Source organism: Oryza brachyantha, chromosome 7, assembly GCF_000231095.2.
Source record: "Oryza brachyantha chromosome 7, ObraRS2, whole genome shotgun sequence".
In the NCBI taxonomy this organism is placed as follows: domain Eukaryota; kingdom Viridiplantae; phylum Streptophyta; class Magnoliopsida; order Poales; family Poaceae; genus Oryza; species Oryza brachyantha.
Window position 1 is genome coordinate 16011712 of NC_023169.2, and position 274099 is coordinate 16285810.

At 41.0% G+C, this 274099-nt stretch overlaps 40 protein-coding genes, 1 long non-coding RNA gene, 6 other non-coding genes and 1 pseudogene across 68 annotated transcripts; 28 read left to right on the plus strand and 20 right to left on the minus strand.

Annotated features, from left to right (window-relative positions):
* The first annotated feature begins 4182 nt into the window (after positions 1–4182).
* Positions 4183–10222, plus strand: LOC102703883 (alpha/beta hydrolase domain-containing protein WAV2). 3 transcript variants are annotated; one of them, XM_040526393.1, is made up of 8 exons: positions 4183–4585; positions 6260–6295; positions 6398–6476; positions 6592–6646; positions 6728–6844; positions 7884–8048; positions 8407–8662; positions 8801–8914. In XM_040526393.1, the coding sequence occupies exons 1-8, from the start codon at positions 4348–4350 to the stop codon at positions 8875–8877; spliced, it is 1023 nt and encodes a 340-aa protein (XP_040382327.1). In that variant the 5' UTR covers positions 4183–4347; the 3' UTR covers positions 8878–8914. The 3 variants fall into 3 exon arrangements, with proteins under 3 accessions (XP_040382327.1, XP_015694812.2, XP_040382329.1); XM_015839326.2 differs by lacking the exon at positions 8801–8914 and adding an exon at positions 9480–10217 and having other exon boundaries at positions 4187–4585; XM_040526395.1 differs by lacking the exon at positions 8801–8914 and adding an exon at positions 9595–10222 and having other exon boundaries at positions 4188–4585.
* Positions 10223–11990: 1768 nt separating this feature from the next.
* Positions 11991–16419, plus strand: LOC102704162 (PHD finger protein ALFIN-LIKE 9). The gene is made up of 5 exons (XM_040525685.1): positions 11991–12213; positions 12361–12393; positions 14263–14491; positions 15353–15479; positions 15714–16419. Exons 1-5 carry the CDS (start codon positions 12117–12119, stop codon positions 16059–16061), a joined length of 834 nt encoding a protein of 277 aa, XP_040381619.1. The 5' UTR covers positions 11991–12116; the 3' UTR covers positions 16062–16419.
* Positions 16420–17360: 941 nt separating this feature from the next.
* Positions 17361–17502, minus strand: LOC121055081. The gene has a single exon (XR_005812299.1). It is a non-coding gene; the product is annotated as a small nucleolar RNA snoR135 (small nucleolar RNA).
* A 155-nt stretch (positions 17503–17657) lies between these two features.
* LOC121055080 lies at positions 17658–17796 on the minus strand. Its single transcript, XR_005812298.1, has one exon. It is a non-coding gene; the product is annotated as a small nucleolar RNA snoR135 (small nucleolar RNA).
* Positions 17797–17859: 63 nt separating this feature from the next.
* Positions 17860–19728, minus strand: LOC102708910 (40S ribosomal protein S3-1-like). Of its 2 annotated transcripts, none has more exons than XM_006657883.3 (6): positions 19622–19728; positions 19395–19542; positions 19136–19307; positions 18566–18620; positions 18344–18475; positions 17860–18238 (listed from the first exon to the last, which is right to left on the minus strand). In XM_006657883.3, exons 1-6 carry the CDS (start codon positions 19655–19657, stop codon positions 18083–18085), a joined length of 699 nt encoding a protein of 232 aa, XP_006657946.1. In that variant the 5' UTR covers positions 19658–19728; the 3' UTR covers positions 17860–18082. The 2 variants fall into 2 exon arrangements, with proteins under 2 accessions (XP_006657946.1, XP_040381620.1); XM_040525686.1 differs by having other exon boundaries at positions 18566–18632.
* A 1611-nt stretch (positions 19729–21339) lies between these two features.
* On the minus strand, positions 21340–23633 carry LOC102709189 (U6 snRNA-associated Sm-like protein LSm7; the record flags this gene model as incomplete). The annotated part of the gene is made up of 5 exons (XM_015839233.1): positions 21340–21578; positions 21705–21821; positions 21960–22035; positions 23309–23331; positions 23439–23633. Coding segments are annotated over 5 exons (474 nt in total), but the record flags the coding sequence as incomplete, so codon positions are not given.
* A 93-nt stretch (positions 23634–23726) lies between these two features.
* On the plus strand, positions 23727–29480 carry LOC102704435 (peroxisome biogenesis factor 10). Its single transcript, XM_006658736.3, has 11 exons — positions 23727–24016; positions 24134–24165; positions 25048–25137; positions 25704–25798; positions 25888–26083; positions 26254–26323; positions 27887–27965; positions 28177–28310; positions 28433–28521; positions 28813–28898; positions 29002–29480. Exons 1-11 carry the CDS (start codon positions 23785–23787, stop codon positions 29102–29104), a joined length of 1206 nt encoding a protein of 401 aa, XP_006658799.2. The 5' UTR covers positions 23727–23784; the 3' UTR covers positions 29105–29480.
* A 318-nt stretch (positions 29481–29798) lies between these two features.
* LOC102709385 (stress-response A/B barrel domain-containing protein UP3-like) lies at positions 29799–30815 on the plus strand. Its single transcript, XM_006657884.3, has one exon. It carries the CDS (start codon positions 29872–29874, stop codon positions 30673–30675), a length of 804 nt encoding a protein of 267 aa, XP_006657947.3. The 5' UTR covers positions 29799–29871; the 3' UTR covers positions 30676–30815.
* A 102-nt stretch (positions 30816–30917) lies between these two features.
* On the plus strand, positions 30918–34090 carry LOC121055007 (diacylglycerol kinase theta-like). Its single transcript, XM_040526332.1, has one exon. It carries the CDS (start codon positions 32970–32972, stop codon positions 33780–33782), a length of 813 nt encoding a protein of 270 aa, XP_040382266.1. The 5' UTR covers positions 30918–32969; the 3' UTR covers positions 33783–34090.
* A 2330-nt stretch (positions 34091–36420) lies between these two features.
* LOC102704995 (ABC transporter F family member 4-like) lies at positions 36421–42530 on the minus strand. 3 transcript variants are annotated; one of them, XM_040526035.1, is made up of 3 exons: positions 42427–42530; positions 37029–39674; positions 36421–36786 (listed from the first exon to the last, which is right to left on the minus strand). In XM_040526035.1, exon 2 carries the CDS (start codon positions 39671–39673, stop codon positions 37031–37033), a length of 2643 nt encoding a protein of 880 aa, XP_040381969.1. In that variant the 5' UTR covers position 39674; positions 42427–42530; the 3' UTR covers positions 36421–36786; positions 37029–37030. The 3 variants fall into 3 exon arrangements, with proteins under 3 accessions (XP_040381969.1, XP_040381967.1, XP_040381968.1); XM_040526033.1 differs by having other exon boundaries at positions 36440–36786; positions 37002–39674; XM_040526034.1 differs by lacking the exon at positions 42427–42530 and having other exon boundaries at positions 36440–36786; positions 37002–39882.
* Positions 42531–50461: 7931 nt separating this feature from the next.
* Positions 50462–54681, plus strand: LOC102705270 (armadillo repeat-containing protein LFR). The gene is made up of 9 exons (XM_040526475.1): positions 50462–50558; positions 50670–50864; positions 51568–51737; positions 52563–52696; positions 52794–53041; positions 53444–53549; positions 53634–53772; positions 53901–54028; positions 54132–54681. The coding sequence occupies exons 2-9, from the start codon at positions 50675–50677 to the stop codon at positions 54391–54393; spliced, it is 1377 nt and encodes a 458-aa protein (XP_040382409.1). The 5' UTR covers positions 50462–50558; positions 50670–50674; the 3' UTR covers positions 54394–54681.
* Positions 54682–55552: 871 nt separating this feature from the next.
* On the plus strand, positions 55553–58182 carry LOC102705549 (glutamic acid-rich protein-like). Its single transcript, XM_015839507.2, has 8 exons — positions 55553–55745; positions 55850–55982; positions 56622–56744; positions 56840–56893; positions 57088–57134; positions 57334–57432; positions 57503–57554; positions 57669–58182. Exons 1-8 carry the CDS (start codon positions 55653–55655, stop codon positions 57686–57688), a joined length of 621 nt encoding a protein of 206 aa, XP_015694993.1. The 5' UTR covers positions 55553–55652; the 3' UTR covers positions 57689–58182.
* Positions 58183–59081: 899 nt separating this feature from the next.
* On the minus strand, positions 59082–61611 carry LOC102705831 (lipase 1-like). The gene is made up of 4 exons (XM_040526264.1): positions 60938–61611; positions 59748–59843; positions 59589–59656; positions 59082–59485 (listed from the first exon to the last, which is right to left on the minus strand). The coding sequence occupies exons 1-4, from the start codon at positions 61577–61579 to the stop codon at positions 59356–59358; spliced, it is 936 nt and encodes a 311-aa protein (XP_040382198.1). The 5' UTR covers positions 61580–61611; the 3' UTR covers positions 59082–59355.
* Positions 61612–62775: 1164 nt separating this feature from the next.
* TRNAS-GCU lies at positions 62776–62857 on the plus strand. The gene has a single exon. It is a non-coding gene; the product is annotated as a tRNA-Ser (tRNA).
* A 1381-nt stretch (positions 62858–64238) lies between these two features.
* TRNAS-GCU lies at positions 64239–64320 on the plus strand. The gene has a single exon. It is a non-coding gene; the product is annotated as a tRNA-Ser (tRNA).
* A 37-nt stretch (positions 64321–64357) lies between these two features.
* On the minus strand, positions 64358–68555 carry LOC102706117 (probable GTP diphosphokinase RSH3, chloroplastic). Its single transcript, XM_006658741.3, has 6 exons — positions 68013–68555; positions 67718–67903; positions 66080–66540; positions 65709–65867; positions 65278–65632; positions 64358–65170 (listed from the first exon to the last, which is right to left on the minus strand). The coding sequence occupies exons 1-6, from the start codon at positions 68364–68366 to the stop codon at positions 64934–64936; spliced, it is 1752 nt and encodes a 583-aa protein (XP_006658804.3). The 5' UTR covers positions 68367–68555; the 3' UTR covers positions 64358–64933.
* A 3546-nt stretch (positions 68556–72101) lies between these two features.
* Positions 72102–72880, minus strand: LOC102709664 (60S ribosomal protein L27a-3-like). The gene has a single exon (XM_006657885.2). The coding sequence runs from the start codon at positions 72775–72777 to the stop codon at positions 72334–72336; it is 444 nt and encodes a 147-aa protein (XP_006657948.1). The 5' UTR covers positions 72778–72880; the 3' UTR covers positions 72102–72333.
* A 1702-nt stretch (positions 72881–74582) lies between these two features.
* Positions 74583–81909, plus strand: LOC102706397 (exportin-T). 2 transcript variants are annotated; one of them, XM_006658742.3, is made up of 15 exons: positions 74583–76415; positions 76501–76596; positions 76714–76803; positions 76890–76994; positions 77128–77187; positions 77295–77357; positions 77443–77538; positions 78007–78171; positions 78568–78741; positions 78850–78915; positions 79017–79115; positions 80160–80303; positions 80732–80886; positions 80994–81043; positions 81360–81743. In XM_006658742.3, exons 1-13 carry the CDS (start codon positions 74721–74723, stop codon positions 80819–80821), a joined length of 2943 nt encoding a protein of 980 aa, XP_006658805.3. In that variant the 5' UTR covers positions 74583–74720; the 3' UTR covers positions 80822–80886; positions 80994–81043; positions 81360–81743. The 2 variants fall into 2 exon arrangements, with proteins under 2 accessions (XP_006658805.3, XP_015695366.2); XM_015839880.2 differs by having other exon boundaries at positions 74593–76415; positions 80732–80876; positions 81360–81909.
* Positions 81910–89527: 7618 nt separating this feature from the next.
* LOC102706673 (serine/threonine-protein kinase RIPK-like) lies at positions 89528–94134 on the plus strand. Its single transcript, XM_040525960.1, has 4 exons — positions 89528–90148; positions 91317–91452; positions 92619–92755; positions 93203–94134. The coding sequence occupies exons 1-4, from the start codon at positions 89693–89695 to the stop codon at positions 93899–93901; spliced, it is 1428 nt and encodes a 475-aa protein (XP_040381894.1). The 5' UTR covers positions 89528–89692; the 3' UTR covers positions 93902–94134.
* Positions 94135–99524: 5390 nt separating this feature from the next.
* On the minus strand, positions 99525–100268 carry LOC121055017. Its single transcript, XM_040526352.1, has one exon. It carries the CDS (start codon positions 100164–100166, stop codon positions 99684–99686), a length of 483 nt encoding a protein of 160 aa, XP_040382286.1. The 5' UTR covers positions 100167–100268; the 3' UTR covers positions 99525–99683.
* Positions 100269–106465: 6197 nt separating this feature from the next.
* On the plus strand, positions 106466–109653 carry LOC102706956 (protein STRICTOSIDINE SYNTHASE-LIKE 4-like). Its single transcript, XM_006658744.3, has 6 exons — positions 106466–106798; positions 106944–107156; positions 107523–107593; positions 108631–108867; positions 108950–109082; positions 109175–109653. The coding sequence occupies exons 1-6, from the start codon at positions 106640–106642 to the stop codon at positions 109475–109477; spliced, it is 1116 nt and encodes a 371-aa protein (XP_006658807.2). The 5' UTR covers positions 106466–106639; the 3' UTR covers positions 109478–109653.
* Positions 109654–110996: 1343 nt separating this feature from the next.
* On the plus strand, positions 110997–113868 carry LOC102707231 (protein STRICTOSIDINE SYNTHASE-LIKE 4-like). 2 transcript variants are annotated; one of them, XM_040526147.1, is made up of 7 exons: positions 110997–111253; positions 111334–111546; positions 111944–111955; positions 112096–112166; positions 112649–112885; positions 112972–113104; positions 113357–113868. In XM_040526147.1, exons 1-7 carry the CDS (start codon positions 111089–111091, stop codon positions 113660–113662), a joined length of 1137 nt encoding a protein of 378 aa, XP_040382081.1. In that variant the 5' UTR covers positions 110997–111088; the 3' UTR covers positions 113663–113868. The 2 variants fall into 2 exon arrangements, with proteins under 2 accessions (XP_040382081.1, XP_040382082.1); XM_040526148.1 differs by lacking the exon at positions 111944–111955.
* Positions 113869–115004: 1136 nt separating this feature from the next.
* Positions 115005–116184, plus strand: LOC102709946 (probable pyridoxal 5'-phosphate synthase subunit PDX1.1). The gene has a single exon (XM_006657886.3). It carries the CDS (start codon positions 115059–115061, stop codon positions 116004–116006), a length of 948 nt encoding a protein of 315 aa, XP_006657949.2. The 5' UTR covers positions 115005–115058; the 3' UTR covers positions 116007–116184.
* A 1675-nt stretch (positions 116185–117859) lies between these two features.
* Positions 117860–118019, plus strand: LOC121055083 (annotated as a pseudogene).
* Positions 118020–119020: 1001 nt separating this feature from the next.
* LOC102707510 (proteasome subunit alpha type-6-like) lies at positions 119021–122773 on the minus strand. Its single transcript, XM_006658746.2, has 9 exons — positions 122590–122773; positions 122378–122469; positions 122195–122276; positions 121209–121305; positions 120766–120824; positions 120543–120628; positions 120226–120321; positions 119521–119580; positions 119021–119396 (listed from the first exon to the last, which is right to left on the minus strand). Exons 1-9 carry the CDS (start codon positions 122723–122725, stop codon positions 119325–119327), a joined length of 780 nt encoding a protein of 259 aa, XP_006658809.1. The 5' UTR covers positions 122726–122773; the 3' UTR covers positions 119021–119324.
* Positions 122774–127026: 4253 nt separating this feature from the next.
* On the plus strand, positions 127027–134671 carry LOC102707791. The gene is made up of 13 exons (XM_040526472.1): positions 127027–127601; positions 128644–128793; positions 128894–129106; positions 129213–129302; positions 129791–129904; positions 130792–131061; positions 131158–131314; positions 131644–131721; positions 132184–132284; positions 132658–132828; positions 133015–133089; positions 133466–133558; positions 133696–134671. Exons 1-13 carry the CDS (start codon positions 127200–127202, stop codon positions 134032–134034), a joined length of 2253 nt encoding a protein of 750 aa, XP_040382406.1. The 5' UTR covers positions 127027–127199; the 3' UTR covers positions 134035–134671.
* A 3806-nt stretch (positions 134672–138477) lies between these two features.
* LOC102708077 (protein NEGATIVE GRAVITROPIC RESPONSE OF ROOTS) lies at positions 138478–139878 on the plus strand. Its single transcript, XM_040526333.1, has 5 exons — positions 138478–138483; positions 138653–138746; positions 138844–139436; positions 139521–139704; positions 139859–139878. The coding sequence occupies exons 1-5, from the start codon at positions 138478–138480 to the stop codon at positions 139876–139878; spliced, it is 897 nt and encodes a 298-aa protein (XP_040382267.1).
* A 2506-nt stretch (positions 139879–142384) lies between these two features.
* LOC102710224 (elongation factor 1-delta 1) lies at positions 142385–145230 on the minus strand. 2 transcript variants are annotated; one of them, XM_015839924.2, is made up of 8 exons: positions 145196–145230; positions 144089–144202; positions 143889–144005; positions 143718–143802; positions 143450–143573; positions 143198–143311; positions 142933–143094; positions 142385–142597 (listed from the first exon to the last, which is right to left on the minus strand). In XM_015839924.2, coding segments are annotated over exons 2-8 (690 nt in total). In that variant the 5' UTR covers positions 144175–144202; positions 145196–145230; the 3' UTR covers positions 142385–142595. The 2 variants fall into 2 exon arrangements, with proteins under 2 accessions (XP_015695410.1, XP_006657950.1); XM_006657887.3 differs by having other exon boundaries at positions 145191–145226.
* Positions 145231–150649: 5419 nt separating this feature from the next.
* On the plus strand, positions 150650–153481 carry LOC102708356 (transmembrane protein 87A). Its single transcript, XM_040526236.1, has 5 exons — positions 150650–150905; positions 150994–151963; positions 152202–152297; positions 152558–152694; positions 152965–153481. The coding sequence occupies exons 1-5, from the start codon at positions 150697–150699 to the stop codon at positions 153167–153169; spliced, it is 1617 nt and encodes a 538-aa protein (XP_040382170.1). The 5' UTR covers positions 150650–150696; the 3' UTR covers positions 153170–153481.
* A 350-nt stretch (positions 153482–153831) lies between these two features.
* On the minus strand, positions 153832–154033 carry LOC121055082. The gene has a single exon (XR_005812300.1). It is a non-coding gene; the product is annotated as a U2 spliceosomal RNA (small nuclear RNA).
* Positions 154034–155081: 1048 nt separating this feature from the next.
* On the minus strand, positions 155082–155278 carry LOC121055056. The gene has a single exon (XR_005812275.1). It is a non-coding gene; the product is annotated as a U2 spliceosomal RNA (small nuclear RNA).
* Positions 155279–157745: 2467 nt separating this feature from the next.
* LOC102708636 (SPX domain-containing protein 6-like) lies at positions 157746–159060 on the minus strand. Its single transcript, XM_040526169.1, has 2 exons — positions 158604–159060; positions 157746–158501 (listed from the first exon to the last, which is right to left on the minus strand). Exons 1-2 carry the CDS (start codon positions 158826–158828, stop codon positions 157968–157970), a joined length of 759 nt encoding a protein of 252 aa, XP_040382103.1. The 5' UTR covers positions 158829–159060; the 3' UTR covers positions 157746–157967.
* A 3814-nt stretch (positions 159061–162874) lies between these two features.
* LOC102710512 (pentatricopeptide repeat-containing protein At1g62720-like) lies at positions 162875–174629 on the plus strand. Of its 7 annotated transcripts, none has more exons than XM_015839897.2 (12): positions 162875–163151; positions 163283–165894; positions 166331–166403; positions 166578–166659; positions 167226–167318; positions 167416–167554; positions 168202–168384; positions 168527–168796; positions 168962–169046; positions 171517–171642; positions 172405–172478; positions 174358–174629. In XM_015839897.2, the coding sequence occupies exon 2, from the start codon at positions 163436–163438 to the stop codon at positions 165614–165616; it is 2181 nt and encodes a 726-aa protein (XP_015695383.1). In that variant the 5' UTR covers positions 162875–163151; positions 163283–163435; the 3' UTR covers positions 165617–165894; positions 166331–166403; positions 166578–166659; positions 167226–167318; positions 167416–167554; positions 168202–168384; positions 168527–168796; positions 168962–169046; positions 171517–171642; positions 172405–172478; positions 174358–174629. The 7 variants fall into 7 exon arrangements, 6 of the variants coding, with proteins under 6 accessions (XP_015695383.1, XP_015695382.1, XP_015695384.1 ...); XM_015839896.2 differs by having other exon boundaries at positions 168530–168796; XM_015839898.2 differs by having other exon boundaries at positions 168530–168796; positions 171517–171587.
* A 2965-nt stretch (positions 174630–177594) lies between these two features.
* Positions 177595–179987, plus strand: LOC102710999 (protein TIFY 10b-like). Its single transcript, XM_006657890.3, has 5 exons — positions 177595–177987; positions 178252–178396; positions 178937–179196; positions 179306–179363; positions 179452–179987. Exons 1-5 carry the CDS (start codon positions 177861–177863, stop codon positions 179576–179578), a joined length of 717 nt encoding a protein of 238 aa, XP_006657953.1. The 5' UTR covers positions 177595–177860; the 3' UTR covers positions 179579–179987.
* Positions 179988–187753: 7766 nt separating this feature from the next.
* LOC102708914 (oligouridylate-binding protein 1-like) lies at positions 187754–193478 on the plus strand. 2 transcript variants are annotated; one of them, XM_040526225.1, is made up of 12 exons: positions 187754–187968; positions 189126–189187; positions 189728–189830; positions 189967–190043; positions 190182–190243; positions 190335–190422; positions 190694–190769; positions 190859–190889; positions 190992–191105; positions 192371–192453; positions 192649–192822; positions 192925–193478. In XM_040526225.1, exons 1-12 carry the CDS (start codon positions 187843–187845, stop codon positions 193210–193212), a joined length of 1284 nt encoding a protein of 427 aa, XP_040382159.1. In that variant the 5' UTR covers positions 187754–187842; the 3' UTR covers positions 193213–193478. The 2 variants fall into 2 exon arrangements, with proteins under 2 accessions (XP_040382159.1, XP_040382158.1); XM_040526224.1 differs by having other exon boundaries at positions 187755–187968; positions 192368–192453.
* A 1348-nt stretch (positions 193479–194826) lies between these two features.
* On the minus strand, positions 194827–198060 carry LOC102709193. The gene is made up of 3 exons (XM_006658751.2): positions 197968–198060; positions 196300–196505; positions 194827–195043 (listed from the first exon to the last, which is right to left on the minus strand). Exons 1-3 carry the CDS (start codon positions 198058–198060, stop codon positions 194827–194829), a joined length of 516 nt encoding a protein of 171 aa, XP_006658814.2.
* Positions 198061–199074: 1014 nt separating this feature from the next.
* On the minus strand, positions 199075–201976 carry LOC102709479 (DNA-directed RNA polymerases II, IV and V subunit 9A-like). Its single transcript, XM_006658752.2, has 4 exons — positions 201948–201976; positions 201741–201816; positions 199978–200136; positions 199075–199595 (listed from the first exon to the last, which is right to left on the minus strand). Exons 1-4 carry the CDS (start codon positions 201974–201976, stop codon positions 199515–199517), a joined length of 345 nt encoding a protein of 114 aa, XP_006658815.2. The 3' UTR covers positions 199075–199514.
* Positions 201977–202217: 241 nt separating this feature from the next.
* LOC102711276 (protein FAR1-RELATED SEQUENCE 5-like) lies at positions 202218–206277 on the plus strand. The gene is made up of 5 exons (XM_006657891.3): positions 202218–202538; positions 202787–202889; positions 203123–204976; positions 205054–205106; positions 205571–206277. Exons 1-4 carry the CDS (start codon positions 202399–202401, stop codon positions 205099–205101), a joined length of 2145 nt encoding a protein of 714 aa, XP_006657954.1. The 5' UTR covers positions 202218–202398; the 3' UTR covers positions 205102–205106; positions 205571–206277.
* Positions 206278–212934: 6657 nt separating this feature from the next.
* On the plus strand, positions 212935–221174 carry LOC102709758. The gene is made up of 10 exons (XM_040525767.1): positions 212935–213443; positions 213532–213711; positions 213815–213917; positions 214017–214047; positions 214505–214532; positions 215414–215566; positions 216155–218237; positions 218478–219795; positions 220471–220554; positions 220684–221174. The coding sequence occupies exons 1-10, from the start codon at positions 213385–213387 to the stop codon at positions 220746–220748; spliced, it is 4104 nt and encodes a 1367-aa protein (XP_040381701.1). The 5' UTR covers positions 212935–213384; the 3' UTR covers positions 220749–221174.
* A 1308-nt stretch (positions 221175–222482) lies between these two features.
* Positions 222483–228270, minus strand: LOC102710040 (3-oxoacyl-[acyl-carrier-protein] synthase II, chloroplastic-like). Its single transcript, XM_040526060.1, has 13 exons — positions 227725–228270; positions 226688–226890; positions 226401–226604; positions 226189–226299; positions 226013–226108; positions 225897–225942; positions 225690–225769; positions 225360–225428; positions 225150–225234; positions 224900–225054; positions 224745–224825; positions 223538–223597; positions 222483–223253 (listed from the first exon to the last, which is right to left on the minus strand). Exons 1-13 carry the CDS (start codon positions 227915–227917, stop codon positions 223137–223139), a joined length of 1500 nt encoding a protein of 499 aa, XP_040381994.1. The 5' UTR covers positions 227918–228270; the 3' UTR covers positions 222483–223136.
* A 7816-nt stretch (positions 228271–236086) lies between these two features.
* On the plus strand, positions 236087–242073 carry LOC102711546 (peroxisomal (S)-2-hydroxy-acid oxidase GLO4). 5 transcript variants are annotated; one of them, XM_040525981.1, is made up of 12 exons: positions 236090–236194; positions 236588–236687; positions 237680–237827; positions 237953–238077; positions 238180–238226; positions 238333–238410; positions 238490–238614; positions 238861–238921; positions 239106–239168; positions 240467–240536; positions 240828–241033; positions 241736–242073. In XM_040525981.1, the coding sequence occupies exons 3-12, from the start codon at positions 237682–237684 to the stop codon at positions 241913–241915; spliced, it is 1101 nt and encodes a 366-aa protein (XP_040381915.1). In that variant the 5' UTR covers positions 236090–236194; positions 236588–236687; positions 237680–237681; the 3' UTR covers positions 241916–242073. The 5 variants fall into 5 exon arrangements, with proteins under 5 accessions (XP_040381913.1, XP_040381915.1, XP_040381916.1 ...); XM_040525982.1 differs by having other exon boundaries at positions 236632–236687; XM_040525979.1 differs by lacking the exon at positions 236588–236687 and having other exon boundaries at positions 236087–236194.
* A 1358-nt stretch (positions 242074–243431) lies between these two features.
* On the minus strand, positions 243432–245890 carry LOC102711817 (40S ribosomal protein Sa-2-like). The gene is made up of 5 exons (XM_040525833.1): positions 245648–245890; positions 244671–244933; positions 244386–244583; positions 244068–244275; positions 243432–243874 (listed from the first exon to the last, which is right to left on the minus strand). Exons 1-5 carry the CDS (start codon positions 245793–245795, stop codon positions 243762–243764), a joined length of 930 nt encoding a protein of 309 aa, XP_040381767.1. The 5' UTR covers positions 245796–245890; the 3' UTR covers positions 243432–243761.
* A 2175-nt stretch (positions 245891–248065) lies between these two features.
* LOC102712373 lies at positions 248066–255324 on the minus strand. The gene is made up of 3 exons (XR_423674.3): positions 255130–255324; positions 249208–249254; positions 248066–248480 (listed from the first exon to the last, which is right to left on the minus strand). It is a non-coding gene; the product is annotated as an uncharacterized LOC102712373 (long non-coding RNA).
* LOC102712095 (sucrose synthase 3) lies at positions 249415–254913 on the plus strand. The gene is made up of 16 exons (XM_006657894.3): positions 249415–249473; positions 250430–250566; positions 251061–251190; positions 251284–251435; positions 251520–251712; positions 251881–251999; positions 252090–252306; positions 252411–252506; positions 252591–252764; positions 252844–252960; positions 253050–253216; positions 253300–253524; positions 253612–253930; positions 254013–254257; positions 254345–254483; positions 254576–254913. Exons 2-16 carry the CDS (start codon positions 250457–250459, stop codon positions 254621–254623), a joined length of 2451 nt encoding a protein of 816 aa, XP_006657957.1. The 5' UTR covers positions 249415–249473; positions 250430–250456; the 3' UTR covers positions 254624–254913.
* A 240-nt stretch (positions 255325–255564) lies between the features above and the next one.
* Positions 255565–259103, plus strand: LOC102712552. Its single transcript, XM_040525810.1, has 5 exons — positions 255565–255682; positions 256276–257128; positions 257219–257419; positions 258028–258223; positions 258904–259103. Exons 2-5 carry the CDS (start codon positions 256322–256324, stop codon positions 259086–259088), a joined length of 1389 nt encoding a protein of 462 aa, XP_040381744.1. The 5' UTR covers positions 255565–255682; positions 256276–256321; the 3' UTR covers positions 259089–259103.
* Positions 259104–261396: 2293 nt separating this feature from the next.
* Positions 261397–264853, minus strand: LOC102712829 (ethylene-responsive transcription factor ERF073-like). Of its 3 annotated transcripts, XM_040526486.1 has the most exons (4): positions 264691–264853; positions 264463–264602; positions 262765–263411; positions 261397–262547 (listed from the first exon to the last, which is right to left on the minus strand). In XM_040526486.1, exons 3-4 carry the CDS (start codon positions 262997–262999, stop codon positions 261832–261834), a joined length of 951 nt encoding a protein of 316 aa, XP_040382420.1. In that variant the 5' UTR covers positions 263000–263411; positions 264463–264602; positions 264691–264853; the 3' UTR covers positions 261397–261831. The 3 variants fall into 3 exon arrangements, with proteins under 3 accessions (XP_040382420.1, XP_006657959.1, XP_040382419.1); XM_006657896.3 differs by lacking the exons at positions 264463–264602; positions 264691–264853 and having other exon boundaries at positions 262765–263184; positions 263266–263574; XM_040526485.1 differs by lacking the exons at positions 264463–264602; positions 264691–264853 and having other exon boundaries at positions 262765–263574.
* Positions 264854–266683: 1830 nt separating this feature from the next.
* On the plus strand, positions 266684–267274 carry LOC102710320 (dirigent protein 1-like). Its single transcript, XM_006658755.1, has one exon. It carries the CDS (start codon positions 266684–266686, stop codon positions 267272–267274), a length of 591 nt encoding a protein of 196 aa, XP_006658818.1.
* A 2789-nt stretch (positions 267275–270063) lies between these two features.
* On the plus strand, positions 270064–270716 carry LOC102710608 (dirigent protein 1-like). Its single transcript, XM_006658756.2, has one exon. The coding sequence runs from the start codon at positions 270064–270066 to the stop codon at positions 270589–270591; it is 528 nt and encodes a 175-aa protein (XP_006658819.1). The 3' UTR covers positions 270592–270716.
* Positions 270717–274099: the final 3383 nt, after the last annotated feature.

The window sequence follows — 274099 nt, forward strand, 5'->3', positions numbered from 1 at the left end:
GATATGTTCGTAAACGAAAAATAATTTAGGAATAAAATTTATATATGTGTATTTTTAGCGATCTAGTAGTCAAGATTGAAAAATAAACTCCGGTGAAAAACTCAACTTTAAATTTAAGATTGAAAATTTAAATTTTCGCTTATAAGCATAAGCAAAAAGATGAGGGTGATAATTTTGCAGCTTGCACATTACTTCAAAAATTCAGAATATAAATATAGCTTGCACATTGGTATTTTGCAGCCGTAATTGCTAAGAAATTTAGACTTCAAAAATTCAGAATATAAATATAGAGGGTGTTTAGTTGAGGAAATAAAAATTTTGGGTGTCACATCAAACGTTGAATTTCATGGCTCACCTAGAAACCGCGAGACGAATCTTTTGTGCTTAAATCCTAATTAAGCCATCATTAGCGTATGTGTGTTATTTAATGTTCTATTTAGGTATCCAAAATTCCATAGATGTTTTTTTTGAAAATTGTTTGGCATGCGCGTGATATGGGGGTCGAACCAGTGAACCTCGGCCAGGTAGGCACACATAACCAGGCCAGCTAACCTGCTCAGCTACGTATCCCTCTATTTTAGATTTTTATAAATCTTCAATAGATTCATACGCGTGATATATATAAAAAAATATATATTGATATACGGATAAATTTAGATAAAAACAGATAATATCGAAAGGGATTTTCGGACATAAATAACCTAGCCGACATTAGCGCGTATATGTGTTGCTGTAGTACTTATGGCTAATTAGGCTCAAAAGACTCATTGATATACGGATAAAGCCGACATTAGCGCGTATGTGTGTTGCTGTAGTACTTATGGCTAATTAGACTCAAAAGACTGATATAACTATGTAATTAATTTTTTATTTCACCTATATTTAATGTTTTATTTAGGTGTCTAAAGATTCATAGATGTTTTTTTTGAAAATTGTGCGGCATGCGCGTGATACGGGGGTCGAACCAGTGACCTCGGCCAGGTAGGCACACACAACCAGGCAGCTAACCTGCTCAGCTACGTATCCCTCTATTTTAGATTTTTTTTAATCTTCAATAGATTCATACGCGTGATATATATATAAATATATATATTGATATACGGATAAATTTAGATAAAAATAGATAATCTTATAATATGAAGATAAAAACAGATAATCTTATAATATGGAACCTGCTTATGTTAGTTATAATGTAATAACAGAGTACACTAATTATATTTATAACCGGAGTGGCTATATATAACTTAAGTGATTTTTTTCGTAAAACATATGAATGTAACACATAACTCTAGTATAATTATAGTGTAACTACAATTTAACTAGTATATAGTTACAAATATAACTAGTATATACATACACTATAAATAACACATAGTTTAATGATAGTTATATTACAATTGTATGCTAGTTACATTATAGTTACATAATACTTTCTCTATTTTATATTATAAAAATTATTAGCTATACCTATAATTTTTTATTAATCAATGTATAATATTGATATATATGTCTAAATTTATTAGCATACATATAAATCTAAACAATGATAGAAATTCTAGCGTTATAAAATGGATATAAAACTATAGGGCCTATTGCATAACTGACCCTACTTTGAAAGCTAACTACACATTTGATCTTATTTTTTTTACTTTGCAGATTTGACTCCGGTTTTCAAAATTGAAGCGATCAGCTGACCCTAGTCTTTAAGTGAGGATAACGGTGTTAAATAAGACATAAATGGACGTTTCTACCCTTACATATTTGACCATATTTTATAAATGTTTATTGTATATTTGGCCAAATTTTATACACCCTTGTAAGAAATAATTTAATTGTAACTAGTTATATATATCTGTGTTTTAAAAAAAACTATATTTGACAAGGAAATTTCATTATAAGTATATCTAAGCTTTATAAATAATATGTACAACATGAAACAAAAATTAATAACTTATAAAATATTTCACATGCACCCATACTGTGTGTGGGCGTGCGTGATTTTTTCTTTTCTTTTTTTCCCTCTAAAGCAGCTTTAAATGATCACAGTGGAAAAATTCTCTCAAATGATCATATATACTACAGCAAACAAATCAAAGCTCCCTTACAAAATGAAGATTAAAATCTATATACAAGCATTGCAAACTGCTATCCAAGAACAGTTGAGAACCACATCAAGAATGCTCAGTAGAAAAAACGAACACCTTCCTCTCGCCAACTCAGAGGGCGATGATGCTTCATCGGGAGCATGTAGGAGCCCCCCATAGCCGATGCAAGGACGAGGGAGACGAGCAAGCTGAGGACCACGAGGGAGAGCGCAACGACGAGATAGGTGGTGATCGGAGGACGACGAGCATGGAGACCGGCAGTAGACGACACGGAGGAAGACCGCACCCGCGCGCCACTGCCTCCCCGACGCGTGCCGCAGCCCGTGGCCGTCGCCGCCTGCAGCCGCCACCGTGCGCCGCCGCCTCCCCGACGCGCGCCGCCACCCGAGGCCGTCGCCGCCTGCAGCCGCAGCCGTGCGCCGCCGCCGCCTCCTCCCCGCTGTGCCCCGCCGCCCGCGGCCGCCGCTGCCTTCCTGACGCGTGCCGCCACCTGCAGCCGCCGCCGCCTCCCTGACGCGCGCCGCCGCCTGCAGTGGCAGCTGCAGCCGTGCGCAGCCGCCTCCCCGCTGTGCGCCGCCGCCCGCGGCCACCGCCGCGTTCCTGACGCGCGCCGCCACCTGTGGCCGCCGCCGCCTGTAGCCGTAGCCGTGCGCCGCCGCTGAGAGCTCCCTCCTCTCTGTGCTGTGTGCTGTGTACAGGGAGAGATAGGGTTTGATGAGGGTACTTTTGTCTTTTCACGTGTATTTTTCTTTTTTTACCTTAGTACTCATGGAACACTAACGGGTCAGACGCTTCGAATTTAAAAACTGGGGTCAAATTCGTAAAGTAAAGTGAAAAAATAAAGTTAAATTTATAGTTAGCTTTTAAAATAATATCAATTATGCAATAGCCCCAACATTATATTATAATTCCACTTTTACCGGTGACCTAGCCTGGATTTTATGTAATAAGAATTTCAAACATCGCAGATCTCACATATATATATATATATATATATATATATATATATATATATATATATATATATATGACTATACAATCATACAAAACTAAGCAACAATAGAATACTAGCATCAATAATCGACTGATTTAGCTCCTAAATTTAAAGTGTGCTTATGAAACCAAACTATCATATATAGGCCGCGTTCGTGGCAGGAGACGTGGGTGAGTTATCCGACACGGAAAACATAGTAATAGATTAGGATATGATTAATTAATTATTAATTATTAAAAAATATAAATATATTAATATGATTATTCAAAACAAATTTTCTATAGAAAATTTGTAAAAAAACACCATTTAACCGTTTGAAAAGCATGCGTGCGAAAAAAAGAGGGGGTTTAGATATCTTGTTGGGGTGCCGAACACGACCATATTTATGGCCAGGAAATTGATAAGCGGATTTGAAAAATAAACTACATTCTTTTTCTTTACTTTAGTTTTATGGTTTCATAAGAGTGATGCAATATCCTCACTCTTCTTCATAATTAACTCAATCCCAATTTAAGATAGCTGTGATGTATTCACTTTCAATCATTTATAGTCAATTTATCACACTTTTTCCACCAACCACCGCAACAATTCACAAACCACGAGTTGGCTGAATTGACCGATAGGGACCAGGGGTGTATGACCACATGAGCACGACGTCGCTTTAGGCAACGAGCGTAGTGTTAGGGTATCGGCGTGACGAAGCCGACAGGGACCAGCGCAAGCGCTTGACGTCGTTGCAAGGATGAGAACGAGCACAAAGAGGTGAGAGCAAAGAGAAGAAACGTGTTGCCTCATGCGTGCGGCCGTGTCGAGCACCCAGCTAACCCTAACTTTTGCCCTCCTGCTCTCTCGTCGTTAGCCTTCCTCACAAAGTCGTTGGGATAAGCCAACGCCAGGAATCCTAATAGATCAATTTTGAGGTAGTTATTGGTCTACCTAGACTATCTCTACGTGCGTCACCAATAATTATATTATAATTATGTTGCATTTATGTTTGCGTGATTTTAAGGATAAAACACTCGGGGATGATTTATAGCAAACCCTTCGCCAAACTATACACAAAGCGGACCACACGGACGCGAACTCTAGTTCGAACCCGACCCGGTACATCTGGACCCGACGACACGACGAGCCGGAACTCGGAGCAGCAGCATCAAGCATCTCTCGCCGCCGCCGCGCCCACCACCTGCCCGACGGAATCGCATCCCACCGGCCGGCGAGCGAGCGTGCGGCACTGCGGCGGCGGGGATGGTGGGGCTGCTGAAGGTGCTGTGCTACGGCGCGGGGGGCATCGCGGTGGTGGGCCTCGCGGCGCTCGTGGCGCTGCAGGAGCGGCTCGTCTACGTGCCCGTGCTACCGGGGGTCGCGCGGGCGTACCCCATCACCCCCGACCGCCTCCGCCTCCTCTACGAGAACGTCTGGCTCCGCGCCGCCGACGGCGTGCGCCTCCACTCCTGGTTCATCCGCCACTCGCCCACCTGCCGAGGCAAGCCCGTGCCCCTCTCCCTGTTCTCGGATGCTTACCCTCTCCTCCTCTGCCTCGTTGGCTTCCTTTCCTCCCCATGTACAGTGCTATCCCTCGGTTGGTGGATCTCTGTGAGAGCTTGGTTGGAAGGCCTCGTTTTGATCCGATTTGCGTGGCTAGAGCCTAGATGTAGCAGTGCCGCATCATCTCTTAGCTTCTCGACGGAGAATTGGATTGGTGGATCTCGGTATAATTGAGGAGTCGGGGTCTCACTAGAAGAAACCGCTTAATGGTGATGGATTTAGTAGCAAGATGGTTTAGTTACTTCCCATCCCGTAAAGTTTTCTGTAGTCAATTTCTAGGGTTTATTCGTTTGCATAAAGTTTTCTTTAGTCAATTGGTAGGGCCTTTTCGTTTGGTTACATGGTTCTCTCTTGTCCTGTTTATGAGCTTGTTCCTTTGTATAAACTGATTGACTGAATTTGTCCTGCTTATGAGCTTGTTCCTTTGTATGAACTGATTGACTGAAATTATATTATGGATGACTGGGAATTAACTGTGTATGAACTGATTAACTGAAATTATAACGTGACAGTGGAAATTGAGTTAACAGGTTCCAGTTTTATGGGGATTTTGTAGTTGATGCTCTTTGTTTATGTGATGCCATGCGTTGGTGCTTAGTAGTTAGTATTAGGATTTCTCTATTGTTCTATCAGGTTTCATGCCTTAGTGGGCAAGCCCCACAAATGTTCAATATACGACATGTTTAAACTTTCATATTCTGAAGAGTTAATGCTTTAGAATTGGTAGTGCTTTGTTGTTTCCTTGTCGTAGCCAATCCATTGCACCATAAGGTTTAGTTTATGAACTTAATTTCTGGAAGACATGTAGTTTAGAAAACATGCTCATTAAGCCATTATAAACTTTCGAATGATAGATAACGGCATGCATGGCTACCAAAACTGTTCATGTGAGCTGAGTTGATTGAAGAAGACTGAGGTGGGACAATATATTGGTGGTATTTTGTGGATGAGAACAATATGGAAAATGCTACATGTACATCCAAAATACACATCATCACCCTTGGCTCTTGGTGCCACGCCACGCTACTGAACTATCTTCTCCTGATCAGCTGACCTCAGTTGTTGACTCCTTAGGCCCACACCCACAGCCAAAATAGCTAGCTTTAAATTAATGTTTGCACATGCTTGTTATAAATATTCAAGCTCTCAATTCTACCTATCTAGAGGCATGACTGTCATCTAACTAGTGTTATCTAGTAGATTATACTGTTACATGCTCACCATGAACCAGCTAATACTGTATGCCCATCAAATGAGTCATGCAGTTCATGTTCTTCTATTTTGTTAGTTCACCGCATCATGTCCTGGTGTTTTAAGTTTTTATGTTAGGTTAGAAGAGAATTGATTATGCTCTTTGTTTCTAATTAAATTTCGTGATGCTTAATTATACAAGGTTGAAAGAATTTCAACCTTTATGAGAGCATTTGCATAATTTGTTTTGTCTACCCTGTGCAACCGTCCTCCCCAATATACAGTATTACTACGATAACATGAACTGAACCTGATGCTTTGTATAACTTCCATGTGCTTACCCACTATTCTGCTCATTCTTCAGTACTACACAAGTTCCACATCATTTTATTCATTTCTTATGTGTTGTGTTCTGATGCAGGTCCAACTATTCTGTTCTTCCAAGAAAATGCTGGCAGTATCCTGAAGTTTTTCTACATCGACATTGAAAATTATACCTTGTTTTTTACAGGCTTATATACAATGGATATACTCTTTTGAATACCTTTACTCCAAATAGATATTGCACATCGTTTGGACTTTGTTCGACTGATGATGCAACGGCTACAGTGCAATGTGTTTATGCTTTCTTACAGAGGGTATGTTTCTCAACAGCATTAACTATTTCTGTTGTCTCTCTCCATATGTTGAGTCGAAACATGGTTCTTCCATTTATTAATGCATCTGAATCTTGAATTGTATTACTATTTGTAGGTATGGTGAGAGTGATGGTTCTCCTTCTCAGAAGGGCATCACAGATGATGCACAGGTTTGCTGATTCCGTCAATTGGTTTTATGCTTACTTTTCTGGTTTTGTCTATTTTCTTACTCGCTGCTCTTTTTTTAATAGGCTGCACTTGATCATCTCCTTCAAAGGAAGGACATTGACACAACCAGAATAGTTGTTTTTGGGAGATCGTTAGGAGGTGCTGTTGGAGCAGTGCTTGCAAAAAACAATCCTGGCAAGGTACAAATAATAGGAAAACTTGTTTACTCATGTTTGTGCATAAAAGTTAGAGATGTTCCTCTATTCTCTTTGCTGTTGGATGGATAGCACTAGTTTACTTTTAATATGGTATGGTGATTTATGCAGCCAGAACAGACTTAAATGGAATGATAGCCTGCTATGCCACATTATATGAGTAGTTATGAGGATTTAATTAAGGCATCTGTAACTTGTCTCGATAATCCATCGAACTCGACATCAGGCATGGGTGTTAAGTATCGGGCTTAGTATTGCAAAAAATGGAAAACATGAAATGACATTTAACCATGGTCATTACTCTACCAGCAAACTTTGAATTTGATGGATTATTCCCATATATTGAAATACCTATTCCCTGTAGAAATTTGAAGAACTTATTTTTCTTTGGAAGGGTGAAGTTCAGGATACCTTCTCCAAACATAGTTTCACAAAAGAAAACCAAAATTTTATGTGCAATCTGCTATGTTTTAAGTTAAAATCACAATTTTTTTGATGTGAATATTAAGGACCGAAGGGAAAAAAGGCGAACTGATCTATGTGATGAAGAATAACATGCTTTGACCACAAGATAGAGATATTATAGTTCTCATTAGTACTGGGAAGTTCCCACTGGCAATGAACTGTTTTCTACTTGATACAATCTTTTCCAGCTGTTCTAAAAATGGCCTTCTTTTCAAGTGCTAGCAGCCAGCTCTAGTGTCCGACAGCAATGCACAGTCTTGACTAAAATTCTGTACATCATATGATGGCATGCATGTTTAACAATGTTAAGCAGAATGTGTTGTAAGACAGCCTGGGATAGAACCTCACATCATGGAAAAGTATCTCCTAGATCCATCCGCCGCTAAAACTTAGACTGGGTACAACTTGGTAACTAGGATACGTCAAAACAATTCCTAATTCTATTTCAGTGGTTGGATGAGAGACCTTCTTGAATTAAATCTGAACATCTTGAAAGTGCATTAAAATTTGACTTTTGAAATCGAGTAAAAGTCATTATATGTGTTGCCATATGTTGCAGGTGTCTGCTCTAATACTGGAAAACACATTTACATCCATATTGGATATGGCTGGTATCATGCTACCCTTCTTACGATGGTTCATAGGTGGCAGTTCTTCAAAAGGTCCAAAACTTCTGAACTGTGTTGTCCGGTCCCCATGGAGTACACTTGATATCATTGCAGAGGTGAGCTATGAGTGGTTATATCAACATCCAGATCTATTGTTTTCATATTTTGGTTACCACTATCTCTTTCTTCTTTTTTACTTTAGAGAATCAGATTGTAGGTTCCAAATCTTGAGAGTATGATGTATATCAATTTCTTATGTGATCTAAATATTCTAACCTCCTGTCTATATTACTTGGCTACAGTATTTCAGCTACTCTATATATATTTCGATAAGAGTTAGAATCATTATATCTATATGGCCTCAGATCTTTGTAAACTTTGCTTCCACTTTTTGATTATTTTACTGAGACCTGATGCTGTGTGTTATCAGTTTATGTGTGCCTTTCTCATGCTTGCTTGACCTTTTCTTCGTAGGTTAAACAACCCATTCTTTTCCTCTCTGGATTGCAAGATGAATTAGTTCCCCCTTCACACATGAGGTTGCTATATGATAAAGCTTCTGAGCATAACAGGAATTGTAGATTTGTTGATTTTCTCAGTGGCATGCATATGGATACCTGGGTTTCTGGAGGAGACCGTTACTGGAGGACAATCCAATTGTTTCTGGACCAATATGCTCCAGAAGTACAGAGTTGTGATGCTAGCTGCAAAAGTGAAATTGCTGATAATGGTAATCTCCTATCTTGTTTATTCTGTTATCATGTTATCCTATTGCTTTTTAGACAGGGATCAGTTTATTCTGAAGTTCCCTATTGTGTTTACTGCATTAGACTTTTCAGATGCTGACAGATGTCCCTTTTCTACTTAGGCTGCGTTCGGCTGGAGAGGGGGAGTGGGTTAGTTACCCGGCGCGGAAAACGTAGTAATAAATTAGTACATAATTAACTAATTATTAAATATTAAATATTAAAAAAATATAAAATAGGTTAATATGATTTTTAAAAACAATTTTACTATAGAAAATTTTTGCAAAAAATATACCGTTTAGCAGTTCGGGAAGTGTGCGTACGGAAAACAAGGGGGTTAAGATAACTTCTCTGGGCTGCCGAACGTGGCCTAAATCGAATGCACTTCTTTTGGATGCTAACCACCTATAGTTTATTTTATGTTGTCTGCTTTTTATTTCCCCTGCTTTATGCCTTGCACTTCAAATTCGGCTGTTCAAGCCCTGTTCATTGGATAGGCAATTCTCTGTGCCCATCTGAAGGGGTTTAGTATTTGTTTGCTTGAATGGATCTTTATGTGATGATCAGGTTAATAGCTTATTTCTATGCATGTAGGGATCTGTTTTGTTGTCATAGTTTGTGCTCATGTTTTGTCTATCTGCACACACTGTTCAGTTTTACCAGTGTTAATGTTTGACTAGAACACTAGCAAATATGTTACCCATAACCCATTTCCTTCAAATCTTGGGATCACGTGTTTTTATGCTGCTGGCTGTGGATGTTCTTAGTTTGTGTTGATGAATTTAATCTTTCTGGATGAAGCTGAGGAATGACCATTACATCTGGAGCGGCCTTCTTTTTTCCGAAGCTCCAGTTTTCTGATGTGATGCAGTTTAAATCCTGATGAACTGAAGTTCACTGCAAACAATGAATTCAGGCAATTATTCTCCTCCATTCGACCTGAAGAAGACGAAGTTGTGAATAACTTGAGGTTGCTCACCAATTCACCATCCTACCTTTGCTTCTACAGCGCTACATTTGTCTCTGGAGCTATATATACATTTCTGAGAATATCTGGCCTTGAACTGATGATTGTTTTCCTTGATTCAATGTGCGATGTGGCTTTATTCATCTTCCTTAGAAATGTACCGTAGCTGGCATTACCATATGTCAGAAACTGGCCTTGGTGTATAACAATGTAATAGGTTTAAGCTCCGGTTCAACCATTTGATTTTGTGTTTTTGATTATTTTTTAATATGTGATTTTGAGTATCGGTGTTATAGATGTAGGTTTATTGCTTCTTTAGCCTGTTAAATGACGCAATATCAACAAAAAAATATGGTTTTCCTTGTAATATGCAAAGCGAGCTCTTAGGAAATGGGGGTTATTGTTTAGGTTATTTAGAAAAAAATAAATAACATATTTGTAAATGAAAAATAATTTGTGAATAAAAATGTTAAAATATTAATTTATCGTTTTATGCGGTAACTGTGGTTATCGTGCTACAGTTAGGGCAACATCGGTACCTCAACCAAGACAAGAAATAAGAAATAAGAAAAATGTAGTAAATGAAACAAAGGGGTGGATCAATTTTTCCTAAGTCAAATCTACGTTAAAGGGAATTTTTCTTTGGTTTTCCATGCTATCGATGGTCATAAAACCGGAAGATGCTACGGTCACCTATTCCTAATTTGTAAATGCTATAATGCGAAAGGGCCGTAGCCTAGTGGTTACATAAGGCCTTAGTATCACTTGACGTCATGGGTTCGACTCCTCTTGCTTTGTGTTTTCAGTGAGAGACGACGTACTGGGGGTTGTGGAACAATTTGAACCTTTTCTTTAAAAAAAAGAGAGACAAAATCCTGACAAAATAGTAATCTTACGAGACATAAAATTCGAAAACTGGGAAAAAAAAGAAAGAAAATGTTAACCAGAAAAGAAGCCTTTCTCAAAAAAATCAAATAAATATAGTTTTCTGGTATGTAATATTAGGCATGAAACTAATCGCATCCTAAAGGTATGTTCAAAGGTAGAGTATATTATGGATTCTTGTCCAATCCATGTCAGCAACAAGACATTATTTTATAATGATATGTACAATGATAAAGTTAGGTATAGTTTCTTTATTAATACAACAAAATTATTTTTATTACACTACTTTTCTTTTTATCCACACATACAACAAAATTTTCTTTAATAAATGCTAGCAGTCGACTCTAAGCCGTTAGGGATGGTAATTCAGGTACGAGTATCCGACCCGAAGGGGATGGGTACGGGTACGATTTTTTACCCGTGGATGGTACCCGTACCCGACCCGAATCGACACGGTACGGGTATGGGTATTTTTCCCACCCGTGGGTAACCCGTCGGGTACCCGAAATTAGCATACATATTAAATTTTGGCTAAAAACTTATTATGTTATTCATGTAATAATATTTGTGATGTATTATCTTTTAGCTAAAAACTTTGATGTGACATATGTTTTGAAGTTTCCACGTGTGATGCAATATTGAATGGTTAAATCTGAACGTCAGATAATGTGCTATGTTTGTTATTATTGCTATAATTAATTTGTTGTGTTTGTTAGAATATTTTATTATGAACAATATGTTGTACTTGTTGAACTTTTCTTGTGTGATGTAATATTATATTATGAATAGTATATTTAGTTTGTTATATATGTTGAAATGATTATTTTGATGTGCTTTTGACATGTGAAATGGTGTAACAGACGAGTACCCAATATCCACCCGGCACTTGATGGGTACGGGCACGAGTATTAGATTTTACCCGTGGGCATGGATAGAAAATTCTACCCCCAACCTTTGAGTTGGTGGGCGGGTAATTTGCTCTACCCACATTAAACCCGTTGTCATCCTATAAACCATTTTCATGCATAACAGCGACTTTTTCTCTTTTATTTTCTCTCTTTTCTCTATATCATCAAATTTATTTACGTGACGATTAACGGGATCAGCTAGTTAATAAATAAATAGCTTTGCACATGCCCTAATCACTCGTCTCATTCGGAGGCGAGCGCAGCCAATCCTCGTTTCAGCTCCACTTCGTTTCACCACGACTCCACGTCGGGCTAACAAACGGGCCCCACGGCCCAGAAAAAAAAGCTCCGGCAAAGAGGAAGGAAAAAAGAAGAGAAAAAAATGCGGCTAGGTGGGCGAGGAAGGAAGAAAATTTCTTCGCCGTCGCCATGGGCCGGGGCCCACCAAGTTGGCCGCGGCGCGGACACGCTGCCCCGCCTCTCCAATCCAACCACTTAACTCGCCTTCACTCCCCCTCGCGTCCGCTCCCCTCTCCTCTTTTAAACCCCTCCCCTTCCAAAAAGACACTACTACCTCCCACGAAAAAAAAAAATTAATAATGTCGCAATAAAACGCGGCGCACACAACCCACCCATCCCCTCCCTCCCCTCCGACGACGACGGCGGCGGCGGCGAAGAATGGACGGCGGCGCGCAGTACAACCCGCGCACGGTGGAGGAGGTCTTCCGCGACTTCAAGGGCCGCCGCGCCGGCCTCGTCCGCGCGCTCACCACAGGTACGTTGGAGTTTTTTTTTTTTCTCTTCTTCCTCTAGATGCGGGCTGTTCCCGATTTTTTTTTTCTTCTTCGCGCTGCCATTTATGCTCGTGTGGTTCGCTCTCGCGTGGTTTGATGATTGGTTTGGTGTGGTTTCCTCGCTGCAGATGTGGAGGATTTCTTCCGGCAATGCGACCCGGGTGAGTGGAATTTTCCCGCTTCTAACCTTTTTTTTTGAGATGCACGTCGAAATTTCTGTAGGAAATAAATTGTTTGCTTCCACCAATCCAATCCTCTTAGCCAGCTGCTGATTTGTGCACCGTAGTAGAATTCTGCTGCAAATCTCGGTTTACTTATTTAATTTGAATCCGACGATTTGAATGTCACGAGCGCCACCCGTCTGCGAGTGGTCCGGTAATTATTCGAGATACGCGTCGTACGTGAAGCTCACAAGTCAGAATTCGAAGCACATGCCCTAATCCTAATCCTTGGGTTTAGTGAGTAATGGACGGCTCAGATTGACCTAACCAGCTAGCGAGTAGCGAGATCACCGCTCCACTTCACTTCACACTCATGGAAGCTAGCAGCAGGTAGCAGTAGAGCAGTAGACTAGTACAAGCTTCTAGAGTGGCAGTGGAGGAGAGGGGAAGGGGAGGAGTGGGCATTGTAGCAGCACTGGCCTGGAAGGCGCCACATCCGTGGGGGCTGCTACTACATTTTGAGTTTGGGTTGTTGGGTTTCAGCACAGCAGCATTGGGGGGTCCCGTTTGGTAGGCGGGGTTTGATTCTTGTGGGGGCAAATAATTGGGGTGATGCGGTTTTCTGGCTTCTTGGGAGCACATGTCACAGGCTAGGGGGAGGTCAACCTTGCTGCGATGCAGTGCTGCTTGGTGTGTTGTAGTACAGCAGCAAGGCGGTGACAGTTGTGTTGTGACCAGCGGGCTGTGATCCCAATGGTTCTTGGATAAACATGGGTACCAGCTTACACTGTTGCGTACAGCAAAGAGCGGTGCTGGGGGCTGTGGGGAACCACTGGATGGTGGTGTGATTGATTTTGATCCTAGATAATGACCCAACATTTGATCCTATAACCAGCAGCATCACCCTCCAATCCTCAATTTAGCCTCTGTTGAAATATTATGTTTCTGACAACATGGACCCTCGTGTCAGTCTCCTTTTTTTTTTCCTTCTTTCTTCCATCAGACCATCACACAACTCTCTGCACACTGTCCTGTACTGCTTGCTCCATTGAAGCCTGTAAGACTCATCAATGCTCTGAACACCTCACTGTGGAACGTGAAGGAGGCCAGGGGAGGGCATTGTGCAGTGAAGATCCTCAGTCGTTCCCAAATAATGAAAGTTGTCCTCGTGGATTGGCAATGAATTTGTTTGGTGAATGACATCAAACAACAACTTGCTCCTTTAATGGCCAATGTCCATGAACCGGCTAGTGGAAACACTGCATGGAGATTTTGGTTAGGCTTTAGGATCTTATATTGAAGAGTCCATTATCCTAATGAATATGGTGTGCGAAATGATAGTTTATGAAGGTTCAATGCATATTTTGAGTTCATATATATATATATATATGCCTTGAAGGGATGGAAGAAGAATTCATTGGCAAGGGCTCCACTTTTTTTTATGAATGTGCTACACTTTTCTACCTTAGCTAGCACTTGTACCAGCTTGGTCTTACGTGTTTTCTTTTCCCATAGTAAGTTGTAGCAAATACCTTAACCTTGATACTCTTCTCATATATTTTGGCTTGCTAGCAAAGGGTGCCTTGGCTAAATTATTATTTTACAAGCCCATCCCTTTCTCCTATGTTGCATCCGTTGTTAGGATGAACACATTGACTCTAAGGTTTATTTGATTATACTTTGAGGGCAACATGTAGAGTTGACCTTATTCTAACAAGATGAGATGCATATTTCCAGTCACACTCAAATTCTGACTAGTGACCATCCATTTTCTCGAGTTACACGTTTGCTGAACAGATGTTTGAGCACTCATAAGCTTAACCATGCATTTGTCCAGCCAGACATGACCAAGTGTTTACCTTTCTGCAGAAAAGGAAAACTTGTGCCTTTATGGGTTTCCCAATGAGCATTGGGAAGTAAATTTGCCTGCAGAAGAGGTGCCACCCGAGCTTCCAGAGCCAGCATTGGGCATTAACTTTGCACGGGATGGAATGCAGGAAAAAGATTGGTTGTCCATGGTTGCAGTGCACAGTGACGCATGGTTACTTTCTGTTGCATTTTACTTCGGTGCTCGGTTTGGATTTGATAAAAACGACAGGTTTACTTCCTATTCCATCCTTCTGGGATCTATACTTCTGTTGTTACCTAGTTATGGCGCTTCATTTGCTTTTGATTTGTTTAGATCCTACTCTGCATATTGCTTTTACAACACATGCAGTATTTAAGCCAGAACAGATTGACTCAGCTTTAGGATCATAGCATTAGAGCAATTTCAATAGTACAGCTAACTACTCTCCAATTCATCTGTAGTCAATCTAATAGTCAATTCATACAATAAGTATCCACAAAACATATACTGTCATGCCCCACCTGTCATACACACCCTGTAGAGTCCGTGCTATAAATTAAAGCTCACTACTCTTCTCTCTCCAATCTTATCTCATCTTATCTCCTTTAAATATGTTTATAGCTGGCTTATAATTTGCTATTGTACCTGCTCTTAAGGGAGGAAAGTGAATATTCTTGTAGTAGGTGGTGCTTAAATAAAATCCAAAATGGATAGGTGTCCATTTTCTGCGAATCATTTGGCTCATAAAAAGAGTGGGTCGGCATAAGTTTAGAGTAAAAAAGTTATATATTACAGACAGAGGAATCTTACTAACATTTTAACATGCTACAGTGGTACTTGCGAAAGTATGGAACTATGGATTGCTTAATTCCAATTCTTTAACTTGGTTGTGTTTCACAAGATCTAGGGTTAACTGTAAGAGCTAGCTGTTCTGCTTGGTCCGTATCCACGTTAAAGTTCAATAAACGTTTCTAGTATGTAATCTTCAGATTTGGAACTGTGCACATGATTAAGTGGTTTATGTTTATCGCTTGCGTTCATGACATAATGAGAAATAATGTTCTTGAATATTTTCTGCTTTTGACCTGCTTGTTTCTGACACTCTCGCAGGAAGCGCCTGTTTAGTATGATTAATGATCTTCCCACCATTTTTGACGTTGTTAGTGGGAAGAGTAAATCCAAGCCACCAGGTGCTAATAACCACAGCAATAGTAAATCCAAATCCAACAATAAAACGGTATGGCTAATTCTCCTTAAGACATCATCTCTTAGCTTAGCTTGTATAAACAATCTCCCACAGTACACACTTTTTTCATAAAGCTCAGCAGTTTGTCATTTCCTTCAGTCCCAATCGTTCGTTGTTTTTCCCTAACCAAATCGATCCTTCTCACATATGTTTAATCTTGTTTTAACCTGCATAAACTGCACTGCATTTTCGCTTAACCCCTTGTGCCATTCGTTCTGGAAGCAGAAGTCATCTGAGGCTCGGGCGAAGCAGCCAAAGCCCCCGCCTCAGGCGAAGAACGAAGACCTCCGCGACGAGGACGGCGGTCCGGACGACGAAGAAGGCGCCGGCGGCGGCGGCGGCAGGGAGGAAGAGCACGGCGAGACGCTGTGCGGCGCGTGCGGGGAGAGCTACGGCGCCGACGAGTTCTGGATCTGCTGCGACATCTGCGAGAAGTGGTTCCACGGCAAGTGCGTCAAGATCACCCCGGCCAAGGCGGAGCACATCAAGCAGTACAAGTGCCCCTCCTGCAGCGGCAGCAACGGCGGCGCCGGCGCCGGCAGCGGCAACGGCAAGCGCGCGCGCCCGTCCTAAGGCCGCGTGGTTGGTTGGTGTAGGGCAGCGGCTATTCTTATTTGCAGTGGATGTTACTGCTACTTAAATGAGGATTGTTTTAACTTTTGTAATCGCCTGTGGGTGCTGTTGTTAAGGGCGTTTTTAACTTGTTAGGCATGCAGTTTTGCTGCCCTTAGCGGGGGGCTAGTCTGCTTATCTGGTGTACTTCTAACTCGATTAATGTTGTTGTTTAAGTAGTAGATGCTTGTATTTAGCTGGGCAACCGGAAAGAGATATCTGGACAATTTGGCCTTCGTAGTATTTATCGCTCATTGCGTCCCGGGAGTACGCTCTGTTCATTTTAAGGGCTACAGCGAAATGCATTTTGTTAGAGAACAAAGAATGAACGATCTGACGTTTTCACATTTTTTGGAAGTTGTATCACTAAGAATTTTCCAATAATGTTACCATAAATAACATTTGTTTAGATCACTTAACTTCCTGTTATCATTCTCTTAACTTCCATATTATAATTACCACAAAAAAGGCGGCCAACGTCTGCAAATAGTTACAAATTGGTAATCATTATTGTCACAAGGATGATGAGCAGAGACGGGATACTATAACAGCAGAAAAAACCTCCTTACAAATTTCAGTCATCTTTATATTCGTTATTCAAAATGAAATAAGATACTCCGTGTCAATCTCTCATCTGTTATTCATTGGAAATGAGCAAGAATCATTAAGCCTCCGACGAAAACATAAACGATGGCTACATAACTCAAAAACTTTGGAACACGAAAGTTCAAAGCGGTGGAAACAGAACAAAACAGAAATACGAGTACAGCTAGGGCGGAAGGCAAACAGGACTTGGAACAGTCGGATAGCTTACAGTCCAGGTTCAAAATTTTTAGGTTATATACGGAGGATGAATTTTGCATACCACGGTAAACGTTGAGAGCAATAGAATTTCCATCCACCGTGATAATTTTAGCAGGACCGCTCGGTAGCAAAGCACATATCGAAGCAAGCTGCCGATACAAAAATCCTGCTGTTTAGAAGAAATAAAAAGGAGACGCAACAAGGGAGCAAAAACGCAACAATGTTGACAACATGTGGGAAAAATGATTGAGGAAACCATGTATAAATTGGCCGAACTCAACTGCCCATTTTTCAGTAAACTGTTTTAGCAGGCAAGTGTAGGCAGCATGTACAATGAAATTGCAAATGCAGCTCCATTTACACTACCTGCGTACAACATGAGTCCTTGGCAACCAAAGTTTATAAAACAATCATGGTAAGTGCGCATAAAAACTATGATGAAAACTATTTCGTATTCAATGGCAGGAAAATGATTGTTGGAGAAAACATGAATATGATTAACCCAACTGCCCACTTTCCTCTGATCGATATAGCAGGAAACACTTTCGGCAGAAATGCACAGAGTAATGCATTAGGCCGATACACACTATCCTGCAGGGTATCTAGACAAAAGAGAAACATGATTTGTGTAATGCTATCTATAAACTATCACTGCATAAAAGCTACAGAAACAAAATGATGAATAAATAAGAATGAAATTTTAAGACCATGATAATAGACATAATGGCATGATATGAAAACATGTAAAAGGATAAATGGGAGGAAAATGATTGTTGAAGAAAGCACAAAAGCTTAACCCAACTGCCCACTTTCCCCAGATCAGTATAGCAGGAAACACTTTCGGCACAAGACGCACAAAAAAGCGTTAAGCCGATACACACTATCCTGCATGTCAAAGAATACATACTAGCTACCATGATAACTATACTGATCATACACCAAAAAAAGTAAGAAATATATCAAGCATACTTTGGTTTCAATCAGGAAGAGGACAGTGAAACATGCACCATAGATGTCACTTACACCACAAAGAACATAATAAAGATGAAGCTTGTATTAGTTGCTGATGTTTGCAACTTAAAATCTAGAACTCTTTACCAAGATTGTTAATAACGAACATTACATAACGGCAAAAAAAACATGAAGCACATGCATCAGATCACCTAAACTTGTTCTCATTAAGCAACTGGGATCTCAGCTGGAAGTGGCTTCGAATACTCATCCTCATCCTTAGGGGCATGGATGGTAACAAGATCAGGTAGAGGTGTAGTTGGTCCTTGCTTGCCCTTTGGATCCCAGTCAAGCATAATCTTGACCTTAATACCCAGCACACCCTGAAAACAACAAGCAGAACGTCAGAACAGAAAACGACAAGCTAATCACAAGGAGACAGCACCATTTATCTAAGTAAATGGATTACATGTGATGTAAGGACAAACCTGTCTTAGAAGAACATGCCTAACAGCTGAGTCAATATACAAGTTAACAGGATGACCAGAAGAAATCATGTATCCATCCTTGAACTTCATGGATTTGGCACGCTGGGCTCTAAGCTTCCCACTCACAATAACCTGCAAAATAAAGTGTAGTTTATCAATATCTAAAAAGAATTAGAATCAAACCAAACATATCATGCCTTTTTAGTTCACAGGAGATAGTACCTCACAGCCTTTAGCACCACTCTCCATAACAAACCTGAGCACACCATAGCATGCCCTGGCAAAAGTACTGAATCAGATAACAGTCAAAATATATAAACCTGGAGAGAAAATAGTATGCAGCACTAACTAATTCACATTTGAAGAAAAGGAGGCTAAAACTAAACAAATGTGGCCAACAGGATCATGCATTAGAAGCCAATTTAGCAACGCTTCGCAGCAGAGACAACCCTAGTTGGCTCAAGTAATCTAGTCATCTTCCGACACAAAGTTGGTACATAGTGACCTATTTGCTTTATAGATGACATAGAACAGATGCAAACACAATATTTACTAATAGAGAAACGCATCCATAATAAATGATACAGTATTATTATCCATCTAAAGCATTGAGCTGTGGAAGAGAAGCAAACTCAACCACAAACTATGAAATGCAATAGAGAGTTGTATTTCATCTCAGTCATCATCGAACACAGGCCTGGCACGAGAAGGCAGACGAGCCTGCTGTGAGAGATGACATGATGGTGATATCCAAGGAATGCTAGATTCGGTTTATGTAGGATGGAGAACAACCTTCTAACGGCGAGGCCACCGAGGAGCTTGTAGCGGAGCGACTCGGCCTGGGCGATGGCGCAGAGGCCGCGGTTGTTCACCTTCTCGGCGTAGAGCTCCACGCCGTTCTCCGGGAAGCTGAAGCGCTTCTGCACCACGGACGTCAGCTCGCGGATCCTCCTCCCCTTCTCGCCTGAAACGCGACAAGCGCAACCAGACTCAGATCGGGAATCTCAGGAACAGCCGGGAGGGAGCACACGGGAAACGCACGCGCACGTACCGAGGACGTTCTGGGTGCGGGTGGCGCGGATGATGATCTCGGTGCGCATGGGGGTGACGCGGACCTCGACGCCGGAGTAGCCGTCCTCCGCGAGCTCCCGGGTCAGCATCTCGTTCAGCTCCGCGAAGAACACCCCATCCGCCACGAACTGCGAGCAAACGGCATGTCAAATCAGCAGGTTACGCGATCCAGAGTGTTCATAGGTTCCGAGCCGAGGCGAGACTTACCTTGCGCTTCTTACTGATCTGCGCGTGAGTCGCCATTGGAGAGGAGGGTGGTGGCGGCGGCGGCGGCGGATTGAAACCCTAGATTTGACTCGCGCTGTAGGGCGGGGAGCGAGTGGGAATATATAGATGAGCGCCGGATCGGACGGCAAGGGTTCGTCGAAAGTTTTTCATCTCGGTCCCTGGTTTCTTCTCATTTTGTCGATAAATGGACTTGAGGTTACAACAAGGTACCAAGTATCAACACCCTATTCTTTTCTCACCGGATTTTCCATTTTTTTACTATATTGTAGTATCTAACTTTACAATAATTATTTAAGGTATATAAACGACTAGATTAACTATTATAGAGATAAAACTTTAATATAGAAATATGAGATGCAGAACGTTCATATTTTTTTTGCACATAATGCGAGCTTGCAGAAATCCAATTATAGAGCTAGGGCTGTGTTTTTTTATTGGTTTATTTCTAGATTATTTCTTGATTCTTGAGCACATACTTACCAAACCGAAAAACGATTTGTTTTTGCAAAATGTTTATGAACCTTATATTAATTAATTCTATCATTTATACCATTAAATAACTATTAAAATTTAGATAACCTCTCCACTCATCTAAACAATAAACCAACTTATGTGTTAGAAAAAGCTTAATCATGGTCAGGATTTGCAAAGTCGATGGAAATTGCTTGGTTTTGTGAATACCGGAGGTTCCAATCTGGCTTGAGACCAGAGGTCGCTCGGTAAATTGGTAAGTTAGAAAAACTTACTACCTCCGTTACAAACCTCGTCTAAATTTATTTATTGACGAACGTATATAATTTATATATGTATCTAGATTCATTAACATTTAACATCCTAAAAAGTCTTATATTACGAAACGAAGGGAGTATTTGTTTACAACCTTTGACCAATCTTTACAAGCAGTCAATGGTTGTCAAGCGTTTTTGCAAAAACCTAAAGATGTGTTTGGTTCTAGGGATACGATGGGTAGGATAAAGCCAACCCATCTCTAGCCCTGTTTGGTCTCTGGCCCTGTTTACTTGGTAGATGGGTGGGATGGATTGGACCAAAAAAAAATATTTCTCTCAGATCCCCAGGATGACCACGATGCACAGAGGAATGTCCATTTTATTTATTAAATTTATTTGAAATATATTACTTGTATAGATACACATCTAACTACTCTATATTATTCATACATTAATCCTATATTAATATTTAATATTTTATTTTAGATATGAGAAGTAACTTCTATCCTATCCTCTCCTTTCAACCAAACAAAAAACAGGTCCAACCCATTCCATCCCATCTCATCCCTTAAAAAACAGGATCCAACATATTAATCCAATCAAATAGAAAATAGAACCAACCCATGATGAACCAAACGCATCTCACTAGTTTGATTATTTGTGCACACTGATGCTCGTGTATAGGGCGCAACACACTTAAAAATGTGTCATCTTTCTAAATTATTTATAAATATATTTTCTAACAAAGCGAGTAGTCAAAGTTTAAACCATTAGTATGAAGTGACGAGAAGGGTTCCTGTGTTAACCGTGAAAAACTTGTAACTACATACTAGTGGAAATCGAAGGCTAAAGACTTATCAGACTTACAAATTACAACCAACCCGTTGTTTGCTCATTAGGTACTTTCATGGAAGAACCATACGAAAAGTACTAAAATTCACAAACCACGAACTCAAAACGTCCAAGCCATGGAACCACAGCGACATAACAGTGTATAAAGCAGACTCTGTACAAAGGTGCACAAGCTCGCTTATAAACCAGGTCAGGATACAAAATGCCGGCTGACATAAACATCTGGAATAACAACTAGGTTTGACATGGCACTACCAGATCAAGCACTGAAGCAAACTAGGTAAGCTGAAAGTTTACTGAGGCTTGGCAACAGGTTCAAGGGCTTCAATCATCACAACACTGTTTCCCCTAATAACCTGTAGAAGTTATTGCATTATATCATATACTTGAGTATATACTCGTATGCGATATCTTATAGACGGAATATGAACTCCAGTAAACAGTAATGCGAAGAAAGCTTTCGTTCCAAATATTTTACTTACCACCATCCCTATGTCATTCTTCTCGTTCCCATTAACCTCCACCGTGTTGTCCACGACCAAATTCATGAACTGATCAAATCCTCGAAGAGTGCCAATGACAACACGGTTTGCATTCAGCTTGACCGGCAGAATTGAGTGAATGGACCATTAAAGATGAGCAAGAAACATGGATTAAAACCATACTCAACACCATTCATGAGCATTATTTGCAAGTCAACAATCAAGCAGTAACTAGACAAAATTTGATGGAATTACAATATTTTTTTCATGTTTGGTACTTCTAAGCTCTAAACAATCAAAAAGTCCATGGCTCCACGCAGACCAAATTTGCCTGTCATTAACAAAATTAGCTTAGGCTAAATGACATATACATAGCCACAACTCAAATAACTATATTAGGTATTGGTACCGATAGCAACATGGTTCCACAATAAATCAATATTTAGATCAAAGAGATAAACACGTAGCAACTGAAACTTTGAGGATCTGATTTGGTTTTTGGTGGGATGGGAGGTAGAGTTGTTTTCCTCCCTGAAAGAGTTAAAGAGTTAAAAGCAACTATTACACAATCAAGGCAGACTATCAGTGTAATTATGACACAATGCTTCACTTGGAAAAGAATCCATAGCTTTTCAAATAATGTCGTCATTTAGGGCAGATTAGCAATGTTGATTAATGAGAACCATGAAAGCCATGTAAAAAAAACATATTCTACTCAACAGGACAAGAATAACACTTGAAATTATATATAATTTTAAAGAAGAATAGAAAGTATGGAAGAAAAAAATTATAAGTTCAAATTAGTACAAAAGACCAGGAAATGGTACAATGTGCACAAGTATCTGAACATGCCACTTGATAAAACTTAAAAACTATATGTAGGAAATGAACAGAATAATAAATGCCCTATCAGAGTAACTACGACAGAAGCTTCATTTGGACAATAAATCCATAGCTTTGCTAAGATATCATCATCTAGGGCATTCAAAAATCACAATCACCAAAGCAAAATACTGCAAAGCTATTGCAGAACATGTCATCTGCAAACTACTAGATGACTGAACCAGGTGCATTTGTATATCAGAGATGGTTCAAACAAACTTTCAATTTTATAACCAGCTTACAAAATCACAACAAACAACCAGAGATGAATTCTTCAGCCGAAACAATTTTGAGAGAGCTACTAACATTGTTACAGCTACCAGCACTACCACATCACAAATAAACATGAAAAACATTACAGATCAATTCAGGCAGCATAAACAAAAATTCAATATATCTAGATGACGATACCAAATCATGTACCAGGTATTAACTACTACTCGTATTCTTCTTAACATCCAATTACCCATATCCCATTCACCAGGTATTAACCAGTATTAATATTAACTATAATAATTGTCTTCACCTTCGTAATATCCCCTATCTCTGCAAGTTGCAACCTAGAACTCTTCCAACTTGGACCACAAATCTCAGCTAACGTCGACTATCAATAACACGACGGAGCGATTATTAGGTGATAACCGCGCATCCATATTCACCGAGAACTACAAACAAACGGCATAGAATTAACAAGGCAGCTCGGGTCGAGTAAGTGCGCTTACTTTGGAGCTTCTTGTCCATGTACCTGCAAACCATCAGAACAAAAAGCCAAATCAAAATCAAAACCATGTAAAAAAAACAACCTGGCAAATATGTCGAACGCAAACGAAAGAAAAAGCGCTGAGAAATTACTTCTTCAGATCCGGAGGCTGCCCCGATCGGCTCATGGCGACTGCCCGAAGAGAAATCCGGAGCTTCTCCGCTCAACCGAAGCCAAATCTTCGGAATAGGCGAGAGAGATGGCCGCCGCCGCCGAGGAGAACCCTGAACCCTAAATAAGCCCGAGACGGGTTCGCTCGCCTCGGCCTCAGGATAATTAGTCAGTAGCTGACATGTGGGCCCGCATACGGAGAGGAGACAATATAGAATTAGTAGTAATTGCAGGGGTGTATCTGCAAAGCTACCCGCCGAGCACAACGGAGCGCGGAGGAGAAGACACCTCCTCGGAGTTCGACGGGACGACGACTCGACGAGGGAGATGCGAACCAGCGCTGCGGCTGCTGCTGCTGCGGCGGCGGCGGCCGGGGCATCCGCCGCCGGAGATGCGGGGCCAAGCTCCAGGGGCGGAGGTTCTGGAGGTGGGGCCCCCGCGCGCCCGCGGCGGTTCCCGGGGGCGGCGCAGCCGGAGGTCATGCGGGCGGCGGAGAAGGACGACGGCTACGCCGCCCACGTCACCGAGGCCTGCCGCGACGCCTTCCGCCACCTCTTCGGTCGGTCCGCGTATCTTCCCTCTCCCTTCGCCCTCCTCCCTATCTCGTAGTGAGATTTGACTTCGTGTTCCGTGAATTGATGGTTGATGGTTGGTTTGGGTTTTTGTGATGATGCAGGTACCAGGGTCGCCGTTGCTTATCAGAACGAGGTGAGATCTAAATTGGCTGTGTCGGCGTGTGGCTTTACTTGGTTTGTGTGATACTTGTTGGATTCTGCCTGAATTTTTAACTTATCTGCGTATACGAATGACTCAATTGTACTATCTACGTACGACTGAAATACTTTGACCATTGATTAGGCAAAGGGGTTCAAGTGAGTGACACTGCAGCCGTTAATTAATTCGGTCGTACCTAAGTCGGATGATTGAGTCGTACGTATAGCAATTTCCTTATGTTATACATTGTCTGCTACATAGACTGATGATATGGGGGTGAATACTTGAAATCATATTAATTGTATCAATGTTTGGGTACCTGTAGTTCAAATTGTTGGCGATGAGATTTTAATGTATCAACGTTTCACAACTTCAAATTTGGTTGCCCACCTAGCAAGATGCATGCTTTCATGGCTTACAATTTAGGTAGCTATTACTGTACTTGGTACTAAACTCCAAATATCAAAGGGAGTTTTAGGGCCTTTTTATTTCTTCAGTGTTCTAACTGATATAGCTACTTTGCATTTAAATTCAAATAGCTAAGTTGTTCATGGCAATTTGAACTGACAGATTATGTAGTTATGTACTATACCTGATTTCCGCGCTTGATGGTGAAATTAGTGTATTTGCCAAGTAAGTTTCCATGCTTGAAATTGGGTTGCATTGTATTGCATCTCAGTTCTCAGATTCTCAATATTGTAGAATGTGTTGTGCTTTGTCAGTAGAAGCACGACCTTCTATGTTTAAATGAACTTCAGTAAATTGTTCTGTGGACCTGCAACATAGAGAAGTAATAAATTTTTGTTCTCTGCATTTGATTCGGTGCTAATATTCTTATTCATTGTCAGGAATTACATTTATTTTGAACATTTGCAGATAAAATTGCTTGGTCAATCCCTTTATTATCTGCTAACAACTGGATCAGGCCAGCAAACACTTGGAGAAGAATATTGTGATATATCTCAGGTCATAATGCCTTTTTTTCTTCAGTGCGCATTTTCTGTTTGATCTGGTACTTGGTAGTATATTGTTAGCTTGTTGATCATATGTTACCTTATACTTTTGAGCCCTTGTATGCGTTGCAAATCTGTCTCTGCAACTGTAGGTTTGTGGTATATACTCTTTGGATATGTGCTGTTATTTCAGTTTTACGTAAGGAACACAATAAATCTTTTATGGAGTAAGCGTGATGTTTTTGTTTAATCAAGGGATTACTTTGCATCTGAAGTGAAACACGTACCTGTTTGTTTTCCTTGAACATGCCAATCAATATGAGCCAAATAACTGGTAGATCCTATTAAAGAAGTCAAGGAAACACAAAACGTGTTGGTTAGTGAGATGATCAAATTTCTTACTGTAGACGACAAGGCACAGAAAATAGTTATTAGCAGAAAGAAGAGTCTCCAATGAATCATATTAATCTCTAAGGTGCTGCTAAATTGTAGGCTTGAAGCTGCCATTCAAAGAAAAAATTGGAACCAAAATTCACTCTATTATGCTTATGCTGCCTATATTGTAATTGAACTGAACAGGTTGCAACTTCGCACGGACTTCCACCGACACCTGCTAGACGGATCCTTTTCATTTTGTACCAAACTACTGTTCCCTACCTTGCTGAACGTATCAGGTTTGAGAGTAATAGTTTTGGTCATTCATTCCTGTTGACCTTGGTTCTCTTGCTGAATGAAACTGATTGCATGATTGTGATTTCAACAGCTCTAGAATGGTTGCACGTGGTATTGCCCTCACTGACTCTCAGCTTGATGACCATCCTGAAAGTGATAGTTCTAGTAGAGGCACTTCAGCACAATCATCAATTAATCCTTCAAGAAGCTTGAGTTTTTCTTATTTATCAAGGTTGAGAGGCAGAGTCCATACCATGTGGCAATGGGTTCTTCTGAAATGGCCTTCGGTATGAAACCATTCTAATTCGTGTGTGCCATCCTTTTTTTAGTGGAAAGCATCTCTTGATTTAGTCGTAGAGAAATGTTTTTGAAGTCTTAAGGTTGTATTGACATTATGAAAATGCATTTCTTTCCTAACACCTATATATGTTGTTGCCTGTCCATGATATGTATGCAGATGCTGCCATTTGCTCAAGATTTTATACAGTTATCTATCCGGGCAAATCTGATGCTCTTCTATTTTGAAGGTATCTTATGTTTGACACAGCATGTCAAATCCTTCTCTCTCTCTCTCTCTCTTCATTTTGAAATGAGTTTGAGGACAAATAACTTGAGAAAATTGCACTGTTACCAATAAAATTTGGCTGGTACCAAGTAATACCACCAAATTTTCATCTCCACTCCATACCTTAGGATTAGCACTTAGCACAAAGCTTTCAAAAAAAAAAAAACACTTCTGTTGCCATCTGTTACCTTTCCTGTTTGGACTCCCTTTGTGACCACGGAAAAGAAATACATAGGTCACTCCCTTCTTGCATCTCCCAGTCTTCTTCTTCCTTTGCTCTTCTTCTTCATTGGCTCAATGGCACCCATGGAGGAACCACATCCACCTCCTCACCTTCACTGCTCCGCATCTAAAGATTCTTCGCTAGGAAGTAGATGACACCCTTCCCACCACCTTCCAGGTGCACCAATTGCCAAAGTCACATGCATAATCAGTTAATCACAAAGTTCCTGGGTTGATGGGGTTGAGGAGCATGGTACACTACTTGTGAGAGGTTTTCACAAGGTGGGGACGAAAAATGTCCCTGCATTTTTGGACAGTGACGACTTTCCGGGTCAAGGAATGCTGCCTTCGACCCTGTTTCCTGTGAGGCCATGGTGAGAGCACCTGTGAACTCCTCCCCCAACAGCCACCTCATTGCCTTTGACCTTCTCCCCCAGCGGGGGTGGGGATGGGGTCCTCCTTCCTCCGAACTTGTCCCCTATCTCCTGGGGTTCACTGCCATCTCTCGCCGTCCCAAAGTTCACTGCTATCTTTCGCCAAGCTGAGGATGCTGGAGGAAGCCTCCTCTTCAATGGCAGCCAATGCCATGGCTCCGCATAGGCACCACAGAAAATGTTGCTGCAACCACGGAGATGTGCTTCTGTGCTTAGAGTTGCATTGCAGTCCTTAGCCAAAGAGGATAGTGTACCAAGCTCTGGCAGATGACAGCATTGGTACTGTGCTAAGCAGGAAGGCAAAATCATCATGTTTTGATGACATTAGTCTGCTGCTGACGAAAGTGGTATAGCTGGAAATCAGAAGTTTTTGGTGGTGTTTGGTACCACCAATTTTGGTTGTACGAATGCAGTTTTCGCAATGAATTTTGATAGATAGAATGACAAGTAACAAATGAAGAGTTTACTTTTCTTTGTACTAAGTCCTTGCCTAATCATGGAACCTGAACTTAATATGAGGCAATTAAGAGAATGAAATTACCTGCGATGCAACTTATTGGTAAATGCAACTCATCCAGTTTGTCATAAGAATCTAACTGAACATCTCTAATGAACTGTGCAATTCAGTTCTGATGCACATGAGAACACTATCATACTCTGTGTCCCCGGACACCGTTCCATGCATTTCAATCATTTAGTTTATTTATGTTAGGATGCAACAACATGGTAATAGTGTACTATCAAGCCTAAATTGATGGATTAGCACTGGCTCTGTAAGAATTGGTCTTATATTCTTTTTTATCACCTCAATTGGATCTGGAGTAACTATATGATATTGACTAAACTTGTATGTTTCCAATATGCTGTAGGATTGTATTATCATTTACCGAAGCGAGCAGCTGGCATTCGTTATGTATTCATTGGGAAACCAATGAATCAGAGGCCCAGGTATTCTCTTTTCTTTTCTCAGCTACTTTCTGTACTATGCGAATAAATCTTAAGAGACATTGGGTTGTGAAACACCTGCAATAAATGATTTTGAGAATGCAGATGCTAAGACTTTTCATGGTCTAGTTTTTTGGACTATCTTATCATGGGCATTTCCTTTGAGAGTTTAAAATTCTCCATCAGGTCAAATTTGACTCACCATATTTTGCAGGTACCAAATCTTGGGTATTTTTCTGTTAATTCAGTTATGTATTCTTGGTGCTGAAAGACTTCGAAGAAGTAACTTATCAACAATAGCTAGTTCGATTAACCAAATCTCATCTGGAAGCTATCCTTCATTCACAGGTGCACTACTGCACTCTCTTTTGCTAAGTTTATCAAAGCAATTTTGATTTTGTCAAAGCTTGTGTTTACTTGTTACATGGATATAAAATGTGCTAATATTATCTTCGTGAACGTGAAAACAGGTCGAGGTGTCCCTGTTCTAAATGAAGATGGAAACATCATCAGTGACACCCGCCATGGTAAAACTGCAGATTTGGCTTCTGGTTCAGAGGTAGTTGTTTTCTCTAGACAAATTCATTGAGATGAGTACTTTTTGTGTCGCAAGAACCGTTAGAAAACCAGCTTATCGTTGAATAAAATGTTTAGCTTTGTGTTGGATGCCAAGAGCTTTTAAATTATGGAATTCCGAGCTGTTCTTCATGCCAACACATTTTCTTTTTCAGACTATGGATGAATTGAAAATGCTTTTTACCACTATTCTTATATTATCTGTATGCCATGTGGTGTATCCTGTGCATGAATCTGATGCTTACACCTGTCATGTTGTATGTCTATTGTTCAGGCATCCAGTAGCAAGAGCAAATGCACCCTTTGTCTCAGTACCCGCCAGAATCCCACTGCCACAACCTGTGGTCATGTCTTCTGCTGGTAAGACTTGTTTTTCAATTATTATGTCTTCACGGATGCAGCCTGATATTTGTCTCTCCTGCGCTTGCTTTAACGGTATAGTAATTCATCACACAACATGCAGGGGTTGCATTATGGAGTGGTGCAATGAGAAGCCTGAATGCCCCCTATGCAGAACTCCGATTACTCATTCGAGTTTGATTTGTATATATCATTCAGATTTCTAGCAAATCATTGCCCGGAGTCTCAGATTCCAAGTAGCAAGTCATCATATCGTTCTCCAGTGGATTCATCAATATGATACACTGAATCCAACAAATTTTTGTGAGAACTCTGCATTCTGAAGTGTTTTAGTGTACCAAGAGAGCAAGGAGATTATAAAGACCGATGCTGTCACTCAACTGTGTTGTAGAGAGCTCAAATAGCACAACCACCAAAACGGAAACCAGATGTTCCTTTCTAGCGTAAACGGATACCCATGTATATGTACATCTTGGATACAACCTGGCACTTTATAGGGTAGAACAGTGTCATCTTCCTTCTAAAAGCCAGTGTCTGACTGGAATCATAGAGCAAAATTCATCAACATGAAATTCTGAAATATACACCTGCATCACGTTCTTTGATTTCCGTTCCGTGAATGCCATACAGAGCTTTGCCCGTACGCAGCCTGCGCATTTCTTCTTCCCTCTGCATGACTGCATCTGTGTAGAGTTTTGTCGCAAGTGCCACCAACCTTACTCTAATCCGGCGGCTAGAGGAGAGATCCACCATGGTTTCACCCACTTTTTACATGCAACCCACTTTTCACAAATCTCTCTTCCGTAACGCAATCCATGACGACGGCACAGCGGCATGCTGCAGCTCGTGCACACTGCACAGACCAGCACACCACCCGCTACAAAATCCACCTCGGTTCGCCTCCACAACGTCGCTGTCTCCGCCGAATATCATTTCCATTTTTAATTATCTTCCCCCCTCCTCGCTGAGCACCATGATTTGCCTCAGAGCCGCACTCCCCTTCGCCTGCTCCCCTCTCCGCCTCAACTACCCCGCCTCGTCCCGCGCCGCCGCCGCCTTCCGCGTCGCCGCCATGTCCTCGTCCTACTCCCCCGCTGTGGCTACGCCGATCGAGCACATCGTGCTCATCAAGGTCCGCCCCGAGGCCGCGGCGTCGGGCGCCGCGGCGGCGATGGTCTCCTCGCTGCAGGCGCTGTCCACGGCAGTCCCCGGCCTGTCGTACATCCACGTCGGCCCCGTGCTCCGCCTCCGGTCACCGGCCGCGGAGGCGCTGGGGCCGACCCACATCCTCCACTCCCGCTATGCCACCAAGCCCGACCTGGCCGCCTACGCGGTCCACCCGGCGCACGTCGCCGCCGTGCAGGGGCACGTGCTCCCCAACGCACTCGACACCACCGCCATCGACTGGGTCAACGCCGCGCGCGCGCCGTCCCCCGTCTCCCCCGGCTCCGCGGTGCGGCTCACCCTGGCGAAGGTCAAGGAAGGCGTCGAGGTGCCCCAGCTCGTGGAGAAGGTGGCCGCGGCGACGGCGGCGGCCGGGGAGGCGAAGGGCGCCAAGGTGAGCTTCGGGGAGAACTTCTCCCCCGCGCGGGCCAAGGGTTTCCAGTTCGGGATGGTGGCGGTGTTCGACAGCCTGGAGGAGCTGGACGCGGTGGAGGGGGACAGGAAGGTGGAGGAAGCCAAGGCGGCGATCAGGCCGCTGCTCGACGAGGTGCTGGTGCTGGACTTCGTCGTCGGGCCTGCTTCCGCGGAGGCTCCGGCGCCGGCCAACCTCTGAGAGGTTTGCCTTTGTTGAATACTCTAGTTGTTGCCTTGTTCGACCGATTGAGAATAATGCAATCCCTGTGATTGGGTGTGCTGTGGTCTGTGATTAGCAATGGCAATTGATTTTGGCATGAATAAGAGTTGTACCTTACTGGAGTACTACCTGACTACCTGAACTAGAATCAAGAAATTAGGGTGGTGGCTCTTGCTTGGACGTTTACCAAACATATCAGATATGCTTGATATTGCCAGATAGTCTAAAACTTGCAACTTGGTGCTATGCCTTGTATTGCCTCTGTTTCGCATTATAAGATGTTCTAGTTCTTCGCTGATTCATATGCATGCTAATGAGTCTATATACATATATAAAACATATTCATTGATCCATGGATGAATCTAGGTAGGGTCAAAACATCTTATAAATATGGAATAGACGAAGTATCAGATATGAAAGAACCACTTACATGCCATTGGATAATCTTTTAGTTGGGATTTGATATTCATTTGAATGAGTATAATCTGGCATGCACTAGTAAAGTACAAGTATTTTAGTCTTTCTCCAATTCCAGCTTGTGAAATGAAATCCTCAAAGGCGTAATTTAAAAGATGTCATTTGGTGATTGTGAAGTATGATATGTTGCAGTTTTTGGATGTTTGGGTTATCACATTTTGAGCAGTTTTGATGACTTTGGCCATGTTAAAGTTGTGGGGTCACTCCATGTAATAGTGGCCTGGACCTATTTTTAGCAGCCATAGTGGTCTGGACTTGGAAATGGCCCGGTATTCATACATGAACTTTGGTCCATACTTTCGTAGAAGTTAAAATACATGTGCCTGGCATATTGGACACTGATTCAGTTCTTAGGGCAATGTTGGCTTGATTACCTGCAAACCTCGAGCCCTTTCAGAAGAGGTATCTATGGTTTTATGGCAACCATCCACCCCACTGGCCTACTGGATGTTGGTCTCTTTGACAATGTTGAATGGAACAGAACAGACGTACCTTTCACAAAACAAGAGATACTGCCCATTTTGAAAGAGCCAAAGGCACACCAAGCTCCATAGGTTTGATAGCCTCAAAGTTCAAACTTCAGTTTGGTCTTCATTCTGTTGCCCATCAGCCAATAGCTCTACAGCTAACTTTAACACAGACCTTTTTTTTTCTTCCTTTATAATTTCCTGGGAATTCGCTGTAGAGTTTTTTTTGACAATAAACTTGTAGCATACAAACACTATTCTAACAAAGTCACACCAAGTATTGTCTGATAGCTGATAGAGCTGATGAAGTTCAGAAACCAGGCCTAATATTTGATTCAGAGTGAAGTTATATATGACATTTTTGCTCATTAAGAAACTTAGCTTATAACAAAAGACCAGTCACATCCTTTTAAGAGTTCATGACAGCCTTCGTAAACATAGAGAGTGAGGTGATGGTGTGCGGGACTATGAGGAATGTACCACATCCCCTAGGTTGAATGATGAATTTTATTTGCTGTCAAAATTATTTCCCTGATACTTCCTTTTTAACTTTTAAGTGTGCACAATATTCTGCTACCTTTGCAACTAATACTCTGACAAAGGGAAGACCTTGACGTCTATATTCAAACACCGTAAACAAAGAGAAACAGTTTTTTTTTACAATTGTGTTTGTCTTTTTCTTATACATGATTATATTTTGTCACATTGTATTTTGCAACTGAAAGACAGTATTAATTGATAAACTGGGATTAACTAATGTTTAGGAAGGTATACAGTTTAGGATAAATGGCTCTCCACAAAGGGAAGGGATGATTTGATTGCCTATGACACAATTTTTTGAATTTCTCAACAACCAAATCCTACATTATATGAATTTCTAAGCAGGCATAATAGCTAAGATGTTTGCATCCAAGCAAAACAGTGTTATAGTTTCGAGGAGTGGAACATACTCAAAGCAAGACACTAACTGAATCTGCAATATGCTTAGTTCCTTGAGAAGTGGTCACAACTTACAGGAGCCTTATAAATAAAATCATGTAGACATTTATTTTGATGACGCCATCATACATTCCAACACTGAGATGCATAAAACCGTTTACTCACTAACAATGAGTCTACTCCGCGTGCATCTATTTTTATGCAGGAAAAAACCATTTGACTAACTAGGCGGATCAAACCATCAAATCACATCCTAGATTACCATGTTATACCATTTCTTGCAGCAATATTTTGGCACTTACATCCACATCCATCTAATGCAAATGCTAACCAAGTCTACCGAGCATCTGTGGTTGCACATATTAAGGCCTCCCTCGTGGAGAAGCTGGCATGAGATTTCTGAGGCAAAGACACTGTCACAGAAGCAAGTCCAGGATGTACTACAATTACCGGACTCACTGCTCCCACCCGCAGCACGTCCTCGTGCGGTGCCAGTACAGCAGCAGCTCCGGCCATGTCTGCAACCTCTGCGGCGCCGGCTTCCGCGGCCTCGTCGGCCTCCGCTGCAGGGTCTGCGACTTCGACATCCACGAGCCCTGCGCCGACTACTTCCAGCCGGCGATCTCCCACGCCGCGCACCCGGCGCACGGCCTCGCCCTGGGCCGCGTCGCCACGGGCGACCGCGCCTGCGACGTGTGCGGCGAGGCGTGCCCCCGGGGGCGCCTCGCCTACCGCTGCGTGCCGTGCGGCCTCGACGTGCACCCGCTGTGCACCATGCTCCCCGCGGCGGCGCGGAGCCCGCTGCACCCCGACCACGAGCTCGCCATGGTGCCGGCCGCGCCGGCGCCGCCGGAGCCGGGGCGGCGCTGCCTCTGCTCCGGCTGCGGCGAGGTTTGCGGCGGATGGTTCTACCGGTGCGGCGCCTGCGGGGTGGGCCTCCACGCCGAGTGTCTCAACGGCGCCCGCATTATGAAACCAATACCCGGCAGCGGAGGCCAGAGCACCGGCGGTAGCGACGGCGGCAGCCATAGCACTGGTGCCCTGAAGCCGAGCCGGAGTTCCCGTGTCGGCGAGTTCATTCTCGAGGCTGCGGGCAGAGTCGCCTTCGACGCGGCGACGGACCGCCTAGCATCGGCGGTGCTGGACCTGCTGGCGCTCGACAGTGCCGGCGGCATCGACAGCGCGTCTTCCTTGGAAGGCTAAAGTAGTTCTATCTCCCTCGTTCACCACTTCCGTCCTATGATCCTATGCATCGATTTAAGCCCAGTAGAAACCACACGATGTATGATGAGTACAAAGCTATCTCCTCGTTTTCCCATCAAAATCCATTGTTACTACACATGGTGATGGTGACGGTGCGCTCGAATTCTTCTTCTCCAAGTCTAAATTTCAGATTACATTGAATATGTTCTACCATTACATTGTAAAACTAAGCCAATCAAGCAACAGCACCTTTCCTATTTTACGGTGGTTTTGGTTGTAATATTTGCTATGTTTATGGCTGTGTTATGTTGTTAGATGAAGATGGAATATTAAAGATTATCTTATTTTTTAATAGCTATTTTATGCTATAAACAATAAAATTAACTACTGGAAAGTTGAAAATCCACTTTAAAAATATAAAGTGATCAACTTCTATATATAAACTTTTTGCAAAACACCGTTTAACGATTCGAGAAGCATGCGTGAAAAAATAAAGAAAAATCTGTTTAAAAAGAACACAACACATAAACTTTACATATTTTCTTGACATCGATATGTGAGTTTGCAGTTACATGAATATGTGATGTCATTCTAGTTTTAGAATTTAAGGTGAAAATCAAGTAGTTTTAGTTTACGTTATATATATAGACGACACTCTGTACCTCTCAAAACATGCCAAAGTCAACTAATATGATGTTTTATGCAACATTATATAGAAACTAGTGATTCCATATACAAAGCTTGATTATAAAATATGTCTTGTATAAATAGCTCAACATGATTTGTGTCCAATTGAAAAAAAAGGCGATGTAATGTGCAATTTACTATTTCCCTATATGCGACATGTATAATTATGGGCATTGCACCATAGTATACTAGATTATCCATGAAGAATCTTGTTATCAATGTTGCCCTTTCATACATCGGTAGATTAAGAACGCCGTTCTAACATTTTGAATCCCTTTCGGTGAGATATGTGCAATCTAATAGTAAATTAGCTAAATTTTACATATAATCGTGCAATATATACCATAGTTTTCTACAAGTGAATTTCAGTTATGCAACTCTGCAATTGTTTTTTGCAATGTCAAAAATGGACAACATTTTAGAATCTTGCTTACCAATTACAATAACACTTGTGAGTTACACCATGAGCAATACATAAATGCATAGTCATTTCATGATTAGATTGTATTTCTAGGGAGAAATCCATTACATATTCAGAAAATAAACTGAACGGCCCTACAAAACCAATCAAAATCCGTAACACTATATAACGGATACAACCAAGCTTCCATCCAAAAGATTCTACCTGTCAAATATTCACACTGCACATATAGAAAAAGTATGTTAAGCTTAGCAAAAACTAGTATAACTCAGATCAGGTGTATAAAAAAACTACAAGAAACTTATGGAATTATCATTATTTACTAGTATTTTCTTTCTTGAGATAACATAGGGAAATCATTTTGCACAAAATATGCATATGGATATGGTATACTCACTCATTTATAACACTGTTCCATTCTTCTTCGTTTTTGTCTCCCTCGTAATCCTCATCGTCTATCTCTAGTTGTTCATTGTCTTCGCCCTCCTACACCTGCTCTCTTTTCTTTTCCACACCCTCCACATTCCCACCTTCAAAGCCATCTTCTACATCTAATATTTGACCTTCATCATCTTCATCATCCCTTCCATCATAAATATTTCCTTCTCAAGGCTATGACCCAAGTTATTCTCGAGGCTGCGGCGGTGGCTAGAGCATTGGTGCCTTGAAGCCAAGCGGTAGTTCCCATGTTGGTAAGTTCATTCTCAAGGCTACGGGCAGAGTCATCGTTGATGTAGTGACGAATGGGCTGATATGGATGGTGGTCGATAGTGTTAGCAACACTGACGATACATCTTCTTTGAAACAATACCAAATAACCGATGGCTTTACATGATGCATGAGTAGATATCTCCCTTATTTTCTATCGAATTTGATATTAGCATTCTTTGTGTAGTAAACTTTTGCCCTCAAATTCTTAATCAACATCAAGTTTTTGGACTAAAATTTAAAACTTGTTGTTTTTCACCTTGAAAAACCCAATATCCTATTTCGCGGTGACCTTCGTTTATATTGTGCTGTTTTTTCTCTTAAATACCCCCTTATTATGCTTGTTTCATTACTAGCAAACACATGTTTTTTAAAAGTTTATGATGAAAATAAACTCTACATTTATCAATACTCCTATTCAGTTTGTATGTATCTCTTATTGAACATATCAAAATAAGATGGTGTTTGGTATAATCACGTAGGGACTAGTGATTCTTCTTGCAAAGATTGTTTATGAAACATGTCTTATGCAACTCGGGTAAAAAAATAGAAATGGTTTTCTGCAATACATCAAAAAATATGAATGAGTTCCTTCGTAGTATTGCTCACTGACATGTATGTCCCATGTGCTATTGGGCCCACATTTTAGTGAGTAGTACCGTAGAAACAATACTGCAAAGGACATCAATCCCAGAAAATAAATAGAATATGCACATGTTTCTATATATGTGTACACATTATAATGGGTATTGCGCCATGTTAGATTAAATTGTATGAAACATTTTTTCCTAATGTTTCCTATTATGTAGGCCACTACATTAAAAAAAGGTCAGTTTACATGTTACATGTGTAAAAATTACAGAGTTAGAAAATACATCATATGTACCATTGCTACCAGGGCCACATGCATTTTTAAGAAATTCTTACGTTTATACAATCACACTTGTGAATTACACGTCATAAGAAATTTAGAAATCCATTACATAACTTGAAAATAAAGTAAATGGCATTAAGATTCTACCAAAAATCCATAGCACTACATGATGCATGATGGATTGAAGTACACTTAGTCATAACTAGAAATTAAAGAAACCAATACAACCAAACTTATCCATAAGTAAACACAAAGTTGACAATTATTATCTCCTGCTAACTTCACAACGCGTCTTGAAAACGTAGAGCATCACACTGCAGAAATAGAAGATAGGAAATCAATTATGTTTTGTAATAATTTTCGCAAAAAATAGTAGTATAGTGTAAATTGGATTCATTTGAAAAAAAATTAAAAAAAATCCTTTTATGATTCAGTTAAGACTATTTTACAAAACTAATTAGTAGTATATAATATTGTTTTTACTTCTAATAAAGGGCTATTTTCTTCAACAAATGAAATTTTCACTTACACAATTTAGTATGAGTATAGTACGCACACTCATTCGTAAACCTCATTTTTGTTTTTCTTCTTCGTATTATTCTCTTCCTCCACTTCTTCATCTCCGTTTTCCCTCTCTTCCTCACCATCCTCCTCCATCTCTTCTTCTTTGTCTTCAACCTCATGTTCTTGTTCTTCCTCCTCCTCATCCTCATCTTTGGTCTCGTTTAATTGCTCACCTTCATCTTCCTCCAATTTATCCTCCTCTTCACCATCTATTAACCCATCCCCTTGTTCTTCTTCATCTTCGTTACCGTCATCCTCATCCACTACCTCAACCCCCTCCTCCCGCTCTTCTTCGTCTTCATCTTCCTCACTACCATCCTCATCCATTCCCTCCTCCTCCTCCTCCTCCTCCTCTTCCTCCTCCTCCTCCTCGACCTTCACATTAAGATATTCTTCTTCGTTATCTTCTTCCTCATCATCATCTTCGGCCTCCTTCAACTGCTCATCTTCATCTTCCTCAAAATTATCCTCTTCTTCATCCTCTTCGACCGTCTCCCCCTGCTCTTCTTCTTCTTCATATTCCTCATTATCATCATCATCCACTCCATCCTCCTCCTCAACCCCCACTTCGAGAACTTGTTCATTGTCTTCCTTATTATCATACTCCTCCATCTCTTCTTCTTCTTCTTCTTCTTCTTCTTCTTCTTCTTCTTCTTCTTCTTCTTCTTCTTCTTCTTCTTCTTCTTCTTCTTCTTCTTCTTCTTCTACCACGTCCTCCTCCTCCTCCCCATCTTCTTCATATTTAGCCCTTCGGTTCTGCTTAGCTTCATCTTCCTCCTCATCCTCAATCATGTCCTCCTCCCCATCTTCTCCTTCATATTTAACTTCTTGGTTCTGCTCGTCTTCATCTTCCTCATCATCGACCACGTACTCCTTCCCATCTTCATATTTAACCCTTGGGTTCTTCTTGGCTTCATCTTTCTCACCGTCCCCTACAAACTCCTCCTCTTCAACCCCCTCTTGCTCTTCTTCAACTTCGCACTTCTTATCTTCTTCCAATCCAACTTTGGTTTCATTCTTTTCATTCATATTCATTGCCACTTGGCTTATAATTGCTCCACCACCCAACATTCCTGCACCAAGCATCGCTGCACCTACCAATCCTGTCTTTTTAGTTGGCACTAGCCCTTGCCAAGAATCACTCCTAGTCCCAACATCCATTTTACCTTGTGCTTCAGCTTCTTTGGGTTGCATAAGAACTTTTGCCCCAATATTTTTTACTGTTGATTCTTTAATTTGTGTGTCTTCAGTCATCCCAATATTTGTTGTTGCTAATCCTTCAGTTTGTGAACCCCCAGGCACCTTGATATTCGCCGGCACACTCTGTGAGCCTTTATTCATCCTAACATTTGTTGCTGTTGATTTTGTACTCTTTAAACCACTAGTATTCCTAACATTTGGTGTTGTTGGGTCTTTAACATGTGAGCCTCTGGTTATCCCAATATTTTTTATTTTTGATTCTTTATCCTCTACGTCTTCTTTTGTAAGATCGGTAGAATCTTCTATCCTTTTCCTTGCAGAACGAGAAACCTCCTTTTTCTGAGGGGGGTTTGAAATTCCCAATTTTTTCTTTGAGGGGATTGTAACATTTGTTGTTGTTGATCCTTTAATATGTGAGTCTTCTTTTATCTCAACATTTGCTAATGATAATCCTTTAATATGTGAGCTATCCTTTGTTTGGTCATTAAGTACTTCCCTTTTATGTGTTGGAGCACATGAAGCTTCCATTTTACTTTTTGGTGGATCTACACAACTCCCACCTTTTTTTTGGAGCGGACTTGTAACTCCCACTTTTTCTTTCAAGGGGCATGAAACATTTGTTTCTTTTGATCCTTTATTTTGTGAGTCTCCAGCCATAACAACATTCGCTCTTTTTTTATGTGAGTCTTTAGTCATTCCAATATTTGGTAGTGTTGAACCTTTAATATGTGAGTCTCCTTTTGTCAGGACATTAGAAGCACCTATTTTTTCCTTTGGGGCACATGAAACCTCCACCTTTATTTTCGAGGAAACTCCTGCCTTTTTTTTCACATGGCCTTGAACTCTCAACTTTTTCTTTGGAATATCTATAGCATGTGCTACTTCTAATCCTTTAATACATAAGTCTTCAGTCTTTTTGGCATTTGCTAATGTTGTTTGTTTAATTTCTAAGTCTTTGGTTGTCCTAGCATTTGTTATAGAAAATGCTTTAATTTGTGAGCTTCCTTTTGGCAAGTCAATAGGATCTGCTTTCTTTTTTCTTGGAGGACACAAAGCCGCGACTCTTTTTTCCGAGGAACCTATAACTCTTGCTTTTTGGAGGGATGGATTGGGAGCCCCAACCTTTTTTTTCCGAGGGGCTACCTTTTCTTTCGGTGGTCCTTGAACTCCCACGTCCTTACTCATTTTGCTCTCCTTTCCAAGCTCTCTTGGTCGTCCACATTTAGGCATCTCTACAGGTGGCCCATCTTGTAAATTTGGATCCCCTTCTACTGATGCTTGTGCACAATTCACATGGATGCTGAAATCACACGACTTACAACGATAACAAGTGATTGTACCAGACTGGGTGCATATATTGCAAGTAAATGGACGTTTGAGCTTGGTCTTTCTTAATTGGTGACCTGGATGTGAGGAGTGCATAATGACACTCGCCATCCTAGCATGGAGAGGCAAAAGATATTAAAGACCTAAGTATACTTGTTATTACCTCAATGTAATACAACAAAAACCAGTACTTTCTCTTTGAGATTAAAAGTTATTCAATTTTTTTCAAGCACGTGGATGTCTTAATTGCCACCACCCACCGCCATGGCGCACCATGCTAAACCGTGTTCCCTTAGTATGTGTGGCAAATAATTTTGGATTTTGTCATGTTAATTTTTTGACCATTTTTGTCATTTTAATTGGAGAAAATATATACATTTTTAATTATGTGTTCGTTTAAATTATAATGGTGTACATTAAAACAAAATAGGCAATTTATAAACTAGTTCAAATAAAATACTATAAATGTTCATGTAAAAAATAGTATATGAATGAGAGGAATAAGAATAAAAATCAAATAAATAGTTTGGTTTCAAAGTAATTATAGTTTGAGTATAAATATAGTCTACTACTTTCCCGTCCAAAAATATAACAAATTATAGGTTTTGAATTATGCCCCCCAAAATAGCAAATTATAGCTTAAAAAGTGAAATACCAAAAGCACCACTACATGCATGACCTATGCCTCATTTTGTGTAAGATCAACAAATGAAGTTCAAGACATATTAATGGAGCTGTAGTCTCTTTAGAATTGCTTGTGTCCAACTCTAAAAGTTTGGTATTATTTTAAATTTTGTTAAAACAATGCCTCTAGATTTAATCTCAAGGACCTTGCTAGAATAACCACATTAATGGGAGGGGCATGGAAATAATAACGTACTAAAAAATCACGTTAATCAAAGAAAAAAATAAAATAGACAACTGTTGTGTGATGTATATTGTGTAGATTAAACAAGCAATCTTGGTCAAAAGGCGACTTAGAAAAATTAATCTGCTTCGGATGGATATTATTAATGATTAAATAAAAGGGTCATGTCTATACAGTTCTAGAATGAATACGAACTAAGTCAAATACTAGATATCAAACAAGTTTATTTTCTCCACTTTGCTGCGGAGTATAATGAAGAATTTTGAATTTAAAAGTTTAATTTTTAGGTATAACTTTAGGCTGTTTTTTACTTGTCTTCTTAATAATCATGAAAAGAAAATTAGGCATGCCTGAAATTAATTTATAAAATTTATAATCAGCTCGTTCAATACAAAGATTTTCTAGGCATGTATGTGATTGTTTCTTTTTTTCCTACAGGGGCAAAATGAACATGGTCGCTTTATACAAGGCAAAAATAAAAAAAAAATGTTGACTACTAAGGTTGAGTTTGGAGGTACTCCCTCCGTTTCGTAATGTAGGTCTTTCTAGCATTGCCTAGATTCATATAGATGCTAATGAATCTAGACACATATAAATTATATACATTCATCAATAAATAAATTTAGACAAGGTTAAAAAGACTTATAATATGAAACATAGTAGCTAGGTAAAGAAGAAAGACGGTGATAATGCAAAACATGGTATCTCAATAATTACAATAAATTAAGTATAGATATTGCAAACCTAAAAATAGATTAACATAATTTTAGAGTAGTTTTTAGAGATAAAATACTTGCAAAAAATCATTATTTAGCAGTTGAGCAGTTCGGAAAGTGTGTTCATAAGGAACAAAGGGGTTTTCAGCATATCTTCCAAACGAATGCAGCCTAAAAACTCATGAATTAATTCTACTAGCATGAAATCAACATATTTGTTTTTGCTTTCAAGTGAAGCAGGGTCATATTACCCCGTTAAAAAATAATATATGCACCTGACTTATCTACCGTAAAGTTAAAAAGTTATGGTTGAAATAGAGAACACTTTTATAGAAATGTTAAGAATCCATTTTTACAAGAGTATAGTTTTAGCTAGTTAAACTGTTAAAGACAAATTAACTAACGACTTGTAGTGTGCCCTTTATTAATGCGTAGAGAAAACGAGGAGGAAATGTTATTGGTTCGATGGATAAACCAAGAGTGAAAATACAGGTAATGTTAAAAATGTCCATATGGTTTAGAAGTGATGGTGTAGTGGTGGTTTAGTATTACTTAGAGATTTTAGGTGAGCGATGGTACGCTAATAAGCTTTGGTGCTACATGATATTCCCAAATTAACTCTTTATCCAAGGTGGAAACAAAAGTGAATGACACTAGTAGGAAAACTAACTCCGTTGGATTCTAAAGATAAATCTAGACAAAAACTATCATGTCTCACTTAGCCAAGTAGTAGCAGTAGGTTACAGCACCTGGTTTTCTGTAGCCATCGTTCAACAAGGAGACATTGATTTTAGATCGCTATTTTAGCAAATAAAAATCACGAGTTATTTCTTTAAAAAAACTCACTCCATATATCAATAGACGACGTCTTGACTTTCTCTCATATTTGACTATTCATCTTATTCAAAACATTTATATAAAAATTTAAAATTTAAGTTATAGTTAAAATAATCACAATAAAATAAATCATAATTGCATGAGTTTTTTTAAATAAAATGAATGGTTAAACATGTACCAAAAATTTAACGATGTTATCTGTCAAAATACAGAGACACGGCAGTATGTTATATGTAAGATGGTAAAAACGCTATGCTTATTCGAATCCTACGGATACCATATGCTCATACAGTCGTACTTCACGTGAAAAATCACATGACCTGTGTACAAATGTATTTCCAGTATGTAACTATAGCTGAAAAATCCTGCGTGCTTCGAATTGAACATTAATTACCAAACAAAGCTATTCACATATATGCAAACGCTGGAAATTAAATATTTACCTAGTTGCCCAAGACGAAGCCGACGAAGAGCTGGCTCGATCTTAATTATATTATGAGCGTGTATATATCCCCAAGGTTAATTTAGCCGTGGAACTGGAGTAATAACACACGATGTCTATGATGCTAGATCCAAAACGATGGGCAATTTATAGATGTTTACTGTTGAACAAGTCATGCAACCTTGGCATCAAGTAGGCTATATGTAATTAGAAGAAAATGGGTGATTTATATGCATCGTGTTAATTAATAATTTATGGATGACGAAGAAACCATAACACGGACACATGCAATATATTAATCTGCAATTGGTTCGAAGACCATGTCTTTTTATCGATCTACAAGATCGACGGCTATAACGACGGGAAAGATATTCCAGGTTTTACATGCAGATTTCAGTTCAGTTCAGCGTAATGATATGGCATGATTAACCAAATGTCAAAATTATGTAGGGTAATATGGTGGCGGACACAACATTAAAATTAAGTGGGGGCAAAGATATTCGATGGATACAACTAAACACGACACATACCATATTATATTTATATTCCAAAAGTAAATCTCATTCCAAAAGTAATCAATAATCTTTTCATCATATATAATTCATCACATATCAAATGATAATGGCAAACTTGTCAATTTTTAAAAAAGTTAATTTATGAAACATGAGTAGTTAGCATATGGGAAGACATACCACTAATAAATCACTAATTAAGCATGTATTTATCTTTTAGGAGAAGCAGGTCTAGGTCCTTAGAACTTAGAAGGCTTGGGCAAACCTATCCTTTGACCACCCCTAGCTTGAAACCTCCTCTCTTAACTTTATCAAAAATCAATTGATCTTAAACAAATTTTTATGGATTCCAATCGGCCGTCTTAATTATGGATTCCAATCGGCCGTACTCTCTAGTCTCTAGTACTCTTGTACCTAGCTTAGACATGGATAGAGTATAGGATATTGAAGTACCGGACTGAGTCCTAATTATAGATTCCAATCTCAATTTGATTCATGATGTTTAATTTGCAAATGGTAACGATCAGCTAGCCCTATTTAAAAAAAGGATAATAACGTACTTGTTGACAAAGTTCAGTTCAAGCCGATGTAGGATAGAGCCTTTTTTAATTACCACGAGCCTAGCTTGAGAAAGGTGAAGGGTTTTCCTCAATTTTTGACTTATCATGATGCCCTTTCATAACCGTATCTCCCTTTGTAAAGATGCAGGAACATGTAATCAAATGGTAAGAGAACATGATGTCCATTTAAACACATAATTTTAAAAAAATTAGTTGACGCACAGAAAAAACACATGAATTTCAAGTTATGAGAGAAAAAACATATGCATAGAACCTCATGCTTATTTTCCTCTCAAATATCTATACATTTATCCATGCCATAGAAATTTGAAATGGAAAAATATGATTCAATATTTTCACCCCCCCCACCTTTAAGCTTATGAACCAAAATTTTTATTTTATATTTTTTCAATTTTTAAAATTTTTAATCTTAAATTTCGAGTTGATTTTTTCACCGCAGTTTATTTTCTAGCATTGGCATTTAGCTCGCTAAAAACACATATATAATTTTTTATTCATAAATTATTTTTATTCATACCTTAAATATATCATTTGGCCTTTTCCCTGAAAAAGTCAAACGATCACCTTTTTCAAAGGCATTCTTAGAAAATTTTCTTATAGAATTGCAATCCTTCAAATTTCATGTATTGTACCTTCAAATCATATGGAGCGTAACTATTCCAACAACAACAACCGGTCACATCTTGAAGCCACTAACTACGGATGTTATCGTTATTCTAAGAAACACCTAGCTAGTGACATCGGCGACACTAGGAATTAAGTTTGCCGACCGAGCTACTACTACCTGCCTTCACATGAGCCGTGCTATCTGAATTTTTACGTTTGTCCAAGTTACCTCTGAACTTTAATATTGACTATTTCACAGAGCTTTTTAAACCGAACAAACGCATAACTTAATTTTGAGCTAAATCGGACTTTACCCATTCCTAAAGCTAAGGCCAATATATTCATGAAATAGGCTAAGCTAGTTGCTTGAGTTTAGCACTAATTAATTCTACACTATATCACTATCGCAACTCTAATTCGAATCGAAAGTTCTGCGGACATATATTATATATGCTTAATTTTTTAGGGTACGCCAAGTTATTATATATGAACCATACATTGAATCTTCGTCCAATGGCCACTAGCGCTGCTCTTACCTCATAGGCGGTTTGCAATATTTATTGTTATTTAAATTCTATTAAAGGTAATTATTGGAGTATAATATGGAATACCCCAATGTTTACTTATTTTGATATTAAATTCATGAAAGCATATAATAAAAAAAATCATGTTACGTATTGAATTGAATTTCAGTATCCAAATTATAATTTGTAAACTGGTTGATTTATAAAAGGTTTAACTAGAAACATTTATTATATGATTTAGGAATAATATGCTTGTTTTTTCCATATTAGGATGACTAAAGAAAGATAATTTTAAACCTTCACAATCAAATGCATCTAAATCTTGATCGAGAATTTTAAAAGTTAGTTTCAAATCCGTACCGTTTGAGTATTAATATATAGTAATTAATGTTCATATCATATTCACTTAAGTTCTTATGGATAATTCAAATATTTGAAAATTGAATTTTTTTTAAATTTATTTCTCACATCTGAAATCTATAACTTTATTTTGCTTTCTAAAGTATAATTCACTGGCACCTACCATGCATGTGTGGTTGGAATTTGTAAGGAGTAATTATGATCTTCAATGATCCTTTCCTTATTGTTATTTATTCATTACGAAGTGAAAATAAATAAAATAATTCAACAATTCAATGGTTCAGATTGATCAGTAGCTCTTACCTCTCCTCTCCAGATGTAATATGGAGAACCCTAAAAGAGCTCATGCTTGACATATATTCTCACTCAACATCTACGCACAATATTGTGCTGTGTGTTATGCAAAAACACACGACGAGGTAGGTATAGCTAGCTCATCATTACGTCAAGACGGATGAACAATTTACCTATGGAGTGAACTCTTGAACAAGTCGATCATCCATACTCACGAGTGGGCCAAGTTGAAACTTTTGTCAAGCTGAAAACTAATGAGCACAAGTCGTCGTCCTTTCGCTGCCAATTACATAGGAAACGACATGATGGCTCACCCGTCATCTTTGATTTCTTTCTGCCGCCCAGGCCAATCAGTCGCTGGAAATCGTGGATAATGACATCTTAGTTTATGTTTGTTTATGTCATCTTACACCTCCGTGATTGCTTATGTTTATACGCCAAAATTTAAACTTTTAACTTTAAATTTGGGGTTAATTTTAAGAATTTTTCATTATAGTTTATTTTCTACCTTTGACTTTTAGATAGCTACAAACATATATATATAAGTTTTATTCGTAAATTATTTTTTATTTATAAATATGTTGGTTTATTTTTTCTTTTAAAAACCCAAAAAAGGATCCTGTTAATTAATGCTACTCATGAACTTCGAACTAAGATGAGATAAGCATGCACGCTTCATTGACCTTTTTTTTCGCTGTGGTAAACTTGTACTCACTCATTAGTCACCTATGAAGCTGAGTTTGAGTTATATCTTCCATTATTTTGTAAAGGGACTTCTACTGTATTATAAATTTCTTTGGATGGTTGGTTTGGCTTGTATCTAACGATTGATATATGTAAAACCCTATTAGAGATAAGGCTTCATTATAAGAAAATAAACAATATATTTGCATACCATTAAAACAATATTTTGAATTTGCATGGTAACATGACATATACTATGTTTTATAAAATTTAAAATTTGACATGCAGAAAACAAATTTATGCAAACAAATACTTATACACAATTTTGTGGATAAAATTTCAAATTTCACATCTAAAGACAAATTCCCAAAATCTAAAACCAATGCTTTCTAATTTAAAAGCTACAGTAGAGTGTTGAAGAACTCATATATTTAGATCATATCTATTTGAATCCTACATGTTACAAGTTTGATAATTCAAATTAACATGCAAAACAATTAATGATAGGCTAGATATGACTAAACTGATTTCTCTTAATTTTAGCCAAAAGTGATTATGCTTGGAAATGGCATTCCGTGTATGTTGGTATTTCCTATTTTTTAAATTGAGGTATATATATATATATATATATATATAACAAAAAATATTACTAATAACCAATGGTTCAGATTTTTAAACCTCTTACCTCCACTCCTACCCATCGAGGTAAGATAGAACACACAATAAAGGATCTCTTTTCTAAAATAAATTTAGGCCCTGTTTCTTTCAGCTTGATTATTATAATCTAGATTATTGAGTCAGATTACTATAAGCTAGATTGTTATAATCTATAGTAGAATAAGCTATGAGTTGTTTCTTTTCTAGATTATTAGAGTCTGGATTATTGGGTTGCAAGTCTAAAGAGGGAGTCGAATGGCATGGTGAATAATTTTTCACCCAATAATCTAGAAAAAGCTCACCTAAATGAGCTTATCAGATTATAATAAGCTGGGCTCTAAATTATAATAAGCTACTTCAATAAGTTGCATGTTTCTTTTAGCTTACTCCCAATAATCTGGATTATAATAATTCCAAGCTGAAAGAAATAGGGACTTATATGTACTATGGGTTCACTTTCGTTTGGAATTATGGCATATATCTTGATGATCCATTTGGGTGCATAATCATATAATCCTACTATAGATATTAACCTAAAATAATGTCAAAAAAATATGAGAACCGAGCATGGTTGATTTCCAACATGGTGCATACATTTCTGGTTAATTATTATTTTAGGCCACATTGTTCCTTCAGGTTTTCTCAGTTTTTTCATCGGTATTTCCCGAACTACTAAATATTGTGTTTAAAAAGTCTATATAGAAGTTCATCATCTTACCTTTATAAAGTAGATTTCTAATTTTGAAGTAGTTAATTCCATCATTTATACCATTAAATAGTTATCACAAAAATGAGAAAACGTCTTTCTTCCGTCTTCCATCTATCTCAAATACAACCTTAGTCTTCTAACTGTCTCAATACAACCTTAGTGAAAGCATATGTGGTGAGTTTGTCAATTTTAAATGATAGTGCCAGTCCAGTTTATTGTAAGTGCTCATAGTGGTAAAAAAATAAATAACATCAGATAGAAACTAAATTTGTATATACAGTATAGTTTAAACCAAAATCTAAACATGCATCGAATCACAACATCCTTAAAATCTTGACTGTTGGATCATTCTTAAAATGCATTGATAGATCAAAATTTTTGTTGGGTAATTTAAGTTGAGTTCATTTATATGGGAAAGGGTGAAAAATCTCTTATCATGAGCATGCTTTCTAAACCGGTAAATTATGTTTTTTTAAAAAACTATCTAAATTTTTAAACAAATCATAGTCATCCATTTTTCATATTTGCAATATGTAGTACTTAATTTATCATTTACTAATGAGATATTTTGTTTCGCGAAACCATATTATCCTTCTTCATCCACCTTGAACTATGCCTTGTGAGGGACTACTATTAGTTTCCTGTGTAACTTAAGAATTTGAAGTCATTTGATTTTTTCTGTTTGTGGCCTTAATTCATTAGCTTCTCAACATCTACATGACTCATCGTCAACATATTTTGTTCCATCCATCCGTTTTTTTCCTTAATTAAAACTGACCAACCATAAGTAATTCACATTCAGCATAGTGATTTGATTTATTTAGTGTGCACCTGCTCTGCTGCTCATGTGAGCTCCAGACGTGTCGAAAGAAAGCATTTTAATACTAAATAAGTAAACATCTATTTTTCCGTTCATTATTTTTTTAGCGTATACATCTTTTCAAAGTCGTTAATGTATAAACAGCCATCCGGTAGCAACACGTAGCTTAAAATTCTCATTAATTGTTATAAGTAACCCAATATCAGTATCACATCTACTATTATTGAAGAGTATGAACAAGAATCTATACCAACTGATGCATCTGTAGCTTTATTCACACCAACAACATCAACATGCATATATACATCTAGACTCGCAATTGGACAGTTAATCTGCATATGATCCAATGCATGCATCTTGATCGATCTCTTTGTGGGACCTTATAATTAAGATCAAGTTTATCATTTTGAGAAGATAACATGAGGTACTATCATTTTATATGTAAAATTTGATACCTCTTGATATCTTAGATACTAAATGGTACTAAATTTTAAATAGAAAATAGTGGTAGCTCATAATACCTCCTCAAAGATAGGAAAAAAACTCTATAATTAATTAAGCCTTTGATCATGAATGGATCAAGATACTGATCACCGTACAACTTGGCCTATGGTAAGTACGACAGCTAGGGCGGCGTTTATTTAAGAGCGACTTGTCAAGGATATATGCATATGTCATTCACCGGAGGAGCAGCTCGTCAACGAGAAACTGTATACGTCTATCCACCGTAGAAAAGAGCGAGACAAATAAGACTAAACACAGGGGTGATTGTTTGGCATTTTTAGAAAGAAAAAAGACATGGTATATTTGTAAACATAAAATAATTTATAAATATAAATTTTGTATATGTGTTCTTAACGATCTAAAGAACCGATATCAGAAAATATAAACTATGATGAAAAGCTCAAAAAGCAACTACAAATTTAAGATTTTTTTAAAAAAATCAAGTTTTGACTTATAAATACGAAAAAAAACAAATCATAGCTCAGGAAACAAGATAGACGACAAAATCCAAGTTAGAGAGATAAGCTCACTGCTGTCGAGGCTGACCTGTCCATGCCTCAATAGTTGACGTCTGTCTCTGGTAATTTTCTATTAGCACCCCTACTAATAGTATTATCATATGCTCCAGAAAATAGTACAAGTATTTCTGCAAATACCCCTGGACTAGCACTCACTTTTTTTTTATCAGGGACTTACAGCGTCCAAATTCAAATTCAAACTAAGATTCGTGGCTTAACGAACCATTAGTGAACATATAGGCAGTACTCTCACACAATTTTTGTTGGAGGAGTTCAGTTCAACAAGAAGTTCACTGCCACCGGTGAACTTCTCCATCCATGTTCATACCATATGTTTGCTACTAGAGGGTGGATAGAAATGGCTAGAAAAAAGTGTTGATTAGAAAGATATTGTAAAAATGAAAAAGATATCTTATCCAAAGTGCAAAAAATGGTTATGATGGCTCAAAGTGGAACTTTAATAGTAAAAAGTTGGCATAAGCAAAATTCTTAGTACTGGTTATTCATCGGTATTATATAATATAAAACTAAAAACTCACCGAATTATCTAAATAATAAACACATGCTATAGAAAAGGAGAGAGCTTCGTTTAGGGACAGAGCTAGACCGTGCCACTCCGAAGACATGTCGTCGACCGCCGCCGGCTTTGCGTCCCGTCGTCGTCACCGCCGACTCTGGGTGCCACCTCCTCGCGCTGCGTCGGCGCTGTGCTGCCACCCCGTGCCGCTCTGGGCATCGCGCCGCTTCGGCCGCCTCCCCGTCGTCATCGACTCCGTGTTGGCTCTGGGCGTCGGTGCCACGCTGCTGGACTGTCACCTGCCTCTTTGCCTCATGCTCTTCTGAGAATGAGAAAGAGAAAAAGAAAGAGAAAGAGGGAGGGGGAGAGACTAATACGTGGAACTCCGATGTCAGAGACTCGGAATAGAGATGATGAAATGGGAAGATTATTAGAGTAAAAAAAACAAATTTGATTTGCCAAATAAAATAGAGAGTGGCCAAATAGACATTTAGAGAGTGAAATTTGATCATGTTGCTAGGTATGCTCTTAAGGGATGCAAATCGATTTACCCACTCCCACTAGTCAATGAGTAAAAAATGACCTTTTTTTTCCGAAAATAAAAATGGTTTCTGTCTTTCAGCTAGGCCTTTAGAAAGAAAAAAGCCCATTTAGCCGACGGCCCACCTTAATTGGCGTCTTGTGTCCCTCTGGCTCGTCGCTCCCCTCGGCCTCCTCGACTTCCCCCGTCTCCTCCACGCGAGCTCGCCCGCCGCTCGGATCCCCACCACCCCACGAGCTGCGCCGCCGGCGTCCTCCTCCTCCTCCTCCTGCTGCTCTCGCGGCATCTGCGCTCCTGTGAGAGCCCGTAAGCGCACCTCAGCTTCTCTTATAGATCTGGAAGCTTTTCTCCTTTCCTTAACCTTAGTGCTGATTGCTAAGCTGATTTTCTTTTGTGATGAATTTGGTGGGGGCTCAGCTACCATGTCGCACGTCAGGTCCACCCCTACGGGGAAGTCCGGCGGGAGCGGCGGCTCCACGCCGGCGAAGCGCGGTCGGCCCTTCGGGAGCACCACCGGCAGCGGAGCAGCTGCCGCGGCGGCTGCGGTCGGCGACGCAGCGGCGCCGGCCGCCCTGGTTGGGCCATCCCTCCAAGTGCTTACAGCACTCTCCGGTGAGTGAGCCTCTTTTTTTCGCCTGCAACGCACTCGCGAGGGTTTCTAGGGCACAGTATTGGACTAGTTCTGCGTGTTGGGCAGTTCGATTGGTCCTTGGAGACGACTTGTTGTGGGATGGGGATTAGGGTTTTTGGACTGTAGCATGTGATGTAGTGTGTATTTTAGCTTAGGCTGCAATGATCTGCTAATTATGTGCCTGTTGTTGAAATGAAATTGGGACTGAATTTTGCATCGAGGATTTACTTATTGGACTGAAGGCATAACAGATTAACAGAGATATAGAGGAACAATGTTATTAGATTTGAATCTTAGTATTCTTTGATTTTGTCTTATGGGGAGCTAGATGGGATTGGTCGTCAAAATTTCCATCAGGAACTGTGTGATGTCTTGGGTAATACACTAGTAATCCAATGACGAAGATTGGAACAGAATGAAGAGTGAAGACAAACAATCATGGTGTAATTGTTTTGATCGTTTCAGATGCTATAAACAATAGCCTGTATAGTCTCTTTACCAAAGTCTTTGCCCTGTCCATGTTGGCCCATTTGATAGATATGGTACCCCACATATGTGTCATGAGGTTGAAATGCATGTGCACTTCTTCTTCTTCTTTTTTCTTTTTTTTGGGGCACATGTAGCAGTTACTACCAGCATGGCTATTCAGGTGGAGAGTTCATGTCTTCTTTGTGGACTTTTCAGATCAGAACAATAAAAGAATTGTCCTTGCATTGCAAAGTGGGTTGAAGAGTGAGATACTATGGGCATTGAATGCCCTTACAGTACTCTCATTCAAGGAGAAGGATGATCTCCGACGGGATACAACACCTCTTGCTAAAGTTCCTGGGCTCTTGGATGCTCTTCTTCAAGTTGTAGGTTCTTAATGTTATCCTTTCCCCCTTCCAATTTGATATGTCTGTATGGAATGATGCATTTCTTATTTTCTTCTGAAGCTATAAATCATGTTTCCCAATTCATTTGACATGTATTTATTGATCATTTTGAATCAGAATTCGTTTTAGAAAATGATTAATCAAGCAATCACCACCCTATTAATTTGTTGTGATCGAACTCCAGTACTGTTGATACCATCAGTGGCTGCAGCCGCATGTTCCAAACTTGGAGGGTCAGGAAATGAATTGGGAGACAGGTTCATCTTAACTTTTTGTTAGCTAATATCGTTTCGTTTAATTAGTGTAAGTTGTAAGGCAACACTCCTACTTAAGGATGGGATTATTGTTAAAGGCAAACTAAAGTAGTCACCTTACCCCCTCTGCTTCTCTGCATGCTTATGTGTGCCTCCCGTCTTCCTCCTGCGCAATGGTGCCCAAGCACCATGTCCTGGCCTCCCGACTCTCACTCCTATTCCCTTTGACACCAGAACCTTCCCTACGACATTCACAGACAGTGATGAAGATGTGATGATTTCATGCAAGATCCAGGACTGGCATTGTTGTCCACTGTAGCCATAGACACGTACGAAAGGTTTTGTTATTCGCACTTACAGTTAATTGATTGGTTGCCAAAGCATTGCTTTATGTAATTAGACTATTGTGATATTTTTGATAGGACTAAATTTGCTAAATAATGCATTGGCTAGTCTTCATCCAGAAAAGAATTATATGTTGATCGCCTGCAGATATGATTATTAAGACTTTTTGTTTGCATTCTGTTTGATGCATTTCCATTTTGTACAGATAGATGATTGGCGGGATATTGCAATGCCTAAGGATCATACAAAACCGCCAAGAGTGAGAACTTTGGGTGTCAATACAACACTGTCTGGCTTTGGTCATGAGAATGTTGAAAAAGTCTACTCAGACACCACCATGTATGCTGTTATTAGTCTCATCAACATCCTTATTATGTACCTCATTTTAATTACTTGTGTTGCAATTCTTATATTAATCTGAAATACGGTATCTCAGTCCTCCAGATGACCAAACGAAGACAGATGACTCCACTGTCACAAAGAAGCGGTCTGCAGGATTTTGGTTTGATGAAGAGGGCCTGTTTAATGTTGATGATGAAGGACGGACAGAAAAGCAGCAGTGTGCTGTTGCAGCCTCCAATATAATTCGAAATTTCTCTTTCATGCCAGAAAACGAGACTGTCATGGTTCAACATAGACATTGCTTGGAGACTGTATTTCAGTGCTTGGAAGACCAAAACACAGGTAAAGTTTCAAATTCAATTATCTTCTGTTTTTAAAATAAACATAGATTATTATGGAAATGACTGAATACTTCTTTTGGCTGTTGTGCCAAAACTTTTGCTTTTGACAGAAAATTTTAGGGGATAATCCAACCAGAATATATTAAAATAAGTAAAAAGAAATTTTACATAGATCTAAAGTATATGGTCTGAAAATTCAAACCATGGGCTATATAAAAATACCAATAAAGGTAAACTTTATAAATAGCAAGTGTGTATTGCAAATTATTCTATCCGATTGTCCAGGGAAATATTATTTCAAGTGTCATGTAATTTATGTGCTAAATCAAACTAATTATTTATTCTGGGACCAGGTTTTGATAACATGAAAGCTAACCTTTTGTGCATTTTTATCATGTAACAGAAGACGATGAGCTCATAACAAACATGCTCGAGACCCTTGTCAATCTAGCACCTGTCCTGGACCTGAGAATCTTCAGCTCATCAAAGCCATCATTTATTAAAATAACGTAAGATGGAACTTTATCGCAAGTCGTTTTCATTTCCTTGTATTTGATGCTTAATACTTTATTCTGTTTTGACTGATAATACAGTGAGAAACGTGCAGTTCAAGCCATAATGGGCATGCTTGCATCTTCAATCAGGGTATGGCATTGTGCTGCTGCTGAATTAATTGGGCGGTTGATAATCAATCCAGACAATGAACCATTTCTTCTTCCAGTCATTCCACAGGTAAATGATTGTTAACTTTTAGCATATTGTTTCTATTTTATTGTTACGCTATGCTGATGGATTTAATAAAGCTATTCGGTTGTGAATGATAGAATTGTGTGCTTTTACATTGCTGAACTTTAATACAGATATACAAGAGACTAGTTGACCTATTGAGTGTACCGGCGTTCGATGCACAAGGAGCTGCTATTAGTGCGCTCTACAATGTAGCAGAAGTGAATATGGACTGCAGGCTTAAGCTTGCCAGCGAACGCTGGTAATATCCCCTTCATTCTATTATATGTATAATAACACACTGACGACCACAGGAGCTAGCATTAAGAATCTTACATTTGTTTCTTTAATGTCATTTGAACCAGGGCTGTTGATAGACTCCTAAAGGTCGTGAAGGCACCGCATCCTGTGCCTGAAGTTTGTAGGAAAGCGTCAATGATAGTGGAGAGCCTAGTTTCAGAGCCTCAAAATAGGATGCATCTCCTCGTCCACGAGAATACTTTTGCTGAGATACTCACGTCGGAAGGGAAATATTCTGACACATTTGCAAGGATTCTATACGAACTGACTGCAAGGCCGAGTAACAAAGTGATGGCAGGGCAAGCTATCTGGGGAAACATAAACTGATGCATGGCTGATCTCCCTTGTGTTGTTAAAATCTAGCCAAGATGTAATGTAGGTACTCGTTGAAAATGCCTGGAGTTTCTTCTGATTGTAGTATGTAACAAGATTTTAGCTGTATCTAGACGCGGCCTCGCAGGCTTTTAGCTGGACTTCCAAATTTGTTCCCACTTTTATCAAATTTTAATGCATTTCTTTTCTACTTTCGCAAACTCTAAGCCATGTACTTTATATAAACTCCCGAGACATTAAAGTTTTGTTTTGTACAAATGAAGAGGGCAAAAGATGACCTATTTGTAGGATGAAGGTAGTAGAAACGAGCTCACCTTGCCATGCTATTAACAAGTATATCTACAGAAGGAGCTTACGGCCAATTACAAGAAGCCTCATCTTTCTCGACGCTCTCAACTTTTTTTTTTCTCGCTTCTGCTTAGGCTTATATAAGCTACCAGCCTCATCTTTTGGGTTGGGGTTATAACCCAAAATTTAAATTTTTAACCTTAAACTTGAAGCTGATTTTGAGGTTTTTCATTAAAGTTTATTTTTTACTTTAACTTTTAGATTGGTACGAACACGTATATAAAAGTTTTATTCGTAAATTATTTTCTGTTTGTAAATATGTTGTTTAACTTTTTCTTCTAGTATGCTAAAAGATGACCAACTAAAATTTGGATCTTTTCAACCTTAAATTTGAAGTTGATTTTAAAATATTCTCATCGTAGTTTATTTTTCACTTCAGCCATTGCTTTTGGATCATTAAGAACATCTATATAAAAGTTTTATTTATAATTCTTTTTGTTGGCAAACATATCATCTCACTTTTTTTTTCTGAAAAGCAAAAAAGATGACCTCATCTATTTCTGTCTGCTCTTACGTAAGAGTGGTGTTTTGACGAATCCCATGTAAAGGGATATTATAGCAAAACCACATTTTTTTCTGATGTTATAATAGCAAGTGAAAATACCGCAGTCCCAGACCGTTCTTGTGTATTCCCAATGTTTTCTGTCCTCTAGGACAAACCTGTAGATGACCGCCCGGGCGGCCCGCCGTAGCCCATAAGAGCCCAATAATATAGCCCATTAGAGCCCAATAATATACCCTTCGTTTGGCCCGGAAAGGCCCAACCTCCTCGTACCCTAGACACACCGAGGGACCCACCAGTCCACCGCGACGCCACGCCCACGCGCCGCGCCGGCGCCGCTCTTCCCTTCCCTCCGGCTGCGCCCCTTCCGCCTCCGTCGGCCCCTCTCGGAGAGGTTCTCCGGATGGCGTCCCGAGGCCGAGGGAGAGGCCGAGGGAGGCGGGGAGGGTCCGGCTACGACCACGCCGCCAAGCACACCCCCCACGAGGATTTCCCGGTGAGCCTCCGGCCTCCGCTCCGCCATCCCCGTACCCTTTAGGTTTGTTGTTGTCGCTGTTGCTGAGTACGACTCTCCATGCTGGGTTTTGGCGCTGCGTGCAGGACATCGCTCTGCCGGAGATGACGTGCACCAGGGCGACCACGGAGGAGAAGGCTCTGATACAGTCCACCTTGAAGCTTGAGGAGTTCTGGAGGACGTCTTGCTACTACCTAGAGGAGGATGTCCCCAAGAAAAGTACTGACTCTCAACCTATTGTGGCAATGATTAATTCCTCTTGCTGCCCATTATGATATCTTGATGTTTGATAATCAGCACATATTGGTAGGAGTAGTTACAAGAAGTAAATCATGTTTCTTTTGAGTAATTGGGTCAAGAAGAGTTTGGTACAGAAACAACTGCATGTTTTACTGAATGGTATGGTATATGTTATAGTTTCCTATGTATTGTTAAACTTTGATTGGCTACACAAATCTATGTTCTTGGCAAGTACTTCAATGGTAGTAACTAGTAAAGTAAATCTCAATAGGAAAAATGAATCCATAAACCATGAATTTGACATGCATGGATTCAGCTTGGCGTTGGTATGAGGCCTAGAATCCACAAATCGTAATATTGGTTGTAAGATTTAGATTCCCTGCGAGCTCATTTTGGCCATAAATTCATCAGTATTTCTTATTGCGATCTTCTGTTGTATTGGTTGTACCTATATCCCCATTGAAACAATTTTGCAAAGGAAGTACTAAGTACCATCTCAGCATTTTTTTTCCCTTGTGAGCATTCTCTGGTTTGCTTATTTCCTTGCATTTGTAGAGATATGTGCTTGGCTTGTTAACTTATTTCTGATTATTTATTTGTGCTTTGATATCTCATCAGAGAATGAAGATAAAGAGATTGAAAGATACTCTGATAGGAAACACAAGACACAATCCAAACGTGAAGCTCTCATATCATATCTTAAATTGACTCCTTCAAATTTCCCTGCAGAATTAGTGCAAGGTAATCTTGCATATTCCGTATTTCTGTACGTATAAAACTGATTATCTGCTATATGGTTGCAGCAGAATACTCTCTTGACATTATGTTCCTTTCAGGTTCTAGGCGAGCACAACCAAGCAACAAGAAGCTTCGTTGGGATAGAGGCTCAGGTTTGCTGAATAAAGAATGATTTCCCTTTTGCTTCTTCTATCAAGAACTTTACCGAACTGCACTGCTTGTGGTGTTACATAATTATTACGTTGTCATATGCAGCAATGAAATCTGAATTATCACTTCCTACTGCTACATTTTATTCATCCATACATACATTGATCCCTTGCATGGATCTGGCCTTTTTTTACAGATGAGCAGGCATTTGAAGTTTTTGAGAAGCTTGAAGAGAATCACAAGGCAAGAGCATCGACTTTATCTCTCTTTCTTTTTTCAATCTAAATTCAATATTAGAAATAATCTCTGCATCAGTCTGAGGCTGTGTTTCACGTTGTGATACTAATTAGGCTCCACTAAGCGCCATTATTTTGTTGTGACCATATAGTTATGTTTTTTTTTATTTTCTTTACCATGTTAATAGGGTTTGTTGTACTCGTAGGATGGAGACAAGAAAACAGAAAAGGATGGGGATGATGAGGATGAACAGGAAGAGGAAGAAGTAGAAGAGGACGAGAATTCAGATGATGATTATAATCAGGTGGGTACATTGGAGAGTTACACCTTGACGTTTGTGGGAAAGTAGCACTCTAATACTTGACTTCCTGTAGAATATTGAGTTTGATGACGATGATGATGACTGGAACCAAGAGGACGAAGCACGTAAGTCTCCATTTGAACTCCAATTCATAAGAGAGAACCTTTTTCTTCTCCTGAACTGATGACAACTGGTTTTTTGTTAGAATTACTAATGAAAACATTCTCCTTTTCTGGCAGATGAAGATTACTACGATTAGCGGACATCATCCACTAAAAAAGTTGACCAATATCAAGTTTTGTTTGTATTCTTTGTTGTCTGCAGCTTATGAACAGTTTATAGTGTTCCCTCCGTTCGAAAATGTAATCTAGTATTTGAATCTTGTACCAAAATATAAGCATTTCTAGGCATTATTCGTAGTGCTAATTCCCATAAAAAATTCTTCTCGTATTACCCCCACCTATCCTCCTGCCCCATCCATTCCTCATTTATTAATTGGTATTATAATCTTTTCTTCTCAGTGTTAATATCTACTAAACAACTTAGAAATGCTTATATTTTGGAATGAATGTTGTACTACTTAGGTGATTAGAGATAAATTGTTTTCCTGTCAATATGCTGTATGCTCATGCTTCATCAGAAACCTGCGTCTATCTGAATCCTGAAATAGACTGGTGTTACTGTTTCTTTCACGCTGATATCTGAACCAGTGGTTTATGTGCTGGAGTGTGCTTCGTTTATCATAATTTTGTTGCCCCCATTTTGATTCACTTGTCACTTTTCATATTTACTGTCGGAGAATGAATTTATATGAATTCATGTTTAACGTCATTTTTGTATTCCTCAAGAGGAGACGATACGCTGGCTCCACGGTCAACGGATTTGAGTGACACTTTCGGAACCTTCGTGTTCTACGACGAGGAGAACCCCTCATCACTGGGTAATCGTTCCGACAACAGGTGGAAGCCCATATTGGAGGTGAAATCGAGGCGTCGGAGGAGTAGGTGACTGCCAAGTACTGTTCATTAATATATGGGTTCTATAGTACACGAGGCATATATGTTAGCGAGCAGCAGAAGTATGGTAGAGGACTTGGACTTGTCACCGATCACATGGCAAATGGAATCCTTAGTATTGTTTATTGACGTATGGGTCCAATAGCACACGAGGCCTGCATGTTAATAAGCAGAAGCAATACCGTAGAGGATCTAGACTTGTCAGGCAGAGTACATGGTCTGACTCATCCATCATAGGACATTAACCAATCGTTCAAAAGACTATTTAACGTTTAACCCAACTATCGATATACTACTGTATAGTATCTAGCACCTATCTGCTACCTATTATAACTAATATATATTGATTAATAAATAAATCTAGTCATAGCTAAAAAATCACAATATAAAACAGAGGGACTATAAGCGGTTTATAATATATAACACACCAGATGCTATACATAACTGAAATATGGCAATTGCCAAGTCTGTCACTCTCGTCTGTTTACTATTTTTATACTTATAAGCTAAAATTTAAATTTACAATCTTAAATTTATAGTTGATTTTAGTTTTTTTATTATAGTTTATTTTCTGGTCTTTACTTTTAGATTGCTAAGAACACATGTATAAAAAAATTATTTATAAATAATGTTTGCTTGTAAATATGACGTTTAGCTTTTCACTTAAAAAAGTCAAACAACGACCCCTTGTATAACCTTAGTGGTTAGTACTTAGTACTTAGCACATGGAACAGTTCATCAGTTCAGAATATCACTACAAGAAACAGTGCATATACTACATATTATCTTCTCCGTTTTTATCTCGAAGGTACAATTTTTACCAACCGCCAGAAGACAATGTACAGCTTAAGCTATATCAAGTGTTTTTCGCAGATAGACGCTCAAGAAACTGGGCACTGATATCCCATTATCACAGAGACGAATTTGGAGCTGGTAGAAGGAAGTTCAGGAGGGCCTCATTGAACTTTTTCGAGTCCTCCTCCTGTGGCATATGGCCAGTGTTCTTCAGGATTTCCAACCTAGCATTTGCACCAAGTTTCCTGCATTTGGATTCAACTTGTGTAAGTGTAAAGTGCCATTACAAGGTGCAACCTCAACAGGTGATTCTCTACTGTAATTGGATTAGAAAGAACATGTACTAACCTTGCTACTTTGAATGCCTTCTCTATGGGAAAAATCTGATCATGCTCTCCCCACAACACAAGAACTTCCTGAAAGATGAGAATGAGATTTGGTTACTGTAAACTTGACAAGATAATGAACTCCTGATCTTCTTAATCTGCTGCTCTGCATTCTGCATACCTGGGGAAGTGGAGTGAGCTGGAATTTGTCTATATCTCCAAGGGTTATCCCCTTGATGAGCTCTTTCTTCTCTTCTATTCTGTCGGTGTAGAGATACTGCAACACAGTGTTACTTGTTACTGTTACAAACATTCTTTTAGAGAACAAGTTACTGATACTAAAATCAAGAGGTTGTTAGCGACTCTCAAGAACAACTAATGCAGTGGATTACTGGATTTTAACAATCGCTGCCAGAAGATTTTAATGTGATGTCTAAATAATATCCAAAAGGGCTAAATTACTCGTTGACGTTTCTAGTTTTCTTTCCCCTGAAATATTCTACAATGAGTATAAAAAAGGAATCAGCAGATAATACCATGAACTTCCTTTTGTCAAGGAAAGAAATATAACCATGCTTTGTTGGGAGTATGTAATCCAATTTCTTCAGAGAAGTAACCATGTTATAGATGAACATAATGAGAATGATCTTGTTCTTTAACTTTTATGAATGCCTAAAGAGGCACGGCCTGGTCATAGAAACATTCTTGTTTCCATTATAAAAAATTATATATAATCTATCAAGCAAACAAAACCTCAATGGAACGAACAAGGACGCTGAGTTAATTTGAGACACCTGCTCAGGTAGGTTGGGGAAGGTGACAGGTAGGTTGAAATTCAGTCAGGCAAAAGGAAGAGGAAGAGTCCATGTATGCATAGTACTCTTTCAGTCCTTTCACCTCGATCTCGATTGGAAGATGTGAAAACCTGAGAGACGACTACACAAAACAGGAGGATGTCTGGAACTGGAAAAGCTGGGCTGGAATGGCCGGTCTGAATTGATTGGGAGAACGGTGAAACGGTTGGGAAATTGAGAGGAGCCATCTCTGTCCGGGGTCAGATTGGTTGGTGACAGGTGATTGGTAGAGTTGCTAGGCAGGCAGTTGGTTGCGACGATTCTGAATCTTGCGAGCGTAAGCTGATCAGTCAGTTACCTCCGATGGATGGATACATGCAGAGTTCATTGGTGATCATGACAGAATACACAAGTATGACCCAGATTGTCTAAGAGATCGACGGCAAGCAAATTTAAGAACATGCAGTAGATTGATTTTGATCGTGGTTGTGTTTGATTGCATCTATGAGGATTCAGGAAACGAGTGCAAATGCAGGCACGCATGGTGAATTGGTAAGAAGGGCGGGATTTTTGTTACCTGGGCGAGGTCGCGGAGAACGAAGGACGGGGTGAAGCTGAAGCGGCGGGGGCGGTGGTAGGCGAGGTCGAGCAGCCGGCGCATCCGCTCCGGGGAGCTGGGGAGCATCACGTCCTCGACGCGCGCGGCGCCGCCGCGGAGGAGCAGGGCGCGGTCGTCGGCGTCGGCCTTGAGCAGGTCGGAGCTCGCGATCACCACCCGCGCCACGGCGGCAGGGCCAAGCAGCCTCGCTACGTGGTAGGCCACGAAGCCGCCGTAGCTGGTGCCGGCGACCGACACGCGGGTCCCGGGCTGGACGACCGCGGCGACGAGCCCCGCCACGGCCTCGGCCTGGTGCGACTCCGAGCGCGCGCCCGCGGCCGCGGTGCCGGAGCCGCCGAAGAAGAGGAGGTCCGGCACGACGAGGCGGAACAGGCGGGAGAGCGGGCCCACCTGCCGCCGCCACTGCCACGTCGCCAGCGGGCCGAAGCCGTGGAGGAGGACGAGCACGGGCAGCTCCTCGCTCGCCCCCGGCGGGAACCGCCAGCCTTGCACCGTCGTGGCGCCGCCGTCCAGCGGGACGGACTCCTGGACGAGGCCCGCCGCGGCGAAGCGTCGCCGGAAGTACCCGTCGAGCAGCGACGCGATTCCAAGCGACGGCATGGCGGCGGCGGCGAGAGGGTGGTGCAGTGGCAGGGCGCGGCGGCTCGTGGTTGTCACGTCGTCTTAAGGAGGGGGGCTTTGGTACGTAGCTGACGTGTCTTACGCGCGCACGAGTCGTTTTCTTGAGAATGATCATGTTGGAGCGAATTAATGAGACTGTTTGGGCAGTTTATTAGCTTTTTCTAAAAGATGCATCAATCAGAAGCTGTCTTAAATGAATTTAAAAGCTGAAGAAGTTAGGTTTATAAGCATTTCCAGATAGAATCCGTAGCTAATTTTGACATCGGCACCGCACCTCCACATTGCTCCATCTCCGCTTCTATGCTACTTCGCGTGGCACCGAAGGCTTTCTCCGTGGTGCTCCGCATTCACACTACTTCGCCACCAACGCTCTCGCACTGCTTCCCTCCGTCGGCTTTGCGTTCTAAAATATCCCTCCCAGCACTATGACGCCCTCCGCGCTGCCTCGCCGTGCCCATCAATGATACCAGGTAGTAATGATACCAGTCGATATCATCTAGAACTATATGATACTAATTAGTATTATTTACTTCGTAACTTATCATATCCAGTCGATATCATTTGAAACTATATGATACTAATTAGTATTATTTACTTCGTAACTTATCATATCCAGATGAAATCTCGTCCTCTAGTTGGCCTACAGTAGAAATAGTGATTTTAATAGCTACGGTGATTCACATTATACTCAGTGTAGTTCTGTGGATTACCCCTCACCGTGCTCCTATATCATTGTTGAGAAATGTTAGAGAGAGGGAATCTATCAGGATGGCAACGGGACGTCATGGGCCTTTAGCGGAGGATTGTTTGGCTTTTTTATAAAAAAAATATAAATGGTATATTAGTAAATAAAACAATGTTTATAAATAGAATGTTTATATACATACTTTTATTGATGTAAAGCCTAGGTTAAAAAATAAACTTCGAGAGGACAACCCAAAATTAACTTCAAATTTAAGATTAAAATATAATCTGATCTATAAGCATAAACAGAAGAATGGGTGTATTTGTTTAACTGCTTAATCCCTCTTGTTCACCTCGGCAAAAAAAAAGGAAAAAAGAAACGAGGTGGCATTATCCAACAGCCCATTTTACATGAAGGCTGATCAGGGTGCAGCGTCTCTTAGCGGGAGAGGTAAGATAAAAAGCACTTAGAACCATTTTGCGTCACCAACGACGCTTTGGCCGAGTGGTTAAGGCGTGTGCCTGCTAAGTACATGGGGTTTCCCCGCGAGAGTTCGAATCTCTCAGGCGTCGTCTTTTTTTTTTCTGTTTTTATTTTCCCCTCTTCTATTATTTTTGTGGCAGCTTGTGAAATTTCAGGGGTTAATGTTCGTCTGTATATATGCTTTGTACTGCCTTCTGACAGTCATAGGCTCATAGCAGACATCCCACAAAGATTAACAGATGATCACAAGTTACAGCCACTCAGTTTTGGTTACCTAGTATAGACTGTCGCATCATTCGTTTTTATACACCTGACTCAACTAATAGGTGGTGATCCAGACATTGTACTTTCAAACGAAAAAAAAATTATGAATAAAACTTTTTATATACATATTTTTAGTAATTTAAAAGTTAATACTGGAAAATAAATTACGATGAATAAATCTTAAAATCAATTATAAATTTAAGTTTTTGGTTTGTAAGAACAAGCAAAGGCAAAAATATAAGAATGATAATATGTTAGAAGAACAATATTGACTTGTTTGGTCGCTTGCTTTTCTTAGCCAGGTTGTTGAGGGAAGTTGTTTGGTTTCATACATGTATACGAGTAATAAAATGCCTAAACACGGCTTTGTAGCCAGTCTACGTGACTGGCTTGCCGCTCTTGTTAGCCAGGCCAGTATCTCTTTTTTGCATGAACACTAACTAGCTCGGCTAAGCATGCAGGAAACCAAACGCTGCATTCTTGCGATTTTTTTTATTTTTTAAACATTTTTAATAAATAATTTTATTACTAAACCTCTGGAGAAAATATTTTCACCATATAAACCTTTTGACCACACTACCAACGTTGACGTGACGAAATGGCTTATCACATCATTGTCGGTGGCGTAGCAGCATTGTCTTGCCACGCCACTGACATTGATACGTCACCAACAATAATGTGGCCAAAAGGTTTTGGAAAAAATTTGCTCATGGTTTAATGATAAAATTACTTGCTAAAAAGATTTACTTAATAAAAAATTTCTACTCTTGCATAGGGTGAGCCAGGCTCCGATCCAATACAGGAAACCAAACACCCCACGAGCTGAAGACAGTTGAATCTGTCAGGGCTCCCGACCCCAATGAATTACACATTGGTTACGGGCTTACGGCTGCTTAAGGACTTGCGCAGTTTCTGTTTATTTATTTTGGAAAGAGGACTTGCCCAATAAGAAATGTCCAATATGAAATGTGCCGTTCATTAACTACTCAAGTTGTTTGTAACCTCTGGATCGCAGAAAGAACAAACCACTGAAGCATGTTCTGAGATATCAAGGTCACCTTTCCTCGGAGAAATGGCTTGAGAATCTGCTAACGAATTGCGAAACAAACAACCAGAATTCACCACCTGCTACGTTCTTGCTGTGCCAGAACCCTGTTGCGATAAAAATGGTACAAAATAGTATACTGTGCAAAAAAGTGCATACCCGACGCTTTGGCCGAGTGGTTAAGGCGTGTGCCTGCTAAGTACATGGGGTTTCCCCGCGAGAGTTCGAATCTCTCAGGCGTCGTCATTTTTTTTCGTCCTTCCTTATAATTTATTCTCCTCTCGGTTGCTTTTTCTTATTTCTCTCCGGGTTATTTATTCTCATTTCATTGTTTTTCCCCTGTAAATAGCCAGTCAAGTTTATTTTCATCATTATTATCTATACCCTTTTCATGCTTTTTTTTGTCCCTGTGAATAGCCACTCAAGTTTTAACCTGGTTCATGTGCTTATCAGTCAGACCAGGCTGGAAAACAGATACTTGTCATATACTGGAGAAGTAAATACTTTCATCAACAAACGTCACCACAGTTCATAGCCATAGGACTATAGCAGCGTACATGAAAGCATTACAATAACACACTATCTCAAACAGGGACCATTTTCTGGTCTAAAACTCCAGAAATGTTCCACGTATTAACTTTCTACCCCGTCTTTAGTTAGTAAACACATCAACAAATACAGTTGTACAAGATACGTCACAAATTTGGCACAGGGAAACGATTCCTTGACCTCCTTCAGATGATTCCCAACTGGTGCTTCTATTTTGTCAGTAAAGGGAAACCTAAATTTCCGACGATATCGATGAGCTGTCATGTATATATATGTACATGGTTTGGTACCCTAGAGTTGTCACTTATCAGGACTGCGACACTGTGAGACGGTGGTCATACATTCGGTGGAACTCCCTCGCATAACCTCCAGGTTTGCAAGGAGTTGAAGGGATCAGTTCGACTACGTCACCCATTTTCAGCTCCTGGTTCAAGTTGTGCACGACATGGCAGTTCAGTCTTAGTCTGAACTGCCTATCATAGCTAGAAGTCCTCTTCAGTAGGTCCAGTATTGTTGAATTCTGAGGGAATTCTTGCACTGACATCTGAAAACACCATTCAGAAAATTAGTTCCATTTCTCAATAGCCATATCAGGTAGGCAACAGATCAAAGAAACAAATTGGAACATAAAAGTATTAAAAAGCTCTCAACCTTTTCATTCTCTAGTAGTATTACTAGGATTGGTCCGCTGTGGTCACATCGTTTTGAATAGGCAAAAGGACAGTCATCAGAGTGGGAAGGGAAACTGCATATCGCCCTTGGTGGAGCTCCATCTGCAAGAGATGAAGGGTGATCTGTGTGCAGAGTTTCACACTGCCATGTAACAACCCATCTAACCCATTCCACCATTTCAGGAACAGGTGAACAACAATTTCGAACACCTTCCTTGTATCTCCAATGTGCAGCAATTCCATATTCTGCCTGCAAATGCATGTCCCTAGTACGAATTTGGATCTCTAATGGCAGTGTTTCTTCACTGAGAACAACCGTGTGCAGGGATTGATACCTACAAGTTAGCAAGCATACAGTTACCATGGTGACTTTTATTTTTTGCATAAAAATATAGTTTTGCAGAGTCTTACCCATTGGGTTTGGGGCTGTTGATGTAATCTTTGAATTTGCCAGGAATTCTAGGCCACAAGTGATGGACAATCTCTAATGTGGTGAAACAATCAGCTTTGTTATCGAGTATAACACGCACCCCATGTATATCATAGATTTCATCCATGGCCAGTTTCTTCCTATAATAGAGGAAATGACATCAGCATATCTGTCGACACATGTACATTTCAGGCTAGCAAGATGTATTCAAGGTGTTCTGTTGAATTTCGTGCTTGAATTGGTCGAAATGGAGGCTAGTTTTTCTAACATCATGAATAATGAAACTAAAATAAGTGCAATCATTTGATTCATTCTAGTCATGTCTATAGAAGGAGCATATGCAAGAGATTACCTTGCCATCTTGCTGTAGATACTGTACATACTCTTGTTCCTGCCTGATATGGTATGATAGCATAGTCCCCTCACTTGAAGGGCTTGTTCCAGTCGCCTTATTGCAGCTGCAATCATATCTTGGTTGTAGAACTCAAGAAGGTTGGATGACAGTTCCTCATATAGCTCAGGGTAAAGATATTTGAAGCACAGATTTTCAAGCTGTTCCTTCCAATTCAAGATCCCCAGTTGATTTGCCAAGGGAGCAAATATCTCCAGTGTTTCCTTTGCAAAGCATTGCTGTTTGACCTTAGGCAAAGAATCCAACGTCCTCATGTTGTGCAGTCTGTCAGCAAGTTTGATGAGAACCGCTCTCGCATCTTCCATTGCAAGGAAAACCGTGCGCAATTTGTTAGCTTCATCAACTCTGCTGGCTGTATCATTTCTACGAGCCAGTTTGCTCAAATGACTTAGATTTGAAACCTAGAGAAAAGGCAGTCAAACTTAAATGCAGTCGATTCACAATGTCCTCAAGCAATAGCAAGCCTTACTAAACATATTACAACAAAATAGTACAACATCATAAATTTAACATCCCATTCACAAATAGAAAAAAAAAGAATGGAAAGAGCAGGCAACAAAAATCACGAAACTGTACCATGAGAATCGGATCTGATAACCAACCAGGAACAGGTTAAGATTCTACAATACTGAAGCGTAAGTCAATACGAGCAGATTCCCTCTGCACAGTACAGTATTATATAAAGATGACGGAAACTAGGTGGCTGTGGCTGTTTGGATCCAATGACTTTTTTTAGTCCCTTGTCACATCGGATGTTTGAACGTTAATTAGAAGTATTAAATATAAACTGATAACAAAATTAATCGCATAAATAAAGGCTATTTTATTAGACAATTTTTTAAGCCTAATTAATCCACGATTAGCAAATGTTTACTATAGCATCACATTCGCTAATCATGGACTAATTAGTCTCAATAGATTCGCCTCGTAAAATAGTCCAGAGTATGGGATGGGTTTTATTAATAGACTATATTTAATACTTTTAATTAGTGTTCAAACATTCGATGTGACAGGGACTTAAAAAAAAAAGTCCCTGGGGATCCAAACACCCCCTAGGTACCGACTTCCAAAGGGCATAAAAATATATATTCTAGAAGCCGTATGAAAAAAGTAACAATCAGAAAGTTCTATCGGTCACAATCGATGATCTAGCAGCGGCCATTTCCCAGTCAGGAAAATGACATGTCCAATAAATATCAAAATAGGAGAAGGGCCCATATAAAGACTTATCATAGAAGTACATCAGTTTGTTACTTTGTTATCCAATCTTGCACTTCAGCTCAGATTATACTGTGCTCACATGTAGCGAATTTTATCCATACTACGATGATTCGAAACAAAACAACGAAAATAATCGAGCAAGTCAAAATCTGGCATGCTAATTACCATGTTCTTCATATGCTGGAATCAAGGTGCAGAAAGAATGGCGCCTCACTTTGGTAAATTCTCAAAAATGTTTACATTCAGCAAGTATTTCTAGACAAAATAGCTAAACAATAAAGAATTTTGAGTAAGCGTGCTCATGCTCATCTCATCATAATAACAATTACTAGTAGTCAATGAGATCGAAATAATTACCCCCTTCACAAGGTCGGCGACACCAGCACCAAATTGGACAGAGAGGGAGCCGTAGCCCATGCCCGCGTCGTCGACGGTGTCGTGCAGCAACCCTGCGGCGACAACAGCCGGGCCGGCGCCGAGCTCCGCGAGCAGCGCCGCCGTCTCCACGCAGTGCTGCAGGTAGGGGTCACCACTCGCGCGCATCTGGAGGAACCAAAATCCCACCACAAACAAAACAAGCATCTCCGTCACAAGCTACAGCATGAGCAAAACGGGGAGGGTGCGAGAGAGGGAGGGGACTACGGTCGAACACCTGGCCGCGGTGCGCCACCTCCGCGGCGCAGAAGGCCCTCCTCACGAGCTCGTCCCGGAATATCGCGTGCCGCGACTGCGCCCCGGAGAGAAGCGCGGCCGCGGCCGCACCGTCCTCCCTCGCCACGGCGGCGGCGCGGGCTCGCCTCGCGGACGGGGAAAGGGCCCGGGCCTCCGCCGGCTCCGCGGCGGCCCGGGCGAGGGACAGCGACGGCGGGCTTCGGCACCTCGCCCGCGCCTCCCCGCGGGCGGCGAGCAGGAGCTCGAGCGCATGCTGCTGCCCCGGCGGGGAGACGCGGGGGTGGTGGTGGCGGGGCCCGCCGCATTTGACCGCGCAGGGTATCGCCGGCGCCATGGCGCTCCCCGCGCGGAGGTGGTGGAATGGGATCAGGGGGGAGCTGGCCCCGGCGAGATGGCGAGGGGGGAGGAGGGGAAGAGGGGAGAGGTGGAGGAGGAGGCGGCATGGGAAAGAGAGAGAAGGAAGAAGAAATAGTCGGGGTTGGTTTGGTTCGGTTTCGCGCGTGGTGGTGCGGTTATGAATAGTAGCCTAGCCTAGCTGCTGGTGCTGTTTTGAGTGGCCATTTGCGTTTTACACCTCGTACTGTTTAAGTTTTTAAGTTTGGATATTTTTTTACTAGTTCTATATTTACAATGGTTTTGTATGAAATGCATATGCCCTCCACTGTTCATGTTAATCATTAAAATGGTTCTAAGGGACAATAAAATATGATCGTAATCATATGATTTTTTTTTTATAAAAGGCTATGAAACCCCAGCTTTTATAAAGCAAACGACAGGAACAGGGAAACCGGTTTTAAAAAAGAGTCAAAACAGGATGGCCAGTTCCAGCTAAAAGGCTAAAAACCCTAGCAAAAACAGCCAAAGACACCCTCACTGATCAACATCCAGAAACTAGCTGACTACAATGAAAGCTAGAAGCTAGGAAAAAGGAAACGAACTCCGAGAGACAGGTAGAAAACTAGATTAACGAGACAAAAACACCCAGACAACATCATCCTATGCCACTTCTCAATCTCTGTATCCTTCTGGCAGTTGATTGAAATTTAGCAATCCATTCTTCCATCAACACGAGTTCAACATCTTTCAGCAACACCTTCCACCGCATAAGAGAGCAAATGATTCAAAAAAGCAATATGTAAAGGAGATTGTAAAAGGATATCTCTGAAAATGTAATCATATGATGTTATCCCTTTGATAACGTATCTAGAGCTATGATTTTGTTTTGAATACTCTAATTTATTCAAAGTAATGATAGTGTAAACATAACTCGACCAGTTAACGCTGGTAGGTAGGTTGAGTTTGAATGGATTGATATTTCCCTTTCCAAAATAAATTATATATTTAAAGTTGAAAGTTTTAACTTATAAGTATAAACAGGAGCAAAATGATGAGTCTGAAAAAGTTTCCAAGGCATTAAAAGAATCTTGCATGGAGTAATACGGTAATCTTGGCTGCAAGCTCTCGAGTCGGATTTAGTATTTCCATTATCAAAAATCAACAATACAACCTTCTATAATTAACATTAAGATGAGGGTGTCTTGAGCATAAACACGGTATGAGGTGGTGGCGAGCAAGCACTAGGAGAAATAAAGGATTGGAACGACCATGAATCAACGCAACGGAACCTCGTCCACCCAGCGGAGCGCGTGCTGCCGTCCTCTCACTGCCACGCGGGCCCCGCGCGTCACAGACCGAGAGGAGGAGGCAGGCAGGCAGGCAGGCGGGCCGTTTCGCCGTGGGAAGCGGAAGCGGATGGGGATTGGGGCAGCGCGGGACGGCGCCTCCTCCTCTCTCTCCCCGGTTGCTTGTGCGTGCGGACGAGGGGTTGCTTGCCGGGTCGGCAAAAGCAGAGGAAGCAGACGACGCTGTAATAAAAAGCAAAAAAAACTACCAGCGCTAAAACGAGAGGAAATGGACGGCTATTTGCCTATTTTCCTCCCCTTTTTTGCTACCGTTTTGTTTACCGATCCGTTCAGGGTCAGGGTCAGATCGTTGCGCCATGTTTCTTCCATGACGGCTCGAGAAAACGACCCGTTGTACGTAACTGGTGCTTTGCCTGAGGGCATCCACACTGTACATATAAAGTGGGTGGTAAGAAATAAAATACTACTACTATCAGTTTGAATACATTATAGAATTATTAAGTAGCTGATATCAGGTAATATGCTTACTACCTAGTCTATCTATTTTTGTTCTTTTATTATTGTGGCTACAGCAAGAACTAATACCCATTAACGCAGGATCCACCCTTATTCACAAAGTAGGTAGTAAAGATTAGTGATACTCTGAGGGGATGAGATACACTAACATGTTTTTCTTTTTTTTTTCTTCTATCTATAGCGAGGAAGTGAGATGGACGAGTACATGTGAATCGCGTGAGACGGATCCAGTATATGTCAGCCTCCTCCTGCTCTATCGGCCAACCGTGCGTGCACTAATGGCAGCATATAATTGTGGGATTGAGTGGTGATGATCCAGTGTCGGCGGTGGTGGTTCAAAACGGTCGGCCGCCCCGCCGACGAAGGCTGCCGGCGCTCGTGGTGTGGCGGCCGGGCCGGAGGTCAGCGATCCGGCGGTTCCGGGGCGCGCGACCGGGAATACGGGCACCCATGGCCATGCGGCCTGTGCCGCGGGCCAGAAACAACCGCCTCTCCATTTTCTCCCTCTCCAACGCCTTGCCTTGGAACCAAAGTGCTGCAGGCGCACCCAAAAGTTCCTAACCAATGGTTCCGATAAAAACCAAATGATATATTTATAAGCAAAAAATAGTTTATGAATAAAAGTTACATATACGTTATTAATGGTCTATAATAAAAAAACTAGAAAATAAACTCGAAATTTAAGGTTAAAATTTCAAATATCAGTTTATAAGTATAAGTTGAGAGAAAAGGACAATGGTACATGTGTTTTTCGCATTATGCAATGAAACGGGGCACGATGACAACGGACCAATTGGTCTGCGCTTACTCATATTTAGCCATTTTATTTTATTAAAAATATTATTTATATAAATATTTATATAATATTTGGTCTTTTTATAAAAAAAATCAAACGATATATTTGTAAACGAAAAATAATTTATGAATAAAACTTTTATATACATATCCCTATTGATCTGAAAACAAAGTCTGAAAAATAAACTTCAGGAAAAAAATACCATAATCAACTCTAAATTTAAGGGTTGGAAATTCAAATTTTAGCTTATAAGTATAAGCAGAAGCAAAAAGATGAGATGCTGATTTCAGTTCGCTACCCAATATTTCTATATTTAGTAAACCAAAGTTACTAACTAATTTCAGTCCTGCTACACCGTATTTCTGTATTTACTTGAACCTCACCGCAAAGCAAAGCTACTGCCTACTAAAGCACGGTTAAAGAGTCAGCAACATTACCATCCACAATTACCCATTCACAATGGGCAGAACTAATATATATCACGTCAAAAACCCACACTACTTACAAAAACATCAAGTTGCCTTAAATCACACCAAGTCACCAACAACTCATACTACTTACAAAAATGTTGCAACTATGTGCTTCACCCGCAAAATTGAATTACAACCAAGTTTGTTGCATTTGACTCAGCCTTGGATGAACCCATTAGACAACAGAAGACCAACATGATCATATCATACCACCCCTAGACCCCTAGAACAAATCCACAACATAGCACACAGCAGACATTGTTCATGAGTACAATGAATTATCATTCATCGAACAAAACAGATTCATACACAACTTCGTGAGTGAAGCAAATTACCGGTCCTTAACAGACATAATGCTACATGAACCAATCATTTACATAGAACACAATTAGAGATTTCATTCTATCCTAAATACTGAGAATTGTTCCTGTGGCAACCGAACCCAAAGTATTCAACATGCTTGCTACAGTTTTAGTGTTTTACTGATAGGATTTATGACAAACAGGTCATCCAGAACAACACACATTTGACAACATATTTCAGAGAACTAGAATCTGCAGGCACGATCAATGTTATCCACAACCACACACAGCACAATACGCAAAATAATGGCAGACAAATACATACAACGAGACTACACAATCTAGCATAACGCTGGTCAATCATACAGATTGAACGAATTATAATTCACAGTACGAAATAGAATTAATGCATTCGATATGAACTAGCTTCACTTAGTGCAAAAATTCTCATAAGACACTGTCTTAACATGCAGGAAGTACGGTAGAAAAGCAGGTTTTCTTTTAACACGAATAGATCGAGCCAAGAAACGGCTACTACTTCAGATTTAGATCTCAAAAAGGAAGGACCAAACCCCTAGGCGGTGAGCACGACGGCGCCGCCGGCGGCCTTGATCTTCTTCTCGGCCACCTTGGAGATGAGCTTGGCCTTGACGACGATGGGCTTCTCCGGCAGCATCCCCTTCCCGAGCACCTTGAAGTAGCCGAACTGCGACACGTCCAGCATGGGGGCCTTGCCGGCCCCGGCGCCGGCCTCCGCCGCCTGCTCGGCGGGCACCATCGACCAGAGCCGCTCCACGTTCACCGCCGGGCAGTAGAACTTGTTGCGGAGCTTGTGGAAGTAGCGCATGCCGACCTTGCCGAAGTAGCCCGGGTGGTACTTGTCGAAGAGGATGCGGTGGTGGTGCATGCCTCCGGCGTTGCCGCGGCCTCCCGGGTGCTTCCGGTGCTTGCCGATGCGGCCGTGCCCGGCGGACACGTGGCCGCGCTTCTTGCGGTTCTTCTTCAGGCGCGTCGTCATCGCCGCCGCCGCCGCCGACGACTTACCTTGGGAGCGGTTCGGGAATGGGTGGGGTGGAGAGGAGGAAACGCTAGCGGCGAGGAGATGGAGAGGCGGGGTGGGATTGGCGCCGTTGGATATGGGTTGCTAGGGTTTTGCTTCTGCGCGAGAGAGCTTGATGGGTTATTGGGCTGGGCCTTAATTTTTTTAGGCTCGTTGCTCCTTTCGTTGGGCTTTTTTGTTATATTGGACTTTGGTTTGGGGTTTCACCTGCATTTTGGCCCAAGAAGAAAAGATATTTTGTCTATTGATATCATTTTGTCCTAGTGTTTTTGTTGTGGAATCTCCACGTAGATGAAGATTTTTTCAAAAAAAAACATTTAAATGGAAAATCAGAAATAAGTGTTATACATCAAAAATTGCAAAAATAAGGCCATATCAATGGAGAACTTGTCTACACAGCCTAGTCCGACATGAGGCTCTCAAGGTGATAAAATATTTTAAATACACTGATTGAACTATTGTCGTTCGATAGGGCTAACGGAGGAAGCCTGTTGAACTGGTGGAGTTCGAACACACCTAGCGTAGCCTACACTATGATGGACCCTATCGAACTTCCCAGTTTAATAGACTTTGTTGTTCTTCCATTGTTCGATAGAAGCCCTGTCAATCACGCAAAGTTCAACACGGACTTGTTTTTATAAATTTCTCACCTAATATATATTTGTATTTAAATACTATTGTTTTGTAAAAGATATTAATAGATAAACTATACCTATGCATAGGAGTGTCGCTTCACACTAGATTAAAGTTGCAGCATTGGAGAGACAATAAGGAAAATGAAAGAGAATGTGGTTGTCTTTCAAAACATCCTTGCCCATCAATGAGATATGGATTGATGAGCGAGTTGGTCATCGACCAATTGATTATAAATGGTTTGTTTGAGGAATATAATTGATTTGCCAACCATCGTTTCATATGTCCAAGGTATAGACTTAGTGAGTGATGAGAAATGTAGCCATCCTGCTAAATTTAAGAAAAGACTGCATGATGGATTATTCTATCCTAAATGATTTAATTCCTCCATCTAGAAAAAACCCATCAAACTGCTCTGTCACACATAACAAAAGGTTGATGGAGTGACAATAATAAAATAAAAACAAGAAGATGAGGGGGCATTGTTTAAACGGTCACTAGAAATGGGACACATTGTCCACTAGACATGGTTTTTTCACTCATCCATTGATATAGGACGAGAGCAACATGATGATATGATAATATTACTGCTTATAATTAAGGAGGTATCATTTTACACATTGATAGCTATATGTACACTCATGTACAAATAAGAAATCTTCTGTTGATACAAAACATGGGTTAACAACCACCCGAATAAAATATATGGAAAAATTTGAAGTTTAAATAGAAGCAATACGTATGGTAAGTTGTAATTAAGGAGATCATGTAGCTTATACGTGCAAGCAATAATTATTCCATGCAAAAAACGTCTTATCAAATTAAACAACCGAAACCCTAAAGTTACCGTCTAACTTACACAATAGCCTCAAATTAAAGAATCATGTGAACAATATACTTAAAAATAGTTAAGAAAAACCACAACTATCGATATTAATATATTAATAGACGACATTATATTTAGATATTGTACTAATCTTTTTATTTATAAAATCGTACATCATAAATCAGATCTAAAGATGATGAGAAAGCCTTTTATCTCCTGAGTCCTAAACCCAAACCTAAAACCGTCCATAAACCCATCAAAACCGGCGAAAACCGAAAAGATTAGACGGTAACAACGAAGGAAGGGAGAAAAACCACCCATTGGAGCGGAGGAGGAGCAAACCCTCTCCTGCTGTATATTAACCCTCCGCCTCCCTTCTTCCCCTTCCTTTCCCCCCTCCGCCCCACCCCTCCGCTCCGCCCTCAGATTCCTCCGCACCGCCATGGACGACCTCGAGCAGGCCATCCTGCTCGCGTCGGACTCCCCCGCCGCGGCCGCCGCGTCCCCGGCTGTGCGCGCGGAGGCGCTGGCCTACTGCGCCCGCGCCCGCGACGAGACCCCGCCGTCGTCGCTCCTCCACCTCTGCCTCTACGGGCTCTCCGCCTCGCCGCACGCGCACGTCCACTTCTGGTGCCTGCAGACGATCCACGACGCGCTGCTGCTGCGCCGCCGCCTCGTCCTCCCCGACGACCTCGCGCTGCTCCGCTCCTCGCTGCTCTCCCTCGCCCTCTCCTCCAACGCCGCCTCGCCGCCCTTCCTGCGGAACAAGCTCGCGCAGCTCATCGCCCTCCTCGTGCGCCTCGAGTACCCCCACGTGTACCCTTCCTACTTCCTCGATCTCGTCCCGCCCTCGCCGCCGCAGCCGGGCCCTACGGACATGTTCGCGCGGGTCCTCGTCTCCCTCGACGACGACCTGCTCTCCCAGGAGTACCCCCGCAACGCCGAGGAGGCCTCCGACGCCGGGAGGGTCAAGGACGCTATGCGCGCGCAGTGCGTCCCCCAGATCGCACGCCACTGGCACGAAGCCGCGGTGTCCCTCCGCTCAGCCGACCCCGCGGTTGCAGCCGTAGCCCTTGATGCGGCGCGAAGGTGCATCTCCTGGATCGATGTTTCCCTGGTGGCGAATGACGTTTTTGTTCCTCTGCTCTTTGACATTGCGCTCTCCCCTGGGAGTGTGGCCCCGCTCGCTGCTGCGGCAGTAGGGTGTCTTTCTGCTGTGGCAGCAAAGAGGATGGACGCGAGGGCAAAGGTGGCATTGCTGAGGTCGCTCCTGGCTGCCCAGAAGGGGTTTGGTAGCCCTGACAGTGGGTTGAAAATGGCACATTTGGTGACAGCATATGCTTTCGAGGCTCTTGAGTGTTACCGCAAGCTTGGCTCTAGTGATGCTGATGGAACTGCGGCATTGGAAATGCTGGAAGAGGTGCTGCCAGCTGTATTTGCGGCCGCAGAGAGCTGTGATGATGATGAGGTTGATTCAGGCTCCGTGCTCGATTTTTTATCTGGGTATGTGAGTACAATGAAGGCACCGTCAGAGAAGCAACTTGCACACTTGGGACGGATATTGGAGGTGGTGCGGATGCAGATGTCATATGATCCAGTTTACAGGGGGCATCTTGATGTGCTTGACAAGATAGGGAAGGAGGAGGAGGACCTGATGGCAGAGCAGCGGAAGGATTTAGTTGTATTGTTTCGGAGCATTTGTCGTGTGGCACCAGGTGCCACTCAGCTATTCATAAGAGGGTTGCTTGTGACGGCACTCTCATCTGCAGAAGTTAGTGTTGAAGATGTTGAGGTCACTCTTACTCTGTTCTATCGGCTTGGGGAAATAGTGGGTGAGGAAGAGATCCGGAATGGAACCGGGTTACTCAGGGAGCTTGTGTCGATGCTCCTTTCAGCAAAATTCTCATGCCACACACACCGTCTAGTTGGGTTGGTGTACCTAGACACAATTAACCGCTATATCAAGTTCATGCAGGAGAATGACCAATATGTGCCACATCTGCTTACTGTTTTCTTGGATGAGCGTGGCATACACCATCAGAATGCCCACGTGAGCTGCCATGCAGGATACTTACTCATGAGAGCTGTCAGATTGTTGAAGGCTAAGCTAGTGCCGTACTTGGATACCATATTGCAGGTCTTTCCTTTATCTATTGTGATTCATTAATCCAGACTAGTTTTCTATTATAAATCTGAGTTTACTCATCTCTATGAGTTAACAGAACCTGCAAGATGCCCTAGGGAAATTCACTGCTACAGACTGGGCAAACAAAGATATTAAGTTCTCCAGCTCAGAGGATGGCAGCCAAATTTTTGAGGTAAAATGTTCTCACCTTGTACATTGCTGTTGTTTTACATTGAGAATATTAATCTTGAATTGGTCTTGTGTGTTGAGAATATTAATCTTGGATTGGTCTTGTGTGTTATGATTTTAGGCTGTGGGACTGTTGATCGGCATTGAAGAGGTGTCACCAGATAAGCAGGTTCAATGCTTGACGGCTTTACTTAATCCTCTCTGTCAACAGGTGATCATCGATTTCTACCTCCCCTATGTTGGTCTTAGGTCATACGGGGTTAAGAATCTTACATTTGTCGGTGAAAATCAATCCAGATTGAGTCACTTGTTATGGATGCCAAAGCTCAAGGACTTGAAGAGTCATCTCCAAGAGCTATCGGCCTTCAGCAGATTATTGTTGCATTGACTATGACCAGCAAGGTATGATTTTCATCCTCACACATTATGAGTGTAGTATTTTGTTTCTAATAATGTCAATTTTGGTTCTGTGCATGGCAAGTGCCTCAAGTATTAATGCTTCATCTTACCATGTCTGGATGCTGCCCTTTTTTAGGGCTTTAATGAACGCCTTGTTATGGGAAGCAGGCCAACACTTGGGGTTATGTTCAAGAAGGTATATTCTGTCATCTTCCATGCTGCCTGCCTTTTTTTCAGTCATGTATATGTATTCTTTTTAATTATCATATATGTGCTAATCATTTCTTTTCATCTTGTTCTCAGACCCTTGATGTTGTTTTGCAAGTCCTCATCTCATTTCCTAATGTGAAGCCCCTGCGATCTAAGGTAAGTAATTGTAATCAACATCTTCCGTATTTTACTGCTTGGATGATTAATTAACCAATCTAACTTATGCAATGCTGAAATACAGATCATGTCTTTTCTGCACCGTATGGTTGAGATATTAGGCATTTCGGTGCTTCCATGTATTCCAATTGCACTGCAGCAGTTGCTCGTTGACAATGAGGTACCTCATTTTCTCGCCTAGCAAATTCTGTTTTCCTGGTTATTGTCTTTGCTGGCTATTGTGATTTCTAATAGTACCTGTTGCACTTATGTTTGCTGTTTTGATAACTGTTCTGTCCTTAGCTGTATTTATCTTAGGAATAATAATGGCTGGACTTAGGAGAGGTTACTACTTTATACATTTTTAAAATAGCAATATACTCATATAAAGGAAAGGATTGTGTAATCTGTCAATCCAAACTGGGAAGTGATGAATATGATTGTCTGCATACATCCATTAAATATTTGTCTGTGCAATTGCGTTAATTTCTTGTGTCTGAGCAGCCTGAATATATATTTTTAGTACCTGTTGGACTGTGTATTGCTAATTTAATACGACATCACATTAATAGTTTTCTCTTTCTCTAAAAACAATATCATCCTACATACAAGTCTATTTTGCGGCCTTTGCTCACATCAATTTTTACAGGCAAAAGATATGGTGGAATTTCTCTACTTAATAAACCAAATAATATGCAAGTTTAATTCTTCAGCAAATGCCTTACTGGAGGATGTGTTTCCTGCCATCGCAAGTCATTTATCTGTGATGCTGTCTCAAGATGTCTTTTCAAATGGGCCTGCAAGCAATACTGAGGTAAATTGCATTGGTAAATTATACCTATCGCATCACTGCATTAATTTGTGTTATTGGTAGAGTGCTTATGGTCCAAACATTTAAGTTCATAGCCCAACTCCCCACCCCCCATTGGGGCAGGCGGCATGGGCGAACCACTAACCATTTTGATTTGTTGTTACTTATTAGATATAAGGCAAGCATATTGATATGACAAGTTTCTGGCTTATTGCATAGTCACGTTCTATCGTTTTTAGCTGGTTTGGTTTTTCATCAGCTAATAGCTCCCATCTGAATTATTACCTTGTTGCCTAATTTGTTCACGCCAATTTGGCTAATCTGCGTGGCCAGTTTTTTGCAGTTATTTCATGGATTGCATAGTTCCTTGTATACTGTATTCATGCCTTACCATTGCAGGAAATGCGTGAACTGCAAGAGCTGGAAAAGACATTTTACAGTTTCTTGCTTGCTATAGCAACACATGATCTGTCTACAGTTCTCCTCAATCCTAGTTATAGGAATTATTTGGAGAACATAATGCAGTTCCTTTTGATTACTTCATGCAGCCATAAAGAAATACCACATCGGAAGGTGAGATTTAATTGATCTTGAATTTGTTATTTCCACTTCAGTTGAGTTGCGTTCTCCATCTTCGCTTCAATAGAATTGTTTATTTGAAACTTGGTTATTGTTTTGTAGACATGCATACAGATTTTTGTCAACCTTATCAAAGACTGGTGTAGTAGCTCTGAAGTTGAAGATAAGGTATTGTTGTGTTTAGTTCTTCTTGTATCATGTTTGAAGTGTCTATCTAGTACTTGGACAGTTGCATAATCATAATGTGATATGTTTCTTATTTTCCTCAGCTTCCTGGCTTCCGAGTATTTATGATTGAGAAGTTCGCTGCTGGTTGCTGTTTGCACAGTGTCCTTGACAAGTCATTTAACTTCCGTGATGGAAATTCGGTAGGACCTGTCAATCATACAATTTCTGCTCTACATTTTGCAGTATCTGTTTTACTATGTTAAAAGTATACCGTCACATAGCTAGTATGCTCTTAGTCTGTCACTTCGTTCAATTCTCAGTAATTTTAGTAATGGCCATGCTGGTGGGGTTTATGGGCATTTGATTATGACTTCTGGCTGCATTACTCATAATGTCGTATGTTAAACTAAAACAAAAGTTTGTAGTTTTATGTGATATGTCTGATTCCTTCCTAAATATCAGGTTTAGGATCAAATGGCAATCTAAAGCTTAACTTGTATAAAGTCTTCAGGTGATCGAGGAATATACATTTCTTAAAAATCCTGGAATATTTAATTTGAGAGATAAAATTGTTTGTGCTTTGACAATCTATATGCTTTCTCTAACAAACCTTCCTATTTTATTCTCATGATGTTTAAAGTGCCACTAGTTTGCATTTGAGATTCTCAATTTTCTAACTAAAATTATGCTTAGAGGTCACTTTCTTTTTCATGAGGGATGAAGTAATAGAGGTGTGGAAGAATTAACCGCCAGTGAGAGTGATAAGTTGCAGACAAGCTAAGGGGATATACCTTGTGATGTACTAATTCAATTCATTTAAAACTCAATGCGCACAGTCACACATTGTTTCATGTTAGTCCATACCAGAAGCAAGAGTTCATTGTACTTTTAGTCTATATGCCCCGCAACTATGTAAGGGAGTGTCAAACTATTCTGTTTCCTTTGCTGATAAAATGTTAATATGACAACTGCAAATTCAGTTGGCCAATGGGATGCTGTGAACTGTGACTTCTTCAAGAGGGCATTGATGATTAGAGGCTAGGTTCTTATTTATCATTAGTTAATTTACTAATCTAGAAGCAAATAGAACATCAGTTATGTTCTTCCTTTAAATGATTGTTGTTTCATAACTTATTGTCTTGTCATTTTACTACATTACTATAGTGAAATTTACATGGCCTTTTCATGGTGATGGATGTTTTTCTTTATACTTAAGATTGGAGTCTAATCTGTTTCTTTCTTAGACTGCTCTGTTTGGTGAAATTGTGACCGCTCAAAAGGTTATGTATGAAAGATTTGGCGAGAACTTCATTGTTACTTTTGTAGCAAAACTTCGAGAAGCGCACTGTCCACCAGACCTGACTGAACAGTACTACCAAAAGTTACAGGTATGCTAGTTCTCTTGATTTTGTTGTATCTGAGGTTGCTAACTGCTTAAAAGCTAGAACATACTTATCCCGTGCAAATTCAATAACTTGAATGATTTCGTTAATTTACTGAACTTAGATGTGAGTAGATTGTGTTGTTGTCTCGTTGATAACTGATTGACTTGCTATCAAAATGCCATTGCGGTTTTGGAAGTTGTTAGTACCATGATATAGCTCTACTCTATTTGTTGCCCTATATTGACAGAACATAATTTAATAATTAGCATTTACCTTCAAACTTGAGTAATGAGATAGTCAATGGGTAGTCATCTTCTGTTTCTCGTATTACTAAATTTGTTACAAACGGTAGTGACAAGATGCTGATAATCTAATCTCTTATCTGCTGTATTGAATTTAAAATTTCTGCATTTACTTTTCTCCATCTACAGGGAAATGATATCAAAGCATTCAAGTCATTTTATCAAACACTTATTGAGAAAATAAGACAACAGCAGAATGGCAGTCTTGTCTTCAGATAGCGCCATCAATTATTTCAAATCTGTTTGCCAGTGGAAGATTCCTCAGTTGTGGAATGTGAGTATAGGTAGTTATTCCATTCTTTTCCTGCCTTATCAACAAAATGCTTATCCCTGCATGGCTTGCTTGTATTATTTCCTTCATATCTTTGCTTTAACTTACTATAATTTGCAGGGTAGTTGTATCATCTATGTATATAAAGCTACCATTTCTGAGATCAGAAGGTGAGCCTTGATTTTGATCCATTGATATTTTCTTGCCTCTTTTATCCTTCTGTTACTAAAATATAGTTTAGCATGGAGAGTTATGTTTCTGTATACAATGTGTGCTCTTTGTTGGGCACTTTTCCTGTTGCCCTGAACACCATTAATGATGCTTTAGATTATAAGGATTCTGTAATGATGGAATGCCCCAGGCTCCATTTATACACCTTTCAATTTCAGTGAACGCATCATTGTGCAATTTGACCTCAATGCATGTTCCAACGTAGTTTATGCCAGTGACAAATAAGTTATTAAAATCACCATTTTATGCTTGCAGATGTATACTGCGGGAATATTTTTACCAAGCCTGGCTACCATGGCAAAGTTTCTTCATCAAGGCATGTTAGGGAGATCTGAGATGCAGGGGATACATCCCAGGAGTTTCTGCTGAGAATCTAAAGGGTTTCATTATGTTCATTTTGACATTTCTCCGGAAGTGTTCGTTGTTCTGCTCTGAGCTTGAAATTTTTTCTAAGGCATTTCGGGTGAAGCTAAACAGATGGGATAGGGAAAAGAGTGATGTGTGGGCTGTGATTTTCCTGACAGAAACTGTCACACCGCCTGTTGTCGTGTTACCAAATTTTGCCAGTGGTTTTCACCCCATTGTTACCTGGGGTGCTGTACAGATTCTTTAATATAGTTGCGTCGTTCGCATTAATAAGGTTCTGTGGTCACCTTTTCGTTACCTGAAGATCCAGTGACAGCAGAAGCATTGTATGCTGATGCTATGTAAGAGTTCAACTTTGATCTCTTCTCCGTTCAAGGTAGTGGAGAATTCCTCTTATCCATGCTGCTAGCATGTTCGAACAGTCGAAAACCTTCGTTCTTGCCCATTCAGTTCGACCCCCCCCCCCTCCCTCGCTGTCTGGCCTCCTTCATGGTTTGGATAAATTTGCACTGAATTACCCAGTCAAGTCACTGTTAATTGTTAGGCATGATGGATATGGCTTTGCAGGCCAGGCCAAACAAAGTTGGGTATGAATGTATGATATCTTTTGTTCTTCCTCGTTCTTGTGATCCAACTATCCAAGGACTTGACAGGAACAACACATCTTCGTAGTGGAGACGGCAGATGTCTATTGCTTTATATGACCATGATTTCCCTGAAAATATGCCAGTAAGTTCGGATCTCACCAATAAGATTAGGGAGTCTGAATACTTTAGATAGAGTTTTAGCCCTTCTTTCTATTAATTTCTGCCATAAAATTTTAAGGGGGTCTTCGTAAGACTCTAATGACTTTAACGGGGTAGTGGGAGCTCGAGCTCCCACCACCCCGTGTTGGATCCGCCCCGCCCCTGAGTAAGTTATTGGTGGTGCATATTCTAATTGTCATGTTTGTTATCGAATTTTTTCACACGTCACCGGTTTCATCTGCGAGATGTTGCCTGGAAAACGTCCAAATGTTACTCTCCCAACAAATGGTGTCAGGCACATCGATATCGAGTCATTTTTTATCAGCTTCTGAAAGTCAATGCTAATCCAATCATGCACATCCTGCAGACCGCACGAGGAAATATGGTTTGCTCCCTGACATTAAGATGTATCTACATGCTTCTGACATAGTACAAAAGTTCCAAAATAAACTTGTAAAATTTTGGAGTGCAGCAAAGAGCATGTAAAGTGATTTTCTTACAATTTGTTGATAACTTCTGAAGCTTCTACACATTGGTAGTGCAAGGGAGGGAAGCACTAGAGAGCACAGTGCACAACTAGAAAGGGATCCCTGACAAAGGAAAATGCCAAACAAAGAGAATGGGACAGTTGCAAAGTCCAACGGAGAATGTAGCAAAACAAGGCACACCGATACCAAAAGAGTTGAAAAAAAAAGGGAGAATGCATCATACAAATCACACAAGAGACAAAAGCAGCACTAACCAAGAACTACTAGCCATGCTCATCAACTTTTTCATACCACTTTAGCTGTTTTTTTCTTGGAGGGGGCACTTGGGAGCTAGTGCTCTCACCCAAGAGTAGTATAATATGGCCAGCTAATCAGTGTTGAGTAGACTGGAGTTCTGGGGACAGATAACTTTTCTTGTCTAATTGGACAGTAGGTTTTGTCTGAATCTTGAACCCTGTAGCACGCCTACCATGGGAGTTTGTTGATCTGATCAGCAATACCGTGTGGCCAACATATGCTGCTGATCTAATGCCCATTGAAAATTGTGTAAAGAGAAATCACTTATACATAGAGTTAATAATGCCAGTTAAAATAATGGTATACATCCATATACTGATTAGTGTTGCTATTGGAGCAAGGTTGATTAAAATTCCAATATTATAATAAAGGTTATCTGCTTTTGACAAAGGGAATCAATTTGATTGCATCCTCAAGTATAAAATAGTTAGAGTGAAGTGCACCTGTGGTCCCTAAACTTGTGTGCATGTGTCATCTAGATCCCTGAACTCTCAAAATGCATTTTTGAGTCCCCAAACTTGTCCGAGGGTGTCATATAGTTCCAAACGGGCTTCGACCCGCTCCATCCGTTAACGTGGCATGCCATGGTGGCGCCTACATGTTGGCGGGGCTATGTGGGTCCCACATGTCAGTATCTCTCTGCTCCGTATTCTTTTCTCTCCTTTCTTGTAGACGCCACTGTGGCATACCACGTCAGCGGATGGAGCGGGTCAGAGCTCATTTGGACCTATATGACACCCCCGGACAAGTTCAGGAACCCAAAATGCATTTTGAGAGTTCAGGGACCTAGATGACACATACACATAAGTTTAGGGACCGCTGGTGCACTTCACTCAAATAGTTATTTATGACTAGCCTGGTGAATTAGTTTTCTGTAGAGGCGTAGACATGTTTTTTTTTTCAGTCCAAATGTCAGGTAATGTGTCCATTGAGGAAGGCAGCATTCCTTATTCAAAAGGCGTGGTTAGTATTCAGTTCAGTGTATAGAACAGGTTGACTAAATCAAGCTGAAGATATCCTCTAATTAAAAAGTAATCAAGCTAGATGGTCTCTAATTAAAAAAAATGATCAAGCTAGCTATTGCAGAACACTGGTAGCTTGTAGCCGACAAATTGAGATTAATTAGCTGAATCCTGCACCAATCAACAGGCGTCTGCAGAATGCATTACTCCAACTAAGATTGATGTGCACACCAACAGCCCTGCAAATCCATATGGACGCTGCAGAAACATCAGCAAAACATTATTCTAGCCTCACTATTAATCTTAAAGAATTATGACTGAGAATATGTGCTCACGTAGGGGAGCAAGAATGAACAAAACCAGCAGCTACTGCCATTTTGAACCAAATCAAGAACCCACGACGCTGAATTTTGTTCCCTCTTTCTTAATATCTCTGATCAAACCAAGAAACTATGCAGGCATGTATCTAGAGCATTACCTTTGTTTAGTAGATGATAATGATAGATGCTTTAAGAGTCAAAATCATATCTTAAGGCTGCGGTTGTACCTGCCGAAGTGTTTATCTTCAGATACAGAGAAAAACTGGTAACAATCAGCAGGCAAGAAGTGCACACGCTGCACAGGAAAGTTCAGAGAGATGCATATGACGTAGAGGTCGATGCTTAGCAGTTGGTGAAGAGTCTCGTGACATTTGATCTCTTCATGGATAGAGATGGCAAACCTACCCCGTATCTCACGAAGTTAACCTGCCCTTCACAACTCACAAGTGTTTCTAGAACGTGTCAATTCATCGAGTTGATTAATTTCAGGCTTATTATCATTTTGGGAGAAGACTAATTCTTCTTAATTCTACTCAACAACACGTACGGACTGATCATGTTTTCTCCCCAAGGAAACAAACTTACTGATCCATTGCAAGCTGTAACTAACGTGGATTCTTGTTTTAATCTAACACTCCATAATTCAAATATAAAAAAAATGTATTCAGCGTATGATTAAAATTTTAATATTTATAACATCAATAATCATAATAATTCGTGTCAGTAGCAGTCAAAGTGTCTCAATTAATTGATCACGTATTCACGAGGTAGATAGCCTGGTTATTTTTTGATTATCTTAGCTGACAGAGATCAACATCCCCTGCAAAAGTCAAGTGAATGGAAGGGTTGTATTGCCTCTCTGAACACGCATTTCAAGCATTTGAAGCATGAATGAAACAGGTTGACTGTCACTTCCTGCTAGCTACTGGCTTCACCGGCTACCGGAGAAAAACAAGAAAGTAACACTTACAGATTCATAGAAAAAAAATTGGCTTTTTAATCGTATGGTTAATCACTTTGATCATGTCGTGTACCTGTGTACAAGAGCCTCCATTAATGAGACGTCAAAACAAAGTATTTTTCTTCCAAGATCCAACACGAGGTTTCAGAAGGTCGTCACTGCAGAGTTGGTGCAGATGATTGACTTCAGAAACAATATACATATCCTGCTTCGAATCTCTGCAGTTCTTTCTATTTTTTTGTTCTTCCTGGCAAAGCACGGAGGCACTTGGTTTGATGGTTTCCATGAGATGTTTCTTGGAAGCAATTGAGTAGCCATTGGCAAAATAATCTGTTATTATCATCGCTGCAGATTAATTACAGGATTGCCCCTAACCTAACCCCAAGTTCTGACTTAATCAGTTCCTACCCCTAGCGTTTGACAACCCACTGCAGCGAAGATGATACTAATTAACATCTGATCCTCGTCTGAATCAGCAACTCGCACTAATTAAACATTTGATCCTTGCCTGAATTCATGCAGCATGCTTAGATTATATTGCTAGCTAGCTGCCTAGCTTGCACGGTCGTCTCCTCATCATCTCATACTAATTAACATCCATCCACCTGTGCATTTAGCTAAACCCAAGTAGCAGTAATCAATCTCATGATCAGTTCTTGATTGGGCACCAAGAATTAGCTAACCTAGAACCATGAAAAACAATACGAAATTCTTTCTCTCACAGGATCGATGCACACGATCGACGACATGGGTAGAGTGTCTCTGTCTTTCCATGGCCATTATTATTCACAATGGCAACTCGTGATCGATGCATGCATGTTCTGATTGGCAATTCATTCCTGCACCACATGATGATGAGTGTAGTAAATCATACCGACATGGATGCATACAAGAGAAGCTTCTTTCTCTGTCACTTGGGCACACGTACTTTACAATACTTTCCCCTCTAGAAGGAAAACGAAGGAGCTGAAAATGAAGTGAGGTTGGCTATGTGTTCTCACTTGTTTTTTTTTCTTCCTTTCTGCTAGAGTATATTTGGGCACACACGGACTCCCTCTGTCGCATAAAAACTAATTTTTTGGTTTCTGTGTCCAGAGTTTGACCATCCGTTTTATTTAAAAAAATTTAAGAAATTATAAAAAAAATTAGTCACACGTAGAGTATTATTCACGATTTATCATCTAATAAAAATAAAAATATTAATCGTAAGTTTTTTCAAATAAGACGAAGAGTAAAACATTATAGGTAAAAGATGAAAGATTGATTTATTTTGAGACGGATTGAGTATTTAGCAACAAGCTACAGGGTCAACAGGGCACGAGCTAGGCTCACCTATGGTTTGAAAATTTCTCAATGTTTTTTACTGTATCTTCCGTAAAATTCTAAAAAAAATAGTACTTACAATATAAACAGCCGGTACTTTATGGACGCATGGAGAACACACACATGTATGTATTTGCTCCTAAAATTTATGTGTTCAGAATAATCTGCCCCTCGTATTTTCGCTTCTTTTTATGCTTATAAGCTAAATTTTGAGTTGATTTTGTGGTTTTCAATTGTAGTTTATTTTTCAACATTTGGTTTTGGATTTGTTAAGAACATCTATATAAAACTTTTATTCATAAATAATTATTTCATTACAAATATATCGTTTGACTTTTATTTTCATGAAAAAAAAATGAACAATGACCCTCGGTGTTTCAAGCATCGTATTCTACAAGATTCCTCCGTTTTAATTATAATCCTATGTTTTCCATGTTCAATTTTATTATATGCCTATGCTTAACTTATGTTTCTTTAATTTTTTTAAAAGAAAACCTGAATGTACTATATTTTCATTATAAATTTTTGGTACCAAAATTTTATACAAGAGAATGTGATATCTCTTTTTGCAAACCTGCCTTTCATATGAGCCTCTAAACTATGCATTTGAAAAACGTCACAGCCAATGTCGTCTCAGATTCCAGCTCGGTGTTCTCATCTGGATGATGCTTTGCGTCAGATTTACGTTTTCGGTCAAAACCACTAAACTTTACATTTGAAATAGTAAATTTCAAGAAAATTTAACTGAAATTAGGCGAAAGCGATCATACCTCTGGAGGTCAGAATCTAGCGCTCAATCGAAATCTGAACCCTGGTGTGCATGCAGTAGCAGCTGGATGCCCGAACCCCGGCAAGTGGCAGTGGCAGCGACGAATCGACAACGATCTGTACACACACAAAACGTCGTCTTGGCTGCGACTGCCACCACTACTCTCTTTTTTTTTTGGCCAAGCCACCACTACTCTTCACTCACCGATTCTGGACAGCAGCTTGCACGCACTGACATTATTTTCATCACCAAAATATTCAGTCAGAGTAGGAGGAGGAAGCCTCCAAACCGACGAGAATATTGGCATCACTTGTCGATCAATCGATCGGCTCACTTCGGGGCATTGTTTCGCTTTTTTAGCGAAAAATACAAACAACATATTTACAAATAACAAATAATTAGTTAATAGAATTTTTATATATGTTCTCAGTGATCTAATAGCATAATTAACTACGAAAAATCCCTTTAAAATTTACTCTAAATTTAGAGTTAAAATCTAAAAAAATTTTAGTCTATAATTATAAGCACAAACGAAAAGACGGAGATGAGATGTTCTTCTCGGTTCATTCGAGTCAAAACGCGTCCAGTGGTTTGGAAATCAAGCGGCCTCCTTTACGGCGCAGCGCTGAAAGCCCTCGAATTCTCTCTGCCTGATCTCTGCGTTGCTTGCATTGCAACAGAAGGCGGTGCTTTCTTTTGGGGGCAGTTTAAGTTGGTGATCACTGGATTTATTTTCCTTTCTGATTTGGTCTTTGCCTGCACTGCATGCACGCATGCTGGTTGGTATATATATTCGATATATGCGTTTCTTCGGCTCGCGTTGGCCGTCGCGTACACACGTACTGAACTACTGATGGCTGAACTAGAGAGTGAAAAAATATTATATTTACGTGGATGCTAATAAATATAAACATTAAAACATGTACGTATAAATCTAGGTAGAACCAAAATATCTTACAATATAAAATAGGACGAGTAAATGGTAGGAAGCGATTTTCTTATTAAAGACAACTATATTTCTCACACACACATATATATATATATATATATATAAAACCATGTTTTTACAAATTCACGTGATTTACGTAGCAAAAAACTATAGATATAATCAGAAACGGTCATAGGGAATAGGGGAGGGGGGGGGGTTGAGAGGGCAGAGAAGACCAGAGGAAGAAAAAGGTAATCGGCTCTTCATTCATTGGTTTTTGGATCCACCACTGGATTATGATAGTAACAGAGTTTTATAAAATTATACTTTTAACCAATTATTTTTAATCCACCGTAATTACAATTTATACCTTCTGTGTAAAATCAGGTTTGATTTAAGTTCTTAGATGTATCATGTATAAGTTTTAGTCCATATGATTAAGCAATTTATTTCGCTGTAGTAGCAAGTTAGAATTGTTAATGGCATGGTTTTGTGAAACTCGTGGATCATAACACTTAAGATTATGTGCCACGTGCCAAAAATCGTTTTGTGTTATCCGGACCATATATTACCTCCATCTTTATTTATATGACGTTGGTTAGTGTAAACATAAAAGAATGGAGGGAGTAAAAATATACATTTGTGTGAAATTTACTTTGAAAATAACGTTTTGTTGGTTGTCAGTTTGTCACGGTGTCACCGCGTGATATTTACTCCAGAATCCAGACATGAAAATGTTGTTTTGATCGAATATCATCTTTATTAAAAAAAAACAAAAACACATTTGGTTGTACTTGTACATATGACCTTGCTTCCTTCCTTCCTATCCATCCCCACAATACAAAAAATGAGCTTAAAAAAAAGCGTACACAATAAAATCAACACCAAGTCTTTGCTTACATGTCGCAATACAAAGTAGGTAAAGGCGGGGAGGAGCACATTGCACCATCACCACATATAAAAATCATCCCATCAACGTCTCCAAAATTTGCATCATCACAAAAACAAATCCTCCATAATAATCATAATAATAACAATTAAAAATCTAAAAATCGAAACCAAAATCCCTCCTTGGTCAACACAAATGACACAAAATATCAAAAAGGCCACTCCATCCCATCCTGACACGTGGGCCCCACCTGCATGCCTTGCCTCTCTCTGTGCACATGTCCTGACGCGTGGGCCCCACCTGCAGGCTCACACTCTATCTCTCTCTCCTCTGGCCTTCGCCTATATATCCACTCGTGGAGGCAGCCCCTCGCTTTGCCACGCAGACGACGACATCGCCGGGGAGGGCAAAGCCGCGAAAACCGCCACTCGCCGGCGTTGTCGAGGGGCTTCTCCGATCAAGCTAGCTCGGTCGACGGTCTGGTCGCTCGCCGCGACGGGACGGCGCATGATAGTAGCTACTACGGTCGGGCGGTGGCGATGAGGTCCTCCAGCGACTGTAAGGTTGTGGCGGCGGCGGCGAGGAAGAAGGAGAAGGAGGCGGCGGCGTGGCCGTGGTCGCTGTGGGGGTTTCTCCTGGTGGGCTGCTTCGGCGGGAAGGGGAAGAAGAAGAGCGGGGGGAAGAAGGTGCGGCCGCGCGGCGGGGGCGGCGGAGGGGGCGGCCCGCTCCGGCGGCTGTCGTTCACGGACCTGTCCGGCGCGGCGGACCAGGACCTGTCGGTGTCGCTGGTGGGGTCCAACCTGCACGTCTTCACCGTCGCCGAGCTCCGCGAAGCCACCCGCGGGTTCGTCTCCGGCAACTTCCTCGGCGAGGGCGGGTTCGGCCCCGTCTACAAGGGCCTCGTCGGCGACGGCGTCAAGCCGGGGCTCAAGGCGCAGGCCATCGCCGTCAAGCTCTGGGACCCCGAGGGAGCCCAGGGCCACAAGGAATGGCTGGTACCTCACCCCTCCACGTGTCCTTTTTTCTTAATCAACTTTACTAATTAATCTATTTCATTTTTTTAATCAACTATCCCTGCACGCCTTAATTACTTTACTTAATAACCAGATTAATCAATACCTAAAAAACCAGATTATTCAATTATATATGTAATAATTAAATCCGAGACAGTGTAGTGCCAGCTTCCTTTGAAGAATCCCTAAATCTAATGCTTGGGGAAACAACATTTCTCACTTGGTTTCTTATAGTAAAAGAGTGGCCTTGTGGCCAACGAAGCTACTAGCTAGCTTAATTGGTAGTAGTTGCCTTACAAGGATCACTCAGTTTCCAGTTTATCCTAGGGCATTGAGTAATCCTCTAGATAACTGAATTTTTTGAGTGATGAATAGTAGCTGCTTTTTTAGTTGAGAGTGATATTTATCACCGATTTTGTTTATAGCTTAATGCTTTTTGGGGGGGAAAGTGTCCATTTCCAATTTATTATTGCACGGAAGAAAAGTTATGTCATTTCTCCTGTAGCAATAGGCAATTTGGCTGGGTCGGCTGAATTGCAATAGGCAATTTCAGCCAAATTACCAATCTTTTTCTTTCCTAATGCTACTCAGTTTCCCATCAAACATAGACAGATCACCAGTAGCTAGTTGGTTATCGATCTGAAGCTAGTGGCCGAATACAGGTTACCACCTAAAAGAAAATATAATTTATGTTTTATATTTGAAAGTCTGAACTCTTACAAATTATGACTAGTTAACTACTTTTTTTTTTCTGAAAACTTTTATATCTGGTAAAAATCAGTTACTGCTATGGCCCGCAACTTCGGAAAAAAATGGTTCCCGAAACGCTTGGCATGAACAATTACAGATTGTTTATTAATTTCAGATCAACTAATAGTACTTACAAGATCATCTAGAACCTAATCAAAGAGGCTTAAAAATATCTTAGGCAGCGCGATTAGGACACGCGAGGCAAAGAACAAGGGAGGGTAGTTGGGGGATGTGACGGTCCCGGCGGCGGTCGGATAAGTTTCCAGTGATCTAATCATGTTGCCGAACGCAGCAGTGCCCCCTGAATTGGATGTGATGCTGATTAATTACTGATGCTAGCTATGAAGTTTTTTAATCTAAACCTGATTCTGATGACTCTGTCATGGCTGAATATATGCAGGCAGAGGTGATCTTCCTCGGCCAGCTCCGGCATCCCAACCTGGTGAAGCTGGTCGGCTACTGCTGCGAGGACGAGAACCGCCTCCTCGTCTACGAGTACATGGAGCACGGCAGCCTCGAGAACCACCTGTTCAAACGTAAGCACGCCCCTTAACTAATTATTTTCAGCTTAACTAGCTAGCTAGTACTGCTCGGTTATATATCATTGTATATTGTATTGTTTACTGTTCCATCGATCTAGCACTAGTTGCCAACTTTCCACCGTGTTCATGTTAATCATGTGACTGACGAGATGTCTCTCTACTGAAGTTTTAGTTCAAGTAGGACTACCTAATTAACTGAAGGTTAATGAGTGGTTTGGTACGGTCATGATATGGTGAGATTAGAAAAGAAGTTGGCTTGACCAGTCTCACACGAACACATTGACCTGGCGTGGCATGGTTTGATGGTCATTGGGAAAATTAGGTTATTTTACAACCTAACAATAGAGATCACTAAATGAGAGAGAAGGCCTTATTCAGCGGTCTATTTCAAATGGGTAACTTGCTATTCAATATTTTTGTTGCGTCCTTGAGGCTTTCAGCTTTAATGGTGGATAATTTTTCCTTTTAATTTGGCTAGCCACCCTCCTAGCTTATTAGAGTTCAGAGTTCTGACCAAACTGAATTTGACTGAAACTTCTCTCCTCATAAATCAGCATGCAGAACCCATGGAAAATATTGCATTAGGTAAAGGTCAATTAAGCATTCACTCACCCTTGCGAAACAAGCTAGAAATATGGTACTAGATGTTTTCTAATGCTAGATTACAGACGTCAGATGAAAGTGAGGTCACCTGTAGTTGTTGGATCAATGTCAGTTTGACATAGTGTATTGCCAGTAGTAATCTAGTGTGCTGCTTGCATCTTCCCAGCAGCCCCAGCGGCTCAACTGATTGATTTGTTCTTGGTCATGACGAAATCTCCTAACTCGTTGACTGCATCGATCCCTCCAAAACACAATAAAACATTTCTTGAAAGTTGAAAACAAAAATTTCAGAAGACGCAGAGAGAACAAGAAACCAAAATTCCCACAAAGGCGATAACACGCATGGTCGGCTAGACAGTACTGTTCATCATCAATTTTCTTTTTCCCCTACGAAACCCTGCTGCAACAATACGCATAAACTGCTTTTTTCAGTTTTCCTGTTCGATTGATGTGTACATAACCTGGCTGCTATCGATCAATTAATACAAAATTATGCAGCTTTAGCTGACGTTGATCCTGCTGAGATTTCTGAAGATTTTCATTGTTTTGTTTTGCAGAGATTCCTGCCGTGCTGCCGTGGTCGACCCGATTAAACATCGCGGTTGGCGCCGCGAAGGGGTTGGCGTTCCTCCACGACGCAGAGAAGCCGGTCATCTACCGTGACTTCAAGGCCTCCAACATCCTGCTCGATTCGGTCAGTGGACTGCCCCTTTTCACTTAGTCTGGCCATATGCGTTGCGTTTAACTCTCTTTTCCTTCTAATATATTGACGTGTAATTCCTTTACACATTCGAGAAAAAATATCATACTGTACTTGTGCATCACATCTAACAAATTCTCCTACTGACATTTTCACATCTGAAATATTCTCACTAGTGAAAAAAAAAAGACAGAGTAACTAGTAGAAAACTGAGCTTGGTACAGTTGGATTTTGAAGCATTTTGTGACATACTTATGTCCAAAAAAAAAACTTAATATCATACTGTTGTTAGTGCTGTGAGCTAACATATATTGGGCCACTAGTGAATTACTACCCCAAATGGGCCAAGATTGAGCCCAATTTGAATTTCTCCGGTGAAAGGCCCATTTTAAGAGTAAGCCCAATGGCTGATTGATGGGTTGGGCTGTGGATTTTGTGCAGGATTACAAGGCGAAGCTGTCGGACTTCGGGCTGGCGAAGGATGGGCCGGAGGGGGACGACACCCACGTGTCCACCCGCGTGATGGGCACCCATGGCTACGCCGCGCCGGAGTACATCATGACCGGCCACCTGACGGCGAAGAGCGACGTGTACAGCTTCGGGGTGGTGCTGCTCGAGATCATGACGGGGCGGCGCGCCGTCGACAAGACGCGGCCGAACAGGGAGCAGAGCCTCGTGGAGTACGCGCGGCCGTGCCTGCGCGACCCGCTCCGGCTGGCCCGCATCATGGACCCGGCGCTGGAGGGGCGGTACTCGCCGGCGGCGGCGCGGGAGGCCGCCGCGGTGGCGTACCGCTGCCTCAGCGGCAGCCCCAAGAACCGGCCCGACATGTCCGCCGTCGTGGACGCGCTCGAGCCGCTGCTCGCCGCCACCGACGACGTGCCCGTCGGCCCCGTGGTGCTCTTCGTCGCGCCGGAGGCCGAGGACGACGGCGGCGAGAAGGCTCAGCAGCAGCGGCGGGCGCGGAAGGACGAGCAGCATCAGCATCATCACCACCACCACCACCACCACCACCACCGCCGCCGCAGCCGCCTCCGGACGTCGCCGAAGGGCAGCCCGAGGAAGCCCGCCGCCGCCGCCGTCGCTTGCCGGAACGAGGAGTTCTGGGTGTGGCACCTCCCCGCCGACCACAAGGCGTGACTGACACGTGCGCATGCCACGTCACCGGCGCTTGCTTTGCCTTTGCTCCACGTGTGCGTGCAGTGTGATGAGGTGGTGAGATGCCATTGGTTTTTAGGATTTGCAAAGCATCCCTGTACTCTGTTTGTTTCAGCGAGATGCAGAGTGTGTGACCAACCAGCAGCAGCAGCAGAGAGCAATTAAATTTCACAGCACAACAAAAATCATATCATATCAGGTCTCGTCTTCTATAATCCCATCATTGTTTGATCCCTTCAAAAAGGCCAATTTGCCTTCGACAATGGCAGATACAGATGAACAGATCGATCTTGATGATCGCATCAAATTTGCTGGCCGTTGAGGCGTTGACAAGGCATGGTTGCTTTTGTTTTAAACTTATAAGCAAAATTTTTAATTTTTAATTTAAAATTAATCTTGATGTTTATTCATCATGGTTTATTTTAAGTCTTTATTTAGTTTTTCGTTTGCAAAAGATTGGTCTCATGGTATCTGACGAGGTCTCGCAGCGTAGTTTACAAATTTGCTGTCGCTGTCACTGAGGACAGCACGTCCCTCTCGTGCCATCGCATGCAGCGTGCGCAGCCGCGCGACGACCCGGCACGGCGGCGCCGACGTCCGGACGCCGCTGGTCAGACACGCTATAGGTGTTGGACCGGCTCCGGCGACCGCCGTATAAAGAAATTAAGCCGGACGCTTTGGCTCGTAGCTGATAAAGCACGGCGTTTTGGGTGTGTGGTGGTGTCGCTCGGTGATCGACCAGCTTGCTAGATCATATCGTCGTCGTCTACCTCGTCTTCTTGTGGGCAGAGGAGAGATGGAGGTCCCGCTGCGGTGCTTCCATGGCGCTAAGGTGGCGGCGGGTGACGGCGAAGGCGGCCGTGCTGCCGTTCCGGTTCCGGCGGGGAAGAAGGGCGGCGCCGGCGTGGCGCGTGGGGTGAAGGTGGTGGTGAGGGGGCTCGTCGGCATGGCCGGCAAGGCGTTCGGTCAGTCGATTCCGGCGGCCAGGTTCGGCCACCTCGCCTACATAAGGTGAAGCTTGACTAGTGTTCTTGGTGCTCCGGTGGCTGTCACTAGATCTGTTCAATTCGACCTGTAAATAGTTGAACTTTGCTAGGCAGAAGGTACTGTACTGTGCATGTTACACTGTTCTTCAGTTCTTGTATTTGATGACCAGATAAGATAGGTTGTGCATGTAATAACATCGATCTTGATACCTTGGAACACCTTTTCGAAAATGTTGTTAGATCTACACCTCCTTTTTCTTTCATGGGACAATTTTGTACTGGTAATCTGATGATAAAGATGAGCAGAAACTGACGGCGCCCTTTGCCAACTTGTTCTGAACTTTCTGATGCTCCTTCAGACCAGCAGCCTGATTGGATGCATAGTTGCTAAGTTTCTACAATCTTCAATACTATACTAAGTACTGCATCATATCTCCTCTTTAAAAAAAGAAGCAGATTAGAATGTTCGATACAGTTATGTATCATTGCATTGCTTCTGCATTCATGCACGCAGCTATACAGCTCAACTATTATTTGATTTCTCTAATACGAGTACTTTGTATCTGGGTTTCCTATAGTAGTAGACCTCAATTTGTGTCAGAAATACTTGTTCTATTCTACTGCGTTTGTTGACCAACACTGGTTGGTTGTTTGCTGCTGTTTCCATCTTCTGAAAACAACGTGGGATATATACTCGGTCTGAAATACTTAACTCCTTGCATTAGTGCATAACATCGAGTTCATTTCTTTGGTGTTCCAAACACTTGTATGAAACTATTGAACTGTACGTTTTCTCGTAGTAGAAAATGGGGATAAAACCCCGTTCCATTGAAAAACAGTGAGGCAAGAACATGCTTGTTGTATCTGAAATTCTGAATCATACATCACCAGAGGTTATATAAGGATTTGGGACGGTGGCAGTATTGTAGTCGCATGCTCGCAGCATAAGGGTCCCTTTGATTTGTAGGAAAAAACATAGAAATTATAGGATTTGGATTATATAGAAAAAATTCCTATTTGGTCATTTGAAAGAAATGATTGGGATTTAAAAGATCCTACAAAATTTATGTGGAATGGCTCAACGGGAGGAGATTTTGGAGGGAAGTCAATATGAGGATTAACATTTTGGAAATTTTCCTTTGAGTTTTTGAGCTATTATATCATTACTATTTGTTATGAGAAAATCTAACAAATATCATTGACAAATACTTAATTATATGAAATTCCATCGATGAGTACAAGTTTTATAAAATACAATCGTACAAAAGAATTTGTCTAAGAAGTGATATCGTCATTAGGGCTTCGTCAGCATTTCTCTGTTAAGTGCTATAATATGAACAATGTATTTAACAACAAAGGTGGACGAAACACTAATAACGATGATATTTTTTAGACAAAGTTATTTGTACGATGATATTTTGTATAACATATACTTATCAATCGTATTTTTTTATACTTAGACGTTTGTCAATGACATTTCTTAGATTTTCTTATTTTTATTTGTTTTATAATTTTCTGTTTTAGCCTTGTACTCTTATCTAAATCCTCGGACGCAGCAAAGGGGACACCAAGATCAAGATGTCCTTAGAGGAAGGTATCATCTGATTTGGCTCTTGAGGACAGAGAAAATTAATTGAATATTACCTATAAATATTCTTCTTATTCAAATTGGACTATCATGAGCTATGTTAATAACAAGTTCTTGAAGATTTGTTTTTGAATAGTTTTTCCTGTTCAGTTGTTTGGTTTGATGCAATAGTTTACCTACCGAGAGAAAAAAAAACTGAGAATAATCTACGAAAAGAACGCAACTAGTCAGGTGCATAACAAAAATCTTTTTATTTATAGTAGATATAATAAAAACATACCGCTAGGACTAGTCAGGTGCATAACAAAAATCTTTTTATTTATAGTAGATATAATAAAGACATACCGCTAGGACTAGTGTATAACGGTGTATCAGTTGATTCATTTCTGCTGTAACTTCACATCCTGGAGAGATTGAGAGATGACTGATGATCATCACCCACAGTCCACATAGTAGAGTACATCCTGACACCTAACTATTGCTCTACTACACATCACTTGATCATCCTTAGCGGAGCTTTAGCCTCACACGTGTGCTCTCGTCTTGTTCTTTTGTCCCTCTTTTGCCATGCATTCAGCCGGTGCTTTTCAAGTTTTTTTTCCCCATGCACCATCCAGTCAAAGCAATACGTATAGCATGATAGGAATAAGTGCCTCCTTTTGTTCTTTTGCTTGATTGTTCTGTTTTACTACCTCCGCAAAATAAGATCATCTTTTTATCATCGTTGTGTCGTAAAATATAATTATTTTGAGCTATGATTAATACATATATTGAGGATTTGGATTCGTTGATATTGTCCCATGACATTTTCGGTAACATTGAGTCACTGACGTGTAGCACACACGTGGATCCAGACACATGTGGGTTCCACACGTCAGTAACTTAATGTCACCGAGAATTTTATAGGAAAATGTCATCGAATCCGTGTCCATATATTTAGATTTAATAACATAAAAAATGTTATAGCTTTTTTATTTTTTATTGATATGCGCGATAATGACGAATAATAAAGTTATTTTCAAGTAAGGGACGGAGTAGCAAGAGAAAGAGAGCAGCCATTCACAAACTCTGGTCATTGACTGCGATGGCCATTGGCCTTGTCTTGCACAAACCAAAAGGCTCCGATTCCCTCGCCTCGGGAGAGTGCACAAGATTGGGACAGATCCAAATGGCCTCCTCCAATTATTGGTCACTCACACCACACAGAGTGAGAGATACTGCAACTGGTCGTCTCATCACTCTCCAGGTCTTGTTTGGCCCATGCACACGAAGGCCAACAGAGAATTGACAGGTTTTTGTCTCTGTCTTTCTAGTAGAGATCAGGAGTGTACTCCTGTTTGCCGTATCTGAACCAACCCTGCCAATCTGATTGGCTGTTTCAGAAGTTCAGAGCTGTAATTTTTTTTCTGGGGGAGGAACTTCAGAGTGATATTCATGTGGCTGAAATCCCTGCAACAGCTATCTCACTGATGAGAACTGGATGGCTGTTTTGGTCCATGGACAAGTCTAGAAGAGGCCCCTCCAATAATTGGTCTGGCTCACAGGTGAGTGAATGAATGGAAGCTGGTTCAGGTGATCAGATCAGCACAGGACTACATTTATGCTATGCTTACTGCAAGATAACAGTGCTCATCTCAGTGTCTAACTGAAGCCACATGCGCCTTTCGAACTGTCAGTGCCACCAAAACCAGCGACCGAAAACCACCAGAAAGGGACAAAAAATGGTTGCCCATTTTCCTCGACATGTTCATGCATCCATGCTCGGATGCTCTTCTGTCACACATCAGTAGAACATCATGCTCCGTATCATCTAAAAAGAAGAAGAAAAAAAATCTCCCCTAAAGAACATCATATGTCGACTATCGTGTAAAAATGTTCACCATAAACTCCAAAGAAGAACACACCCATGACTCATTTGAGTTAAAAACTAACTGGAGTACATAAATAGTACATATTTCATGTTAGAGACGAGTGAATTAAAATTATTTATATAAATAGTACACATTTTACAATTAGAGATGAGTAGACGGACATATGGTTAGAACTAGCTTAGTCACTGTTGACACGGCGTTCTGCCGTGCGTGTTTATGTTTATCTTCAGAGAGTACTTAACTCATTTCTTTGACACGTCTCAATGGCTCAACCTGCAACCTGACTGGCTCCAACATGAGAGTTGGAGCCTGTAAATTAACCTAGCTAGCTGGGCTCTGACGTCTGCGTGTTAATTATGTAATATGTTGACCGATTAATCAGCAGCCAAAAAGATTAGAGATGTTCATCAATGTGAAATGAAAAAAGGATGGAGATGGCACTGATAGGATAGATAAGTACGCAGCGATTGCGAGGTTGAAGACTTCCTTAAGACAGGTTTATACAGTGCAAGGCCAGCGATTGGCAGAGAATGAGAGAGTGATCAGCATCAAAAACGTGTGCCACGCGTTTGCAGAAATCGAGTAATTAATTGATCTGCCAACCCAAAACCAGGTTCATGGCATGGGCTAGAAATGTAGTACTAGAAATGATTAAAAAGAGATCCATGTTTGTATCTTTGCCCTGGTGTTGAGCTGAATTGAACCAGTGTTGCTTGCCCCCTACAGCCTTGGAAATATAATCTCAGGATGCAAATATAAAGAAAGATGAACATTCATTTCGATTTACAGACTCTGTGCTAATCAAATGATAGGGTTTATCTGTTGTCTCCAAGTTTTTAGTGAGGCCAGAGGCATATGGGGAATAATTTTTTCTAGTGAAATCGTCATGTGTGCAACAACAAAAGAAGTTGATAATCAGCTTGAATTCTTTGATAGAAAGATACAATGTCACTAAAGAACGCATAAAACATTAGAAAAAAAATTTAAGCATCGATTGATTGTAATTTATCATACACATTGCAGGAATAGAGAGAACTTTGATACTGATACAAAATGATCACTTATTTATGCACAAAACCATATCTCAAAGAAACAATAAATAAATTTATGCACAAACACAAAGAAAACCACACAAGAGACAAAAAAAGAAATAAATGGAATCACTTCCATTACTTCGCGCTGATATGTACACATTTTATTATTGCTCTTAAATTCTCGCTAGCAAAATCAATGAAACGAAAAAAAGTAGAAGCAAATATTTATTTACAGTACAAAAGCTAAAGTTTTCAGGCTAGAAATCTACCATTTTTTTGTGGTTTTTACTCGACGAGCGCGGCGAAGCAGCTCTCCGTCCGCGCGAGCGAGCCACCCGCGCCGCCGCCTCCGCCTCCGGCGACTACGGTCTCGACGGAGACGATGCCGGCGGCTGCGGTCGGCACGTCGCGCCTCGGGCTGCTGGGCGTGGAGCGAACCTTCCTCGGCGGCGTGGGCGGCGGGGAGCCCAGCCTGCGGCGGAGGAGGAGGCGCACCGCGGCGATGAGCCCGTCCGCGCTCTCTGCGGGGGACGGCGGCGCGGTGGAGCGGCGGCCGGAGCCGCAGACGAAGGCGTGGCGGTCGAGCGCCTCGGCCGGCGAGATGGGCGGCGAGGCCCGGCCCATCTCCTCCCCGACGGCGTCCCCGCACAGGCCGCAGATCCAGCGGCCCCCGTACCGCGCCCGCACCCCGGCGATGTACGGCGCCGTGCACTCCTCCGTGAACCCGCAGCAATCGCACGCAACCTCCGTCTCCTCCGCAGCCTCCATAGCTAGCTTCAACCCTCACACAGCTATCTCCACCTCCTCCTACTCGTTGCCCGGCGGCGGCCGCTTCTGCTACTCCGGCGACGGCGACGGTGAGCTCCTCTCTCTCTCTCTCTCTCTCCTCTTCGTGCGCGCGTGATCGTTGGGAATGCTTCAGCTTATATCGGAGGGAGGTGGGGCCCACGCGCGAGGGAATCATGGATGCTGGGTGGGGACGCCACGTCGGACGGGTCCCTGCCAGCTGTCGCGTCAGGCCGGTTCCTTGCTGTTGCTAACTTGCTTCGGTTGTTTGGTATTGTACTCGTATTTCTGTTTGCTTTTGATTGAGAAAATAAAACGGTATTTATTTTTTTTGTTTATCGTGTTGATTAAGTTGTGTACTAGTAGTCACGTAGTGCCTGTTCAAAGAACAGCAGTGGCGTGATATTTTAGGAGAACTAAGGAGAGTCCCCTAAATAATGACAATATAATTGTATATAATTATAGACGCGGTATATGATCATTGATATTGTTGTTTATTTACATAACAACATATGCCCCAGATAATCAATTTGACTTGACTAATGGTGAAGCCCTTCCTTGGCGTTTACGCCTAGGTGCGTGCGTCATCAACTGATCGCCTGATCGGCTGTGCTTTCAACCGTATATTTATTTGTTTACGTTATGTTTACGAGCAAAAATGTTGTGATTTTATTTGTTATAGTTTATTTTCTTAGTCTGATTTATTCAATTGCTAATAACGTATATATAAAAGTATGAGTGAAGTGCACCGGCGGTCTCTAAACTTGTATGCATGTGTCATCTCAGTCTCTGGACTCTCAACATACTTTTTTGGGTCTCCGAACTTGTCAAGGGTGTCATATAGGTCCAAACGAGCTCTAACCCACTCTATCCGCTGACGTGTCATGCCACGGTGGCGTCTACGTGTTGGTGGTGCCATATGGGTCTCATATGTCAGTTTCTCTCTCCTCCTTATTCTTTTCTCTCCCTTCTCGTAGGCGCCACCGTGGCATGCTATGTCAGCGGATGGAGCGGATCGGAGCTCGTTTGAAGCTATATGACACCTTCGGACATGTTCGAGGATCTAAAATACATTTTGAGAGTTCAGAGACCTAGATGACATATACATACAAGTTAGAGACCGCTTATGCACTTCATTCTTTCTTTGTTAATAAATATGTCATTCAGATTATCCCTTTGGACGCATTCATGGACGGAGATGTGAAGGAATTTTGCGGTGCAAAAAAAGGAGATGGGTTTCTTCAAGGAAGAAACTTGATGAAACGAATTAGTACAAGGCAGGCACGGAGTAGTGATGAAGAGAGCAGTCTCCAGTTCCTATCTAATCTAAATCTAACCCACCGTTACGCTGCTTCCAACCGCCGCCGCCAGCACGACGGATCGACGGAAGCACGCCAGCTAGCGCGAGGCGAGGCGAGGCGTTTACTTGCAAGGAACGAAGCGAGGGAGGGAGGCGCAGCTCCGGCCGTCGCCGTCGTTCACATCCGCACGCACCGCATTGACTTCCGCCGGGGCACGCGGCGCGCACCTGGTTTTCACGTAGCGCGCACGAGCAACCCGCAAGGCAAAACTGCGCAAAAGGATATCGCTCTCACGCGCGCACGCGCAGGCGTCGGGGCCGTGGAGAGAGAGAGAGAGAGAGAGAGGGCGCGCCGGCCGATGGAGGAAGACGCGGCCGTGGGTTGTGCCTGCGAGTGGGTCGGCGTGGGGAGGCACCGCCAACGGAAAATGCAATTTCCTTATTCCCTGCAGTCTATTTAGACTCGTATAAGGGTGAACAAATATTTGATAGCCCAGAAATTAATAATTTACTCTAATTTACATATAGCGTTAAAAGTGAAGTACATGTTCGGTCCTTAAACTTATAGCACAGTACCATTTAAGTCCATAAACTTAGAAAATACACGTTTAGATCTCGTTTTAATGTAACACCCTGGTCCAATTCACGCTTAAACACGTCTGACCGCCAGCGTGGCATGCCATATAGACAGTGCATTTGCATCTGCCCCCTCCATAAAAGGTAGTAGCCGTTGTGTCTTATTGTAGCATATTAGAACCCCAAAATCCCAAATTTGGCTATGATTTAGACGGTATGCGGCGGCGAGATTGCGGAGGGACGTCTAGTGCGGCATCAAGGGTGCGGCTAGAGGTGGCGAGGTCGCGGAGGGAGGCGGCCAAGTGTAGGGCATGCTCCCCATGGCTTCTAGCTCAGCCTCCTCTTGCAGTCAACGGAAGAAGTACCAGTGACGTTAATCCTCTACCCATTATGTAAAGATAAAATCATCTTTGAGCGTATATCGAAGACCATTGCTAACCTGGACCGTATTTTCTACACTTTCCCTGATCACGAGGTGAGTCCGTCATTCGCAAAATTATTTTTTAACATACGTAGAAATTAATCTTTATATAAGGGGTGGATTTAAAGGGACTAGCGGAGCTCTAGACCTCCCCTACGCGCTGGACAAATAGAGGAGAGGGGAAGAAGAGGGAGGAAGAAGAAGAGGCATGCTGAAGGTGGAAGAAGGTAATCAGCCTCTCTAACCTTCGGATCGTAGATCCGCCACTGTTTATATATATATATATATATATATATATATATATATATATATATATATATATATATATATAATACAAATTAAACATAAAAATATTATGTATATAAACTTTCTAGTTATACATAAGCATTCACATGGATTAACGGATACACAACGGTTCGTTCATTGTACTGTACTAACCTGTCGCCGTTACTCCGGCGGACGAAGCGCGAGCACGGCAGCTAGCTAGCGTGCATGTGGCGTTTACTTTCAAGGAAGCATGAAGGAGAAGGGAGCCGCCGAGCACAGCTCCGGCCGAGCGGCCGTAAGGATGACGTGGGTCAACCCATTAATATTTTAGAAACAATTCTAGTTTAACTAAATAAACTAAATTTTGTTTTGGACGTAGACCGTAGGGATGCCCGTCGTTAAGCGGCCGGCTGGTCGCCTTCCGTCACACGAACGCAGACATGCATGCATCACATCGCAAGATCGAGGAGGGGAGCAACGCGCGGTACGTTTGAAACTTTGGATGCAGTCCTCAGCCTTGGGCCTTACGCATCGAACGAGCCCACGTAGTTTTTCTTGGGCCGTCAACCACCGGCCCAACCGGATTCGAACACAAGCCCGTTGCGATTTTGGTTAGAGAAAATGTCATTTCGTTTTCCTAAAGCTAGTTCGATTTTCATCCGTCAACCGTACAAGACATCCATATTATTCTCTTAAAACTGTGCAAATGAAGTACCAAGGTAGCATTGGGTCTGTTTGTTTACGACGTGACACTATCGTGACTAGTTTGACTCGGTCATAGTTCGATGTGGCGCTGATGTGACATTAGAAAACAAAATTAAAACATTAAAAATAAAATATGCGACCATCAATTTGTCTAAGATCACCCTATTGATAAATTTTTTTATCGTTTAGGATAAGATTTAATCAAACCTTTAAAGTTCCGACCATCATTTGTTTCTTAAATAATTAGTTTATATATAAAGCAAATAATATACATAGACTTTTCTCTAAATGTACTATCATAAACTTATTTGATTTTAGAAATTTATTTAAAAAATTGGTTATCAAAATTTTAGAAGTTTGCCTAGATCTTATTTAAAAACAAATATTGTTTAAGTAGAGAGAGTATCTACTTTTATCAGTTTAATATCTAACATGCAAGGTATAACCTTGTGGATACTAGGTTAATATTTTGCGGGGAGGATCTACCATAATGCCATGTCGTTAAGATCCACATTTGTCGCCCTAGCAGTACTGGCGCCGACACGGTTCCTCTGCCCAAATTGGATAATTTCCATCTTCCAATGCTTTTAATTAAAAAAATTGGGCCTCCAATAGTTGGGTGGGTTTTAGGCTGCGTTCGAAGCTGCGTATTGCAAAAGCTCATTACCCATACGAAAAACGATAAATATAACTAGTATATAGTTAATTAAGTATTACTTATTGAAAATTTTAAAAATAAATTTATTTGATCTTTTAAAATAATTTCTATATAGAAAGTTTTTGCAAAAATTCACCAATTTGAAAAATGTGCTAACGGAAAGTGAGGATTAGTTTAGCCGGATAGGCGGGTTCGAACGCAGCCTTAAAATAAACCGAGGATTCATTACCGATTGTTAGGACTTCTTCAGTTTGCAATTTTTTTTTTTTGCAAAAAATCACATCGGATATATGGACACACATTTAAAGTATTAAACGTAGTCTAATTATAAAATAAATTACGGATTTCACCAAAAAACTGCGAGACGAGTCTTTTGAGTCTAATTAATCTGTCACTAGTACATATAGACTATTATAGCACTTATGGCTAATCACGTACTAATTAGGTTCAAAAGATTCGTCTCACGGTTTTTCCCATAACTGTGTAATTAATTTTAATGTTCATATATATTTAGTGCTCTATTTAAATATCCAAAAATTCGATATGATGTTTTTGAGAACCACTTAGCCTTAGTGGCAGCACATATGAACCTGACACTGAGGCACGCTTTTAGCTGGGGCGTCAGCTTGACCAAAAATCTTGAGACCATGTCGATATCCACGTGTTTTTGTGCTGCTGTAATGCAATCTGCTCAATTTGTAATAGTAGTACAATACAGTACATCACGGCCTAGTCATAATTATCAATGGGTCACCAATATTATATGTGATTTTGACTTTCTGTTTATAATGTTTGACCACTCGTCTTATTTAAATTTTAAAAAATATTTGTTTATTATTTTATTTATTATTAAAAATAGTTTCAGTATTACTTATAAATTTTTATATTTGCACTAAATTTTTGAATAAGCCAAATGGTTAAAAATTACAAATAAATAGTTATAATCTTATATAATCCGAGAGAAGGAGTAGTAGTATAGTACAGTACATCACGGCATAGTCTTAATTATCAAAGGGTCACCAATGTATGGTACTACTAGGATAGATCGAAAGCCACGCAGCAGAGTGGACATGCAGTGAAAATTCTGCCGAATACCACCGTGCCTTATCGGCTTAGGGGTTGTTTAGTTTTCAAAAATTTTCACCCAAAAACATCATATTGAATTTTTGAACACCTAAATAGAGTATTAAACATAGACAAAACGAAAAACTAATTACACAGTTATGTGAGAAATCGTGAGACGAATCTTTTGAGCCTAATTAGTACGTGATTAGCCATAAGTATTACAGTAACCAACATACGCTAATTACGGATTAATTAGGCTCAAAAGATTCGTCTCGCGGTTTTCAGGCGGAATCTGAAATTTGTTTTATAATTAGACTATGTTTAGTACTTTAAATGTGTGTTTAAAATTTTGACGTGATGTTTTTGCAAAATCTTTTTGCAATCTAAACAAGGCCTTAGATTATTCGTATGCTTTTCAGCTATTGTTTAGATTATTCAATTGTTTGCCTGTACTATATCTGTGTATAGTTATGGATCCATACGTCTATAAATAGATTTTACAGAATGATACGACTAGTGACCGCAGAGGCAACGAGAGTGTTATGGGCTGCACGGGCCCACATAACTAGGGGCGGATTTACGAAATCATATGAATTGAGAGCGAAATTGAGCATAAATGCATAAAGCAGAGGATCCAATAATCTTTTTTGTTTGTATATAGATTGGTGTTGTGACCTTGGATCACAAATAAGAAAGTAAATAGGTCATAGAAGGCAACTTCCACCATCTATTCAGGATATGAATTCGAGCGTGAAATGTTCAAATACCACAAGATATATATGTTATGTAATATCTCCTTAAACTATATGAGTGTCGGGCTATTATAGCTTGAGAAATACATGGTAAAGCTACACATATAATTACCTCTATAAGTAGTAGGGCGTGTGGATATGAATGGTATCTTGAAACCACATCATGAGCTAGCAACGATAATTGAAAACGGTCCCCAGACAATTGGGATTGCGCTTCGTATGATGCTAGAGGAACAATCTAAAATTCTTACTTATTTTTAAAGTATTATCTCCATTTCACATTACGAGATAGTATATCATTCCTAGTTTCAAACATATGCTAATAATTCTAACAACATATGTAAAATATATTCACTGAAAGATAGATAAATCTAGATATAGTGGCAAAACATACCAATGGTGTAATAATTAATAGAGATAAAGAGACGAAGTGAACTGTTGTTAATATGGCCAAACAAAACGTGGGGCTGAACTGAAGTGTGCCGGTCGTCGCATATATGCCACGCCCACAGCTTATCTCTACAGCGGAGCCAGCCACATCCACCGCACGCCGCACCGGTGCAGCTCCGTTTTGGCGCCATCTCCGGCGTGGTGCTAACCTAGGCTACTATAGGACAGGAGCACTCGACCCGCCATTAATTATTCTCGCGTTCTTCCACGCCAGAAGAGAGTAGTGATAGGCCGGATCGATCGATCGTTGTCGTCGTCGGTATGGCGAAGGGCTTCCTCGGCGCCGCGGGCACGGCGGCGCTGGCCGTCGCCGCGTGGCTCGCGGCGCACGTCGCGATCCACTGCCCCATCCAGCCGGAAGGCCCGTGGCCGCCGCGTCCCAGCGCCGTCGACCGCTTCCCTCCCAACAACCTCCTCCAGGTACGTACGTGCACGACCGAGCAGGCAGGCTAGCTAGTCGTCGTCTCTGATGGATTCTTAGCTCGCCGCCGGCCGGCCGCGCCATGCCGCGCGCGCATGGGATTGATTGATCGATCGATGAGGTTTTCCGATCCCCATGTGGCAGAATCTGGAGAAGCTGGGGGAAGGGCGGCTGAGCGGGCCGGAGGACGTGTACGTGGACGCCGCCGGCGAGGTCTACACGGCGACGAGGGACGGCTGGGTGCAGAGGATGCGCGCCAACGGGTCGTGGGAGCGGTGGGGGTTCGTCGGCGGCCCGAGGCTGCTCGGCATCGCGCCGTCTGCCGACGGCGCCATGCTCGTCTGTGATACAGACAAGGTAGTCCATTCCTTTTTTTTTTCAAATTCAATACCATTGACTTTTTATCTTTCGACTTTTGATCATTCGTCCTATTTAAACATGCAAATTATAAATCACTTTTGATCATTCATCCTATTTAAACATGCAAATTATAAATCACGCTTAAAGTATTTTGGTAATAAATTAAATTATACGTAACAAAATAATTAATAATTATAAAAATTTTAAATACGATGAATGCTCAAACGTAGACTCAAAAGTTAAAGACATCGAATAAAAAAAAACATGAAAAGAGTACTTGCGTACACAGCTTCAAATATCCCATGAGTATATCATAAGTTCGCATATGTGTAGTCTACGTTTTTACTATCGTAAAATCTTTAGGGATTGTTGAAATTAGAGGAGAATGGACGTGTGACGCTTCTTGCCTCAGTTGTCGAAGACTCCACAATCAGGTTGGGAATTTTATTTATCTTTTGAACAATTTTATTTTTAAATTTTATAACTAAAAGTTACTAGAATTTATTTCTAAAACTAAATCTTCTTCTACCATCATGCCAATCTGTCTAACGTGACCAAATAACACTGCATCTTATAAGGAGTTCACTAAGAGGAGGGTCGTTCTAGTTTAACAACGTTGTCTACTGACAAAAATGTTCAAAAATATGATAAATTTTATTTTAGATTAAAAATGGAAAGGTTTTAAAAATTTATAAAAAAACTCACATTGCCTTCAGTCAAATTACAAACACATGCACAATATTTTATATCCTATAATTATTGAAATCACAAGAGTCCCGTTACTCCCCGCATGGATGACATAGGAGATGTGGATGACGAGTGAAGGTGACAAGGTTGATGAGGTCCAAGTATGAATCTAGTCCAGTGATTCACTTGGACGAAAGTGGCGACGCCTATAGGAACCCCGTAACTCCCATGGGGGCATTATTAGCGAGAATCTCTCGGTGAAAACTATATCCAGTCATCTAGAGAGGATGCATGGCATACTTGGCATCACTATCTCTGTGGAGGTGTCGTTTTGGAGACTTTGTTGTGTGGTGCAGTTGTAGGCCTAGCGGCGATCGGTCACGAATAGCGTCGGATAGTTTGGTGCTAGGCTTTTCACTTGGGGGTATGTGTTTATGTGCTTGTCGAGTGGTTCCTGGATGTGTGTTTTAGTGCAAGACCGAGCTTGACAGCCTTATTTCATCGTATTTATCATGTATTCCATCCGTTCTATATTGTAAGATTTTCTGACATTATCTAGATCCATATGTATGCCAATGAATCTAGACATATATACAAAACATATATATTGTTATATAAATGAATCTAGATAAATTCAGAAAGTCTTATAATATAGAACGGATGGAACAATTATTTCCCCTAAATTTTAATGCCATTTGGATAACCCTTCTTACACCATCTCTACAAAAACACACACACTTGCACAGATGCAAATATGACGAGTCATCTGTGTGTTAATGGTTAGATTGGCGAACACCGCGATCGAGGCCTCTGACGGCACGGTCTACTTCAGTGATGTCAGCACCAGGTTTAGCTTCGACAACTGGTTCCTCGACTTCCTCGAGCATCGCTTCACCGGCCGCCTCCTCAAGTACGACCCGCGCGCCGGCAAGGCGTCCGTCGTGCTCAACGGACTCGGCTTCGCCAATGGCGTCGCCCTGTCGCCCGACGAGGCCTTCGTCGTCGTCTGCGAGACGATGCGGTAGCACCTCTAAATTCTCTTCTGCCAGCCTTCCTCCCTTCCTGCTGCAGAATGACGACCATGACGTTTTGTCAAAGTGCAGGTTCAGATGCTCGAAAGTGTGTCTGAAAGGGGACAATGCTGGGCAGGCAGAGATCTTCGTGGACAACCTGCCGGGCAATCCAGACAACATTCGGCTCGGATCAGACGGCCACTTCTGGATTGCCCTTCTCCAGGTTCATTAATCTCACCCTTTCTTGCCATCATCTTTCATGAAAAAAGGAAACAAAAAAGAATCACCTTAAGATTTTCAGTGCTCAAACTGCAGCTGAGGTTTTCTCCATGGTTGGACCTTGTCGCCCACTGGAGCTTGACCAGGAGGGTTATCGCTTCGTTCCCTGCGCTCACGGAGAGGGCCAAGGCGATGGTGAAGGGAGCAATGGTGGCTCAGGTGTCGGTGAACGGCGAGATCATGAGGGTGCTTGGTGACTCTGACGGGAAGGTGAGCAGCCTGGTCACTTCGGTGACAGAGTTCAACGGAGATCTCTTCCTCGGCAGCCTCACGGCCAACTTCATAGGAAAATTATCTTTGGATAAGGTTCCACAACAGCAGGGGGATGCAATTCCTTAGTAAACATTGACCAAGTGTCAACGTGTCGCTCGTTTATAATATATGCAGGTTTAGTTTATTTCATAAATAGAACAATATACTCCTTCTGTCCTTCATTTGATGTTATGATATGTTTTGTTTTTCTATAGATTCATGTGCGAACAAATATATATATAAGAGATTTGCTCCGGTCCAATAAAAAGTATCTCGAGGTACCAAATCGTTTTCCACCATTTGATCTAGCCGAGTAGGATGTGCACTGTTAGATCCAACGATCAGATACGATTTGGTACCGCGAGGTACCGGTATCTCGAGGTACTTTTTATTACTTTTTGTTAGACTAAAACAAACATCTATATATAAATGTTTTATATTATGTTCAGATTTATTAGTATCTATAGGAATTTAGAAAAATCTAATAACCTAAAATGGAGGTAATAGAATAAAAGAAAAGCAATTTTACAGTCCAATAAAAGAGTTTTACTTTAATATTTTCTTCTTATGTATCTTGAGGTATTGGTATTTCACGGTACTAAATTGAAATGATCTCTAGCTATATTTATGGGTGTCATACCGACAATGAGTGGCAGCACGTATGAACCTGACAATGAGACACGATAGTTAGCTGGGGCGTCAGCATGACACCCACAAATCTAGCTAGAGACCATTTCGATGTCCACGTGTCTTCGTGTTGATGCAATGCAATCTGCTCGATTTGTAATATATAGTACTGTGCATCACGGTCCAGTCGTAACTAAATTAATAGTGGTCACCATCGTAATTAACAGAGGGTCACTGATATACGGTACTGCTATGACAGGTCGAAAGGAACGCAGCGGCGTGGACAGGCAGTGAAAATTCTACCGAATACCACCGTGCCCCATTGGCTTAGATCATTCATGTGCTTTTCAGCTATTTTTTAGCTTTCTTAATGTTATAATTCAAGACAATTATATTTATAACTCATAAGAGCCCTAACTTTAGTCCAACTGGATTTTCGCTCATTAGAAAGAGTGACGTATGGCTTTAAAAAGTTTGCTGCAGTGGAAACTGGTTAATTGTTTGTATGTACTTAAAATTGTGTTACGTAGGAATAAATATATTTTATATACCGATAGATGAATTTTACGAAAACCGACGAAACTAGGGATGCGTGGAGAGTGAAATTGAGCTAGCATCAGATCTACTCCCTCCGTTCCATACTAATATGATATTTTAGATTTGACTAGATTCATCTATGTATTAATTAATATATATACTTTTTTATATGTGTCTAGATTTATTAGCACATATATGAATTTAGAAAAAATTAGAAAGTTTTATAATGTGTAGCAGAGGGAGTAATAATTAATTTTCAGTTTGTCTTTTACCTAGGTTGTAACTGCTTCTGCTTCGCATGATGCCTACGGCTTATCTGCAGGGGAGACAGCCACGTACGTACATCGCACGCCGCGCCGTGCAGCTTCAGGCTCCGTTTGTTTTGGCGCCATCTCCGGCCGCGCGTCTCCGGCGTGGTGCACGCGACGCGACGCGACCCACCGTTGTTCTCGCGTTCTTCGACGGCCAGAAGAGTAGTGGTCGATCGACCGATCGGGAGCGAGCGAGCGAGCTCGTCGATCGTCGTCGGTATATATGGCGCCGGCGGCGAAGGGCTTCCTCGACGCCGCGGGCACCGCCGCGCTGGCCGTCGCCGTGTCGCTCGCGGTGCACGTCGCGATCCACTGCCCCATCCATCCGGAGGGCCCGCCGCCGCCGCGTCCCGGCGCCGCTCGCTTCCCTCCCAACAACCTCCTCCAGGTTAGCTCGCTCGCCGGCGCCGCACGTCGTCGTTGGCTTGCATGGGATTGATGAGGCTTCCCCGCATGTGGATGTGGCAGAATCTGGAGAAGCTGGGGGAAGGGCGGCTGAGCGCGCCGGAGGACGTGTACGTCGACGCCGCCGGCGAGGTGTTCACGGCGACGAGGGACGGCTGGGTGCAGAGGATGCGCGCCAACGGGTCGTGGGAGCAGTGGGGGCTCGTCGGCGGCACGGGGCTGCTCGGCATCGCGCCGTCCGCCGACGGCGCCGTGCTCGTCTGCGACGCCGACAAGGTATACCTGCGTACTTAGACCGCATTCGTTTGGTCCCCATACACTGTAAACCAACTATAAGTATATTTTAAAGAGATAAGAGAGGAGAGAGAAGAGAGCTACCAGCTGTACACGGCTTCAAGACACAGTTGTGCATATGTTTTATAGGTAACTATTTTATAAATTGGCTATTAGATTGACTATAGATGAATTGGAGCTAGTAGTTGGCTATACTATTGAACTTGCTCTAAGTTAACTTATCCCCTCGTTTTTCATGCACACGCTTTCCGAACTGCTAAATGGTGTATTTTTTATAAAAATTTCTTATAGAAAAGTTGTTTTAAAAATCATATTAATCTATTTTATTTTTTTTTAATAATTAATACTTAATTAATTATTTAATAATCTATTATTACAGTTTTCGTGTCAGGTACTTACATTCCTTCGTTCGAACGCGGCCGAAGAGAGAAAAACAATAAAGCATGGGTCTGATAAGCTTCACAGCTTCAGATATCCTATATATGTTTCAGAAATTCAGATGTGTATTTTTTACTATTGTAAAATCTTCAGGGATTGTTGAAATTAGAGGAGAATGGACGTGTGACGCTTCTTGCCTCGGCTGTTGAAGACTCCACGATCAGGTTGGGATATTTTAAAAATATTTTGAACCTTTTTCATTCTTTTATTTTAAAATTAAACTTCATGAGAATTTGTATCTAAATGTAAAACTTAAGGCTATGCACTCCGTCGAACATGACCAAATAACATTACCTTCATCACGAGAAGTTGTCATGAATAATTGCCGACAGAGGCGTTCATATTTCTAAGCTGAACTAGCCCATGTTAACTGCTATATAGCTCAATTATCAAGCTACCAATATATAGAGGGCCCTTGATAATTTTTTGTTCAGGTTCGTCACTCATTGCCAGTTTAATAATGTTGTTTTATTACATCAATTGGCAAAAAAGTTTAGATTTGCTGATAAATTCTGATAAAGTTCAGTTAAAAATTTGAAAGATAAAAATGTTCATATGTATGTGTGTGTGTGTATATATATATATAAAAATCAGAAATTAACACTTGTAAGGTCATATTTGAGGAATTGTGTGTGTTCATGGTCAGGTTTGCGGACGCCGCGATCGAGGCCTCCGACGGCACGGTCTACTTCAGCGACGCCAGCACCAGGTTCAACTTCGACAACTGGTTCCTCGACTTCCTCGAGTATCGCTTCACCGGCCGCCTCCTCAAGTACGACCCTTGCACCGGCAAGGCGTCCGTCGTGCTCGACAGCCTCGGCTTCGCCAACGGCGTCGCCCTGTCGCCCGACGAGGCCTTCGTCGTCGTCTGCGAGACGATGCGGTAGCGCCTTGAATTCTGCTCTCTACCAGCCGTCCTCCCTTGCTGCTGCTGCAGAATGGCCATGAAGCTAGCTTTGTCAATTGCAGGTTCAGATGCTTGAGAGTGTGGCTGAAAGGGGACAATGCTGGACAGGCAGAGATCTTCGTGGACAACCTGCCGGGCAATCCGGACAACGTTCGGCTCGGATCAGACGGCCACTTCTGGATTGCCCTTCTCCCGGTTCATTAATCTCACCCTTTCTCGCTAGAGTTTTACCCCATCTTTTTTTTACCTTAATGTACCAAATCGTTTATCACCATTGGATCTAACTAAGTAGAATGTGCATGGTTAGATCCAATTATCAGAAATAATTTAGTATCGAGGTACAAAAGAAAGGATGAAAGTAAATCCTCTCGCCATCACCTTTCATGAAAAAGGAAACAGAAAAGAATCAATCTCCTTACAGATTTCAGTGCTCAAACAAAACTGTAGGTGAGGTTTTCTCCATGGCTGGACCTCATCGCCCGCTGGAGCTTGACTAGGAGGGTTATCGCTTCGTTCCCGACGCTCTTGCGGAGGACCAAGGCGATGATGAAGGGAGCAACGGTGGCTCAGGTGTCGGTGGACGGCGAGATCATGAGGGTGCTTGGTGACTCTGAAGGGAAGGTGATTAACCTAGTCACTTCGGCGACAGAGTTCAATGGAGATCTCTTTCTTGGGAGCCTGGCAACCAACTTCATAGGAAAATTGTCTCTGGAGAATGTTCTACAAGAGCATAGGGATGCAGCTCCTTCGTAAACATTTACCGAGTGACCCATTGATGATATATGCAGGTTTAGTTTATTTCATAAATAGAATATAACAATATACTCCCATGTTTTGGTTATAATAATATGTTAAAACCTAAAACAGAGATAATAGAATAAAAGAAGGGATAATCCCTCGCATGTATCTCAAATTTTGGCTAATCTCTCCTATGCCCCCGAATTTTGCTTGCTTACTTGTATACCCCAAAATTTGGTTTTGATCCCTTCCATACACCTTCCATTAGTTAACCGTCTAATTTCAACAAAATTGATAACTTTACCCTAAACATATAAATGTATGAATTACATTATTAAAAAAAAGTAAAAGTTTATCTCATGGGACTATTAGTAGTTATGAATTTGCTATGCAATACATTATTTATGGGAAAAATATTTATAGATAATAAAATAAAAAATATGTATTTATTTTGTTTTTAAAAATTTAAAAAAATAAGGAGTGTTCATATAAAGATAGGACTACCAATGTTTACGATATTTTTTAAGAGTGTTTCCGATAAAAAATATATTGTCCTATTAAATTTCAAATAAAAATTAATTTATTATATTGTTTTATTTAAAAAGTTATGTAAATTTTTTTACACTAATTATGTTTGTCTCATGAGTTACGTAAATTGCACAAACTATACGCTCAAATAAAAATTCAATCGTTTTTCAGGCTTATATATATTCAACCTAGCTCGTTGCATGGGTGGAACTAATTAAGAAAGCTGTCACTGTCCTCTTTGCTGTCACTGCAATGACCTTGGCGTTGGATGGTTTGTGTAGCGCCACGTCGGACGAAACCATCCTCAAAAGTTGAGAATCACCACTGTACGCGAGGGGAAAGAAAAATAAATAGTTAGAAGGAGGTGTTGAGGAAAGATATTTGGAGGAGGCAATATAAACATTAATTCTTCTGTCTATATACTAAGAAAATTGGTGTTGCTGTGACGCCCTGGATATGGTGGCGTGGATGCAGTGAGCATTGGTGGAGGCGGCTGGGCCAAGCGGAGCCCATCCACTCCTACGGATGCGCGGAAAGCTACCAACGTAACCTTTGTCCTAGTCGGATATTTCACAATATAAGTCTTTTTTCTAGTGTTGTTTATGTAAATAGATGCTGACGAATTTAGACACATATATAAATTATATATATTCATCCATAAATAAATTTAGACAATCTAAAAAGACTTACAACATAAAACGGAGGCAGTATTTACGTAAGTTGGAAGATCGTTTTGCTTCGCCTCGTCTTTGTCTGGCCCTGCTTTTTTTCTTCTCCTCTACTCTTGTCCATCGATCGATCGATATAAGTAGTGTAAGGATATGACGAAGAGTCGTCCATAGCCAAGCATCGGATACCCCATCCACCACCGTAATTGTTTATCATGGCCTCCGACGTTGTCGCGCTCTACGGCGCCACCAACGGCGACGGCGCCGCCGCCGCGCTCCAGAAGCACAAGTCCGCCACCTTCTCTGTCAAGGTCGGCCTCGCCCAGATGCTACGCGGCGGCGTCATCATGGACGTCGTCACCCCCGAACAGGCGCGCGTTGCCGAGGAGGCCGGCGCTTGCGCTGTCATGGCGCTCGAGCGCGTCCCCGCAGACATCCGCGCCCAGGGCGGCGTCGCTCGTATGTCCGACCCGGGCCTCATCCGCGATATCAAGCGCGCCGTCACCATCCCCGTCATGGCCAAGGCGCGCATCGGCCACTTCGTCGAAGCCCAGATCCTGGAGGCCATCGGCGTCGACTACGTGGACGAGAGCGAGGTGCTCACCCTCGCTGACGACGCCCACCACATCAACAAGAACAACTTCCGCGTCCCCTTTGTCTGTGGCTGCCGCGACCTCGCCGAGGCACTCCGCCGCATCCGCGAGGGCGCCGCCATGATCCGCACCAAGGGCGAGGCCGGCACCGGCAACGTCGTCGAGGCCGTCCGGCACGTGCGGTCCGTCATGGGCGACCTCCGGGCGCTCCGCAACATGGACGACGACGAGGTCTTCTCCTACGCCAAGCGCATCGCCGCGCCCTACGACCTCGTCATGCAAACCAAGCAGCTAGGCCGGCTCCCCGTCGTGCAGTTCGCGGCAGGCGGGGTGGCCACCCCGGCCGATGCGGCCCTCATGATGCAGCTCGGATGCGACAGCGTGTTTGTCGGCTCCGGCGTCTTCAAGAGCGGTGACCCCGCGAGGCGCGCTCGCGCCATCGTGCAGGCCGTCACCCACTACAACGACCCCAAGATACTGGCGGAGGTCAGCAGCGGGCTCGGCGAGGCCATGGTTGGCATCAACCTCTCCGACCCCAAGGTGGAGCGCTTCGCCGCCCGCTCCGACTAGTAGCCCGCCCAAGAATTCTTCATTACATTACATATATATTATATAATATAGCATTAAACGTACGTGGGGAAATTATTTTAAGCACACCGACGGACATCCACTCGTGTGCTTGCATGTCATCTAAATAGTTGTAAGAAAATATAAAAATAATTCACAAGATAGATTAATATGAGTTATATCACCCCACAAGCATGTAAGTTTAAATTCAATTTTTACGAGTTAGAAAAAAAACAAAAATAAATACACACCTTCATAATTATTTTTGTTATTTTTGTTACCACATGTAGAAGTCAAATTTAAACTTGTATGTTTATATAGTGATATAACTCATATTAATATATCTTATCAATTTTTTCGTATTTTTATAACTACATAGATGATATGCAAATAACGAGTGGACATCCACTCATGTGCTTAAAAAAAACTGCATTCAACGTATGTGGTATACATCAACAGCATGCAACATCCGCTAGCTAGCTATGCGGCAGTCTGCTGTTCTCTAACCACTGGCTACTTATCTCTCTACATTGTATTTCTTGCTACTTGTTTTGCTGATGGGAACCATCTCATACCCGTAAAACCTAGACACTTATGATCACACGATGCATAAATACATGGAAAGTATGAAATATAATTTAAGTGTACCGTAGATTCTATTCTAGTACGTTAATAACATATTAGTATTGAAAAGACCATGTTACATGACTCGTCATACGCAATGTCGATGGAACGCATGACAGTTGACCAACAGACCGGGAAGGCACGCCGTGAGGTTGTGGTACTGGTACATAAACACCATGGTATCTTGAGTTATCCTCTTAAATGTCTATAAAATTGCTCATAGTACCAAGTAAAACGGTGTACATGTGTTCTCTATTTCTCTCACATATAGTGTCGAACCTAGATCAGAAATTTTATACTTATACACTAATTAATATGATATAATTTACTAAGAATTAAATAATTTACCCAGGATCCGAGAACCCCGGAAGGCTTCACTTGGGTTCCCCACTGTCACATACACGTTAACAAGTAGCTGGAAGACTAAAAGAGTTTCTCCTTTAAAAAATTAAAATGTGATTTTGTTATACACTCACTCCGGTTTTTAATAAAATAGCTTTGACACGTGTTTAACCATTCGTTGTATTTAAAAAATTTACATATTTATTATTTTATACTTTATTTTTTCAATAAAAGCACTTTCAACATAACTTGTATTTTTTTCATAAATTTGTTGAATAAGATAAATTGTCAGACTTAAATAAAAAGTCAACGTTATTATTTATTAAAAATCAAACGAAGTATCACTCAATTTTGCACTCTTTTGAGCTTTCGAAATATTCCCCCATACCGTGAATTATTTCGTTTCATGCCACTGTCGCCTTTTCTGTCTCGATTTCTCAAATTTGCACTCAGCCATCTGTCTAAATTACTGTCTCTTATAGTGTTATACATGGAACAAAGCCACAGATTCTGTTGGGCCTGCTAAATCCAAACAGAAACATTTGCTGTGATTTTTTTTTGTTAATCCCACCTTGTGCTGGCCAAATTGGAGGAGGGTATTTCGCTAGACTCAGCGATATTCCCTTCATCCCCCAAAAAAAAAGATCATTTTAGTTAGAAAATGTATCTTAAAATAAATGATCACTTAGGAGCTCAGAAGGAGAGAAATAGGATTAAATTGAAACATGCATAATTATTAAACATACTTCCTTCATTAAAAAATAAACAGATAAGATCATGAAGGTCATTTTACGTGTGTACTAATTCATCTCAAATTAATTAAATCAGTCATTTATTTTATTTTGGGACGGACGAAGTAATGAAGACGACCCATTGCTACGTCCAAAAGCATATCTTTCTTGGCCTCTTGGCTAAGATCAAGTATAGTATTTGTTCCTTATCAGTTTAACATATACATGTGGTGATGTACAACATTGCAGATATTGAATTATTTTTTTAAATTGCTAAAAAATGTCGCAAGTTTAAGTCTTTTGGGCCCAAAAAACATTTAGATATAACAATAGTATGATTGTAGTGTAACAATATCACAACAATACTGTATGTTTTTGGATTATAAAAAAAATCTTTCAAATAGTATTAGCGTATTGCCCGTGTGTTACGACGGAATTTTAATTAAGGAACATCAGTATTAACACACTAACATGTCCGTCTCTAGTGCCACTATACCTTATCCTATTGAAACAACACAGACACCGTAATCTTTTTGTTTTTATTATATTTATAACCCAAAAGTTTAATTTTTAATTTTTAATTTAGAGTTGATTTTGAGGTTTTTTCCATCAAATTTCATTTGTAGTCTTTACTTTTTTATCGCTAAGAACACATATATAATTTTTTTTCTCTTTTTTTTCTCAGAATTGAACGAAGAAATTGGGATGAAACATCCTCCTCATATCAGTTATCATGAAATTGAGGCCATGGAGAAAGAGCGAGATCATTCTTTTTATTTATCATAGGCGTTTCCTATAACACTAGGATAGTCCTTGTATGTTACTTATGGATAGACAAGAGAACTAGTTTATAAATGGATGAGATCTTCATCTCAACAAAAACATTTTACGATCATACGTACACATTTGATATCCACATATTATTTTTGTGTTGCTGGCTTGCTGCAATTCACAATCTGCCTAACTAATCCTGAAGTGTCAACATTAATTGTGTCCTCTCCATTGAGTACATGTAAGTAACCTATGTACGGTGGTACTAATTAAGGACGGATAAAAAATGACTCATGCGTACATACGCATATAATACATCTGTTCCGAAAAACTTTATTTATTGGTTTCTACGTCTATCGTCTGACCATCCGTTTTATTTAAAAAAATTATTAAAAAAACTTAAAAAATTAGTCACGCGTAAAATACTATTCATGTTTTATAATCTAATGAAAATAAAAATATTAATTCCAAAAAAATTTAAATAAGACAAAGAATCAACATTGTATCTAAAAACTAAAAATAAACATATTTTGATATTTTAGAACAGGGAAAGTATACTTACGGTGTAAATTCTGCCAAACATATTGCCGTGCCTTATCTCTGGCTAAGGTTACACAAGAGCAGGAGGATGCAGTATCTTCGTAGACAGTTACAGTATCATCAGTTGGTATCGCAAATCCGTACTATAAACAAATGGGGTCAACTCATAGCTGACGGCTTCAGCCTTCAGCATTCTCATACATAACTATGCTGTACAGTAATTAGTTATGATTTTCAGAACTTCCTGGCTGTAGAAGATCCGAAAGAGCGGTGATAAATCCAGACGTAAGGAGGAATTTGTTTTTCTCATCTTTCAGCTCTGCCCGCGTACGAATTTCTCTGAGAACAGACGTACAGTTGGATCCTCTTTGCTGATAACTCCAATCTGGCAATATAGTTTAAATTGCATCTTCAGCGTAAAGTGAGTGAAATATTTTTGAACGTTTTTTTAAAAGTAGTGAGTGCAAATATAACAGTGTATCAACAGTAGGGGTAAAAATGAGCACTACCTCATATTCTTGGGTATAGAAATCCCCCCACAGGACATGTTCCAACGCACATTTTACTAACTGGAAACAAGATCAGTAAAACTAATCACAAAGGGTTCAGAATATGGGATCACTATATCGGATAGAGCTTGAAACAATGGAAGTGTCAATGTACAAATAAATATGCAGCAGCATGATAAAAAAGCTGGCAGACAGAGATTAGTAACAGTAGTGCATCGAAGATGCTGCACAAATAGATATCCCAAAAGGCATTCTGTTGTTAAACAGAAAGTTAAAACTTCATGTGATGCCCTTGATAATGATGTTCTCAAGTTCAGCTTCAGAGGACAATGTTGCAGACTTACACATACTGTGATTTTCAGAATCATGTCTATCTATAAGTAACTGGCAACTGATGTGCTTATGAAACACAAGCAAGAACCTTGAAATACTTACACTTTCCTGTGGGACTCCCTAATCCCTAGTAGCAAGAAATTCTTTCGTTGAATAATATGAGATTTGCATATTGGCACTGTCTCCATCACAAGGCTTTGACCATCAAATTTTATGAACGTGTACTGTAACTGAAAATGGTGGATGATTTTTTTTTCATTTACAAAATCAATGCTACCTAATTTGCACACCAACCTGAATGGTATCTAGTATATCTCAAGTCAATGTTGGACAGGTTTAATTTCATGTTTTGCTAAGAATAGTAACCCTCACCTCAAATGTTGACTCAGATGATAGAGAAGGATTGCTCTTCATTCTTTCCTCAAGGAAGTTTATAACTTCCTTCTCTTTCAGACCAGCACCTGTAGCCTGTGATGCAGAAAAATGCTTGTAGCTTATAAGTAGTTTCTCCGTCTAGATTGTTCAATAGCTCTGTACATCCAATCAGTTTATAGTTGCATGTGCCGGTTTGAAAAAAATTATAGTATGTTATTTGTATGTGTTGTAGTCATTCACAAAAGTGTGACTAACTTGCATTTTACTTATAATTAAAGGAACTATTTAATGAACAGCAAAAAATCATAGAATACCTTGTGGCCAAAGAATTGTCCAGCTGGATCACATGTGAAGAGCTGGGGGGTTCCTTCCTCTTCGTCAATTCCAAAGATCATAGAAACTGCAGAGAAAAATGTGTAGGATCAAAGTAATCATTATGATCTTTTGATAGAAGACTACGATGGCAGATTTTTTACCACTCACAAAAATAGAAAGGCCTTAAGACTATGATAGAAGACTACGATGGAAAGCACTAACCAACTCCATAAGGTCTTATCTTAGCGTGCTGGGTGTGGATCTGTGCTCTGTCTGCAATCCTACAAACAAGAAATGATACACCACTAGTAAAATGCAGAACATTTCAGTGAAATTAGTAAAAATGCTAGGTTATTGAACAGAGTAATATATGCACGTAGCTTAACAAAATAAGGGCAGGTTTGTACTAAAGCACGAGCATGCTTCATCAGAATTCAGAAAAGTTCCCAGCCTATTGAGTTCATAAGAGTTCTCAATGTGAGTGGGCGAAATTGATCCTTTGGCATTCTAAGGAGTGGCAACTGATCAAATCACAATCAGTAAGATCAGCCTAGAGAGAATTATATAAAATAACGTGATGATAAAAGTATTTTAAATGTTTGTAAGAAGATGTAGGTATCGTACACTATTGATGTGCCATCTACTTCATCCAAACCAAAACTTACCATTGTGCTAACATACGAGGAGGCATTTCATATCCCCACTGGAAGCGAAACTCTGCAGCTGCGTTCCTTGCCTCGTGAGCTAATGCCCTTCCATCAGCTGGAAAGAAGATATAGCTTGTCAAAAGTTCAGAACAAGAACAAATAAAATGGTATTACCATGGTATGCCCTGCCCTTAGCCTCTGCAGTGTTTCATAAGATGGTGTGAGCCATTATAGCTGTTACATAAAGTCCTAAATACTATGTTCAAGATCATCGTAGAGCTCAATGTCAATGACAAATATTGACAAATCACATACTGTGGAAATGAGAAGACCCTCTACACTCAGAAATTGTCCAACACAGTGATGTACTACCTCCGTTTCATATTGTAGGACTTTCTAGATTTGTCTAAATTCATTTATTGATGAATGTATATAATTTATATATGTGTCTAGATTCATTTGCATCCATATAAATCTAGGCAATGCTAAAAAGTCTTACATTGCGAAACGAAGGGAGTAAAAGGTATCAGGCATTAGTGAGAAAACAAGACACAAGTGCATTAGCAAATGTAGTCAAATAGAAGAACTGATTACTTACCAAACAGAAGTCCGCAAGTTACAGTACTGGATCAGATAGGTTAAATCAAACATGACAAATTGACAATAGCATTTCTTTTGATTAAGAAATTGATCGTTTACAACATATTAGAGAATGTAGTTAAGGAGTAAGGACCAACTGCGAAATTACTCGGTATAGTGTACATCTAAGGCCAGTCCCAGGTTATATGATAATCCTAGTACACAATTACGACACTATGGTTCATTGAATATTTCATTTAATAAGCAAATAAGGATTAGAGCAATGCAGGGAATTCCAGCATCGAGTTGAACATCGCAATACTGTGATAAGCGGCAACAGTTGCAGAGACTAATTACCAGTAGAATCGAAACGTGCGCACCGCATGATCCACGCGGCAGTAGAACGGTTGCGACTTGCGACTCACCTGGCATCCCGGTGGCGAGCAGCCCCATCCGCTCGGTGATCGCGAACAGGTGCGAGATGGCCGTCTTGTCCTGCAATTTGTCCTAGGGGGGAACGAAGCAAATTAAACGGCCGCAGAATTCACCACCGGTTAGAACTGAGGATACAAGGGATTCCGCCCGCGCTCCGACGGACGGCTACTCACCTCCTTCCGATGGGTGACGACGTACACGCAGTCGGCGCCGCGCACGCCGACGGAGGTGGTCCCCGCCAGCTTCACGGCGTTGCACGCGTAGTCTGCAACCACACGGGGGGGAGGCGAAGGAAGGAGGAGGGAAGAAGATAGTCAGGAAGGCGTAGGCACGCAACCCCCCGCAGAGAATTTGGTAGGGATCGCGCCCGGCCGGCCGCGCTCACCGAGTTGGCGGATGCGGCCCTCGGGGGAGAAGAGGGTGACGATGCGCTCGTACTTGGCGGGGGCGGCGCTGCTACGGCCGCTACAGCTGCCGCCTCCTCCGGAGACACCCACGGCCACGGCGCCGCCGTCCGCCATCTCACTCCCGGAGTGGCTGGCTCTCCGGCCGGCTGGGAGGGAGGGAGGAGGAGGAGATGGCCGCGGCGGCTACTTCCTCTGCAAGGGAAAGGCGAGGCCTCTCGCTTGAGGCCCATTTAGTATTAGCCCAATAGAGGCCCAAATGGTGGTCTTTCGGGCTGGGTCTGCGGATGGCCCGTGAGGCCAAAATTGCAGCGAGAATCCGGCCCGAAATCTACTATTCCTCTGTCTCATAATGTAAGATGTTTGACTTTTTTCATGTAATGTTTGATCATTTGTCTTATTCAAAAAATTATAGAAATATTATTTATTTTGCTTGTAACTTACTTTATTATCAAAAGAACTTAAAGCACGACTTGTCATTTTTTATATTTACATTAAATTTTTAAATAAGACGAATGATCAAATGTTGCAATAAAAAAGTCAAACATCTTACCTTATGAAACAGAGTTAGTACCACTCCATCGTGGCATTATGCTTTATTTTTATATTTTTTATTAAAATTTTATAAACTTATTTTCTATCAGGAATGTAAATAAAAAATATGTGTGAAAGGATGGTTGGAGGGCCTAGCTATTTCAAACCCGAGCATAACTTGCAAATTCACCCAAGAGACATAAAAATGTTATTCGAGTGTTCGTCCTCAAAACAGCCATAATTTTTATACGGATTTGAAATCGGACAAAATTTTTATCCATATGCATTTGTTAGATTTGTCCAAATGAGAATAACGAAATTTCACTTGCATGATGTAATTTTTAGGTGAGAAGTTTCGAAAACCCGTTGGATAAAACTTTGGAAAATTCTACATGTCACATAGTTTATCCATTTGAGCTTAGATTTTCTATGGTTGATTCTTATGTGCTTGTAGGTGAATAGAAAATATCAAGAACATAATAAAAAAAAAGTACACGCCATCTCCTCTCCACTAGAGAGGAAGTCATCAAACTTTGTCTTGCCTCCCTGTTGTTTCTGTGTAACCCCTTCTCAGCCTTGCAACGTTGAGCAACTTCAACTATCGGTTGGCAATGAGGTCGTCTGCAAAATGATCAGCCCCTCCACCGGTCTTTGCAATTTTGCATCCGGCTCTCTGTTAGAGGATAAAACACCGAGCTATTGAATGACCAATTCACACCATATATCCAATGGTCGTTCCCTTCTCTCCTCTTGCCGTTAGCTTACCGTGGTAACAGGCATTATATATTTCATGCCGAGGCTGAATTTGCTATTTTCGAAAAAAAATCTATTCTTAAAAAAATTAATAAAAAAATAAAAATGCAAAAATGTCAGCATCATGCATCATCCGTGGTTGAGACGGGGAGTCACTTTCCGGCCCATGATCCGCACCGTCGAGAACGACCTGATTAGTATGAGTACTATAAACAACCACGTGGAGCAGCTAGTTGACCGGTGGAAGTTTATAGCTTACCTTATGCTAAGCTATTCGCAAAACACCATTAGTGTACATCTACTATCTACTTATAAGTAAGTACCTCTCGATTCCAAATATAAATATTTTTAAATTATTTAAAAAATATTAACGGCGTATTAAAAAGTATCCCTTAAATAAATGATTATTTTTTAGATTCTGAATAGCTAGTAAATCACGTCTACAGTAAGACTCATAACAATTGGTGTAAAAATATTTATATTATTACACAAATTGAGAATCTAAAAATACTTATTGTTATAATCGCTGTCGAGTTTTTCGTGGATGCAGTGTGTACAGGTGAGCCTTCCCTGGCTGGGTAAACCCTTCGCTATTGGAGACGTGGCAACGAAAACAACTGTTTGTCTTGTCGATTTGTCATGCGTCCTTGCCAAATGAAACAATTATTGCGAGATATTTTCCTTGGAGGAAAAACTGGACCAATTAATCCCAGCAAAAATCACTAACAAATGGTTAATTGCACATTGACTTTAAAATAATTAATACGCGAGTAAATAAATTCGGTTCATCTTTATACTAATGGCATTCTCGATGCAAGCTTTATAAATGTTTCAAGATCATCAAACATACAATTCATGATAAGAGAGAGCACTTGTGGTTTATAAGAATGAAACCTAATATCTAAATATCTATAGTTATTTAGATTATGAAACTAAATTAAAAACTCTACTTAGAGCAATGTTTCATCTCAACAGTTCAAGTAACCTATAATGACTATTTGGGATGTAATATTTAAGTCATATGCTGCCAGGCTGTGGAGTTAAATTTTATATTGAAAAACTTGTTTTATTTGTCTATTTAAATAGAATATATTTTGATGATAAGACGCTATTAAAAAAATCACAAAATCTTATAAACCGAGAATGTGTTAAGCCGCATCTACGGGTGATAATGAGTCTAAACTTTTCATCTATAAAATTTAAAATTTAAGGGTTAAGTTTAAAATAAATTAAAAAATAAAATTATATAGAGTTTTAAACTAAATTATTTTAAAAATAGGATCGTGAAAAAGAAAACCCAAGATAGCATGGCGCGTCGAAACGGTTCGTACACAGAGGAAACGATGCCCAGCTGGCGCCGGCCGGTGTGTGTGTGGCACTGCGGCGTGCACAGCTGACGGTTCACACGAAACGGTCTCCAAAGAAAACGACAGAAAACTAGCCGTTGCAGCCGGCCGAGCCGCGTGCCGACGGGCGGCGGTATCCGGACCGTCGATCCCGAAACAAACCGTCACGATTGGATCTCCGCGCGGTCCCCCGTCGATGCATCGTTCCGTGGGAGAGGCCACGTGGCGCGCGTGCCGGGTGAGCTACGCGGCCGGCGCGTGGGGGCGAGGGGCCCACTGGGCCCGGTCCCCCTTTTCAGCTGTGGGTTTTGACCGCGTACGAGAGTACTCGTGCTTCCTTGGCCAGTCTGATTTAGCACTGAAATGGACGTGGCTAATTCTATTATTTATATTTTTAAATAGTTATTATAAAAATTAAATAATCTGTGAGGGTCTATATTTTTTTAGTAAAATGGAGAAATTGAATTTTTGTTGAATAATTTATATGAGTGTTGTTCGGTTGTAGTACTGAAGTCGAGAAAAATGAAGGAAATTTTTCTTCTTACTCGTTGTATAAAGAAAATTTTATATCTATTTTGACCTCTCGACTAAATTTATATCGATTAATACGTGCATGTATTTTTTATTTCTATAAATCAACACTCCAACAGAACCAAACGAGCCGTCGGTCATAAAATCTCAGCTATTTTCTTCGGAAGCGCCGCGACGTCGACGGAGAGTCCGGTCACCGCCCTCGGAGGATTCTGAAAACGGCCGGCGTGACGGCGTCTCCACACACGTCGGCGAATATTTTTGCGGCCGGCTGCTGTGATTAAGCCACGTCTAAACTCCAAAGTTTCCAAAATGGATGAAAGCAAAATATACTATTAGTATTTCTTTAACAAGTTGGTGTTAAAGTAAAGCTGATGGTTAGGCTGACGCCAAGCCGGTGCTAAAGCAGGTTCCACTACTCGGGTCTGGAATGTCTTCGAAGGTAAATACATGTAACTAGATTTGCTTAGGGTTTTTTTTAACATACAGTTGTTTTCCGTTATTAGTGTAGCAGTGACAGTCAGTTTATTAAAAAAAACACCCTTTATATTATATTTGTGGTAGAGTGGTTAAAACATGACCTGCTATTAAAATTATCTTTTAGCAAAAGTTGAATATATTATTTTATTGGTTATGTACTTCATTTCATCTTTCTTTTAATTATGAGACAACCCACGCCCTTTTATGAAATATTATATTATTCATTTTTCTCACAACCAAACCCTCCAATGCTCTATTTTCTTATCCAAAGTGGCTATTGTCTCCACCAAATATGGGATTATGTTTGTTGTTGGTGAAAAAGTCAAATGACATATTCTATAAACAGAATAATTTATAAATAAAATATTTATATATGTGTTCACAGTGATCGAAATCTAAACCTAAAAAAATAAATTATGTTCATAGTAAACGAACAAAGCGGCAGGCGCATGTGCTGTCCTGCAGGCTGACATGTGGGACCCACAGCCATAGGGCCCACGTGTCAGCCTGCAGTAAGGATTCTGACCCAGGAAATACCGTGAGGCCAGACCGAAGATACCAAGCCAACGCAACACCACCAAACCCAAAATCCTCCGTGTCACACCCAGAACAAAACATTTCAAACGCAAAAAAGAAAAAAAACAAATCTTCCGTGACAACGCTCCAACGAATCAAGCCACCCAGTTATTCTCCCCGCCCCAACGCACCCCCTCCCCATCATTTCCGCCTCCGCTCACCTCCCCCCCCCCCCCCCCCCCCCCCCCAAAACCAAAAACCAAAAGCTCGCCTCGCCTCGCCACCGATCGCCTCCTCCAATCTCCTCGCCTTCTCCTCCTCCTTCTCCCTCGTCGCGCCGCCATCTCGCGGGGTTAGGGTTCCCGGTCTCTCGGTGTTCGCGAGACGGAGCCTCGGCGGGGGGACCTGTGACTGCGAGGGCAGGCTGTGACATGGAGATGGAGGGGTTCGCGAGGGCGGTGGAGGACGGGCTGAAGCTGTCGAAGAGGCTGGTGCTCCCGGGGGGTCTGCCGCCGCCGAGGCCGCCGGTGGGGATGGAGCGCGGGGGCGTGGGCGGGGAGGCGGCGGCGCTGCTGCCGTCGGCGCCGATGGCGTACGCGGTGGTGTCCGACCCGGGGGCGGTCGACACCCCCGACGTGCCCAGCTACCAGCCCTACGTGTACGGCCGCCTCGACCCGCCGGCGCTGATCCCGCTGCAGATGAAGGAGGTCGACCTCGCCGTCGACTGCGCGCTCGACGAGGCCGCCGTCACCGTCCGCGCGCGGTGGTGGCTGCACTGCATCACCCGCAGCCGCGAGTGCGATGTCCGCATCGTCGTGCCCATGGGCGAACGGGTAAAGCCGATCGGATCCTGCCGTTGTATTCCTGCCTCGTAGTCGTAGATTCGGTTCTGTAAAGTTCACATGATTGCTATTTCGCTATAATTCCAGCTGTTTGGCTAGTGTTATTCGATATTCTGGAACCATGAATTTGTTTTGGCTGCATTTATATGTGCCTCTCGATTTGCAGTTTTGATTCTCGATTGAGCCGTTAGTTCTACTTCTATTTTCACATGGCTGCTCTGTTGTTTTTGTACTTTTTGCTGAGTGTGATGTTGGAATGGTTGGTGGCAACATTATTCAGGTGAAGGCATAACCCAGTGTTTGTGCAAGTGGAGTATGATTTTTTTTTTTGGGGTATATAGTTTCATTGGTTTGAGTTGTCTTGAGGTGGTTGACCGCAAATCATGGCGTGCTCTGCACTAAACTCCTCTACGACTTGGTTTATGAATTCCAGCTGAGTAAATGGATGGCTTCGGCTACAGTACAACAGTAACTTCCCGTATGGTTGCATAAGAAAGTGGGAGTAATTCCTTGCTTTGTCCAATGGAAATCAATCATGACAAGGAATGTGCTGGTTTAGCAGAGTGGTAACCTGACCTGTGTATCAAAAGTGGGGCAGCTACGAAGAAGACATGTTGGAGTGCACAGATATCTGTTGCTTCGTGTCATTTGGAAACATATTGTATAGCTTGTTCTTTACTTCAGCATCTAGAAGTACACAGGATGCCCATTATTCCTTTTATGTCCAGTAGAATGCATTGGCTTGCAGAATGGAGTTTAGTTTGGTGAAGTTATTTGTCTTGGATGGCTGTAGCATATTATTAATTGTAGTTGGGTGTTTGTTATCTTGCCTAGCAAAGTTGGTTAACAACAACTTGGGAATTCGATATTTCTGACATATTCCATTTTATTTTCCATCCATAGCAAATATCATAAGGAAATGAATATTAGGTATTTAGTATATTATGGTAAATTAATTTTTAATTATGATATATGAGTTGCATTAATTTTCATGTTTGTCTTGGTCTCAACCTATGAACGGTTTGGCTAATAGGGTTCAATTCTAGGAGCCGAGGTTACTGCTGGTAGAAGATCATATAATACTCAAGTAATTGAAGTAGAAGATCATGCTTCAGAGAATGCTGCAAAAGCTGAGAATGGGGGACTCTTGAAACCCCAACTGTTTTTCTTGACAATATCACAGGTACATGCTAAATCCAGAACCAGCTGTGTTTTGTTCTCTCTTTTTTTGAACTTTTGGAAGTGGTGTCTTACTTTGGGGATTCCTTGTCTTGCCAATAAAGATTGAGGGTGGAGCGGATATTTCTGCCACAATCAGATGGTCTCAGAAGTTGCATTACGACAGTGGACGATTCTCGGTTGACATACCATTCCGTTTTCCATATTATGTTAACCCCTTGCCAAAAGTATTCATGAAAAGGGAGAAAATTCAGTTGACTGTCAATAGTGGTTTCAGTAAAGAGGTTTTACTGCAGGGAACAAGCCATCCGTTGAAGGTAATCTCTTCTCTTTTTTTTTTCTCTTTTGGTTTATACTGTTTTTATCTGCATTTCTGGGCAATTGGCATCAATTTAATCTTTAAGAAATTCCTTACTATTTTAGGAAAAAGGTAGGCAGGGTGAGAAGTTGTCTTTCCGGCATGAAGCAACTGTTGAGAACTGGTCAAGCAAAGATTTCACTTTTTCATACAGTGTGAGTTTCCCTTTTATGATCTTCTTTATTTACTATAATCAATAGTCACTCCTTTAAATAGTTCTGAGCTCATTAGTTCCTGTGAGAATATGACTTTCCAAGACATGCAGAAAAAAAAAAAATCTTGCCAGTCTCTGTTAGGCCATGTTCTTTAGTAGGGTTAGTAACCGACGTGGGAAACTTAGCAACAGATTAGCACTTCATTAATTAATTTTTAACTATAGAAAACTTGAAAATTATATTGATAAGAATTTTTAAAACAACTTTCTTATAGGAATTTTTCACAAAAAATACGCAGTTTGGGAAGTGTGCACATGAAAAACGAGAGAATCTGGGTTAGTAACGGGATGAAAAGAATGTGGCCTTAGTAGAGAAGCAAATCAAAGATGTAACTGAAATCTGGCGCATGACACCGTTTACAATTCCAAATCTGCAGTATAGCTAAATATTTGTTAAGATTTGCCTGATTTATATGTTCATTCCTGTAGGTTTATTCTGGTGACTTGTCTGGTGGTGTGCTTGTGCAACCATCGACATTGCGTGATTACGATGATAGAGATAGGTTCTGCATTTTTCTTTTACCTGGAAGTGGCAACAAAAAGGTAAGTTGCTCTTACTTGGGGTGTCATCCCATAGTTTATTTTATTTTTTTTAAGTAAGCATATCTTCCTTGAGTGATTGATCTGCAGTTGAAAACACTTTTATATTAAGATGGGGACATCTAGTAGAAACCTTCCTGATGAAGCTAATGCAGAACTATTTTTTCATGGAACCATTCTAAACCACCGTTCAGTTATCTTCTTCTAGTTAAATCCCACTAACCATGTGCAAACTACTATCTGGATATGTTGCCTTTGTATTCCATTGAAGTTATACTCCCTTCGTTTTTTAATAGATGATGCATTTGATTTTTAACACTTGTTTGACAATTCGTCTTATTTAAACAATTTATGCAAATATGCAAAAATAAAGTTACAATTAAAATATACCTAGGCCGCGTGTAGGGGTAAGTTAACTTACCCCGGCACAGAAAACGTACTAATAGATTATTACATGATTAATTAATTGTTAATTATTAAAAAAATATAAAATAAATTAATGTGATTTTTTTAAACAACTTTCCTATAAATTTTTTTTTGCAAAAATACATCGTTTAGCAATTCGGAAAGCGTGCGCGCGGAAAACGAGGGAGATAAGTTATCTTACGGGGATAGACGAACGCCGCCCTAGTGATAAATTCAATCACAACAAAATAAATGATAATTACGTAATTTTTTTTAATAAGACGAATGGTCAAATGCGTGCCAGAAAGTCGAACGCCATCATGTATTCAAATACAGAGGGAGCAGTAAATTAGGATGTTTCAGTAATAAGCCTTTTTCTTAGCACTTTTGGTTTATTGACTCACAAGAAGTGCATCCTTTTTGCCATCTTCTTTGTTTCACAAAATATCTCTTAGTTCCTATATCTCACCTGAGCTATTCAATAGGTCTTCAGAAAAGCAGTTGTGTTTGTCATTGATACAAGTGGAAGCATGCAAGGGAATCCACTTGAGAATGTGAAGAATGCGATGTCTACTGCTCTTTCAGAACTCAAAGAAGGAGATTGCTTCAACATCATAACATTTAATGATGAGCTTCACTCGTTCTCATCATGTTTGGAGCAAGTAAACGAGAAATCAATCGCAAGTGCACTTGACTGGATGAACATAAACTTTGTTGCTGGGGGTGGTACAGATATTATGCATCCTTTGAATGAGGTATTATTAAATTCTTTATGTCAATTTGGAACATGCATATGTACTATTCTTGTTCTATTCTTTTGTTGATAATACTCTCCTTTTGTTTTGTGAAAGGCAATGGCATTGTTGTCAAGTGCTCATGATTTGCTTCCACAAATCTTTCTTATGACTGATGGATCAGTTGATGATGAACATAATATATGCCAAACTGTGAAAGCTGAGCTCATCAACAGAGGATCTAGATCTCCTCGGATTTCAACTTTTGGACTAGGTAATGTTAAAGGGAACTTCAAATATAAAGTTATTTTAGTATTCAAATCTCTACCAGTCTCCTGGATCATGTGAAAATTCTCCTGTTTACCTGCCAACCCACCTACACATGTATCTTTGTATCTGCAAATATTCATTCTTGTGTAAGATAAATGCTTAAACCACAAGTCATATGGACTAGACCAGTTAATGCAGTGATTTATAATTGCCAATTTGTGATGAGGTGAACCATATTTTAATTACTTCGTCCTTATTATTTTGTCCTTCATTACCGATTGCTTAGTTGATTTTTTCTTTTTTTTTCTTTTTTTTTTCACTGTTGAATAACAGGTTTGTATTGCAACCACTATTTCTTGCGCATGCTGGCATCAATTGGCAAGGGGCATTATGATGCTTCACTGGAGACCGGTACCAAGCCCCTACCCCTTTTCTTCTCATCATAGCAAATAGTACACTGTCTGTATAGTCTTTCCCCATGGATTCCGAATTCTTACCTTTTCTTGAGGCAACCATGATATGTATATTTCAAAAAATATAATGATAGAAAAAACAAATTGTTATGAGGTGACAAGTAATGTTTTCTATGAAGGGATCCTCTTGCTCTGCAATTTAAGAGCTACTAATTCGTACTCTTGGTCTAATTTTTTTCCACATTACATTGTTTTTTTATGATCCCTGCATGCTGTTTAAGTTTAACAGTTCATCTTATAACCCTTGCTCAATCTTCATGGGCACTCTAACAATACATTATTGTTATTGATCTGAATTCATGTATGAAGTTCTGTATATGCCTTAATTGGACAAGCATATTTTTTATGGAAGTCTATTTTAACATCTTCATAAATATTTTTTTTGAATTTTTTATTCCAGGATTAATTGAGAGTCAAATACTAAGGTGGTTCAGGAAAGCATCGAGTACAATAGTGGCTAACATCTCCATTGATGCTAGGGCACATCTTGATGAATTTGAAGTGAGTTAATGCATGGCTAATTACTTAATGTTGAAAATTTGGTTATGTAGAGATGGATATGTAAAACAAGTAATGCCGTCAAGGTTATTCAGGGCTTCAGGCTGCCATCACGGTGATGTTTGATATGAACGGGTTGTTCGTATTTGATTTGAGATTTCCCGGCTCATTTTCTCCAGCAGTGCTTTAATGTGGGCTGTGTGCATATGCTGTCATAACATCTTACACTGCTCTTTTTAGCAACGATCCTGTTCTGTAGAAATTTTTAGTTGCTGTATTGTACGGATGGTGTGTGGGTATGTCTTTGTAGGTGTAACATGTACCTGAAAAGTTATTAGTTTTATTGTCTTCTGACTGTTCCTTTCCTCTAATTCAGATCGATTCTGAATATATTCCAGACATTTCAGCAAAATGTCCTTTATGTATATCTGGGAAATACCAAGGCAAGTTCCCTGAGATGGTTACAGCTAAAGGGTACCTAGCTGACATGAGAGAAATCTCTATTGAACTGAAGGTGCAGCATATAAAGGACATACCCCTTGACAAAGTAAGATGCTCATTATTATGTACGTTTGGTTTCTCTTCCTTCAATTGATGAAGGTCAAGTTTAATTCCAAACCTTGGGCTAACTATTACCTTAAGTTAGATACCTGGGACTATCGATTTCCCTGGTATACTGACAATATATTATGCATTGATCTAATTAACCCTTTCTTTTATGTATGATTTCTAGGTTTTGGCAGCACAGCAGATTGGCCTTCTCACGGCAAAGGCATGGCTTTCTTCTGACAAACATCTTGAGAGAGAGGTAACTTTCAAGTTTCAGGCTTTTGACCAATGGTTGCATTACATGTTCTTTGTTTTATAATTTATACCCTCCGTCGAATTCCGTGGTCACGAAATATAGTGAAGAGATACTGGATAGTGTTTGAACTCTAGTTAGAGTTCTCATAATGTGATTCTGAAGTGTTGAATCAACACTGCCATGAAAAGCACTTGGTATGGTGGTTGATGCTGAGTGTTATTTCGGTGTCCGTTTTCTATTTTTTATGTATGCCTTGGAGTAGGTTCTAAATTTTCTTTATACGGCACATTCTCATGAAAATGTTGAAATAGGTTACTTCAATAGTTTGAATTCCATTCAGTTAGTAGGATGTGGGTCAAAGTAATTCTGTTTCTTGCAGGTGGTGAAACTAAGCATTCAAAATAGCATTCCTTCAGAGTACACGAGCATGGTCCTACTTCAAACATTGGAGAAGGTAGATGCAGCACAAAAGGTAGGTCCCACAGTTGTTATTCTCTCAGGCCGTTATTAGTTAATCTTGGACAAATACGAATGTGCCAACACAAATCTAGTTTCGATGACAAACATGCTAGCTCAGTACCTCCTGCTAAAAACAGTGTACTTGAACAGGTCAAGCAGAAACTAAAAGGTCACAAAGGAGCCGACGAACCACAGCGGATCCCCCTTCACGGCCTAAAACTCGGATTCGGCAACAAAGCCGCCACCAGGGATAACCTCATCACGGCATTCGACGACGTGAAACCGCCGGAGACGTTCGAGATACTCAACAAGGCGGCCGGCTGCTGCAGCCGGCTCGCCGACTGCCTCTGCTGCATGTGCTGCATCAAGGCGTGCAACAAGATGAACGACCAGTGCGCCATCGTGATGGCGCAGATCTGCGCCGCGCTCGCCTGCCTCGGCTGCTACGAGTGCTGCTCCGAGGTTTGCTGCGGAGGGTCCGATTCATAGTGGCCAGTCACCCCCTCGCAGCAAACCGGGGCCCTTGTTTCGTGTTTGTGATGTGGGGAGTGAGTGTTCGAGTGTACATAATAGAGTTTGTGATGAGAAGGAAGAAAAAAAAGCCCGTGCGTCTCCATACTGTACAGCTTGATCAAGGATGGTCAGGTTACTTAGGTCGGTTGTTGGTTGCACAATTTGCCCATGATAGAGCCATCAGATTTGGACCTCTCTTAAGTCCGAACCTTCTGGTGCCGTTTTACTATGCAAGGTAGTAACCCAAAAGTTAGATTCTTGGATAAGACTTCCAACTTTTTTATTGGTTGTTTGGTTTGAGAAATCAAACCGTCTAGGATGGTTGAATCTATTAGGGGATCATTGCATGATTTTGGTATTTGGACTGAGACTACGATGATGGGGCAAATAGATCAACTTGTGCTGTTTCTTAGATCAAACAAATTGATAGGATCGAGTGGTCAATTGACTTCCAAGTTTGTCATTTGTCAATGAGCTCCGGTGGATGGTATTTAGTCCTGGACAGCTAGTTTGAAAGGTGCATTATTGTGTGTAGTGTCGTCCATTAATAAGGAGTTTCGGACGTACAAAAACATAAAAAAAAATTGAGAACTACTCGGCAATTCCGCCAGTACGGACGATCGGAGTACACCCAAATGGGCCAACATGTGCATAAATATGTATTAGCTCTATTTTAAAATATGATCATTTTTAGTTTACATAGTAAAGACTAAATTGAGGTCAAAAGGATCTACATTAGCCACTCCAATGTTTATTTTTAAATTTTAAATTAATTAAGGTTTCTTTTAAGCATCCTATTGCCTCTCGAATCATTAGAATGATTGGAATTAAAGAAATCAGGGCACAATCGTTTGTATTGTGGTAAAAAAAATAGAATCCTACAGATGCTTATACTTTAGAATGAGTGGAATATGTATTTTTCTTGTGTCAATCTTTTATGAGATGAACAGTTTATATCAATTTATGACATACTAACAGAAAAATTGCAATTCCTTGTGTTCAAAATGTGTAATAAACACTTCATGTTTAGGGGGGTTAATGGGTTATAGCCAATGAAGGCAATAAATTTGTCTAAGTAGTGGCACCATAGCCATTCTCCTCACTACTAATTTGTCTAAGAATTGATAGAGACGAAGTTTTTATCAGACGAAAAGAGTATTATTTACACACCCAACTAAATAACTGGTTGTATCCTATTACCTCCGTTTCATATTGTAAGTCTTTCTAGTCTTGCTTAAGTTCATTCACTGATGAATGTATATAATTTATATATGTGTCTAGATTCATTAGCATCTCTATAAATCTAGATAATACTAGAAAGACTTACATTACGAAACGGATTATAGATAATACTAGAAAGACTTACATTACGAAACGGAGAGAATTACGAAACGGAGAGAGTAAGATGCATGCATGTGGATATTGGATGAGGCTCCTCTAACATGCTACTATGTGATGTGGATCACTGACATATACATATATAGATATATTTGCTGTGTGATTTACATGCTAACCATTTAAAATCAGAGCATGATAAATTAAATACTCCGGCTGCCTAAAAAATATGAAGTTCTAGGTTTGTAATTAGACATAGTGTATGTCGAAATTAAAAAAAATGGTTATGACGTTAAGAGTAAATTATTGCGGATATTATGGTACACGTACTACAAGTGTGTCCTTATTAAAATTCCCATCATCCACGAACCGATAAGAAATCCATATAACATTAAAAATTAGTGACCACTACTATTGCTATTGCGGCTCACCTTACTAGCATGGTGTCATGCATGACCCAAGCTAGAGCTACAGAACCTCAAGACGTAAAAACAAAAACTAAAGGGTCATCTTTTCGTTTTCTAATAGAGACCAAATAATATATTTAGAAATAAAAAATAATTTATAAATAAAAAATTTATATATGTATTTTATCGATATAAAAGCAAAGGCTGAAAATAAATTATAATTAAAAAACCATTTAAGTGACACTTTAATTTAAAAAATAATTTATAAATTATTATACGTATTTCGAAATTTAAGTTTGAAAATTTAAATTTTAACTCGTAAAAATAAGTAAAAGCAAAACGACGTGGGTGCAGGATGATAAAGCCTGACACATTTCCGCACAAGGGAAATAATCAGCTTAATGCAACCAATGAGAGTGAGTCCATCCATCCATATGGGCCATATGGGCCAACATGGATCCCGGGGAGGACAAGTGTCACGACCAGACTCCTCCGTGTCGGGCTGACACCACTTTGTTAATGACCACTCCCTTAATTACTTCACTACTCGGGTTAGCTCCATCGTTTAATTTAATTACGCTCCACGAGGCCTCGTTAATCCCCCTTCCTCCCCGCCTAATTATGGGAGAGATCGTTCCAGGGGGTGCTTTAGTGGCGATTAATTAAGCGACTAATTAATTAATTAGTTAGGCCCGCGGCCCAAGGGCCTAAACTAAACCTGGGCACGGGTGATGGGTGGGTGCGTGAGAGCCCACGTCTGCGTGCGCGCGCGGATGGATCCGGTTGGGTAGACAGATCCGGCGCCGTTGGATCGGCCCGAGGCGGTGGCTGGGGATGCGCCACGTGGCCCCGCTTCGGTCCAGGGCGCTTTGGGGGGTTTGGCTATTGGCTGCTGCACCGGATACCTGGTTGCCTGGTACGGATGGGGTGAAGATACTGTAACCGCTAGCTATAAACATATTTTGAGAAGATAAGAGAAGAGAGATAAGAGTAGTGAATTATAGATTTATAACCAACTGTAGCATGAACTGCAAGACACAATATGCATCCGACACGTGAGACAAGGTAGTACATGTTTTGTAGGTAGATATTGTATAAATTGGTTATTAGATTGACTATAGATGAATTAAAGCTAGTAGTTGGCTATACTATTTGCTCCTGGGTTGATCCATCTAGCATTGACCTCTTTCTCAATGGTGTTTGAGATAGCTCAAACTCAAAGGAGTAAAGTATTGCGTAATTTTTTATAACTATTTAATGATATAAACAATTGATTAACTATTATATAATAAATTTTGATTTTATTATTGTCAGGTGATAAACTTTTATGGAGAAATTCTTGTATACAACATATTATTTAGAAGTTTGGAACCATAATCCAAAATCCCTCATTCTATATGAACTTGAACACAGCCTAAGACGCAGTGTAGCCCATCTCTCCTCTACTCTTGTGCTCTACTTTTTATATTCCAAAATAATAATAAAGTTTACCATAAATCTAACCGTAGTATAACTAGGAATTTTATTTTACGAATGGTGTAGTTTCTAGGATCCTTTCGACTGGAAGTTGCATTAGCTTACGAAATTCTATGGAAATTCAAGATGTAGGTTAGATGATTTAACATGCATGTGAGATTTCATGATCAAACTTGGTTATCTCAAAAGATTTGTGGTGGTGACAAACGAAAAGAATAGGCTACTTACTACTGATGTTCGAATGGAACTACACTATTAATCCAGAGAGAAAAAAAAAGAGTAAATGGCACTTTGGGGTTATTTTGATGTCCAAAACGGCAAGTTCAAAGAGTTCCATTTCAACCTATGAGACTATTTGGGAAATTTTAAGATTCTAACCGTGAAAAGTCATCTTTTCATATTTTAGAAAAGCTGGTTTCTAGCTTATGGTTTCTAATTTATTTTTTCGATTCGAAAACTGCAAATTATCAGAAACTTAGTGTTATCTTTTTTTTTTTTGAAACTTTTCCAGGATGACATGTGCTATATTAAGAAGGAGAAAGAGAGTGATTACAAGTTGGGCCGCAAACCCAGATTAACTTAATGTTATCTAGGATATCTTCTAACTTCTGAAGATTCTGTAAAACAAATGTAGCCGTCAGAAGCTCTCCAAACAGGCAAGATACATTTCCGATCTCTCATCGGAACGAAGAATACCACTAAAGCATGTATAGACTAGAGCTAGTTACACATCAAAACCCAGTGGCTGAGTTATAAACGGATGCATCAAGTACGCAATTTGGCCACTAAACTCCATCGATCGATCGAGATTAGCCCATGGGTCGCTGACTTAACCTCTGTAGCACTCACTTGTAACCTCCTATTAAATTCCATGGAGGGTAGTAGGGGACCCAGAACCTGAAGGCCACTTCCCATTTATTTTACTCTCCCCCCAATCTCTCCTCTCCCTCTCAACCTCTGAACTCTAATTAAGCAGCAGCAGCAGCATCCAAGCCCAATCAACAGGTGCCCTGAAGACTGAAGCTGGCCAATCAGAGTGCTCCTGCAAATTAAGCCCTAGCTGAAACTGATATTGTTATCATCATCAGCTACGTACATTCTGTCGCCTCCCTGTCCCTGCTGCAACTCTCCGACGTACGTGGGCGTCGTCGTTTCGCCGCCGCTGTCGCATTGCTTGAATCGTCACAGGTTCTAGCTAGCTATGGGGGTAATAAGCTCAAAGCTAGGTTTTTTATCCATTCTAGATACATATATATATATATATATAGCTGGCTGCCGTGACAGTTTCAGTGATGTATATGTGTTCAGCTTGCTGTGATCGATATGTATGTTGATTATGTGTTGTTGTTTTGGTTGGTTGTTTGGTTGCTTTGCAGATCATTAACTGGGTGCAGAATCGACTCAATGCTAAACAAGACAGGAGACGAAATGAGGCTGCTGCTGCTGCTGCAGTGAGTTCATCAGCTCGCAGTAAGTTGATCTCGCAGGAGTACGTGAGTGGAAGTAGAATATGAGTCGTACGTTGCATGCGTTTTGATGTTGTTGTCTACGTGGATTGATGCTACAGGCCGAGGAGAGAGTTGCCGCCAAGAAGCTCGCGATCAGGAGAAGATCGCCGGCGATTGCTGGCCGGTGGGGGGAGCCCATGGACTGCTCTCCATCGGGACGCTCGGGAACGAGTCGCCGCCGCCGGCGGCGGAGGAGGCGGCGTCGGCGGCGCAGGACGTGGCGGACTTCACCATCGAGGAGGTGAAGAAGCTGCAGGAGGCGCTGAACAAGCTGCTCCGGCGAGCCAAGTCCAAGTCCAGCAGCCGCGGCTCGACGGCGGACCACGACGACGACCAGCTGCGCGCCGGCGGCGCCGCCAGCCTGCTGCCGCTCGACAGGTTCCTCAACTGCCCCTCCAGCCTCGAGGTCGACCGGAGGATCTCCCTCCGGCACGCGGCGGCCGACGGCGGCCAGAACGGCGAGTTCTCGCCGGACACGCAGATCATACTGAGCAAGGCGCGCGACCTCCTCGTCAACACCAACGCCACCACCACCATCAAGCAGAAGTCCTTCAAGTTCCTCCTCAAGAAGATGTTCGTCTGCCGCGGCGGCTTCTCCTCGCCGTCGCCGGCGCCCAGCTTGAAGGATCCAGTGGAATCAAGAATCGAAAAGGTCTCAAATTAAACACAACAAACTCTACATGATATGATTAGTGATGAAGCCATCAAAATTAATGTGGTGTTCATATGTGAACAGTTGTTCAGGACGATGCTTCACAAGAGGATGAACGCTCGTCCGAGCAATGCGGCGGCGGCATCGTCGAGGAAGTACTATCTGGAGGACAAGCCGAGGAGGAAGATGCAAAGCGAGCATCTCCATGACGATGAAGACGATGATAGTGGAGAAGATATCTTTAAGTGGGACAAAACAGATTCAGATTGTAAGTACTAGCTACTAGTTTTTTTCTTAATTTGGCTGCATTTGGTTGCACTCATGCATGAAGAATAATTCAGACACACATGCGTGGAAATTAAGGTTATCTAGATATGTGATTAATCTTGGACTGATGACTTCGATCTTGCTGTTTTTTGCAGTCATTGTTCTAGAGATGTAAAACGAAATGCAATGAGATCATTATTGCTTGCACAATGGTAAGTGTGAACTCACTTTTGGGTTAAGCTTCTCTGTGAAAACAATTCTACATGTCGATTAAGCACTGAATTTCGGGTGGCATTTTTTTTTTCAGATTACATGATGGTGGCCCTGGTGTCCTGATTGATGCGAAGGAAAATTCCCATTATTTTGATGCCATAATAATCCCCGTATATATGTTGAAGTTCAATTGAACGGGCGATTCGATCAAACATAGAACACTGACGCACAGCGGTGAAATTCTGAAACGAAAGATCAAACATCGACGGAATACCTAGTTCGATCAAGAATTGGATTTTGAGCTGAAAATTTAACAAGCGAAACTGTCATTAATTCTTCAGCTTATGTTTCACTACTTTCATTTCCTTTTTCACATGTCAGATACAATTGGTGTACGTTTCACCATATAGTACGATCCCCCCATGTATACATATCATTTTTCACTGAATTTTTGTGGGGTACAACAACAAGTTTCATCAGCTAGTGAACCCCTCAATCCCTCATGCTCTTATTCTACTTTCTCTGTGATCATCTCAAGAACATGGTGGCATGATAAATATATACCCGGGTGTACCGAAACAGCAGTGCAACTAGGGTTCTTGGGACACGCCCATGGCCGAAATCGGTAAGCCAGCCTGGAGCAGAGGGTACAAAATTCCCAAATCTCCATTGGCATTCTGAATTTTTTTTGTGTTTCTGATCAGGGGCAGCCCCCCGGCACATTTGTGTATGTGTGTGCCCAACTCTGGGAAAAAAAGGTACAAAAGAGTGGCTACCAAGCAACATTCTACACCTTTGGCAAATGCCGATGTGTGCCATTGAATATTTCTCTAGTGTTTGTATTTATGTATGTATGAACATACATACTCAAGAGTTAATGGTGTGATGATATACTTACTCTACATTGGTACTTGATTTGGATGATTAATTGTTGAAGAGCTCCTTGTATCTCATGAGACATTTGGTCTTTGATAGTTAAGGAAGGGTCCTAGGGATCCACAAAGAGTAGAGAAAGTAGTAGAGATAAACTAAAATAGGAGCAATGCATGGGTAGAGCTTGTTATTATCCCAGAGGTATATAAACATGGGTTACAGATACAGATTGGCAGATTGCTTAGACAGATTTTTTGTTGTTATTCTGATCGCTGGCTCTGCAAGAATGTCTGGACAGAGACGAGACACACCCATCACTCACCGTTGGATCGATGAACAAATACTAGTTATATGTGTGTCTAGAAAGAAGGAAAGGAAGGAAGGCTAGAGAATAAGCGAGAAGCTGCTGCGATGTGGTTCTGAATCCCATGTCGCTTTTCGCCATCATCGTCCAGAAAAGAATGCATCTCAACATGCGGTTTCTGAATCTACACCGAGCAGGATATCGCATTGTGTGTGTAAAATATCTAGTGATCCAGTAGAGTAAGTTTACTGATGGGTCAACTCTGATATGTGCCATATCTGCAGGTGAATCACTCGGATATTGGAGTTCTTATCGTATCGCTCTGGGAACTAGCAGTTGACTGAGGAGACACTAGTTTAGTTGATGATTTTCAGGTCTTTGGCAGGCAAATGCTGTGAAATGTGCAGGCAGTAATCGAGGTGAGACATACGGGGTGATCGTTTGGTTTTTTAAAGTAAAACACTAAACGATATATTTACAAATAAGAAATAATTTATGAGTAAAAGTTTTTTTTTATGTTTTTGTGTTCTAAAAACTAAGGTTAACTAATAATCTGCGATAAAAAATCTCAGTAGGTTGTATTTACTGTAGAAAATCTCAGTAGGTAGACTTGAGTGGATTATGGTTTGATGAGGAGTTACAAACTTTGTATTCCACATGAAAGCATGCCTCGATGAGACAACTCACTTCTCAGTATTCCCTCCGTCCTAAAATAATCAATTTAAATAAACCTGAACAGAATTTAGATAGTAATCTTTTCAGATTCATACTACTAATTACTAAAGCATGTCACCTATCGTTAGGTTTATTTATTTTTATTTTGGGATAGTTAGGTCTGTTTATTATTATTTTGAGAGATGGCGTAAGCTAGTCTGCTACTGCTATGATGGCGAAATTAGCCCGTGTTGGGTTGTAATTGCTGTAGACTTGAAGCAGCATCATGGCAGGATTTATGGCTTGCAGTTGCAGAGCTGCAAACTTGCATTACACACGGAAGCTTGCCTGTTACACACTAGTGGGCCTGGGCAGAGCAACAGCAAGCCAAGCCCAGCGCGAGGGTTCACAAAATAGCATGTCTGAGTATTTCTGTCAATTTTCATGAAAATTGTTCAACAATTTAAAAAAAATTATTGGATTTGAAAGCAAGCTCGAAACTTAAAAAAAATTCTGAAAAACCAGGCAGTTTTATTTGTTTTGTGAAAACAGCTCAGCGTGCAGATACCAACACACCACCCCGCATGCACACCAATGGAGAGAAGATAAAGCACGTCAAAACTGAAGAGAGCAGCAATGAAGCAATGGTGACGGAAAAATAAACACAAACTGATTTGGTCTTTTAAAAACATTTAATAAAAGTGTAAACGATCTCAGCGGTAGAGTGTTACACTTTCAACTAAGGTTCAAAACTGCTCAAGCACCAGTTGACGACATAGCAATGGTAATTCAAACTCCTGGGTTTGTTCTGTGCACCGACCCGTCATCATTCACCTGAGGAAGATCATCTCTGCGATATAAATCAAAACGTTAGTTCAGAACAGGGATGGCTCAATGGCTCAATAGCTCAAGGCAGGTGAAATTTCAGTCACCGAATCAAATCAAACTGAGGTGCAGCAAATGAGGTATCAAGACTAGATATGAATCTCCTAAACATTCCTGCATATATAGAGTAATGTACGATAGCTTATTTAACTGTTAACAGTCATGCACCATCATACAGAGAATAATATAGGATATATGCATTGAAAGCAGGCAGCTAGTCATGCGACAGTGCTTCAGTATAAGAACCAGAACAGCGCTAGCAAGTAAATGATAGGCTCTCAAACTTCTGGAATAACTTACAGATCTTGTTGAATGCAACAATGTCGCAGCTCTGGATGTACTCATTCGCTGGTTCAGTGTAGAAGTAGTCCTCAATGAGACTGTCAACCGAGACAAGGTCATCAACAATTGTCATCATGATTTGCAATTTCTTGATACCGTAACCAACCGGGACAAGTTTGGCTGCAAGCGGTATTCATGTTACAGATATAACCAAACCAGCATAGCAAGACAACATGTGCAAAACTAAACTTCACAGGTAGGAAAAGCTTAGGCAGTAACATACATGCACCCCAAAGGAGGCCTTCCATCTTCACATTCCTTACAGCTTCTTCCAACTTGGTCATGTCAGTCTCATCGTCCCATGGTTTGACATCAAGCAGCACCGAGGACTTCCCAGCTGGAAAAAATAGGTTATTGACAACTTAGCAGTAGCACTTTGTATTGAAGGAATAGGGACTGTTTAGTCTTAATTGGTAGCTACAGAATACAGATGAGAATTGTATTCAATAAATGAAAATAATATAATGTAACATACATTCCTTCTTCTTGGAAGAAGCCTTGACAGCGGCAGCACGCTCTTCCGCTGCCTTCTTCTCCTCTTCAGTCTCCTCACCAAAAAGGTCAACATCATCATCATCGTCATCATCAGCTGCAGGAGCCTGGAATTGAAGATATGATTGTTTCAAATAGTAACAGGCATTATTAAATGCAAAAAAGTAATGTGCGGCCAGCACCAAATCTCAAATATATAGATCACATCATAGATTTCAGCCAAACAAGGTGCAAGTCTAGGGCTCTGTGACCTTTGCATCAACAACATCAGGAGTTGCAGCTTCAGGAACAGCTGATGACTCAACCTTTACGCCTTGACCAACAGCAGTAACTCCACTGAACATGGATACAACATTCAGTGAATTCAGAACGCTGCACATGAGATGTGAAAAAAAGGAAAAAGAAAAGGTTAAAATGCATACCTCAGTCGTAGGAGTGCATCAATGTGAGTGTACCACCTTGCAACATTGGTATAGCTCGAAGAGGGTGCAGTTGAGAATGCAGAGTACACAGCCAGGTCATCCTTGGAAGCTTGATAGCTGGAAGCCAATAATCGCAGGATTTAAAATCAGTGAACATAAATGGGCACATTCAGCAAATACAGTTGGCCCTGATCAAATACCCAGTGATGTAGCTGCGACTTAGAAGGTAATCATCAAGCTTTTTGAGGCCTGCCTCAGAGCTCACATTGGAGAAAGAAACCGCCATCTCCCCTCGAGAAAAAGTCACCAGTGATCTGTTGGCCAGTTTACAATAACCAATGCATGATACAATTAAAAAAACCAAATATGTTACTGAAGCTGTCGATCAGGGTAAATATAAAGGAACACTACCCCTCAGTACTGAACATAAACCTTTTCTTTGTTCCTAAAGTTTCATAGCTTGATCAAACGATGAAACATAGCAACTTTAGCACATTGGACTACAGAACCAACTAAACACATTAAAAAATAACAGTATTTTTACCGGTATTGGGCTACAGATTCAACTACACAATTGAATAACAAATTTAAATGCTACGGAAAAGCACCAGTTGATCCAAAATAACAATGTTATATCCACTACGGCTATGCCACTCTTCACTAGTAGTCCCTCCCTCCATTTTTTTATTTGACACCGTTGACTTTTAGTTATACGTTTGACCATTCACCTTATTCAAAAATTTTATATAAATATTAATTATTTTGTTATGAAGTGTTCCATTACAATAGGAATTTTAAGCACAACTTATAATTCTGCATATTTGGATAAAATATTTGAATACGACGAACGGTCAAACCTTAGATCCAAAAATCAACGGTGTGAAATAAAAAAAACAGAGAGAGTAGTATACAAACCTAAGCACAGGACCTCCAAGTACTGCACGGGTTTACTCAAACCGCGCGTGAGGTTCGGAATGACCACCAGCATGTATGAACTAAGGACAAGCAGCTTCCTCCTCATACTACTCTAGACCCAAATAGGAAAAAAAAAACATCGCTAATGCTACTCCAGATAAAAGAGAAACCTAAGAAACCGCAGAGACGGCCCACCCACAAGGGAACCTGGCCCTCCAAACCCAACCGCCGGTGACGCCGTAGCCGTACAATTCGACCAGGAAACCGCGCAAATCCGGCGAGCTGAACGGATCGGCGGCCAACGGCAACACCACCAGCACCAAAACCTTCCCGAACTAGCGAGGCGGGGAGAGGGAGACGGAACGGAACGGAGGTTGCGAGCCTTGCCTTACCGGATCGGCGGAGGAGGGGAAGGTGATGCTGCTGTCGGCGGCGGCGGAGGAGGGGCGGGGCGAGGGGGAATGGCGGCTATTTATAGCAGGGTTTCTGTGGCTGGTCCCGGCCGTCGGATCCGATCCAACGGCGAGGGAGTCCATGGATCCAACGGCGAGGGAATCCATCCATCGAGGAATATGCTTCGGATTCTGACGCGATGGGCCGTGGGAGTTGTATTCGGGCTACTGGCCCGTGGAGTCCTTCTCGCTGGATTTTGCAGGTGGGTTATTTCAAATTAGGCCCAAATCAAGGCGAAACTACTCCCGGTGGCCGCGTTCGTGTGAGTGAGGGTAAGTTAACACTTACCATGTCATGAAAAATATAATAATAGATTAATACATAATTAATTAATTATTAAAAAATATATAATAAATTAATATGATTTTTTAAAACCACTTTTTTATAGAATTTTTTTGCAAAAGATACATTATTTAGCAGTTCGGTAAGCGTGCACATGGAAAACGAAGATGATAAGTTAACTTAGAGGGGGTGAAGAACGTGGCCTTTGTCTCATGATACAATGGATTAGGGTTATTTTGGCAAAAAGTTATACAAGTAGAAAAGTCCGAGTCATATCATAGAATGCGGTGGTTAAAGGAATAAAACAATGCAAAAGTTAGTGAGGAAGGATTAAATTAGTACAAGAGTTTCTAGGGGTAAAATAAAGTAGTACAGAAGTTGATACATGGAAAATAAAGTATTTCATCGGGATCATAAAATTCCATATAAGAGATGAAAGTTTCCCCCAACGTGCCTGGGGATCCATTAGGGACGGACCAAAAAAATTACCGTGGGCCCCGAAATGCAATATATGGGCAAATTTGCCCCAATAGACACAATAATTTACACCATATATAAACCCTAACCTTATTTTCTCCCTCTTTCTCTCATCTCTATTATCTCCACACCCAGCCTTCGCTGCCCTCTCTCCATCTTCTCCTCCACGGCTCTTTGTCGGCGCATGCCCGCTTCTCCTGTTCATCGTCATCGCTCGCGTCGCTTGAGCTTTGTGTTTGCCGCCGCGCCCCTAACTTCTCTCATCCCCTGCCACCGCGTACCATCTCCTCTCTACCACCCTCGTCGCCCGCCAACACTGTCACCTGGTCGGCTGCCCTGCGTTGTTGCCCACGACCATTGCCCTGCCCGCACGCCCGCCGAGAACCTTGTTGTCATCATCGAGTCGCCTTCCCCCACGGGGCCCCCGGTCAGGCCCGGGGATCCGCGGGTCGGGAGCATTATGGCCTAACCCGGCCATGATCCACCCCATTGCCAACCCTAATTCCATACACCTTTTGTCCTAGACATAAGCATTTATGACATTTTAATCTTATATCAAAATATAATTATTTCTAGCTCTATTTGCAATAGTATATGTTTCACCAATCATTTATAATTCAATAGTCTTCTCATTTTACCCCACTTAATCTTCCACACCTATCTATTCATCATCTATTAAGGGACACCATATCAGGGGCGGAGCTAGAAAATTAGTTCATCGGGATCACCGGGGTCACAATACACTAATATTACTTAATTTCTAGTATCATCTTAGCTATCTTAACAATATAGCAATAGATTTCGTCGAAAGTCATCGAGGTCGGCTGACCCCAACGAATGTACCGTAGCTCTGCACCATGTTCTTTTCTTCTCAACCTTAACCTTGCTAAATAATCTATAAATATTTATATTTTGGAATAGAGAGTATATTTTGGGTAAAATTTAAGGACCCAAACCCTTATATTATGGAATGAAGAGAGTATGATATTGTTCCGCACATATATGTTGGTTGAATATAATTGAAATAGAGTTAGATTTGATATAGGACTTTTGAAATTCAAATATAGATCTAGTATAGTTTTATTTTCTATAGAAGCGTGTTTGGATTTCGTATATAACTCTTAGGTGTTATTTCTATATATTTAGAGTTTATATATAATTTAAATTCTATTTCTACGGATGTACTTATATTTTCTTTTCTTTTTTGAAAGAAATCAGCATGAGAGGGTGCTTTTTCATTAAAAGGAGAGAGGAGAGTACAGACCCCTAGAAAATATATTCAATAGCAGAGGTATAATAATAGACGGTTAGTTACATTGACTGATTTTGCGTCAAGCAGCTCAACGCCGGCGAGAGCTCCGTCTAAACTAAAACGGGGGCGAAACGAGACGGTTCGTCGTCGCAGACATTTGACATCACGATCGGATATATTAAGGTGGTAATTAAGAAGATAGATAATACAGCCTGTAATCTCTCGTTCGTCGCTTCGCTCGATCGGTCACGTAAAGGTCCATGAAACTTAGACGAGACGATCGCTTGGTTCTGAAACCAAAAGCAATGTAATGTAATTAAATTAAGCGCGTGTGCTGGTGATTAGGTCGTGAACCAAACGAGCACAAGCCGCATATCAGTAGCTAGCAGTCGTGTGGTTTCCTGCCCAACTGATGGCAGTGGTGGTGTTGTGATTTTCTGCCTTGCTGCGACTTCGTTCCAGCTTGCAAGTACTCTTTTGACCTTTTCTTGTTTTGGACTTTTTTTAGGTTCATTACGATTAGGATTAGGATTGGGATGCCGATGATTTTGGTGTGCAGATATTTGTTAGTGGAGCTGTGCATGTCACATACATGCAAGAACAACTGAACAAGGTGTGTGTCTGATCATTCTTCACTCAATGATCACCTCTTCACTATTCCTCTTTTTTTTTGATGATTTTCCAGTAAAAAATTGCAATATTTTTGGGTGCTTGTTTGGTTTATTGTGAAAAAAGACAAATGACATATTTAAAAAAAATAATAAATTATGAATAAACTTTTTATATGTATATTCTTACTGATCTAAAAATTAAGACTGAAAAATAAACTTAGTGAAAAACTAAAAAATTTAAATTTTAGTTTAAAAGTACAAATATAAGCAAAAGATACATGTGCCTGAAACTGTGTTTCGAAGGAGGCCAAAACAATCGTACCTCATTCTACAGCCAAAACAACGCATCGCAGTGATACCGGTAACAATTTAACAACACAGCAGTAGTTACCAAAACAGTTAAGCTTAGGAGGCAACGAGTACCGCGGTAATTAAATCGCCGTTGACTTGACTGGGACCAAGAACGGTGTGGCTCAAACTGACGACACACACGTGGCTTTCAAACCCCAGTCGCACGTCAGCACGTCACCAACAAAACCCTCAACTTTTCACTGTCAGTCTGGCATTCTACGCTCACGGTTCACCCAGACCACAATTAAGGTCTTGTTTAGGTGGTGTTTAGATTGATAAAATTTTTATGAGAAGTGTCACGTTAAATGTTTGATTGGATATTGAAAGGGGTTTTCAGACACGAATGAAAAAACAAATTTCACGACTAGCTAGAAACCACGAGACGAATCTTTTGAGCCTAATTAATCCGTCATTAGCACATATTGGTTACCGTAGCACTTATGGCTAATCATGGACTAATTAGGTTCAAAAGATTCGTCTCAAGATTTATTCCGTAACTGTGCAATTAGTTTTTTGGTTAATGTATGTTTAATGCTTTATTTAGACGTCCAAAGATTTTGATATGATGTTTTTGGAAAAAAAAATTTGGGAACTAAACGAGGCCTTAGTTTGCAAAATCTTTTTAAAAAACATCACATCAAACTTTTAGATATATATTTAAAGTATTAAACGTATTCTAATTATAAAACAAATTTCAGATTCCGACTGAAAACCGTGAGACAAATCTTTTAAGTCTAATTAATCTATCATTAGCACGTGTTGGTTACTATAGCACTTATGGCTAATCACGTTCTAATTAGGCTCAAAAGATTCATCTCGTAATTTCCTTCGTAACTGCGTAATTAGTTTTAATATTTATGTATATTTAATGCTTTATTTATGTGTAAAAATTCGGGGCCTTAAAAAACGCCACTAATAAACAAATTAAGCAGGAGGAATTAAGGAAACTTGTCACAATATCACTGCTCTTCCCAAACCCCTAGGTCGTCTTCTCCACCCAAGAGCTACCCATGTTTGCCTGCTCAAGGTACCAAAACTTTTGCCCACATGAGCTCATAACCATAGCAATCTTGAGCTATGGTGATCTGATTATAGGGAGATATAAGAACCGTTTTAGAGGGTGATTGTACGACATATTCACAAACAAAAAATATTTTATGAATAAAAATTTATATATGTTCTTAACGATCTAAAATTTAATTTTGAAAACTAAAATATAATTAAAAAAACTCTAAAATCAACTTCATAATATTGAAAATTTTGACTTAAAAGCATAAGCAAAACAAAAAATCAAGCTGCCAGTTTATCATGAGTTTTTTTAGATTATTTGGTTCAGTGATAACTACTCGATGTATAAACAACTAACTATTACAAAGTTTAAATTTTGGCTTGTATAGAAAACTTTTGTATAAGATACATTAGTTAGGAGCTTACGAAACACATATGTCATAATCCATGATTGTTAATGACAAAAAACATGTCCCAGGTGCTTTTTTATCACCATAATCCACCGGATCCATAGTTAATGCAAAGATATGGAAGTTTTTGCTCAAGTATGGGTATTACCATATTACCACCTCCGTTTCATAAAGTAAGTTTTTTAATATTATTTATATAAATATAGATGCTAATAAATATAGACGTATATACAAATAATATATGTTAATTAATAGATTAATGAAGTCAATGCCAAAAAGACAAAGGGTCCGCTTAGTGATCAAATGTTTGAAAATTTTAATTTCATCAATCAAATCCGATTATTGATGTTGGATGATAATTTGAAGTCATACCCGCAAGTCAAAAATTCTATACACGTCCTCTTCCTCTAGCTCTCCATATATTGCCCGCGTGTTTGACAGAAAAATAAAAAATCAAACGTTTGATCAATAGCAAAAGTGAAAGACTAACTATATACGTAACAGAGCGAACACTAATTAAGAAACAAATATTAATAAATTTGAACATATATATAATATATATATATAGTGACTTTATATATATATATATGTATTGACTAATGTATTAATATAAAATTGAGCGAGAGATATTACTATATGTTAAATCAAAGCATTACATAAAAACACATGATTTGACGTACCGCATGTCACTTCCATGTATCATAGTGTTCAACGAAATGGAGCCAATCATGCAGCAAAGATAATCTCAATGACAAATCTTCCTCATCTTCGGTTCCCTCTCAAATTGTCATCTTTTGTCATGCATGTCTGCCTAATTCCATCTCTCACTTTTGTCACATTTCAATGGATTTATCTCGTTTTTCTCTGCAGGGGGTGTGGACCTAACAATTCATGGCGTCCCCACGTCAAAGTCGTCTCTTCCGTTCTCCCTCCACTTCTTGGGATCCCTCCGCCTCTCGTATTTCTACGCGACGCGACGCCGTCGTGGTGGCGGTAGTCACTGCTGTACTCAGACGAGCTCAGCTCGGTGAAGCCTCCCGTCTCCGGCGATGTCAATGACGCCTTCCATGGGACGACGACGACTCCTCCACGTCGCGGCGGCGGTGGCCGTGGTAGTCGTATCTTGCGCCGTCCTGTGTGCTGAGGCATCGGTGCATGAGTACTCCGGCGAGAGGTTCGCCAGCGTTGGCAATGGCTTCGTGCTACACGGCGGCAGCGAGGGAGTCTACGCGTCGCCGTCGGCGGAGTCGTTCGTCCGGTACGTGCTTGAGCTCGGACCGGCGGTGGCCGGAGTTTTGGTTGTGGGTTTCATTGCTTCGTCGTTTGAATTGGTTTCTTGGAAGTAGCTTCGAGAAGGTCGCGTTCAGGAGGACGCCGGAGGCCGCGTCCGTGGCGGAGGAGGACGGCAACCGGACGGTGACGGTCACCGCGGTCATCTTCGAGGCCGGCGACCGTGACGCCGTCGGCGGGTCGGACGTCGGTGGTGAGCGCGCGCTCTGCTGCACGCCGGCCATGGCGAGGCAAGGCGGGTGCACCGAGGGGGCGGTCGTGTACCGCGCCGCGTCGTCGAGCACCAGCACCGCCGCGCCGCCGGCAGGCTCCGGCTGGCCCAAGGTGCTCGCCGCGTCGTTCCCCCCGGGCATCCTCACGGCGGCGTTCCCCGACGAGACGGTCGCCGTGACGCGCACCGGGATGTACAGCCTCCACTTCGTCCACTGCGACCCCTCGCTCGCCGCCGGGCAGGTGGCCGCCGAGGGGAAGACCATCTGGAAGAACAGCCACGGCTACCTCCCGGGGCGGATGGCGCCGCTCAAGCCGTTCTACGGCGGCATGTCGCTGGCGTTCGCCGCGCTCGCCGCGTCCTGGTTCGCCCGGTACGCGAGGTTCTGGAGGGAGGTGTCGCCGCTGCAGAACTTCGCGACGGCGGCCATCGCGCTGGGCATGGTGGAGGTGACCACGTGGTACTTCGACCTCGCCGAGTTCGACGAGTCGGGCGTCCGGCCGGCGGGGACGACGTTCTGGGCGGCGACGTCGGGCGCCGTGCGCGGCGCGGCGGGGCGCGTGCTGGTGCTGCTCGTGGCCATGGGGTACGGCGTGACGAGGCCGGCGCTGGGCTGCACCAGCGCCAGGGTGGCCGGCCTCGGCGCCGCGTACCTCGCCGCGGCGGAGGTGCTCGAGGTCGGCGAGAACGTCGGCATCGTCAGCGACCACTCGCCGGCGAGGAGGCTCTTCTTCATACTCCCCGTCGCCGTCCTCAACACGGTCTTCATCTACTGGATCTTCAGCTCGCTGTCAAGAACTCTTACTAAGCTCAAGGTGCGCGCGTAATTCACCATCATTTCATCTTCTCGCTCGCGAAATATCGGCTTATAAACTTAAGTAGAAGTGAAAACGCGAGGATTTTCATCTTTGAACTCACAAAATTCTCTCAAATATTCATCGATTACAAAGAAAACACACACGAACAGTATCATCGCGCACACGCAACTATAAAATTCTGTCAGTTCTTCAAGAATCACCGATGAATTCTGTAACATTGATATGGTTGCTACAGGCAAGGCGGATGACGGCGAAGCTGGAAATGTACCGGAAATTCACCAACTCGCTCATCATCACCGTGGCTCTGTCTCTCGGCTGGATCACATTTGAGGTACACACAACAGCCCTAGCTGTTTTCTGATGGCTCAGCATATGCAGAATTGAGAATTTCAGTATTTGTTTTTACTCTCATAAATGACAATTTCTTGGGTGTTCTTTTGTCCACATTACTGGTGACTTTTATGATCACAGATGCTTGATTACTCGTATGGTACATTAGTACAAGCTCATATTAATTAATTGATTAATTAATTAACACTAGAAAGAGTTTTAGTACTTTTAAATGATACTTGTTCCAAAATTCAAACGAAGGTGCACTTCAAGTCGACCGACGAGCACAGCGAGCGGTGGCGCGTAGCGTGGGTGATCCCGGCGGTGTGGCAGCTCATCTCCTTCGCACTCCTCTGCGCCATATGCCTCCTATGGGCGCCATCTCAAAATTCAATGAGGTACGCACTACCCATCCCATGCCATTCTCCAGGCCCATCATAACGTTTATTTTTTTGATATATACCATTTTTTTGAAAAACAGTATATATAAATTTATCATCTTAGCTTTCTAAAATAGATTTTTTAAAACCAATTTGACAGTTTAAACCATTAGATAGCTATAAAAAACTAGATAATATTTTATTTTTCATCGTTAATCTCCAAAATAACACAGCTATGAGCGAAAGATTTACGCATTTGTGGGTGTGCGCGTGTATCCGCCCGAGCAGGTTCGCCTATTCAGGGGAGGAGAGCGAGGAGGACGCGGACCACCACGACGACGATGACGTGGAGGACACGCGGCCGCTGATTAGGCCCGGGCCACTGTCCTACGTGGACAACTGGGCGTGCTACGTCACGCAGGACGCCAAGATCATCCTGAGGACGGACTCCGGCGTGTACGCCAAGGCCGGCGAGGAGCTCAAACGGGTGTGACGAGCACCGACTCGGCAGCAAGAAGAGCTTACTGCTACACTGCTGCTACTGGTAGCAGGATGGGACACAAAAATGTGCAACGGATTAAGGAAGTGGTTGATTAGTTTAAACACGATAGGTATACTGTTAACCGGTTCGAAATCCGAGCTAGGTGGGTAGCTTAATTAGGGGAATGTTGTTGCAAAAATGTTTGATTTGGGGGCAAGAGATGCAGATGTGGAGCGTCACTGAGCCGGCCCTACCTGTGTTGTATAGATCGTTGAACTATAATCACCGTCATAAATCTAGTTATTTAATTCATAAATCTTTTTAGAATGGGCCATCTTCTCATATCTTTTACCTGTTAGGGCATGTACAAATATGCTTATTAACTGACTCCCTCGTTCGCCACATAAACAAATTGTCATGTATAGCAACGGTTTAAAGTCAACTCTTAACATTTATTAAAGAAAACTTTATTGTATAAAGGTGCCCACCGTGGGCTTTAGTATTAACATGCCCTTATATTATCATCACTTCCGTTTTAAAATAAGTGCGCCCTTCTATTTATAATATGTACTCATTGAACGCCCACGGAAAAAAACAACTAAAGCTTTGCCTGAATACATTCTCATGGAAATGATTTGCCAAGTACCTAGGCTTGCTAGGAATTTGAAATTGTGCAAAGTGAAACTGGGCTAAGGCTGTACTGCAACGCCAAAGCAACGCTCGAGAACTCGAACTCTAGTGGCAAGCCACGGTGGTGAGTTCTTCCCCACAAAAAATAAATTAATATCAAAGTGGACACATGGTCCATATATCAGATATTAAACTAATAAAAACAGATACTACGCTTGATGTTAGCCAAAAGGCAGAGAAAGGTATGAGTTGCTATTAGATTCTAACCATGGTTTTATAGCCTTTGCTGCTGCTAATCCCTCTCATAATTGACGATGTGGTACTAAACAAAAATCCCGGGCCTAACAGCGCGTATATGCGCCAATGTTTATGCTCTTCCTGGCCCAAACCACGTGAAGGCCCAGATAAGCTTTCCATGGGCCTGAATATAGTGTAAGGTTGTGCTTGGCTCAGCCTGTTTTCTTAAGCCGGATTAATTTTGAAGTTTGAAGTTTATCTATTTTTCCTATACCCATTAACTATAAAGCTCAACATACACATATCTCATATCATCACCCATTAGCAATTGTTATATTTTAAACTCATGCAAATATGCTACATAAGCTCCACATGCAAACCTGACATGTCATATTTCATTAGTAACTATTATATTTAATTTAAAGTTATATAATCATGCTACATCATATATAGTGTATTAGATTTTAAATATTATTATGCAATAATATCAAATCATCGTCCCCTTTACTATTTTCATAATAAATTCTTATAATATTTCAACGTACATTTATCCATTATTTTAACTTATTTAACCTGCATTCGTTTATGTATCCTGAATATTCATTTATGTATCCTGAATTAAGTATATTTATGTATTATTTTAACATATTTAATATACATTCATCCATACATCTCGTGGCAAAACGCGAGATATCATCTAGTTTCCCAAGAGGATTGTTCACGTAACCTTTTAGCAATCATGAAAACGAACGTTGTTCAACGGAAAACGAGAAATACCCTAAAATTAGTACCACACATGAAATTCTAAAAAAAAAATCAAAATCGGTTGTAACTGTCCCTGCCTAATTCATTCACCTTTCGGTTCTAAAAATAGGTTCTAGAATTTCTGATTATGACAAACTTTAGAAGTAAGATGAGTAGTACTAGATGATGCCTAATAATGCAATAGTAGGCTATTTTATAATTCTGATTATGTGTAACTTACTTTAGGCTTGGTAAGAATTTAAATTTTGCAAAAGAAAAACTAAAATAGCCCAAACTTCGAATTGAGATTTGGTTGGGGTGCGCCAGGCTAAGGCTGTAGTGCAACGCCAAAGCGACGCTCGAGAGCTCTAGTGGCAAGCCACGATGGTGAGCCCTCCCCCACAAAAAATAAATTTAATATCAAAGTGGACACATGGTCCACGTATCAGATATTAAACTGATAAGAACAGATACTACACTTGATCTTAGCCAAAAGGCCGAGAAAGGTATGAGTTGCTACGTGATACCAACTATGATTTTATAGCTTTCATGCCGCTGATCCCTCTCATAATCGACGATATGGTACTAAACAAAGATCCCCGGGCCTAAACAACACTTGAGGAGGCCAATGTATATGCTCTTCCTGGCCCAAACCACGTGAAGGCCCAGATAAGCTCTCTATGGGCCTCAACGTAGTAAGGCTGTGCTTGACTCAAAGTATTTTCTTAAGGCAAATCAATTTTGAAGTTTGAAGTTTATTTCTTAAGAAGATTGTTTACGTATCCATTTAGCAATCATGAAAACAAACATTGTTTAACGGAAGACGAGAAAGACCCTAAAATTAGTACCACAAATCAAATTATGAAAATTCAAAATCGGTTGTAACTGTCCCTACCTAATTCACACACCTTTCGGTTCTAGAATACCTGTGTTTTGAACAAAAATGAGGTTATTGTTGCACAATGTTGTGCTTATCAATAATCTGGTTTTGCTAGAAAGCCTTTCTGTAAAACTGGTTAACAGTACGTTCTGCACTGGTCATGCTCATGTACCTTTATCTCCTAATTAAATATAAAATGCATGAATTGTTTCAAACTATGGCTCAGTCTATAGTAAACTATCCCAGTTTTGTACCTAGATTTTTCTTGTTTTTTACGTACATGTTTCTGTACTACTAAACATGTTGTTTATAAAAATTTTATATTTCAAAATTAATTTAAAAAATCATATCAATTCACTTTCTAAGTTCCTACTTTCAATAATTAATTAATTATATATTTATTTATTACTATGTTTACCGTGTTAGTTACTTGCCCATAAAATAAGAGGGCCATAATCAGTTGCTGCCTAGTTGCTCGCCTCCATGAAGCGAGGAGATATTTCAGTTTGCTGGGAACGAGACGCCGGCGACGCAGCCAAACTCACAGGCAAATTCTATATTTCTTCTCTTACACAAAAAGGAAAGGAAAAAAAAAAGAACATCTCTTTCAGAGTGTGTGTGGCCTTGCAGAAGCAACTTGGCATCAAAGGATCAACCAATTTCCGGAGAGACTGGCATTTCTTGAGGAATATCCCATGCTAATTCTTCGATAAACACGTCGGCTTTTCGTTGGAGTTATCTGTGCAATGCCTAACGTCTCAACTCTGCCAAGAATTGTTACCAAAAAAAAAAAAAACTCTGCCAAGAATATTCCTGTCATCTTCCGGCAATCCTGAGAAGTGTGGAGACTTCTTTTTTAAAAAAATATCAATATGGTGTTCGGAGTCTGTTTTGAATAACTCATACATGTACATATAAAGGGGTTGCAAAAAAATAATTTATAAATTAAAAATGTATATACATATTCTTAACGATTTTAAAGTCAATGCTGAAAAATAAACTTAGATAAAAAACCTTAAAATTAACTCTAAGTTTAAAGTTAAAATTTTTAATTTTAGATATAAGCATAAATATAAGTAGTAATAGGGGGTAACAATTTAGGGCATTTTAGATCATCATCCACCGGACATCCGCCTGTTCCTGTGATTGTAAACATGGTTTTTTTTCACTCTAAATATAATGTGTTTTTTTAAAAAGAGTCGTTAAATACATTCCTCACAACAAAACATCAAGAGTCTAGTAGTGCCACTGGGTGTTTTCAAATTGTTTTGAGTTGTAATGCGAGACCCAATACAGTAATGACCTTTTTGGGTGAAATATCACGATATTTTCACAAAGTTGATCGAATTTCCTCCAAATTCGACACAAAGCATGCGAATTGGGAAGCACCAAAATTTGGGAGTGTACATGTCTATTGACTTCATTCTTGGTGATCATCGGTTAGATTTTAGGGGAAAATAAAATGACGTATTTATAAATAAACATAATTTATAATTAAATTTTTATATACATGTTTTTAGCGACATGAATAAAAACTAAAAAATAAATTACGCTATTTTTATCCTAGAATCAACTCTAGAATTAACGTGAAAATTAGAAGTTTAGTTTATAAACATAAATAATAAATATAAGCAAAAATATAAACATAAAATAATTCGCTGAAAACTGTTGCCATCTTTCGATGTCATCTCTGCACCCACTTCGCAGCTACTACATCTAGGTATATTGCCACAACCCCAAAAGAATCATCCTGAATATATTTGACAACTGAATTGAATTGCCTTTGCATGTGTATTATTGAAACCCTTTTTTGACCTGAAGAATTCTACGCTGGACTGTGGGTTTGACTCGTGGATCGGACGATCTGAAGATTCTGAAATATCACGGCCAAATGATTATCACATTCACATCGCCAGATGATTTCGTTCAACGCTTCGCCGTCGCAGCTGCCTTGTCCATGTGATTTTATTTATTTTTTTGGCCTTCTTTTAACGATCTCATTTTGACGCATGACTCTGACAGTAACACAAGATCAACAAAATTCGAAAAGAAGTGGAAGAAACGAATTCGTAATATTTTTGAATATTTTGAAGCCAAACACGTATGAATTTGTTCGTATGTTGTTAATAACTAACCCGTATCTTACATTATTTAGCCGCTTTTGATTAGTATAAGCGGCATAAAAAACTGAAAGAAAAGGGAGAAAATAAATCAAGAACAGCAACTAAAAAAAGGAGATAATTGAGCAATTTTACATGGTAGAGCATCGCAGCATTTCCCGGCAAAAATCAAAGCCGACGACGAGGAGGTCGCCGGTGGTCATTGGATGGGGATGGGGGACGGCGGCTGGAAGGAGCGGAGCCAGTCGGAGTCCGGCAGGGTGAGCGGCGGCAGCGAGTGGCGGCCGTGGGTGGAGCTCCCGCTGCGGACGTCCTGCATGGTGAGCAGCGCCGCCACGGTGTTGCGGAAGATGCCCTGCTCGGCGGCGGCGAGCGCCTCGAGGTCCCGGCGCGCGGCCGCCTGCCCCTCGGCCTCCGCCGCCGACGACGACGACGGGAACAGCGCCGCCCCGACCGCCGCCTCGCACTCCCGCACCATCCGCGACACCGTCTCCGTCTTGTTGAAGAAGTGCCGCCGCTCCCGCACCGCCTTCGTCACCGCCGGCGCCAGCCCGCCGCCCGTGCGCTTGTCGTGCTTCTTCACGATCTTGGCCACCCCGATGTAGTTGATGCTGCTGTAGTTGAGCAGCAGCACCATCTCCCCGTGGAAGTCCACGATCTCCCGCCGGATCCCGGCCACCTCCGCCGCCGCCGCGTTCCTCTCCGCCGCCGCCTTGATCGCCTCCTGCAACTCCTGCAGCCACCCCCCCCCCCCCCCACCACCACCAGTTCGTCACAACCGCAGTCGAATTAGCGATTGCTGCGTACAGAGGAAGGAGACGGCGACATATAATACCCTGTGGCGGATGACGAACTCCTCCTCCTGCTCGAGGAAGAAGGAGTCGATCTTGTCGATGTCGGCGTCGAGGGCGGCGACGAACATGGCCTCCTCCGCCGGCGACGGCGGGCAGCCGGAGATGGAGCTGACGATGCGCTTCAGCTCCTTGTAGCTCACGAACTTGTCCCTCCACTCCGGGAGGCTCTGCTCGATCTGCCGCTTGAGCAGCTTGCCAAACTTCATTTCTGCAACCGATCAATCAAACCAACCAGCTACTACAAATCACTCCAATCTTTGAGCTGCTAGCTGCTAACTAATCTCGTCGCCTCGATCAATCGCACGCAGCAAGAACAGCATTAGGTAGCTAATAATATTTTGTGTATTTTTGGTGGATTTTGGGTGTGATGAGTGCTCGCAATATAAGAGCAGAGTGTTCGTGGAATATTTAGCGGCATATGCTTAGGCGTGCTGACAAAGGGTGCGGTGGTGGTGCCGAGAACGCGCTATGGACACCCCGTGGGTTTTATTTGGACGTCGGATGTTCACGTTCTACGCCAGGTTTTATACCTCATGGGTTTTATTTGGACGTCGGGTGTTCCCATGGTTTCTATCCTACATGATTCGTAGTCTGCGTTTAAGGTATAATATAAATTTTGGAGTGATGTTTATAAAATTTGTGAAAGTTATTTGTGTTCACTGTAAATTTGTTAAATTTGTAGTTTCAAAAAAGAATATAGTTTTTTTATGAAATCTGCTTTAAATAATATTTTATATGATATTTCTAACGACTTCTTATATTCTCGGTAAAAACACATATACGATAATAACAAGACCATAATGGTATTCCTCTTAAAAATAAATAAAAAAAAGGTTCTGTAGTCTCTTGTGTTTAACCCAAATTTGTTGTTTGAGTTTGACATTTTCTTGAAGTCTACAATGAATTTAGTAATATTAGTTACCGATCATCAAGTTTCGGCATATGATTTTGTTGCTGTGTATCGACTTAAGTGACAACTCCGTATTAGAGCAAGGATGATTGTAGTTTCTAACACCATATGAAGCACAACGCAGTTAGAGCGACAACCATGACTAAAAAACATTGATTTATAGCGAAAAACATATTTATGATGTTTCCTGTCGACGTTGTCCGTATGTACTTATAAAATCATATTTATAATTTTGAACTTATGGAACGACGTAGAAATATATATATATATATATATATATATATATATATATATATATATATATATATATACATATTAGGAGGGACATATGGCTAGTGGATTTAGTGATTTTGGTAAAATGTGCGACATATGTTCTTGGAGTAGGGATCGAGAAAGAGTGGTGACTAATAAAATTCTAATCACACACCAGCATATTCCAGGCTTGGAGGTATATTAACCAAAACCATGGGTTGCTAGTGGCTTTTGCTCCCTAGCAAGACAATCTGCTACTAGGCTTTGGAAGCACAGGAGATGAAAGGGATATGATTCCACGGTATCTTCTTGAAGTTACACCGCTAGGAAGCTTTTCTAAGTTCAGCATGTTTGGAGGAACAGCAACCACTTAGATTTGGATTCTCTGTGATACTTTTCCTGTATTAGTAGTTATTAATAGATATGTACAATCCATATGTTGTCAATTACTATCAAACAGTACGATATAAAATCCTCACCGCCACCCTGCATACCATATAAAATTTTTTACATGTATAATTTATGGTTTGTAATATCGTGATACAGGCATCATTTTAGATTTATAGCCGGTCAAAACAGCAAACAACCTCACCTCTTTGCTTACGTTTATGTTTATAACCTAAAATTTAAAATCTAAAACAAAAATTTATAGTTGATTTAGAGGTATTTATTGTAGTTTGATTTTAATTTTTACTTTTAGATTGTAGACACGCACATAAACGTTTTATCCATAAATTATTTTTAATCGTTAATAAGCCTAAGCGAAATAATGGGACTGAAAGTATACTCAAAGCACAAATCGAAGGAATATATATATTCTAGGTTTCTGTCATTTTCAAGAATTACAATGAACAGTGTACAATATAAACGTGGACGGTTACAAATCATATGTGACAGCAGCGGAAGGTTGTTCCATGAAAAAGAAACAAGCATAGGATTTTTCGTGGGAATTATGCTTTAGTAGAAGTAACTTAAATATGATGGTCATGAATTAGCATATTCGGAATGTCTCTGTCTCTTAAATATGATGGTCATGAATTAACAGTTGTCTTTTTTTTAGAAAAAACTTTTTCTCGGAAAGAGAAACAGTGCTGCTTTCTTGGATATGACCTCTCGGAAGAAGAGGTACATAATTGCACAATTATATCATGGAATCATGCATCATCAAATCCTCTCAAAAAGAACAGGCAGACAGATATGAAGGACCATTCTTTTGACATCAACATTTTCTTTTGCTATATACTTCCCCGTATAAAGGATGGCTGTTAGCCTGTTAGGAGCGTAGGGGCTAGGGCTAAGAACATTCCAGCTCATCTATTCTATCCTTTGTGCTGAAAATAGAGAATAGAGATTACAAATTAAGCTCTAACAGAACGGTCATCCCATCATCTATTTTTAGATGTCATTCATATTAGGAGAGAACCTTCAAATTTTAGATGATCTCTCTCCATCCTTCGAAGAGACATAGAGGATGCCATATATAAATGATCTAGTAGAGCACAAAGAGAGATATAAAGAATGAAATTAATTTAGATGATCATCCAAATAAAGATATGTATGATCAAATTTAGATGAAGTTGTTGGAGATGCTCTAATGAGTTCTCAGACAGTTCATGGTTTATTCACAGCATATTATCCACAGAACCCTTGCTTTTAGCGTATAGTGATGTTCTCCTGTTTGCCCTTTTTTTTAATGCCATTTGCTTTTTTAAGGTGAGCTGCAGGGATAAGTTCACAGTCAGTTAAATCAAGTACAGGATGCTTCTACCCGAATTTAGGATCATTTTTTTTTGGAAAAAAAATGTTAGCCATCCATAAGACTTATAGGAAAAGGAGAAGATGATAAGACCAGAAGAAGTTTTATGATAATAGCTGTAAACATTTGAGGTGCAACTTGTAAATAACAAAATATTGTGCATCTTATAATAATTGTTTTTAAAGACTCCTAACCTTTAATATTGGACTTGTGGCTAGGCTTATGTACTCCTTGATTGATACTATCCCTTTTAACCTAAGAAATATATATTTTTAAAAATGGTTCAAAAAATGTTTGAGATTCAAGGCTTCCACTTTTTGCTTATCGAAAGAATAAACCATGAATAAGCCGTATCAAAATACAATTTATGAATAAAAATATTATATTCCTTTCCATAATGATTTAAAAGCAAATACTATAAAATAAATCACAAAGAAGAAAACCATTAAATCAACTTTTAAAATCCAAATATTTGATTATAATAATAAATAAACATAATCATCAGAAGACAAACGATGAGAGCCTGTCGATCTCAATGTTACATGGGCCTCAACACGGGCCTCACGGCGAGATGGGCCGGAAGTTTCTCAAAATTGAAGCCCAGAACCTTGAGGCCCTTGGGCTACGGCCCAACCGCTTCACTAAACCCCAGCAGCCTGGACCCAACCTCACTCGTCCCGGGCAGGTCTAATGAGCGATTGGTCGACCCAGCGATCGGATCGTATATATACTTTATACGTGTAAATTTTATACACATAAACTTTGTACATCCAAACTTTATATATATATATATATAAACTTTATACATGTAAACTTTATATATGCAAACTTTATTTATATATATATACACACACATATACTTTATACATGTAAACTTTATACGCATAAACTTTATACACGTAAACTTTATACACATAAACTTTATACATGCAAACTTTATATATACATACATACATTCATAAAAAATAACATATACACAAAAAATTATAGATATAAACTTAATATAGAAAAATCTTTATACATATAAATTTATACATGTAAACTTTAAAAAAAACTTTACACATATAAAATTAAAAGAAAACGTTGTTTGAGGTGATTGGGCCGACTTGGTGGGCCTGTAATTGGGCCGGCCAAGGGCAGAACGAGGAGAGGAGGAGGAGTGTTTGCGCGGCCTGCTCGCACGCGCGCGGTCGCGCATTAGCCTTTTCGCACTCATCCCTGCCTCTCCGCCGCCGCCTCCTGAACCCTCCGCCGGCGAGCCCTCCCGCACCGCCTCACGCGTGGAAGCCGCCCTCGGCCTCGCCCTACCTCTGCTTCGTTGGGACGCACTGCGGCCCAGCCACTTCCCTCGGCGGGTCCCTCCACCTCAGTGCTGCTGCTCTGCTCGGTAAGCTTCCTGGCCTCGCCGCCGCGCCCCACCTCCGGCCGCTACGTTCCCATCCCCTTGCCGCCGCCGTCTAATAGGAAGGAGCGAGAAGGAGGAAGCCGGGGGCGCCCAAGGAGCGAGCAGGAGGAGCGGCTCCCTCCTCTCTCGCGCCAGGCGCCGGCTCCGGCGAGCCCCTGCATCGAGTCACCGGTGGACAGCTGCCAACCCGCCGTTGAAAACCCAAGGTGCAGCATACTGTTTTTCACTCCTTCACTTGTAGAGTTGATGATTTTGGAAATTTACGTATCGCCGTATCTGTGCTGCGTATCTGTGCATTATAGGAGATGTGATAATGTATTCCTTGTTCTCTTTGCAGGAGATTTGATGTAGATTTGGGAGCCTGAGCGTGCTTCTCGATCCTGTCCATTCTAATCAAGGAGGCCTGGTTCATGAAGTGTGATTTCTGTGTAGGTTCTTCTTGCTTCTGCTGGTCATGTCAATGTAAGGTGGGGATTGGCATCCCTAGTCTATGCACAGGGCAGTGCCAGGGTTCCTGCGTCGAGCCCTTGCAACCAGAAACCGCACGCATGTGCTGCGCTTTACTTCTCTGGCTTGTTGCTTGAACACCCTGGATCATCAAGAGCCTACTCATAGCACCATTTCCAGTGATTATAGAAGTCAGTGCCTTCTGCCCTTGATCACGCTAGTAGTGCGGACTTCAAACTGGGAAATTGCCAGAAACATAAGCTTCAGGGAGTGTGAGAGGTTATATGGGCTTCCCCAGTCAATTGGGTTGTTTGCTCTGCTTATACAGTCATTCTTGCCGCGTAGGATAATAGAGGTTCGGAGCTTGATTCAGAGCATCGTTGATTACTGTGGAAACGCTGGTCCAGAGTTGTTTGAGTTGGCACCTATGTTGGTGAACAATTTGGGTGGATCAATAACATTGCTTCAAGTTTATGCTGCATTCATGCGGGTTTTTATAGAGTTGTCAATGTTTGAGGATGCTCTTGTCACCTACATTGAGGCCAAGAAGATTGGAGTTGAGCTGCAGCTTTGCAACTTCTTGTTGAAGTCCTTAGTCAAGGGGAATCAGGTCATGTATGCGAGGAGTTTGTTTGATGATATGAAGAGCACAGGTCCCTCACCAAATGTCTACTCTTATTCAATTTTGATGAGTATGTATACACATGGTGATAAACTATGCTTGGAGGAAGCTTTTGATCTTCTTTGTGAAATGAAAATCATAGGTATGGAGCCAACTGTGGCAACCTATGGAACCTACCTGTATGGACTTTGCCGTGCCAGACAGGTCAAATCTGCATGGGATTTTCTTCAAGTGCTTAGACAGAGAGGCTACCCTTGCAACAGCTATTGTTTTAATGCAGTGATTCATGGTTTCTGTAACAAGAATCAGGTTCACGAAGCCATGAAGGTATTTGATGAGATGAAGAAATGTGGGTTTGTCCCAGATGTCCATAGCTACAGCATATTAGTTGATGGGTTATGCAAACAAGGTGATCTAATGTCAGGCTGTGTATTGCTTGCTGAAATGGCAAGAACTGGAGTCAGTCCTACTCCGACTTGTTACAGTTCACTTTTGCATGGTTTTTGCAAAGCTGGAAAGGTTGAGGAGGCCCTTGAGCTTTTTGAATGTCTCAAAAGTCAAGGTTTCAAGCATGACCAAATTAATTACAGCATTGTTCTTCATGGTTGTTGCCGAAATTTGGATCTAATGGTTGCCTACGGTATTTGGATTGACATGGTTAATCATAATTTTGTTCCAGATGTTTACAATTACACTAGTCTTATATATGCATTTTGTAGACATAGATACCTTACAGAGGCATTGGAGTTGTTTGAACTCATGCTTGACAACAGGATAAATCCTAACATTGTTACATGCACTATTCTAGTTGACAGCTTCATGAAAGAAGGGCTGATTAGTGAAGCCTTTCTGTTCCTAGATGAAGTACGCCGGTTTGACATTGTACCCAACCTTTACACATACAAAGTTATCATCAATGGCCTCTTCAAGGGTAACGAATCTGATGATGTGTGGGGATTCTTTGGGAACATGATAAAAAGGGGATATATTCCTGACGTTGTCCTTTACAGTATTATTATTGATGGCTTTGTGAAAGCTTTGAATTTGCAGGAGGCTTTCAGGTTGTATCATAAAATGTTGGACGAGGGGACAATGCCAAATATCTTCACATATACTAGCCTCATAAATGGGCTGTGCCATGATGATAGACTCCCTGAAATGATACCACTGTTGAAGAATATGGTTTTGGAGGGGCTGACACCTGACAGAATTTTGTATACATCTCTCATTGCATGCTATTGTAAGTGTTCAAACATGAAGAAAGCTATGGAAATTTTCAGAGATATGGAAAATGGGGGTATATTACCAGATTCTTTTGTTTATACATGTTTAATTGGTGGCTACACTAAAGTTCGTGCTATGGATGTTGCCGGCTTGTTGATGAGAGAAATGGAAACTAAAGGACTTGCACCTACCATAGTAACTTATACAAATCTCATAATTGGGTACTTAAAAATAGAAGATGAGAAAAGCGCTTACAGGACATATCACAATATGATTCAGAAAGGTATTACACCAGATGCCAAGCTGAGCTGCATATTGGGCCTTGACAATGATGTAGATGATTCTGTTAAATTTCAAAAAGAGAAGGATGTACCATAGCTTTTACATGGAGCCCTACAAATTGTTCAAGGGAATGCGTCTTTTAAATGTGTTAACCCACATACTGTGGCACTGAGTAGTAGGTCTATTTATTTCCATACTATGGACAGTGGAGATAAGAAATGGGCAAGGCATGACAGTTTTATCCATGAACAACACCTGGGGAGCTCAGTTGAGCTCATTCAGAGATCTCAGGCAGATTTGGTCTGGCTGCCCAGTACTCTCCATCTCTGGCACCTGCAGTTTCATATTCTCTACAGTTGCTGCTGGGTGACCAGGTGGGTGGCTCTATAAGAAAATTTCTTTGGATGCCTAAAGTTGTAAAATCCTAGAACATGGACGCAGTTACATTTTTTTCTGTAGATTCATCTGACTCTATGTGATGATACTTCAATAGGGAAATTTTAGCTTCCAACTCCTTCTGTTGGTTTCCATTTCGCCCATCATGTTTTGATATAAGGCTTCTCAAATTCATTGTGAATTGATTGGTATCCATGCAAATTACGACAAGATAGGTTGCTGTCGTCGGTGTAAAAGGTGTATATAAGGACTGTTTGTTTTTATTGCAGCTGACAAATTAGTGACAACATATTGACAATTAGTAACTTACGTTATTTGTTGATTCCTATTTTGCGCTGCATTTGATGTTTTCACTGTCTAGGTTATATTTGCATGCATTACATTCAGACATTTGTGTTTTTGATTTCTTTGTAGGTGGAATGACGGTACCTTTTGATTTACTTCTTCAGGAGTTAAGATTGCAGGATTTAGATTGAATTCTACTTAGGTTTGATGCTTCTATTGTTAATGCTGTTCGGCAAATGACCATTTTCTCATAGTTTACACATTAATTAAAAGTTGGTGCTACTGTGTAGTTTTGCTCAATGCTTCCATCCTATCTAATGCAAGTGGTATATGCTTACCATAAACGTCTTTGCTCCTTTTTTTTTTCTTTTTGCAGGTGGACCGACGATCCATGAAGAGGAAGATGATTTGGATTAGACAAAAGAATTAAGCAAATGGGTGTGACTTCAAGCAAAAAGGTACTCGGCCACATTTACCGGTTTTGTATTGTGCCAATTCTTGTTTGCCTTGATTTAGTCAGGCAATATTGGGACTTGGGATATGTCAGATTTATTCTGATTTTAGCGTTTTAGCCCCTGCATGACATAGCAAGACTGTAGTTCTCATGCAGGTGATACATATCTTTCATTCCCTTGGCATGGTAGATTGACAATATTGGGCTCTTAATTAGTTGTGGTCAACTTACATAGCAATACTGTAGTTCTTGTGCGGATGATACATATCTTCTCCAACTATTTGATTGACTGGAACAATGTTCCTGCGGAATTGTTTAGCTGCCTTATTTTCTCATGTACTTGGCATATATCTGTTTCAACTTACAACTGAATGCTGTCTGGCGCTTATCTCAATGTCAACGAGTTGAATCCTGGAAAGCATTAGAAGGAAAATTTTAGTCTCAGTTCAGAAGTTGCCATGGAATCAATCTAATGAAGTGGACCTTAACCTCTAATCTTAGTCTGACTCATTTAAGTAAATCCCATTATGTTTACTGGTAAACCTCACCCTTTTTTAATTGTAAATCCAGTGTTCTTTTTTCATTGACGACAATTTCCCAATCAATATGATTGGACCAGCTGGTAAAGAGAAGGTGCTGGGCAATCTCTACAATGCCACAACAGTATGAATGGCTTCATATTGCAGTCTCCATTTTTGTTCAATCTATCTGCTTGATGTGCAAGGAAAACTAATCAGTTTTCTTTTGTTTTGTTATGCAGGTGATGATCTCGACTACTCTATTGCTATTCTTCGACCTACCCATCCAATTAGACGTTCATAGATCATAGCCAACTGAGATTATAAGTTTGCATCGTGAACACTTGTTCCAAACCCGCCAGATATGCTAGAAGCCTGGAAGTAATTTCCCATCCCTATCTTATCGCTTTTTCTTATGTTTATAATCTAAAATTTGAGTTTTTGACCTTAAATTTAGAGTTGATCTTGAGTTTTTTCACCGAATTTTATTTTTTAGCTTTGACTTTTAGATCGCTAAGAACACGTATATAAAAATTTTATTCACAAATTAATTTACAAATATATTGTTTGACTTTTTTCCATTAAAAAGCCAAACAATCACCCTTCTCTCTCTCTTTTTGTGTGTGTGTGTTAGGGGGAGGTGGGGCGCAAAAATACGGTCATGTTTCATCTACATGTACTGCAGTATTCCTGCTACTGCTAGTGTTTTGTGTGTTTTTGTGTGGATCTGCCCCCGGGTCGCAGAGGCGGCTCGGCCAACCTTGAGGCTCATGAAGCTGGATATCACTGTCAAAATGTGTTAGGCACAGTCAAAATTTGAATTTTTGATCTTAAATTTGGAGTTGGTTTTGGAGTCTTTTCATCGAAGTTTATTTTTCAGCTTTAGCTTTGTGATCGCTAAGAATATGCATATAAATTTTTATTTATAAATTTTTTGTTTGCAAATATGTTGTTTGACTTTTTTTTATAAAAAAACAAATAATAACCTGTTGCAGCCTTCCTGAGCTATATTGACCACTACTTTGCAGGCTGCACCGATGAGAGCCATCGGCAACGTCAAGGCTTTGACAGGATTGCCGAGGCCGCAATGCGACGCGGTGCTCCGGCGAACAGTTGTGTGCAGCAGCGGTAGCAGTGAAGCAGCATTGCCATTGCAAAAGGCAAGACAGGATTCAACAATGTGTAGCAGTACTAATACGCGAAACATCCATGTTAGTTGTTACTGCATTTTTATCAAACAAAAAAAAATATAGCAAAGTTGCTTGAAATTACCAAATTAATCCATTAAATTCATAATAGCTAATACTCAATTAATCATGCGCTAATAATTTTCCTCATTTTGCGTGTGTGAAGTAGTCAAACAGCAATGGCTGTTGCAAACGCCCCCGATGCTCTTTTGAGAAAGCAAGTGCAAGCTCTTGGAATAGCATCACCCAGTGTTGCAATCTTGAAGACATGTTGTATGGTAAAATCACTTGCAAAGATCAGTCAAGTTGCTGAAGCCTGAACAATTTACCCTGAACCTGAGCCAGTTTAAGGATCGCTATCAGCGCCAAAATCGTAAAAACTTTTCTGTAATCGGGCAGGCCTAGTAACATTGAAGGCCTGAAAAAGGCCTGAAAAGTTAGGTGTCTCTCACTTCCAGCCCAATTCAACATGGTGCAGTGTTCATCTCGTGCACAGACAGATCTTTCTGATGGCACGTACGAGATGATATGCACCTGATAGAATTCGAATCATGGCAGTTGTTATATGTTCTTCTCATTTCGATTTTTTTTTATTCTACAGCAGAGCGGCAGAAGGCTGAATACTCTCTCAAAAATCATGCAGCAACCCAACAACTTCATCTCAGAGATTTTTCATCATGATAAGAGTAAGGCTTCTTCCTTCCTCTTTCTTGCCGTGGCAACATGCAAAATCAATCATGCAATCTATCTGCAACAGTGTGCACACAAACCATGTTGTTACTTCCAAGTTCCAAATCACCAAGTTACTAGTAGTGTAGGTGTAGAAGAAATGGAGGGAAAATAACTCTTCCTGATGGAGACTGCAGTGCAGAGCACGAAGTAGCACTTGGGTCTTGCGTTTAAATTTCTATAGGGGTATGAATTTCAGATTGGGTATTTAAGGGGCTAAGTTTCTTACTTGGTTTGAGGGGCTGAGTTCCCAAATTAAAAAAAATGATTGTATATATCTGGTTGGATATAGAGGCCGGAGAAAAATATATCCTTCACTAAAAAAATTAAAAATAATTAAAAAAGAGCACAAAGTTCAGAGTTCATACACATTTCATTTATCTTTTTGTTTTTGCTTATACTTATATACTAAAATTTAAATTTTTAACCTTAAATTTGAAGTTAATTTTAGGGTTCTACCGAAGTTCACTTTCCAACATTGACTTTTAGATCGGTAAGAATACGTATATAAAAAATTATTCATAAATTATTTTTCGTGTCCAAATATACCGTTTGGTTTTTTTTTTTTGAAAAACCTAAACAATCACCCCCGTTCCCTGAAAGTTCTATGCCTCCCTTGCGGCAACTAAACTCTGAAAAGTCCAGTCAGCTGTGGCGTGCAGCTGAGTGGAGTATATAGCACAAGAACTTCCTTATCATAGCCCTCTCTGACAACGACCTGGAGTTCACTATCACTTCCTTATCATAGCTGAGTGAATAGCATGACATCCATTTCCACCTTAGCCAATATGTGACCATGTTCACTACAAAATGGTGTTTGCACTCTTCAGAATCTTCAGCAAATCGACGTTGCTCTCCTCCAATATCTGTAAAAGTTACTCCAAGCTATAAATCAAACACCATCGAACTATCAAAGTGAATACAAGTAGTTAACACATACAAAGCTCACTTAATACAGTATAAGAAACATCATCAGAATGGCACCTGCAGCGAAGCTAACACATCATCATCTCCACCAGTGCGATCTTTCTCAAATGAACCACTTGCACTTGCCCAAACTCGTCCCCTCGCAGCCACTCCAGATCCCTGCTCTGCTCATTTGAATAAATTAATCATGAGAACCACTTAGATTGTGCTATCTTTTGAGCCTCAAAACTCAAATCTTTTAACCAAAGCAGTAAGCGTTTTTATGCAAAGACAGGGCACTGAATTTATAAAAGAACAAAAATAATCCAAACGTTTAGTTCCACCAGCGAATCGAATCAGATGAGCAAGTGTTTCTTAAGGCTAAACACCCCCAAACCTCCACGCTCGCTATGAGAGACAGAGGCCACCCGACAGCCGACGACCCCGGCGGAGGAGGCGACCGCGGAGGAGGATCTGGGCGGAGGACGAGGACGGCGACCACGAGCTCGGCTGAGGACGACAGGGGCGGAGGACGGCGGAGGAGGAGGATGGCGACCACCGGACCGGCGACCAAAACTGGGTGGAGAACAAGCGCGGGGGGAGGACGGCGACCGTTGCGGGCATCGGCGGCGGAATGGCGTCGGACCGGCGGTGAATGGACTCCCCAAACCCTAGTTCTTGGCTGTAGGGAGGAAAATGAGAGGGGTGGAGGAGACGTCACCGAGTCCTGCACGCGCAGGTGCGCGCCTGCACAGGTGGGTGCAGCCCGCATGCTTGCCTTCGGCCAGGCCAAGCAGATACGCTCGATTCCACCGTTTCTGGAGAGCCTGGCCATGTGACCTCTTTTGCATCTGTTGAGCCTGGCTCTCATTTCCATCTGGTCTATCAAACATGCGTCTCCCTGCATGACAGATGCGAGCTAAGCCTGATACAGGCAACCAAACAGCCCCTATGCCTCACGATTAACAAGCTGGCAATACGGTCCATAGGAGCAGATCCACATCAAACCCAAGAAATCAGCACCCATTTCAACGAGTTCACTTCACTGAATGATTGTACTAATGCTTCACAAAACTTACCCCTGTGCATGTTCCCTTGTACTATATATCTTCAGTAAGCTCCTCTTTCTGAACATTCATTTTGTCACCAGAAGTTTCAGCTTTTGCTGGGATGTTCTAAGTTGTAACCACCAAATGCCAGTAAACATTACTTTGCAGTACAATTTAGGTGCAACTCAAGTATCAGATTAGCTCTTTTGTGATTCTTCAGAGGTGTGTTGATCTGCTGGTTTGGATCACCTGTGTTTCTGGTTCACGTTCTGTCACTGCCACGATAATAGGCCAGCCGGACCAATCATTCAATATACCTGCATCTTCCATACGACAACCAGCTAAGCTAAGCTAATCGATTGGGTTTTGGATAACCAGGTTTAACACGTGGTTTGGCTAGCTACAAGGTGTACTACTTATCATTGGTAGTGCCATTCATTTTTCAAGATAACATCAATTGCGATCTGTGCAGCTGCTTTCGGAAGCTCTCAGGCTGTTTTCCTGCAGTACTTGGCCAGTGGAAGAAATTCCCTTGTTCATCAAGTAGGTACCTGATCGCACCATTGCACACTTGAGCATCATTGCACCAATATCCATTGTAAGTATAAAGTATATATACTCTACTTTGCAAACATAAACCCCCAAGTGACATTGCACAGCTATCATATGAGGGTTTTTTTTTACCATCTTTGAAAAATACCTTTAGGTACCAAAAATTTTATCGTAAAAATCAGGTACCTTAAGGTACATTTGTACCTATAGTCACTTAACTTTTACACTAAAAAATATGATACATCGAGATATTTTTCAAAAATAGTAAAAAAACTCATCTTAGAAACTTGTTAGAATTTCCCAAGTGGAAATTATACTAGTAATTTTTCATCGCTTCCATCTCACACTTGCAATCTCAAGAAGATTGTATATCACAAGATCCGAGTTTAGAAAAAATAATTATGCTCTAAGTAAAAATTGCACAAACATAATAGTACATCAACCGACAACCACACATGCACTAATTCACATATCCGAGTAATGCAATGTTTTAGTAATAAAAAAAAACAATAGACACATGTCTGAAAAATCCATCTGGATAAGATCTAGATTGAGGACGCATAGAGCACACCAACACGAATATAAGTATATCAATTTGTTCATATTCTTTTGTATTTGTTATCATACAACAGATTATTACGTTAAAATGGAGCTGTCGAAAATTCTGTGTTAGTTCGATCCAAAACATCATCTACTCTGAAATTATAAACTTAGTACTAGTAGAATTTTTTTCTCTAACTTTTTTCCGAGATGGTAATTATAAGCTAATGGTGCCATGCCGCCCTCGTGCCCGAGAAACATTTGCTAGTGGGAGGCAAGGAAGGCGATGGCCGATGTACGAGCACTCACTGTGTCATTGTTTCTGTCACGGCCAATGGCACTGTAAGTCATCCAACTTGTTGCAGTCTACTTCCTATCTCCGTGACTATTTAACTTCAACATGCCGCCTACTAATTAAGGGTTCATCTGGGGAGTTTAAGATTCCAAGAAATAACTGGTGAGAAGCCAATTTCTTAAAATCTAGAAAAGCTAGGTTTCTTGGCTTTTGACTTCTAGTTCATTTGCTCGATTCTATAACTTCAGATTCTTCGAAATTGGATAATGTTTGGAAGAGTTTCTTACTTCTAAAGATTCTATGAGAGGCTGCAGTTGCCAGAAACTTCCCAAACAGACCCTAAGAACATGTTGACCTCTCTAAATCAAACTGGATGGTGTAACTACTGACCTGGTCCAACCAACCTCACGTAGCCACAGTTGAAATTTGATTAGGTTCAGGACACGTGTGGATTTCTTTCAGTCAATTATTTGGTGGGGCAGGGAAGAATCAAACGTGGGGAAAAAAAGAACAGTAGCAGTCTTAGTCAAGATGGATTCCTATCAATTCTAAAAAGGAAAAAGAACAAGTCAACTAAGCAAGCACAGGAGTAGTCGAGAGGAGAGATTAATATTGATTAATTTTGCACCACCAGTATTTGAGTTCATCTACGTGGTATCTACTGTGGAGTCTAGACTAGTCCAGGAATGCAACCATAGGTCAATGTCGTTGTAAATTATCAGACACTTTTTTTTCCTCTTGGTGTGATTCTTTTCATGCCTTTCTTTTCGTGACTGTGATTAAATTATAATACCAATAATATTAGATGTAGTAGAAATTTAAAGGAGTAATATCATCATTTTTAGTATGATCTTTATTGCCAAAAAATAAAATTACAAAATACTACTACTCAATCAATTAATTAACAAAGTATATTCTTTTTAATCAATGGCTGAGATTGATTCTACTGGTAGTACTACTGTTAGTTGAATGCACCAGAAAGAGACCCTTTATTTTATATGAAAGCACCTTGCATGTGCTTTGGGGTTGAATACCGATTAGTCGAGCACCCACTTCGAAAGAAGCTACTCTCCAACTTCCATACAACAAATGGCATGACATTAGAAGATTTCATGAGAGAATTGTCAAAATAAAGTACATGGTCCTTAGACACTAATATAGTGATATGTACATTCATAATTTCTTTGCTTTTGTAGATAGATAGAATTCTCTGTTCACCCAAATGTTTTTACCAACTGTGTTGACGACTAGGCTCAGCTGACATTATTTAAAATGGTTGTATGTGAACAAGACATCCATCCTTAAAGGGTTTAGGTGAGTGTGAAGAACACTGATCACTCCAACTAATTGCCAGTTGGAATTCCCAGTAAACTACCAAGACCAAGGTTAATGGTCATTTTCTTAACCTCAACTTGTGCATGACTAATGGCAAAAGGTGGAGATAAAATAAAAATTAGTGGGAATAATTGCTCTGCTCGGTGCACGTACTGTTCGAGATAAAGAAGACGATTTGGTCCAACAAATCCATCTGTTAATTTACTCCTTTTGAGAAAGCTAGTGTCCTCTCCCTTTGCTTCATGATATAATTAATAGTATCAATGATACCAAGATACTGCAATTTGTCAGATATAATTGTTCTTGCATTTGGTTTTTCACCTCACTCAGTCGTATCACCACAAGACAAGTGGCTCCATTTTTTTTAAACTCGTCACACGAGAAACAATGCCATTGCAAAGTTTTATAAAGACTATGCAACTTGGAAAATAAAAAATACAAGTGATTAGAATTTTTCTCCTGCTGGCTTGACTGAACTAGTGTTCGTGCAACACGAGTTCTACTCTCTCTCTTGTCAGAGAACAACAAACGGTGATTAATTTTCTATTAATTCTAGAACTGCTAATTCAATCAGTTGTATGTTCTATGCAGCTGCGTTGCTACGACGGCGTTGGAGATCTTGAAGCCAGAAGTAATAAAATAGTTTCCAGGGAGAAGATGGAAATGGCGTCGACTGTTCATCAATGAGTTGCCACTGATTGGCCAGTCGTCGTCAGGGCTTCAATTATCATTTTATAAGCCGAAACTGCATGCCAGCAATACTACGTTTATCCATGATAATCATGGTAATTGCGAAAAAACTGCACGGAGTTAAATTCTTTTTTTTAAATAAAATTGTTGTAGTTTTGGGGGTCAAACCGTGCAGGAGGTATCAATTATTGCCATGATTTTGGTGAAAACGATAATCATGACAGTTTTCGTGATATTGGTAATTGTGTTTTGTGTGAAAACTGCATGACATGTGCGATTATCATGATATATCACCATGATTTTTTTTGAATTTTTCTTCCAAAATTTTCAAAAAAAAAAATCTCACGATATCTATCGAACCAAACCACGGTTTATCGTTATCATGCTCTGGCGATATGGCCAATTGATTATTATTATTATTATTATTATTATTATTATTATTATTATTATTATTATTATTATTATTATTATTATTATTATTATTATTATTCCAAACCTTGACCATCATCTCATGGAGCACTGGTGCCCACGAATGATTTCCCTCGCTCTGCACTCGTCAACACTCAACGCATTGCTAGATGAGACCCGTGATGAAATGTAAAATACTGAAATTTAATATTTCTTCGTACACGACTTCCCCCTACATCTCATATTGTTTATGAAGATTTTTTTTTTCAACCAATACAACTCAAGTCTGTTTTTCATGGATTTTTCAACAATTGGCTATTCACTTGATGTGTGCAGTTTCAAACAAACTTTGAGTTGAATGCAATCACATTCAGGGAGGCAGATTCAAAGAGATGTCATCCTACTACTTCTCAGATGCCATATAAACAGTTACCAATTTTTTTAGGAAAAAAATGACATTGTTTATACAAAACGTATCTAGAAATTCCAACTCTAAATTTTACTATTCTCAATAACCTATATACCTTAGCACGAGTTAGACCTGTAAATTTATCAATTATGAGTCAAGCGCTATAACATATAAATTGGTCTCCTTTTTTTATCGAGTGAATAGAGTCTCTATTTGTTACACAAAAAATGAAAGATCTGATCGATCTACACCGACAGATTAATTGGTCCCATTAGCCATGTGTAACCATTTCCTTTGAAAAATACACATGTAAAGGACTTGAACTAGGCTGGGGAAAGCAGGATACATCCGACAATGATAGCCCATGAGAGTGATGCTAATTGTAAATTTTTTCCATGAGGTAGGATAGGAAGAGAGCTGGAAGTTTCAGCTTTGAAAGGCACCTCCACCACCCCCTACATCCTTCCAAAAGGTGGCTTAATTTAGGCCTCAATCACCTTCCTCTGCTCTTTCATTAGGTTAATTATGTACTTAAGGACACAACTTAGCTTTGACTAATCAACTCTTTGTATATGTATTCATGCTTATGATGCTTTGGTGTTCGTTTCCTAGAAAGTACAATGGGATGGACACAGTACACTCCTACCGCATAAAATTGGTGAACGTACGAGTATATAATTTGAATCCTCACGGACACAGCTACTGGCAGTGTCTATGGCTGGGATATTTTCCTATATGAATATAGGAGATAAAATATTATTTGATTCTTTGTTAGTTTTTAATGTTATATACGTTATAATTAATTTTTATAAAGTTAAAAAATCTATGTTGAAAATACAAGAGACAACTTGTAAAAAAAATACACTGTTTAGCCATTTATTAAGCGTGTGTGTAAAAACCAAGAAAAAATATGTGCAATAAGAACACAACCTAGTATATCCTTCCACCTTGAAACTAGTACTATAGAACACAACTTACCACACAAAAACTACTAATTCAATATGTTAATTTACAGCACCTCTCTTTTACCCCGTCTTAACGTTGTATACAAACTCTTAATAAACATGTACCACGTTAACTCTTTTTACTTATGTGCCAGCATGGGTGTATTTAGGATGACACACTACTGTCACAAGACACCATAGGCATGTTTAGATTTTTCTACGACTAATTACTATTCTATACTATTTATGTGTGATAAGGACACATAGTATAATAGGGGCCATCGATTATTTTCTACTCTAGATTTGGATTTGAATAACAGTGTAATTAATTCCATCGGTACTAGAAGTGCCCTAAGTATCTCGGTATTCAGTTTCGTGCTATCAACCGTTTTGGTATGGATCACATATTTAAATAATTACATGTGTAACAAGAAGGTTTGGTTCTATTTTTAATGGGTTTATATGCTCTAGATCGAAGAATAGACACACCAAGATTACTTCGTTCTCACCTAGGTTCACGGACGGTCAACATGAATCCAAAAATTTGGTAGAAAGCAAGTGACAACATTTTGATATATAATTTTCTCCACACTTTTGCAAAGTACAAGAACAAATTAGTTCCATCGTACTTAACCTTTTAACCTTTTCTCCTGTAGTACTCTACAAGTACTCGTATCAAAGTAAACCCACCCTACTTAAAAACCAATCCAACTCTTACATTTGTTGGCAGTAAAGCATCCCAAAACCTAAAACCACATGAGATAGGGGCTACAGCCAATGGATTCTCTCGTGGAGTGACTGTTCAGGTCTTACATGAAAAAACCAAACAACTATATTTACAAACAGAAAATATTTTATAAATAAAAATTTATACACATATTTTTAGTGAACTGACAGTAAATTCTGAAAATAAAATTTAATAAAAAATTCGAAAATTAACTCTAAATTTAAAGATAAACATTTAAATTTTGGTTTATAGTATAAACATAAATAAAATCCTGGTCAGCCAAACCCAGCCAGTGGAAACCGGGTCCGGTCAAACCCTAAAACCCGACCCGGACCCGACACGCGCTCGCATCACCGCCTCGTGTACCGACCGATCGGGCGCACATGGGCGCGTGGGCCCCACACCCCCGGGGGTCCAAGACGCAACGCCCCAATTAAGGAAAAGAGAAAAAAAAAGTTATAAATAAATCCGGAGAATACTAAAAGAGGAGAGAGAGGGGGTAGTGGGGCCCACCCGGTGGCCCCACCCCTCTTCACGCGCACACGAACCACGTGCGGAATCCGCGCATTCATTAGCGCCCGCGAAATTAAACAATAATAATACAAATATAATAATAATAATAATAAAGAAATGGGAAAGAAATCCGCGAGGTTAAACCGCGAATTGAACGGTGAGGAGGAGGAAGGAGGAAGAAACCCGCAGCGGCGGAGGCGTCTGTCTCATCTCCTCCGCTTATAAACGCACGCGCGCGGCGAGGCCGCCGGTCTCCCGCGCTCCAACCACTAGCGGTAGACAGTAGCAGCAGCAGGAGGAGGTAGCGAGGTGTGCGACGACGAGGGGGTGCAAGAACGGCGCGGGGAGATTGGATCGACGTGGGCTAGAAGAGAGGAGATTCCGGGGGCCGTAGGGAAGGACCATGGCGGCTTCCGCGAGGCCCGGCGGCGGGGAGAGGGCGACGAGCTTCGCCATGGCGTGCAGCCTCCTCAGCCGCTACGTGCGCCAGAACGGCGCCGCCGCCGCCGAGCTCGGCCTCGGCATCAGAGGTGAGCCTTCTTCGTCTTGTTGTTTTGTGGCGGTTTGGATTGGGTGGGTTCCGGGCTTGGATCCCTGCGAGAAAAAAAAAAGCTCCGGCTTTGTGGCGGTTCCGCGTGAGATCTGTGGCGGGGGGGGGGGGGGGGGGGGAGGGGGGGTTTGGATTTTCGGTGTGGGGGAAAGATCCAGCCTTGCGTGCGAGGACATCGGTTTGGTCTGGAATTCCAGAGCTAGCTAGTTCGCTGATCCGGGTTTGGTGTTTGGTTCGGGTCCAGGTGAGGCCGAGCCGCAGAGGGCGCCGGCGACGATGAGCTTGCTGCCCGGAGCGGAGGCCGACGAGGTGGCGGAGAAGAAGAAGGAGACCATGGAGCTGTTCCCGCAGAGCACCGGCTTCGGCCAGCAGGACGCCGCCGCCGCTAGGTATGGGTTCGTGCCACTTGGTGCTCTGCTGCTGCTTCATTTTACCCTACCCTTGTGTAGTTAAGCGCCTCCTAGTCTTGGAATCACACAGAGAAATGGCAATTTTTTAGTATAGAAACCTTATCTATAACTTAAGGCATAGTTTATTCTGAATCAGGGATTGATTTTATTGGAGCCACTGTTTTGGTCGGAAATCTGGTTGAGGGAGAGGGCCAAAAACTGAACCTTTGGAGTAGTTTTTTTTGTTTGTGTTCAGAATTTCAGATACTGATTGAAATAAAGCAGTCAGTCATGCTAGGAGTTCAGACTTCGGAGTTTCCAATGGATCTTAGAAACTGCAGTAGTGCAGTTTATCTTTGTCTGATAGGAAAGGTTTATCTGAGCTTGAGTTGTTTCATCTGAGCACAGAATACGTAGCTCTTTCAGAAACAACCTTTCTTTGCTTGCCGGTGAAAATAGATTTATCAGATTGCAGAATCAGAGTGGTGGTATGCTTGGTATGCAAGTGTTCATAGGGTTTTCTTTGCAAATGAATTTCAGGGAGCAAGAGCAAGAGCCAGAGCAAGAGAAGCGTCAGCTGACCATCTTCTATGGTGGGAAGGTGCTCGTGTTCAACGACTTCCCGGCCGACAAGGCCAAGGGCTTGATGCAGCTGGCTAGCAAGGGCAGCCCGGTGGCTCAGAACGTCACTGCACCTGCACCCACCACTGTTACAGACAACACCAAGGTCCATGCCCCATTGAGCAGCTTGCCTGCTGCTCAGGTGGAAGCTCAGAAGCCTGCTCGTGCGAATGCCTCTGGTAATTGCTCCACCCTTTCTTGATGTTCATATCCGTCGGGGTGTTGAACGCTCTACTGGCTGGATTTTGTCGAACCAATTATCCACTGACCTTATATTTTTCTGTGTAGATCTGCCTATTGCTAGGAAGGCGTCGCTTCACCGGTTCCTTGAGAAGAGAAAGGATCGGTAAGTTGTTTTCGCTGCGATGATTTGCATGACGGTGTCAAGTATTTTGAATCACTGCAATCTAACATGCTGTCTTTGGTTGTCACAGTCTTAACGCAAAGACGCCATACCAGGCTTCTCCTTCAGATGCTACCCCAGTCAAGAAGGAGCCTGAGAGCCAGCCATGGCTCGGACTAGGGCCGAACGCCGCGAAGGCCATAGAACGCAGCCAATGAGGTTGAATGGGATCTTCACCGAAACTTTTCAAATATATCTGAATTGTGCTTGCCGTTAGAGTACCAACCAAATCATATATGTTCTCTCATACCATGTTTTTGTGTTCTTTTCTCTTAGTTCGTGGGTTCTATGTTGTTCACTTGTTACATAGTTCTGGATGATGTAAAGAAAAAAGAGGTAGCATTGACGACCAGTGCCGAGAGCCTGAGAGAAGTTTTGGCATGTTAACACATGGTGACTCTGAAATGGCCATGTTAAGGAAAAGTTATTGCAAAGAAACATGTGTGTAAAATCTTCTGAAATTCTCATCATTTGGCTTTGTCCTTGGCTCTAGCCTTGCTGTATGCAAAGCAAAGTGGTTGTAATGGATTCAGAATATATTCATATTCCTATCGTTGATTTCTGTTACATGGCCTGGTCCTCCTCCAGAGTTGTCCGCATTCTATGGTCCGCAATTATACTCCGTATGTGCTTGCAAAGTCAAATTGATGTCTGAGTTTTTTTTCCCTTACTTTTGACGCGTTTTCAATTTTTTAGTCCAAATTTTATTATATTCAAAGATAACAACTACTAGTACATCCAAAAGTTACAAGCTACTGGTATACTATCTCATGCTTCACAAACACAATTATTATTGATCCATTTGATTATGTGTGAAGCCTTTCTTCTGTTCTGTAGCTACATTATCATCATGGAGGGATACACGGCAGGCCGTGGTAGGTTGGATGGCACTGTCTGGATGAAGATAGGGTTTTGGGAAGGAAGGTGCACAAGGCAAGACTAGTCACCCCATGCACAATTCTTTAATGAGAAAAGATCTGAGCACATGTGAAAAATCAGGAGCTGATAGGATTCTTGTTTGACAGCTAAAGCAAAGAAAAGATGCAGAGCAAAACAGCAGGAAGTTGTTTGGAAATTGCAAGGGGAGCAACCACAGGTATTACTCCCATAGTGCCAATGACGTGGGCCCACATGTCAGTGACAGCTGCAACAGGGAAAGTATTATAGAGAATCATCTGTTAATGCATGCCCAAGACAAGAGATGTTTGTTGGAGGCATGGGAGCCCACAGTGAGCCAAGTTGCCTGCCTTTTTTCTCCTTTCCCAACTTGTTTGTATTGTACTCCTAACCTTGATAACTAGTGCTCACATTCCTGCAACTTGTTGTGCATCATTGTCAAATCTTTTGATTAGTTTTTTTTTTGTTAAGAGAAGATTTGCCCTTGCTGATACAAATTTCTTTTGTACCATAATTTTGTCAAAAGGCTTGTGTAGCTAGCTGCCTTTCCAAGCTCTCACCCTCACTGAATCATCTTCAAAATTCTGGAATCCATCCAATCTGACCAGATTACTTCTGGTACATAAGAATACAAGTATACTACACATTTTGCAGGCCTGTGCCTTGTAGGTTACTCATTAATTCGGCCGGTTGATGCATGCATGGATTTGTACTACCTATCGTCCTTGTGTGAGAGTGTGAGGAATGATCAAAGAGAAAGATAACAAAAAGGCACACCCATGTGCTTAAGCTGTTCATAGTCACAACTAACAAAATCCGTGTGCCGTCCTTCTGGTCCAGGGAGACATGCTGCCCTTGTTTTTAGGATGCAATTTGTTTGTTTAATCCACGGACTAATGAGGGTTCTTGGGTCCAGTAATCAGGTCAAAATTCAGAGCTTCAGGCCACACGCACGAGCACATGGGGGGCAAGCAGGCGCTTTGAAGTGGACTGCAAAAATGGCATGGACCATTTCATTTTTTGAGCTTAGGGAGTGTTTTGGTGCAGGGTATTAAACTTAGTCGCCTGTCCCATCGAATATTTAGATACTTATTATAAATAATAAAATTCATTCATAATCTTAACTAATTCGTGAGACGAATCTATTGAGCCTAATTAATTCATGATTAGCTTTTGTGATACTACAGTAAACATGCGCTAATTATTAATTAATTAGGCTTAAAAATTTATCACATGAATTAGCTCTTATTTCTATAATTAATTTTATAATTAGTCTACATTTAATATTTATAATAAATGTACAAACATTCGTTCTGACATGAAAAACACCCCCTTAGCTGTAGATGAACTATCGATCGATCAGCTGATGGTCCCGGTGCATGTGTGTGATCGATGGATGGATGGACGAACCAACCTACTGATGATTCAGTAGCTAGCTAAGCTGCTACTGGACTACCAAACTGTGGCCCGTGGGAGAAAAACGGATTCGTTTTCGTTGTGTGCGTGCCTTGCAACAGAAAGAATCCTTGCAAGAAAGAGACTGTCTCGCCGTGCCACTGGATTTCTGGTTGTGTTCTTTGGTTTCTTTCTCACGCAATGACATGTTGTGATGATAAATATCCATGCTTTGGAATTAGGGCATTTCATCCACAAGGAATAGGATATAATTAGCTTTAATAGTTTCCGGTTTTGTTTGCTCCTCTTCTCCTCTGTTGCAGCACCTCAGCAGCAGCTGACCCTTTTTTTGTATACTTGTAAATCCCTAGCTTAATAAAAATTGAGGACCTAATTGGTTCTTACCCAGCCAAAAAAAAATGAATTAGGGCATTTCGGTAACTGTAGCAATGGATACAGACCATGGTTTGTAACATCCCACAGTGACCTCTCAGTTACTACGGTAGTAACCTGTGGGTATCTACGGAACCACGCGGTTATCGTGGTAACCGTGATTCTGCCTAACAGAGATACTACGTATCTTATTTTTATACGATAAGGAAAACCCTGGTTCAGAACTAGCACGCTGGATTAAAAAGAAGAAAAAAAACAGGTGCAATCTTGAACCATTATGTGTGGAATTGGTTTTGGGGGAAACTTGGAAAGACCTGAAAGAGATTGATTCACTCTGAAGCCATATTCAGTCTGAAAAACAGGAGGGAGCAGGGCAGCTATCCGGAGGCAGGGGAAGGGAGGAATCTGTCCATTACTTGGTGCCCCCCTTTTTTCAGTAACTTTGGGGCAGGTCCATTTCATCACATGTTGATTCTTTAAAGCTTTAGGAATATAATATGTGTACATGATATGTGTATGCCGACTCTCCTGGTTGTGTCTGCAACCCTGCATGCAACGCCTCTGTAGACTGGACTGAACTCTGGTTGTATATGTATCAGCAGTGGCTGTACAGTCTCTCTGAATGACTGGATCATCATCTCAATCACGTACCGCTACTGCTCGTCCACATGCTTGAGGGGCTGTTTAGCTCCTAAAAATTTTCGTCCAGAAACATTATATCGAATCTTTGATATTTAAATAGAGCATTAAACATAGACAAAACGAAAAACTAATTGTATAGTTATGTGAGAAATCGTAAGACAAATCTTTTTGGCCTAATTAGTACGTAATTAGTCATAAGTGCTACAGTAACCAACATGCGCTAATGATGGATTAATTAGTCTCAAAAGATTCGTCTCGCGGTTTACAGGCCAGCCGTGAAATTCGTTTTTTCATTTGTATCCGAAAGCCCCTTTTGACATCGGGTCAAATGTCTAATGTGACATGTAAAAATTTTCATTTCACCAACTAAACACCCCTGAGTAGCTTGCCGGACCCAACCGAAATTTAAATCTTTAGGCTTCATTCTATGTTTGATTTTAGGGATTTGTTATCGTAGTGTTTTTTTTCATTGGTTTTAATCCACCATGACACAAATATGTAAGTTTTATCAATAAATTATTCTTTTTGATTCATCTGGTTTTATACAGTTTATCGATCATAGCTCAATCAACTAAAATCCAAAAAAAGAAAATCATTTTTTCTTATTGAGAGGTACTCTCTCCATTCCATAACATAAGACAGTTCATCCTTAGCAATTTATATGGGTGCTAGTTTATCTATATACACATATATAATATATATTTTTTAATCAAAGGATTTTAATCAATGGATGAATATGAACAGAACTAATAATTCTTACACTATGAAATGCATGAAGTATGTGGTACTAAATATATTTTACCTTTGAGCCCTCTACATTTACCGTCAAAATGTTAGTATCTCATCGTATGCATGCTGGCTAATCATCAAATTTTGAATTGGTTTCTCTGTCGCAGTCCGATATAAATATTTTTAGGTTATGTAGTATGAATTAAGGTTAACAGTCCGATATAAATATTTTTAGGTTATTTAGTATGAATTAAGGTTAAGAAGAAATATCATATTCCCTGTCAATAAATGAGGGTGAGTGAGAGTAGGAGGTTAGGTTGAGATAAAATAGGATCGATTTTAAATAAGAAGTGGCTGATGCGACAAATAAGGTTATGAATAGTAATAGAAAATGTTTATATTTTATTGTAAGATTTATATCCTATAAATAAATACATTTTGAACGAAGGGATTACTTTTTTTTAGCATTGACCTTAATCCTCTTACACAGACATAAAAATTTAGTCGTAAATTATTTGTTTTGTTGCTTCATTCGATTTTTCACTATTATCAGCCACATCTCAAACCATCAGAACCTTAGTTGTTATTGCAGCCTCTTTTTACTGCCGCAAGGAGAGGAGCCACCTGACTTCGCCGACTCCCTCGTTACAAATACACAAGAAATTTTAAGATTTCATCTTATCTTTAAAGTTAAGGTATTCTCTATTACTGGTGGTCACATTTATCACTTCTCTCTAATCTCTATCAAACGTCCTTTATTTTTATTTAATATCGTTGACTTTTAGATCTAGTTTGATAATTCTTTTTATTCAAAAAATTATATAATTATTAATTATTTTGTTATAATTTAAATTATTGCTATAGAAACTTTAAGCATGATTTATAATTTTTATATTTAGATAAAAATTGAATAAGATGAACGACGTTAAAAAAGTGAGGGAGTGTCTCTCAGCTTTCCTCTTATTTATTTATATCCTTAATCTTTCAAAAAAAATAAAAGAAATATATATTTGGACAGTGAGGGTAATAATAAGAAATAGGGAAATCTGAACCCCAAGAGACACGCAGATCGAGCAGCCGGCGACTGTGGCCTGTGGGCTGAGGCCCATCGCGGCGTCATCGGCTACTTCTGTGGGCCTCCATTGGGTAGGGTGGTGAAGGTGAGGCAGGTGTGGGCCTTGAGCCCAACATGCTCGTGATTCGTGAAGCCCATGTACACTACGCCGTGCTGAATTTGTTTACATGTTTTGTCAGCTTGATTTTTTTTCCAAAGTATTGGTGGTTGTTGTACTCCCTTCATTTTAAAACATTAGAAAAATTGACACAAAATTGATATTATTATTTATGTTCGAAAGCATTTTCTTATGATTATTTTTTTTCACGCAAATAGTGTATCATTAATGTACTTTAGATTTTTATACTAACAAAATAATATACGCCGCATATTTTGAAACGACCGAGGAAGCAGTTATCCATAACGCGATCCGCTTTGGTCTAACCACCGTGACCTCAAAAGCGAATAGTGAGTTGGGACTTAGGAGTACTATACAGTAGATTAAAAACGGATCAGAATTTTTCTGGAATCCAGACCTATTTTCGGAAATGGAATTTTTTTCTAAAACCGGTAACGGATATGATAGAAGTAATATCCGCCGGAATACGGAATCGATCGGAATTTCTTTCCGGCAACATCCTCATATCAATTCGGCCCATTAGCCCAATCGGCCCATTAGCCCAATCGGCCCAAGTCCCTCCAGCAGTCCAGCTAACTAGCAGTCTCTAGAAGGAACAACACGTATCAGTGGCTCGTGACTCAGGCCGGACGTCAGGCCGGACTGGAGCTGCAGGCGGCTGCCGCCCCGTGCGTGCGCCGCCGTCCAGACCGCTCGCGCGGTGTCACCGCCTGCTTCCAGCTCCGCCGCCCCGTCTCATCCCCGCCTCCCCCTACCAGCCCCAACGCCGGCAGATCCCGTACCTCCCCTACGCGCTGGCCCCCGACGCCGACAACCCTGGTGCCGCCGCCAGCTCCTTCTAGTCGCTGACCATGGCGCTGCCTCGACGTCGCCGGCCCTCGACACTGCCTCCAGCTTCCGGCCCCAGACGCCGCCTCCCTACCTCGCCGGCTCGCCGCCCACCGTGCATCGCCGCCCCTAGGCCGGTCCTGCCTTGCTGCCAGTGCCCACGACGCCGGCCGTGCTTCGCCATTGCATGAATGTTTATTCCTGTGACGCGTGGAATTTTAGAATGTAAGATGGAGGTGTTCTATTGGATATTTTGAGAATTTGATATCTTGATTTAGAGAAGATCTACGTACTCATTTTGAGGAATTTTTATATTCCGATAAATTTTTGATACCGTATTCGATTTTTGATATTGTTTGATTCCGTTTTCAAATCCGGGATTTCTAGTTTCGGTTAAAAGAAAATGGAAACGAAAAAGATAGAGATAGTTTGTATCATTTTCGAACCGTTTTTATCCCTACTGTGTACACAGTGCATTGTAGCTCGCCCAACCACGGAAAACACGGGCTTAAGCCAAACGGCCTATGCTAAATTCTAAAGGAAAGTAGAAGTTCTGGGCCTAATTAATTTAAATTATCTCTTCCATTCCATGGTCCCGAGAATGCCTATATTAGTACAAAACGAATGAAAATGTAACTCGGTATTCAAACAATTATTTAGAGGGTTTCTATACGATCGAAAAATAATTTATGAATAACATGCATTCTCATCGATAAGATATTATAAAATCAACTCTAAATTTAAAATTTAAAATTTAAATTTTAGCTTATAAATATAAATAAGCAGAAATAAAAATATCACAGCGTTGATTTGCTGTTTACTTTAGAATCGAGGACAAAATGAATGAAAAATAGAAGCAAGAACCGAGGCAGACGAGTCCGGCCACACACGCGATTTGAGTCTTGCCCAACTAATTAGGTCTCAACTTAATTAGGCTCCTTTTGGCCGTTGTAATTACGAATAGTTTTTTTCAGTGGTAGATAACACGTCCGTCGATATTAAAATGTGTCAGTTTAGGAGTTGTAATATTAAGGTAAGTCACTCTAGGCTTACAGGGGTAAGTTATGTATGCATGTGTCCATGGTAGTTGGTGTGTATGGTCGTACATAAACGTATGAAATTTGTACCGTCTTTTGTATCTTTTGTAGAAAAAGAAAACCAACGACACCCCCTAAAAAAATAAATATAAATTAAAGAGATAATAGCTTCGTTTAAATATATATCCTCTAGAAATACCGTAAGATGTTTTGGTTATGTCTAGATTCACCTACACCAATATATCAATGTGTTTTGTTTATATATACGTCTAGATTTATTAATATTTATATAAATATAAGAAATACTAAAAGTCTTACGTTTAAAAAAGATGTTATAGCATGGTAGACTTTTAAATACTATATTCGTCCAAAAATATAATTACTTATGATATTTGAAATTTTAATCAAAATATAAGCATTTCTAACACTATTTTCGGTACCACTTATCCCATCAAACACATCTCATCTAAAATTATTCTCATTTTGCATCCACCTATCATTCCACCTTCACCATTCCTCATTTATTAAGGGCACCATAATCTTTTTTGTCAACTCTAGTCCCTAATAAACAACCTAGAAATGCCTAAATTCTCGGAGGACAGATTAGTATAACATTGTGCAATTCATCTTATATATTTTTAAAAAATAATTATTATTTAATTATATTTTATCACTAAAGTTAATTTAACATCACTAAGATTTTTGTGCATCTACACCTTAAATAAAACAAATGGTTAAAAGGTTAATCTTATACTCCCACCGTTTCGCAACGTAAGACTTTTTAGCGCTTCTTAGAATTATATGTATGATAATGAATTTAGACATATATAAATTATATGCACTCATAGATGAATGAATTTAGGCAAGACTATAAAATCTTATGATATGAAATGGAGGTAGTAATATTTAATTTTATCCTTTTTCTTTTTATAAGAACAAGCAAAATAACTTATTCAAAACATTAAAAATAGTTTATGGTTAAAATTTTTTACAAGCATAATTTAAAACTACTTTATAATAAAAACTTTTATACACTCAACAATCTTAAATAAAAATAGAACAATAATCTATGATAAAAACACGTCTAAAAATCAACTTTTAATTTTAACTCGTTTCAACGCATCTCTCACTGGCCCGCTAGGCCGCTACGCAACAAATTCCTCTCTCACCAACTTTACTTTGCCTCTTCTTCTTCTTCAGTGAGTCCACTCCTCCTCCCTCATCAGTCTCCCAGAACCTTCTCGACCCTTCTCCCCCTCCCCCTCCCGCGCCTCCGCCGCTCGGGTGCGCGCGGGGGCCCGCGCCGCGATGCTGCCGCAGCAGAAGCAGGCCGCGGCGCTGATGCAGCAGCAGGCGGCCGCGCTGCAGTCGTCCATGTACGGGATGCCTCCGCCGCCGCTCCACCCGCTCCTCGCCGCCCCGCCGCCCCAGCAGGTACATGCGCGCCGCCCCCCACCCCCCCTAACAACAGCGCCAATCTCGCGCGCCGCCGCCGCTGCCTCCCGTGGAAGCCTGCGGGTTTCCCGGAATTTGGCCTGGTAAGGAAAGGGCAGCGAGTCTAGCTCGCTCGGTGATCGTCGAAGGAGGGGTTCGGTTCGGGGATCCTTGGTTTGGATCGCGTCGCTTCGTTCGTCCTTGCGACGTTTACCTGTACAATGGTTTGGAACTGTGCATGGCTTTGGATCACTTGCGGTTTTAGTGTGAACGCATTGGTCGGATTATCTGACTCTGAGTGATTCGTGGTTGCTTGCTACCTACGTTGTGGAAAATGACGGTATTTTGATGTGTATAATTCAGGATTAGGTTCTAGGGACGCATTTTTGTGTTTTCATTTTTTGGTGTACAATTCTGAGACTTTTGAGTGGATGCCAAAGTGCTTAGGATTCAAATTTGTTGTGGAAAATTAGTGCTACATGCAGAGTTTTGATACTTGCTTTGGTGCTAGAACGGTCTTAAGGCGATTTGGAGGTTCTGTGGTGCTGATGGTAGCAGGCGTAGAAAAATTTTAGGGACATAGGCAATTTTGTATTTTCTTTATTTGGTTTTGCAAAGATGGAATCTTCGGGATTTTGGGTGATTTAGGTCTGTTTGGTTTGAATCCTTGAGGGGGGTGGGGGTTGCTTTAGGCTTAGGTGCCCACTTTTTGGTTCTTGTTGTTGACCGTTGTCTTTGTGAGGAGTATTTTGATTCCTTTTGGTTGGTTAAGTTAGTTCAACCTTGTCTAGTTGGGAATCACATTACTCTTGTTGCTGTTTTGCATGGCTCACATCATTGCGTTCTACTGATGCCTAGGTGAAACATGCATCATTGATGAGGTCTGAGTGCCTTTTATTTAGGTTATGTTTTTTAGGGCTTGGATTGTAGCTCTCATTTGTAAGGTGCCTATTTTATTACTAGCTAACATTTTGATTGATTAGGAGTTCCGTTTTTCTCCCTTTTTCCGTTATGTGTATCTCATTGGAACTTTGCTGCAGTATCTGCAGGATGCCTTGTGTAGTTTGTATATACCGGCCTTCTTTTCGCTAAGGCTTTTCTATATTTGTAGATTTTTATTTCTTCTTTCCTTGTTTTTTACATTTTTATTTTTGCAGATAGAGCCAATCCTTACTGGAAACCTGCCTCCTGGCTTTGATACGAGTACATGCCGCAGTGTGTGAGTCCCATTAGGGATTCCTTTTATTTTTTTATTTTCTTTTCATTTGCATGCTTGAAAATGTACAAGTTCATTCGTCGGACTCTAGGGCCTCTTTTCCTGTATGCATTTAATGTTATGACATATCCAGCAAGAATCTTCCATCAGCTTTGTACATAATCACATATGCTTTGTTGGTGAATTTTTTACGAGTCTGTCTGGTAGCCACTGTTTTCTTAAATACATGCTAGCCATGTGCCGTATATTAAATCCCTGACACAATGATATTTATTACATGAGATTTTACATATTACATGTCCTTCACTGATGAATGTATGATGAAAAAGGTATTTTGAATATGTTTACAATATTTATACCTGAATATGGTTGCAAGATTTATATCCATTGATCCTTACAGAAAATTGAGGCATATCTGATGTTTTTTGTTCACAAAATAATAAGATAAGTTCTATAGTCTCTACATCTGTTATCTAAGAGCACATTTTGCATTGCATGCATGGCCCAATGTGTTTTAATGTTTTCTATTTTCATAAATTATAGATATGTTGGCAATGTTCATGTTCAAGTCACGGAGGCACTTCTCCGAGAGGTTTTTCAGAGTACCGGTTTAGTTGAAGGATGCAAGCTTATAAGAAAAGAGAAGGTTTGTTTTGATTATCTGAATTTTCTGTTCAGTGCAGTTATGTTTCTGAAAGCGTATCCCATTGGATGTGATTCAATTTGACACATTTATCGTCATGAGGGTCACATGATTTACTTTTGAACATATGTTTCTGCAGTCATCTTATGGCTTTGTTGACTACTATGACCGCAGATCAGCTGCCTTAGCAATTTTGACACTTAATGGAAGGCAAATGTAAGAGAAAACACTATCAGATCTTCTAGTTTATTGAAGTTAAATTATGTTTGCCCCCCACACCCCCCCCCCCCCCCCGCCCACCCACCCACACACGCAAAAAAAAAAAAAAACTCTAACTGCAGTGAAATGTTACAGCTTTGGACAACTTATCAGAGTTAATTGGGCATATGCTAGTGGGCAGAGGGAGGACACAACAGGTTTGATGCTACGTCTAATTTTATACCAGTATTCTCAAATCTTGTGATATATCTTTTGGCAAAGACATAGTAAATCTTATTTGTTTTGCAGATCATTTCAGTATTTTTGTTGGTGATCTTAGCCCAGAGGTTACGGATTCCGCATTATTTTCATTCTTCTCAGGATATTCCAGTTGTTCGTAAGTATTCCTTGCCTTTATCCACCAGTACTTTTGCCATTGGCCTGATTTGGCTCTTCATACCCACCAACTGTATAGTGTTTTGTGCGATGTCAAATGTGCCCTTTTAACTATACTGCTGTCACAGTTGCATAATAAACATCAGTTGTCAGTACTGCCTTTGCTGCCACTGGGCTATTTTTATAATTTACTTTTCTTTTCATTTATTTTATCTTAACAACTAAATTAAGGTCTATGTGGATCTTAAGTTGCACCCCTTCCTGGTTTTTAGAGATGCACGAGTTATGTGGGATCAAAAAACTGGAAGATCAAGAGGCTATGGCTTTGTGTCATTCAGAAATCAACAGGTATGCTACCTCTAAAAGCATGGCATTTGTATTAGGTATTTTTTTTACCCCTGCCATTTACTCAAAGTTGTGCTTATTTGAGCTTGCAGGATGCACAAAGTGCCATAAATGACTTAAATGGTATGCCATGCACAAAGTCCAGATATTCCTCATTTGGGACTGTAATGTTTCTTTTGGTATTTGGTTGGCCTGGTACCTTAATCATTTGACCTTATTTTATAGGCCAATGGCTTGGAAGTCGGCAGATACGCTGCAACTGGGCAACAAAGGGTGCTAGCAGTGGCGAGCAAACTTCAGATTCAAAAAATGTAGCTGATCTAACTAACAACTTGACAGGTAATCTTTATGAATATGTGACATATTTTTATCATTGAGATTTTAATATTTTTTTAATTCCTTCAGTTTGCTAGGATGTAGTTTCAGATGACAGAATAAATAAAAACACAAAATCTTAGCTGTGCACTGTTATCCTTCTCAAGTGGTCTTCTATTGTTTAATAAAGAGTACATTGTACTTATGGTACAAGAACTTGTTGGGTGGGTGCATTTTAGTGCAAGAACTTGAAAATTGAGTATATCGGTGTATCAACTAGGCTATACAGGGCAGTTTTTGTCAAAGTGGATGCGACATGGGATTTTTGGCTATATCAACAGATACATCATTCCTGTTATTATTTTCACAAAACCCACATCCTTTTTTCTATTTGATTCCACCATGTTTTTGCTCCTTCGAAGGGCAGACTGAAAGGTCATCTCAACAGATACATTGGCTCAATAGTTAACAAGATTATCACACCAGGGGTTCTAGATTTAGTGCTAGCGGAAGGCATTGGTATCTCTTGATTGATGCGTGTATGAGCTCAATACTTATCATTAATTGAACGACAAAGTCAGCCGATGGCCTGTACTCAAATTATTTGCGCTAAACAAGAAAGCAACGTGACCCCATGACGGCTAATGCTAGCTTTGTAAAGATCATCATCACAGCTGTCCTGCCATAACGGTTCCATGGTTGATGCAATCTGTGACAATGTGCCTCTGATGTGGCAAAAAATCCTAGTTACCATTTAATTTGACCAAAGCACATCATATTCCCAAGTTAATGCACTGATATGCACAATTTCAAGTTATTGCACTAGAGTGCACCCACCTAACAAGTTCTTGTACTGTGAAATTATTTATATAGAACCCTATACCCAAGTTATTGCACACCATATACCCCAAGTTACTCTTTAATAAAATTATTTATATGGAACTTTCAAACTTGTTGCTTCCTGCAAATGTTGAGGTTTGGTAATAAAAAAACACATCCTCTTTGAGTTCTTCTAACAAAAAACTCGGGCAGTAGCATTACGAAACATTGCCTGGTTTGATGGTTTACCCAGAACATTTTATGTTATAACGGATGATGGCATGGTTCTATTCTATTTTCAGCATGATTTTGCTGCGTGCATGCTTTTGTTGTTGTGCTATGCACTTGCATGATGCTCTTAGCCCTTGGCTGTTAGAACGAAGTATTGGAGTTCATTGTTCATACTTAATACTAAGTGGTTTCAATATGATGAGTTGCACTATTTATTTATTTTTTATCTTGTTCAGAAGATGGGAAGGAGAAAGCAAATGAAGATGCTCCAGAGAACAATCCACAATACCGAACTGTTTATGTTGGAAACCTTGCTCACGAGGTAATTATGTTTCAGCATGCTCCTGTCTTCAAATTCAGGGCTTAGCGATACTACACTATGAAGTTCATTTCTATGCATGAGCATGACATATTGAATCAGTCGAACTTTAAATATTGTGAATGTCACTAGGCTTTATGAATCAGATCGTGGATGTCCCAGTTGTCTTACTGATAAATGGACATATTTAAATTTCAGGTTACTCAAGATGTGCTGCATCGTCTTTTCCACGCACTTGGAGCTGGGGTTATCGAGGAGGTACGAATCCAGCTTGGCAAAGGATTTGGTTTTGTAAGATACAGCGATCACGCAGAAGCTGCTCTTGCAATCCAGATGGGCAACGGCCGTATTCTGGGCGGTAAACCGATCAAGGTGAGCACCTTTCCTGCTCACCATTTTCACGCATTTCTGGTTCTTTCAGCTCCATGAAACCCTCTGTCTACATTTACATCATCTGGTTGCTGACTTTTCCAGTGTTCCTGGGGCAACAAGCCGACTCCCCCCGGCACCACATCTGCACCCCTGCCCCCTCCCGCCGCTCCTAGCCTCACCGCCGCCGACATCCTCGAGTACCAACGCACGCTCGCCTTGAGCAAGATGGCCTCAACCCAGGCTCTGATGCAGGCTCAGGCGCAGCAGCAGCATCTGAAGCCAGCGATGGGGATGGGTCCAGGCGCGAGCCAGGCGATGTATGATGGCAGCTTCCCCGGCGTTGGCATTGGCGCTTCGCAGCAGCATCAGCAGCAGCTCATGTACTACTAAATAAATCCCAGCGACCTATCGTCGTCGTGACTCGTGATGAGTCGTTACCATTCGTCCTCTTTTTTTACGGTATGTTTTAGCCAACGTTCCTTTGGTCTCTATATATGTATGTATATTATTTACTGGGACCATTGTTGGAGGTAATTTAGTAGTTTCGTACATGGATGGAGAATATATATGTTGTAGTATATGTGTGTGAGAAGGATGTAAGCTGGACGGAGTATATTTAGTCTAATGTTATTCTTGCCATCGGTGGTTTATTTTGTTTTGCTTTTGTATTAGAACTTTGGTGAAAGATGAGCTTCTTGGCAAGAGTGTGATCTGGTGACCTGTGCAAGTATTCGCGGGATTGATTGAGGCGAACGTGCGGTGCGGCCCATTATTGTAATTGGGCCGGAGGGATCCCGGCAAACGTGAGGCCCATTATTGTAATTGGAGAGGGCATGAATACCTTGGATGATTGGCCGTTGTGAGTGAAGAACCGAAGTTCTCTCGGATTTTTCCTTAGTTTTTCGCGAACGTTTTTCAAACCGTTAGTTTCTTCGTGCATGTTTTTCGGCTGCGTTTGAAGTAGGATGTTGCAAAAGCTGATTAGCAGCACAGGAAACAATAAACGTAATTAGCATATGATTAATTATGCATTACGTATTAAAAATTTGATAAATGGAGTTATTTGATCTTTTAGAACAATTTCTATATAGAAAACTTTTGTACGAAATACATCATTTAGTAGGTTGAAAAGCGTGCTAACGAAAAATGAGGTATAGTTTATCTCAACACGCCCATTCGAACGCAGCCTTCAAACTATTTAACGGTGTATTTTTTTTAAAAAAATCTATATAAAAGTTCATATATATTCGCTCCGTTTTAAATTATAGTTCGTTTGACTTTTTTTACTCTAAGCTTGGCCACTCGTCTTATTCCAACATTTGTGCAAAATATCGTGTTTTTTGTGACTTGCTTTACTAATAAAATTTCTTTAAGAATGATTTAAATTTAATTATATTTACACGATTTTTTTGAATGAGACCAGTGGTCAAACTTGAGGTAAAAAAAGTCAGACGAACGGAGGGAGCAGTAGATTAATATTGGGCCTGTTTGAGGGAGCTTTAGATTCTGAGAAGCAGCTGTTTGGTAGCCAACTTCTAAGAATTTGAAAAATCTCCTAAACCCAGCTTCTCTAGATTCTGGATTCTTAGTTCATTTCTAGAATCTGTAACTACAGATTCTCAGAAACTGTAATTACAGATTCTCAGAAACTGTGAACCGTTTAGGGCAGCTTCTGGGAAAAGCTACAGCTGGAAAAAGCTCTCCAAACAGACCCATTGTCCCTGGCTAGCGTCATGCAGTATGATGTAGCTCTACAAACAGTCAGATAGGCGCACACACTGATCGATGCAGTAATGGAACACACAGCTAAAAAAGCTCGAGCAAACAGCACTGAGATCGATCGATCCATGGTGGCCTAGATCGATTCCTTTTATTCATTAATCACTCTCACAAACTGGTAACTCAGTATATGATTACTATTATGCACGGATGGTAGCTGCTACCCCCATGCATGCGTGCATGTCTGCATGTAGATATATATGCGGCTGTATGCGTTTGTGATGGCTACAGGGGGTCCAGGGGGCAGATGAAGAAGATGCTCCCCTCCTTGCACTCCTCTCCGGCCTTGGTCGCCGCCGCCGCCGCCGCCGCCGTCGTCTTCTTCAGCTCCGGCGACGGCGAGATCGAGGAGGCGTGGCGGCGCTTCTCCTCCCTTGCCCTGCGCAGCTCCGCCTCCAGGTACCTCGACCTGCACTCCGCCTTGCAGAACGCCTTCTCACCACTGCAAAATACAAATACGTCAAATTAATTAACTTCATATGCCATGTATGCTTAGGGCCCATTTGGTAGGGCCCGTTAACTAGCTCCAAACTCCAACTCCAGTGTGAGCTGCTCTTGGAGGAGCCGGAGAGCGGATTAAAACTGTTTGGCTAGTTTGGTCTATTCCAGAACTCCTAAAAGAGAATACGAAGTAGATTGACAATAATAGCCTTGCGGACCATGTGCAGTCATAATTAAACCATAATTTAATTATGTTTCTTTTTTATGTAATTAAATATTGATTATTTTTTTTTAAACTTCAACAACCTGACTATATGATTATAAAATACTATATGATAGTTAACACACAATATAAATATTTACTAATAATATATAGTAGCATGAGTGACAGATCTAAGTAATTACGATAAAATAATAAAGGGTAGTGGGTTTTTTTGGCGTGGAGTGGAGCTGTGGAGCAACAAAAACCTAGCTCCATCATGTAGTTCATTTTTTAGGAGTACTCCGCCAACTTCACTCCAAAAAATTAGAATCTGTACCGTTTGACACAACTCTGGCTCCAATTAAGTTAGAGTTGGGAACTAGAGATATGCCAAACGGGCCTTTAATTAGCTAGCTTGCATGTACTCTACTCTCTTTCAACTTTCACAGAACTACGGATAATGGGACTAAATTATCAAAAAAAACTATATAGTTAATTAAGGTGGTGTATTATACTATGGATTAATGTCAACTTGATCGGAAGAGGATCTCCGATGTAAAGTTAGAGAGACGGTATCACTGATACGTGTCTCACCGTCCATGGACCCTCACGTAAGTTCATTGAGTTCTTCTAGCTTTACATCAGAGTATCTCGTTCCCAACTGAATCATACGGATTTAAGACGAAGACCCACATAACCGCCATTTAAAAAATAATCTATCACAAAAACTATAAATTTTAAATCTTAACCACTGTCGATTTTATTTAGTTAGACTTTACAGTTTTGTGATTGTATTACACTAAATATGCAGTTTAATTCGGCTATAAAATATATAATTTTGCGATATTTCTCCTTGAATATATACTTTTATGATATATTGTTAAGCCTTTAGTTTTTTCTTTCGGGGAAAGCCATTAGTTTCTGATACAAGATCCTTCTGTAGCTTCCTGATAATTTAGTCAAATTATACGTAGTTTTGTAAAATTCACTCATTTTTATTTCTGCCAACTTTTTTTTAACCTTTTGCACACGGCACACCGTGTCTTTTCTCTTACTTATAGATGAAGGCGGGGCGGCCGGCGAGCGGGGCGCCGCAGAGGTTGCAGGAGAGCAAGAACTCGGCAATGCCGTGCGGGTTGCCGGCGCAGCCGCCGCACCACGGCACGGTGCAGTAGCTGCCCGAGCTCTGCCTGTGCGTCCCCTCCATGATGGACCGGGCGCTAGGGCGCGCAGGCCGCGCGACGCGGCGGGCGGCGCCGCCCTTTGCTGCCGCCGGAGCAGCTGGGTCGTCGTCGTCGTCGAGGACCGCCGAGTGGACGCCGACGGCGCCGTGCTTCGGGACGAAGAAGTAGCGGCTCGCGGGCGGCGGCGGCCTGGCTACGACGGCGGCGGCTCCGAGGAGAGCTGCGGGGAGGAGGCAGGGCGATGGTGCTCTGGCCATGGGACACGTTGGTGCACTTCCACAAGTGTGTGTGTGTGACTGCTTGGAAGTGAGTAGATTTGTGTGCGTGTGTGGAGCTGTGAGGGATGAGTAATATAGCTGGAGGGAAGGGTTGCTTGATCAAGAATGCAAAAGCTTTTATTTGTCACCTCTTTTTGTTTGGTACCTTGATGCAGCTAGAGCAACACTGGGAGTGTACACAAGTTATTATGTTGTTTTGGGGTTCAGTCGATTTTTTTGGCTATGATTTATGACTGACATTTTATAACATGATATTTAATATGAATCTCTCTGAAAAGCGGCTATGTAGCATTATTATTTTAGATAAGAGCATGTATTTGAAATATTTTTTTATTTAGTATGAAACAAAAATTGAAATAAAACCCACCACTATTCGTCTTAATTATAGTTAGATCATAGTTCTAACCTCCTATTACTTTTATAATTTTCGCAATTGCTAAAGCTATAGCAAAAACCCTCAAACTTATGCGATCAAGGAGAAATTAATAGTGACAGAAATTTACTTAATTCAATAATGTAATTTAGTTGATCTTTTTTAATCACTTGGGAGGGACCTATACCCTTGTTCACTTTGTTCCTCATCCCCTACCATCCTTAGTCATTGAAATTAACATGGCAACCTATACCCACCCCATATCTCTCTCCTTAAGTAAACCAGTGAAAAAAAGATTTTGGCACATCTCTTCTTTGCGATAAAAGGAAACATCGATATTTGCCAATAAAATTCCTTCATTTTTCTCATGTAATTTGCATTTGTGTGAATTGGAACCTTTAACTGATTCATGCTTCCTGGAGTCAAGATAGAGAGAGAAACATTTTCCTTTAAGAACTAAACACTGATAAAAAAAATCCCAATAAGGTAACAAAGTTGCAAAGATAGATAGATGATGACCTTTTACGGCAAACAATCTAAACCTAAACAATCTAGAAAAATCGTACCTTTGAGTTTCCGATCTTGGGTCCATCGTCCACCCCTCTTTCTCTTGGATCAAAATCAACCTCTGCTCTCCCCCTGACGATATACGAAATTACCCGATAGCTAAAAGAATTCTATCAATATGCACACTCGCTTCAAAGGTACAGTCCCTATGCTTTTATAAGTAGGTCATCGCGTTACTTTTACGCGGTCTTAATATCGATCCAAGCCCCTCAATTGATTCCAATTTACATCTGAGAGAAAAAAAACCATTTACACGTGCTGACCACGCCACGCGTGTAGAGCCGGGTAAAAACGTGGGGTACCCAACCCGGGTGCACATACCACCTTAGGTGGCCCAAAGGCACTGCCACGTCGGCCTAGCTCCAGGCCGAACAGTGGAGCCAGAGCGTGACGTGGACGATAGAGCGCGCCCATCGTGCTGCCGCGTCGCGCCGCCGTCGCGCGCACGCGCGCCCGCAACCAAACCAAACCTCGTATCTCCCGGGACACCTGTCGCCGTCGCGGGCGCCGCCGCCGCCGCGGCGCGCGCGCACGCGATGCGCGAAGCAACTCAGCCCGCCCGACCGCGGCACGGTGCTCGCCGTGCACGGCACCGCGCGCGGCCGCGTTCCGTCGCGTTGTGGGCGCGGCGTGGCGTGGCTTGGGGGTGCGGGTGCCTTTCCGTTGGCGCGCGCACGCCCGGCCGCGCCTAGCTAGCTTTGTGCCATGGCTGGCTTAGCTGTGGCCATCGATCGTGCGTCGTCGTCTAGCTTAATTAGCTTTTGCTTTGAACCTGATGAGCAAATTAACAAGATAAGTTCGTCTTTAATTTGTTCAGGAGTTTGTGTGGCAAGCGACAAATGCTGCTGAAAAGCGAATCGGAATTAAGCAGCTTGCAGTCACACGTCCGGCAATGTGTTTTCACTGCTCTGAAACTTTCGATTTTGTCCTCTGCATTGCTGGAGCATGCAATGCATGGAGGGTACTATCATGTGGCATGGACAGTGTTAATTTGAGTCCTGAATCCAAACATGTGCTACTCAACATATTTTATATCGTAAAACATTTTAGCTATGTGTAGATTTACCTATTTATCAATATATGTCGTTTATATATGTGTTTAAATTTATTAGTACATATATGAACATAGACAATGCTAGAAAGTTACCTTACCTAGTATTGGTGACAAGAGCTGAATTTGCAGGAATACAGACAGCTAAGGTTTTGGTTAATTACCTTTTGAGTTCGTATTTTGGAGCTATTTCATGTAAAGCCACAAAATTCCAAGGAGTTAGCTCAAGCATACGACGCCGATGATCTGTCAGTGACCCAAGTGTGTAGCTATCTGATTAGCACAGCGCAAAAAGCTAATACTGCATTAAGCACACGGCAGATCGTCATGCCTGCTTGGATTTATAACAGTTTCTGTTTTGTGTGCCTGCTTCCTTGTCGAGGTGTGTGAGTTCGATTAACAGATATATTTCATACGAGAGTATCACATATATATATTCGCATACAATCAAAAGATATACAGCCACTGAATCATACTAGTATCAGATACGGAGTATAAGCATAGAGAAACCCATGTAGGTGTAATACATGGGCTTTCATAGGCTAGGCCCAATAATTTGGGCTTAAAAGCCCATGGATATAGTGGGCCCGATCAGCATCAGTTTAGCTTCAAATTCACAACGAATCCTGGAAAACGCGGAGAACAGCCCCGGACACATTCAGGTGACTCCACAGACCACAGCAGTTAAGTGACTTCGAAGCTACTTCAGTCACAGTTCACAAACCACTACATTACTAGCTTTAAGTTCCAGATAGCACTGGGTATGAGCAAGAACAACGCTACAACGGCCAAAGATTAAGTGCCGTGAACGATGCCGTCAATCCCTCCACCTGTGACCACAGCTCGGGTTGCAGCAGATGAAGTAAAGCGTCAGGCCTCGCTCTCCCTTGGTTGGAGCCTGCAAATTTAAGGGGGGAAAAGAGCGACATCAGTTGATTGCATCAACAACTTGTGGACGGTAGTAGGAATGTAGGATTCTGAACATGAACATTGCCGTAATATAACAGCAATCACCATCACTATTAGTAAAGCCAACTATATCATCGCAAAACAAAGCCAACTATATAATGAGGTAAGTAAACCATGGGCATGAAGCACTACATGATATACCAGACTTCAATAGGCTGACAGAAATGTATAGTTGTATGTTTATAGTTTCACATTGCTATTCTATTTTTGCATATGTATTACTGTAACTGTAGAGAACTATAGATGATACTAGTCATATATAGCAAAAAGCTGCATAGTGAACAATAAGTAAACAACACATATACACGGACCTGGAAAAAAGCAGCCTCTGGATGGCCGCAGTTGTAACATCTAATACTTCTGGTGCGAGGCAGAGTGGGATCACTTGCTGCATCTTTTAATATATCTTTAGGTACCCCAGCAGATTTACGGATAACCCTTTTGTACACACACGTGTCAGTGGCAAGCTCCTGCTTAAATCAACAATTCATACAAATGGAAATAATTAGTCAACCTACAAGAAACTTACACACAAATTGAAAAAAAAAGGAAATGCACAAAACCATAAATGCAATATAGCTGCAACATATACAAGCCTCGAGAGAAGGAAGCTCAGCAATAACTTCAAGAAACAGAAAAAAAAAGACATTTCGTGGAAGAATGCCAAAGAATGCCTAATATACCAAACAGCACATCATTTCTTTTTATTTTACCACCATCGCCCCATTGCCATATAATTATTTTTGACCTGTCCCACGTCGTGTTGTCCATTGCACTCCCACCTCCCACGCTCCCCATCACCCCACATCGCCTCTGCCTGCCAGCTGCCACGCTTGTACTCCCAATTCACAAGCCACCACCTCCCAATAATTGAAGGAGGCAACTGAGTTCGGAAAATTTATTGCTAATTTGCCAAGAACATCTACTTGTGTATTTCCATGTATATCTTGCTCTGTTTTGTGTTCTGTTGATTGCAGCTGTCCATGGAAATACTGTGGAGTAAGCAATGGAATGTACCCCGTACGTGTGCAGTGATTACTCCTTTGTCTCTTTCACCTATTTGATTTCAGCCATGCTCCATGAGTCAGGTCACCCAAGTCGTTGTTGGCTCTTGGTACCCTGTAGCCCAGCAGGAAACTGGAGACGGCTTCATTGCCATCCATATCCTCCTCGGGTGGTGAAGACATTTTGGTACTCAACCGCAAGGAGGAGCCATTACTTGAAGGTGTCAGGGAGAAAGGAATAAACTGCAGCTCTGGAATATAGAGCGATACATGGAGAGCAAAATGGTCCAACATGACATAAGACAGGCATTTTTTTTGCATACTAGTAACCTGTGCATTGCAACGGGCCCATATCAGATATCACTAAGAATGGGCTAGGAGTTTCTTTTGGGTTTTTGTTTTATTGTCTCATGCCACGAGAGTACGGTGGGAGGAGGGACTGAAGGAGAACAATTGCACTTTTAAGTAGTTAAAATGTGGTAAAATAAATGTAGTGTTTGTTATTTAAGTGGCATTGAAGTGTACATCCAAAATTTGGTAGCATTAAACAAAAGAGGCGAATAGGCGATACTTGGGCGCTACAGAACCAACTAGTTTTGCTAACATAAAAGCACCAAAATTGGACAAATACAGCTTAACCTACAAAGGAATATTAGGCCTCAACCAATTCACCATAAACTCGCCAAGCCCCAATCAGAACCCTCTACTCTACTCTACCAATCGAATAAAGCAATCATCAACATTATGGGACATCAAATTCTTTCCTCGGCCAAATCCCGAGCAAGCAACATCCTAAAACCATCCACTCTGAAGACTAACGATTTTTACTGAATTGGTCGGAGCGTAGACGAGCGAGCAGAGCAGAGCCATTAAAGAGGAGGAAGAAGAAAAGAATCACGATCTCAATAATGCACCGTTAAACCTAACCAAAAAAAATCCTCATTTACATGCACCACCATCACTAAACCCAGCCTAAACCCTAGATCACCACAGTTAGTACCCAATCCAAACCTAGGGTTCCAAGAGTTCATCCACCACCCAATCCAAAAACAAGGCACGGGGAAAGCCACCTGGTGCTCGCAGGAATTGCAGGCGTAGAGCAGCGTGCGCGTCTCCTTGTCCTCCCGCGGGTACAGCATGTTGTTGCTGCATCAAGCACACACACACACACAAAAAAACAACAACAACAACAAAGAACACGGATCAATCCACCACCACCCCCGCCAAATCCAATCCCGGAGACGAACCGCGAGCAAAAGATGGGATCTCCGCCTCACCATTCGCCGCAAAACTTGAGAGCGCTCATGGCGACGGGCCCTTTTCTTCTCACCTCTCACCGACTCCGCCACCCGCCGCCTCCTCTCTCGGGCTACTTGTACTCGTCGTGGGGGAGGAGGAGGCCGCGGCGCCTGGCAGGTGGGCCCCACGCGTCAGCGGCACGTAACCGGGAGGGGGTACACGTGGCGGCCACGCAGGGTGGGGTCACATTGATCCACGGCCGCATCGGATCCGAGCGCCATCGTCTCCACTCCCGCTCGCTAGCGTGGCGTCCGTCTCCTCCCCCCCCAACCTCTCCTCCGCCGCGGAGACCCCAAACCCTAGCTCCAAATCGCGACCATTCCCGCGAGATTTCTCCCTCTAGGGATACTCCTCGCGTTCTAATCCAGCTCGAATTTGCCAAGTTTGTTTTTTTTGGATGCGAGTGTGGCTTGGCAGGGTGGTGATGCCATGATGCACATGCTGGTGGCCCCCGATGTAGGCGGCGGAGGGGAGATGCAGCCGTACGGCGGCGGCGCGGCGGCGCCGCTGGAGCAGGAGCTGGAGCTCCACCGCGGCAACGCTGACGACGGCCTCGAAGGCCACGTGCGGTAGGAGCTTTCTCCTGTGCTCTCTCTTGTGTGTATGGCAAGCCAGTCGGTGTCCGGCCGAGCTCGGTGAAGAGCTGGGCGAGGGAGTGATCTCTCTCGCTGCCGTCTGCGTGGTGCTCATGGTTCATTCTGGCGTGATTTAGATTGAGCTCAAAAGTTATTGTTTGTCCTGTTGCATTAGTGAACTCTGCAGTAAAATCGATGGGCTTCCGTTTCACCGGTGTTGATAGCTTGCTATATTTGACCAGGTGCTTGAGATGTGGTATATCCGGCAATGCAACGCCCCATATGCGCCGTGGCCCTGATGGCCCAAGAACTCTTTGTAATGCGTGCGGCATTGCGTACAGAAAGGTATGGCCGTGCTCTAATTTTCGACAGAGAATGTCATGAGCCCATGTGATTAGGTTGTGCACGATATCGTGTTCAGTTATAAATCATTTCCAAGGGAATTTTATAGCTATACTAAGGCTCTAGTGTGCCCTTCTTTTTCATCCTGTTTTGGCGCATTAGTAAATATCATAATACAACCTAAATGTGTCAATTTATTTTCATTTATGCAACTTATTATATGATTGGCTTTCTAGGGGAAAATGAGAAGAATGATAGAAGCTGAACCACCTATAGATGAAGCTTCACTTGCTAAGCTGGTTCCTGATGTAGGCATGGAATTTGAGAGTGAGGAAAAGGCCTATGAATTCTACAACAAATATGCTGGACATGTTGGTTTTAGTGTTCGGAAAAGTACATCACATAAATCTTCTGAAAACATTACCAAAGTAAGGACTTTTGTTTGCTCAAGGGAAGGTTACAACAGGGACAAAAAATCATTGGAAGCAAAGAAGCCAAGGTTGGATACAAGAATCGGTTGCCCAGCACGGTTGATTATTAAAGTCACACCAGAGTGTAAATACAGAGTCACTGACTTCAAAGCAGACCACAACCATCAGCTGGCCCCTCCTTCGACGATGCATATGTTAAGGTCACAGAGGATATTGACAGAACTTCAGTCTGGCGAAGCAGAGCTGTCAGATGATTCTGTCGTGACGCCCACAACAAAAGCAACCGGTGACCTTGTTGTGAGACAAATTGGTTTCCTTCGAAGTATTTCTCTCCTCCCAGCAGATTATAAGAATTATCTCCGCTCAAAGCGTATGAAGGCTATGCAAGTCGGTGATGGTGGCGCCATATTGAAATATTTGCAGACGATGCAAATGGAAAATCCCTCTTTCTTTTACACCATGCAGATTGATGAAGATGACAAGCTAACCAACTTCTTTTGGGCAGACCCAAAATCTAGAGAAGACTTCAATCACTTTGGTGATGTCCTCTGTCTAGACACAACATACAAAATAAATGGATATGGCAGGCCATTGTCATTATTCCTTGGAGTGAATCATCACAAACAAACAATTATTTTTGGTGCAGCTATGCTTTATGATGAATCATTTGAGTCATATAGGTGGCTATTTGAAAGTTTTAAGATAGCTATGCATGGAAAACAACCAGCCGTAGCTTTAGTAGATCAATCTATTCCACTTACTAGTGCAATGGCAGCAGCATGGCCAAATACTACTCAGAGAACTTGTGCTTGGCATGTATATCAGAACTCTCTTAAGCACCTTAATCATGTTTTCCAAGGTTCAAAAACATTTGCAAAGGATTTTAGCAGATGTGTCTTTGGCTATGAGGAAGAGGAAGAATTTGTGTTTGCCTGGAGAAGCATGCTAGAAAAGTATGATCTTAGGCATAATGAGTGGCTGTCTAAATTGTTTGAGGAGAGGGAAAGATGGGCTTTGGCATATGAAAGACATATATTTTGTGCTGACATAATAAGTGCACTTCAAGCTGAAAGCTTCAGTAGTGTTCTGAAGAAGTTCTTGAGCCCTCAACTGGATTTATTGTCCTTCTTCAAGCATTATGAAAGAGCAGTTGATGAGCACCGCTATGCTGAGCTCCAAGCTGACTTCCAAGCTAGTCAAAGTTATCCAAGAATACCCCCAGCCAAGATGTTAAAGCAGGCTGCCCATACATATACCCCAGTGGTGTTTGAGATCTTTCGTAAAGAGTTTGAGCTGTTCATGGACTCTGTGTTGTTCAATTGTGGGGAAGCTGGGACAACTTCTGAGTACAAAGTAGCTCCCTCTGAAAAAACTAAGGAACATTTTGTTAGATTTGACTCAAGTGACTGCTCCTGTATCTGCACTTGTAGGAAGTTTGAGTTTATGGGTATTCCATGTTGTCACATGTTGAAGGTACTCGATTACAGAAATATCAAAGAATTACCTCAGAGATATCTGTTGAAGCGATGGAGAAGGACTGCCAAGTCTACAAATGAAGAAAACCAAGTGTATGCAGCAAATGGGAATGGGTCATCGTTAAATTCCATTGTACCTCCTGCAAATCACCATGGGCTCCAAGGCTTCAGTGCAATGATTCAGGTAACCAGCCCTCAAGATTCGTTTATTCTATTTTTTCCCTGTTTACGTTGTGTCTGATTTTTTTTTGTTAAATGCAGGACACTCCTGCTAATATGCATGAAAATTCGTTTCATAGAAGCTCTTGATGCAGGTATTGTACATTTGTACTTGGTTATGAATAATTATATGCCAAGTTGATCTCCTTTTTTTGGACTATTATTGGACCTATCTGGTTCTATCCACTGCACCAAAACCTAGGGCATTGATGATTTCACTTATGAGTTTAATTTTTGCAAGAACCTGGGCTGATGACCATCCATTTGAATGGCCCTACTCTTTCCCTTGATTACCCACAAATGGCTAGGCCTGATTGCTTCATGAGCTCTTCTGTTGGTTTTCCCATTTGAGTGTGGATCTTTTGCACCTGCTGTTTCCTTTGTGAAAGAAATGCATAATAATTTTAGGAAGACATAGGCAGGATATCTTGTTTGTTGAATGCTGCTCATAGACTGTTGAGTTGCCTCCATTGATGTACAATTATTAATAGCAGTTTATGATGAGCCTTTAGCTCTATTGGATCAAACAGATGATTTATGTACTCAAGTTATCATGCAGGTGACTTGAATTCAAAGATTATTCCTTCTGCACGGTGCCAGCTCCACGATACTGGCGCTGAAGCAGTGAACAGGCCACTGCAGAGCTCCCGTGAATAAGACGCCCAACTTGTAAATTATGCAGCTGTAGGAAATCTCAGCTATTGAGGCACCCCATCATTAGCATAGGCTCTTAGACTAGATGCTGGTGTGAAATCATGTGATTGTGCTGCACCCAGGGAAATTTTGTGCATTATGTAAACAGTCTTATTTATCCTAGCCCATTTATAAAAGATCAAAGAAATGTGATCAGATGTCAATGCAGAGACTGCTAGTATTTTATGTAGTGCCTCTGAAACTTTTTGCAGGGCAAGTAGACCCCCTCATGATCATCCATCCTAGGATGGTTTCAGTTAGGCCTTGGTTAATTCCTACTACATTCATTTCACCTGCAGGTGAGCTGGACAGCTCATGTAATAAAGCTTTGGAAGCAAGACAAACCAGCTTGGATGTGTGGATCTCAGCAGGAGAGCTAAGCTGCCTTTGACGCTACAGTGGACAGCTGTGCTTTCAAGCCTGGCTCTGGGTGCATTTGTGTCCCATACGCACAGTTGCATAATGCGTGCAAATGTTGTTCATGTCCTCTCAATGAATCGTATATCTTGGGAGCTTCGATAATGCTGCTACCCATGTGTGTCCTTGAAAACTTTCGATGTGCTTTCGTGGTCTTTTCTTCCACCTCTCTAATGCTCCGTTGAAACACATGAATTTTAGAAAAATCTGCCGCAAAATTTCTTTGAAATACTTCAGGAATGAGACCTCAGTATCAGCTTTTTAACGGTTCTTGCAAAGATGTCACACTTCCAGTGTTGTTTTGCATTACCTCTCCAAGGAGGAGCGACACAATAGTTACATAAAAAAAATGCTCCCTCCTCCGTCTAGAAATATAAGGATTTCTCGGAGTTTAAATTTTACTATCCAACAATATAATATAGCTGCATATCTATTTATTTCACCAACCACAAATATCCTTTATTTAATTTTTTTTCATTTTTTTTCCATCTCAACTAAACACAACCATGTATTCTCTCCAAGAAAAACTTCAAACATCACTATATTGTTGGACAAAGGGAGTAACTGTTATCTTTTGGTAGGACTATTGCAAGCATGCTTCCTAACCTCCTAGATTGTATGCTTTTTTTCCGCAAAACTTTACTTTATTAGCATATCTTGGAAAGCTTTATTTGCAACTTTATAATGTATACCCAATCTGTTCTAAAATGTAAGCATTTATAATATTATCTGCTTATCTCATCAATCATTGCTCATACAAAATTATTCTTATCAAGGGTCATCATATTTTTTTTCTTCTCAACTTTAATCTCTACTAAACGAGCTAGAAATATTTAATTTTGGGATGAAGGTAATAATTCCTAAGAAAATTGCTCTATTGACACTCTAAAGATTGATTTTGATTAAATGACACTCTAAACATTGCATTGCTTAATTCCCTGAAATTTTCCCTCTATTAATCCATTTCCTTTTTCTTTTCACTCTTTTACCATAGGAAATGATAGTTATACCCTTGGCTATTTTTTCTCTGATGCAATTGACCTGACACTGCTCCTCCCATAACTAGTAACATTGTTTTTTTAAGGCTACTGCTTGTGGTAATAGAAATGAGGAACCTTTCTCAAAAAAAAAATGATCTTCATGAGTTTTTTCTATTGTGGTTTTATATAATTTTGTGTCGCACTATGTAGCAATATCTTTGAAAAGTTCACTAAAAATATATCATGTGATGTTCATGCAAAAAATTAGTCCAATTAATAAGAACATGACGACATACTATCATATATTCATATGTAGTATAGGGACAAGACAGTCATTTCAGGCGACCAAAATATAAAAAGAAAATAGGAAATTGATTAAAATGGTATAATGTCAGTAAGTCAAGAAACCCAATGGTTAGAGTGTCATTTAATTAGAACCAATATTTAAAGTGTCAAAACATAGAAGTCACGTCTTTGGAGTGTTAATATATTCCTCCCGATTAATAGTTCTTATCGTTTTAGGCAATGACATTATCTTCTAATCTTCTAAGTTATTTATTATATATTTTTATTAAAACTATTAATAGTCAAAGTTTTAAAAGTTTGATCATACTTTTGTGCAAAACGATAATAATTATCAAACCGGAGGAAGTAGCGATTTTCTCGTAATTCATTATCATAAACTCGGCTTCATCCAGCGGCGACCGTCACTTTTGAATTCACCCTAGTGAGCAGTAAAATTATGATTCCGGACAAGGACAAGTGTCCTTTGATGATATGGAGCAATTTGGCTGCCCTGCCGTAGCAGTGCAGGCCGTTCGCCGGCGATGTTGCTCTGCCGTCACGCGACGCATCAAGCCACTAAGCTGCGCCGCCATGTGACCTGACCATGGCCCTGCGTGCTGCTGCTGCTGCTGGCTCCCCTGCCTTTTTTCACTGCAGCTTCTGCAGTCACTGATCGGCTTTCTTTGCGTGCTTTCTCCGTGTAAACTCCAGTAACAATGCCATGATTTTGTTTCTCGGTTCGATTGATCCTCTTTGGAACACAGAAATTTAGCCTCCTCGGTTGAACTGAACTATTTTATATAAAAAGGTCATACAGAATTTCTCCAAACCGAATAAGCCTGAAAATCCTCCAGCCGAAGAGACGAGAAGATTTGCCCATAATTGTATTGCCTGAATGGCTGAATGCAAATTTTCATGGGACTTTTTTATGTTGAGTTGTTTTGTCTAGACACCGTCCATCTTTTCAATCTGAACATGTGATCAGAAATTCAGGAGCCGACTGATTCGATACTGGTCGTTGGCCAATCTTCATCACGGCGATCCAAACACAAGCTAAATTCTGTGATGCAACGGTTAGTGAGCTATTTGGGCATCAAATTCTTGCTTAATTTGGATGTCTCTTTCATGAGAAGACGTCAAGGAAACAAAGCTGATTGGACGCTCACTGTTCAGTCACTGCGTTCACTGACAAAAAAAAGACAAGAAGAAAAGTTTGAGTTCAGGTGCTTGCTCCATTATTCCCTACTTAGCTCCAAAGCAATCCTCACATGGAGAGTCTAATACGTGATTATTTCGTACATTAACCTTAAGCTAAGCATTCCTCTCGCCGTAATCACTACATGAAGAAAATCGACGTCCTTTCTTGATGGATACATCACACGAATCAGGTTCTTTGTTTGTTCAGGAAAAAAAACCCTACATGGCATGTCATTTTCTTTTTCTGATTTAGATCACTGTCAATTGTTGGTTGGTTTGTGAGGAATTTGAGGTTAACAAGGGAAATGGTTGCTGAATTTATACCACAAAAGACTTGCTGGCAGGTTGTCATTACTTGTACCCGAATTTCAGCAAGATCATGTATTTATTTGTTTGTCGGTAATTGATTTGAGATGCTATATGTGCATTTTCTCCCTAGTGTTATTACAGTACTGTCTCATGTTGTTCATCATTGCTTTATCATTACTTCATCAGTATTATGAAGAAACCTGATAAGTATGCCAACTGTTCTGTTTTTTTCTGAAACTCATCATTCAACCTGCCCCCAACTCAGAATTTAGCTTTGGACGGAAGGTCAGACTAATTCAGAATTTAGTCATGATGTTTAAGAAATCATTTGCTTTATTAGTTAAGCACTGCCTCTAGATTATCCAAAAAGAACAGGTTAAGCAGCTAAGGAAGAGTGATGGGCCTCCAAGGTCCCAGCCAAGTGACACGTTTCAGCTTTGCTAAGCACTTCTGAATTTCTGACAGGGAGTGAACTGATAATCTGATGGAGATTGACCCGAATCTTAAAGTTCGATCTGAACAGATTAATCGATCAAATCTCAGGAGGAAAAAAAAAAGATAGGGAGTCCAATACCACAACATGCTTGCAAGAGTACAAAGCAAGATACTTCCTAATCAGAGCACCAACAACTTCTATTAAATAAATGTGAGAAAGAACACTTTGATCACTCTCCATCTTGTCTTTGGTGTCGGCTAGTTAATTGCTTTGGAGGGGGCAAAATGGCATCACTAATTTTTATTTAAGTACCACATGAAACACAAGGGCACACATTTTCAAATACATAATTTATGAGGGGCCTATTGTAAGTGCGCATTTGGTATATATTATTTGTTTTTTATACTGCACAAAAGTCAAATACCATAAGTATACAGTACTTGTATTATGCAGGGATATGGAACATTAGGGGGTACTAATTAAGAAGTTCACAGTCACAATGCTAGGCCCACTTGACAGAGGGAGCATACAAGCAGAAGACTATACTGAAGAATGTCTTAATGTGCCATGAACAGTATGGCATGTTCATATTAGTAGTATATGTATGTGTGTTTTTTTTTCTTCTTGTCTTGTCTCTTTGACCATTACTATCTGCAGTGTGCTAAGCTAAGCTCAACTCCAACCAGTGGAGTCTGCTTCTTTAATTAATTTATTGAGTTGCTTGGAATCATCATCCAGTGTTTCATTGAGAGATGCACCCCCTACATTTTAATAGTAGAGATGTACTATTTTCTTCTTGAGAAACTAAACCTTGTGAAGACGTGTGACTCTTATTTTAACCAAGTAACAGTTGGTTAATTGCATCAAATTAGTATGAGCCTCGTCTTTTCGCTTATATTTATATTTATAAGCCAAAATTTAAATTTTCAACCTTATATTTGGAGTAGATTTTGTTTTTTCATCATAGTTTATTTTCTAATTTGGTATTTAGATTGCTAAGAACATATATATAAAATTTGTATTCATAAATTATTTTTATTTATAAGTATATCGTTTGCCTTTTTTTTAAATAAACCAAACGATCACCTTGTAAAACATGCATGTTCAGATTGGATTGAAAGATTTTAAGGGGAAAAATCACTGGATGTAATTTCTAGACATAGATATAGTTGACAAGCTCCAAATTTTTCTGTTCATAATTGCCTAGCTATATATCTGGCACAATGAGTTCAGAATTTATGATCCACAATGCCACCAACAAACCATGACTACTTAACATCTACAGTACCACGAGGCAGGTGATCAACCCCTGTCCTGGAGTTGACCTACTTTAAGAAAAGCTAAATAGGAGGTGAGTAAAACATTGCAATCTCATAAACACAGTTTGCAGTAAATTTTTAACCATACACCTGTACTGTTTTGTGGTGCAATGCTAAATCCTAATTACTACTTCCAGGCTGCAATGGTGTTTATGATAAAAATTATGGACCTTGTATCCTATCAAGTCAAGGTTGCATCTTATCACTGTTTGTTAGAACTGAATACATCATGTCACCTGACTGGGACTTGACTTTAATTTGCTACGGCACCAAAAACAGCTAAAGTTACATGTATTATCAATTTATCATAAAAACAATTGAAATTTCATGCAAGCATTCAATGGATCAGAGAAATTTGTGGTACTGTTTTATTTTCCTTAAAATTAAAGAAAGTCTCCAATGTTACATCACAGGGAACCTATAAACAAAACCAAAGTAATGGATAAATCAATGTTAGTTAGAAATCTTGAGCCAAAATCTAATGACCTCATATGAAAGGGACTGTGTGGGGTAATACATGAGCTTAATGTTCCAACTACTCACCCTCTCTCAGCTATTGTACCATTACTCTGCCCTACTGCCTTTCCTTTTTCTCCCCATCCCTTCATATGATCTCCAAACTGTACTAATGTAAAGACATTTTCATTCTTGACAGATGATTCATGTGCTGCTAATGGAGGTTAAGATGTAGATTTGTTCTAATTACCTAGGAAAAAGGTTAATTTGTTGGTTCTGATCCAAGGGCCATGGTTATGCTATAATTTAATCTGATTATTTGATTCTGAACCTCCTTGTCAGGGACAAGCCCCATGGTTGCAATTCTCAATTCCTAAGTTGTTTTCACCGACAGAGAGGTGGAAAATTAGCATCAGGTTGCATCATGGTTATGTGAGTCACTGTGTTTCTCATGTTATTTTTTGTGCCTCCGTACTATTTGCACATTGGATTCCATGTTCTTTCCTTGGTCTGCTCGTTTTCTCAAAATTCAGGAACACCAAATGTCGGTCAACAGCAAGACCTAGATTTTTGGGAATTAGAAAATATTGCTAGGAGAAAATTGGACTGATCCTTCTTGATTTTTCAGTGCAACCTCAGTATAAAAACATAAGACATAATGCATATTGTTAACACGGTCCCCATTAGTATATTTAGACCATCAATTACTTCTATAACATATTATCAGTGACCACAAAAATAATGTCATGTTGTAGCATCATATATAAACATCTTCAAATATGAATCTAATTATACCGCATACATATATTAATTCTTAAAATGTATATATTGTTATGCTTACTAATTAGTCAAAACTTAAAATGTTGACTTTTAGAAAAAAACAATGACACGTTATTTTTTTTAATAATGCATAACTAGGAAATTTGAAAGGATATTAGGGTCGCTTCGTCATAATTTGAAAGGAAACAATTGCTGGCTGTCACTGTTTAGCTCTTGGGGCCCTGTGAAAGTGTGAATGGTCTAGAACAATCGGTGCATGATGCTACAAAATATGAGTGCTGAATCTGGACCACAGTTCATCGTACCAGCACTCTCGTTTGCCTGTTGGAAAGAAGAAAAATGTAGTTGACACAACACGGATGTTTTTTTTTTCGGATGAGCAAATCAGTGTACTAGTCAAAATGATTTTCATGTATCCCTGTAAAGTATATTGGTAGGTGTATGAAAGATATGAGCCACGTTCATTTCTTATTAAGCTTTTGGACATTTGGTTTATCTGAATTTGTTAAAAATATTGAAAGATCAGGCAAGAAAGTTTTATATAATCTTTTTATACAAAGCACACCATTTGGTTATTGAAATGTTCCCACAATAATACATAATTGATAATGACTAAAAGAATATGGTCATGGTGATAACAACAGTTTTTAATTAACATATAGATGTTGCATCCATCCTTAAACATTGTGTAAGAGATTCTAGGGATGAATCTAAACGTGTGTTTGTCTAGATTTATCCCTAAAATTGTTTATATTTTGAAACGGATGGAGTATTATTTAGCAGGTGTGTAGCAGCACAATAATTTCAGTGATTTAAACGAACTTGACCGACAATCACCTCTCTTGAACAAAAATCCCTCCTTTAAAATTCAAAAGCAACATCTAGTTTTTCTCTGGGGGGTAGAATGGTAAACCACTGTCCCACAGTCCACTCCAAAGCCGTTGTTACCCTGAAAAGCTAACAGAAGAGCCAAATGGAAATAAAAAGGAGAACACAACAAAAGTAGCTAGCCTTGTTCTACTCCTTTTCTGCCACAATTACACCTCTCAAGAAAAACAAAAAAGCTCCCATAATCACTTAAACAAGCTTAAGCCACTAATCTCTCCTAATTACCAAAAAGAAAAAATACATAATTTTTAGCTTCTTTTCTTCCCCATTTTTCTCACTGTCACAGAGCACCACTGCAGCACCAAACCAAGCAGCTCATCTTCCAGTCTTCCACACTTCCTACTCTCTCTCTCCTCGCGCAGGAGCACGCTTATCGGAATCGGGGCGCGCGGCGGCGAGATCCGGGCAGCCGAAGGCGGGGCGCCGGCGGCCGCAGGGCCGCGCGATCTCGTCGCCGTGGGAGCTGCATTGCGTTGCCGCCGCCTCGCCATCTTTCCGGCGTTTCTTGAGCGGCTGTAGGGGGCGGAGAAAGGAGGCTTCTTGGGGGGGCAGGGATCCACCAGATCCGACCTTGGCGGCTGCGGCTGCGGCTGCGGCGGTGGCGGTTGCCGCCATGGAGCCCGACGCGCCGCTCGACTTCGCGCTCTTCCAGCTCTCCCCGCGCCGCTCCCGGTGAGAATTCTCCCGCCTCTTTCTTGATGGGGGTTCGGCTCGGTGGATGTTGCTGCGGTGGGCTCAAGGTGGGAGATTTTCGCTGCAGGTGCGAGCTGGTGGTGTCCGGCAATGGGCGGACGGAGAAGATCGCGTCGGGGTCGGTGAAGCCGTTCGTGGCGCACCTGCGCGCGGCGGAGGAGCAGGCGGCGGCGCAGCCGCCGCCGCCGGCCATCCGACTGCAGCTGGAGCGGCGCGCCGCGTGGTTCAGCAAGGGCACGCTCGAGAGGTTCGTTGGCTGCTGACGTGGCAGCTCTCATCGGGTTGGTGGTGTTGACAAAGATCGGATTTTTGAGGGGTGCTCACTGCTTTGGTTGGCTTTGTGCTTGAAGGTTCGTGCGCTTCGTGAGCACTCCGGAGGTGCTGGAGATGGCTAATACGTTCGATGCGGAGATGTCACAGCTGGAAGGGGCCAGGAAGATTTATGCACAGGGAGTAAGTGCCCAGCTTCTTTCAATTACTGGACGTATTAGGTTGTATGGTTCATGGTGGCATGATCTCGCAGTTGTCTAAAAATGGTAAAATCATATGCAGGTTGCAGGAGGTGCTACCTCGGATGGAGCTGGTACGCATGATGATGTTTATAGCGTTCTTTTGTTTGTCAAATATAGGGTTTTGGATCTGATAGATTAATTTTATGTCTACCTCATTCAGTTTAATGAAATTGAGTGAGTCAAAACTTGAGTCAGAGTTCCGTCACAAGTTATTTGTGGTAACATCCAGGGAGAATTTCTATTATTGATTCGCTTGATAGCTGAGATGATGCATTTAATGCGTTGACAATGCTAGTATTCATATTATTCATGCCCTGGACCTTTTTTAATAGGAAGTATAAGAAAATAATCTACTTCCAATTTTAGAAAGAAATGATTAACTTAATTAATTGTTACATGCGTTAAACTGCAATATTAGGGTACATGTTTTTATTGTTTAGCATGCCTTCATTAAGGCAGCTATTCTTCTTCTGAACACAATTTGCTTACGATCTTACAATTTCTTCTGTTCGGCCGAAAATGTTGCAGAATCAGCAGCAGCTGCAGATATTACGAAGTATGCTTCTATGCCATCTCTGTCATTATCCATTTACTTCTTTGTTGTCAGATAAACTTGACTTAAGTGAGCTGAACTTGGTTAATCTTTAGTGCTGAGAAACATGAAACAGTTTCATGCAGTTCCTGGTCTTCCTGCTAGGTCTTGTGTAATTTTGGTTAATTGCTTGCATACTCTTGTCTATTGTGGTGTTTGCACCATGTTAACTGCCATTTTGTGCATTCCTAATGTTTCTTTAACTAACTTGTGAATATGTCGATTCTGGTCAATGATCTACAATTCATTAGGACTGCATTTAGTATGATTATTTTCCTGCTTACATCTTTTTTTCTGCGTACAACTTTATGGAAAACCCAATGTTCTTCAATGAATTAGTAAAATTATTGCAATCGTATAACAACGAGATGTGCTACAAATGTTGGTAAATACATTGCTTGAATATGTAGATTGTAGAATACTGTGATACTTAGATAGATGCTCAATCTCTTTTTGCTATGTGGGCCACTGCTGTTAAGAGCCCTAGACATATAGCTTTACACAAATGAGCACTTGCATCCACGCATGCACCAAACCTTTTTTTTTGTACTGTTGTGTATTTCTACATCATTAATTCAGTGTCTCTTCCTTATGCTTTCCTAATGCTATCAGTAGTATAGCACTTAGAATAGCTGGTAGAATATAAACGATTCTACTGCTTTGTCTTAACTCAGTCTTAAAGTTGTTTCTTACAAATGGCACTGTGTAAGTCATACAAAATATAGTTGTCTGTGCTGCTTCATAGCATATAACCTGAAGCTTACCGTAATTTGCACATAAAGTTAGCCCTATGATTATTTTCTCTCAGTATCCAAAGCTGATGCCCTGCCTTTTTTTCCATTCAGGAAGGAACTTCTTAGAGCGATCGATGTTCGTCTAAGTGCTCTTAAACAAGATCTTGTCACGGCCTGTGCTCGGGCATCATCTGCAGGGTTCCACCCTGACAGTGTTTCTGAGCTTGTTCTTTTTGCAGAGCATTTTGGTGCCAACCGGCTGAGGTATGATTGCAACAAGCTCATAACTTAGGTTCTAGGTGTCAACATTTGTAGTTGATTAAGGAATACATTATGCAGAAATACAAATACTTTAGTTCAGAAAAATACAAAATTATAGATTTAGAACGAAACTGATCACAAAACTATGGTTATCTATAGAGAGAAAGTTTATAATTAATTTTTACAGATGGCATTATAGTGCATGCTAAATTGTAGTACCTTGCTGGCTAGCTCATCTCAAACCAGTACATTATGATTTATGAAATTGAGATGCTAAATGGGAAACTATGAACTTACAAACAGCATAATTGAAGTTTAGGACACATATTAGTTTATTACTATGGGAAAGTGGGAAAATTTGCTTGAGAAGATGCATCGATTTATTAGGAGGGAAGATCATTTTTGAAGTGGAATCTGATGTCAGATTCAGTTCTGCGCACCTATATGCTCCCAATTTGTCGATATGCTGTGGTTGCCATGGTAGCATTGAGTTACTGTTTGTCCCACTTTCTTTGTTTTTGGGAGGATCCTTTCTGACCTATTGCTGATGAATTTTATGCACATATGACAACTTTTTTTTTTGGTATCCAGTGAAGCATGCAACAAATTCATGTCACTTTGCCAACGGCGGCCAGACATCTGTCCTCGTTACTCACTGCCATCAACTTCCTCGCAGTGGAAGAGCTTTGATGATGGAAATGTTCGTGGCTCCTCCAGTTCAGACATGTCACTAGATGAGACACAAACTGATCAAGGTGCTTCCAACAACAAATCGATAACTGGTAGTAGTGTCTCTCATATCCACAGAAGCAACAGCCAACACTCGATAGATGTTCCACCAGAGCCCAGTGCAGTACAACACCCTAAACCAACCATACAGCAGACAGTAGAGAAACAAGAAAAGGAAACAGATGCTCCTCCTGCCTCAGCTGGAGGGGGTTCAAGGCGGTTGAGTGTACAAGACAGGATAAACATGTTTGAGAATAAGCAGAAGGAGCAAACGCCAAGTTCTGGTAATAATTCTGCATGTACCGGTAAGGTTGTTCCAGGGAAAGGTGAGCACCGCAGGGTGCCTTCTGGTGCATCCATGGACAAGTTGGTAAGGAGGTGGAGCAATGTAAGTGATATGAGTATTGATCTAAGCAACAATGATAACAGCAGCTTAACTGAAAAGAGGGACAACGGAACTCCTGGTGGAACCCCAACATCTGCCACTTTGGAGGCTAATTCTAAGGCAAGAGCTGACCAGGATGCTAGTGAGCTGAAGCACGCAGTTACATCATGCCAAAAGGATACCTCTGATGCCTTACCCATGGATTCTTCCGCTACAGATGTTTTCTCGTCCTCAACTTTGAATACTACCTCACCATCACTCTTATCAGCTATTGCTTCTTCTCCTCAGAAACAGACCACATCTTGTGTGGAAGATGACATGGTTATAACCTCTAGCATTGATAGTGAGTCGTCCTTCAGAAAGGAGGTGGGGACTAATCAAGGACAAGGTGACATGAGGATGTCAGATCACACTGTTTTGAGTGTTTCCACTCGAGCCAGGCTAAAAAAATCTCCAAGGCCCACATTGCCAGAAAATAATGGTACTTTAAGTAGCCCACCGTTGTCAGAGGAGCATGCACAGATGATGGATGAAGAAACTATTCCCACTGCTCATGATGTAGCCGTTACAAGGGGGCAGGTTGTACAGAAAGATAATAGAGGTTCTCGTCTCCGTTCAAAAGAGATTCATGCCGAAGCTGATGTGATTGGAAGGAAGGACCGTCCCTCTCGAACAATTGGAAAGACATCCAGTGTTGAAACCAAAACAAGAACCACTTCAAATCCACGTCTTAATTTTAGGGGTCCATCTGTTAGAGATGAAGCTGCCTCTACAGAAACTGAAGTTCATGATGTTAACTTGCAACGGAAAAGTCTACCACGGAAGGTAGAGGATGCAGGGAGAAAGGTTGCAGCTAACTCTGAAATACCACCTCAATCAGAATTTTCTGGTCGTCAGGGAACTAATTTGAGCAGGCAATCATCCAATTCTGAACAGGAGTTGAGTTTACATGGAGGTAAAGTCAAATTAATTAGTGATGGAAATGCTGTTCCTTTGGAGCAGACTAGGGTTATGAGACCGACAAAAGGGAGTCAAGATCGGCATGATGAACTGCAAAAGAAAGCCAATGAATTGGAGAAGCTATTTGCTGCACAGAAGCTAACCTCTTCTCGGAGAGGCAAGTCTACTGATGTGCAGATTGAGAACACACCCAAGGTGAGCGAGGTAAAGACTCCACCGGTTCTTCCAGAGAAGGTTTACACAAAACAAATTGTAAAAGAGAATATAACCAACGAGTTTGATGCCAATGAGCTTTTGAAGATGGTGGATACTGAAGGGTATAGCAGTTACATGCCACAAAGCATTATTAGCTTAGAAGAGTCAAGAGGAAAATTCTATGATCAATATATGCAGAAGAGGGATGCAAAACTAAAGGAAGATTGGAAGCTGCAAAGGGAACAGAAGGAAGCAACAATAAAGGCGATGCGTGCCAGCCTAGAACGAAGCAATGCTGAGATGCTAGCCAAATTCTCTTCTTCAACTATTCCTGATTCAACAAATGTTTCTCGTTGTGCTCATAAGTTTCCTCCTCTGCAATCAGTTATAAAAGATAAGGATCAGGTATTAAATTCTACTTATAGCAGTTTTTAAGCAGAAAACAGTAGTTCAGAAATTTCTGAACTACACCCTTTGTGGATTGATGCGATTTGAACTGAAGATTGATTTTTTTATAACAAAACATTTAGTACTAATCATGTTTCAGTAAGTACAGATGTAAATGCTAGAATTTATATGCATCTTTGAGGAGCCCACAAGTCTATAATTCTATGTGGTTATGTAATTTGTTTTTGCCTTCTCCAGGGAATAGATTCCTTCTTGGTAGAAGAAGAAACGAACAGCGACTATCTATCTGGCGATGGTTCATCCCGGAGTGCTGATTCCAGAAAGCATTTTTCAAATAAAGTTGCCTCCAATCAAAAGACACCTATTGTTCCTGTTCATAAGCATTCATCAAGAACTGTAAGGTCTGGATATGGGAACCGTAGAAATCTACTAGACAACCCTCTTGCACAGTCTGTCCCCAATTTTGCGGATTTAAGAAAAGAAAATACAAAGCCCTCAGCTGGTCTTAGCAGAGCAGCTGCAAGGACCCAGCCAAAAGGTTTTTCCCGTAGTAAGAGCATCATTGAAGAGAGTAAGAGTATATCAAAAGATCAATCCAGGAGATCACAGTCCATGAGGAAGAACTTGAGTCCTGAAGAATTAACGGACACTACATTGGTGAATGATGTTATGTACAATTGGGCTCCCTCAGGAATTTCCAAGGATCAAATTGATGGAGCTTTTGCCTATAGCACCCGTACAGCTGGTGTGGCCAAGTCTTTTCTCAGGAAAGGCAATGAGACTCATCCTGCTGTCGGTATAGCTGGCTTTGCTCCTCCTATGTTTGCAAACACCTACAATGACGGAGAGGATGATGATTTTCTAGATCAGGAAGAAGACTCCCCAGACGAGATCAAAGATGAAGAATATGAAAGCATCGAGGAGAATCTTAGGGAGAGCGATTTTCCTGCTGATTCAGATAGTGAGAATCCAGGAAGAAGTCATGAATTTGGAAATTCAGATAACCCAGGATCAGAAAATGATGATGTTTCTTCTCCAAGTGAAGCACCCAATCTTGGTGGTACCAAGTTCAATGCTTTTGCAGGGAACATGCATGATACACCCGGTGAAGTACCAGCACCCTGGACCTCACGCCCACACCTATTCGCTTATGCAAATGATAACTCAGATGGTGATGGTTTTGCTGATTCACCAAATGGAAGTACATCACCATGGAATTCTCATACGCTGGATCAAATAACAGATGCTGATGTTTCCCGAATGAGGAAAAAGTGGGGCAGCGCCCAGATGCCTTTTGTTGGTCCCAACGGATCTCAACAGCCACGGAAAGATGTTACAAAAGGATTTAAGAAGCTATTGAAATTTGGGAGGAAGAATCGAGGTGGTGATGGTTTAAATGATTGGGTATCTGCTTCAACTGCCTCAGAATGCGATGATGATATGGAAGATGGACGAGATTTGGCCATGGGATCTTCTGATGATTTCAGGAAGTCAAGAATGGGTTATCCTTCTCCATATGATGGTTTTGTTGATAATGATGTTTTTGCTGAACAAGGTATTTCTCTTGCTGATTTATCTACACTCTCTGTTTCCATTGTCTGACTTAAGATTGCGTGAGCATTTTTCTTAACTAATTTAAGACTATTTCCAGCATATTTGATTATTGCAATGTCTACTTTTGAACGAATCGTACAATGTTTGAGATAGAGTAAAGACTTGTAGGCTTCATTTTTGCTACACAAATATCTTATCGGAGTCCGGAAGAGAACCGGCACTTCACCTGTGGCTTGTTTAAAGAATTCAGTATTTCAACCACCCAAAGAAAAACAAAGATCAAACTAGCCCTTCTGGATTTTGTTCAAGTATCCATAGCTTTCTTGCTGAGACACTCAAAGATAGACATTTTTTTTCTCAGACTCTCACTGCATGATACATCAAGCATTGAATTGACTAGTTTACCAGTTAGCTGAGATCAATCCCAGTCCCTACTATTTTATTTGACACCGAATCACTGACATGGGACAACAGTCCTATTTATCGATCTCATGTGAGGAGCCCCTGCCGGAAGGACCAGTCCGAAAACTTGAACTATAAATAGGACTTCCTAGATCGTCATGTTCATGTGATCTTGAAAACAGTTTTTTCTCATCCATGTATATGCGGAATATATGCTTTGCCTGTTTCATCTATCTCTTTGGTACACTCCTATAACTAAGATTTTAATTTGCAGACCAATCACTTCGCAGCTCAATTCCAAATCCCCCAGCAAATTTCAGATTGAGGGAGGATCAACTCACTGGAAGCTCACTTAAAGGTACACTTACAGAATCTACAATTTTTTAATGTTTAACTTGCTAATTTACCACATATCATATGAAGTTTTTGCCTCTTATTGCCATCACCAAACATTATAAACATTGCTCTTCCCCCCCAAAAAACGCAGCGCCGCGATCGTTCTTCTCCCTCTCGACATTCCGGAGCAAGGGAGGTGATGCAAGGCTCAGGTGACAATGTGACATACCCTTGAGCACCAGAGCTGAAGTATATAAGATGTCTCCTGAAATTAGGCACCGGTATCAAATTTTCATGGATGGTACGCGGACACTGCTAGCTTTGTCTTATATAAAATACATATTCTGTATCTATAGTAATTCATATAAGCTGCCAGTTGAGCGTTTCCACTGCTGTTTGATTATTCTTTTTTCTCCTACTTGTGTAGAATTTGGCTCTAGATTTTTCTTTTTCGCAGTATTTGATTTCAATTGGTCCAGATACACTGTATTCTTTTTAGTTGTTTTTGTGATATGCTTGTATCTTCCACCCCCATTTGTTCATTCACATATATCACAAATTCGCGATATATGACAAATCTTGCCAATATGAATGAGCCTGCATATTTCTCAGAGGCATTCGCAGGCCACTTCTACACTAAAAGTATTAAACCGATCTTCGTACAATTTTATCTTCTTTTTTCTCTTAAGTTTAGTGAGCTTTACAAGCCGACTCATAATTTATTTCGGTATAAATACGTAAGATCAGCTGCGTTTTTCATCAGATGGTTCCAGTTTACTGCTGTTCGTTTGTTCTTTGAAACGTAATAATGTACTTCCTCTCTCCCTAAATATTTGACGTCGTTAATTTTTTTATACACGTTTGACCATTCGTTCTATTTAATTTTTAATTTTTTTAGAAAAATATGCAAAGTTATATATATGTATAAAAGTATACTTACCAACAAATAATATGATATAAAAATAATTAGTAATTATGTAAATTTTTTGACTAAGACAAATGGTCAAACATATATTAAAAAGTTAAAGTTAACAGCGGCGGGAGGTAGAATCTCTAATGCTGTAATATGCACTGCCTGTTTGGCTGCGTTGTGTAGCCTCATCTGAACAGAGAGATAGTTCTGTCCCATAGGAATTGAACGGTTCCATAAAATCCTTACAATTGAGGCTTATTGGCTTATTAACCGCATAAATAATTTGAATTTGAAACTTAGTTTTAAAAGTTGATTTTAAGGATTTCGTTCATCATAGTTTAACATTGGCTTTTAAACCTAAGAACACACATAATTACTTTGTTTACCACCCTTATCTTTTTTACTTTTATTTATGTTTATAAGCCAAAAATTGATTTTAAACTTTAAATTTATATTTGATTTTAGGGTTTTATCATATTTTATTTTTTTAGCCTTGGCTTTTAGATCGCTAAGAATACGAATATAATTTTTTTATTTTAATGTCTTTTTTTGACTTTTTCAAGGAAAAAGCTAAACCATCACCCTAAGCACCCCTGGCTTATCAGCCTATAGCAAATGATGAGAGGCCATGCTAGAAAGCGATAGCTAGCACAATCTGAAAGGTCTAAATGAATGGATAGTGATATATCGTCCGATTTTGTGAAAATATTCGATGATACAAGCGAATGGATTAACTGTTATAAAATTAAAACAGTTAGTTTTTAAGAAGGCATTGTAAGAAATAAAAATTCAAAAAGGATATACCTTAGCAAGTATGCCCGTAATAGTAATAGAAAAGGAATACATCTATTCCTATAAACAGGAAGATTATGATTATCAGTTGGTAAACAGAAGGCAATGACAGTGAATCTACCGCCACATCTATTCCTATTGCAATTTACAACTTAAATGTCTTAATATTAAAAACAACCAAATCTAGTAGTCGCATATGAAATCAAGTTAATATACATATCCCCTATAGAAAAAAGAAAAAGATGAGCAACACGGAAAATATATTTTTATTTATTTTAGGTAATATTATAATACATTCTCTTTTTATCCATAGGCCATAGCAAAGCATGTGTATTCAGCAAGTTCAGAAAGGTTCAGCATTTCACAGCTTACAAGAAACCAGCATTCCTTTTCACAGCTAACATGAATAGCCAGAGTCACTAATAGACATCAATACAACACACCAAATCACATCACCTCTGTACTGCCAAGGATCCTCGCTCTCATCAAGTATGCGACTGTGCCAAATGTTGTAGAGAAGGGTTCTGAGACGGCGAGGAGAAAAAGACTTGGCCCAGGTAGTTTACAGAGTCCTGGATGAGATGAACAAAGTAATAACATAGGCAGATCATAAGACTACATCAGATTCTTCACTTGAGAAAGGAAAAACCAGGCCTTTGCTAAGGATGTATATTTGCAATGGTGGTACAAATGAACCTAGCAGTTGTCATGGAAATGGCCTTTATGATTTCTTCACTCTATTATGTATGGCACAATGCTCTTCTCCAGCTTGTAGACATTCAAAGTTCATAGCTTGGATAAGCCATGAATCCACTTGCTTGCTAGTCTTGTATACGCAGTTCTGGTTCCATGGCGCAGTTGGACGTTTGAGGGAGGGAGCAAGCAATTGTAGGCCGAGTTCACTTAAAGGGTGCAAACAGGATTGATGAGTTGTGCCCACCAAATCCAAATGAGTTTGATAGTGCCACATTCACTTCACATCTCTCCTTCTTTGATCCCACCAGCACACCAACATCCTGTGTCAAGATTCAAAGTAATTCCTTGGATGAGATGAGCTCAAACTGAAGCAGCATTTGATTAAAATTGCACCATTCAAGTCATTTCTGTATATTTCTCAAACTTTGTTATTTTGTATAAACCTCAGTAGCAGCAAAGAGGTCCAACAAGAAGAAGCACATTAAATCTTATATTAGTATTCTCAACAAGGCATACAGATTCTATGCAAGACATTTTACATAAAAACGCCCAAAAGGGCTGTATGTACAGTTGAAGTCTGTAGTTTTGCAAGCAAAGAACTTACCACTGTTTTCTCTGGGTTTTCCAAATTCAGATTCGGATGGACCCAACCAGTTCTTATAGCCTGCAATAGAAACAATAACAGTAGAAAACAATGAGGAATACAACCATCTTGAGTGCAGCACGTTCACATTGAAACAGATGATAAATTCTATGCAAAGCCATTGGGAGTTCATGCTCAATGAGTTCAAAACACTGTAACATAAATGCAATAAGGAATTGAAAGATAAATGATTGACTATACGGAAATGAAATCCAAGCAGAGATGTTTATTGATAATAACAAATCATGGATGTTGAATGCCTGCAAGAAAGTATAAGTATAGAGCATTTGGAGTGTCACCCAGATAACTGATGACTATTTTTTCTTGAAATAATCATGCAAAGATCCTTTCATTAAGTGAGCCATTGCTTTAACAAAAGGAACCAAGAAAAGAATGTCCATTTCTGATTAGTTTTACCCATAATACACTACCAACCAGACAGATGAAGTTTTAAAGTACTCCACTAAGAACCATTAAAAAAAACAAAAGGAGAACGGTGGATAATGCTACCTTAAGATGCACCACCTACTTGGGGCATCAACCAAAAACAGTAAAGCAGTAAAACATTTGCAGTTAAATTTTATATCAACGTTCCAATTAGTGTACTAATTCATGTCTCAAAACTGTACTGGAGTTGGTCAGCATGTAGAATCCTAATTTCTCATGAACACTCAACTAAACGTTGGATTTCGTGTTAAAGAAAGGATTGAACTCCCAGAAATGCAGTTGTATAAGGTGGTGTGCCTATTTATGGAACCTGTTATACATTCAGTACAATTTTATATTACCATTATTTCGTAGTTAGTGAATAGCCTGGAGATACCATTCGATGATTTTTTTTTATGTTGTTTGACACCTTTTTTACAGTCCCTAATTTGTTGATACTGGCCATATACTTCCATCTGCTCCCAATTTTCACAAATGATAACAGATGCTATATCAATTGGCAAAGTACAAAGCTTTTTCTTGATGCTATTGACAATTGTTCTATAAATTACTATATACTATATCAATATTTTGAAAGATATAATGATCATGAGGAAAAAAACCCAGGAAAATCCACAAAGAAGCAGCCAATAGTCCAGAAGATAAAATTTTACTGGAGAAATAAAACAATAGTATTATATGTTTAGGCATAAAAACTGTTAAAAGTAATGAACTTCCTTACTTGCACGGCAGCAACAGCTTCTATCCCACCAGCTGCTCCTATTAGATGTCCAGTCATTGATTTCGTTGAGTTCACCCTTAGCTGCACACATAACAAAAAAACCATTACTTTGGTTTAGTTCATAAAATCACTAAACATTATGATATCACATATACCTGAGGATTCTGGCCAAAGCAGCGGACAATAGCTTCATACTCCTTCACATCACCCGATTGCGTAGACGTTGCATGAGCATTGACATAGTTGATTTCTTCCCTTGCTACTCCTGAATCAGCCAGTGCTTTTTCTATACAAAGAGTAATCCCTCTTCCTGATATTCAATCAGTGATCAAATTGGCATCAGAAGGTCTTAGATTTAGGTCACTACAAGGATAACCATAACAAAGCCAGGATGCACGGTTTTACCTTCAGGATGTGGCTCAGTCATGTGGTATGCATCGCATGTAAAGCTTCCACCTAGAAATTCAGCATATATTTTTGCACCTCTTTGCTGCAGAGAAGTGCACCCATATCAGAAGCCTTACCGTTTGAACACAGTTGCAATGCACTTGATTGAGAAAAGGGCAACAAACAGATCTGTATGAAAAGGGGCAAATGAGATTGCATGCAACAAACCTTGGCATGCTCAAGTTCTTCCAACACAAGCACACCAGACCCTTCCCCCATAACAAAACCATCACGGTCCTGCAACAAGGAAGGCATTATCACAATCTTGCACATTGCATGCACCAAACCAGTAAGATCACTTTTTTTGAAATACGCCTGCAAGGTTTCTGCTATGTTTGGGTGTATTAAATGACAATAGAAAAATAAGTAATAAATCAGTCATGTTTGGTCAAGAAGCTAGTCGGTTGCAGTAAATGAGCATTGTGCATGTGTGTGGAGTAAATTGTTTGGGTACAATGATGAGACCAAAATTTTCACATCAAATCAAAGTGTACTAACCACATCCCATGGCCGGGAAGCTTTAGTTGGGTCACTATTTCTCTGCGAAAGTGCTCTACAAGCCACAAAACCTCCTAATCCTGCATGCAATAGTTCAAACATTTCAGGCAGCAAAGATTGATAAGCAGTGGACAACTAGAGGAGAAAAAACGACAGTGGGAATTGAAAAGAATGGAAGCTAGTTTCAACAATGAGCAAGACCCGTACCAATTGGGATAAGTGGTGCATCAGAACCACCACAGAGCATAACATCCTGCAAGATTAGGAACAAGATCAAACATGATTTTGCTCACTAGTGGAATAGATTGTGCAAAACTACTTACAGCTTCCCCTCTTCTGATATGGTTTGCTGCATTAAGGATACAGAAATTACTGGTGGCACAAGCAGTGGAAATAGAGTAGTTCGGCCCCATCCAGCCCTATGAAACACGGAAATATGAGACAGAAAGAATCGTACTCGATGTTAACCACTTTTAAATTATGCAAAAGAATATCACACCAGATCCATTGCAAGTATTGCAGAGCCCATATTTGTTGTTGCAAAGGGGACACAGAACGGGTTCATTTTCTTGTAGGAGACCCTTAATGCTTCAATTGCATCATTAAATACCTGCTCAACATTGCAAATTGGTCATATGAAATTAAGGAAAACATTTTTTTACCAATGTGAAACTTCGTTAGAAATTAAGTCAATAGTACAAGAAACTGAACCTTCATGCCACCCATTGCAGAACCAATCAGCACACCGCATCTGGTTTTATCCAATTCATTCCTGAGTTCTTCAGTGAGTCCACCATGTTCCAACGCCTTCTTTCCAGCAGTTATCAAGTATAGCATGAACTTGTCCATTCGCTTAGCTAGCTTAGGAGCAACCCAACCATCAGTAGAAAATGATTTTATCTCTCCAGCAATTCTCTGTAGAAAGGCCAACAAGTCAACTGCTGCATGAAAATTTTTATGCCCCCATATCTATGACAGAAGAAAATAATCTGTATTACCGTTGGAAACTTGGAGCAGTCGAACCTCTCTATCTCACTTATTCCACTAACACCATCCAGAAGGTTGTTGTAAAACACATCAGGATCATGGCCCAACGGTGTTACTACACCCATGCCAGTGACAACCACCCTTCTTTGTTTAACATCAGGTTTCTTTTCAACAGTTTTCCTCTGAGGCTGCAGGGCAACAGCCATGGCCATTCCTGAAAATGGTAATGAATTTCCTTTAGACCATTTTTTCTACTTGAGCCAGCAGATATGACAAACCATCGGCAGATGAAACAAAAAAGCAGTGACATTATCCACAAACATGCACATAAGTTAGACGTCTTTCCAAGCACCAACTCTCAATTGCCATCAGCCCATCACTATATAAAATAATCCGTGCAAAGAACTATAAAAGATTGCAGGTTTTTGCTGATTCAAGAAACATGCATTAGATTTTAAAGTTTAAACTGAATGCAACATTGGCAAGTTCATGCTTAAAGTTGTGTGTCTTACTACAATATTTTTTTTTCAGCCTTTCACACCATTAACTTAACAAGTCACCTTACTCTAATACTAATGCAAGCTCATTCTGTCTCAATCTAGTCAAACCTCTGTGCTATCAAGAAATGTAGTACAAACAAGCTAAGCTGGCAGCCGAGCTAAACGAAAGCGATGACGAACCGGCTCATTCAGCAGAAACGTATGCATCCCATGAAGCAGCACGGAACCTGACGACGAGGCTACCAAAACCAAAACCCCACACGAATAAATCTATCGCTCGCTAAACCAAGATCCTTGGCACAAACCAGGGAATAATTCCCCCCATGTCCACTCTCACCACGCTTGCCACATGCACAATGTGACGCCAAAACCCCGGGGATAAAAATCCCATCTTTACCCCCGGGCGATACTACCGAGGCCCGCGAATTGCACCGCGATTCGCACGCACGGTCGTGGAATGATCCAACGAGATCGAACAGGAGACCAAAGCGCAGAGGCAAATAGGGGGGGACGGGGCGGCGCCGCCTTGGCGCGTGTGCGTGTCTCACCAGAGCGCGCCGCGCCGCGCCGCCGCGCGCCGATGCGGCGGCGCTCGCGGCGGTGGCCGAACATCGCCATCGCGCCAACGCAGCACTGCTGCTGCTGATGGTGGTGGTGCTGATGCTCGTCGGCGCCGCATTCCGCCTGCGGCGAGCACGCGGCGACGAGCCACGCGGAGAGCGGGGGCGCCACGGCCGCCATTGCCCGCGCCTCCCCCACCTCCCCTCCCCTCCGGAAGATTCCCGCGCCCCTCTCGCCGCCCGGCGGATCCCGCGCCTGGATTCGGCGCGCGCGGGAACAGCGAGCCACGCGCACACGCCGTGCGTCCAAGAACCGCGGGGCGGAGGAGGTGGGGACGAGATGCGGGCGGGCGCGAGGGCTCGCTCACGGACTGGAGGAAGAGGCGCGCGGAGAGAGAGAGAGAGCGCGGCGGGCGGTGGCGCGGGCGATCTCACGAGGAGAGGGCGTGGGCTGGGCGCATCGGGGGCGCGGGAGCCGCCATTGCCAGGTGCTCGACGCGAGGTGTGGAGTGGAAGGCGAGGAGTGGAGTGTGGAGTGGAGTGGAGGGGAGAGGGTTGGGAGAGTTTAATATAGGAGAGGAGAAAAAAAAAAGAGAGAGATTTTGCGTGTGTTTTTTTTTCACTCTTTTTAAGCTTTATTTATTTAATTCTTTGCCTTTTCTTTATTTATTTAATTCTTTGCCTTTTCATTCCAAAAGGGCTTAAGGTGATTTTTCCTACTTGGGATATTAGGATTTTTTTTATGTTTTCAACATCATTATTGTGCTGAAATTAAGCATAACCATAACGATTAAAAAGATAATTTATGGATAAAACTTATATATATATATATATATTCTTAACGATATTAAAATAAAAAATGAAAATAAAGTATGATAAATAACCCTAAAATCTACTCCAAATTTAAGTTTTAAAATTTAAATTTTAGCTTATAGGCATAAGCACAGGAAAAACATCTGGGGCATCAATGGTTTAGAGAAAAAAAATATGCTACCTCTCGTACTTGTGGTGCATGAATTTTACATCATTTTTAATGAAACAATTTAATTCATCTAAAATTTCTGTGAAATTTCCCTAAACCAAATAAGCCAAAAGTGGTTGGGGGTTAGAGAAAAGAAATTGAATGAGTGATGGTGAGTAAATACATGGTTCTCTAGAAATGAATATTTTTTGATACCATAGTGTTTATATTTTGAAACTGAAAGAGTATTAAGAAATTTTGGTATACAGCTGTAGTATCCTGAGCAGAACTCTGGATGGAAACGGGAGAGAGAAAGACGGACATAAATTACAGTTTTTTTTTAGATTTCTTACTTATTAAAATAATAAAATGCGAATCAAGATGTGACTGACTTAAGTTTAGATACGGATATTTTGGCATGGGACACAACTACTGTAGCAGTATAATACCATATGGAGGGTATCGTGCTACTGGTGATGATGTAAGAACAACTGTTGCTATAATAATCCAAGTTTATAAACTTTAATCATCAATAAATTTTTATATGTGAGGAGTTTTTGTGTTTTCAATATCGGTGATAACAGCGCTTGTCGCAAGTATAAGCTACGGTGAGAATGTGGTAACCGTACCAAAATAAAACAAATTTAAAGAATAATTTTCTTCTTTTTTAACCGTGTTTACCGTCACTATACGGTAACCTCGTCCGAACAGTAAGTGTCCTAAAAACAATCCTGCCCAATTGGCATAAACTAATGGAGAGAGATTTAGCCGGTCCGGTGGCTGGATTCTTTTCTAAACAAAAATATTTTGTTTTGTCCCGGTTAGTTGGTAAGACTTATATTGACTGAAACAGGGAGAGTGTTTCACCCATATTTTCACTTATGGCAACTCTCAGATGTATTTTACTGGTAGTATTATACTACCAGTAAAAAATGATATTTTTATATTTCGTTAATTATTTAATTAACAATATTTTTGTAGTTTTGGTTTTTTGCAATAAAGATCATAGAAAAAGGACGATATTACCCTTCAAATTTCTACTACACCTAATATTGTTGGTAGTACAATTTAATCACAGTCATCTGATAAAAAAATAGATCAACGATATGGATTAAATTCTACTACCAGTAAAATACACCGGAGTCTGTTCACTTGTACTTATGGTTATAAGCTAAAATTTAAAATTTTAGCTTTAAATTTGATTTCGAGGTTTTCATCGTAGTTTATTTTCTAGTCTTAGCTTCTCGTTAAGTACACGAATATAAAAGTTTTTTCACAAATTATTTTCCGTTAGTAGATATGATTTGGAACCACCCCCTCTGAGCGAGTGTGCACACGCAATTCAGTGGGCTTAAATGCCACCATGTGTTCGTTTGTCTCCTTTCGGTTTAATTAAGTGATAGGCTCCGTTGCGGGGGCTGCTGCTGCTACTAGCTCTTCTGAAATCCGATTCCAAATTGCTACTGCTGCTAGATCGTTGGCACGGCTCTCAATCCTGACCAAAAAAAAAAAAGAACAACCTTGGGCCACTCTATCTACGGATTTGCGTCATCGCTTTTAGAGCTCACGGCCATGGCCGAGCTGGATGCTGATGGAGGCCCAAGCCAAGGCATGCATCGTCTTCCTCAAACGATTCATGCGTCGATTGATCATCACTCCTACCAGATACTCCATTGATCCTGCATCAATGGCGACGGCGAAACCGACCCAATGTGGTAGATTTCAGCGGGTGTTGACAAGTGCATGTCATGTGTAGATTGCAATGGGGTTTTAATTACTCCTCTGAACATGATCTGTCGAAAACTGGCCGGTTGCCCTTGCTCTGTATCTCTGAAGTCTGAATCCATGTGTCTGTGTTTTTAAGAGGATTGGAGCCTAAATTAGTGTGTTGATGTAAGGTTTTTTGGTTCAGTTTTTAGTTGTTCTGAATTACTGGAATTTCCCTGTTTGATGGTTCTTTAAGAAGAGAGAGAACAGAACCATCGCTAAACCAACAACACCACGTGGAGTGTTTAATAGTTGCCGAACTGAGCCAATTCCATAAGTGATTGTTTTGGCTTTTTCATTAAAAAACAAATGATGTATTTACAAACAAAATCATTTATAAAATAAAAATTTTATATATGTATTCTTAGTGATCTAAAAGTCAATGTTGACAAATACACTTTGGTAAAAAAAAACTTCAAAATCAACTTCAAATATAATGTTGAAAATTTAAATTTTGGCATATAAGCATAAGCGAAAAGACGGGGTACAAAATTTGTAGCTTTCTGCTCCCTTCATTTTATAATGCAAATCATTTTGGTTTTGCCCTACGTAAAATTATTTTCTTCTAGTTTAAATAAAGTTTATGTGAAAACACAGTAATGTCTACTACACCTGATTAATTTCAATTAATCCACATTGAATATATTTTATAATATATTTATTTAGTTTTGTAAAGGTGGATATGTTTTTTTTTATAAACTTATTTGAATTTTAATAATCTTGACCTGACACAAAAACAAAGCACCTTACGATGTGAAACGGAGAGACCAGCGGCTAGCAGGACCGTGCAAAATGTGTTAGCTCCCATGTGTTAGGCAAAGTGCAACAATCATGTTGTTTTGCATAAGTCAATTCGTGTATAAATGACTGATACAGTGTAGTTGTTAATCGTTATGCGTTAGTGTACTTGCAAAAGATTAATGAAATTTCTTAGCTCCAATTTTCAGAGTACTAGCAAGTAGCAAAGGAAATTTTGGTGGAATTGCTTTGTATCATTCAAGATCTCACATCCCAAAAGGGGATTTAAGCCTCGTTTTAAACGTAGGGAAGCACATGAATTTGCTGAAAAGTAGTTCCATTTCCACAGGAACCGGGGACTTTTTTTTCCCTACATCACAAGCCAATACGTCATTACCTTGTATTGGATAATTCTGAAATGATATATCACATATTAATTTAATTTGTTTTTTTTAAAGAATTTTTCAGCCCCATCTTTCGGGTTGGTGTTGGGGTTATAATCTAAATTTTGAATTTTCAACTTTAAAGTTGAAGTTTATTTTGAGGTTTTTTCACCAAAATTTATTTTCCAGCTTTAGCTTTTATATACGTATATAAAAGTTTTATTCACAAATTATTTTCTGTTTGCAAATATGTCGTTTAACTTTTTTTTCACCAATAACCCTAAAGATGAAAGTGTTTATAACTATCTGGATGCCATATAAGAAATGATGAAACATCTTCTAGAGGGGTGAAAAAAAAACTTTCCCAAACCTATTTCTTTCTTCTCCATACTTCTCCATTTAGAAGAAGAACAGAGCGGCACACCGGAATTGTGTTCTTTTTCTAGAGAATAGAAACAGTTTATATCTTTGGCCTCTGCCCGACAGGACAATAAGGCCGCGTTCGGCGGTAGTACTACTAACCAGATTTTTTTTCTGTGTGCACGCTTCTCAAATGGTTAAATGGTGTGTTTTTTATAAATATTTTTTATAGAAAAGTTACTTTAAAAATTATATTAATCTATTTTATAATTTTTTATAACTAATAATTAATTAATCATGTACTCATAACGTTTTTCGCACGGGTTATCTAACCCCATGCTGAACGTGGCCGAAGTTTTATGGTTGAAAAGAAAATTACCGACATTGTTTTCTTTGGTACTAAGCTACTTAACACGACGAATCATTGGACAACATTGCATTGAATCATTGATATCGACGCTGGCATGCTGAGGAATAGATACACAGTAGAAAAGAACAATTGTAACGATGATAAAATTAAGATAGATTTTGACTTGTGAAATCATGCTGGAGCAGATTTTTTTTCAGTTGTTGCAGTGCAGAAATGATCAGAATGTTTGCCCATTTGCATTTGAAAACGATCAAAACGTTAAAGCGGCAGCACATCCACATTTGAGATAATTATTGAACTGATTATTGTCGGTCAATTAAATATTTTAAGAAGCAACTTAATACTAGAAAGAATTTTTCTTTGAGAAAACTTATTTTTAGAGATTTTTTTATTTTATAGGCGTGGAGCAATAATATATGACAATAATCCGGTGAAGTAAAGGGACAGCTTGCCAACTCAACAACAGTCTCTAAAATCTAAATTGAGTTTTGGCAACTAAAAAAAATAACAGAAACTTGTTTAAAAAAAATTGTCGGTCCCATGAAAGTCATGTTCAATTCTACTGTACTACGGAAATTTCGCATGGATTTTCTGAATAACATCGAAACAGTGTATCAAATGCGCTGGATGTGGGCCAGATGTCTGTAGCAAACTAGCTGCTGTTTACAGTACTTGTCCTCTTTGGCGAAAAACATATCTCTGCAATTCTGCACCCACCAAATGCAGTACATCACAGATTCCAAATACAACGGCCTGGACTGAATTCTACCCAAAATTTCACTGAAAACTAGCAATTCTCAATCTAATACGTCAGAATTCAGAACCATTTTTCAGGTAACACACAGAAGTTAGAACTTGCACCTGAACAGAAATTTTTCTTTCTTTCTAATTTTCATGATTTGGTGACGTTGGAAGGAAAAGGATCCCCTCTCTATCAGAGAAAAAAAATGCATTAGTAATTTAGTCCGCGTAGAAGGACCAAACCACATGGATGTAGTGCCCAAGATAAATGGAGCTACTCTACTAGTGAGCAACTTTAAAACCCTAATACATCGGTGTTTTCAAAGAGCATTAAGTTGGATTAAATTTGGCGCAGAGGTACTACACAGATGAATAAGTTATAAGCCTGTACCATGGTGTGTGTTTTCTGGCACCCTCGTCTATAGGTCAAAAATTTTAACTTTTAGAGTTAAATTTGAAGTTAATTTTAGAGTTATTTTAATCATAGTTTATTTTTCAGGCCAAAAATGTCAGACGCTGATCTCCTAGGGCACAAAGACTATGCCTTTCTCTATGAGAAGGGTACAATGTTGACGTAGGGACATTAGGGCTTAGCACTTCATATTTTAGATAATGAAAGATTACATCCTATGTCAACATTAATCAGAGATGGACACAAATATTCGTGTACATCAAAAGTTTAACCATGTTGATGGATAGAGTTAGGCTCTGTTTAGTTCTTAAAAATTTTTCCTAAAAATATTCGTGTACAATGTTGACGTAGGGCTTAGCACTTTATATTTTAGAATATGAAAGATTACATCCTATCTCAACATTAATAAGAGATGGACACAAATATTCGTGTACATCAAAATTTGAACCATGATGATGGATAGAGTTTTACATACAGCCGAGAGCATGACCATGGTGTTGCGATGATGCAATGTCCCAGCAAGCAACTTCACATGTGTCCCCCACGATCTCCACAGATAATGCAAATACTGCTGCCTTCACTTCAATGCAAGTGGTCGCCATACAGGTCGATGGGAAAAAAAAAAAACTAGCTCTGCATTTCTTCCCCCCACTGGTTCAGTAATTCCAGTTATACTTTGCAGGAATCAAACTTCACAAGAAATTTGCATGTCAATTACATATCTTTTGCAAGGATTAAACTTTGACAAGCATGCGTAATGCAAGATATTACATGTGGTAGAGATTGACCAGTGGCGTTGTAGGATATTGTACAGTAACCCATGGTACAAAAGTCTGGTTACTGTTTGCAGTGTTTCATGCCGGAGGGATTCCCATCGTCTATCGAATTCTAATCTTGAAGGTTTCATGACAAAATATGACCATGATGTTGATACCATGAGTGAATCTTCATTGATAGAACTCCAATGTGTGATCTTCAAAATAACAAAATGGGTATTGTTAGATTTCAAGCGCCTGAAAATTTGTAAGTTTTCCAATCACCTAAAATGGCACATTGTGTTAAACCTAAAATTTGGAGTGCTATGCAATGTGTAAGTTTCATTTAGCAAAAAAAAAAACTTCTTGTAATTTCAAGTGCCTAAAAATTATTAATCACAAAGCTGCTTTATTCAATCATGATCGATCAATAATTATTATATGCCAGCCAAAGTCTTTTAGATAATAAAGTTTTATTGATCTCCCCTTTTTTCCCTTCTTAATAAAGTTATTCGGCTGGCTTTGTCAGCCAGGGAAAAAGATCATTATACTATGGTAATATAACCGTACTGAGAACACTATCATCCTCTGCATAGCTAAGATACACACGACCAGATTACCAAAAGTATACACATATATTTAACCGTGATTTTCCATCTGTCCCTGAATTATACTAAAATTCTCACCAAGTACCAGCAATTCTCAATTTCCAATGTCAGAACTCAAACTAGTACCTGAACAGGATCAACAAGGGCCTGCTTAGATGATGGGGATTTCTTTTAACAACCATGAATTAGTGTCACATTCCAGGAAAAAATATCTCCTTATCAGAAAAATGCATTAGCACATCAGTCAGTACAGATGGACCAAACCACATGAATGTGCCCATGATCAATGGAGCTACACTACTAGTGCTGCCATTTTAGAACCCTGAAAAAAAATAGTGTTTTCAAACAGCATTAATTTGAATTAAATTTGGCAGAGGTACTAGTAAAACACTGGTGAATAAGCCAGTACCATGTACCCATGATGTGTGTTTTCCAGGGCACAAGGCTGTGTGTTTCTCTGAGAGAATTGTACTTGACTACTTGCTGGCCGTAGTGCTGAGCCCTACATTAACTGCATGTATGCAGCAATGGCTGTGATCCTCTCATGATGCAAAATATAATGTCCCAGCACCTCACATGTGACCCCACGATCTCCACAGATAATGCAATGCTGCTGCTGCCTCCTTCAATGCGAGTGATTGCCAATATATGTTTGCTAGATGGCTTATCAGCTGCGACCAAAGTTTAAATTTTCATACTTAATTTAAGAGTTGATTTTGGGTTTTTTTTCATGGAAGTCTGTATTTTAGACTTGGCTAAACCGCTAATAGTACAGATAAAATTTCTACTTATGAATTATTTTTGGCTGTGTTGATTTATTTTTCTGTGGCTTACCAGCCGAGTACCACAGCTGATTAGAGCCGCGTTTCTCCATGCGTTCAGTTTTACTTTTCGGAACAAAAAAAAAAATCTCAGATTTCGAAAGCAAGGTGACTAAATTGACCAGTGGATATGTCTTGAAACTTTCATACTAGAAGATTAAGAGGTGATTCACACCAAAAATATTGAAACGACTTAATTCACTACAAGTTAGCCATAATAAAGAATGAATATTAATTAAAACCATTTCAAGGTCCTTTATTTATACAAGATGATGTGGTAATCACTACTAGTCAAGTTGTAGTCCAATGCCGGTAGTTGAGTGAGAGAAACATCCCAATCACTTTTTGATTCGATTTCTGACCTCATGACCTGGAAAGATATCCTGGATATGACCAGTATCTCTTGTCCTCTAGCCTAATAAGATCTTTAAGGGGGTGAGGACTGTGCTTTACCTCTCCTTCAATCATACAGTTTCTGATATCATTGATTGCTATCCGGATCCCTTCTCCTTCCTCCCCCCTAAATCTCTACTTCTCTAGAGGTATGGTGCTATTCATTCAGATCATCCTTCTTCAATTCACTCTTACTGTCTTACATGTGGAATGTTTTGCCTTCTCCAACCCATCCTGATTCTCTGTGAAAACTTGGTATGATCATGCTATTGTGGATCTTGAATGCTCCCACACTTGTTGCAATGAAGGCTTTGCTGTTGTTCATCAGAGGGGCACTACTGACTATGTGCAGATTTCTTGCTTATCCGTTGTTTCGGCAGATTTGGGGCTTGGTTTTTTGTTCACTGGGGCATTTTTCTTTCGGTTATGCCGCGAATTTTAGTCACTTACTGCTCCAAAAAGGATCAATTTTAAGTCTTCCACTTTGGACATGACTAGTTTTGTAGTAACTTGCCACGAGTAACCAAAATGAACTATCCCAGGTATCCTTCAATCATGATGAGGAGTTCGTTTTGGTTGTATGCAGTTCTTTGTAGCCCTGAAGACTGAAGGAAAGGTGTCCATTTTTTTTTTTAGAGAAGGGTATTTTTCTCTATATCCGCAGCTATTTTTTTAATTCGGAAACTTTGGGAATTTGGCCCCTCAAATACCTAATCTGAAATTCATGCTCCTATAGAGATTTGAACTCAGGACCTTAGATGCTACTCAGGTCACTGCAATTACTAGGCTATATGCCCTTTCACTTAAATTGAAGCAGAATTAATCTATTGTTTCATGCGTTTTGAGGATTGAAGCCTGGTGTGGATTGTCCTAACTTATATAAATGAAGCCAATTTTACCACCTCTAGCTATCAAAATTTATACTTAAAATTTTGATATTTTGAGGTACAAAATTTTACACTAGAAAATATAGTGTCTCATAGTACAAGGATAGTAAAATTGCTCATAAATGAGTCCTCTTCATTTTGAAATTGTAATATTAGTATCTACTATCAGAGTATGCAGTTTCAGTTAAGTACTCTGAAAAGCCATTTTTTCAGGATCAGTTTTAGTTGAGGTATGCAGGTCAGGGACTCCATATTGATTTTAGTTTGATTATGGGGCGATTTTGGTTTGCTATCCCTAAACTTTATTCCCAACTGTACTCACTGATTGAGAGTAGAAGTCTTACTGTTTGCTAGCCTCCATTGCCTGTCGTCTGCATCTATGCAGAGTTCTTTATTTTGGATAATAATGTATGCAAAATCCTAACAGCTTGATCGATTAATTCGATAGGAAATCTAAAATTCATAGAGACATTCAGTCTTAGTTGTTTGTGTTATAAAGTGGTAATGATATTTATTTCAACAAAACTTTTTTGGATTGCTACCTTCGAAATCGACATGCGTGTTGAAAGCGAAAATATATATGCATTGTAATGAAATATCTGGCATGCCACTGTATTCTCTGAAAAGTTGGCGTTGTTCGTGTAATCTGAAGATGTATGGTTGAAGACAGATTTTCTATCTGAAATAAACACAGAAAATTTGGCAACCGTTAAATATCAATGATTTTGTAACAATTTTGTGTAGCAGAAATGGAGGAGAACCTACCAGTCAATCTCTGCGAGTATCAAGAACTTGCCAAGAAAGCACTGCCAAAGATGTTTTATGATTTCATCAATGGGGGAGCAGAGGATGAGCAGACCCTGAAGGAGAATATTGCAGCATATGGAAGAATTGTGTACTGTTTATACTGAATCCTTAAGCCATGGCTTCATTATTATCATTTCTTGCCAACCCATCCATTATTATCATTTCTTTTCAATAATGAACTAGGCCATGAATTTTCTCGTTGTCGATTTACAGATTACGACCTCGCGTTCTTGTGGATGTCAGCAAGATAGACATGTCAACAACCTTGTTGGGATACAATATGCCTTCACCCATAATTGTCGCTCCAACAGGGGGGCACAAAATAGCACATCCAGAAGGTCTTAAAACTAAAACTTTCTTTCAAGTTTAAAATTGTGAATTATGAAAATGCATAAATTACTGAAGCATCTGTACTTCTCTTGGTTAAATGCTTACTTCAGGGGAGAAGGCCACAGCAAGAGCTGCAGCATCATGTAATGCCATAATGGTTGGTAACAATTGACATTGTTCAGGATCATTTGATCTCCTTTCATTCACTTCCTCCATGAACTGTTGTCACACATGTGACATGTTCATATGATTCTCATTTGCAGGTGCTTTCCTTCGCATCCAGTTGCAAGATTGAGGAGGTTGCCTCCAGTTGCAACGCCATTCGCTTTTATCAGTTATATGTATGACATCTACACTTGAGAATCACATTTTTTTCCCTTCTGACAGTTTGATCACTGAAATTTCTGATAATTATTGTAGGTGTATAAGAGGAGGGATATTGCAGAAACATTAGTACGGCGGGCTGAGAGTTGTGGATTCAAGGCACTTGTTTTGACAGTCGACACTCCTATGCTCGGTCGCCGTGAAGCAGATATCAGAAACAAGTAATGTGCTAGTATATTGCTATCCACAATATTGTTTAGAAGATTTTTTAGATAATGGCAATTTCATCAAGAAAAAATTATTGCTATGAAGATTTAGTCAATTACATACGTTATGGAAGGTCAAAATTTGGCAAGCATGCATAATTCAAGATATTATAAGTGAACAAATTCACTCATGGCATTTTAGGATATTGTACAGTCACCATGGTACGAAATTCTGACTACTGATTTCGATTGTTCATGCAGGATGGTTTTCCTACAGTGCGGTAATCTTGAAGGTTTACTGACAATGGATGATCATAATACTGTGCGTGAAACTTTTTCCTTGATAGGATCTCTTATACTGTATGTGCCTTAATTTATCAGTTATTTTCTTGAAATAGTTAATTGTCCACGGCAAATAAGATGAACAGAACTAACCTTTTATCTGATGAACCCATTCTGTTTCTTCTGAAAGACTCAAACACACAACCCTCTTTTCGGTTTCGCAGGCAGGCGGTTCTCAGCTGGAACGATTCGCACGGGAGACCTTCGATCCGTCGTTGTCATGGAAGGTAAGTACTCCCTCCGTTTCGTTTCATAATGTAAGATTTTTGACTTTTTTGCGTGTAATGTTTGATCATTTATCTTATTTAAAAAATTATGAAAATATCATTTATTTTGCTTGTGACTTACTTTATTATCAAAAGAATTTTAAGCACAACTTGCCATTTTTTATATTTGTACTAAATTTTTAAATAAAACAAATGGTCAAACGTTATTGGCCGAAAAAATTAAACATCTTATATTATAAAAGTAAGACAAAGACACAGCACAATTGATAGCTCGATGCATACCTCTACATTCTGCAATGGATAGTTTCAGATTCTACAACCATGTGATGTGCTCCAACATCCAGTGCCTGCAGCATCTTCTGCACAGCATTAAGGTGGGGTTTAGATTGTGAAAATTTTTGGGAGAAGTGTCACGTCAAATGTTTGACCGGATGTCGGAAGGGGTTTTCGGACACAAATAAAAAAACGAATTTCCCGGCTAGCCTAGAAACCACGAGACGAATCTTTTGAGTCTAATTAATTCGTCATTAGCACATGTTGATTACGGTAGCACTTATGGCTAATCATGGGTTAATTAGGCACAAAAGATTCGTCTCAGGATCTCTTCCATAACTGTGCAATTAGTTTTTTAATTCATCTATATTTAATGCTTTATTTAGGTGTCTAAAAATTCGATATGATGTTTTTAGAAAAACTTTCTAGGAACTAAACACGGCCTAACACATCATGCCATGATTCATCTCGATAGTACACTGCTAGTACATCTACACTAGACGTATTCAAGGCCCTCTCCTGCAGGAACAGCGTAATAGCTAATCAATCAGTGACTAGAACATGCAATGTTGTAACATGCTGACAGTGGTGGCAGAAGCCAGCACCAGGACACTGGCCTTAAATTTCTTCAGTACTTGCCATGTGTGCTCTCATTAGCTGATGAGTAGCTGGTAGCTGCACTGAAGTGTCTGAATTCTGAAACTGAATATGAAAGCCAGTTCCCTGTTACTGGCAAGTAGTAATTAGAGATCTGTTTCAGTCCAACAAAAAATATCTCGAGATACCGGTATCTCGTGGTACCAAATCATTTCTGATCGTTGGATCTAACAGTGCACATCTTACTTAACTAGATCCAATGGTGGGAAACGATTTGGTACCTCGAGATACTGGTACCTCAAGGTATTTTTTGTTGGACCGGAGCAAATCTCTAGTAATTAAGTCTGCCTGCCGATTGCCAAACATTTCATGATGATATAATAGGATCTGTACTGAAGTAACTGAACTAATGATTTTTTTTCCTGCAGGATATAGAATGGCTGAAGTCCATAACCAGCCTGCCGATCCTGCTCAAGGGCATCGTCACTGCCGAGGACGGTAATAACTCCAGTCGATCCGTAGGGTCTGAAAGCTGAAACAGATTGTTCACCAGTTTATTGTCAGGAATTATTCACTTGAATTATAGGGACAAATTAAATATTTTGAGAAATAAACTGAGCAAACAAGTGGCTTAAGCAACGCAGAGAAATAATCTGCAACAAAAATCCGACGATTAAGCCATCATCATCTTTATCAATCAATAGTTTCACTGTGATGAAGAATTGCAAAGAGGCAGAAAAAAAATTGATTTTGTGATAATAACCAAGAGCTCACCGGTGATGGGTGCAGCTAGGAAAGCAGTGGACGCCGGGGTGGCCGGCGTGATCGTCTCCAACCACGGCGGGCGGCAGCTGGACGGCGTGCCGGCCACCATCTCCGCCCTGGAAGAGGTTGTCAAGGCAGTGGCCGGCGCCTTGCCGGTGCTGGTCGACGGCGGAATCCGGCGAGGCACCGACGTGTTCAAGGCGCTGGCGCTCGGCGCACGGGCCGTCATGGTAGGGCACGCGCCACACTACATTCAAACCAGCAAACTACTCCCTTCCCTTTTTTTTTCATTTAACTTCATTGACTATTTAGCCATTTGTTCCGTTTAAAAATTTTATACTCCCTCCATTCTTTTTTCATACGACGCCATTAATTTTGAATCTACGTTTAACCGTCCTTATTATTCAAAATTTTAATCTAAATATGCAAAATTATAAGTCAGACTTAAAGTCTTTATTTATATTATAACAAAATAATTAATAATTATATATTTTTTAATAAGACGAACGGTTAAACGTGTACTTTAAAGTCAACGGTGTCATATAGAAAATGAGGAGAGTATAATTATTAATTATCTGATGATGATTTAATTTATTACTAAAGGAACTTTAAGCATTACTTATAATTTTACGTATCTGTTTGAAATATGAAACTTCTCAATAAGACTAACGGTCGATTCAAAAGGTCGGCAGTATTAAAAAAAACTGGAAAAAGTTTTGCCGGATCGGCTCCGATCAAATTCATTAAGATTGACGGGAAAAAAAACTGGAAAAAGTTTTGCCGGATCGGCTCCGATCAAATTCATTAAGATTGACGGGAAAAAAACTGGAAAAAGTGATAATCAAAGGACTAATGTACATGAAAATTGTGTGAAAGTTCCTGCATTTACAAATAAATCTCAAGAAAACTTGGGGGGGGGGGGGCATTTGCAGGTTGGGAGGCCGGTGTTCTTCGGGCTGGCGGCGAGGGGGGAGGCCGGCGCGAGGCACGTGATCGAGATGCTCAACGGCGAGCTCGAGCTGGCCATGGCGCTCTGCGGCTGCCGGAGCGTGGCGGAGATCACCCGGAGCCACGTCCTCACCGGCGGCGACAGGGTCAGGTCCCTGCTCTGATGATCTCTCTCTCAGCTCAGGCATCAGCCTGCCTACGCCATGAGAGGTCTCAGATGTGTGAAGAAGACCGCATGCAATGCGCTGCAATTGGGATTAATGGACGCCATCCATGGCTGATGAAAATGGTGAATAAATGGAGCTTTGAGATTAGCCTGAGAGATATTTGATTTTTTTTAACGTTTGGCCATTCGTCGTATTTAAAAAATTAGTACACATGAAAAATGACAGTTATGCTTAATATTCTTTTGATAATAAAGTAAGTCACAAGCAAAATAAATGATATTCTCATAATTTTTTGAATAAGATAAATGATCAAACATTACCAGCAGAAAAGTCAAACGTCTTACATTACGGAGCAGTACTCCTACCCATGGTGGATGAAAGGGTGAATAAATGAGCTTTAAGATTCGCCGATTAATTAGTACTCAAAATAAATCAATTTTAAGGGATGTATCTCGACATTTGGTCGGCTATATTCATCCCCAAAGCACTTTGGTTTATATTATAGTTGTATTATAAGTCATTTTGGCTTTATCCCAAGTCAAACGTTCTCAAGTTTGATAGAGTTTATAGAAAAATATAACATTTTTAACACAAAATAAATAAACTTTAGTTTATAAAAAAATTTTGCAAAAACATCAAATTTTATATTCCGCCTGGAAACCGCGAGACGAATCTTTCGAGTCTAATTATAATCCATCATTAGTACATGTTAGTTACTGTAGCACTTATGGCTAATCACACCCTAATTAGGCTTAAAAGATTCATCTCGTGATTTCTCGCATTACACAAATGTGTAATTAGTTTTAACGTTCATGTATATTTAATACTTCATTTAGGCGTTAAGCGTTCAAAGATTCGATATGATGTTTTTAAGAAAAGTTTTTAGGAACTAAATAGGCCTTAATGAAACTACTTTAGAGTGGTGAATGTTATTAGCATTTTTAATGAACTTTCTCATATTTGAAAAGTGCTCGACTCGTGACAAATCTAAAGTAGATGCATGGCCGTGCTTATGGCATTTTCAACTGGAGGTAATATTTGACATTTAGTATCAAGGTATACACAGCCTCTCATCAGGCATCTCATCAGGCATCGTGTATTTGTATTCGGCAAAAATATCCCCTTTGTTTTATATTATAGAACTTTCTAATCTTGCCTAGATTTATACATATACTAATAAATCTAGACATATATAAAACATATACATTAATACATAGATGTTCATCTAAGTAAACCCATAAAATTAAGGGCAGCTTTGATCAGCCTATGCGGCCACTTGAGAGCATCCGCAAAATATTGCAATTGGATTAAAGAATACCATACGTGGCAACAAGGTTGATAAAATGATGGATAAATGAGCTCTAAGACTAGTTGATTGCTGGGTGCCAAAGACAGTTGGATTAAAACCTGTAGTTACATACTTCGCAGTGCTAATGGTATTTTGGCATTTTTAACTTAAAAATTACCTCAGGATACATATCTCAGCCTCTTATCAGCCATCACCCAGTGTATCTGGCAAATAATACAGAGAAAAGGGGCAGCATTGATCTGATAGTGAACAATATGAACTACGAGGAGAAAATACCATCACTTTGTTTTTGCCAACACATACACTTTGTTCGCAAAGCAGAATGCTCTTAAAATAAAGCTATCCATGAGATGTAACAAAAAAGGCTGGCTAGTTTGCAGTCCCAGCATTGTCAAGGAACACAAAATTGATTCGCATCTAACATAACTCAACACTGTAAAAAAATTGAAGCTACTTAAATAGTGTCTACCAGCTGCTGCTCCCGACAACAAACAAACTCAGCCTTCGACCCATGAACGACCTTAGTCAGGATTTTCACTCACCCCAGTTAGGGGTGGGTGCTGCGGCAGGCGCAGGTGCACTACCTTGTTCCCAGCCAGGGGCAGGTGCGGGGGCAGCAGCCGCATCCCATCCACCAGCTGCAGGAGCTGCAATTGAGAATAGCAATGTGAGAACTGAACAGCATCAGGCAGACATCCATAAAGAATGTGAAATGAAAGCATGCTGCATTCGGTTGGAGAACGCTAAGTAAGATTAACTCCGTAGGAGACAAGGATTTTCTCTATAGCACAGCAATACAAGTAGAATGTGGTAATGTATAAAAAGCAAAAGTAATTCGACCTGGAGCAGCAGTCCAGTCAGCACCACCAGCTTGTGCTGGAACGGCAGCAGGTTGAGCTGCGGCATCACCACCCCATTCTCCACCCCAGGTATCAGCCACTGGTGCAGCATATTCCGCAACTGCACCATAGTCAGGAGCTACCAGAGCGCCCTCTTCTTCCTCTTGCTCCTTTGCTTCCTCTGGGTCCCTGTAGAAGAACAGATCAACCTACAAAAAAGAAAGCACGTACAACAGTGATTAGATGGAAAGCAAAATTTTATGTTAGTTGTGGAATCCAAACATTACAGGTAAGATACTAGTTTAGATTGTGAGTATACCATGATATCCCACTTGTGTCCTGGGAGAATTGTACCACGCATCTGGAGAACCATCCTGGCAAGAAGCCAGAATAGGCAACCAATGCTCTGCTTCCCCTTGTTGTTAGCAGGAATACCAATATCAACATAACGCATTGGAGAGTCAGTGTCACAGAAGGCAATGGTAGGAATGTTTCCAAGCGCGGACTCCTTAATTGGCTGTAAATATTACAACAGGCAGATGAGAATGTCACTCAATAGGCATATCAAATCACAAAGAAAGTAGCAAACAAATTGAAATGTTACCTGATGATCAGTCCTGGGGTCAGTCAGGATTAGAAGGCGTGGCTCACTAAATGAAGTCTGCAACTGGTTGGTAAATGTACCAGGAGTGTGCCTACCAGCAATGGCATGAGCACCAGTGTACTGAGCAAACTTGAGAACAGCCCTCTGGCCATAGGGCCTCGCAGATTGCACAATGATGTCATGAGGGTTTTCAATTGCAACAATGACCCTCGCAGCCAACTGGAGCTTCTCCCAGGTCTTGCCAAGGTTAATAATGTAAATACCTGAAACAACACACAGAAGGGGCAACCCATTTAACATCATTGTTCATTTGAGAGCCGTAATTTTTCAATTGAAAGCAAAAAATTTAGCCCTTACCATAATTTGATTCTACCGATGCCAAGCAAAGAAATTTAGACCTTACATATAATTTAATTCTACCCAACGCCCATAGTCATTGCCACGGACCACACTAACAAGATCACGCTCTACGGAGCCACATTTTAGATCTTTTGGTCAAACTAATTTCCTCCGTAATACTCACATTAGAGGCACCTACAGCCATCTTACCACTATGAACTAAATGAAGTTAAGTACCAGTGTACCACTAGTAATACTCACATTAGAAGCACCTACAGGCTACAGCCATCTACCACTATGAACTAAATGAAGTTAAATACCACTAGGGCAACAAAGAAAGTACTTTGCTCAGTAAAGCATTTCTATATCATGTAAGATTATCATATCAACCCAAGCAGACCGACATTTATACATATCAATAATCCTCAACATTCTAATATAACCACATGCGCGCAAAAACCCTAATTCTAAGCTGACAAAGAATATACCCGGTTTAAATACATCATTTTTTTTCACACGCAGTCAAATCAGCAGCATGAACAGATCTACGGTAGCCAACACCACTACACTACACTACACTAACACAACATGGATGGGCAAGAAGAACGGGGTGGCGTCGAGGGGGACCGGATCGATACCGTCGGTGCGGCGCTTGTAGACGTAGCGCTCCATCTGGAAGTCGCAGTTCTTGGTGCCGAGGTGGACGTCGGCGGCGAGCATCATCTGGATGTCCTGCTCCCGCTGGGACAGCGCCCGAGCCGCGGCGGCACCGCCTTCCGCCACCATCCTCGCCGCGGGGGGGTTTAGGGCTTCGTGCGCGTTCGCGCGGGAGAGAGCGGAGGAGGAGGAGGAAGACGAAGGCGGCGGCGGCGCGAGAGATCGCGAGGGGTTGGGGGGATGGGAGAATTTATATGGCCGGGCTCTCACGTTTGGGATAAAACCCTAGCTCGGGATCTTCTGCGGATGCTGCCTGGGCTCTCCTGAGAAGGAGAAGGGCATGTCTGTATTTCTGACAACTAAGAAGGTCTAATGTGCAAAATAATAGGTCAGTTCTACGAAAATTAGACTTGTTGTTATTCACATGGCATTCCAGTAAATTTTCTATGATTTTTTTCAGTTTGGGACCTGTTTTTCAACCATGGTTTTGTTTTTTTTTCCCCTAGAACAAGCAAACACACGGCAAACGTAATCTTCGTCCCTAAATAAAGTTATTTTACTCAAAGATAAATCTATCCTACAGTACACAGACTTATTTTACTCGTGCACATTCAACGGTCTAAATTCATCTTCATCGAAACAAATAGCCCAGATCAGTAATAGGGTTATTGATAGCATATATATATCATGTGCTTAACTTTTCTTTTTACCATACGGAACAACCACGGTTTGATAGATATTGTCAAACAATGGCTATTTAACATGTTCTCTCTTAAACTTGGGTTGTTCGATATGATGTTAAACTTGTGATTTCAGTCATGTGGCCTCTGTTTTTACCGTTTTCCATCAAATGCATTATCAAAAATTTGTAAGTGATCACATCAATGGAGAATTAATGACCTGAGTTTGCCAACTTTGCGTGAGCCTAGAACCACTCCATGGAAGCACTAAGGCAAATTACTTATTGTGCATCTCTCAATCTGTAATTGTACTGCACATTTAAACAGTTGTGTCTCTACTGAAAATGGTTCAGAAGTTTACCCTGCTACATCATTACATGTTGGTAAATCACTATCCTTGCAATAACAATCTCATTCTTGCCTGATTCAAAAGCAACCCTATTTAGGATCGTTGCATTGTGAGCATCTCCAACAGCTCTTCTATCTCATCTTCTATCCTAAAAATAGAGGATGAAGGATAAAAGTAGAGCTCCAACAAAACATCTATCATATTCTTTATTTTTAGATGTCATTTATATTAGGAGAGAAAAACTCTATATTTAGATGTTCTCTATTCATCCTCCAAAGAGATATAGAGAATGTCATATATGGATGATCTGTTGAAATACAAAGTGATATGAAAGATGAAACTGTTTTAGATGATCATCTAAATAAAAATATGAATGATCAAATTTAGATAAGCTGTTGAAGATCATAACAAATACTTTTGCAAATTTACTATCACACAGACCACATACTTAGGCCTTAGTGGGTTGGGCCTAAATACTACGAGGCTTAGAAACCAAACCATTAGCCTCGTCATTACTATGTCCCATCCTTGTGGGCCGTCGACTTCGGCCCAGCTGGGCCATGACCATCCCAACATCCGCCATCTACGGCGAGGGCACCTTCTCCTCCAATGCCGAGTGTCGTGGGCCCATGGCCCGTGGGAGCTATCCTGTGAACGCCGCCACGAGGGCGACCTGTACACGTGGCATAGTTAGGAGAATTTTTACCATCTTCATTTCTTCCTAAGAATTGTTTATAAAAAAAGTTTTCCTTTAAGAACAGGAGTAGCTAAAAGTGACACCGAAAATTTACCCCCATTTGCCCAGTAATTTGCATGCCTTATGCTTCGTTTGATCTAACAACTGGGCTGAGCAAGTTACTTGTTTTCTGTTAGCATCTTTATCGAACGCACTAAATAATATATTTTCCCATAAAACTTTTCTATATAAAAAGTTGGTTTAAAAATGATAAATAAACCACTTCATTAATCACGCATCAATGATTTGCTTTCATTTTACTTGGCGTGAATTTACTCGATGCACGTCGTGCATGACCCCGCGATTCTGATCTCTGTAATTAGCAGATCATACATACATAAACTTCTGTAATTAGCTATAGAGATCCACCACATGCGTACGTACGCCGACATGGATTTATAGATTTTTTTTACGAGAAACGGTTCAATCCCTCCAAAATTTCCACGAAGTTCTTAGGCCCCGTTCTGCCACCTACATAAATTAACTAAGCCCCCCTCGTTTTCTGCGCGTACGCTTTCCGAACTGTTAAGAAAGTTGCTATACAAAAAAAATTTTATAAGAAAGTTGTTTTAGAAATCATAAGAAAGTTATTTTATATTTTTTTAATAATTAATAATTAATTAATCATGTACAAATCTATTACTACGTTTTTCGTGCCGACATAAGTTAACTTACCTATGTCCTCCGAACGCGGCCTAAGGCACTACGCGTTTGCACTGAAGCAACTGGCTGGACATCTGAGGCCGGCACCGGAGAGGTCGGCAGCAGAGTGACCTAAACAGCTGCTTCTTCAGTGAGAAGAGCAAGCTGATGCTCTGCATTTGCAGGCAGCAGCTAGCACCAGTTTGTAGGAACAGTCGACAACCCATTGTGTCAGGGAAGAACATGAAGAAACCGGGGCCGGAGACGAACGAAACAGCAGGTGTACAGTGAGTTTCTGGAGTCTGAACCCGTCGGCCAAATCCGCAGATTGGTTGTTCCAGCTTGCTCTAGTTGCAGTCCTTCAGATTGGTTGATTGCATCTTGACATCTTCCAACTTACGGTACATCTGAAAAATGAAGTTAGTAAATACCTCTAAAAGACCCGTATGTAAGAATGCGTGCATGCAATTAATTGCTATATTGGTAAAAAAATTAAAATTAAAATGTAAAACTTAATTTCATAGTTGATTCTGTGTTTTTTCTCTATCGTAATACAGATATTAAAGTTATATCTATAAACTATTTTTTTGCTTTGTTCATTTTCCTAGGCTCATCAAAGCTTAGCTCAACCTATCAGTTGACAACAAAACTACCAAACAACATCACACAACCAGTGGCTCTCGATCATCACGAGTACAGCACTTGTGCGACATGCGTGCGAGAACACAAGTTAAGTGCTGTGCATGCGTGTGACCACATCTAATGACGCGCCATGCAAGATAGCTGTTCGTTCATGACGCTTCCAACGACACAGAGAGCAGATGCAGCATGGCTCTTGTGACAAAAAAAAAAGATATCGGTAAATGACATGCTCGCTAGCTAGCAGAGAATGCAAGGCCCATGATGCAAAGCTACGCGACAGGTATAGTGGCAGCATGCATGGTAGCCAGCTAACTGATCTGTCTGCAGAGGTAGCAACTCGTGCATGATGTGATGCACTTCTCTCCGGTAATTGAGTGGTAAATTTCACTCACAAGCTTGCTAATATGGATTTGGACAGTAAAAACATTACTAGTAGTTTATATTTGAACAGATATTACTGCAAAACATAAGTGCCGTGCATTTTTTTTTTACCTCCAAGTTGAAGCTTTTACGATCCCCATACAGCCGTTGCTGCAAACCTGCCAAGAAAGAGCAGCAGAAACAGGTGTCATTTTGTGGTGAAAAGCCAGTAAACAGAAGATGGAAGATAGTGAGGACCAGGGAGTGAGGCAGGGGACACATGACCCACGCCTCCCTGAGCAAATTCGTGTATAAATACTGGTGGATGCATTGCACTCCAGCATTCATCGGTTCTCTGCTCTGTTCACCCTGAGTCTCCTCTTCTCCTTCAGAGCAAGGTAGAGAAGAGCATGCGTCTGTGAAGTGCAGTTCCTCTATGTTATGTCCATAGTAATCTTGTTAGGATTGTTTCTTTGGATACATGTTGCTATAGTTGATCTCTGAATGTTAGTAGTACAGGAGGATTTTTGTGAAACTCTGGATTAGTTGAGCGATCTTGGAGAAGGGCTGGCAAATTATTTTTCTGGCCGAATTTTCCTTGGATTTCTGGGTATAAGTGGGTTTCTTGATCTTAGTTTTGGTTCTGAATGTCGATTTGTTTGTGTGTGTTCCAAAGCTGGGCTAGAAATTTTGGTTTACATTCTGGACTAGTACCTACGATCCAGCACATTACTGAAGGTTCTGCCCCTGACTACCTATACAGGACTTGACATGCCTTGAGGAATCAGGGATGCTGGGTTTTGCAAGCTCTGGGGTTTATGGTTTTTTACTGGAGTTCCTTTTCTTTTGGGAAAACGTAACAAAGTATCTGGAATGCATGATCTGTGTTCTCTAACAATGGAAAGCAAGATTTAACAACTTTATTCAATGAAAAGAAAAAGATCTGGCAACCTTTGTTTCTGTCTTATCATACTCATACAGTCTTCTATTTAAGCAAAACTTTCCCGTAAGTATTTGATTTAATTTCCGTACATGTGTCTCTCATATGTTCTTGAACCTGGCATTCACTCTGGGATATCCTCAAAAGTGCTGTAGATAATGTCATAAATCCTTTGTATCTTAGTATCTTTGTTCATCGTCTTGTATTTCCTGATGCTTATCCCTTCATGCTTTCCATCTTTGATGTTTAAATACCATGGCAAGATAAGCTGGGTTTTTGACTTCTAGTAGGAGTTTTAGTACCTCTTTGTCAGATGAGTGCATCCAAATAATTTTTTATCTATTCACAAAACATACTGCTTATTCACTGAAAAAACTTGTTCATTCAAGGGACTCATAAACTCTGTTTTTTTAGGCTTGAGGATCCAACTAGAAGAAAGCAATGGGGGAAGCTACTGGAGAACTCGCCTTGAGCCGTATCCACAGCATGAGGGAGCGCATTGGCGATTCCCTGTCTGCGCATACCAATGAGCTTGTGGCTGTCTTCTCAAGGTTTGCACTTAATACTTTTCATTTTACTTTGTATTTATTGATCTACAGGTACAAGATCTGGTCCAAATGGTTTGCATTGTGATTGCTTTGTTTATCTCTAACTTAAACTGATGTGAGCTGGATATAGTGCTTTGCTACATGCTCAATACAACCATGATCTTTGCGGTACATTGTTAAGTCTGACCACCCCAGAATATATCTGCTATTATCCATTCTGTCATTTGTTAAGATCCTTTATAACCATCAGAAGAAGTGCTTTTAATTTTTCAGTTGGACTAAACAATTTCTTATGGTGATATATATAGGTCCAAGATATAGTTCCTCTTAAGTTCAAACATATCAATGATTTAAGAAATGTTACAACATTTATTCAAGTTGGTTCCATTTGTTTTGAGAAAGGAAAAATGTTTTGTTTCCATAAAACACGACTCTTTTGAAGTCCTAAGTAATATAAAGTTCGTAGATCTAAATTTCTGTTGCAATAATCTGTTCAGGCTTGTGAACCAAGGAAAGGGAATGCTACAGCCCCACCAGATCATTGCTGAGTACAATGCCGCGATCTCTGAGTGCGAGCGTGAGAAGCTGAAGGACACTGCCTTTGAGGATGTGCTGAGGGGAGCACAGGTTGGGACCAGCAGAATTCACTGCACAATCCTACTGAATGGTACTCCCAAATTTTCAGATCTGATATAAGCAATATCCTGGTTTCTTATGCAGGAGGCAATTGTCATCCCTCCTTGGGTTGCCCTTGCCATTCGGCCAAGGCCTGGTGTCTGGGAGTATGTGAGGATCAATGTTAGCCAGCTTGGTGTTGAGGAGTTGAGTGTCCCTGAATACCTCCAGTTCAAGGAACAGCTTGTGGATGCAAGGTATCTATAGTTAGTGGTTTCAACCTGTCCTGCTTGAAGTTGTAACTTAGATTCCTGATTTGACAATCATGCCATTTTTTTCAGCACCCAGAACAATTTTGTGCTTGAATTGGACTTCGAGCCATTCAATGCCTCCTTCCCTCGCCCATCGCTATCAAAGTCTATTGGCAATGGTGTGCAGTTCTTGAATAGGCACCTGTCATCAAAGCTATTTCATGACAAAGAGAGCATGTATCCCTTGCTCAATTTTCTCCGTGCGCACAACTACAAAGGGATGGTAGGTTACCTTTTTCGGTTACTTGATTTGATTGATTGATTCATATATTTACTATAATTTATAAAGTAAAGATCGTGTAATCATTGCCCTTGCCATGGCAACTGAAATCGGCAGTTTACTCATTGCTGAATCAAGTGGAGTTTGTAGTAATTTTGTCTCTTTTTCCAGACCATGATGTTGAATGACAGGATTCGCAGTCTTAATGCTCTCCAAGGTGCATTGAGGAAGGCAGAAAAACATCTTGCAGGCATTCCAGCAGACACCCCATACTCAGAGTTCCACCACAGGTATTGCACAATTGTCATGCATATCTTCAGATGGAAAAAGGTTATTATCAATGCACATCTGACAAATGTTCTTTCATCAAATAAATTTAGGTTCCAAGAGCTTGGTTTGGAGAGGGGTTGGGGTGACTGTGCTCAGCGGGTTGGGGAGACTATTCACCTTCTCTTGGACCTTCTTGAGGCCCCTGACCCATCTGCTTTGGAGAAGTTCCTTGGAACTATTCCAATGGTGTTCAATGTTGTTATCCTCTCACCACATGGTTACTTTGCTCAGGCCAATGTCTTGGGGTACCCTGATACTGGTGGGCAGGTAATATCCTATCCAGTTCTAGGAGCTGACATGTTAACTCTTCATATACTTGAAACCACCAAATCTTTGCTTTCCCAATTTTCTTATGTGATGGCAATTTCCAGGTTGTCTACATTTTGGATCAAGTCCGTGCTATGGAGAATGAGATGCTGTTGAGGATCAAGCAACAAGGTCTCAACATCACACCAAGGATTCTCATTGTAAGTTTAATACCCAATAAGATAAATAAGAACCTTGCTGTTCAATTGATTCCAAGTTGATGAGGCCTATTTGGTGTTACATAGGTCACCAGGTTGCTCCCTGATGCGCATGGCACCACCTGTGGCCAGCGCCTTGAGAAGGTCCTAGGAACTGAGCACACTCATATCCTGCGTGTGCCATTCCGAACTGAACATGGGACTGTCCGCAAATGGATCTCGCGTTTTGAAGTCTGGCCCTACCTGGAAACTTACACCGATGTATGTCTCACCTCCAGCAAGTTTACTGGCATTGTTTCATTAAAATGGTCAACTTATCATTCTTCTCTATTGCTTACAGGATGTGGCACACGAGATTGCTGGAGAGCTGCAGGCCAATCCTGACCTGATCATTGGGAACTACAGTGATGGGAACCTTGTTGCATGTTTGCTGGCACACAAGTTGGGTGTTACTCATGTAAGCATCTAGCACCTCATTCAATACATTTTTGTGGGACAAACATAGTATTTCAATCATTCACTGTATTCTTATTCCATCGTTTGCAGTGTACAATTGCCCATGCGCTTGAGAAAACCAAGTACCCCAACTCTGACCTTTACTGGAAGAAGTTTGAGGATCACTATCACTTCTCCTGCCAGTTCACAGCTGACTTGATTGCAATGAATCATGCCGACTTCATCATCACCAGTACCTTCCAGGAGATTGCTGGAAAGTAAGATTTTACCTGTACACTAAACTTTGTGGTCATTTGCAAATGTCCTCAGCTGATCTTACATCATTATCCAAAATTTTCAGCAAGGAAACTGTGGGACAGTATGAGTCTCACATGGCATTCACAATGCCTGGCCTTTATCGTGTTGTTCATGGCATTGATGTCTTCGACCCCAAGTTCAACATCGTCTCCCCTGGCGCTGACATGTCCATCTACTTCCCATTCACTGAATCACAGAAGAGGCTCACCTCTCTCCATGCAGAGATAGAGGAGCTACTCTTCAGTGATGTTGAGAACACTGAGCACAAGTGAGTACTGTATGATCTTTTACCAGTTTGTGTTGTAATTCAATATATGCATATCATGCCTGTTATCTTACTGGACTGCCGCTGTAGGTTTGTTCTGAAGGACAAGAAAAAGCCCATCATCTTCTCGATGGCTAGGCTAGACCATGTCAAGAATTTGACTGGTCTGGTTGAGCTATATGGTCGGAACCCTCGCCTGCAGGAGCTAGTAAACCTTGTGGTTGTCTGTGGTGACCATGGAAAGGAGTCCAAGGACAAGGAAGAGCAGGCCGAGTTCAAGAAGATGTTTGATCTGATCGAGCAGTACAACTTGAATGGCCACATCCGCTGGATCTCTGCTCAGATGAACCGTGTCCGCAATGGTGAGCTCTACCGCTACATCTGCGACATGAGGGGAGCCTTTGTGCAGGTGATGAATACTATCAAGCTATGAACTCTAACAAAATTTGGAGTGTTAACTAGTCCTGATTCTCTTTTCTTTTGTGCACTAGCCTGCTTTGTATGAGGCCTTTGGGCTAACTGTGATTGAAGCCATGACTTGTGGTCTTCCAACATTTGCAACTGCCTATGGTGGCCCAGCCGAGATCATTGTGCATGGTGTGTCTGGCTACCATATTGATCCTTACCAGAATGACAAGGCCTCGGCGCTGCTCGTGGAGTTCTTTGAGAAGTGTCAGGAAGACCCGAACCACTGGATCAAGATCTCGCAGGGTGGACTTCAGCGCATTGAGGAGAAGTATGCAAAATTCGCAACTTTCTGCGTTACCACATGATGAACGCTATCTAGCATTTAATTGAAATGTTGTACTTGATATTAATGCAGGTACACCTGGAAGCTCTACTCTGAGAGACTGATGACCCTCTCCGGTGTCTATGGCTTCTGGAAGTACGTCACCAATCTCGATAGGCGCGAGACGCGCCGATACCTCGAGATGCTTTATGCCCTCAAGTACCGCAAGATGGTATGCACAACATCACGCTTTCCTCCATCCGTTTCAGCTCATCCCATGGCAAACTATACTTATTCTTCTACCGTTTCTTTGTTGTGGTGCAGGCAACCACTGTTCCGTTGGCTATTGAGGGAGAGGCGCCGACCAAATGATCTGGCCTTACCCGGTGGAAAGAACGGACAATGGTTGCTCCATTGTTGCACTGCTGATTCAGGAGCGGAGGAAACAGAGATTGAGGGAATGAAGCAAAGCATTGAGTTTCCGAGGTTCTGTTGATTCCAAGGCTGTTGTTGTGGGCTTGTGGGGTTTGCATGCTGTCGTAAGGAGAGTTACTGGGAATGGAATAATCTACTGTAATGCTTTGGCCTTTTCATGGATGCTATGAATGAAATAAATGAATAAAAAAATTCTCTATGACTCTATGTTGATGAAATTATCGGTTTATCACCATCTCTTTGTTTCACCTCAAAATGCTCAAATCCTCCTCCAAATTAGTATTTGCACTACTAGTTTTTAGTGTTATACTACACTTTTTTCCCCACGGGCTAGTGTACCGGAAATCGTAGAAAACCCGCAGGCTGCACCAGATTAATCCATTTGTGTCACTTGATAACCCCAGATTAATCCAGATCAACCCGTCGAAGGAAAGAACACTCACAGTCGCAGGCGACCGGCACCCGGAAGAGGCAGCGGCGGAAGGAGATGCCAACGGGTGGGCGACGAACCGCAACGACGGCGAAGTAGCGCGCGCGAGCGAGCCCCACCGCCGGACGAGCGAAGCCCTACCAAGCTCGGGCCTCGGGGCTCCCCTCCCGCACACCGCGCCGCCGCCGCCGACGACGAGGCTGATCCAGAGCACCGCACGGCGTAGTTAACCGGCCCAAGAAATTTTCCCAAGCGTTAATGGGCCGGTACCTGGGCCCTTAGCGGGCGATGCGACCCGGCCCGTTAATGCGGACACATATCGCACCCGGTCGTGGTCGGATCCTTGCGCCGTCCGCGACCCATTTACCCACGGACCCGGTCCGGCGAACGCGGCCAAACCCGAAACCCGATAGCGTGGAGATGAGGAGGCAGCGGGTAGCCTAGCTTCTCTTCTCTTCTCTTCGCCGCGGAAGAAACCCCAATCCCCAACCCCGACGCTTCCTCCCGCCGGCGATCGCCGCCCCCCCCCCCCCACGAAGCCCCCCGCGACCACCGCCTCCGATCCGGTACGCGATTGTTCTCTTCCTCTGCTGGGTTTGCCTTATGTTTTTGCTCGACGGGCGGTGATTGTGGTTGTGGCCCGCCGCGAATTGGGATTGGGTCTGGGCGGCAGCCTGCTGCCGAGCTGTCCGATTACGGTTGGTTTTGGGGGGTTGGATCTATGGCGTTTGTTATTAGATTGCCGCCGTGTTGATTTTGTGTTGTTGGCGGTCGGCGCATATTAGGGTTTCGTGATCTTCGTCCTAGTTGCTTGCCCATGCAGGCTAAGGTGTAACATGGTTCAAATTACCCTTTGGGGGCGGGGGGGAGGGAATTAATTCCGAGTGTAGATGTAACACAGCTCCGCGCAGCTCTGGTTTCAGTTAAATTTGCCTTCAGATTCACGGTGCACTTGGAATGGCAATTGGCATGAATCGTAACCGTGACCTGTTTCAGTTTGTTGCATTGGTTATTGCTGGAGGTGTGGGAGTAGAAAGCGAATCCTACTTAGAATCGCGTGCTGGCCAATAGTCAGCACCTATGAAGGGCTTTGTTCTGTTAAGTTTATCATTGTAATGTCTGTTTGCTGACTGTCAGTAATGTGCATATTTACCTGCAGGTGATCTTGTGTTATTACCACATGATTGTTGTCTCTAAATGATTCTATGGGTGCCCCAAATGAAGTGACATCGTACTCTTCCCTCTCCAAAATTGATAACAGCAATCAGGGAGGTCATATATCTAGTCTAGTACCAGCAAACAATTACCCAGCGCACGATTATCTCTATGAGCCATCCCTGGAGCCAGACTTCCCATCAGAGTATGATTCTAGAGAAGATCCATTCGTTCCAACACGAGCTAGTTCAAATATCAATTTGAAGACTGTCCTAACTGGGCTGGCTGCTATTGTTTCGGGCACAAATAAGAGCCAAGATAATACATTGCAGCAGCAAAGCTTAAGCACAGATGTTTCATTTCTAGGATTTGACAAGGATGGTGATGTTAGCGTGCATCCATCTGTATGTGTTCCTAGTGCGCCGCCACTAATTGAAACAAATGCTTTACAGTACAGTGCATACAGGGAGGTGTTACTGGCAGATCCTCCAGAATGGTTACCAGATAGCTCTACTAATGTGTGCCTTCAATGCAGTTCTCCTTTCACAGCACTGACTCGTGGAAGGCACCATTGCCGATTCTGTGGAGGTATATTCTGCAAACATTGTTCCAAGGGAAGATGTTTAATGCCCATGAAGTTCAGGCAGCGTGATCCTCAGAGAGTGTGTGATGCTTGCTACGATAGGCTAGATCCACTTCAGGGCATATTGATCAACTACAATAGCAATGCCATGCAACCAGCAAAACATGATGTTATGGATTGGACAAGCACGAGAAGCTGGTTGAACTTGCCTGTTGGTTTATCAATGGAGTATGAGATATACAAAGCAACAAATACGATAAATAAATATTGCCAGGTATGTATGAATTATGATGTTTTGCAGTTTGCACAGAGATTTGCCCTTGTCATCCTGAGCTGAGGACAATTTTTGTTTTGGAATGTGTAGGTTGCTAGATTAAACCCTGAGAAGTCCATCCCATCATCTATTCTTAAGGGAGCTAAGGGGCTTGCTGTCCTAACTGTTGCCAAGGCGGGTGCTGTTGTTACATACAAAGTTGGCACTGGCCTTGTAGTTGCCCGTAGATCAGATGGATCATGGTCTGCTCCGTCAGCAATTGCATCCATTGGCCTGGGATGGGGAGTTCAGGTTTTTGTCCAATGAAATCTTCTCTATCTCAAATCTCAATGGCTCAATGCACATAGTGATGTGTCATCTATGCTTTATGAACTTATTAGATATTAATTATTGTGGCTGGCCTTCACCAAGGACAGTTTAATCATTAAGATAGGCTGAGCACACCACATTTCGCCATATTTGCAAACAAAAAATAATTTGTGAATAAATTTGTTTATACATGTTCTTAGTGATCTAAAGCAAAGGCTGAAAAATAAACTACAATGGAAAACCCCCAAAGTCAACTCTAAATTTAAGGTTATAAATTCAAATTTTGGCTTATAAGCATAAGCAGGAGCGAAAAGATGAGGCTATTACTTTCCTGATTTGCTGTATGGATGGAACTACAAATGCAAGTTAATAAATGCCGCCAGTGCTGATGAATCTTTTGTCTAATGTGTTACTGCTATTCTTTAATTCGCTATAGTGTATTTAATATGCTGCATCTGCATATCAATGTGTACATTTTGCTATAACAGAAAGAAGCAAATTTGATATTGAAGCAGTGATGATTTTGGTGAGGTACACTATTATTGTTATAAATGTTTCTCCCTTTGATGTTGGTCCTTCCTTTTTTCCAGTTTGGAGGTGAACTGACAGACTTCATAATTGTCCTTCATGATCGTAAAGCTGTCAAGGCATTTAGTAGCCGCATGCATCTTTCTCTTGGGGCAGGAATGAGTGCAGCGGCAGGACCAATTGGCAGGGCCTTGGAAGCGGATGTAAGGGCCAGTGAAAAAGGTTCTGGGATTTGCTACACTTACAGCTGTAGCAAAGGTAATAATAAGAAAATCACCTCTTGACATTACTATTCTTTTCAGCTCATGCTTAACATTAGAAATAGCATATTTAAAAGCAAGGGTAGAAATTATCGGCATATTGCCAACTAGAAATTCCATGTTCTTTAAAATTGGTCTGAACCCTTTTTGTATCAAAATTTGCCTGTCTGCATGGTAATACCTTTGCTTGTATAAAGAACTGGTTGGTGTCCGCGACCACGTCTTGTTACAGAAAACAAAATGTGCAATATTAACCAAGCTTGGCATCAAAACAATAGTCAGTATTTTGTGCTTTCATGGCATTTTATTGAGAAGGAAATACGATACTTGCCCTGATAATAGGGTGACAAAAAAAATGTGACATGCACATAGCTCAGAGTAAGATCAACTTCAAGACCACATTGAATATGTTAAGGTTAGTGTTATTTTTGGAGAGGGTGGATTTGTTTTGCCTCTCTTTATTTGGAAAGCTACTCTAGCTGCAGTTGGTGAAGTGCATATATAAACCGAAAGATAAATCACACCACATCCACACAGATGAAAAAGCAAAGTTCTAGGTCGTTGAAGCGCACACCCTCTTTGAGTGATAAGACTATTGTGATTTCTTTCCAAAGATTAGATAATTTCAATGCCCACGTGGGTGATTGACTGACTTGTTTATTTTGAAACTTCAAACAGGTGCCTTTGTGGGTGTCTCACTGGAAGGAAATGTCGTGACAACCAGATCAGAGACCAATCTTCGCTTCTACGGCGATGCTTACTTGACCACAAGCGATATCCTGTTTGGGAAGGTGGACAATCCCAGAGCTGCCCAGCCCCTGTACTCAGCTCTAGATGATCTATTTTCTAAAATGGTTTGCTAGTTCTTCTGCCTGTTCCCCTAAAAAAAGAAGAAAAAAAAAGAAAGCTCTTCTGCATGTGACACGCAGCACTCATTGATGTACATATATGTGAAAAACGATAGGAAAATGTACAAGCTTGTAAGGCCTGTTCGGATGGGTGGATTTGGGTTATACCCTTTACGTCTTGTGTTCAAAATGTGGACAGGGTCCCAAAAGTAATTTAAATCCAAGTACCCAAATCTGAACAGACCTATTGGATTGTGTTCCACTGATAATATCTCTTTATACATGTAAATATTGGCAAAAATATTCATTACGTCGAACATTGGAAGAACATCCCTGGATTCCAAAGTTTTTTGTGGAAAATTGCCATCTCCTCCAATTCTCCTTATAAGTTAAGTCGAAATGTTGCCGATCTCCTTTAATTCATTTTGGTTTGAGATTGCACCCTATTTATGTGGTCTTATGGTCGGGTCCACTGTTTGAGACGGTTTTTCAATAGTACCCAACTGAATTTGCTGAAACTGACGTAGGATGGGTTAGTCTTAGGTCATTGGGTTTAACGGGTTAAATAGTTGTATTTTTTTATAAGAAAAAATTAGCAAACAAGCAGGAGATAACCATGTTCTTGATAAGCTTGGTGCAAATGAGATAGACTGTTGTCTCAATGTCATAGCTAAACACTATGACCACGAGTCAAGCGCGCTCATGGATAAGCTGTTGAGCGTTACATTTAACATGGACATGGTGAGTGCACTGCGGCGTGAACGGATCTCAAGTGTCTAGACATCACTATAAGAACAACTGCACGCACAAAGCAACAAGCATTGGTTGAGATCGACTGATGTAGTAGGTTTCGTAGCCACGTCGCTCATGAGATACGCTAGGTTATATATATATAATATATGAGCAACGGTGATAGGGGATGATATTTGAATCTCAAACTAATAATGATATTTGGGTTTCTTCATGATAATTCTCCAAAACTTTTGGCGTGTTTTCAGCACATGTGAGCCTACCAATTTTACAGGTAGTAACTGTGCCATAGGAAATGTAACCAAATACGTAACCCTTGACTCAAAAACAGAGTATACAAAGGGTAACTTATCATACCTCATGTTTCAGAAGCACCATATGATTATGCTCATTCATATATATACCATCATATTTTTGTTTATACTTATAAGCCTTATAAGCTATTTTTTTAAAATTTTTAATCTTAAATTTAGAGTTGATTTTGAAATTTTTTATCATAATTTATTTTTCTAACTTTAGCTTTTAGATCACTAAAAACACATATAAATAATTTATTCATAAATTATTTTTTTTACAAATATATCGTTTCGCTTTTTCTTTCAAAAGCCAAAAAATGAGCACCTTAGCCTCCATATAAATATAGGTGATATTAGAACAATTTTCGCTGCGAGGACTATTAAACTTGCTCTATTATATTTTAAGGTGGAGGGAGGTGATATTAGAACAATTTTCACTGCAAAGAATTATTAAAATTGCTTTATTATATTTTAAGGTAGAGGGAGGTGATATTAGAATAATTTGCTGCGAAAGACGCTCTATTATATTTTAAGGTGGAGGGAGCACCGTGGGACCAAACAGCCTGTAACGGTTGATCTGCGCCCTGCCTCATGTGGTCTCTCTGCCTCGCCGCCGACAGCCACGAGCGCCGCGGCGGCGGCGGCGACGACGACGACGAGATCACGCCTCGCCGCGGCCGACCACGCGTGGTCGGTCAACATCGATCTCCCGCGGAAAGCTCTCTCTCTCTCTCTCTCTCTCTCTCTCTCTCTCTCTCGGAACGGGTGAGACCGATCGTGCGTGCTCCCACTACTCGATCAAACAACCGCGGCGACGGCTTCCCCTTCCCCCCAGCGTCTCCTTCCTAGGACAGCAGAAACAATTAACAAAAGAAACGCTCAATTAATTACTCATATAAACAACTACTCAATTATTACTACTCCCATCTTCCTCGTGCGCTAATGGCACTACTACTAGGTCAGGTCTTCTCTTCTCCTCTCGTCAATTACAGGTTAGCGTGTCAGCCTTTGCTTCTGAAGCGTCTCTTCTGAGAAAGCTTCTGAGAAAGCTGACCTGGGCTGGAGTTATCTTCTCTTTGTTACATTTGCATTTCAGGAACCTTCTTTGAGGATTGGAAGGCTGTCATGTTCATGTTCAGGTAGGTTTGTCACTTGGTTGAATTCAACAGCAGCTTCTTGGTTAGATCCTAGAGGTTATCTGAACAGTGAACAAAGTGTGGCAAAAAGTTTGGGGGAGAAAATGATGTGCCTAATTAAGAGGAAAAGGAGCAGCAAACTCAATGCCACTGCATCTTTTGCGCTTGAAAATATTGACACTTAATCAACTTTAGGAACATGGTGGTTTTAAACTACTAATGATGTGATGATAATTGGCTGTAGTTTTTTTCTAAAGTAAAGGCCGGGGTGTTAATTTTATTCAGTAATCTCAGAAAGGGAGCAAGGTAGGAATCATCTTTGGAGTAGAGCACCAACGTGACACCAAAAGATGATATCTTTCTCTCCTCCAATCAGTCATAACACAAAAGCCTGAACCAATCCCTGAAGAAAGGCACAGCACAAAACATTTGAAAGAATTCATATTTACAAAAAAAAAGAGAGCTGCACTGCACTCAACACTCATATCATCATCATCATCATCACCGATGTTACAAGTTACAACGCTGAATTCCTCGCGATTAGTTCACGCATCGATCGATCACTGCATCGATCGATCAGCAAGCTCTGAACTCCATTGGCATGTCGTCGAAGCTCCAGAGGCCACCGATGTTCACTCCATCCTGAACGGCCTCGCCGCCGAAGAGAGCGTCGATGCTGTCGTACGCGCTCGCTTCGAAGTAGCCCAACTGCATCATGTAGCTCGGTTCGTAGTACGCGAAATCATCGGCAACAGCTCCGTTCGTGTCTTTGCATCGTGATCCGTCAAGATCGTTCAGCTCGAACGTGTCGAGCCATGCGGCCGCCATTGGTAGGGGATCCGTCTCCGGCGGCAGCTCGAGCTTGACGTCGTCAATGGCGGCGGCGGCGGAGTCGGTGCTGCTGCCAGCCGAGCTGACGCGGTTGGACTTGGACCCGTCGCTGCTGACGTTCACGCTCTCCGGCGGCGACGACGAATTGGCCTTCTGCTGCTGCGGCGGCTTGGCAGCCGCACGGCGAGGGCGCTTCGGGGCGGCGGCGTCCGGGAAGTTCACCTTGGCCTTCTTGCCGCGGATGCGGCGGGCCTCGACGTCGTACGCCATGGCGGCCTCCTCGGCGGTGCCGAACGTGCCGAGCCAGACGCGGACGCCCTTGCTCGGGTCCCTGATCTCGGCCGCCCATTTCCCCCACGGCCGCTGCCGGATCCCTCGGTATCGCGTCTTCCTCTTCCTGCTGCCGAGGCCGAGCTTGGCGGCGCTGAGTCCGGCGAGCTTGAGGCCATTCATGTCGGATTCTGCATCAAGTAGAAGACGAAAAACATACAAAAAGATCAGATTTTGATAACACACGTGCTGAATCCGACAACCTTGTGATATTCAGAACATCATACGATGATCAGACCAGTAAAAAACATATAAACTTGTTTAGAAATTAGCATCTTTGTGTCAACGAGATCAAGAACTCCTCAAAACTGACAGGAAAACGGAGATTGCGAGTTCGGTGATATTAACCTTGGTCGTCGTGCCCGAAAACCACATCATCATCATAGTCATCCTCAAACTCCTCAAAATCAGCCTCAAAGTCATCCTCGTCGCCGTCGATATCGAAGTCCCAAGAACTCTCCTTCCTCTTCAAGCTATCTCCACCATTCTTGCCCTTGCTGCCGCTGTCTGCCCACAGGTCACCGGCGTGCACCGTCCGCCGCGCCGGCGAGTACAGATCACCGAGAATGGCTCCTCCACACATCTCAGATGAAGAGAATTTCCAAACCAACTGTGCTAGATCAAACAATGGAGTTGGACAGTAGAACTGGGAAGTAGTACACGAGGGGTGGCTGGTCGTCTCTCTTTATGTTTGTAGTCTGAAGGAAGCTTGAAGCTTGTGCTTTCATATTTGTACTGGAGATGGATTGTTCTTGAGGAGCTAATAAACTATACAACACATTAAGATACAAGACAGCATTAGCATGATGGTTGGTATATTAGTGCTAGTTGAGCTGGCAAGTGGCCTACTTGGTCTTTGGTGTGTCAGGATGCCAATTTTCTGCATTGGAATGAAGAAGGGTGTGGGTGCATGAACCCGAATCAAACCCCTCAACAACTCGGCCGGAGATATTTTGCAGACGCAGACAAGTTGCCAACTTGTGAGACAATGCATCCTTGCGAGAAGTACAAGTGTACTACAAGGTATCAATCTGATTTAATCTAGAATTGCATGACTAGTAACAATAACATTCAAGATATTTCTGTCTTTCCTCATCTGCAAATCAACAGGGTCATGTATTCATGTTTGGTATTATAATTCCTGGATTTTTTTTGTAAGTCCATGAAACATGATAAAATACAAAATAAGCGCATCTTGACATTATTAATTAGTAAGATATATCTTGTCCGATGATCTCTGCATTGAATTAACAAGTAGATGGCGTATATATGAGTTCAAATCTTCCATTTTATGTATGTTAAAAAGTTTATGTACTGTATTTGAAAAAGAAAGTGAGTAACCAAAACAGCAAGGCTTATTCGTATAAGAGTATATCAACATGTCAAGCACATCAATGAAAGTCTAAGCTATAGTGGAAAAACCCAAATTGAATATTGTCATAGCTGCTTGTTGACCATGCATGTCGATGTAAACAGTTCTTTGAATAAATGGTACGTATAACAGAGACTATATTCTTCTTTGTTTTAGCATTTCTTAGTCTTGGGTCATTGGTCAATAGGATGGCTAGCTGGCTAGGCTTTTGTTTATTTTCCAGTGTCAAATATTATTAAAAAGTACAAGAATAAATTGCTTTTATGCCTTTGAATGCTGTCCAGCCCTTCCTTTGCAAATTGGAGATATTAATATTCGAATGATGCCCACCCACGTTTCTTTACTACAGCATTTTCTTTTCTATAAAGCATAGGAAACGTAAATTAGTAATAGGTCATCACGGGCACTGCAAACTGCATTGTTTTTTGTCAAGGCCACAGAGATCGCCGCTCAATTAGATCTAGTCACGTTTGCACTTATGTCAGAAAATTTCTTGAATAGCACAAATGGCCGAAAGGATTCAGTCGTCATGCTGAAGGAAGAACAGGACTAATCTTATACAACTCTACTGTTTAGCCAGTAAAATCAGAGCAACAGGGAACAAAAGATTCAGGCTTTCTCTCAGAGAAAAAAAGAAAAGATTCAGTAGATCAATTGATCATACACATCGATACCTTTTCTGCTTCCATCATGAAGATTCAGACTTAATGCCGGTCTGAGTAGATCGCCACAACCACTGAACCTAACCACAACTACCAGACACCACACCACACCACACCTTTGGTGGTCGCCCCCGACCACGCTGTGACAAACACTGAGAACAAATTGCAGCTTGTGTCAAAGAACACTCATGGCATCATCACGATGTGATATTTTTGCATTCAACAGCGAGATGTACATACCTGTGCCAAGCAGAAATCATCGCCATGAATGACGACGAGGGAGGAGGACTCAAGGTAGAATCGAGCAGGAGAACATGAAACAAGAACAGATCAGACCTCAGGGAGGTTGGGGGGGGGGCATGCTTACTGAAGAGTGGCGATGGATCACTACCGTTTGTAGGGTGGTGGTTTTCGGCGGCGGCGGCGGCGGCGCGACGGTGGAGGATTGTGCCAGCGGCGGCATCGGGAGGAGGAGGCGGCTTCACCGGAAGAGCATCCGGTTCCAAGCCGAAACATATTGGGCCGCACGTACATGGCATTCCCGTTCCGGCCCAATATTACTGGGCCGGCACGTACGTGGCTTTTCCTTTGCGGCCCAAATACATTGGGCCCGTAGGTACGTCGCTTTTCCTTTGCGGCCCAATACATTGGGCCCGTACCCATCCCTTTCCGTAGTTCGAAAGCAAACGGGCTTTGGTTTCATACATACTCCCTCCAGTTGTTTTTTCTCACACGGTTGACTTTTAGATCATTCATTTTATTTGTTTTTTTCAAGTATGTAATATTATAAATTATTTTCATAGTTAGTTTAGTAATAAATTAAATCATAATAAATAAATATTTTTTAATGATAAATGGTTCAGCGTACAATCAAAAGTCAATTGCATCAAAAAAAAAAAAGTACATCATACATACACGAGTTGTTTGATGTATTTCCTCACCGGTACGTCGTCGCTGCTCATCCCACTTGTAAGGCAGATGCTCCTGCTACTTTAGCACTTGCTCCGGAAAAAGGAAAACTCATAGTCTATGGTCAATGATTGCCATCGAGTCGTTGAGCAGTTGGATGTGAATGAATTAGTTCATTTTATTGGCTGAAAAGTATGATAGTGACAAGCCAACAGCAGCATCACCAGAAGAAAATCGGCTAGCCTATACAAATACTCCGTATGCATCAATCCTTTTAAGTACTTTTTTTTCTATTACTAGTATGATTAAGGCCGCGTCCCACATTATGGCAAATAACCCAGATTTATCTTTTTTTCGCACGCTTTCCAAACTACGAAACGGTGTATTTTTTTGAAAATTTTCTATAGAAAAGTTGTTTTAAAATACCATGTTAATCTATTTTTTTACATTTAATAATTAATTAATTATGCACTAATCTATTATTACGTTTTTCATGTCGGATAACTTTCTCCAAAACTACCAAACGACGAACGTGGCCTAACTTATATTATTAATTATCTTATCTGGTTTGATATTTTAAATAAGATTTAGTCAATATTTTTAAAAATTTTGATCAACAACTCACACTGGTTTGTAATGCTCGACGATGTTGACTTTTTAACATTTGATCATTCATTTTTTTCAAAAGTTTTATAAATATGCAAAAACATAATATATTGGGCCCAAAGCTGATCTTGAGGCCCAAATATATTAGGCCGTCACCACAATCTCGTTCCGGCCCAAATTACTGGGCCGGTACATCAAAATCCCGTTCCGGCCCAAGTATATTGGGCCGACACGGAAGTGGCTGCCCCGTTCCGATGCAAACGGGCCTCGTCTTCCCCGCGAGACGCCGCTGCACGGTGCCGGCGCGCCGCGGCGAGGTCGTAGAGAGGGAGAGAGAGAGATCGGCCAAGTGTTTGGGACGGCATGAGATGCGCATCTTGCAGCGCATCAATTTGGGTAGGAACGAAAGCTCGTCGTCTTCTCTTCCGTCGGCAATGGCGTCGTCGTCTAGTAGTTGACCCAGCCAACCACACCTTTCAGCCTCTTCGTGCATACGGGAAGAACAAGTCTTGATGCAGATCGAAAAGCATTGCAGTCTGGGCGGATCAATCGACATGGCGACGTACCGAGCCGGAGAAGATTGGTGTTTGCACGTACTCCTCAATTCATCGTCGATGCTATTTATGCGCATGCCTCGCACCGATCGATCTCCGGCTACACGGCCACAGCTTAGCTAGCTATAGCAGTTGATCGATCTCTGAATCTCCCCGTCACTTCCATGGCTGCCTCGTCGACGTCGTCGCTGGTGCAGCTGGCGCTGCTCGTCGTTCTTGTCATGGCCTCGGCCTCGTGGTCGTCCAGGACCGTCGACGCGGCGGGCGGCGGCGACGGGGGCAACAGGCGGGCGGCCACGCACATCCGGCTCTACATCCACGAGACGTTCTCCGGCTCCAACGCGACCGTGGCGCCGCCGGTGGTGCCGTCCCCGCTCGGCGCGAACGCCACGTTCGGGGAGGTCGGGGTGCTCGACGACGCGTTGCGCGCCGGCGAGGACCCGGCGTCCGATCTGGTCGGCCGCTTCCAGGGGCTCTTCGTCGGCACCGACCTGGGGTCCCCGAGCTACATGTCGGCCGTCACCCTCGTGTTCACCGCCGGCGAGTACAGCGGGAGCACCATCACCGTGCAGGGCCAGTTCAGCTTCGACGCCGCCGACGGCAGCGCAGTCGAGCGCAGCGTGGTGGGCGGCACCGGCAGGTTCAGGATGGCGCGGGGGTACTCCCTCATGGAGGTGGTGAGCACCCCAACGCCGGAGTCGGTCGTCTTCAGGATCGACGTCTTCGTGCTCTTGTCCCGCCATGGCCAATACTAGCTCTCGTCGAGCGTCATGCCGTCATCATCGTCAAATTTGCTTTTCCTACGTGTACGTTTGTGTATTTTTGTTGTTGTTCGTGTCTGCCTGACAAATCAGACATTCGTAGAAGGTGCTCGCAGCTGAGTTAATTTCCAATGTATCGACCAAATAGGACGTGCTAGGCGCAACAGAATGTGTTTTACAACTTAATTTAAGGAAATTTATATGAATTTTTTTTACCATTTCACATATACATATAGCTATAATAAATGTTTTTAATTAAATTTTAAATTAAAATTGTACTCCTTTGTACTGAGGTGCTGTTTAGTTCCCAAAAATTTTCACCCAAAAACATCACATCGAAATTTTGGACACTTAAATAGAGTATTAAACATAGATAAAACGAAAAACTAATTGCATAGTTATGTGTGAAATCGTGAGACGAATCTTTTGAGCCTAATTAGTACATGATTAGTCATAAGTGCTATAGTAACTCATATGTGCTAATGACAAACTAATTAGGCTCAAAAAATTCATGATTTCCACGCCAGCCGTGAAATTCGTTTTTTCATTTGTGTCGGTAAACCCCTTCCGACGTCCGGTCAAACGTCTGATGTGACATGCAAAAATTTTTATTTCACCAACTAAACACCTCTAAGTAACCACCATGTTCACAAAACCATGATCATCGCGGTGATTATCATCATAATCGTGTGTATCGCTATGGCATAGTCACGTTTTTCTTGGCGATGTGGTTTGGAAAATATCGCCTAAATTCAGAAGTTTTGAAAAAAAAAAAGTTGGTACAAAAATCTAAAAGAATGATGGTGATAGTTATGTTACATAAACTTAGTGGTGAAAAAAATTTGAAAAATAAAACATGAATCAATTAAAAAGATTAGAAAGTGAATTTACTTGAGTTAATTGAGGGAAAGAATTGAAGGCCGCACTGTTCCTGAGGCCTAATACGACCCGATGGGAAGGAATTCAAAATTGACATGATAATATACCAAACCACACGATTATCATGATCGAAACCGTGATTATCAGCGTTTTCAAAATTGTTGCGATAATCATACCAAACCGGACGATTATTTGTGACCGAAACCATGATAATCGTCATGGTAATTGCACGTACCGCGTGATTATCGCACCCTACCACACGGCAATCCCTTCAAAACTGTGACGATGTTGTTTAAAAATTTTAAAAGTGGAATTCACACGGTTTTTGAGTGATTGTCGAGCTAACATAGGGATGCGGTTTCGATAGCCTCCATGATCACCAGAAACCTGGTAACCACTAAGAGCATGTACAATAGCAGGCTATAAGCCAGCTATAAGTATATTTTAAAGAGATAAGAGGGGAAAGAGAAGAGAGGTGGACTACTAATTTATACCCAGCTGCAGTACAGACTCCAATACACAATGTATGTATGACATATAGGACATGTTAGTATATATTTTGTAGGTAGCTATTGTATAAGTTGGCTATTAGATTGGTTATAGATAAATTGGAGCTAAGAGTTGACTATACTATTGAACTTACTCTCAAACAACTTACAATGCTTCAACATACATGGGAGGCTCGGAACTCCACCTAAACCTTGGCTGTGCACTTGTGCCCGTGCCCCCAGAAATGCACGAATGTCCCAATAGGCATGAGGCCACTCAGCGGCAGAGAACATGGTTGCAAGCCATATTATAAGGGAGTGGCTCACGACATAAAGGAGCTTCTTTCAGCTATAACTTTTTTCTAAAAGTTGCTTTTGTTAGAAGCTGTCCTAAACGGTACATAGTTTCTGAGAATTTGTAGTTACAGATTCCGTAAAACGAACTAAGAAGCCAGAAGCCGGAGAAGCTGGGTTTCAGAGCTTTTCCAGATTCTCAGAAGTTACCTACCAAACAACTGCTTCTCAGAATCTAAAAACTCCTCTAAAAACTCCCCCAAATAGACCCTAGGAAGATGTAGCAATCACGGTGGTGCAATGAGTGGAAGGTTGGAGAAGATGGTGCTCAAGGATGGATGCAGCAACATGCCAAGGCTGCATCTTAGGGTGACGAAAATGTTTAATGTTTGTTTATGAGTTTTGGGATGATAAGGGAAAAATGTTGGACTTTTTTGTAAATTGAAAAAAAAAAGACACGAGGGCTGAAACAAAACATGTTAGGTGGCTAAAACAAAGACTGAAATAGAACATGTTAGGTGGCTGAAATAAGGACTGAAATAGAACATATTAGGTGGTTGAAATAGAAAATTAAAGATATCATTAAAACCACTTGCATTCTATATACATAATCTCGGTCTACGTGAGTACGTGACAGCGTGAAACCTGATGTCATTATATATCTAATACCTGTAACATCGGGATAGTGTGAAACCTCGATATCACTCGCATGAGTGTGTGAACGCCCTAATATATATCTCTCGAGCGAGCCGAGTGGTGGTTACCATCGATCGGCTATAGACATGAAATTATTCGGCTACACGTTCTGTCCATATCACAAAGTTCACAACACAACACTTGTGTGTAATATTTCAAAACCAGAAAACCTATCCGGTGCCGTGTGCACTGGGGTAGAATTAATACAACTTCACAGAACAACCCTGCCGATCGGTAGGTACCAGGGACCAAACTGCCCGCCCAGCAATTCTGCATCTTGTTACATGTAAAATCCAGCCTTGCATTAGCATATGTGAATTGTGATAATCATAGGCTAATCGAACAAGTCAACCAAGTGAGCAATATATATCGACCTAGAGGCGTAAGAACATCTTTGTGCAGCTGCAGCTAGCTAACGCCATCACCATGGCATCCTCCTCGTCGTTGCTTCTGTTCTTCCTCCTAGTCCTGGCCTCGTCGGCGGCGGGCGACGACGGCGGCAAGCTCACACGCATCCGGGTGTACATGCACGAGACGTTCGCCGGCCCGAACGCGACGGCGCTGGCCGTGGTGCAGTCGCCGCTGGGCGCGAGCGAGACGTTCGGCCGGGTCGCCGTGCTCGACGACGAGCTCCGCGACGGGCCCGACCCGGCCAGCTCCAGGCTCGTCGGCCGGTACCAGGGGATCTTCGCCGGGACGGCGCTGCCCGGCACGCAGCCCGGGTCGTTCCAGTCGGCGATCACCTTCGTGTTCACCGCCGGCGGGTACGGCGGCAGCACGGTGACCATGGTGGGGCCCGTGCTCGGCTTCACCGGCGGCATCGAGCGCGCGCTGGTGGGCGGCACCGGCGCGTTCAGGATGGCGCGCGGGTACTGCGTCATGACGGCGGTGGCCACGACGGCGAAGTCGGTGGTCTACGAGGCCGACCTCTTCGTGCTCATGTACGAGGCGTGATCGATCGCCGTGTCTGCCTTTGGCTGTTTGCTTTGCAGTAATTTCAGGCTCTCAGATGTCAATCTGAGACATTTGTCAGTTTGGCCATGTTGTGAGACATCAGCTGTTCATTCGGCTTTGCTATATATCCATGAACAAATTAATTTTCTGTCAAATTGTAAACCCTTTATATTTGCTTCGAGATTCGTGAAGGCATGGATAAAAATTCTCAAAATCAACTTCAAATTTAAGATTAAAAATTTAAATTTTAACTTATAAGCATAAGTAAAATAGAAAACATTAGGATAATGATTTTATTAACTTATAAGCATAAGCACAAACAATATATTCCATCCAGAAATCAGAGTTGACAGTGCGATTGCAAGGCCCATCAAAGCAAACACTTTTTTCTGTATTGCAGGCCCATATAAATATGCTTGCAAAAACGTCCAGCCCAAAGTTCAAGAAACGGTCCATCTACTAAAAGGGTCAGCCAATTCTCTTCAAAGCTCACTACTTTCGTCTTTCCGTGACCTGAACAACAGAGCAAGTAGCAGCAGACCGGCGGTGCAAGAGATCAGATGGTTTCTATAAAGATACTGTATAAAATTGATTTTACATCCCTAAGCGGAGAGATCTCCATAACTAAGGAGCCATCTGAAAACGCAGGAAAAGCTCGACTAACTTTATGAGTGTTCTATGAAATTCATGTGTTTCAAAATGAGCCCTGAAGCCATTTTACGTTAAAATTCCAGTATTAGTTCAAACGGAGCTGGTGTATAGAATGTTAGGGCACGTACGACGCTGAGACGGCAGCTGTCTTTGTGTTGCCACGGTGACGTAATTAGCTGACGTGGACACAATTAAATAAAGATAGAGACGATTCATGCTGCCTCGTTCAGCAACGGCGATGGTGTGTGCTCCAACGCGAGGCATCGGCAGGCAGTTGACGGGTGTTGTATGGAGGAGCTACGAGGCGTATGCTTTGTGTGTCAGGGAATGTATAAAATATTTTGAAAACATAACTAAATAAACAATTCATCGTATAAAGTTGCTTGTTTAATTATATGTGTAAAAATACAGTAGACAACAGCTGTTAGAGTAAGTTCAATAGTATAGCGAGCTGCTGACTACAAATGATCTATAGTCAATTTAATAGCCAATGTATACAATAGTTATAGACTACACAATTAATATCTAACCCCACCTATCATATAAACATTGTGTCTTGGAGCTCGTGCTGTAGCTGGCTACAAATTAATAGTCTACTTCTCTTCTCTCTCCTCTCTTATCTCTTTAAAATATATTTATAGCTGACTTATAGTCTGCTATTGTGCTTACTCTTAGCCTGTTGTACGTGCCCTTACAATTTCTACGAAATGCTTTCGAGGTTCTCTGTAGTCTGAACTCGTTCTAAAAGAAGTCTGAAGAACAACTCGTCGGACAAACAAACCCCTCCATCGATTCCGTTTGGCAGGTCAAAAAAACCCACACGCGGACGCCGAAGATAAACAATCCAAAAGCAAGCCGAAGAACATGGCCGGCTGTGCGTGCAAGGCTGACCAGCCACTCTGAAGCCTCTCCTCGGGGAAGGAGAAAGCCAAAAGACGATGATCCGTTCTCATCGCACGACACGTTCTCTCCTCTTCTCCTCGACCAGCTGCTAGCTCATCCACCGTCGTCTTCCTCCTCGCGACTGCTCGTCTACTCCCTCTCCCTCCCTGCCTCACGTCCTTTCCAGCTCCATTGGATATAGATGCTCACTACAGCTCGACGATCAGTCGAGAATGGCAGCAGCGATCCATCCATCCACTCCGAACTGCCTGCTTTCTGTCCCCTCCGATGCATGATCAGCTGCTTGCAATTTCTTGGCTGTTGCTGCTGCTGCATGCCGACCAAAAAACGGAGCATTGTGGTAAAGCGCTTTTGTAGTGTGTGTGTGTAGATAGATAGCCATAATTGTGGTTTCTGTTCTTGACAAAACTCTACCACACCCTGCTTGTTGTACGGCTCTATCATGGAGTACCATACTTGCCATTGCATCTGTAATCATGGGTCTTGTGTACAGTACATGACAAAAGCAATGCTGTATTAACACAATTACACAAAACTGGTGTAACTTTCTCGAAACAGATGGATGATTATGAACATGTACTATGTGCATACAAAAAGTTGTTTGCATTAATCTTGGAATGGAGGTGGATCAGCTGGTGGTGTGATAATTGCACTCAGGGCAGGCAGGCTTAAGCATGCTGATGCAGTGATGCTATATGAACTTGTTCTTGTGCTGCTAATTAGATGCAGCTAAGTCTCATGTCTCAAAAGGCAGCTTATGTTTCTGCTACTAGTTAATTAGGTCGTTTGATTGTACTGGTGAGGTTAGCAGCAAAGCAATTAAGATGGTGTACGAACTGACGCGAGTGTGATGAGTGAGCCAAGTTGGGAGGGCGGCTGATTTCAGCTAAGAGCAGCTTGATTAAGGCTGGGCTTGGCTTGGCTTTAACAGTATCCAACGCAGGACACGCTCACGCCCCTGGGTCGCATTTGGTTCTCTTCCTTGCTGCTTTGGCTTTTGAGAGTACCAAGGAGGAGAAACCGGCCTTCGTCTTTGTCTCACGTGTGACGCCAATTATTTATTTGTCCCAGCACGAACGCTAGAACAAAGTCAGAAACATGTGAAGAAGATACTGTTTTTTTTCTAACTGTTTTGAAATTCTAAAAAATGCAACTTATTTGCAGGTGCGTCGTATCCCACGGTTGCCCTACGTGTACATCAACTACCGGAAAGTAATTCTAAAATGCAAATGATCTAAATTAAACTAGGAGAATAAAAGAGTTCAACAAAATCAGCTTTGAATTTTAGCTTAGAAACTTGAAATTCCACATTGAGTTATATGCCGAAAGGCCGGCATCTTCTGTCTGTTTTAGAGAATCTGCTATACGTACTACTCAACCATCCGACTTACGTATGATCAATTGATCAACGGCTACAGTGCCATTCACCTGAATATATTTGCCTAATCAATGGTTACAATCAATGCTTACAGTGTTTCAGTCGTTCGTAAATAGTATAGGCGTACGTATAGCGGGACTACTGTTTCAGCCTTTCAGGACAATTTTGTGACAATGGGGAAATTGCTATGGTTTTGATCATCAACTCATATAGCATATGGCATGGCTCTGAGTGGTTGATATTTGACTGGTAAGCCATAGAAATATGATCAGACAACAAAAATATTTTATAGATAAAACTTTTATATCTATGATTTATAAATATAAAAATAAAGTTGGAAAAATAGCTTGCGATAGAAAAAAAAAAGCCCTAGAATATGCATTAAAAAAATTATGTTTTACGACTCAAATCTGGATTGCGCGACTGAAAAGCTAATAAGAAGATAATGCAAGGCAAAATATTTACCTTTGGGAAATTTTCAAAAAATATGTTTAGTTTTATATGTTACTTGAAAATGTTTAATAATAGAAAATCCTATTGCGTGATGTAACAGCATCGCAGCCGAGAGTACAGATT

Coding starts and splice junctions, on each gene's coding strand:
- LOC102703883 (XM_040526393.1), top strand. CDS start 4,348: ATGGTGGGGCTGCTGAAGGTGCTGTGCTACGGCGCGGGGGGCATCGCG. Junction 6,477..6,591: donor TTTATGCTTTCTTACAGAGG/GTATGTTTCTCA, acceptor TACTATTTGTAG/GTATGGTGAGAGTGATGGTT. Junction 6,647..6,727: donor GCATCACAGATGATGCACAG/GTTTGCTGATTC, acceptor TTTTTTTAATAG/GCTGCACTTGATCATCTCCT.
- LOC102704162 (XM_040525685.1), top strand. CDS start 12,117: ATGGACGGCGGCGCGCAGTACAACCCGCGCACGGTGGAGGAGGTCTTC. Junction 14,492..15,352: donor GGATTTGATAAAAACGACAG/GTTTACTTCCTA, acceptor ACACTCTCGCAG/GAAGCGCCTGTTTAGTATGA. Junction 15,480..15,713: donor CCAAATCCAACAATAAAACG/GTATGGCTAATT, acceptor TTCTGGAAGCAG/AAGTCATCTGAGGCTCGGGC.
- LOC102708910 (XM_040525686.1), bottom strand. CDS start 19,657: ATGGCGACTCACGCGCAGATCAGTAAGAAGCGCAAG. Junction 19,308..19,394: donor CCGCACCCAGAACGTCCTCG/GTACGTGCGCGT, acceptor GTCGCGTTTCAG/GCGAGAAGGGGAGGAGGATC. Junction 18,476..18,565: donor GTGGTGCTAAAGGCTGTGAG/GTACTATCTCCT, acceptor TTTATTTTGCAG/GTTATTGTGAGTGGGAAGCT.
- LOC102704435 (XM_006658736.3), top strand. CDS start 23,785: ATGCGAACCAGCGCTGCGGCTGCTGCTGCTGCGGCGGCGGCGGCCGGG. Junction 25,799..25,887: donor TACCTTGCTGAACGTATCAG/GTTTGAGAGTAA, acceptor TGATTTCAACAG/CTCTAGAATGGTTGCACGTG. Junction 26,324..27,886: donor GATGCTCTTCTATTTTGAAG/GTATCTTATGTT, acceptor AATATGCTGTAG/GATTGTATTATCATTTACCG.
- LOC102709385 (XM_006657884.3), top strand. CDS start 29,872: ATGATTTGCCTCAGAGCCGCACTCCCCTTCGCCTGCTCCCCTCTCCGC.
- LOC121055007 (XM_040526332.1), top strand. CDS start 32,970: ATGAGATTTCTGAGGCAAAGACACTGTCACAGAAGCAAGTCCAGGATG.
- LOC102704995 (XM_040526035.1), bottom strand. CDS start 39,673: ATGGCGAGTGTCATTATGCACTCCTCACATCCAGGTCACCAATTAAGA.
- LOC102705270 (XM_040526475.1), top strand. CDS start 50,675: ATGTCGCACGTCAGGTCCACCCCTACGGGGAAGTCCGGCGGGAGCGGC. Junction 52,697..52,793: donor GTCTACTCAGACACCACCAT/GTATGCTGTTAT, acceptor ACGGTATCTCAG/TCCTCCAGATGACCAAACGA. Junction 54,029..54,131: donor AAGCTTGCCAGCGAACGCTG/GTAATATCCCCT, acceptor CATTTGAACCAG/GGCTGTTGATAGACTCCTAA.
- LOC102705549 (XM_015839507.2), top strand. CDS start 55,653: ATGGCGTCCCGAGGCCGAGGGAGAGGCCGAGGGAGGCGGGGAGGGTCC. Junction 55,746..55,849: donor CCCCCCACGAGGATTTCCCG/GTGAGCCTCCGG, acceptor CGCTGCGTGCAG/GACATCGCTCTGCCGGAGAT. Junction 57,433..57,502: donor CAGATGATGATTATAATCAG/GTGGGTACATTG, acceptor GACTTCCTGTAG/AATATTGAGTTTGATGACGA.
- LOC102705831 (XM_040526264.1), bottom strand. CDS start 61,579: ATGCCGTCGCTTGGAATCGCGTCGCTGCTCGACGGGTACTTCCGGCGA. Junction 59,844..60,937: donor TTCTCCGCGACCTCGCCCAG/GTAACAAAAATC, acceptor ACTGTGTTGCAG/TATCTCTACACCGACAGAAT. Junction 59,486..59,588: donor AAGGCATTCAAAGTAGCAAG/GTTAGTACATGT, acceptor ATCCAAATGCAG/GAAACTTGGTGCAAATGCTA.
- LOC102706117 (XM_006658741.3), bottom strand. CDS start 68,366: ATGGCGCCGGCGATACCCTGCGCGGTCAAATGCGGCGGGCCCCGCCAC. Junction 66,541..67,717: donor TCGCCGACCTTGTGAAGGGG/GTAATTATTTCG, acceptor CCTTTTCTCTAG/GTTTCAAATCTAAGTCATTT. Junction 65,633..65,708: donor AACAGCCCCAAACCCAATGG/GTAAGACTCTGC, acceptor GCTAACTTGTAG/GTATCAATCCCTGCACACGG.
- LOC102709664 (XM_006657885.2), bottom strand. CDS start 72,777: ATGACGACGCGCCTGAAGAAGAACCGCAAGAAGCGCGGCCACGTGTCC.
- LOC102706397 (XM_006658742.3), top strand. CDS start 74,721: ATGGACGACCTCGAGCAGGCCATCCTGCTCGCGTCGGACTCCCCCGCC. Junction 77,539..78,006: donor AGTTGCTCGTTGACAATGAG/GTACCTCATTTT, acceptor CAATTTTTACAG/GCAAAAGATATGGTGGAATT. Junction 79,116..80,159: donor ACTTCCGTGATGGAAATTCG/GTAGGACCTGTC, acceptor TTTCTTTCTTAG/ACTGCTCTGTTTGGTGAAAT.
- LOC102706673 (XM_040525960.1), top strand. CDS start 89,693: ATGAGGTCCTCCAGCGACTGTAAGGTTGTGGCGGCGGCGGCGAGGAAG. Junction 90,149..91,316: donor AGGGCCACAAGGAATGGCTG/GTACCTCACCCC, acceptor GAATATATGCAG/GCAGAGGTGATCTTCCTCGG. Junction 92,756..93,202: donor CCAACATCCTGCTCGATTCG/GTCAGTGGACTG, acceptor GATTTTGTGCAG/GATTACAAGGCGAAGCTGTC.
- LOC121055017 (XM_040526352.1), bottom strand. CDS start 100,166: ATGGAGGCTGCGGAGGAGACGGAGGTTGCGTGCGATTGCTGCGGGTTC.
- LOC102706956 (XM_006658744.3), top strand. CDS start 106,640: ATGGCGAAGGGCTTCCTCGGCGCCGCGGGCACGGCGGCGCTGGCCGTC. Junction 106,799..106,943: donor CTCCCAACAACCTCCTCCAG/GTACGTACGTGC, acceptor CCCATGTGGCAG/AATCTGGAGAAGCTGGGGGA. Junction 108,868..108,949: donor GTCGTCTGCGAGACGATGCG/GTAGCACCTCTA, acceptor GTCAAAGTGCAG/GTTCAGATGCTCGAAAGTGT.
- LOC102707231 (XM_040526147.1), top strand. CDS start 111,089: ATGGCGCCGGCGGCGAAGGGCTTCCTCGACGCCGCGGGCACCGCCGCG. Junction 111,254..111,333: donor CTCCCAACAACCTCCTCCAG/GTTAGCTCGCTC, acceptor TGGATGTGGCAG/AATCTGGAGAAGCTGGGGGA. Junction 112,167..112,648: donor GTTGAAGACTCCACGATCAG/GTTGGGATATTT, acceptor GTTCATGGTCAG/GTTTGCGGACGCCGCGATCG.
- LOC102709946 (XM_006657886.3), top strand. CDS start 115,059: ATGGCCTCCGACGTTGTCGCGCTCTACGGCGCCACCAACGGCGACGGC.
- LOC102707510 (XM_006658746.2), bottom strand. CDS start 122,725: ATGGCGGACGGCGGCGCCGTGGCCGTGGGTGTCTCCGGAGGAGGCGGC. Junction 120,629..120,765: donor GATAAGACCTTATGGAGTTG/GTTAGTGCTTTC, acceptor TTTTCTCTGCAG/TTTCTATGATCTTTGGAATT. Junction 120,322..120,542: donor GACAATTCTTTGGCCACAAG/GTATTCTATGAT, acceptor TCTGCATCACAG/GCTACAGGTGCTGGTCTGAA.
- LOC102707791 (XM_040526472.1), top strand. CDS start 127,200: ATGGAGATGGAGGGGTTCGCGAGGGCGGTGGAGGACGGGCTGAAGCTG. Junction 129,107..129,212: donor GAACAAGCCATCCGTTGAAG/GTAATCTCTTCT, acceptor TTACTATTTTAG/GAAAAAGGTAGGCAGGGTGA. Junction 129,303..129,790: donor ATTTCACTTTTTCATACAGT/GTGAGTTTCCCT, acceptor TCATTCCTGTAG/GTTTATTCTGGTGACTTGTC.
- LOC102708077 (XM_040526333.1), top strand. Junction 138,747..138,843: donor AGTGAGTTCATCAGCTCGCA/GTAAGTTGATCT, acceptor TTGATGCTACAG/GCCGAGGAGAGAGTTGCCGC. Junction 139,705..139,858: donor GGACAAAACAGATTCAGATT/GTAAGTACTAGC, acceptor TGTTTTTTGCAG/TCATTGTTCTAGAGATGTAA.
- LOC102710224 (XM_015839924.2), bottom strand. CDS start 144,174: ATGGCGGTTTCTTTCTCCAATGTGAGCTCTGAGGCAGGCCTCAAAAAG. Junction 143,803..143,888: donor GATGCACTCCTACGACTGAG/GTATGCATTTTA, acceptor ATCCATGTTCAG/TGGAGTTACTGCTGTTGGTC. Junction 143,312..143,449: donor TTCTTCCAAGAAGAAGGAAT/GTATGTTACATT, acceptor TATTTTTTCCAG/CTGGGAAGTCCTCGGTGCTG.
- LOC102708356 (XM_040526236.1), top strand. CDS start 150,697: ATGTCAATGACGCCTTCCATGGGACGACGACGACTCCTCCACGTCGCG. Junction 150,906..150,993: donor TCGGCGGAGTCGTTCGTCCG/GTACGTGCTTGA, acceptor TCTTGGAAGTAG/CTTCGAGAAGGTCGCGTTCA. Junction 152,298..152,557: donor TCGGCTGGATCACATTTGAG/GTACACACAACA, acceptor ATTCAAACGAAG/GTGCACTTCAAGTCGACCGA.
- LOC102708636 (XM_040526169.1), bottom strand. CDS start 158,828: ATGAAGTTTGGCAAGCTGCTCAAGCGGCAGATCGAGCAGAGCCTCCCG. Junction 158,502..158,603: donor AGTTCGTCATCCGCCACAGG/GTATTATATGTC, acceptor GGGTGGCTGCAG/GAGTTGCAGGAGGCGATCAA.
- LOC102710512 (XM_015839897.2), top strand. CDS start 163,436: ATGCACAGGGCAGTGCCAGGGTTCCTGCGTCGAGCCCTTGCAACCAGA.
- LOC102710999 (XM_006657890.3), top strand. CDS start 177,861: ATGGCGGCTTCCGCGAGGCCCGGCGGCGGGGAGAGGGCGACGAGCTTC. Junction 177,988..178,251: donor GCTCGGCCTCGGCATCAGAG/GTGAGCCTTCTT, acceptor GTTCGGGTCCAG/GTGAGGCCGAGCCGCAGAGG. Junction 178,397..178,936: donor CAGGACGCCGCCGCCGCTAG/GTATGGGTTCGT, acceptor AATGAATTTCAG/GGAGCAAGAGCAAGAGCCAG.
- LOC102708914 (XM_040526224.1), top strand. CDS start 187,843: ATGCTGCCGCAGCAGAAGCAGGCCGCGGCGCTGATGCAGCAGCAGGCG. Junction 189,831..189,966: donor AGCTTATAAGAAAAGAGAAG/GTTTGTTTTGAT, acceptor ATGTTTCTGCAG/TCATCTTATGGCTTTGTTGA. Junction 192,454..192,648: donor TTGGAAACCTTGCTCACGAG/GTAATTATGTTT, acceptor TTTAAATTTCAG/GTTACTCAAGATGTGCTGCA.
- LOC102709193 (XM_006658751.2), bottom strand. CDS start 198,060: ATGGGCGCGCTCTATCGTCCACGTCACGCTCTGGCTCCACTGTTCGGC. Junction 196,506..197,967: donor CCTTTGGGCCACCTAAGGTG/GTATGTGCACCC, acceptor GCGGCAGCAAAG/GGCGGCGCCGCCCGCCGCGT. Junction 195,044..196,299: donor CGCCCCGCCTTCATCTATAA/GTAAGAGAAAAG, acceptor TGTATTTTGCAG/TGGTGAGAAGGCGTTCTGCA.
- LOC102709479 (XM_006658752.2), bottom strand. CDS start 201,976: ATGAGCGCTCTCAAGTTTTGCGGCGAATG. Junction 201,817..201,947: donor CTCAAGTTTTGCGGCGAATG/GTGAGGCGGAGA, acceptor TGCTTGATGCAG/CAACAACATGCTGTACCCGC. Junction 200,137..201,740: donor GCAATTCCTGCGAGCACCAG/GTGGCTTTCCCC, acceptor TGATTTAAGCAG/GAGCTTGCCACTGACACGTG.
- LOC102711276 (XM_006657891.3), top strand. CDS start 202,399: ATGATGCACATGCTGGTGGCCCCCGATGTAGGCGGCGGAGGGGAGATG. Junction 202,890..203,122: donor GCGGCATTGCGTACAGAAAG/GTATGGCCGTGC, acceptor TTGGCTTTCTAG/GGGAAAATGAGAAGAATGAT. Junction 204,977..205,053: donor GCTTCAGTGCAATGATTCAG/GTAACCAGCCCT, acceptor TGTTAAATGCAG/GACACTCCTGCTAATATGCA.
- LOC102709758 (XM_040525767.1), top strand. CDS start 213,385: ATGGAGCCCGACGCGCCGCTCGACTTCGCGCTCTTCCAGCTCTCCCCG. Junction 214,533..215,413: donor GCAGCTGCAGATATTACGAA/GTATGCTTCTAT, acceptor TTTTCCATTCAG/GAAGGAACTTCTTAGAGCGA. Junction 218,238..218,477: donor TTATAAAAGATAAGGATCAG/GTATTAAATTCT, acceptor TGCCTTCTCCAG/GGAATAGATTCCTTCTTGGT.
- LOC102710040 (XM_040526060.1), bottom strand. CDS start 227,917: ATGGCGGCCGTGGCGCCCCCGCTCTCCGCGTGGCTCGTCGCCGCGTGC. Junction 226,605..226,687: donor ACTGCTCCAAGTTTCCAACG/GTAATACAGATT, acceptor GCCTTTCTACAG/AGAATTGCTGGAGAGATAAA. Junction 226,300..226,400: donor CTGCAATGGGTGGCATGAAG/GTTCAGTTTCTT, acceptor AATGTTGAGCAG/GTATTTAATGATGCAATTGA.
- LOC102711546 (XM_040525979.1), top strand. CDS start 237,682: ATGGAGGAGAACCTACCAGTCAATCTCTGCGAGTATCAAGAACTTGCC. Junction 237,828..237,952: donor GCAGCATATGGAAGAATTGT/GTACTGTTTATA, acceptor GTCGATTTACAG/ATTACGACCTCGCGTTCTTG. Junction 238,078..238,179: donor CAAAATAGCACATCCAGAAG/GTCTTAAAACTA, acceptor TGCTTACTTCAG/GGGAGAAGGCCACAGCAAGA.
- LOC102711817 (XM_040525833.1), bottom strand. CDS start 245,795: ATGGTGGCGGAAGGCGGTGCCGCCGCGGCTCGGGCGCTGTCCCAGCGG. Junction 244,934..245,647: donor CTACAAGCGCCGCACCGACG/GTATCGATCCGG, acceptor GTGTTGTTTCAG/GTATTTACATTATTAACCTT. Junction 244,276..244,385: donor GACACAAGTGGGATATCATG/GTATACTCACAA, acceptor TCTTTTTTGTAG/GTTGATCTGTTCTTCTACAG.
- LOC102712095 (XM_006657894.3), top strand. CDS start 250,457: ATGGGGGAAGCTACTGGAGAACTCGCCTTGAGCCGTATCCACAGCATG. Junction 252,307..252,410: donor ACCCTGATACTGGTGGGCAG/GTAATATCCTAT, acceptor GGCAATTTCCAG/GTTGTCTACATTTTGGATCA. Junction 252,961..253,049: donor ACAAGTTGGGTGTTACTCAT/GTAAGCATCTAG, acceptor CATCGTTTGCAG/TGTACAATTGCCCATGCGCT.
- LOC102712552 (XM_040525810.1), top strand. CDS start 256,322: ATGGGTGCCCCAAATGAAGTGACATCGTACTCTTCCCTCTCCAAAATT. Junction 257,420..258,027: donor GCCTGGGATGGGGAGTTCAG/GTTTTTGTCCAA, acceptor CCTTTTTTCCAG/TTTGGAGGTGAACTGACAGA. Junction 258,224..258,903: donor CACTTACAGCTGTAGCAAAG/GTAATAATAAGA, acceptor AACTTCAAACAG/GTGCCTTTGTGGGTGTCTCA.
- LOC102712829 (XM_040526486.1), bottom strand. CDS start 262,999: ATGTGTGGAGGAGCCATTCTCGGTGATCTGTACTCGCCGGCGCGGCGG. Junction 262,548..262,764: donor TTTCGGGCACGACGACCAAG/GTTAATATCACC, acceptor TACTTGATGCAG/AATCCGACATGAATGGCCTC.
- LOC102710320 (XM_006658755.1), top strand. CDS start 266,684: ATGGCTGCCTCGTCGACGTCGTCGCTGGTGCAGCTGGCGCTGCTCGTC.
- LOC102710608 (XM_006658756.2), top strand. CDS start 270,064: ATGGCATCCTCCTCGTCGTTGCTTCTGTTCTTCCTCCTAGTCCTGGCC.